Here is a 288,358-nt window from a genome sequence, read left to right as displayed (position 1 = left end):
CAAGGGCTTTTTTTTTTTTTTACTCCATTCGGACCAATTCGGAGCGTTCGCACGGGCAAGCAGAGGTAAGACGTTTGCCTGCAACCGCCACACACATATGCACGCACGCGTACGCACACGCACGTACACAGATGCGCCTTTGTTGCAGTTGTGGTGCATACGTGAAGATGCGCGAGACATCTTGTGGTAGTGGTGTGACTATTATTATTGTAAGGGTGAAGTGCGCTCGCGTGTGCACCTATCTTCAAGGTGGTTGGTTTGCTTGTTCGAATTTAGAAACTTTGATTTTTGCATTCTAATTCCGGCTTTCCTATTTATTTTATCAGAAGAATGTCTTTGGATCAAATAAAACTGTATTATTTCAATGTATGACTAATCAATGTATTTTAATGAATATTACACTATTATTTAAAATGGATGCATTCGAATTTATTGTATATTAATATAAAGTGCCAATATTTGAATTGCATTATAAATTTTCTGTAACTCCAGCCAGGGGTTGCGTTATATACTGGCTTAAGTGGGATGCATGCATGCAGGCATACATACATGCATGCGTGTTGTATGTGTAGACATGGCACGCTTGCACAGTGGTGAAGTTGGGGCGGAGGCGAGAGAGTAAATGAGGTTGGCGGTAGGGGGGCTTAGGGCGTGTACCGACCGACAAAGGGCTGCCGCCGAGAGGCGTTCAGATTTCAGAACCACAGACAGCTCACACGAGGCGTAAGTGCAAGTCAGGTGGCATCACGCGTGTGGTGTGTTTATTTTTAAATCAATATTGATTGATTGAAATGTGCATTTTCAGTTACGTTGACTTTTGTGTCATTTATGTGCATTAAGTGATTGGATGATTTTTTTTTTTTTTTTTTTTTTGCAATGTCATACGTGACAACAGGGACACCTGCACATAGCCAAGTGCGTTATTTACAAAACGTCATTTAACACTCTCGTGAAGTGTGTGGATGTTAAAGCATTTTTCAATAACATCTTACACTATTTTTTCTTACGGAAGATTTGTTTTTGTATTGCGTCTGTGCAGCCTGATGTTGTGGCCTGCGAGTGTGGAAATAGGATGTGACGTGTGTATGTGTGCGCGCGCGTGTATGAACATCCAACCACCTGTTACTTCTTAGTCACTGAACTCTGTTTGAAAATCTTGTATTTTGTTGCATAACACATATCATGAGGGGGTCTAAGTCAAATAAAACACACAGTGGAAGAACATTTAGAGTATTAAAATCGCTATTGGATGTTAACTTTGAGCCAAACAGTGTGTATCAAAAGATTTCATGTAAGATGGTATGCATCGTGTAAAAGTCGAACCACACTCATTCTCTGTTATGCAGGCCAGTTCGTGTACTGAACGCTTAAGCTTCCTGAAAAACCTGTTTTGAATAATACATGGAAAAAAAATAGTGCCTGCATTTAAAAACAATCACTCGGTTTAAATTTTAGGATTTTTTTTTTTTTTTTTTTACATGTAAATATTGATCAACTTGTGCTTCATAATTCATTGTGAGTGCCAGGCTCTTTCTGATTTACACACCTTGGCCACTTAGGGGCAGTATAACGCAAAAAAATCCTACTTAGAATTGCTTTGTAAACTGCAGTAATAGTAATTTTTCACTGGGAACAAATGTGCATGTGAGTACTATTACAGTATATAGTTTGTCTAAATGTTTTGCGTGACCGTTCCTGTAACAGCATGACACACGTGTTTTTCGGTTGCCCATCTATGAGGTTTTGCATTGCTTGCGTGCATTATGAAAAACAAACGTGGTTACTTGGTTGTTTAAAATACATAAAGTGTCATTCTTTTTTATGTTTAATTTGACAGTTAACTAATCGGACGCAGGACACCTTGAAAAAAAATGTAAAAAAGCAGTCACAAAACAAAATGGAAGCAACTCGCAACAAAACAAGTGCAAAACACACACCAAGATTAAAAGAGCTCCAAACAAAGGATAAAAACACAATTAATGAAAAACACTGCTAAAAAAAAAAAAAGACCCAATCACAAAAATGATATCGGCGTGAATTTAAAACAAAATAAATTTAATAATATGCACTGACATGAAAACAGCTGCAGAAAAAAATATTTTGAAAGCTCACATCACACAATGGAAGTTTTGCTACTAGGAAGACCGAAAGGCATTGACCATCCAGCCACACCACATGAGTGCAAATGTAGTAATAATAGTCATTTAAAAGAAAAAGAGAAAGAAAAAAGACATTGAGAACAACAATTTCTTTCAGAATCTCTTGCGATCATTCTCAACATCTTCTCATCTCAACATCAATTCTCACATGTTTTTATGCATTTGTTGTGTTTGCATTCAATGTTTCCAGCTGTTTTAATCTTGGTGCGTTTTTTTTTTTGTTGCAATTGTTTTTTTAGTATTTGTGTTTGTGACAATCTTTTTTACGGCTATGTTTTATTTTATTTTTTTTAATGTGTTTGCATGTTTTGTTGGCAGTTTTTTTCCTCATTTCTGTGTTGTTAGTGTTCTGCCAGTTGCAGCCACTATAGGCAAAAAATCTTGAAGCCTCTTTTTTTTTTTTTAAGAATAGTTAACTATTTAGTAAGTTGGATTAGTTATATGTCAAGGCACCAATGTATAGCATTTTCATATATCCCAAATTTAAAAATACAGAATGTCTGCATCATGGTTAATTAAGTGCAAGTTTTATGCATGTGCTAAGGAAAAACTTTCAATAGGTATGGAAAAATTGCAGTTTTGAATTATAGCCCTACTAGAACACGGAATGCATGTGTCGTGTGCTTATTCTGTGTAAATATGTGCTCATGTAATTTTTATGAGGACATGGGCATCAACAATTGTAACAACTTCAAATTTAATGCACGTTTGTTCTTAAATGAATGGACCTGAAATCATGGTAATCTTTTGTTTTATAGTGGATGTGAAAGATCATCACACCCCAGTTTCTTAGCCCATGTTTTTGTGATGTAAAAATCAAGAAAAGTCATGTCAACACTTTTTCCACTATTAACAAAAAGTTCCAACTTGGATTGGCCATATCATAATGCATTTTGCCAAATGCTGCAGTCTGATGAAAGGAAAGTTAAATTAATTGCCTGAAATCCTAAAAGATATGTTCCGTGCATATCACAGGGAAGAATGTTTCAGGATTCTGCTGGAAATAGAGTAAACAAAAGAAAAAGCCAGCAAGACCATCTGAAATGTATTTGGGTTTAATCAGTGGCACCTAAAATGGTGGTCACGTGTTTGTTTATTTTTTCCCCTCAAAGAAAACATTAATTTTCTCCAGGTATGATGGAAAATGTAACATGATTTATCTTGGTCTATTTTTCTAATGGTCTATTTTTTCTTATCATAAAAAACAGGCACAGAGGTGTGTAGACTTTTCATATCAACTGTAAGCACCCACTATTTCGAGCACTTCCATGTTATTTTTTTGTGGTGGTCAGTGTTTACAAATTGGGTCTGATGGTTGTATCCGCTTGTGTTTCAGATGAAGCAGCAAGTGCGAAGTGGCGCACATTAGATTCTTTTCGGGTCTTTTTGCGGTCTGGGCTTGCTGTCGAATGAAAGTCACCAGGAAGCCCTTACCCCAAAAAGCATCTGCAGAGGATACATACGTCCTGCAAGACGCTTCACACAGCTCGTATGTTATTTTGTTTACGTTAATAAGTCTACTCTTATGCTTGTTGAGTGTTCTATTTAGTGCGGCGTGAAATCACCGCCAAAGGAGACTTTAGTTGTATTTAAATCTTATACTGCATTCGCAAGCAAATTTGTATTTAATTTAGTTACCATTTTCATTTTATTTGTATGCGCATTGCATTTGAACAAAATTGGTATTGAAGTACCCTTTTTTTTCAACATTTAAGCACACTTGATGTTAAAATTGCAAAATTTAACATTGGCTTGTAATATGAAATATCATGTGATAATTAGTCTATCCACAAGAGAGCGGAGTACAACAAGTGTCTGTGTATGAACCGGAAAAAATGTTGTTACTGATCCAAATGCTCAAGATACCACACCTGTGTGTTTTATCATAAGGTAATTTTGTTATCATTATTAAATTTAATGACGCATATAGGCACACATTCCAACATATGTCTGAATTAAAACTTCAATGCACCTAATGCAAGAAGCAGTAGTTGAATCATCTGTATTTGTGAACAAAGATGTTTTTTTGGGTGTTATAAAAGGAAGGGTGTTTACAACAGCTCTAATGTCAGTTTTCTTCCAGTAACGGACTCTAATACACATAGTGTGTTTGTTTTACTTACTATGAGTAGTATTTTTTTTCTTTTTAACTTTTTAACTTTATTTTTAATTTTGCTTGCTCATCAAAATATGATGCTTGAGTCTAAAGCTTTTTAACATGTGTGTGTGTGTGGTTATACTGTATAATATATTATATATATATATTATATATATATATATATATATATATATATATTATATATATATATATACTGTATATATATATATATATATATGCTTGTTGTTCTTAAAAGTTTATCCAAATGACTGGCTATTGTATGTATTTAAATTAATATTAAAAACTAATAAGATTGTGGTGTTGGTATTTTTATGCGTAATCAACAAAAATCATATTGATAAGTGTATATGGGTATGAAAATTAAATTTAAAAATATTTATTAAAAGTTTTTGATTTTTTAATCATTCTAAAAGGTAAAGAATGAAATAATATCAACATTGATTGTTCATATTTGTGATGATTTTTTGATCAAATGTTCCATATCGAAAATGAATAGGAAGTAACAGTGTTGGTTATAATATTAAAATAATAATTACTGGTGTTTACTCTGTAAACTTATTTTTTTTACAATGATGATTTAATTATGATAATGAGGTAACCAAACTATCAGAACTAGTTCATTGGCTTGATGCATTTCAGTGATAGACAGAACAGACAGAACAGTTGCATCACAGTGTACTTAATATTGTGGCCAGAGAATCTGCACTTTTACCTTGCGTACGTGCTTGGGCGCCTGTTCATTCCGCAGCATCTCATTGCCATGCACGTCACCAAAAGCTGACTCGGGTCTTTTCCAACCACACTTCACGGCGTGAGGACGTCACTCAGGTCTCTGGGGTGAGGGAGGGAGCTGGGGTGCAAATTCAATAACATGCAGAATCAAAATTCCCGTCATTCCCGTGACTCACCCGGGCAGGTCCTGCTGAGCGGAATTCCTGCTTTCTTAGGCCAGCATCTGGAAAAGTAACGTGATGCCTGCCGACTGCAAGGAACCCCAACCCCCCCACCTCTACCCCCGTGAGCAACTCCTTGCTCGGGCCACTGAAATAACGAGCACATTATTGTTGATAGTTGAACAGCAATTAGCATTAAACAGTAAGTCGTTTTTCATTCATTATTATGGGAACATTTTTCAAAAATGTTTCACTTTCACATTTTTCCACCGATTTAAACCATTCAGACGGTACAGGAATTACTGCAGGGATTACATCTCGGGTGGAATTCCATTTTGATCAAATTTCAACCTTTTAATGGCAAAATCCCTAAATTGAGATCATACAGTATGAACAGCTTCCTTCCGCATTTGTTTGCAACTATGCCAACCTTTAAAGGTTTTTGCTCATTCATGACATCTGGGAACTGATTTTACAAATTGCATACTTTTGTTCATGGTAAACTTCACAAATTGAGAATTTTTTTTCTGTCCTATGCAAAAATACGGCCAAAGTCATAATTTGTGACAGATCAATACAGTTGGTCTGTACGCATACAAATCTGTGATTTTTGTTTTCATACACTATCATAAAATAGGTAAAAATGGTCTCAACATTTACAGTGGTTTATATTAAAAAAAAAAAAAAAAAACATGCCACATCCTGAGGGAAAAAAAAAGTAATGATTGCAGAGACGGATGCATGGATTTCGCCTCATAGCAATGGCATTTTCCACCTCCTTGCAAAAATTCAAACCATTCCACCTTCAAACTGATCCACTCTTTCAGGACATTTATGGACCCATTCTACTCCTACCATCCTTAAATTAAGAGACACTTTAGTGTGCCTCCTCCTCCTTCCATATTGATAGAATGAGACACACCGTTCCAATTTTAAAAGCATGCTATGGTTCAATAAATTCCACAGCATTTTGCTTCGGTGCAATCGCTTTAGCGTTCACGCGCAATTACCACACAAATTGCATTTGCTAATCATTCGACAGAATGCCAACAAAGTATAGAGTTAGTGAATAACTGAATACATTTCTTCTGCTGATGTGATTCAGAGGTTCCCATAAGCCACGTGACTCATGAATAATTAATGAGCAGTGGCAGCCTACCTCAGGACCTGACTTTCTTTTTCAGTGATGCTCCTCTGTAAAAATACTGCAATCAAAAAAGATTAGCAGGATAGGGTTACAATATTAGTTGCACTCGGAAATTAGTCGTCAAGTGACTTTAAAAAAGTACTCTTATTAGTATAGTTTTTGAAGCATTAGAGGAGGTCAAGTCCAAAATGTCCTTTATAATAATATATTCCATGCACCCTACCCTAGTCATCAAAACATAGCATTCAGATAATAATGTGTTAAATCCACCTGCTTTTACAGAGCACAACAGGCAGCATTTTTCCACTTACTGCTCAGGGCCCAAGTAATGAACAAGGATGAGCAAGCTATTGTTTTTGTTTTTTTTTTTTTTGGTAATTGGATATCCTACAGAAAATATGGATACATTATTCAGGAAAAACAAATCATTCCCTTTTTTACTTAGTGAAAAACAATTACAAACACAGAAGCCACATTTCCACTAAACCATGAAAAACAAACTTTCCTAAGTTAGTGATAGTCGACTTTTTTTTTTTTAATTGAATTTATTGAATTTACACTACTTAGCAACAACCACTTCCCTTATGTTTTTCCAAATCTTGGTCAGTGAGACTGATTTACAAGAGCAAATTTGAGTCAGCGTAGTTTGTTAAAATGTGATCAGTCAGAATGAAAACTGTCAGGCTGTCAAGACATTTGACATTGGCAACAGGTGCAGCATGTCCACGTCAGCCAAATTAAGTTGCTAGTGCCCTAAATTTGCGATTGAATGTAATTTCAGAACAACGCAGTGTAGTTTGTATTGGGGGTCAGGAAAAAAAAAACAAAAAAACAGTCAAGCTGTTATGCTACAACATGCTGCCAGCAACACCTTCAAAATAAAAGCCTACAAAGAAATCTGTGTCCATATAGTATTTGGTAAACTAAGGTTTCTTTTGAAGTTGGCCCATCTGAGCATTTCAAGAATGTTTTACCGTCATGCAGAGCATTAACAATTGCTGCTGCGACTGGTTTGACTTTTTTTTTTCCCGACACTACTACGTTGAGATCAGGTACACGAAAAGATGCTTCAAATATTTTTATTTATTTATTTTTTTTTAAATCATGGTACTCAAATTACTCGAGGACTCGTTTCACCCAGATTAATGACCAATCAGGACCCACCTATGATTTTTGTTTGAGCATGTGACATTAGTAAAATGACATGGATTAAAAAAATTTAAAAAATTTAAAAAAGGGAATTTTACTGCTTAACTCATGTTACACATATACAATATTCATCAGAATACTGTGTTGTTTAGAATAGTGGAGCTGGATAGAGTTTATTACTGTAAATTATATTTTTGGGTTGACTTTAACGCTGCATTTTTGGTATTACTAAAAGGTTTTTTTTTTTAAGCAAACTTTGTGAAATATCTTCATGGGTTTTTATAATTGTGGTATCATGTACTGTTTATTTTATCTGGACCATTGAGCCTGTAATAAAGTCTATTATTATTGGGAAAGCTGCACATTATGACGAATTAAAAATGTAGTTTCCACAAGTATTTATTAGTGAGACACTGAAAACAGATTGAAATAGGAATATTCATGTACCAGGGGGAAAAAGATAAAAAAAAAAAACACTTAAGGCACCATATATAGCAAGATGTTTTAGAGATATTGGACAATTGGATTTTTGCAAACTTAGCTCAAAAGGAATAAATATTTCAAATTCAGTCTGATTATTCATTTGAAAAAAACTCTTATTTACAATTGTAAGCCTCAATACATTTTTAAGCAGCAGAAGTAAAAATGACGTCACACAAATACACAGCAAGTAATCATGTAGAATTCTACATTCAAATCTACACTGACTTTGATCTAAAGGGAGCGAAAATGCTGAAATCTGGCCTAACTATGCATAGGCACGTACCTCACTTTTACCTTGAACTTGTTCCTGTTAGTGATGATGCACTCCGGCAGGCAGAAAAAAAAAATCCTTGTTAAGAAATCTTTTAGTGACCGGCAGCTGTTATTAATCCCAGATGTTAGCGTTTATAACCAAGTTTGTTGCTGGCACAGAAAAGTTTTTTTTTTTTTTTTTGGGGGGTTTCTTTTTTCTGTTCACTCTCATTCATGAGCATTCAGTTCATTCCTCCATGTTTTTGCTTTCATGAATAATAGACGATTCCCGGTGAAGATTAAAGAGGAATTAAACTCTTCCACCGCTTGACTCTCATTCCCAGAAGTGTGTCCTTCACGGTGCCTTTTCTGGTCAATATCCTTGATAACGTCACATTTCTGCTCGGGTTAAGAGCGTTATTAAAGGCGATGTGCGATTTTTACGAGACCTCTGTTTTTCTATCCCCCTCCGTGAGTGTGCGCGCTATGCCGGCTTTACAGTAAATTACTATGTGGGAAATGTAAAACAAACAACTGTAACAGGCATATTTGTTTTTATTTTATTTCTCATAAGACCTCCTCGAAGGCACGTGGTTTTCTCTTGGCCGCTTTTTTTTTTCTGTACCCCCAGATGATTTTATGTCACAACACGGACACTCCTCCAAGAAAAGCCAATTTAGATGAGGAGAAGATGATGGAAGAAGAGCCGAGGCATCAAAAACTACACGTGTGAGCTGCTGTTGCAATGCTTTTTCCTGTATGTGATGATGTGACGGCTTGAAATGGACAAAAGGCAAAACAAGCAATCATAAAGCATTCCGGGAAATATGGACTGAATCTGTTTTTTGTTTTTGTTATTTTTTCAAAGTCAGATAATTAATTGAACATAACTGCTCACCATTTAAATCTGAGACTGAGTAAAATTAAGAAGAGTCAAATGACAAGTCAAACACTGGGAAGGAAGATGATAAAAAGAAAGACTATGGACATTTTCACTTGGAGGTATACTCACTTCTGTTGCCAATAGGTTCATTTTGACATTAAAGCCATTAAAGTCATTTTTCCATAGTGTGGTCCTGTAAAAAGCAGTAATTTTTACTAAATGTGAGGGGTATGTTCATTTTGACTTTGCAATATTATAAGGTTTATACCTGTGTATATAAAAACATTTAATATTATTAAAATGTTATGCTACACCCATTTTAACTGTATTTTAATCTCTGTGTGTACGAAATAATTATAATGCATAGTTTCACTTTTATCTACATCATCATTAAAATAAAAAACAAATGCCTCGCCTGAAATAAATACCTCCTTATACGATATATTCATTTGTTTTGCAATCATTATCTACAGAAAACTGCAAAATATAGTCCCCGTGGGTTCACATTCTAAACTACCTCTAATAAACACTCAGCCTTTTCAGAACCCCTTTTCCCAAATAAGTAAGAAAATATACAAAGATGCATTCATACAAATAAAGGTTGTCACTCTAAAATAAAAAATATATACGTATATAAAAAAAAAAAACTATTTACGCATCTCAGACTCCTCTGTACCCTTGTCCAGTTTGGATGTACTTGTGTCTGGTTACTCAAGAATGGTAGATTGAATGTTGCAAAAAAAAAAAAAAAAAAAATCAATACAGCTATTGCATATGTAAACGTGGGCATGATGCGATGGGAAGAAGAAGGTAAGGGGATGGCCGAAGAGAATGGGGGATCGGGGAAAACGATGAGTAAGAGGTGACTCAACATCCCACCAGTATAAGAAAGGCCGATGGTGGCCCAACAGTGGTCACACTCGCCACACAAAGGTAAGTGCAACCTTACTCCACTATGGATTCACATTGCGCCACTGGGGGTTCCTTTGTATGCTTTATTGGAAGTTTGATGTTTGCATTAGCGACTTTGGTATGGCTAACAGGATGTTTATATTTATTATGGTATTTTTTTAAAGTGTTTAGTATTTATATGTGAGTATGTAAAAAAAAAAAAAAAAAAAGGACAGTCGGGTTGGGCTGGCTGTAGAAAATTCTTAATATTGTTTTAAAAAGGTAACCATTGTTTATCCTTTAGACAAATATACAACAGTATTTACATTTCATCAGGAACGTATGGGAGAGTTAATTTATTCGTATTTCTTTTTAGCCTCAATCAAATCAAATTTTTCATCTTTTATTTTTTTACATTATACATCTAGAAGCTACATAACTAAATTGATACAAAATGCAGTTCCCAAAAAAAAAACAAATTAGAAGATCAAAAATACTTAACATAGTAAAGTTGAATTTTTTTCAAATATTTTTTATAAAAATAATTAAAAAGTACAAAGTTTCAAATTTTCCCACAAAATACTACAAATACTGCTAATGATCTGTGGTGACTTTGTGTATTTACATTCTATTTGAAGGCGTTTCCTAGTTTTGTATTTAGTTTCATATTTTTAATCATAAATCTAGAAACTAATCAATTACACTGAAAAAAATTAATGCTATCAAAATCAGAAAAACATTTTAAAACACACTATGAATTACCAATAAAGAATAACTATCAGACACATCACTAGAGTAATGTCAAATTCTTTTCAAATAAAAATGTACATAAAAATGGCTAAACAGAACAGTTGTCAAAAATTCAAAAACTACGAATGATGATTGAAAAATATTGGAAATGGTCTCAAGGCATTTCCTTCATTTGTTCAGGACTAATGATGGGTGCCTATTGACAAGGAGTCCAGCCAAGTTAAGATTTGGGTGCTGGACCAAATTAGGGCAAGTGCGGCCGTGCGGAAGCGGTCGATCTTTGAACCAAACATTTGGAGTAATCTCAAATATTTGCACGCACAATCAAACAGGTTGCGTCAATGAGTGGAAGGAAGTGGCCAGTTATGTTGGTTGCGGGGGAAAGTACACAAAAGACCCGAAATATAATACTGTTGGCATTTCTCCCGGGATCCGCAGCCACAAAAAAATACAATGGACTGCATCACCTTAGCTGTCCTGGTCTCCATCTCCCAAGTATGGGGTGCGGTCACAGCGGCCCCCATGTCGGTGGACGCCGTCAGGATGAAAGCCACGGTGGAGGGGAGGTCCAAGCAGCTGCTGGCCAGGATCAATAAAATCCAGGTAACATCTACAAAAAGAAAAAAAAGAAAAAAACAGATGCCATTTTCCGCGAACAAGGTTACTTCGGTGTTATACAGGTTACTTCGAGGTGGCAGAGGGTGATCCGTTAATATTACTTGGTGGTTGCGTGAAAGGGTTGTCACAAGAATTTGAAGAACTCAAACATTATGCATCCGGTCGTATTGACCCATGAACGTTTTGAGTCACTGAGTGGCCTAATTCCACTGTTTTTTGAACGCCACGTCAAAACAATCATTGCCTAAATACAGTTAGTTTTGTTTAACTTTTTGGTGATACTGCATCTGAACAAAACATCCATCTTTCCCTTTAATGCCAATCATTTTCAAATCTGTTCTTCATATCCTCAGAGTTTTTAGAGTATTTTAACTGAATTTTTGAGACTCACAGAATGTTGTTTTTTGGGACAATAAGAACTCAACCTACCAAATAAAAGAGTACGTTCTACTATTTCACCCCCAAAAGGTGTTTGTTTCTACCTTTTTCCAATCTTAAGACATCAGCAGTAGAACATCTATTGGTTTCAAACAAAAAGAAACACTAGCTTCAGACAAAAAAAGAGCAAATTTGTACAAAAACTCAGACATATTTGTCTCCTTTTGTGACACCTCAAACTATAATTCAGCAACATGAATATTGAGTATAGCAAAATAATCATTTATCGACAGATTTAAACACAAGACTTCAGTTGAACGTCATTTTTTTTGTTTCTAGACATTATTTACTTCATGATATGCACCATGTTTCACACTATATATTCCATACCACAATAAATACTGATTAAATTATACACACAGTATATCTACTCTAACCGAGAGTGAGATGGCTGAACTTGACTGATTTGCAATTTGCTAATCTCTCTCCAAACCAAGGTTACCTTCTAATCTGTAAATTCAGTGTTGACCTCAAATCAAATGCAAAACGACACCATCCTCCACAGCAGGTTCAAACCGGTCCTTGTGAGCCACAACACTACTCGTTTTTGATCATTCCATCCTCCAGGACACATGATTCAAATGATTAGGATCACTAACAGGCTTCTGATGAACTTGCTGATGAGCTGATCATTTGAATCAGGTGTGAAGGGAGAAAGAAACATCAAAAACATGCAAGGTAAGAGCCCTCGAGGACCGGGTTTGAAGACCCCAGCTCTGTTGTTAATAATTACAGACAAGCTGGTGGGATGAATATGACAAATGTATAATTAGCAACAGCTAACGGTTGGCTTCCATTTGACAAATATAAACACGCACGGCAGGAAATTGGTAAACTGATTCGTCATCAAAGGGTTTTGTTTTAACAATCAATTATTCGTGCATTCATTCTTGCGCCTTTGATTATTGTGAGCGTGGAAGCAAAAAACCTGATTGGTTTATACTTGGCGTCGCAGGTTCCCCCAGGCATGACACTGTCGCCACCGACCGACCAACTGGATGGGCTCTCCTCAGTGGTGACGCTTCTGGACGGCTACGACAAGCTCATCTCAGAGTCTTTGAACGTGTCACAGGTGAAGGCCGAGATCTCGTGGCTGAAGGGCTACCTGGGTCAGTGGAAGAAGGCCCGCTGTGAAGAGGGCAAGGCCAACAGGACGGCCGCCGCGGGCGGTGCGCTGCAGCGGCTGCAGAGTCAGCGAGGTTTCGTCCTCACCGTCGGCATGGAGGCGCTGGTCAGAGTCAAGGACATCCTCACACGGATGCTACAGAACATGGGACACCTGGACAAATGCTGAGACGGAAACTCCAAAACATGCATTAGGTCCACTGAAGACTCAATATCAAAGCATTTTCTTAAAACAGCAAATGATACAAAGTCCGTTTACTCAAACTTCCACTTTTAAATAAGAAAACACGCTAATGTGTCAACAACCCAGAAAACAGTTGTTGGTCCTCAGCCTTGACCACAAGTAAAGTCATTTTTAGATGACAGCAAGCAGAAAAAAAGTCATCTAAATGGTATTCATTGCACAAGGAAAACAATTTTGATTTTAGCATTATTGACAACTATGGGCATTTTAAAGCCTTCAATGGAGCTAATGTTCATGTTTGTGGGAATTGGCAGGAAGCCAGAGAAAAGCCACACAAGCACGGGAAGGAAGAACACGCAAAGCCCGGATTCAAACCCAGAACTATGAAGCAGATGTGTTATTCACTGAGTCGTCATCCTTATTTAAATACTGGGATTTTATTTATGTCAACATCCACCACCAGCTCTTCCAATACTGCTATTTATCACTTTTAAATGTGCATTTTGTATATTTTTGTAATGTATTTGCTTTTACATAAACTATTTATGATAAAATATGTAATAAAGAGAATTTTTATTCAATTTACAGTAAGTGTTTGATCCAGCCATTTTTTTTTTCCATTTTAGCACTCATCCCATTTGACTGTTACACTAGTGCCAATGATTTATCGATGTCAAATGCATTAGTCACAGTTAATTGCTCAATTAGATTTTCTTTTTACAAAAGTACAGTCAGTGTTGACAAGTTATGTTGCATAAGCAACAATTATTTAAAAAGGCAACTAACAACTTAACTTCCCTCCTAAGAACAACATGAGCAGGATTCAATTCAGTATATTTCATAACGAGAGGAACCAGAAATTTTTGAAAAAATTTCACCTGAAGCATGTGCTTTTAGACCAGTGATTCTCAAATAGTGGGGTGGGGTGTTTGCTTTTTTATTTTCTTGATGTCAAAAAGGATACGGATTTAGGTATAGTTAAACAATTGTTATAGATAATACTCTTATTATAGTCAGTGCATTGGGGGGGGGGTTTCTTTCCTTGCGGGGCTTGGCAAAATACAATTGAGAAACGCTCTTCTAGACAGAATATTTTGCCAGGGTGTGCCAGGGGTTTTTAAAAGAATTTTTGAACATTTTATTAAATGTATTATTTACATGTCAATTTCAGCAAAGGGACCCCCATCTCACAGCATGCAGGGGGAGCATTGGCAAAATTATGAACACAGTGACAGTTAAATTAACTTCAGAATTTTAATAAAAAGAGTCTAGCATTTATGACAAAAACACTTTCTTACAAGGGAGATCATTTTAGTTTTACAGAGTTTTTTTTTTTTTTAAGTTTAAACAAACAGCATACAATTATGACACCTAAAAACCGAATCAGCGTGTTGGAATTGATTCTAAATGTCCAAACATAAGTGGGTTTACTGAGAAAACCACTTGTCTTTTCTCAAACCAAAGCTTTTCTGTGTATTTGATAGAAGTTTCTTCTTGTACTGTTCCACCAGACTGTCAAAACTATCGCTGCCCTTGTACCTCGAACGCCTCATTGCTCCTTTGGGCTACAAGAACACAAAAGCAGAAAATGCAAATTTACTTGAAGTAGAAGTAGGATTTTACCTTGTCACCAAAATAAATTCCTGTGTGTATGTTTAATCTCCATTAAAAGGTAATAAAGATTTTATTATAATTAAATTATTACAATTAGGTGTAGATCATAGGTGTCAAAATGCACTCCTCGAGGGCCAGTATTCTGTACATTTTCAATGCTTCTCCCTCAAACGACTCAGGTGATGGGGATCATTTTCATGCTATTGCAGCGCTTGCTGACAAGCTAATCTTTTAAATCAAGTGTGTTGGAGAGAGAAATATGGAAAAATTGCAGGATATCAGCCTTCAAGGACGGGAGTTTGACACTGACAGTGTAGTTGATCCTGACTTGTATGGGAGAGTTTAATTTCAACCTATAAACCCAAAAACTAATTACAAAATTTGCATTTAGACACATTCATTCTCATTTCACTCTTATTTATTTAAGATCATAACGGATCATTTAATACCAAATCATTTAAGCTACTCTCTAAACACTGTACATTGAATTCAGAGTATAGGTCAAATGCTGTGCAAACCTGATCTTTAGTCTGTGTATGCTTCTCCATTTTCCACGTTTGCCGTGCTTTTCTGTTGCTTCCATGTTGAGCTTTCTTGGGGGGCGGGGCCTTCTGCTTCCCTTTGTCACGCATTCTGGGAGAATCCAAAAGCTGAGTCAGATCTGTAAACAGCTTATCGCTATGTATGCACAGTGAGGACTTTTTCCAGATCACGTAAGACTACAAGTACTTTTGTGAGTATTTATCAGTGCTGAGCACCACCATCTGATGAAAATGTGCTCTCTCTATATATATATATATATATATATATATATATATATATATATATATATATATATATATATATATATATCAAGTTTTTGTTCAAAACCACAGTTTTCATAGATTTCCCAACACTTGTAAAACACTTCATTCAAGTGCAGCCTTGAAAACAAAACATTTTAGTTATGTGGTGTCTCTCAGTCTGAGCACTAGGGGTCACTGTTTTCTGAACCGATGTTCAGATTTTAGTTACAGTATCTGAGTAACCCTGCTTATCACATCAGCTGTACCTGATCTTGGGTCCTCGGTGGGATGGGAAGGGTAGCACTTTCCTCCGTTTCTTTCCGTTTTCCAGGTCCACGTGCTCTACTTCGGGTTTGGTCTGGAAGCCGCAGTGCTGGTTGGGCCTCGGCTTGTCGTGAGGAACGGATAATGAACCTAGGAGAACGGACTGGTCAGGGCTCACAGTAGAAAATTGAAAAACTAGGCAGATATCTGGAGACATGTTTGGCGCTTTATATATGACTTGTGTCAATCAAAATGTATTGAAGTCCAAAATATTTAACATTCTATTACTGTTCTCTTATTTACATATATGTTTAGCTTTTTTTTTTTTACACTTTTTTTTGGCAGAATGCACATTAATAAAACATTTTTCTACTTTTGTTAATATTACGTTATTTATTGACCCCTTTTTGCCATGTGATTAACTGGCAACTGGCCTAATGTGTGATAGACCTCATCACATTTGCACCTCAAATGAGGATATGCAGTACAGAGAATAGATGGATTTTATTTCTTCACATTCTTTATAAATATAAGCATAAAAGCAATGAGAAAAACTGCCCAAAACTTTGGACACGTCTGCTCATTTAAAGCGTTTTCTTTATCTTATCTTTAACAATAATAAAAAAATAAGCTAACTAAAGAAAAAAAACTGGCCATCATTACTTTAAGAAATTCAAAAGGAAGGTTTATCCAAACATTTGGCCGGTACAATATATATTCTTTATATCCACGACACAAGTTTTAGTTCTACCTTGTTTGGTTCCTTTCTGAGGCGCCATTTTGGTTCCTACATCTTGTTTGTTGACAATCTGTCCCAGCAAAAACAGCACAAATGAATACATACATAAATACACAATTTGATCATTTGAGTTGAACAGGATTTCTAAACATGTGCAGAAACAATTTCAAAACACACATGCACATGCAGTTGCACGCACATACGTGCACACACGCACATGCAGAGACGCACGCACACGCAAACGTGCGCATGCACGCACACACACAAAGCTGACCTTGCTTTTTTCCAGTCTCTTTTCTTTGATCTTGAGCTTGCGGCCATCTTCCAGGGAGAACTCAACAATGGGTCGCTGGCAGATTGCAAATGAGCCATAAAATACAGTCAACTTTAGGGCTGCACAAATAATCGAATTTTAATCGCGATCAAGTTATTGGCTGCCACGATTAATTAAGATGATCCTCTGCGATATTACCATTTAAAAAGCCGGCTACCTATACAGTACATGTAAATTCAAGTATTTTGTCATCAACCACCAGGGGGCAAATGCAAGGTTAAAACTTCATGAAGCTTGAGAAATAGCAAGCAAGCAAATCCGGCAGCAGTGGCGAGAAGAGTGGCAGTAAGGCTTGGTTTATGTTTGACGCGCCCGCAATATCTGCGCAGCTCCATGCGTCAAATGTCATTTTGGCAACCGTGTGGCGTCCATGCAACCAGATCTTCCGCAGCACATACCTGACGGAATTTCTTTACCGCACAGAAAACATGGCAGACGAACTATTGCTTATGGAAGGTCGCCGGTACAAATACCTGATTCAGCTGAAAAAGACTACCGTGACCTGAATACTGTAAACAACTCCTCGCGAGCATGCACAACGGGGGGAGATTAAGAATCTGTTTAAAAAAAAAAAAAAAACTTTGGAAGACACTGAATTTGGCTTCACGGCCCCCTCCAAGCTTGGAAGCTGAAGTGGGTTTTGTTGGCGTGCTCCCAAGATATCAGCTTTCAATTCTACCTTTCGATGGTAATGTTTCCAACGTGTTTGCATGACAAAAGCCTCTGCTTTTTAATATATTATTTACCAGTGTGAAATGCCATTGAGTTTGTCACCAGTTTCCTAATATATACCATGCTAGCTGTCAATTGAGACACATTTTGAAAAATCCTATTGGCAAAAAAAAAGAATAAATTCTGTTTGAAATGACTAAAAATGACATTTTGACTGCTAATTGATTATAATTTGCTTCAAAGTAAATAATGTGCTTGGTTCTAAGTTGATTTCATTTATGATTGTTTTGCATTCAAGTAAATTAACCGTGTTTCCCAGTGTGCCCAAGTTTTTGACATCCTGAATGAATTTGTCTTAACTGTTATTTACTTTATTTATTTTAGTTTATTATTATTATTTGAAAAGACCAAGCCTAGAAGTCTTGTTCATATACTGCTTGTTAAAAAAAAGGCAATAGACATGTTTGACCAAACATGATGAATTATCCTGATTAATAATCATGATTTCAATATTGACCGAAATAATCGTGCAGCTCTATCAAACAACCTATGACTACAACGCAGTTCTGCATTTGGCCTCCCGCCTTACTTTGATTTTCTGGAGATCTATTTTGTGTTTTTCCATAGTACAGTCTTTCTACAGATTGTTATATACTGTTTTCAAAACGAGGCACTTTGTGAATTAAAAAAAAAATAATAATTCTAGCTTTGACAATGCACAAATCATGAAGATGACAATTCAGGCATGCTAGAGGCAAACCTTATGTGGACCGAAGATGTCGGGGTTGTTGTTGAGGTAGCGCAGTACGGCCAAAGCATGCTCGTGCTCCTGAAACTGGATAAAGCCATAGCCCAGAGACCGGCCCATCACCTGACCTTTCTGGGGCTTCTTGTCATACATGATGCGACACTGGGTGGGGGTGAGGGGGTACAATAAAAATGGTGAGTAAATATAACAAGGCTAGTGGACCTTCAGCAAAGCTCACCTCTTGTATTTTGACTCCTTTAACTCCGACAAGTGCCTTCAGGCAAATACCTCGCAGTTTCCGGTCGTCGATGTACTTTGGCAGGTTGTGGACACACAGACGATTCTTGGAGACAAACACGTTGATGTCCCGCAGCTTTGTCCGTTTTATTTCCTCAAACTACACATGAAGGGCAAAAACAAAAAAAGCATAAATGAACAAATAGGATGTCAAACATTTTCTTCCACCGGTGTGTCCCCACTCACTCTGGCTCTCCTGATCATGTCTGCTTCAGGCACACCCTCAGCCGCTTTACTTCCGGCACGGATCACTGGAACAGGAATTTTAAAATTCACATTCCCATTAGATGCATATAATTTGCAGATTAAGAACTTTTTGTTTTAAGAAAGGTCCTGATTTTCATTGAATAATGTATTATTCAGTGGGACAAAATGCAGTAGTATGTAAAAGTTCATTGTATTGTCTAATAATGTGAAATAAAAAGACAAATTATACATGTATTACTGATATGATATACCACACTCAGACGTATTATTAACTGTGTAAAATTGCACTAAATGTGAGTGTAGGTCTCAATTTCTGTCAACAAAGGCCGATGGAAATGCAAGCAGAATTTATTTCAAGAGGTTATCTTTCACTACAATTATATAAGTCAAACTATGTCCTAAAATAATCAACTTTTTAAATGTGTTAAACTTATTTGTAATTGTTTTAAAATATTTACAAATAGTGTAATAAATAAAAATAAATATTAAAAAGGAAAATGACATTAAAAACCTTTGAAAATTTTGAGACGTTTACTGTTAATGGGTATATACTTTTTTTTAAAGAAAATGTGGACTTGCTGTATAAGTTTTTGTGGCTTTTTTACATTTATAGAAATTTTGAGATGTAACAGAGTTAGGACAGTTTTGTCATAAAACTATTGTTGAAAAAAGTACCTATTAAACTTACAATATACATTGTTAATGCTTAAAAATAAAACCGCATTCTAAGCAAAATAAAAAAAAAAAATCCACAATTGATTGAAAATGAAAGCTATGAAATAATTATTTACCAACCATTAGATAACGAGGAGAGGCATTTCACATTATTTCACAATTACTAAGACTTTTGTGCTGGACTTGCACGAGAGAATAACTCACGTCCTTCTCTGGCCAGATATAAGTTTCTGGTGCCCGTCTGCACTTTGACCTTCTTGACCTTGAGTTTGGCAGCATCATCTCGGCTCACAGCCGCCACGATCAGCAACTTCCTCCCATCCAGTCGGATTCCGCCGTCCTATCCGCCATGACAGCAAGATGTGACTAATACATAACTATGAGACATCAGAAGCAAAAATGTGATGCTTGCCTCTGTTTGCTCCTCCCCTGCAGCTAGGCATCTGTCCGCTGCCTCCTTGGTTTTAAACTGAGCAAAGGCACAACCTGGACAAAAAGAGTAGAGTCAGGAGGAGAACATGACAGTATCCTATGTGATCACTCTTGGCTCAACCTTTTGAATGTCCCGTGTCTGAATGTAAAACAAGCTTCACGTAGTTCATCTCTCCAAACTGTAGAAGAACTTCCTCCAGACCTTCTTCCTCAGTATCAAATGACAAATTCCTGAGAAGAAAAAAAAGACTTCGTGAAGAAGAACATCAACGCCTCCGAGAAAAAAAAATAGTAAAAGGCAAACCTGATGAAAACTGTTCTGCCTTCCTTCACATCGGACGGGCGGGACTTCTTTGACTTCTTTTGAGCTAATGCAAAAAAAAAAAAAAAAAATTTTTCCCTGAGTCTATTTAGACAACTACAATTCACTACTTCTCGTTTTCCTTTTTTCCTGTCATGACAGTATTATAATACCACCTGGTGGCCAAGTCATGCACACCAGAAAGAGCTGCAATTGATTAATCAACGTCACACATTGTCCGCTGTTTGTGTTCCGGCTATTTCCTTAGTAATAATACATTCACATTTTTTTGGAACTGTACCTGACAGGTTGTCCTTGCCACCCTCTTCATCATCTTCCTCCTCCTCATCATAGTCATCTGAATCAACGCTTGCATCATCACTTTGGGACACGTCTTCTTCCTCATCCTGCTCACTGGCTTCTTCTTCTTCTTTATCATCATCATCCTCGTCCTCCTCATCATCATCATCATCACCATCCTCATCCTCATTGTCATCATTTGACAGTGAGTCCGTTGGGGGTGCAGATGCTTTTGGACTATCCCTTTAAACAGATGCAGTGCAAAACACATAAACGACTTTTTCCTAACTGTTAGATTTCATTTCACTGTTGCTTTGTTTTTGTTCTTTTTTTTAAATTATGTTTACAATTAGTTCATTTGTTTAATTAGAGCTCTTTTCGTCGTTTGTTTTTTTTTGGGGGGGGGGTCCATTTAAATGTACATATACAATTTTTAAAAAATGGAAAAGTGTCTGAAATATTGTTGAAAAACGTAAACTACAATTCTAAAATAACCTTTTCACTTACCTTCTTCTGCATGGATGTACAGTAATATTTAATACATTTCTTTGTCTTGTGATTATTGAGGACCCCCTTGAAAGTTAGTTCATTTCAAGGGGTTTGTCCTCTCAATAAATTAAATTAACCTTTAAAATATAATAACTGACAACTATAATAATGAAGGTGTTTCACAAAATTATATTTGATTTAAAAACAAAGGTTGTAACAGTTAGCTTTTGCTTTTTTAAAGCTCTTGTTATTATTTTAATTAGAATTTTTTTCCAAAAAATTGTAATCATTTAATTAGGTTTTATTGACTATAATAAATGAAAACGGTATACTGTGAACCCATTACCGTGATTAATATCAATTTGTTTGAATAAGAATGACTTCATTCTACCTGCTTTCATCAGTCTCATAGGGTTGACAATTTTATCCAGCTGTGACACATGCTCAAAATTTGGTCCTGCTACATTCACAATTACAAGCCTGTAGGTGAAGTACAATGTGAAGAATTTGTACTTGAATTCCCTTTGTTTGGTGGCATGTTTGAGACACCTACTTCCTGTCAGCCGCATGAATATTTTTCTCATCCATGTCTTCAGCATCAGATTGAGGTTCTGATTGTTTCTTAGTGGCCTTTTCACTTGCTGTAGACTCTGTGGAATCAACAAATCATCAGCAATGGAATTTATATACTCTCATGAAAATGGTTGGACCTTTTCTTCCTGACATCACATGGCACCACAATGAAACCTACCCCTCAAAGTCAGGCAAAGCTTCCGATGGATTCATCTTTTTTTTTTTTAACCTATGTCAGAAATATGTTGTGCAGGTCTAGGCATTGATATCCCTTGACACAAACAGACTAAAGGCACTGATGAAATGCTGAGGGATTTAAGTTTGTGATGACATCCTTCTCATTATTAAGTGGGCATCTTCCTTTCTCTAATGTTTCGCTAATTGGCTCACGACATGTCCAGAGGGTTGAGCAATGAATCCCAGCATCCCAAGTTCACTCCCTTGATGCCATCAGCTTACATAAGGCTGTGTTCACAACAGGTATCCCAAGTTCCTCCTCCACCATTCTACAAGGCAGGTCCTGCTTGGCTTTGTTTTTGTGTTGAAACCTCAGATGGCCGTGTTGCATAGCTCTGGGTGTCCGCAATGGTTCATTTCTGCCCTGTGTGAGACGCTGAACGTTCCCGAAGATGATTGGCTATCGTGAAGCGAAGCGCGACAACAGTTCAAATCTTTTAATTTCTTGTTACCAGGGAAAATAAACAGAATTTAATGTTGCTTTCCATGTCGTGTTGCTCCATACACATCTGACGTGTCGCCCACACTCTTTTGCACAAACTACACTGACCCCAATTCAAATTGAATTTAGTGTAGAGCATAGCTAGATCTTTTTTCTTCATCCACAGCCATACATACCAAGGTCTACAGAATTATAAATGTAACACTTTCTACCTGCAGTGTTTATCTTCTGAATGGCAACATACTTGTCTTTCGCCACAGCCCAGTCGATAGCCACTTGGCGGCCTGAAAATGGAAAGTGATTCAACATAAACACACACTTACAATATTAAAAACACAATTCAAAAAAAAAAAAGAGAATTGCCTTTAATCTCTTTCAGATTCATAGCTTGGAGCGCCTTGGAAGCCCCAGACACATTTTTGAACTGGACGAACGCAAAGCCTCGCATCTTACCATCTGTCAAAAGACCAAAAATAATTCGTGAGACAAGAATAATAAGAACATAACCCAGAATTATATGGTATGACATGACCTTCACAAAGGTATATAGTTAGAGGTCGTTTTGACTGTCATCATATTGTGAAGACATATAGAATATGTTGAGAGATGCACATTTCAGCATATTTGCAAAACTGCTAGGCATTTACCAGGTTTAAGAGGTATTTTGGCTTCAAGCACAATTCCAAACTCGCCAAAAATCTGCATGAGCTCCTCCTCTGAGCACTACAACAAAAAACATGATGTCACCTTACATCCATATGTCTAACAATAGTTGTAAAGAAGCACACTGTACCTTAAAACTGAGATTCCTAATGATTAGTTTCGCTTTCAGGAGGTTTTTTCTGATTTTGTTCACTTTCTGCTCGGTTTCCTTTGGTGGCAAAGGCGTTGCTGGCACTACTGCTTCGGGGTTGTTTGTAGCTAAATGTCAGGGGAGAAAATTTGAAAACTGTATCAATTTCATAAAATAAGTCACCTGTGCATGAAGCATGCTCTGGGGATCATGCATACCTTTTTTCTTTCTGTGACATTTGTCATTCAATTTTGGTTTGGCCAACGAAAGCGAAAGCTTTTTTCCATCGTAATCTTTTACGTCATTCAGCGCTCGCTGTGCATCCTCTTCCATAGCATATGTCACAAAGCCAAATCCTCGACATTTTTCTTCACCTAGTTCGGAGAAATATATGATAAAACAAGGTTTGCAACAAATTATTTTTTATAATAGATCAATCTGTGGATAACTTTGTTGTTGATTAATAAATGGCATTAGACTTGTTTACTTGCCATTGTTTCGGTAAAAAAAATTAAAAATAAATAATTGACAGATCAGAGGATACAAAAACATGAAATGCTTATGATTCAGCTACTTGTTTGGCCCTTGACGTGCCAGAAAATTGGCAAATGTGTCGCCCACTGTTATCCAAAAGAAAACGGATGCTTGCAAAGACTCATAAGAAACGTTAACTGTGTACAGCACTTGCTTGAAATCTAGATGTTAAGTGCAGTTTATGTTAAAATACAGACTATGTTTGAATTGAACATTAAACACACCCTCAATGTTGTTAATTCCTGTGTTACTGTCATAATTTGCCATGAATTGCTGTTTGTAACCTAGTTTGATGTTTGACCAAAAAAGTAAAAAGAAAATCACCTTTGCCTGTGACCACGAAGCACTGCTTGATGGGTCCGAACTCAGAGAAAATTTCCTCAAGGCGTTCATTTGTAGCTGTCGCCGGCAATTTGCCGACGAACAGAGTATGAGTAGACATGCTTGCGCTCGCTTCCTAGCACGCTTATGCTAGTTTGTCTCAGGCTAAAAAAAAAAAAAAACGTCAACGGTTTATCTTCCAGTTGGTAATAAATATCAAAGGTATTTCACTAACTGTACAATGTAAGTTAGTGAAGCGTACAAAAAGTTAACAAGATTAAATCTCTGCTATTAGCACGACCAACATAAGTCGCATGTTTACATTGTGTGGGCGTCCATCTTGGAAATATAAAGCCGGAAGTTGTCACAACCTCTTCTTCTTCGGTTATACAGTATCCCAACACGCATGTGTTTATCATCGCTGCCTATGGTGGTGAGGCGCACACGTTTCTTGTTTCCACTCGGTATGTTCGGTTACGAGACATATCTGTCACATTACTGTAACATTAATAACAAGAATTCGATTTCTGATAGAGCTGTCGTATTTGACAAAGTATGGAAGACCGAAAGTGCCAAAACTCACCAACTATATAAATAAATGTAAACAAACAATTCAAATAATGAAACATGTAATTCATTAATGACACTGAAACATTTTTTCCCCATTTAATGTTGGCACTTTCGCCCCCCCATAAATTAGGAATAGACTTATCCATGGTAGCGTGACCAAGTGGTACTAGAAGCTAAATAGATTGCCCTCAGTTAGTTTCACGGAGAAAAACTCTGAAATGTACTCTTGTCCTGCTTCCACAGCAGTCAATTAACTATTTGTGGTAGTGCTTTACTCTTGTTTGCTAAAAGTATTTTTTTTAAAAAAGCTACGCAACACTATTACAAATTTGACAGTAATTGCTGTAGCGAAATAAGAGTACATTTATGAGTTATTTGGTAAATGGCATCAATAACTGTGGTTGAAACAGTATTAAAGATTCATGACATTATCCTAAAATGTTCTACATTGATCAATTTTAGGACAATTTGCTAAGGGGAATAGCCAAATATATCTAAATGGCAGGGTACCATTAGGTGTTGATTGGTGACCCTTGGCAGTTTTTTTTTTTTTTTGCCACTCAGTAGTATACCATGGTCTATTGAATTACCAATTAGCAACTTATCAAAATATGCCTAACTCGAAATATGAAAATTACAAAATGACACTCCCCTTCAAAAAGTTTACATTCCAGTTTTATTTTGAAATAATGTACATATAAAGGCGCTAATATTTTCAGAATCCATCTATCCATTTTCTGAAGCCGCTTATCCCAGAAATGTAAATTAAAGTCAAAGGGCAATGCTGTGTTCATACATTCTTTTGCATTGAATCCAAAAACAGAATCTGGTAATATAGTGCAGTTGAACCTCACTAAAATAAATACATTCCTCACTGGCAATGAGCACATAACAGTACACAGGCACAATTGGTTTCATTTTTGACACAAAAACAAGCCAGAGTAACAAGAAACTAAGAAGTTAAAACGGCCAAAAGGAGAAAACAAATGATTCACTGGAGTTGGAAAACAAAAAACAAAAACAAAGCAAAAGTAGTATGAAACGCACACAGCAGTAGGTAAATATTTATAGCTGATGTTAATTTCAAACTTGACAAACAAAACATATGCACTGTATGTACCTTCAAAATAAAAGCCTCAACCTGTAATAGATGACTACCGGAATCAGAAGACTATCACTGAGCACCTCAAATGATTAAATATGTAAACTTGTGAGAATAAAGTTGTATTTAAAGGGGTAGCTGAAAATTGTAATCTTATTAGAAGACAGTAATACATTTTTTAGAAAAATGAAACCTTATGAATAAGTGGTCAGTAGTAGTAGTCGAATTTTTAAAAAAATAAAAATTCAGTAGCAACCAAGTACCCTTCCAAAACCGGACATCATGTATTTTGAAGAATGGCATATTTTCAATAAAAAACAAAGAAAGGTCAAATATTTCTCCACTTCACTCATAAAATTGGGACATGTCTCTGACAAACTACCACTGTATTCTTATAAACTATCAAATCTTATAAGCTGAACTTATTTTTTCAAACCTAGTTATTTTAATTAACAAGAACATTCATTGCAAAAAAATAGGACTGTTCTTGTAAAATGTATTTTTTCCCCTCTAAAAAAAAAAAAAAAAAAGTCAAATTCACACATTCCTTTTAAGAATGTTCAGCTTTTAAGATCACAACAATGTCATCTACAGTCAAGTAATTTTCCAGAGCAGCCTACAACAATGAGCCTGACGTGTATCTTTTCAGAGCAGCCTTCTTGCAGTCATTGCAGCCATAGGGACCACAGCAACCAAACAGTAGATTTGTTAACGTTACGCTTTTTATATTTAAAATAAATCCGTTACCTACGACTATTAGAACCTGAGAAGATAAATTCAAGTCAGTAACAGCACTCGTAGCAAGTCTGAAGTAGGTTTGGTCATTCGTTTGTCACAGCTACATCTTTGCCTTGAGTGGAACAAGAGTGAGCGAGCGGAGGAAGGATTCCAAAGTGTCTACATACTCTTGTGGGTGGGCCTTCAGGTGGCCGGCATGTTTAGAACGCTCCCATTTCTTGGTGCTGAGGGTCACGGCCCGTCCCCTCCAGTAGGTGATGACCTCCTCCAGTGCATGCGGGTCGCTCAGTGGGTCGTTCTCGCAGTAGAAGAAAAGCGCCGGCGCAGTGATGGGAGAGTTCCAGAAGACTTGGATGCTCCGGTTATAATAATCGGTGGTTTGGCGCCTGAACGTGTTGAAGTACAGCAAGCTCACTTGTTTCACCATTGTCTCCCAGCGAGGAAACGCCACCTTAGCAACACCTAAGTACACAAGACAACACTCGCTAAGCATATTTACTGGATTTAGCAGACTGTGTAGTCACTTACTCAATTTATCATGGTATTTTAAGCTTTCCACAGTTAAATGTATACATATAAATGATAAAATCTTACCTTTGGCGCAATGGAAATTCAATTTCTTATGAAGTATGAGGTTTTTAGGCAGCTGAATTTCTAACCAGGAAGTGAAACGGCTTCTTTGCTGAAACCCCGCCGTTCACTTTGTGGCTGCCACTTCATTATGCCACACAAGTCCACATGAGTAACACGCGTTCCTCTTACTAAATCGATCCCCTCAGGAAACCACTACTCACAACACCAGTTCCACCCACAGGTGAATTTATATTCTACAACATAGATTGCTTGGCCATGTGCTCCAAAACACACATTTTTGCCAATTGGACATTGTCTACTGTAAATCTTTGTAAATAATTAATGAAAAGGGCTCTTTACTTGGCGGACTCTGCAAAATCTCTCCTCGGCAACTCCAGAATGAAACCTAAAGTAAAAAACCCTGAACGTCTACTCAATTAAGGTAGGCGTGTATTTACTCTTACATGGACAGTATGGAGGAAGTGTCGAGGTGGTATGAGGGGATTCGCATCAAACGGTTCACTTGGTTAAAAATGTTTCTACATTGAATAAGAATTGACTTTTTTTTTTATTTCAGGCACTTTGATGAACAAGATATTTTCAGATTCAGAATAAATTGTAATCTGCATAAATCTTGGCAAAGTTAACATTTGCTGAAAGCTGATTTAAATGGCTTTTTTTTCTCCTGTTAATGTTGAACAGGATACAATTTTAGGTATACTTATATCACTTTCATAGATAATGATTTCATTTAGTCACCACAGCGAGTGGGGCGAATGTGAAATGTTTTCTTTTCTTGTGGGGATTTTGCAAAAAAATAATTGAGGAGCACTGCTTTAAAGTGAGAAATCTGACGAAGAAGTAGAAATTCTTCCCTTCCCTGGCACTTATCCCCTTCTATAATTCTTCAGAGACAGTCATGACTTGTGTATTTGCACTTAAAAACACAAAAGCAACTCATCGCAAAAATGAGAGCCAATTCAGAAAAGAAATAAATTAGTCAGATTCCATTCATTTTTTTGGGCATGTCCCCTACCCACAGCCTGAGTATGCATTCAGGATAATGTGATGCCAACAGGGCACTGACCTGAAGCCATCAACTCCACAGTGCCCACCACCAGGCTGTCGTAGATCTGTCCTTTGATCCTCCCGGTGAGTGTCTGGTATTTCAGCGGGTCCTCGGACACGAGCACAAGCAGCTGTGAGAAGGTGTAACCACCAATTGAAAAGGCATGGACAAGCAGCGGCCGCAATGCAAAGCGGTCGCTGTGCAACAAATCCAGCAACTTCTTGCCGTGTTGCAAACTCCAGCGAGGCCATAGGAATTCTTGCACCTGTAAACAGAGATAATTGAGAGACCGACAGATTGCAGTAGATAAATAGACAGATAAACAGGTGGGCGGGCGGGCTACCTCACTCTCGACGACGAGAACATCAAAACCGGTACGGAGATAGATTTCGCAGTATTTGGCCACGGCCTGGGGGCGCGCTCCCAACCATGGCAACATGAGCGTCAGAGGTTTCTGGTCTTCGCAGGCGTTCTTCTCCTGCCCGGGCGTGACATGCTCATTCATGTAGAAGGTGACATTTTTACTCAGGCGGTGGCAGGAGAAGCTTCTACGCAAGATGCTCCTGGTCAGCATTGCCGGTAGTGTTGCCTGGGGATCCGGTGGAGTTGATGAAGTGTGAGGAACAGGCTCTAGAGGGCTTCAATGACATGAGAGTCAAACGTGTCACATTACTGGGACATTCAATGAAGTATATTGATAAAATGCTAATAGTTGCTATGCTAACTATAGAGAAACCAACACCAATACAAACGTGCTAAGGTAATGTAATGTCCCATTTCCCATGAGATTACAATACTCGGTAAAATGCTAACATGCTCACAATTAATGAGAACATGTATACGGCACAGTGAATATACATTAGGTTTACCCGTGAAGGACAAATACAAGTCAATGTTAACTTGTTATTTCGATGTATCCTTATGAATAAATACATACTAAATTACCAAACAACTATTAGTAACACGCAAGCAATGACAAATCTGCGCACGTGAAATAGCAGTTGGTCTGATCGCTTTTAGTTCTAGCTCAACAGACGTTCAAATACAACGTTCTAGTTAATGCCTTTATATTATCGATAATTGTATGTACATTGTGTGAAAAGTGAAAGCCATTTTCACAAAACGTCGACTTTATCAAGGTCGAGTCCTTCTACTATAGTTACAAATTTTAGATTTGAAAACGGTTGTAGACCTTGATGACGGCCGTGCTGGGTTTCCGTTAATTACGTGTAGAAAAAAAGGGCAATGAATTTAATTTACTTCAAACTTCATTTATGACAAACAAACCTTCCACTGTGTCCTCTTGTTTTGCGTTTTTTCGGACACCTTTATACCCCTCTTTTGATCTGAAAGGCTCAAGAACTTACTTTTGCTCCTTTGCTGTACACATTGGTACACACCAAGTCTCATTCCTGGGCATCACAGTGAACAGGTTTTAATTCTGGATAAAAAATAAATAAATAAATAAATGAGTTTAAAACTCAGTAAGTAACCCGTTTTCAGATGCTTTGCACACTATTAAAAGAGTGTGTCTTCCTACACAAAGAAACTGAGGGAATAATCATTTCTTGTTGCTCAGCAACTTCTTGCTTGTGTTGGATCATGCATTTCGTAACGCAATACTGCCCTCTCTAGGAGGGAGACGAAAGGGAACTCATACGTGTTGACGCGTTATTTAAAAAAACATGCACATTTGTCATGTACCGAATTCAATTTGTGGACAGAAATTAGATTGGAGAAAGAATTCCCATTTGCCATGATTGTTTGTATAGCCCATTTGAGTTGCACGGCCGTGGACGGGCCGTAAAAGTTGTCAAATAATTAAAAATGACTATTTAACAGTATTACCAAATATGTGTATTAGCAGTAATAGCCAAGTAAAATATTCTTTTTAGGTGCTTAATGCGCTATCTGCTCCTAAATCTCAACTCTCCGTCCGGACGTCATTAAGACGTTGACGTCACCTTCGTGTCACATAGCTACTAATGTAAAGTCTCGACTGTACTGTGAAGCCCTTTGTGAGAGATGTTTTTTTTATGCGTTATAGTACATGTAGTACGTAACATTAAAGCAGGAGTAGGCAAATAATGCTCTTCGAGGGCCCTGTGTCTTGCATGTTTTCCAGTTAACTCTCTCAAGCGCATCTGATTCAAATGAGTAGAATCATGGGTGGCAAAGACCACGAAAAAATATCAAGGATCCATGTAAGAATTTGAAACAATAGTTGTCCATTTTGGTTTCAAGCAATTAATTTGTGCGGAATATCAGAGCTCATATTGCTTTTTGTTTGTTTGTTTGTTTGTTGTTGTTTTTTTATATCAAATGAAAGAAACGTATTTTCACAAATCAGCCCTGAGTTAAACCAGCTATATGAATACAGACTTTTTTTCTTATTATTCAACGTGGGCTTGGTGTCAAGAGTTTATCATTTTGTGGATTTACCAAAAAATCGATAAAAAATTTTTAAAAATGTAATTCATGTAATTTATGTGTAATGTAATTTATGTGGGTGGGGTGTGTTGTAAAAGTGTCAATTTCAGGAGTTTGCATGGCAGCTTTGATTATCTTTGTGATGGCAGGGCCATATCAGTTAAATGTGTGCTGAAGGAATGATCTGAAACATGAAAATACAATGTTTTGCCATATGTATTCCACCATTTATACATAGCTTACACTTATTAACATCTAGAAACCAAAGAAAGCCCATTTTGGCATAAGCCCCTTGTTGTCCCTGACTTTGCTTGTGCAGCTTTGTTGCCGCATCTTGTTCTCATTCCCGGTGGGATCCCACCCTCCACCGGGGTTCCCGCTGATTTTCTCTTGCTGGATTATGATTTATCAAAACAGCAACCCCAATGGATTTAGACCACCAAGTGTTAGGCACTGATCATTTGGTGGTGTCTCTCGCTGACCTCATGTGTTTAGCCTGCCATTGTTCCTTTCCGGTCGCCTTACTCACGGCTGGCTTGGTGCTTTCCTGTACCCTCACCCGCCAACGGATGGATCACACAGAAGGAAGGTTACGTTTTCACTGCACTTTCCAGCTGTGTTTATCAACTGAAACATCGAACCCTTTCTATGGTGGCAAATGCTGGGAATTATTTGTATTTTCTAACACAAGTATTTTTCCATTGACTTTTTCTTTCACTCCCAACATTTAACAACCAATAAGTCTATTTTCAACTCCTTAGTTTCACATTAAAGGCTAAATTTCAGTACACAGTGTGTGTACAGTACATTTGGCACCTCTGTCATCATTGCAAACACATACATAAAAGAGTTAAGCATTTTGTTTGAACTGAATTCTTTGAAACTGAATATGCTCAAAGTGATTATATGATGACTGCAACACTAACCGTGGGGCTAGTACACAGAAGGAGAGAGAGTGAGATTGGTTCACATTCAAAGTTATATAGATCAACATCTATTTTAAAATGTCCAAGGGAATAAAATTAGGCCATGAGGCCAATGGATTTCACCCCCACCTCATCCTGGATAAATGCACTACATATGAGCCAATTTCATAATGATACACAGACCCTCGCTGCTTTTCATTGCAAATCCAGGAATTGATCAGATCAGCACACTTTAATGCCAAGCTCCATCCATGTCATACTGTGAATGCTGAAGGCAAATAAGCATAAACATAAGTGTAGAATTCTTGCTTCGGATATATGGGCATGTTTAGGGTGAAAAATCAACATTGTTACATTGATAAAACGTCCAAAAAGTTGATGTCTCATGATATGGCTCCTTTGAATTACTTTGACTTGAGTCTTGAGACTTTTTCATACTTTTTGTCGCCATTTTTGTCAATTGTTGAAACGCATGATCAAACGAACATGAAAACCAGAGCTTCCAAATATTAAATATTCTTGTGAAGAATAAACACTTGAGAACCTCTGCTTGGGTGTGTCATTCAACACTGGATTAGTAGATTAGATGGATGGGTGGATTGATTAAAAAAAAAATAAATAAAAAGATTGCCACAGCAGTAATATTGATAATATACACTTGGAGCAGCCAAGAAAGTAACACAATTTAAAAAAAACAAAACACAAACAAAGCAGACATAAAAATGTTCACCATGTGAATTTTTTTTTTGCATCACTAAAGACGCACATTGATTAAAACTTTGCCAAAATACAGGCATAAAAATGAGTTACTATAAGACAATTAAACAAGACTAAGCATGATAAATACACAAGCACACACATATGAGCAGGCAAACATTGTCATGATTTTTTTTTTTTTAATTGCATTAAAACAGCATTACTGTATTAGTCTTAAATAGACTTAAAAAAGTCTAAATCATATTTACTGGTATACTCAGAAACCCTTCTGAGGTCTCACATACCCCCAAAGGGTTCTTGAACCCCCACTTGAGAACCCATGATTTAAGGTATTGCCTGTGGTTCTGAGGTTAACTCCAAATACGGGACAAATTTGCTACAGCAGCATGTTTCAACTATGAGTACAACAGAAAAGGCATGGATTAGATAAGAATATAGTGTATAGCGTGTTGGTTCATCTGCACAAAAAAGGTTGTACTGTCCATGTGTTCAAAAGTGATTACAGTCTCCAAGAGTATTTTTCTCACTTCAGCGGGTTATTATAAGTAAAGAACTAGAGATTCTTTAGAAATTACTGCCTCCTCTTTTCCTTTTTATATGCAGCATTTATGTTGGCTTTCCATTCCATTCTATTCAAGTGTATTTATAGTCTTGCATACAAGATTACTGCAGCAACATCTCGAAATCCTCCCCCATGATTATGATCATTTTAATAGGCGAGCCGTAGGATCTTCACTTGGTTGTGCGCGTGCTCATGCCCCCACCCAACCCATCACCATGCATTATGCATATGCATTGCTTTTTAAAGAGAATTATCTTCTTTGCCAGAGCTGGGTGTTTGCCATTTTAGCACAAAGACCAAAGAAGCTGTCAATAGCATCCGATGCTGTGTATTGATCTGCTGTGGTTAAACAACAGTTGCTTCACATACTTGATCTAGACGGCTAATAAACTTTTAGGATTTCAAACAGGTTTTAAAACATTTTCAAGCCAATGTTTTATTTTGGGGTTCAATGTTGTATTAGAAGTCAGGGTTAGGCATTCAAGTTAAGGTTTTAAATAGGTGGTCTAATTCAGGGCTTGGAGCAAGGATTAGCCACTCAATTCAAGTTACGATAGGGTTTTAAAATAATGGTTTCAAGTAAGGGTCCGTCATTCAAGTTGGGGCTTCTAGTTAGGGTTTGACCCTTTCACTATCGTTCGGAACAATGTGCCCCTCAGCTTATTCGAAAAAAATCGCTGTGGGTATGGGAATCATAGCAATAAAATCAAATGGCATCCCAGCAGTTCATTACACACCTATCTACAGAGTCTAGAGACATTTAGCAACTTTTCCATAAACAATAAGACAGTGCTGGATTGACTGTCAACAAAGTAGGTTGCGTTGTAAAATTTCTCATGAATTAACAATCTAGTACTGCGGAAATATATTGATAATATGAGCTATATACGTGTGTGTTCTACTATAGATTACACTAATTACCATGTATTGTAGGCATTTGTTGATCTTTTTTTTTTACTTCTCTGGCCCATTTTTTTGATTTGTGGTCTATGAAATATGCAGTCTCAGTGGTATCTCTTGGTGGAAGTGGAAGTCGGGATTTTTTAACTCATAGGGTGAAAAAGACTTATAAATAAGTAATATATGCCAAAAGTTCTATTTCCTCAGTGAAAAAAAAAGTAGGTGGTGAAAGGGTTAAGCAAGGGTTAGTTATTCAAATCAGGGTTAAAAATGAGGGTTTCAAGTTTGTTTTAGGTTTTTAAACACAGGTTTGTGACTAAAGACAGACTCAGGGTTTCAAGTCATGGTTAGGTATTCAACCCTCGGCTGGGGTTTTAAGCAAGAATTAGGGTTTGAAATTAGCGTATTAGGATATGGTTCAGACAGCAGTTTAATGTCATGGTTAAACACTCTCATTAAGCTTCCAAATAATGTGTTTCAAATCTTTTATAATAATAAATATTTATAATTAATGTTTGAAACCAGTGTTGGGGCTTCAAAGTAAGGGTTCAAGCCACTATTGGACACTGTTAGAACTTAAAAATTGAAATTAGCCTAAGTTAGGTTTTGAACAAGACATAGGGTTAAAAAAAGAATATATATATTCATAAAAATCTGAATAGAACTGAACTGTATTTTGGCAGTGATTTTTGTCATGTACTGTACCTTCCACTATATTATACTACTTTTTGTGAGCACTGATGTAGGGCACTGCTAGTGTGTGTAGTGAGTGGGCCTTGTCTGCAAGAGGTGGAGTCTACAAGCGTGTGTGTGTGTGTGGTATGTGCGTCTGTGTGTGTACGAAAAAAGCGCTCTACGCAGTGAGAGTGCAGTCATGCAGCGATCCAGTGTTGGAACCAGATTGGGCTACAGATGAGGTAAGAATGCTTTAACAGGCACACTCTATCTTAGTTGTGCTCATGTTTTTAATGTCTACAATAATTGTGCTCCTAGGGAGACAAATCAACAAGACATCAATCCAAGATGTGATAATTGGGATTTCGTAGACCCTCACCATGCTCTTTCGGTGGACTCTTTACCCTCTGTCATGGGTTCTATCATTTCATGCCATGTTCCTAACAGGCGAACATTCCCCGGGATCCTCACATAAACCTTTTGATTTTGGTTTATGGGAAAATGTGCTTGGGCGTTCCTCAAGTCCATCTGTGAGTTGGGAGTACGGTCAGCAGGGAGTTGTTGGTGAGTACAGTGATGTCGAGGAGAATTCAGAGACAACGGCGACACATCAAAGGGACGAGGAATCAAAGAGTGAAGCTGCAGAAGTTACCCCATCACTTGCTGCTTCAACAGAATCATTTATGCGGCACATTTTCCCGACTGGGCAGCCTGCCCCAGGTCTTACATCTGACTATGGGAACAGCAATCCACCTGTAACCACTAGAAAACCAGGAAAGACGGTTGCAACGACAGCTGCGTTTCCGATCAGAGGAGCTAACACAGACACAGAACAAGGTAAACCAAGATTATAGACAATATAGACAAGGCCATGCTGCAAAGAATAATTGATGTCACCAACATTTTTTTCTTTTTTAGAATTGCCTATTTTTAACGTTGTAGTCAAGATTACACTAACTGAGATCAAGTCATAATCAAGGCTGGAGAGGAAGAGTTTTGGTTGTCGCAGTATTGCCAACTCCCCAGTAAGGACATTTTTTCCTGAACCAAAAGTCGTAAAAGTCGCAATATGGTGTCATTGCCAAATTTACATAATTGTACATTTGCATGTGATTGTAATGGACACCGGTGGAGTTCAGAAAAAGGGGGCGATAAAACCAAAAATTGTATTTAAATTGAGTAAAAAACGCCCTAAGTATGTTAAGAACCTTTTTTTATGTATAATGTTGCCTTTTAACTAAGACATGACTTCACAAAATGACTTCATGACAAACAATTAGAACACTAAAAAATTTATTTTGTTGCTAGTCACTTTTGAAAAAAAAAAAAAAAAATCATCATGATGTTTTGGAAAGTCGGCAGATATAGCAAGAAATTTACCAAGGGGGCATCCCCAAGTAATCAAGCTTGAAACAAGACCAAGATTATACATTAAAATGTTTATAAAACAACAACAACAAAATGACAAGTATCTTTTTTCATTACATTTGCAACAAATCTAATTCTGCTACTGTATGTTATTTTGAACTAGTTCAATTACATGAAGTAGTCTTGGCTTGGTTTCACCAGTCTTGATCAAAAATATCGAGTCCACTCCATCCAAGACTGATAATCAGTTAAGTGACCAAAAACATTGTTAATATCATTTTAAATTCATTTTGCAATGACTTAGATTATTTGATTCAGGAAAAAAATGCAGCTGATATGCAACTTCCAAATTCCACTAATGGACCAAGCTAAACTAAAGACAACTTTCTCTAAACTTTGGAATGCCTGTCCAACTGCTCAATAGTTCAGTACTTCTAGTGCTACTTGCCATTCTGTAACAAAGGGCTAAACACCTAAAGGTGCTTGAGCAATGAACATTTTCAAGGATATTAATTCCAATGCTTTTCTGTGATTCTTCCAGTCTCTCTGTTGCAACATGCCGATAACTCTGTGATACTCTGTGGCTCAGTGGTCACTTCCTGTTCTAATCTCTGTAATGGTGGTAAAGAGTTACTCATGTGTTGGGTGTGTGTTGGTCACATGGTGTCAAAATTTGAATAGCATGGAGAAGGGGATGGTGTATACTGATGTTACCTTCAGCAATATTTCCTTGATGTCCATTCCTACTTTCCTATTAGCCAGGACTTTGCCACCATCAAGAGGTTTTGCACAAAGCAGCATACTGATTGTTTGTCCTTTATGTATGGATTCAAACAGACAGAAGAATTTCAAACATCACTTCCTAGAGTGTTATAAAAAATGGATGGAATGGAAGGAAACCAAGTTGAGTCTCCTGTTGCATAAATTGATCCTGTGTTTTATAATGTATTGTATTTGTTAAAGCAATTAATTGACAATTATACTGGGCATACTGCCAGGGAAGCGCTTGTTGGTGTCGTTGACTGAACAATCTGTTAAAAATGATAGAGGACAAGAATGAGGACATATTCTGTTTATTCCCACTAATAAATCGGAGCATAATCATCCTGTTCTTATGAATGAGTGGCACATCACTCATTAGAATCTCTGAAATGATTCAATAACATACAAAAACCCCTCAGTGTATTTATAGGCACACAAAATGGGAGCGGAGGAGAAGTCGATAGTGGCTCACTTGCTCCCCACTCTGTGTGTGACCCACTTACAAGCCTGTTCTGTTTTATAATGGATTAACTTCACATACTCCGCTTCATTTCTGTACCACTCATCACATCAGTGACAGCATCCTCATAGCAAAGAAAATCCTGGAGGACCCGATCTAACAAACCCAAATCCTTCCCGCAGTCCCTCCTTTTAATACAGCGCCCAGGTGTGTAAAATATCTGACATGCTTCCATGATAATATCTCTAAAATATATTTTACAATTAATTATTCTATTTTCATAGTCTCACTGAAATTAGCCTGTATTCAACATTGTTTTATAGTATTATTTTATTATTATCACAGAGAATTATTTTCACATGTGGCAGTCCTGTCAAATGTAATAAGAGCTACTACCGTAATTTCCAAAACACCTGCGTATAGGACACACCCTTCATTTTGCAGTCAAATTTGGGTGTTTTCTATTTTACTGTCTATGGGACACATCAACAGTTTAACGAAGATGTAAAAAGTATAGCAAAACGGAATAAATCTCATCTTTGTAAATTATTCATATTTGCTTGTGTTCATATCCGTAAGTTACATATATATTTGTTGCGCTTTAAGTTAAGTGTGTTTCAGATTTCCCACATTGTGAGAAGTCATTGAACGCCTCACCAGTGTAACGATGAATGCATAGCAGTTTTTTCTTTCTCTCACGACGCGGCTTGAGTTCTTTTTGTCATAATACCCATCGCACACCATGAGTACAGAACCAAGTTTGTGATTGGGTGTGTATATGCCAAAAGACCACAATCAATCAATGAGTCAAATGGAATATCTTTCCATGACCGCAACCTGTGCACTCTTAATTGTATCAGCTGGAGACATCATAACTTTTACACCAATTTTCACTCATGGAGGCCGCACTTCAACACAGATCTGATGAATCGTACTTGTCAAAGAGGGTAGCAGATCCATGCATTTGTCATATGAGCGAGCCAAATATCAATAATATAAATATCAATGTCGATGATATTGATGTTGGTCAATTGCAATGTCGTGAGATCAACACATGGTTTCTATTTTGATTCCCACTCTGTGACCAATCCATGGCATCTCTTCCAAAATTCAAAAAACATGCATTTTCAAGACTGCAATCACATACGAGAATATTGAACCACAAGAATAGCACTTACTCGAACAAATCATGCAGTATAATGTTATGCAAACAAAAGAAGCACGAGAATGTGAGCAAGAGTTAAGAAGTGAAAAACAACATTAACAAAAGGCTGAAGAAAAACTAAAAATAAGTAAAACTATTGAAATAAATGATAAAGCACGGCAACAAGATATACATTAATTAAAAAGGAAGAGGTCTATACAAGAAAAAAAATCAACGTAAAAGTACAGCAAAACAATAAAAATACTCTACCCTATTAAACTCTGAAACGACAAACCAAAAGAATCAACAATAAGCAACCCACCTCCACTAAAAATGATTCTAAGTCAAGAAAAGCAAATAAGAGAACTGAATCTTAACAGGTTGAAAACAAACACACATGTACTAAACAATCAGTATGAAATGCACAACACTACACAAAGTGAGGCTACAAAAATAAGACTAGAAAAACCAGAATTACTTGCTTGGAAGAAAGAGAAATGAGTCCGACGCAGAACGGAGATGAATAACACAGAACCAACAACGGCAATGAACAAGTACTAAACAAGACTCCGGCAATTAGCTCATGACAATCCAGCGCTCATGAACTAATGCTGAAAAGGTGTGTGCTGGAGGTTCCGCCCATCCTCCAGACTAGGCGTTATTAGGAAAATCTACCTTTCAGTACAATAACAAAGGCTCGTGAAACTTTAGCCATTTATGAATTAGTGTTCCTGTCCGTTCTTTTGCCCGTGCGATCATGAGAAAAGGTGTTCCTGGCCCAAGCATTGCGAAAGCTTAGCAAGAAATGCATATATTATGTGAATCCGTCAGAGTCAGGGGCGAAATGAACAAGTACACAGCTATTCCAATTGATAAATGTATTGTCTTTCTTTGAAAGAACGTTCTTGCATACATTCAAAGAAAGACCATACTCTGCATTCTTCATATTGAAAAAAAGCCTTTGATTCTCAATAACTGTTTGTTCTTGACGTTTGACAGTTAGTTCCCAAGGCGCTGATGAGGACCACAAACTCCCAAAGCCTAGCAGTGATTCTCTCCAGACATCCGACACACCCTGTGGAACAACAATCCCAAGCTGGACTCCCACATACCTGGAAGAATTTCCATCCAGTGACTCCTTGGGCCCCTCTTTGGATCATAGTCCTTCCCTTTTTGTTCCTTTGTACTCAGACTGGAACACTGCCCTCGCCACATGGGGATTTGCTTGGGAAGCCCACATATACGGACTTGGGTCAGTCTTTACAGTGTTCAGCCTGATCTCAGTGGTCTGCCTGTTGGGCCTGCCGTTCCGCTGTCCATCAGGAAGCCCCTATTTCACTCTGCTGCACTTGTTCCTCCTCGGATTCACAGGGACTCAGGCTTTCTGCTTGCTCTATGACGCTTACAGACATCAAGATCGTCTGCCTCCTCTGAGCTCTCTGCTGCTCTCCCAGCTTCCCTTCCCATGTCTGATATCTGCTTTCTCCCTAGCCTTCTTCCTTCTTTCTCTGCGCTCCCGCAAGCGTCTTTCCCTTTCACTCGCTATCTCTCCCTCGCTGTCTGCGCTCCCCAAACCTTGCCTCCTGCTGTCTTTATCGTTGGTGCACTTTGGTGTTTCTCTAGGCTGCATTGGTATTCTCCAGCTATTTCACAGCCTCCCCACCAGCATCCTCCTGGTCCCTCAGGGTGTCTTTGTGTGCTTGACATTGTTTCTCTCAAGCTCCTATGTTATCTTTTACTGTCTGATACAAGTGGACACCAAACACATCTACAGGCTGGATGATAACGTGGAGTGCGGAGGTTCTCCTGAAATGACGTACCCCGAAAGTTGCCCCTTTGCAAGGGTGGAAGACTGGGGTCGGGCAGCAGGTGCCGGAGTCTGGGCTTCCGTGTGCTTGTTAGGATGCGGAGGTTTACAGCTCTACGGAATCTTACACGCTCTCGGTTTTGGCGGAGTCGAAAGCTACGGCTTCCTTCCCTGGCCCTGGTGGGGATATCAGATAGGATGCCGCCTGTCTGAAGCTGGAGTTTGCCTTGGTTTGTCTCTTATTGGCACTCATCCTCTCTTCTGTCACAAGAAGGACTTCAAGGCTAAAGCCAGGCCAGGGTCTTGGTCTCGACTGTCCTGCGGCTCGCCCTCATGTGGGATCACACTGTCGTCTCAGGGACATGGGAATTCACCTGTAATTTCCTGGTCAAAAGACAAATCACAAAAGACGGTAGTGTCTGGTGTCGTAACAAAGGAACAATCAGAGGTTCTTCCTCTTGGCTTGATGGTGGATCCTTCTGCTAATGCGCTTGACTGTATCTCTTTACCTAATCAATCCCAGACTGCTCTACTACAGACTCCCGAAAGCCCAGTGCACAAGCCTAAAAATGTGGACTTCCAGCTATGCTCGCTGAGCTTAGGGGATGAGTCAACAGTGGACCTTCGGCCTCCATCGCCAATAGACTTGTCTCGCAGCATCGACCAGGCTCTGTTTAGTGAATCGCTATTCACTCATAGTATATTTGGATTGCCAAGGCTCTTTACTAGTTCCTCCAGCCATTCTCTGGGCTCTCCTAAACAAGGCACATCAAACCAAGGGCCCGCCTCTGTGGGAAGTTCTCTTTATCGAACATCTTCATGCGGAGGCCTGGAACACGAAAACAATTTTAAACCTTCCCAGCCTCATGGTATACTGAAATGTCATAACAAAGCACCAATGTCATCAGAGCAGTCTGATTGGAAAGGAAGCTTCTCTGGTTCAACTCTGGGCCTGTGTAGCAAAGGCAAGGAAACAAGAAAGATACGCTCCAATTCTTGGGCAAACAGAGGGCAAAGCATTGCACAGAACAGCCTCCCGCGTGCAATCCCACACTTGTCCTACTATAGACGGTACCGAACCTTGAGTGTCGCCTCCAAGGACAGCCAGGGATCTGGACGACTGGCAGGGACCAAACACCTGAGTGAGAGCAAGCAGCTGGAATGGGATCTGGCTGTGCAGGCAGAGTTTGTCAACGTGTGCAAGCAAATTGACGCTCTGAGTATTTGCAGTGACACCATTGACCTTTAGAAAATTAGTGGTTGATGTATGCAATTTGGGGCACACGTAATGCATTGAGAGGATGTCAATTCATGCAAAAATCCGCTTGACCAATATCAAGAATAAATAATGTGGGGATTAAGGAAATACAGGTGAATCTCAATAAATACACATATAGAGAAATATTTGATTTTATTTGATTTATATTTTAATGACTTGCGCAATCCTAAAACTGACCATCCAAAGAAATTACAAGACAATCAGTTAGTTTTTGCATTTACTTAGATTTGGCACCTTGAAAAGCATTTCTCCACGCTTAATGACATTTTTAGGTGTCCCTTTTAAAATTAAAATACTAAAATAGATAAGTTCTACAATAATTTATTGAGATGCATCCGTGCAGTATTTTTGCAGTATATGGGCTTGAATCTAATTTCCACAAACTCAGAATTTTGTAACATAGTATACTATAAACTAAAGTGTGTTGTATATGTTTAATACAAGAAAAACTTGGGAGAAAATTTAATTGTTGCTAATCACTGCAGGAAAAGGGCAATGCCACATCTCTGATAGTCATCCTCTATGATGACAGTTTGCATTTTTTTTAGAATTTTATTTAAACGATTTAGTTCATAGTGGGGACATCCAATCAAAATTACTTTTTTAATGAACTACAAGCATGACAATTGTTTCCTTGTAGAGATAGCAATGCTCAGTTTTGACTGACACTATCAGAGAAATGTACTACTATGTAAATGGTATATGACTTAATTTTCTATGGGAAAACAGCAAAAATGTTATAAAACACTTTAAGTATATTGCGATGAATTACACTGTATTGTTTTTGAAATGATTGCCTCTCACATTCTAAATAAAAGGTGACTTGTCAGAGCATGAGCTTTTTTGTCAATCATTGTCATCGATTTATTCAAGAAGAAATGTGGATGTTGTAGCAAACACGCACACACACACACGCACACACAGACTCTTATACACACATTCGCCATAACAGCTCCTTTTCGCAAATACATTTCTGTATTAGATATTTGTACAAGATGTTCCTTTGTTCCTTTTACCATATCATAGGCAAATAATTTTTTAAGAGAACAGCAGAAGATCCTGAGTTAGCTTACCTACTGTACATACAGTATTTACCATAGGAAGAAATTACCATGAATTTGTACTAAACAAAGCAAGTGAGATGCTAATAAATGAATGTACAATGTTGACTTTTCTCAAATAGAAAATAAAAATAAACATTTCGTAAATAAATTTACATGTTTGAGATGCCTTCCGTTCATGACAATGTAATATGTTACATTTTCAAAGCATAAATTGTTTTTCTTCCTATGTCATTGAATTTCTATATATATGCTCAATGAAAACATATTTAAGGGTGCCTCTGTGGCGACTCTAATGCGCCGACGGATAATGGTTGGATGGAAATGTAATAGGTACACCCATACAAAAACCTCTCATTATTATGTGCATTATTACACCACTGCAAACTATAATAGTAAACAGATTGTTAAATGAACATGAACATATAGTAAGATTATTATATAAACTTTATTGATGTGATATATTATGATGATAAAGTTCTTGAGCTCAGCAGTGATGGGCACCTTTGATTTCATTTCCAAAAGGATAAATAGGCGATATTATGTCACTGGTAGATCACTGTAGTTAAAATCGAATAATATACTAAATATATTCATATAATCATTCATAGTTTGGCTAGACTCATACTGTCCTGTAACATACTTACCCTGTAACATACTTATGTTGACAGCAGCAAAAAACAACCACAAAAAAATCCAGTAAGGTTTGATTATTCCTTTCTCTCTTCATTTATATATATATATATATATATATATATATATATATATATATATATATATATATATATATATATATATATATATATATATATATATATATATATATATATATATATATATATATATATATATATATATATATATATAAAAAAATGTTCATGGGCTGCATTGAAAAAAATCAAACAGGCCCTCTGGGGCATATTCTGCCAACCTGTGGTATAGGTGTACCTTATTTTTTGACGGGTGAGGGTGTCAAAATTTCGTAAAGTGGGGCACATACCGATTTTTCTTTTTAATTGACAAGGAATAATCAGGTCACATAATTGATTAGTCAATGTTTTTTTTTCATCCATACAATTTCATAAAAGACGCAAAACAGTGCATGATAAGGAAATATGTAGGGGAGACTTTGGTAACCCTTTCAAGTGCGTGACGTTCGCCTGTTCAACAGGGCCGGGGCAGGGACATCCGGTCCTGGGCGAACGTTTCCCTTTCCTCCGGCCTCAGTAAAGCCGCTTCTCATAACTGCAAAGAATATAAGAGTCAAAATTGACATTTTCCTAATGCAGATGAACTATTAGTATGATTCTCAACCACAGTACCAGGTGTGCCACGGAAAATGATCACATACACTTAATGGACTAAATGCTCGACTACGTGTGCCAAATTTCCGGCAAATTTCATAGCTTCCGCTTTGTTTAATTACATGCTGCCAGGAGGCCATCTAAGAGAAAACTAACCTCATTCTTTAAAATTTAGTTGGTGAGGGTATTTGTAATAGGTACATTATATTCAGTAGCTCAGACACAGTGCTATTCAAAGTGGAAATGTTATCCAAAGCTGTGACTTCTTTTAAAAATTAAGGAAAAATTCCTCCAGTCAGCTCTGTGTTGTGCCGGCTCCATGTTCAGCTTCTTATTTGAATATGTTAACCAGTGAGCCAAATGTAAAGTTTATACATTCGGCAACACAATTTGATAATTGCAACACTGTTTCAACAGATGTGGTCTCCTTTTCTGTGTTACACCTTGCTTATTCTATTTGTGGATTTGTGGTTGTTTTTTGCACTCTAAAAAAATTGGAATGAGAAGTCAAAATAAGATTCAATTCTATGTTCACATTAAACTGCATGTACTGTGAAACAGCATATGGCTCATTAAGGTAATAGTCTACACATAACTGGGTTCCAAACGGGTGGTAAATGTCTCTAGTTTGCCCTGTATGCTATACTTTTTTTTTAAGGCCTTGTCTACATGTAACCAGCTAATTTAAATTTGCATTGACTTCCCCTCGTCGTCGTTTATTTTAAAAAAGTCACGTTTACAAGAAAATGCATAGTGCGGTTTCAAATTCGTGTACAAGCGTGTTAAGTCGCTAGGCGGCAGTAATTTCGCAAATTCTTTTCCATCAGAAAGAACTTCTGCCTGTGACATGTACAATCATAAAGAACTTTCACATCTGCCGTCACTGGTATCCGTGTCTTCGGCGGGAAAAAGAGTAGCGCGAGGACGCAAGTCCCCGGTGAAACTGGTCACACGCAACCACGAAACTGGAGACTTGGGCAAATTTCCACTTTGGTCGGAGGTTTTGAAACATTCGATTTTGATGAAAAAAAAACCCACATATAGCAAAACGGAGACATTTATTGCCCGTTTGCAAGAAACACGGCTACATGTAGACAAGGCCTAAAACCGAAGGTCTCAAAGACTCCGATAAAAGTGGAGACTTGCCAAATCATCCAAATCGCGTTTGTGTTAAGCAATATTAAACCGGAGATTTACTGACGCCTGTGACTTTAAGAGATTAAAATTATTTCTGATTGGAGAGAATTTGGCGACACTACTGCCACCTAGCGGTTTAGAATGCTTGTAACTAAATAAAGTCACACTGCAGATTCATTTAGCAGTGTTTTTTTTTTTTTTTTCAATAAACAAACCCATGTGGACGGATTTGTTTTTCATACACGAAGTGTGTGTGTGTGTGTGTGTGTGTGTGTGGGGGGGGGGGGGGGGGTAGACCAGGTTACGTGTAGACAAGGCCTTATTGACATATGGTTCTTTCATTTATGTTAACTTGCAGCCATTTCACCAGGATGTGAGTAACTACCTATGCCAACAACAGCTAGTGATAGACAGAACAATTCAATGATTTTCCACTAGATAACATAAATTCTAATTAACTTGTGTATACGCCTGCAGCCTTCATTAACACAATTCTTTGTGCTGTACTACAAATGATTTCAGTTGTCGCACCGTGAAAACAGATTTAAGATTACATCGTCACTTTTGCAGAATACTGTACAGTGAACCATTGCTGCCTGCACATTAGGTTATTGCCTATATATGCCAAAAGAGGGCAGCAACGGCATGAAAAAAAAAACACTCCACACTGTTCAGCAAAGGTGCTTAGCACTAAAAGGCCACTAGATAACGCCAGAGTATTAGTTTTATCGCTCGACTGTGGCATGAAAACGTATTTGAATCTTTAGGAATTTCTCATATTTCTGCATAAAATCAAATGCAATCTCATCTTTTCCTAAATCACACAGATGAAAAAAAAACATGATCTTTTAAATATACACGCAGATAAGAGCCAGAAGAGGAAGAATAAGAACTGAACCGCTGCCTACTCTCTCATTGGCAGCAATTACTTAAACCAGACGCTTCCTATTGATCAGTTTGTCAATCAATCAATCAATCTTGGACCATTCCTCCCTCCAACATTGCTGCAGTTTAGTCAGATTTTTGGGATGCCTGGCATAAATCATTGTGTTGAGGTCATGCCGTAGCATCTCAGCGGGGTTTGAGTCAGGACTTTTACTTGGCCACTATGTAACATGTATTTTGTATTCCTGAAACAATTCTGGAGGTGATTTGCTTCTGTGTTTTGGATCATTGTCCTGTTATAGCATTCATCCTCTTTTCAGGTTCAACTGTTTGACAGAGGGCTTCAGATTTTCCTGCAAAACATCCCGATAAACATTTGAAGTTCTGTTTCGATAAATAAAAGCAAGTTGCCAAGGCCCCGAGAAAGCAAAAATGTTCCAAACCACGCTGCTCCCTCTACAATGCATCATGGTGAGCTAGAAGTGTTGATATTGATGAGCTGACCCTAACCCTAACCCTAAGAAAAACGTTCCCCGGGTTTATACAAATCAACAATTCTTAAACGCTGGTTTTAGGAGGGCTCTTTTGAACGAGGCATGATGCACAGAAAGTAATGCTTTTCATCAAGAAATAATTCTGTGTTTATGGCGGGCGGCAAAGCTTTAAGCCACTCCTTAGTGATTGGGCACACTCTGACTTAAATTATATGAAGACAACGACAACATGACATTATTTGCTCGCAACGTCCCGTTGTGCAGAAGGTTCAGTTTCTATTCTCATCAAATCCATGCACTTCAAATGTGTGGGTGGTTTTAGATCAAGTAGACACAATCTGTGATTTTGGAAAAGATGAGATGACATGGTGATTTTATGCAGAAAAATGAGAAAATCTAAAAGCTCAGATATCTTTTAATGCCACAATATTTAAATGACCAGACTTTGCTTTTGCCACAGCATACTTGTAAATACATAAATATAAAGGAATGGAGATTTTTCTGCAAATACCGATTGCTCTGACCCCCCTCCCCCCCCCCCCCCACACACACACACACGCCCCCCCCCCCCCCCCACACACACACACACACTTCAATCCAGAATATGCAGGTTTTCATCGTGTACACTACACGTTTGCTGATTACTCTCAGACAAAACCCTGTCCTTGGCTCAATAAAGGTGAGGAAGCACTGTTCGTAGACAAGTGACGTAATGGATTGTGCAAGAAGATGGAGGAAAAAGCAGCATGGTTGTACTTACATGGTACAAAAGAATAGCTAATGTGACAGCATGAGTAAGAAGAGGGAGAGAGAAGACAATGTGATGTTTTATGACCATTTCATACAACTATAGGACTGAATGAAAACAGGAGAGGAGTGGTAGAGGCCTGCTACCAAGCTAAAGACAAATAGCAACTCCAACTGGAAGACAAATGACCACATTTTAGAAAATACTTACGAGTGAAGGCCGTGGACTCCACCTTCCATCTGAGCAGACATTGTTCTCTTCTCAAACTTCAGCTCTCCGGAATACATCATCGACCTGAGATGAAAATACTGTTGACGCAGTATCTAACTTTCTCCACTAGATAATGCTGTTTCTTTTTATTTGAGCTCACTGGTGTTTAATTGATGACGCCACTTGAAAACTTGACTTTGAGTGCAAATACTTGAACCTCGGGAGTGCCCACTCTGCCATTAAACAACCAAATAAATGTCGTCTTATCTGCCTTTTGGCTCATGAGAGAAATTTTAAATTTAAACCCCACTATCACATAACAGTGGGGCAAATTTATCTACCAAGAATTTCATTGTGTGGTAAGCCTATACATATTACAATTGAATCTTGAATTCACGCAGTAAGTGCCCTCACACCACATTTCAAAGCCAGTGGAGTGATTTTGACATGTACTGTATTTTACCTGGCAACAAATGAGGAGAGGAGCAGTTTCATTTCATTGGACTTTCGCTGGCAACATAATTGTTACGTACCCACTAGTCTGAGACACAAATTTCAAAATAGCATGTAATGTTTGTTTCTTAATTCAGCAGTATTATTTTCCTTACCGTAAAATTGACAAACTCTTTGCTCCGATGTCCTGACAGCCATGTTGAATTCCAGCAATGAGGTATGGCACAAACTTTTGGATGGACCCTTTATCTTGGACTGACCCTGATACACCCTGAGCCACCTTCACCTTGTCTCCCTCGCTGTTAACATTCATGGAAAAAAAGATATATGTCTGTAGATTAATGGCATTCTGTGACAATGTGTACAGGAAAGCATTGGTCACCCACTGGTCCATGAAAGCCCACCTGAAGTAACGTTTCTGACTGTTGTTTTTCTCCATAGCATCCAAGGAACCCATTCCTCTGTACTTTTTCAAACGCACCCCATCTGAAAAGAAATATTCTCCCGGAGCCTCGGTGGTTGCAGCAAGCAAAGAGCCCATCATCACTGAGTGTGAAAAAGAGCATTGATAAAAATTGTAGAGCCACCCTCAGTATGATGACATTTAAACACCACTGCAAATTACAAGCAGAAATACCAGCATACTGCCAAATTCAATCCTCTTTAAATATTTAATCAAAACATTGTCACCTCAGTAAAAACACTTTCTTGTTCTGGTAAATGAGAGTGTAATGAAATGGCTTGCAATTGTACGGAGCACCCAATCCAGCAGCAAAACCAGTTGGGATAAGTTCTAGCATGTGCTAATGAGAACAAGTAAAAATGGAGAATTGAAAGAAAAATCATCATTACCTGTCGATGCTCCCAGAGCCAACGCTTTTACCACATGTCCGACGGTCTGAATGCCTCCGTCAGCTATTACGGGCACTCCAAAGCGGCGGGCGTACTCTGCAACCTTGTACACAGATGTGCCTTGGGGCCGTCCACACGCCATCACTGTCAGGGCAAAAACAAATTGGCAAAAATGTCTGTTCGAGACACCTTTCTTTGTTGATGGTCCTTTAACACAACAAATTGTCTGTCATGTAAAATGACTAATATTAAAATCCCAGCGAAATTAATCTATTTGAATTAAAACAAGTTCTGAACAAGATGAAGTCTCTTCCCATTGTTTAAAATGTAAAAGTTTAACCAACATTTATTTTCAATGTTATGCCATGTGCTGACTCAAATGAACCCAACACTAGTGAATATGATGCTATTTGCATTATTGAATTAAAAACTTCAGATAACATATGAATGGCATTGGTGATAATTCATGTTTGAAATGTAAGTTTCACTGGTGAAAGCTTAGGTGACTTATAATTATTTACCAGTTTATTTATCTATTTATAGCCAGCGATTTGCATCAAATAAAGGCAAAGGTAAAAGGCAGAATGGTTTGCTGAAATTTGTACGTTTTCCATATTAAAAAAAAAAAAGTTTGTTTGCATCATACCTTCCTGGGTGATGCAGATGGAGCCACAGCCCATGCCCACCCTGAGGGCATCCACGCCAGCATCAATGAGGTTTTTAGCCTGAGCAGCTGTTACCACTAGAGAGACAACCATGTGAAAAAAATGGAAATGATTGGAGATCTCACAGTAAACAAGCTCACCGTTTCCTCCAACCACCTGGACTTCAGAATACTTCTGTTTGATGTAGTTGATCATGTTGATTTGGTAAACAGAGTTACCCTGCGAGGAGTCCTGGTAAGAAGAAGATGGTTAACGGAAAGGTGCTCCGGCTTTTTATGGTTGAAACAGTTTTAAACTAGTTCTCGAAGCCCCTGAGAAAATGTATAGTGTTTACGTAGAATTTTCTTCTCCACTGCACATTGTTTTATTTATCAACTCAAACGTTATCATATTGCTATTGAAACCAACCAGGACCACCACATCCACCCCCGCCTGCATGAGGAGGTCCAGTCTGTACTTGTCATCGTCCCTGGTACCGATCGCTGCCCCGCAGAGCAGCTGCTTGCGGGAGTCCTTGGAGGCCAGAGGGTAATCCCTGTTTTTCTTCAAGTCGGTCCTGGCAATGATGGCCACCAGCTCATCACTGTCGTTGACAATCGGAAGTTTACCTATAAAAGTGGGAGAAAATGTGTACGTTTGTGTCCAAATGTTGAATTATTTTTTTGTCTTCCACGGCTCATGTTTACCTTTTTTGCTACGCTGTAGAATGTCATTAGCCTCTTTTAGTGTGACACCAGCGGGTGCGACAACTAGATCCTCCCTTTTTGTCATCGCCTATGAAAAAAGGTTATTGTATCTGTGTGACAGGTATTAAGCATATGTGCGATTTTGATAAAATGAATGCACACCTCCTCTAAGGGTCTGTCATGGTCCTTTTCAGACAGGAAGTCAATGTCCCTGGAGGTCACGATGCCAACCAACTTGCTTCCCATCTTGCCAGTTTCTGTAACAGGGATCCCAGAGAACCCATGGCGGATCTTGGCCTCGAACACGTCGCCTACCGTGTGTCGTGGGCTCATTACCACGGGATCCGTGATGAAGCCCTGTTCAAATTTCTGGCAAGAACAAAATATGCCAGAGTAAAGCATCACCTGTTTTTAGTGTGGTTTCATAGTCAATTTAGAAACAGGCCAAGTTAACAGCATGGGCGACTGGAAATGGCCAAAAGAATCTTCAAGAAAAAGTGAACATCCATCCATTCATTTTTGATAGTTGCTTATCCTCACTGGGGCCCTTGGCTTGCTCATGCTTATCCCAGTTGTCTGTGGGCAGTAGGCGGGGGACACCCTGAACTGGTTACCAGCCAATTGCAGGGTACACATAACTATTTACACATCACTCAAAAAATCATATCAATGTTAAAAGAAACCTAACAAAGTGGAAACTGATCAAGAATACAAAAATACTACATTTGATACAGACTAAACTATAAGTAAACAAATTGAAAAGGGACGCGGTTTTCTTTGCATTCGTTTTGCAAGTCAATTCCAAAGAGGATCCAGGTTCTCATTTGGGGCCTCAGCAAATATCAAGCGGTAAATCTCAACCACTTTGTCTTTATAGTTCACAAGTAAACCCTACAAGGACTTCAATAAAACACGTCACTTCAACTCCATATATGTTTGCTTGCAGTTCTTTCAGTCTTATAAATGAACCTGATTTCACACCTATATTCCAATTTTTCAGGTTCAAATCAGTTCATGCGTCCATTCCTTCCTGTTTTTTTTCCCAATAACAAGTCCAAGGGCACTGATTTACATTTCAACCGACCACGTGAGATTGGAGAAAATGTGATGTTCACACCAAACCAAACAAGCCACACTAAAGCAGAAAACTCACTTTCCTTTAAGCCAATTCAAAGGATTATGGACAACCAATGTGCTCTTTGTAAATATATGAAATGGCATCATAGCTTACCTTGACTTTGCGCACCTCGTTGGCCTGAAACTCAGCTGTACAATTATGATGAATGATTCCAATCCCACCCATTAACTAAAACCAGCCAAAGAGAGAAAGCAGACTTTTTTATCGTACGAGGAAATCAGACAGTTAAACTGGATGAACAAACACAGGCCACAAAAGCACCAGGCTGCACTCACTGCCATAGCGATAGCCATGGATGACTCTGTGACTGTATCCATGGGAGATGAAATGAGAGGCGTCTTCAGTGTGATCTTCCGTGTTAATGCGGACGTGAGGTCCTAGAAAACCGCAAGCAATTGGCACAAGACAAATGGGTTAATCACATCAGAGTGATTGTATTGTCACAGTGGTATATGCGTTGATGCTGGGAGTTTACATTTACAAACACTACACCTTGCGCATGCACATCGCAGAGTTGCATCCGCAGCGCATTTGTTAATCAAATGCTAGTTTTGTTTCATTGCATGCAATGAGCCCAAAAGCCAACCTCAGACCATTACAGACCAAATTCACTCGAGAGTGGGTTATACAAGTGTGTGATTGCAGCAAGCACCTGCTATCAGACAACAACACATGGCCCATGCATGAAATAAATTTAACGTCCAAGCACAGTTTGCTAAGGTGAAAACAAGGCAACGCTACTAAGCACCCAGCACTGCTGATGCGGATTGTGTGAAACGTAGTCCTCGTTGTTGATACTCACCACCTCATCAGAAGTAAAATCTATAAAACCAGGCAGGATCAAGAAGTCGCTGGGAAGGGAAACAAAATTTATTATAGCATCGAATTTGATTGACTATTGTATGGAAATAAAATAATCTATAGGGTGTTTTTACAAAGTGACATAATAAAGGAACACTAAAAATGTAACAGTTAAATGTCGAATCTGGCTCTTAAATTATATTTAAATTGCATTTAATACTTTTAAAAATTTATAACTGTATTTGAGCTAGTGCTAGGTTCTTAGTGATACGCTGTCAGAAGGTCAAGCTCTCAAGCTGTTATGTGAAATATTCTTTCCGAGTCTAGTTTTCCAAGTCTACTTACCGAAACTACTTTCCGAGTGAATTTCCTGAGTCTAGTGGTCTAAGTCTGATTTGAGTCTGGTTTCCAATACTTGTTGTGGTTATGTTGGATTTTTGCATATCAGGAATCTTTACTATTACACTTCTGTGTCCTGACTGCTTCTGGGACCGGGTTCTGCTCCTCACATACAAAAGACATACAAAAGTACAGGCAAAAAAAAAAAAAAAAATTCATCCAATGTCTTTTCTTTATTATTTTGACTTTTTTACATTGTAGATTTTCACTGAAATGATCAAAACTATGACTGAGTATGTGTGTAGTTATGTACTTTACAAAAAAGGTGAAAAACTGAAAACATGTTTGGATTTTAATTTCTTCAAACTGGACACCCTTTGCTCTAAATACTGCTTGCACACTCTTGGCATTCTCCTCATCAGGTAGTCGCTTGAAATGGTTTTCACTTCACTGATGTGCCTTATCAGGGTTGATTAGTGAATTTTCTTGCTGGGGCCATCAGGTGTTTTATGAAGAAGTCAGGTTATTACACATCCGACAGTCCTTTTGCATAACTGTTAAAATTCACATTAGTGTCAATTGTTAGCATTTATATAATGGCAAGAATAATAGCAGCTATGGAAAAGATTGGCAATGATTACTTAAAAAGAAAAAACGGAATATATGCATTCAAACTTTTGGCCTGTACTGTATATACTGTAAATTAAGAAGCAAAACGACTCCTGGGAACTGATTACATTGTGAAAATTTGGTCTCTCTCAAAGCTAAGAAGAATAAGCTTCAGTCCGCATACACAGTCAATGTCACCATATATAAATCAATCTTTCAATCCAAATAAAAATATACTGTTTTAAATTTATCTGTGTGACACAGATCAACTCTCCAAACAGTACAGCACCAGTAAAGGAAACAAGTGACACCACTCACAAACACAAACAGACACACACACACACATACACGCACACACACACCTACACACACACACACACACACACACACACACACACACACACACACACCTACACACACACACACACACACACACACACACACACACACACAGTCACACACACAAATGCTTTTAACATGCACTCGGCTCTCCGTTATCCTTGAAAGTAGTGCTACTCGAAATAATCCTGCATATAAAACCCATGCAGAGATATTATCGCTGACAAGATTACATAGTTAATGGAAGACAGTGAATAACTCGGTGCACTCCTGTTGCACTTTCTGCTTGATCTGGGAAACTCTATTTTGTGCACACGGCTGCATCGTAGCGATATCTTACTTGTAAGTCAGCCCGTCGCCAATGGCAAAGAGTTGCTGTGCTGTAAGCCCATCCTCAGGGACGTAGCCGGTGCCTCCGCTGATCAAATAGTCAGCCATGCTGAAGTAGAAAACACACATGCTCAGAATATGTGGATGTTTTATAATGTTTGTAAAGAAAACACACTAGGTTATACAACAGACATTAATTTGTAAAACAAAAATTATAGTAAACATGACATTTTGTAGCAAATCAAAACAAAAATGAAGGCGTAAATAACCGTTTTTTGTCTTTATTCATTTGCTCCCAATTGGGCAGGATGGCAGCAGACTATCAATCAACCCAACAGGCAGCCACTGCAACTCTGTCACTTTGATGCACAGTGCTTTCCCCACCTTGTCTAATGTCTGTGTTATTTTAGTTATGATTATATTCTTCAGGAAAATAGAGTATCATCAAGTGACTTGTGCGAGACGCTCAAATTGGGAGAAATGCTTTGCTTGTCTCTCTTGAGTTCTTTGTCTTGCACACATGCTTGTGCCAGATCCTCCTTCAAATCATCACAAGAAATGCTAACAAAAGAAATATGTCAGTGTCAATGGAAACTTCTTCTACACACTTAAGACAGCAAGCTCAGTGGGGTAAGAGGATTTAGGTGTGCGCTACAGACGTTAATTTGCAGAGCAAACAAACCAAGGGGAAAGTTCATTGTAATGTCAGGGTTTGCGCCAACGAAAGGTTAGGCTCCAAAAATGGATCTCAGCACAAGTATGACAGAGTCGCTGATCGACAGAGTAACAATAGCATTAAGCCTTTCATTAATGTTATGGTATGACTATGTAGTCGTTTTCTATGTCGCTTGATCGCATTAGGATCAACTTTGGGCAAGAGGCGAGCAGACCCGCCGTTGGTCGCCTGTCGATCATAAGACAGAAAAGCAAAGCTAACATGCCTGTTCCTGGAACTTGGGAGGAAGCAGGGGTTTCTGCAGAAAACCAAAAATAGCATGATAACTTGGACTATTGGGACCTGAAACATCTCAACCATCTGAGGTGGGCGTGCTTAAAACTAGGGTATTACCATCAATTTATTTCCTATGGCTCCTGTCCTCATTAAGATTCATCAGTGAGCTAAACTCTCAGCTGCTTGTGAATGAGTGACGTAGCAATGTCGTCAAGATCACACCGGCCGAGACAAAGACATTTTGAGACTAGAGAGTATTGACACTAAGACAAAAGCAGGTCTTTTGGAGATTGAGACAGAGAAAAATAAAAGTAGGCTTCTGAGGTCAAGACAGAAACAAGACAAAGACTGCATATGTTAAATGGAAACCTCAAACAAATATAACAAAATGTCTCACGTCTCTTTTTTAATTATGTTTGCAACCTAAACAAATCCTGCTATGTTCTGAACTAATTTGCGGTTTGACTTCTACAAATGATCCAATTACTTAGTGATCACAAGAGAAGAACAATGAAGCAAAAATGTCTTTGATTGCGAAAAGAGACAGGGACCCCTAAAATGTGGTCTTGGACTGGTCTTGAGACCAAAACCAATTTTGAGAACTACAGCACTAAAGCGACAAAGGGGGAACAACCTGTATTGTTTGCCTTTCAATCCCAGTTTGCATTGTCATGTATTTAGACTATTAGGTATCCTATCATACCTGTGTTTCGGAATGTGGGAAGAAACTGGAAACATTTGTGATAAGATCCCCATCAAAAGCCTGGATTCAAAACCAAAAACATGTCCTAGCATTCATTCATTTGAATGAGTTTGTGTCTCAGGGAGGAATTCTAGGTCTAATCCTACGTAGATAAAAACTCGCATTATATTGCAGTGCAAAGTGATGTACAGGTCAGTCGGTGCAGGCTGACAGTCAGACTAACCTTTCTGGTTCATACCCGGCTTGGATACGTGTGGCACTGTATCGCTGTGCAGCCGTCTCATGCCCGTGGCTGTGTACCGTGGAGTGGCTGTAGCTGCCGTAAAGTTGAGGCTGTTCGCCATCTCTGTTGGGCATGCGAGGCCGTGCAGGTTCCATGTCCCCCACAATCCTCCTGTAGTCAATCTGGTAATTGTCCCTCTCTCCCTCCGCGAAGCGTTCATAATTGTGACCCTCCATCTCAAGGAAATCCGGGGCTAAGACGCCCCTAGAATCGTCAACTGCTGGACAGTTGCTATCTTGCAATTCAAAGAACGCGTTCACAGTCGGCGCTTCGAGCGCATATTCACGCAAACGCCTTTCAGACACACCTGACATGGCCTAAGATGTCCTGTCATCTGTTTTGCCGCCATCGCAGCAGGACCTCAATGAAAAGGTGATGATCTCTATGTTGGAGTCAAATAAAGTCCTTTAAAAGCAAACACAGCAGCCCAGTAGTACTCCAGCCTCTCAGTGTTCATCCTTCGAGATTCTAAGGAAGACTCTTAAGTTGTTTGTGACCAAAGTAGACATGTTTACTCCCTACAAGGTCCCTGCGGCAGGAGCAGCAGCTGGGGATGGGTGTCAACTCTTAGGTGGCAGGAGATCTGTCCTCCCTTGAGGTCCTCCCCACCCCACCGCAGAAATCAGTGTTGATTGGTTGTTCTCAAGGTTATTCCTACACACAAGCTTGTCGCCACTGTTCTCCAGGAGCCGGTGGAGCTTAAGTCTGTTTCTGACAGTAGCGGACGTCACTCTACCTCAAAGAGGATTGGGAGCGTTAATACAGGATGGGATGGAGTGAGGTGGGTGTGTTGGGTTAAGTGATGCGGTTGGACTGAGAGAGAGAGAGTGCAAGAGAGAGCGTTCAAGAAGATACTTGAACCCTCCTAGGGATTAGCATGGTGTGAATGTGCGTGTTTATGCCAAGCTCAAGGAGGTGGATCTGTGAATGAGACCTGGTCAAATCAGATTGAGACTGTTGGTGTGCGAGCATTGATTCTGGTTGAGGTAGAAAACATCTCATTTGAGAAACCAGCTTATTGTTGTAAGGAGACCAGTGGCGTCACTTTGTTTTATGAAACCTATGATATAACTGATAGCATTTCATCAGACACTACCTTACCTAAAATGCCTCTTTTGTTGTCGTAACAACACTGTTCAAGAGGGTCAACAATAAAACTGAATAATACAACAAGAGTATACATTTGTGTTGCCCCGGGTGCCCTCGACACCATCATCTGCAGGTGACTGACTGACTGCTTGTGACAGTTACCCAGGGATTGAACCAGAAAAGCCTCTTACTCCAGTCTCTCTCTCTCTCTCTCTCTCTCTCTCTCTCTCTCTCTCTCTCTCTCTCTCTCTCTCTCTCTCTCTCTCTCTCTCGCTCTCTCCTGAATGATAATAACATCAATTACAATCATAGGCTGGCATGTTTGTAACTTATTAGTATGCCATTACTCCTGGATGCCTATTGAAATAATATAGACTTCAACATTAAAACCCAGCAAACTGATTGATGTACAGTTCAAGAGTTTACAAAAAAAAAGATAAATTATGCAGATTTGTGCCAGAAAAAATGTTGACACATAAAAATTACCATTCTTTTTGGCATTAAGTAGTTTGAGCCAAGAAGCAGAACCTTTTATATGTATATATATGATTTTTTTTTGTTTTTGTTTTTTTTTCCACACAGGCACTTCTGGCAAGCAATGGGGTCCTTCAGGGTGGAAAACAAAAAAAAACCCATCAATATAACCTTATTGCACAGTTCCTCAGTTTTACTCAACAGGTCTGTTTTCAAATCTACTTAAATATCTCCAGGTATCCATAACAAGGTAAGAGATGATGATGATAAATTGATAATGGAAAGAGATGTACACATGTAAAACATAAACTATATTGTCAGCCTCCCGTTCAAATAATTTGTTACATCACTCTGATAAATGCTTCTCTTTTTTACAGCAGCGATAATGGATCAAAAAAAAAAAAACTCATGCCTGAAACACTAGTGGATCCAATTGTGGCGATCAAATCCCTCAGAGCCAATCGACTCCCCCAAAGAAGGACTCTTGCTCAGCAGTACCATCTGCTGCTGAATTCAGGTACAGCATATTCAACTCAGCGTGATCACGTTCTACCTAAACTACTCAACACTTAAAACGTTGACACATCGTATTGGTGGGGTCCTGACGTTACTTTTGTGTGTTTGTAGGAGGGGGAATTTACAAAACCAGAATCAAGGCGTTTGGGATTTTACGCAAACACGAGCATTGTCCATCTTTTTTTGTTGCTGGTCCGTTATTTACAGTCCGGTTGGTACGCGGACTCCCTTCCCCCGTCTGCAACTCTTGATTACTTGGTCCGTTCATCTGTCAGCCGAAATTTAGCAGGCATTTCCATCATTACTTCGTAGTGCTTGTATGTACATATAATTTAGTTTGCATTTACAATTTCAGGCTCCCAAGTGTATGACACTTTAACCATTTCCTGGAAAGAGGTGACCAATTTAGCCATGGTAACAGGTGAAACGGCTACTGACGATTACAGTGACAGATTTAAATAACGAAAGAAATATGCTATTCGGTCAGGCTTGGTCCTTTGTATTTAAAAGGTTTTGGTCATTAGGCAGTTCATTTGGAGATTAGTTGTTGAAACGTCAGCATCACTGCTTGACTGCTTACCTCTTGTTTACTGTATTTATAACCTGATGTCAAAAATCACAACGATTTAAAAAGACTAATTGGAAATAGGGTTAAATTGGTTATCAGATCTTATATCTGATTCATCATCTCCGCTTGAGAGTATAATCTACTTTTCAGTTTGTCATGCATGAAGCTATCGTTATTGCTTGTGTTTAATTCTGGATGTGTCTATTTTCAAAGCAAGCTGTCACTTCTTCCTGGTGTTGGCGTGTGTTTAGACAAACATAAAAACAGCACTCATCACCTGAATGATTACGCTCGTTCATCAAGTTGTCATCCAACCCCCTTCCAACCCACACATCTGTCTCGTGCCTTTCATGCGTGTTAAGGAGCGTTGACACAGGTGTATAAATTATTCACATTAGAGGCACTTGTCTGAAGAATCCAAATCACGCACAAGTGATTGTGGTCAACCTTGACTAAGGATCCACATCACATTTTTACTCACCCTCCGGAGGTATACAATGAACCCCACATATTTGCAATTCAGCATTTGCGAATTCCCTCTATCGTCCCTTCTTTACCCCTATTCTTTTCCCCTGATAGCATGGTCATGTGGCATCTAAAATATTTAAAATGATAGTTTGTATAGAACACATAATAAGATTAACTCAAATTACCGTAATTTCCGGACTATAGAGCGCACCTGATTATAAGCCGCAACCCACTACATTTTACATAGATTACTGTTTGAGCCTTCCATGACTTCCCACATTAGAGCATGTCGGGTCGCAGGCGAGTAGCGAGCCTGCTAGAACGGGTGTGGAGTCGTTAAGGCTAGAGTTAACCGGCACTAGGCTGGACTGTTACAACACACATAGCATACTTAGTCTAGGTCACTGCAATCCACACACTGTTTCAATACCTAATGCTGAATGCCCCAATGATAAGATTTCTGCTGAGGTGGTGTTGATTAAGGAAAACAGCCCTGCCTCTTTAATCAGTAAGACTAGTGACAAAGTGCCTAGGCGAAATATTAATATCAATATGCGCGCTGTAGTCGTCGACAATCGAATTCCTACTTTAATAACATCGCGACGAGATTTTAATTACTCAAAATATAGAGCAAGCCCCAGCCATAAAAATCTTGTTGGTATTAGTACTACCAACACGAGGACTCAGAATAGTCCGGGAAAAATGTCCCAGTTTAAATTCGGCTTCATAAATATTAGGTCACTCGCTTCAAAAGCCCTTCTTGTAAATGATCTTATTACAGATCAAAATCTTAACGTGCTTGGTCTCTGCGAAACCTGGCTAAAACCAAATGAATTCTTACCATTAAATGAGGCCTCACCCGCAAACTTTGTGGGCTCACATGTTGCCCGTCCTTGTAAAAAAGGGGGGGGTGTCGCCCTAATTTCGGAATCTGATCTTAGGCTTAGCACGAGCACGAGTCACACTTTCAAGACATTTGAGGCTCTCGTTATGCGATCGAGCTCCTCACCACCATTTTATGTGGTAGTTATTTACCGTCCTCCTGGCCCATACTCTGGATTCTTAGATGAATTCCCTGAACTTATGGCTGACTTAATAACTCACACAGATAATATATTAATTATGGGTGACTTCAATATTCATATGAACTCCCCATCAGAGCCACTTACTGTAGCTTTTCAAGCAATAATCGATGCATTTGGTTTTACACAAATAATAAAAGCAGCAACACACCGGAATGGTAATATCTTAGACTTAGTGCTAACCCGTGGCCTAACTGCCTTAAACGTCATAATTCTGCCACATACTAACGTTATGTCTGATCATTATCTTATAACATTTGAAGTCCTAGCTCAGTGTGGTCTTGTTGTCCACAACCAAGGCTTTAAGAGCCGTGATATTAATTCTTCAACGACTGCTGCACTTTCTGAATTACTGCCTTCCGCAACAGCTGCCTTTCCGTCCTTCACTGGCTCAGTCGATAAGCTCGCGAATGATTTTAATTCGGTTCTTCTAAATTCCCTAAACTCTATTGCGCCGCTGAAACTTAAAACTCGTCCGAAGCGGCGCACTCCGTGGTTTACGGAGGAAACGCGTACGTGTAAACTGTTAAGTAGACAACTTGAGCGTAAATGGCGAACAACTAAACTTGAGGTTTTCCGTCAGGCCTGGTGCGATAGCTTGCTGAAATATAAAGAGGCTCTTAGGCTAGCAAAAACTAATCACTTTTCCAAAATGATTAGTCTTAATAAAAACAACCCAAAGTATTTATTTGAGACGGTTGCGCAGCTAACACAGCAACAGCAGGTTAATCAAAATTCCCTCCATTCAGCACACGATTTCATGCAATCCTTTACTCAGCGGATTCAGCTAATAAGGGAAGAAATAAAAAAGGCAGCGCCGCTCACCACCTCAACTGTGATTGTTGATGCTAGTTCGGACAATCAGGTTCATGAAAGTCTGGCTACCCTGTCCCAGTTTGATTTAGTATCCCTGGAGTGTCTTACACAACTGGTTAATGCAGCAAAGCCGACGTCCTGCATGCTCGACCCGCTTCCAGGCCAACTCGTCAAAGAGTTGTTCCCGATCTTGGGGTCGTCTGTCTTGAATATTATCAACCTGTCACTCTCCTCTGGCATTGTACCTGAAGCTTTTAAGACGGCCGTCATTCAACCATTACTTAAGAAACCACACCTAGATCCTGAAGATCTCGCTAACTATAGGCCAGTGTCACACCTTCCGTTTATCGCCAAAATTCTTGAGAAAGTTGTAACACAACAGCTTAGTGATTTTATGATAGACAACAATAGATTTGAACTCCTTCAGTCAGGTTTTAGGGCCAACCACTCAACTCGACAGCTCGACAGCCCTAGTAAAAGTGACGAATGATCTTCTCTTAGCCTCGGATTCCAACATCTCATCAATATTATTACTGCTTGATCTTAGTGCCGCATTTGACACTATTGATCATCATATTCTTATAGAACGTCTTAGATCATGTGTTGGTATCTCGGGAACAGCACTTTCTTGGTTCAGATCTTACATCCTGGGAAGGACGCATAGTGTCTCTTATGGCGACGCGATCTCTGAGTCTTTCTCCGTCTCATGTGGTGTCCCGCAGGGGTCAGTACTTGGCCCCTTACTGTTCAACATCTACATGATTCCTCTCGGCGATATTATACGTAAACATGCTATTAGTTTTCATTGCTATGCTGATGATACCCAACTCTATATGCCCTTAGAAATAACGGATCCGTGCAAGTGCAGTAAACTGGAGGCTTGCCTCGCCGAGATTAAACAATGGATGTCTTCCAATTTTCTGCTTCTCAACCCTAATAAAACTGAGATGTTATTTATTGGCCCTGCTCATCATCAGCACCTGCTTAAGAATACCACGCTGAACCTAGAAAACTGTATTATTTCCCAAAGTAGTTCTGCAAAAAATCTCGGCGTGATATTTGACTCAACTCTCTCCTTTCGAACACATATTAATAACATGACAAGAACGGCGTTTTTTCACCTCCGCAATATAGCTAAAATTCGCCCTATTCTTTCTCTTAGCGATGCAGAAACATTAATTCATGCATTTGTTACGTCGCGCCTAGACTATTGCAACATTTTGTTTTCTGGCCTTCCCATGTCTCACATTAAAAGCCTGCAGTGTGTACAGAATGCAGCGGCGAGACTATTGACAAGGACGAGAAAGTTTGATCATATTACTCCGATTCTAGCTGACCTGCATTGGCTTCCAATACACGTGAGATGTGATTTTAAGGTGTTGTTAATTACTTATAAAATTTTACACGGTTTAGCTCCTTCCTATCTCGTCGACTTAGTATCACCTTATGTTCCGTCCCGACAACTTCGATCACAAAATGCCGGTTTGCTATCGACCCCACGGGCTAAAAAGAAGTCTGCGGGATCAAGGGCATTTTCCATTCGCGCGCCAGTACTATGGAATGCCCTACCTATGGAAGTTCGCGCAGCCACCTCGGTAGAAATCTTTAAATCCCGACTAAAAACACATCTATACTCAAAAGCATTTAGTTAAATTAGCCTGTCTGCAGCCTTCTTCTTTTTCTTCTTTTTTCCTGCCCCCCTCTTCCGGCCGGGAGAGGGGGCTAGCTAGATGGTGAGGGTTGACTTGACCGCCTCCATTGGGTCCTGCGCTGGTCGACCATCACGGGTTAGGAGTCTAGCCGTCTGCGGTCCACCTGGCTGGAATGCGGGATGGTTCCTGCCCAATGGCTTTGCCTGCTGTCAAGACATCACTGCACTATATAGCACAATATGTTTTCTGTAATTTATATTGTTTCTGTGTTCGGTACATGCAGCATCCACTTCAACCTGTGGGCCTGGAAGGGGGCTCCTCCCACCTGTGGTCCCTTCTGGAGGTTTCTGATTTTCCCCAAATTGGGGTTTTTGAGTTTTTCCTTCCCCTTCTGGGAGCTTTGACAGGGGATGCTGTTGTGTACCTTACATTGAAAAGATGTCTCTGTATGACCTCTTTTCATTCTGTGAAGCCCTTTGAGACTTCGGTGATTTAGGGCTATATAAATAAAATTTGATTGATTGATTGATTGATTTTAGAGGAAAACCGATTTTGTACATACACAAGCCGCACCTGCATACACGCCGCATGTGCCCACATTAAAACATGTAAACATATTTACAAAGAAAGACGGTACACAGAGAGAGTTTTCAAAGTTTTAATAATATAACTTAACAATAATAATATAACTTTCTTCCCAAACGGTGCCTGTGACAGGGCAGTAAAACGGTAGCAACATGGTAGCAACACGCTAGCAACATGGTAGCAACACGCTAGCAACATGGTAGCAACACGCTAGTAACACAGTATAACAAGTCTGGTAAAACACGTCTGGTAAAAGAACATACTGGTAAAAATCACGGTAAGCCGTCTTCATCTTCCTCCTTTGAACTGAAGCCATCAAAGTCATCTTCCTCAGTGTCGGAATGAAACAGTGTCATATAGACGTCGTCCCACACTCCCTCAGCCTCTCTCTCGCTGTCACTGTGCCCTCCTCTGCGTCACGCAGCAGACCGGCTTTTCAGAACCCGTTGGTGATGGTGATTTTTTTGACGCTCCTCAACGCTGTCAGGATCCACTTGTGAAAAAGTTGCCTTTCGCATGCGGCCAGTTTTAGTGAAAGATTTCTCGCCGCTGGTCATCTCCCAATTCTCCCATTCAACACGGAGCGCCACTTTAAATGCACGATTCACACTAATGTCAAGCGGCTTCAAATACTTCGTTGTGCCCCCAGGAATCACAGCTGGAATGGAGTTTGTCCTGCGTCATATGCCTTTCTTTTTGCATTTTCCATGATGAGAGTATGTTCACGCTAATTTAATTTATGCACAGGACAGGAAGTTGCAGTCTTCTTCGACGCATATATTCCACCAGTCTTAATCTTACCTTTTCTACTCGAGCGCCCCTGGCGGCCGTTAGAAAAATTACATAAATTGGCCGCATCACTGAATAAGCTGCAGGGTTGAAAGTTTTGGAAAAAAGTAGCGGCTTATAGTCCGGAATTTACGGTAAGTAAATTAACTAAAAGTACATGAATGCCTAAATAAATAAATCAATACAGTGAAACACAAATATCCTAATGAAAGATAATACCCTAATCAAAATATGTGGTAGTACAATTTCTTTTCAAGGAGTACAGTGAAACACAAAGAAAATCACTCAGAACAAAATGGTGCTGTTGTGTCTCATTTTGGACAATGGGTGGTGCCCACTTAATGACATACATGACAGAAGAAAATGAAAACTCCAGAAGTCATGATGTCACTTTAGATATGGAAGCACTGTATGTACAGTTACATTTAAAAGGAAATCAAGGCTGATTGTTTATAATATAACACGGACCAAACCTAAATGTCTGGTAATGGCCCAGATGGTGAAGCCTGGCCAATGTGAATCTCTTTGGAGCAATCAAAGGGTTTTACCTGCGCTGAGCAGTAGCACAACAGAGCCAGATGCTAATGCTAATGTGAATGCTAGTGTAGTGTTCCACTTTCTGTCACTGAAGCAATCAGCAAGCTATTTCACTAAAGCGTGGCAACTGGTCACTTCTGCTCGTAAGTTGCAGTGCTCATCTGGGCTTTGCTTGTAAAAATAAGATTTTCTATTTATTGATTATAGATAGCGGACTAATAGGTTTGGTCCGATTGAATTTTGAAATGTTTCCAGACTACTTACGGCCAGATATGGCCCTCAGGCTATACATTTCACACCTTTGATGTACATAGTCAGACCTTGTTTAATTGAACAAGTGTTTGTTGCCGTCATGTGGCATCAACTGTATTTCTACCTAAGTACAGATCGTGAAACATTTCACCAGCAAAATGTATAAGAAGGGTGAGGATAAAGTAAGTAAAGACGAGAACTGCTTTGAAATGAAGGGAAGAGAGATGCCTGTATCAGCATAGGGGTTGTTACTGATGATTGCGCATAATCATTCTTGAAAAATTGTCAAAAACAACATCTCAATACCATTTTCTCAAGCTGCCATATACCTTCTGAGCAAGTATTAGTAATACTGAGCATATGGGAGAACCTAACGGTGAATGGTAAAATCATTTCTTAGCTGAATTTAAATTATGCCCTGCAAAATGACGAAGATCACTCCCGCAAACACCTATCATAATTGCAAGACATAATGACCTGATCGATTGTCGGAGCTCTGTTTTGGTAAATGCTTTGTCTCTCTCTTTTTTAGCTTTCTCTCTCTCTCTCTCTTCTCTCATATTTCTCTCTTGCCCACTCTCTGTCTCTCTCTTGCTCTCTCGCTCTCTCTCATCCTCTGCCTTCACCATCATGTATTCTATACTGTGCACCGTGGACCAGTGTCCCCATTTTCCACATCGTGTCTGGAAAGGTCTGTCTTTCCCACCACAGAGGATCAGAAAGAACAAGAAGAGTTTCATCTCAGAAAGTGCATGCGTGGATGTGCTTTGTGTTTTGAGGTGAAGGGAAAAAAATTATTGGACATCGGACTGGGGTGAGAAAGGAAGGAAAGCTTGGGGGGATGAGGAGTCATTGATTTTGAAGGAGGTGGCATTAAAAAGTGAAAAGAAAGAGTTGGGAGGTGTCTGGGGGCAAATCCTCCCCTAGAAGGAGGAAGAGGAGGAGGGGGAATCGCTTCCCGGTGAAGAGTCGCAGAGAGCCACAGACTCTCCAGAGACCGGCAGTGCGACCGGAGGCTGTCTGCAGCACTCACTGATTGACGGAAGAATAGGAAGAGGAGGAGGTGGCGAGAGCCCGGTGTGAAGACCAGTCTCTTCATCTGGGCTGAGAGCTGCGATTGAGACGAAGACGTCCCCGTTAAGGAAATTGATCACAAGAAAAATTGGATCATGGCTGTCCAGCTCATGCCGGAATCGGCCGTGTGTCTGCTGATGGTGAGTCTCCGGCACACAGTATCGTCATCGCCTTTTGTCCTGAGCTTTCTTTCGTCAATCTCATTGAAAGCAGGGTTAAAAAGGTGTGTGCTCCTCCCCTTTTACTATCATCCGCGAAGAGATTTTCAGGTAACTTCCCAATGAGAAGGGAGCCTACTTTTACTACTTAAGCTTTTGTCTTGCTGCCCCACATGGTCGCGCCGCGCGGCGTGGCAGACTTGGGTGTCTGCTTTTGAGATTTGTTGTCACTTGCGCCAACACCCTGGGTGAGTAAAGTGAATTTTTCCCCTGACTGCAAAGCGCTTTTGCCAGGGCTCCAGTGCTTCATTGACAAGAAACAGACCAGCATGACCTGCTTCAACGCTTACCAAAGACAGCAATTATGTACAAATGCACTACATGTGTGAAAGCATTCAAGTCCACTCTCTGGAAAACCCTGGCAAACAATAACACAGGGTGGCCGTGCTGCATGTTAAGTACGCTTGTCACGCTATTGTGTCCAGAAGCTTGTAATTGCCAGGCCACTTGGTAGAAGACGGCACGCTCTGCTTGTTCTCATTCTATAGCATTGGCATTCAGCATTGGGGACTCATGCATGGCTGCACTACCTGCTATCTCCACCTGTGATGGCTGTCTGTTACTATGGCGATGGGCCAGGGGAGAGGCGGTGGGGTGGAGAGGTGAGAAATGATTGAGGTTGCGGCGGTAGGAAGGTGAAAGGCCGAATGTGAATGATAGCGCCACAGGCAGGTGGAGGAAAATGGGTTGAAAGTGGGCACATTTCTTCAAATGACTGTTCTCTTTAGCCTATCATTTTCAAGGTTTTGGACACATCATCTCATGTTGCTAACAGACACTTGTTGGGCCTCGATTCCATTGGAACCCCCGATAAAAATGAAAAGTTTACATTAGAATTTCATGTAATTCATTATTATTTTTAAACTTCAATATTTATATTATTATTACTGTGCCATGACACAAGTTTAATTGGTGACCAATCTCAGTTTATATGTCATATATGTGTCACATTGTTAGCGAGAATAGTAGTACTGTAATGTGAAATAGGTCCCTAGCTCTCACTTTTTCTCTAAAATAGGAATAAAATGTAATAAAGGAGAATTTCCCTTTCACTAAACAGCTGACAGTATATATCAGTAAGCTTGGCTGACGCGTTTTCAATCTTTAAGTTTTGGCTTGCAACACAAAGCAAAGATATTGGCTAAGCAATGGCTCAACTCCGAACTCATGAGTTAGAGAAGGTGTAAGTCAAAGCATTTTGTTATCATCTAACCATCATCATGATTACAGTACTTTGTTCACCACAAGGCTTGGGTCTCATCAGCAAGGATATGTTTTCTTTGGTTAGTCTCGATACCAGAAACATGTCCTGCTTTTAGCTATACAGTATATTTCATTAGGTGAAAAAAAAAAAAAATGGAATGAGGCTGCCACTAAAAAAGATGAAGTTTGAACTTTTAAGTGCCGAGTGGCCTATTTCCTTCTTCTCAGTAGTCCGGAACGTTGTACCAAGTTACCAAATGTGACTGAAATATGAAATATGACTGAAAACGCAGCAGTTTTTGAAAGCACCCTATGCTTGTCAAGTGACCCCAACTTGATGTCTCCCAAAAGTCATTTACCTTTGCCCCCTGAAAAGCTTGGGGGAGGAGGGACTATTTATTACAACAGGATGCCGGAAAGGATACCTCAAGGATGCATATCTGAAATTGAGTAGGAAGGAACCATTTTGTGTTGACTTTTACTAAGGAATTCATACAAATTAACCTCAATCAGACGCAGTTGTACAAGATGGATGAGCAAAGTATAAAATGTTTTTTTTTTTTTTTTTGGCCACACGTCTTTATTTTTCTTTGATTATCTCAGTGTAGCCACTTTTCAATGTCACCACTGCATTAGAATCCTTTAAAATATTCTCTAATCACCGCTTGCCAGCAAACAACCTAGCATGAGCATCAGTGGGTCTTAAATGTTGCTCTGCACTGAGGTAAATAACACACACTAATGAGAACCTGATAAGTCACTGTGAAGCTGGGTGATCTTTTCATGAGACGCAATAACATTCAGCGCTTGAACCCACCTGAATTATTAATGGGGGTTTATTCAGAGCGTGTGTGCGTCGGTGCATACATGTGTGAACCCCCGACTAATATTGATTATGCTCCCTGCATCTGTGTGTATTAATATTGCAGGTGAATAATTGAGGATCTCCAGTGGCTATATCTGGGAGCTGCTGTAAATAATTTGTAGTGACATGATAGATGGACAGATGGATTGGTAGATCTAACCTTTGTCCTGTGTATGTACAGGTAAACAAGAAATCATTATTAGTGTGAATATTTACCTTTTGTAGTCTTTTGAAGGACAATGAATACATGAGGGAAACTCACACAACGTTATTAAACCTGAATGAATTTATAGATCGTATTCAGTCATACCCCATGTTGCAATAAGCACTCTCACCCACTAGGAGGTATACACATCCGTCCGTCCATACATCCATCCTGCAACCATATGCCCAGAATAAGACCATGATTTTCATTTTTTTTCTTTCTTATTCACATAAGTAAGTGTGTCCTCTTAGTCACCTGTTAGGTCAGATAGTTTCTCCTCCTGAGAAAAAGCTAACATCAGCAACGATTTGCAACCCTGTTACTGTGATTAGAGTAAATCTATTTGTTTACAGTATTTATAAAATCATGTAATAAAAAGTGCAGCATGAGCTATATGATCTACTGATGAAGCCTATGATAGTTGATTACCTACTACTGATGAATATGTAGCTTTTGAAACCAAAATGTACTCAAATTCTGGAATGGCCCACTTACAGTGTACAGTATCTCGCTTTTCCTGGCTAAGAGCCATGCTGCCACCTCCTTTTGCATCCAAGGATGCTTTACTCAACTATGCGCTAGTGTGTAATTCATTCAAATCATATCTAATAAGCAAAATAACACAAACATCTCTGAATGCTTAATTCAAGGCCTGCACAGTAAATGTGTTGCACAAGATTGTGCATAGTGTGCATTTCAGTTCATGAAACCAACAAACAGATCGATAACATGTCTCCAGCCAACATGTCATCAGATATCGGAATAGATCACAAACGAGATAACATGCTTTGACTGAATGATGCTTGCGAGATGAGACCGGATGTGTCCCTTTGTCTACTTCTAAAACTCACAAGCTGTGATTATTTCTTCAGATCTTTGACAGCACTAACGTTACGCCCTGAAAATTTTGTGCATGTTTATGAGCTCATTACTTCAAATTGGATTAAGGCCTTTAAAAAGAGCCCATCACCCCCAGAGGGACACCCTGAAATACAACATGAAATGCAGAGCATGTCTAAATAAGACTCATTTCATTTTATTAAGCGATAAATTAAAAACTGTCCCTCTTAGTGAGTGCCGGGTGTAAATAACTGTAGTCGACAAACATCTCAAAGGCTCCATCCAGTAAATATGGTTCATTTTTTGATTCAGCTAATCCTGGATTTATCATCATTACAGTACGTGTGAACTACAATGTCTCATCGAATTGTAATTAACTCATTCACTGAGAGCTATTTTCAAAGCCGAGTTTCTCATATTACCAGCCATTTCAAAGTGTTTTGAGGAAGCTTTTAAAACCCACAAAATGTTCTGCTCTATTGCAACATAAGCGCCTACCAAAACAAAGAGTGCTGTAGCTACATACTACTATGTTTGACCTCCTTTGGTTCTTTCTTCTGTTATATCAGAATTGACATAACAAGATGAGAGTCAGGTCCAAATATTTATATTCTACTCAAAAGCAATCTTTTCCTCAAACGCAATCTTAATTATTACAGAAGTTCAAAAACCTGAATTTCACTAACCATAGACACAGTGGAGACATACTTTCATGCCTGCCCCTTAAAAACATACTTGATTGTAGAAACACAGATGGGATTTTAGATGTAGGCTATATATGTATTTGTTTATTTACTTATTTACAATTTTGGTTCCATTTTTGACTCTTTGTAGTGGTTACATTTTTTTTAATCATTTTGTTTATTGATTATCTTGGGTGAAAAATAAAGAGAATAAAAAAGGGTGTAGCATTCACTTGCTTTCATCCTTCCTTGTAAAATGTAACCAAACCTTTTAACATTCATGCCATATCTTGCTAAACATGCTAATACTGTAAATAACACAGCCATGTATGTTGTACTATGCAATGATGATGGTGAAGTCATACATCACAATTGGAAATGATATGCGTTATTATAGAAAAATAGCAAAACAATGCCAAGGAATTGAAACACTGGAGGTCTCCCTCATTTTATGTGTTTGGCTACTGTTTTCATTTCTAAATATAGCAAATCAATATGCACTTTGCTATCTCGTTTCACTGAACCATGTAAACAAACGGAGAAAGAAGAGCACCTGTGTTTTTATGCGTCGCATGTGTGACATCATGGCACACGTGTGAAAAAGATGGCCTGTGTTACCACGATGACCTCATAACGGAAACATTATGCTCAACTCAGGCCCGGCAAGGAGAGACCAGCCAGAAATGAAGACCTCACATTGCCCTTGATGTTCCCATCCGTAGCTCTTCATTACCGTCCCTCATTTAATTATCCCGCCACTGAGTACACAGACAAGATGACTCCATGTGATCAAGCCTTAGGTTTCATTTGGCACAAATCAAATCAGAGCTCTATGACATAATGTGGTGTATGCATTTGTGCCCAGATAAACGCCTACTTGGAATGTAGCATCGTGTCAGCGCCTGCAATCAAACCTCACGTTAAAATCTTCCATGCACACACTGTTATCTTCACATGTATAATGATGGTTACACTACCTAATTCCGGATGTGGTGTGCACCTGAAGTGTACAGATGAAGGAGGCTGCTTGGGGGAGGGGAAGCAGCATGACATCATGCTGGGATAATTGATTATTGCAAGTAACAATGGCAGAATGGGGATAAGGTAGATGCAGTCTTTGTGTGTGTGCTTGTACACACTACAGATTTATATCTTTGTTTTCTGTTGTACATGAGTGGGGTATACGGTACATCAAAGCTATTTGTTTTCCGTCATATTCACCTCCCATCTCTTGCTCTTTTTCTGGCATCTCCATTACAGTAATGAAAAACAGCAATCATTTTGCAGTTCATCATTGGCTAAAGGCTGCAGTGCGAAAGCAGAACGGTCATGCTTGAGTGACACTGGGAGCTGTTAGTGCTGATATCAGCTTACTAAGTTGCTGCAGGGGCACCAAAGCTTTGTGTCCCATTCACCTCGTCAGCTGTGTTCATTCTGCCAAAAGAAACAGTTGGATATTAATATATTCCATGTATATACTTATTAACTGTTTGTATGTGATGGAAAAATCTAAAAGAAACTTTACACAATCAGTCATCTGACGCTTGTCCAGCACAAATCTGTTGTTGCCACCATAAAATCATTTTGCCGACAAATGACAAGAAACCTAAAAAAAAAGATCAACTAAACATTGACAGAAAGTTGATTTTTATCAGTTATTGTATTCATCAAAGGTGGACAAGTCTGTGAGGACAGATGGATTGTCCATCAGTGTAATACTGGCGGACGCCTGTTTTTTCGACAAACAAAGAATGCAGAGAAACCTAAAGAGTAAATCACAAAGACAAAAAACTAAGCAAACAAAAACGTTTTCTGCACCCTCACCACATTACCAAAAATGAAATGCAAATAAGAAAAAAAAAATACGAGACACACACAAGAAAAAAAAGACACTCAAGAAACAAACGAGCACACAAGGAAAAAGAGGCACACAAGAAAAATGGAGGCATCAGATGGCAAGGCAAAATAATAAAAATTATTAACAATGAATAATTAATGAAATAAAAAATATAAAAATCAAAAACATTAAATGTAATGAAATAATTGCTTGCCTGTTTCCAACAAGACTCTATTTATCGTCTTTTTTTTTTTTTTTTGCTCCATCAGACAACAGCAAATAAATACATACTGGCTGCCTCCTACAGTATGGAAAATCAAGTAAATATGGATGAATACAATTTCAGGCTTTTGCTGACTTGAAAATACTGTATATTTGGTTTATATTTGGCCAAGATATTTTAAGGTGTTCTGCTGCTACATTCGACTTTCGACTTTGTCTCTGTCACTTGTTTTAATACAAACTTCATTTGCAGCAAGTCACCCAGTTTTCTTCGGCTGAGCTGTTTTTGCTTGTGGGCATGTGGCTCAGAGTGGATTTATTTGAGCTTGTATGATAAAAGCAGCTATATGCTGCTGGATGAACGGGTGGCAGTCCCTATGAAAACACATTTTAGGAATTTTTTTTCAGGATGGGTATTTACTGCTACCTAATGCTACATTAAGATAAAATACAGGTAAACAGGGCAGTTTGAGTAGTTCTCACGTCTCCTCATAAGGGCTGGTGTGCTTAGACTGCAGTGAGAACGGAGTATGTCATTAAAATGCCTGCACTGTTGAAATAGTCTGTAAAATGATTACTGATGAGCAGCAGAAGTGAAGGTTTCCCGGTTATAATTGAAAGACCGCTTGCGGTCATTTTTTGTGTACAGCTACAGGAAGCTCTCAGGTATGAATTTTGTGGTTAGCATGTCAATATACGTATGCAGCAGGCTTCTATAGGAGTGTGAATTTTAGGAACGGGATGAGACCTCATACGACAAGATTAGAATGTCACGAGATTTCTCATCTCTGCACAACAAGGGATTTTTTTGGGGCTGTCATACTTGTGCGCCACTACGTACTTATGTGTTGTTTTTTCCTTTCTTTTTGTCTTAACTTGGTACGTTTATCTTTTTTTCACAACATTATTGTGGGCAGCAAAGTCAGAATTTCATTGTATGAAGAAGCTTGTTTCTACACTGTGCACCTGACAATAAACACTTTGAATCTTTTAGCAATGGCCACGGAGTACACATGCTTGTTCCATGACAGTAAAACACGAAGCCAAATGTGGCGAGACTGTAACGAAATAGATGATACCAATTAATGTATGCACATGAATGGTTGTATTTTGACACAAACGTTTTTATTTTAAAGTTGTCCCCAGAAAGTATGTCACGACAATGGTTGACTTTATACCGCACAACCTGTTACTTACAGGAGTCATCAGGTAGATTCATCTAATAACTAACACTATTTTAATGCTAACATGATTTGGGATGAGGCAGAGCACCATGAGAAAACTCATGTAAGCAACTTTAAAAACAAAGACATTTATGGTAGCTTAGAAATTAAGTCAAAAGTCAAGTCAAATGTTGTTTTATAGCCCTTAATCACAAAAGTTTGGAGCCCACAATGGAACATCACAAGAAGATTTAAGATTGCAATACTTTGTGATAAACACATTACAACTGTGGTATTACGATGAAATATGAAACAGTAGCATTGCATTATAGTATATTGCACTGAGTTTTGCAAAAATATTGTGAAATAATGCAAATGATTTGTTGGAAAACAAGAGATTCATTCCACTTCCAGTCTATAACAATAGCCTTGTCTATTGTTTGCCTCATTCCTGTGTTCTTAGCATTCCATCAATTGCACCGCATTTTCCCCTGTCAGGCATGGTACATACAGTATCCTATACTGTACCTATGCAAAGTATGTGCTCCTCTGGGACTGGATATCTAGAACCAATAAATCTCTCCGAACGGTCATTCATGACCTCTGCTAGCTCCGCCGAACACTTAAATCTATGACCCAGAAGTGGAAGTGGCGGAAGTCTTTCGCCCTTCTCCAAAAATGATATGTATTATTTTGCAATAATTATTTTGATTATGAAATAGTACAATAAAAATTGAAAATGGATTGCTTTATAGCCCAAATGTTTTTCAATAAAACACAATGCTATAACATTATATTGCAGTAGTGTTTCAACAAAACACAAATAGTTTTGCAAGATCAATAGTATTACATTATATTGCAGTAGTTTTTTTTTTTTAATTATTTTATTACAAAGTAATGCATTTTATTTCAATCCTAAATATTCTTGTGATGGCCCAGGGCAGGTTCCATACAATAGAGTCTGGCGTACAAAAGTGGATTCTCAGTAGGCTATAAGCTCACAGACCAGATAGAGCTAAATCACTGTCTGACAAAGAAGTCGATTTCCATTATGTTTACGTATGGTATTTAAGTTGGTCTGCCTTGGATGGACATAGTCAGCTAGAAAAAGAGCAATATCAAGAGGCCTAATTAGAGTGCAGTACCTTCTCTTAAGACCAATAATCAATTAACCTTCAATTTATACACAGGAACCTCAAAAGTTAACTATTATAGAACATAGTCAAGTGCTTGTCATCCAGTTTCAGACCAAGCAGATTTCATGCAGCCGACAGAAGAAAAATTTGTCCTGTTACCCAACAACCTTCTACGATATGGCGCAAAGCAGAACCCGTGCATGACATTTATCTGACGGCTCGATTCCCCGCAGAAGGCCAAGTTGCCATGAAGATATACAATATGAATGTGAGCTCATGCTTGCTGGTGGAAAATCAAAAACAACAATAAAGTATGTGTATTCCAGTTTATTCCATTCGGGCGGGCATTTTGGCAGCAGCATTTAAATGTTAGATTTACAGTCTTCCATCTATCCTATCTACTTTTATTGTGATTTGAGTGGTATATATTTTTTTTTCTTTTTTTTTTTTTTCCATTGCCGTGCCACCCTCACAAGGTGCCACCTGTCATGTGTGCTGAGGAGGGGTGCCAGAGTAGGCAGCCCAGAGTGGCAGAGGCAGCAGGCGGTCTGATTGGTCAGCCATCTGTCTCCGGGAGCTAACAGATGTCTGAGTAGGAAGACCAATCTCTGCTTGCCTCTATCTTCGCCCCTGTTCACTCGATTTTTCTGTTAAGTGTATGTGTGTGTCTGCTTGCTGTTGTGTGTGTTTGAATCTGCAGTACGTTGGCATGCCGCACTCGGCTTGATGCAGGTCCCATCAGGGCTTTCATATGGATTGTGTTAGCAGTGTTCAGGTCCTTCTGATGAAGAAATGTATTGTTCCCATTGTATACGCTTAAGGACATATAGACATGCAACATTTTGAAAAGAAGTCGCTAAAATTCAATGTAGCAATAAGTTGCTTCATGTTCCAATTAATTTGCTCTTAATTTAAAAAAGAAACACATACTGCTCTACTACTTTGTTTGCGAGTCTGATTTCTGAGTCTGGTTTTCCCACTGTAGTTTTCAGGTGTAGTTACTGGTATTTACTAATATTCTGCTAATTTCCAATTATTGCTATTATGTTTTACTTTTATGGATAAAGAATTTCTTCTTGGGTGGCTCTGTGGATGAGTGGTTAGCACATCCGCCTCACAGTCAACCGACCCAATTTTAATTCCAGCTGGCTTTAGCCTTCCTGTATGGAGTTTGCATGTTCTCCCCGAGCCTGCGTGTGTTCACTCTGGGCATTACGGCTTTGTCCCACATTCCAAAAAAATCATGCATGGCAGGTGTATTAGACACACTAAATTGTCCTAAGATGTGATTGGGTGTGTGAATGGTTGTTTGTGCCTGTGTGCCCTGCAATTGGCTGGCAGCTGGGTTAGGTACTAGCAAGCCTGCGACCCTTGTGAGGATAAGCGGCTATAGAAAATGGATGGATGGACTTTCTACTTTTCCACTTCCATGTTCTGTTTGCTTCTGGTCCCAAATGTTGCTCCTTACAGGACAATATTATTATATTACCAATATTTGAATGGTTGGTTCTTGTCTGGAGGGAGGAAACATGCTCAAGCTTGTCGTGCTAGTACCTACGTTTTGCTATAAAAGTGTGATTTAGCTTCAAATTTGGTAAAGCATTCCGCTCTATCTGTTCCTCACACCAGCGCGACCTTGGTTGTCCCGGCAGCAGTTTGCGTTACTGCCATGCAACGTGAGAGCAACAAAAAACCCTTATTGATGATGAATGAATGAAAGGGAGCTTGAACTGCAAGAGCAAGAAACATCAATGCAGGGTGAGCGTGAGGCCTTTGGCCTAGTAAGTGATTTGTGGGCGTCAAACATAGCCAGGGGACTAATTTCACATGACTGACGTGCAAATGGCTTATGTTGCACCACATCATTTAATGATGAAGTACACAGCAAGAAGAAAAGCCACAGAGGAACGTTAGGAGGCTCTTGTAGTTTACCTTGTTTGCAGCTAGAGGGAGGAAGAGACCACAGGAACTGGTCTCCATTCATGGTTATTGTATAGTTTTGCATGCCGAATGTTATAGGGAGGGTTAAAGATGTTTATAAACAATAAGGGCAATCATTCAATGAGTCTCTCGTTTGCCCTGTCTTGGTCAAAAAGTATGGACGATTTTTTTATTTTATTTTATTTATTTTTTTTACTGTATGTAGGTGTTGCAGCTGAAGGTCGCTTGAGTTTTATAAATCCAGATGTGTGAGGTCATGGTGAAAAGGTCAATAAGTGCTTGTGGCATTTTATCACGTGGTATGAGGTGCTGTGCACTCCTGTTCAGTGTTAAACACCTGCAGTTAGAAGCATGTCTTCCCTGTGCTCCACTATAAATGCCAACGCCACAGGAAGTACAGTACTGTAACTCTAGGCCTGGTTATCACAGTAATGCAAATACGACAAACAATTGTTCCATTGACAATACAAAAAAATTCATGTGCAAGCCACCAGAAATTCTGCTAAAGTGTTTTTTTTTTTAACAACCAAAACACAGCCATATTGCATATTATTGTTATTATTAATTATTATCTCAACAAATCCCAGTTTTTCACTCAAAAATTCCCCATTCATTCCCAATTGCAGATTTAACATTACATATTGATGTCATTACCTTTTTGAGATACAAAACATTCACCTCATTCAATCCACCTTGCAGGTGAATCCATTTTCCAATAATTCTTATATACATGGGATTTTTAACATTCCAAAATTTTCAACTTACCATAAACTCAAAATTTTCACCATTTCACCATGGCAGGCTCTGCAAAAGAGGGGGCATGCGAGTTAACCAGGCGGCAGCAGGACATAAAAACAACGAGTGGGATCTCGCTCCGGCTGGGTTGCTCCTCTCAGTTAGTTTAAAAACAATTTGGGATTGTTCCATGTGTTTCGGTGAGGCGCAAAATCCAGAATTTACATTACAAACAGCAATGTGAGCCTGCTTATTTCAAGCTTTGCAATGGCACATTCAACAACATACTGTTAGTGTACATTGTTCTCATTTGAGATTGACTAAATTAATTTCATTCCATTTACCTTTGGGGATAATTTCCTCTAACCTCAATTGGCAGCCATTTTGGACATAACTTTAGTTACACACCAGATTCCAGCCCATAATGCATCCTTAAATTCTTGTTAACATCACATTACTGCTCATCTTTGGTGAAAATCACTGAGTGCTTTTGCACCCACAAACAAACAAGTCCTGTAATATGCTTCGATACAACAAGTTTTTGTCTATTACATTCGTCCCTAAAATACAGTCTTTTAACCTTTCACTTTGTAACCTGTCTCACAGGAATACAGTCCGCTCAACACCCACAGAAAATGTTTTCAGCCTCAGGTTGCATTTTACTTAATTCACATTCACATTTGTCACTACCAGTGATTTTCAGCACAATCCTTTTTCCTTATCTTGAGCAATTCTATCATAAAACATGAATAAATCCTGGCTTATCAACACCTGTATGGTTTCTTGATTCATGTTTGTTAGTGTGCATGTGGGATATTATTGTACATATCAAGAATCAAGATTGATGCATGGATTTTGTCAACATTGCGATGGATTACAGGAGCTTCCTTGCTCTTATTATGTCTGTGTTGCAACATAATATATTCTATATCTATTTATACATATATTTGTATTCTTTTTGAAAAATGAAATCCTGCAGGAAATTAATGGTACATGACTTAATCTACTGACTGCTTGCTTTTACTGTGTTATGGGAGTTGGTGGTTATCTGTTAATATTTTAGCTAAGCGGGTATACTGCATGTAACATTTCAGAAATACTGAAATAGGTCAGGATTCCGGAGGGGCAATGCAAACATAGTCCACCTGAACATGACATGATTGATGAGGATAAAAAAATGGCTCCTCAGAGATTCGTGAAATAATGTACACTATATGTATTATTTGTATGCAGTATATGTTTTATATAATTTATCTCCTCTTACTGTCCCTCTCTGCAAAGCTCAATGTGCAGTCTGCATTGAATGCCGGTTGCCCGTGGCGACAGTTGCCAGGCTACCGCTCTGGAGTGACTTCATAGCATGGGACATGTGTGTGCTATGGCTCAAGATGAATAGGAGGGCATTTTATACTGCTTTAGTTCTAAATTGTGCATTTTAATGTCCAGTTCAGAGCACCGATATTTATCTCTCATACTGAATGCGTGGGCTGAAAGCGGTTCTGTTTTTAAATGCACTTTTCTGAAAGATGAATGTTGATCAATTTAATTTGTAATGGTGTTTTTTTTTTATACAAAAAGAAGTAAAGACACAAAGGCCTTCTCCTCAGATGATGAAAGTTATGGAAATGAGCTTGATTAAATATTCTCTCTCTTTTTCTCGCCCACACTCTCAGAGTCCCGCATGCCCTTCCTCTCACTCACATTTCACTCTCCCATCCATCTCCCTCCCTCTATTTCTCTGTGTCTCTGCACTCGTGAGATAAGATGTTCCTCGCTGTGAGCGACAGCGCTGGTGGTAGTGGTGGCTGCGAGGTGCGAGGGAAGAGGAGACGGGCTTTCCCTCTCTCTTTTTAACCACCTCCAGGCTTGCCAGTGCACCCACACATAGTGAATGGGGACCACATCTCTGAATATGCATAGTCTGCCTGCGCAATGTGTTTCCTTGAACTGCTGTTTAATGAACTTTAGATTGCTTGTCACATGTGTCACATGTGTCCCTCCAGGCAAGAGTTGACTCTGGCTCAGTCATACAGGAACCCGTGGCTGCAGGAATGAGTCAAAGTACTTCTAGCATAGAGTATGTTTAAAAGCAACACATTCTGGGATGCTTTTAGAATTAAGCAAAATTACCCCAATTTCAAACTTGCCATCATAAAACCTTTATTGGCTGTATTTAGGTCAAATAAATACTCATACAATTGTAAGTTCTAACGTCTGTATAATTAAACAAGAATAAAATAAAGCTGCAGTACACGCCCTTTGATGAAATGCAAATCATGTAAAACCCGAATCAAGATGCATTGGTAGACAAGTGGTGCTTTGACAAATGTATTCATTTGTCCTTACTCCAAACACTCATATTTCAAATGTTCTTCTTTGAAATTAATACAAATACCTACGGTCCCGCCCCCAACAGAAGGTCATATTATTTTTAACATGGTTCTTATTAATTAAAATATGACTTATTGTATTTAATTAATAAAAAATGTAGTGTAGTAGTAACCAGTTCAGGGCGTCCCCCGCCCACTGTCCAAAGTCAGCTGGGATAGGCACCAGCAAGCCTGTGACCATTGTGATGACAAGCGGTTATAGAAAATAGATGGATGGATGGATAACATTACCAGTCAAATGGCAGGCCAGATGTTCTTTACCCAGGTCTGATGTTGTAATATTAGAGTTATCAGTGCTATTAGTTATCAGTCCCGTGGCATTTTGTATCATGTGCTCACATTAAGATAGCTGAAAGCAGAGCTGTGTCCGGTCCCTGAGAGCCAAAATCCAGGCTGTTTTCGATTTTTCCCCTCAACCAACGCACGTTATTCAAATGATCAGGTCATCTGCAAGGTTTGCAGAAGCTTGATAATGACCCTTATTTAAATTAGGCGTCTTGATTGAGGGGAAACATTAACAACATGCTCTATTGTGGCTGTCGAGGACCAGACTTGACCCCCACTAAGCTAGGGCCTGAAGCTGGGGATGGGCAAAAAATAAAGTATCTTTCTTCTCTTCAATCTCTTTTTAGTCGTTCTGGACAATTATGGTTTTAATCAGTTTTAAAGTAACAAACCCAAGAAACATTTGTTTAAAGGAAGTTTTTTTTTTTTTTTTTTAATAAATCTTGCACAAAATGTTCAGACACTATTCATGCACTGTATACTGATTTTAAATCTGTTTTAAAGGACCTGTTTTATAAGTTCCATGGTCAAATATATGTAAATAAGTGATGGTCCTTCCTTCCCACTGATACATATTGACGCGAGAACGGAACTCCCTTATTATCTGTTCTGGCTGAGCCACTGCTGAGAGCACGAAAAAGCCATGGAATTCTTAGTACTGCATCAATGAAGGAAAATAACATTTTGGGTATGTTTACAATAAGAAATTAACATTGTAATGTTGTTGAAAGCTCCAAAAAGTTGAATTTCAATGATAGGAGCCATTTAATGTAAACTTAACATTCATAGCTTGTATGTAATCAAATAAAATCATTTGTAAAGGTCCCACCTCATCACAAAAAAATCGCAATGAACCTTGAGGAACTGTAAAACTGCATAGATTCTCACCTCACCTCAGCTGGACTCACATATGTTTTGAAGCTATCAGTGCTGGAGTAATGCCTGAATTAACCCTTCTTCATGCTTATCTCCAGTCCCGATTAGGATTCATATACGGTATATTTAATTTAGATAATTGATTCAAATAGTCATTATCCCCCTCCGTGGCTTATTACTTTAATCTCACAGCTACATGTCCCATAGATCCACTGTTAATTAATGGAACGAGATTGCTTCTCTGCTTTTGCCAATGACCTACTGTGGAGTAGGAAGCTTCCAAAAAATGAAAATAGACAAGTGTGAATAATGTTCATGGACAACGTGTCCACAAGAAATTTGCAAATCATCATGTTCCAGACAATGCACTTTTCCATCGTGCTGGCTGTGTATTGACCCTTGGTTAACAGGCATACACGAGTCGATTGACGTTGTTCTGTGCAGAGCAGGAGTCTTACTCTTGCGAATGAGAGTCCGCAGCAGTTCCCTTTCGAGTGGCATTGATTTAGCTGTAATGCCCTGACAGGCTTGTACATTGACTTATGGGTCCCCGAGCCAGACGCCCGGACGCATGCCTCGAATAACGATGAATATGGCCTCTCTCGTTTCCTGTCCTACTCGCGTATCTCTCTTTGCCACCAAATTGCGTTTTCTTAATCCACATGGGTCCGCATTTGTTTGTTGTTCACTTTTAAGTGACTTGTTGTTGTTACTCTTCGGGTATTTACCAATTGCAGTCCCACTATTTATAGATAACGCATTTGGTGGCTAATGGATGGATGGTTAAGTTATCAATATCAAACAAAAGCAAACCGAGCTAAATGAAGACATTTGAAACAGTTCCCATGGTCTTCAATAGACCTTTTTCTAAATATGCTATGGATTACAGTGCACTTTGAAAAATGCAGTATTTATTATGCTAAAATCAGCTCAGAGTGGCACGATGGCAGAGTGGCATGTTCAATTCGCTCCAACTTTTCTTTGTAGAGTTTGCATGGTCTCCCCGAGCCTGCGTGGGGTCCTTCCTGGCTCTCCGGGTTCCTCCCACGTTCCAAAAACATCAGTGGCAGGTGTATTAAACATACTAAATTGTGAATGGCCGTTTGTCTCTGTGTGCCCTGCAATTGACTGGCAACCAGTTCAGGGTGTCCCCGCCTACTGCCCGTAGATAGCTGGGATAGGCACCAGCAGACTAGTGACAGCTGTTAGGATAGCAACTATAGAAAATCAGCTCATTCATTTAAATACGCCAGTACTAATTTTAAAAATAATATGAGTTAACAAACACAGAGAATATAACTTAAGTAATTAAAAGAGTCAACACAAGCAGGTAATAGACTGAATTTTGTAGTATGGGTTTACTCTAAAAAGACACAGTCTGGTTTTACTCTTAATAGAGTAAAAGTTACACTTGGAAGGTAGAAAATGTTCAATCCAAGAGTAAATTTTATTTTGGACCAAGCATAGTCTTTTTTGAGTAAAATGTATTCAATGAAGTTAACTGTGGACACATATCTTCATTATTCCTTTTTATGTTTGAGAACTTTGAGGAAATGTAAACATATCTATTCTTGCTCCCTTATCTTTATTTCATTATTCCCGTAGTAACATTCTTTAGGATTGTGATGTACTATTTAACTCCACCATATTGCAATTTGTGATGCACTTTCTTGTCAGACTTTGCTTTAATACTTACCAAAAGGAAATGACTGTGGCTACATCATTATTCGAAACTCTTTTACACTGATCTAAGGGCCTTGAGTGATGCAATTTCAAAAACAAAAACAAAGAAAAGACATTGATTAAACAAAGTAGTGTAATTGGCTGATAATGTTCTGCCCATAATCTTTGAATCTAAACCATTTGATTTTACTTAATTCGAATTGAATATGTTGTTGAATAAAAAGGGCAATTATGTCTGGCTTAAATTATTTTTTATTCCAATCACATTTGCATTGGGGGGCCCCGGAAAATCTGCTTTCCTAAAAAAGGACTCTGAAAGGTTTGAGAACCCCTGCTCTAAAAGACATAAGACGATCCCTAATTCTCCCTTTGTGGCTGTAGTGTAGTTTAATTGATAAATCAGTACATTTATACCCCTTATTTCCTCCTTGGAAGTGCAGCGTGTGTTTAGCAGCAGCTAATTACCACAGCCAATTGGCCGTCTGCTTTGTGCATTATAATTGCAGACCTCTGGTGAAGGAGCCAAAGAAAAATCATACATGATTTTCACTCGTTTGTTGACATATGTTTGTGTGAAAAACATTCAAATATAACATGGCTGTAGGTACACGTTAAATTAGGCACAACAAGGTAGACACTCAGATGGAAAGCAAGAGACAAGAATAGCAAGACATAAAGATGATGCATCACCACACTCTGACCGAGGTGTACTAGCTTACATGTGCATGATGGAAAAAGTCACAAGGGAATCATTCTAGGGTCCAGATGGAACAGCGCAGACCAGCAGAAAAGTGGCGGATGGAGGGGTGGGTTGGTGACGCTGGGGGTGGATTTCAGGGCAGCATATTGCAATGTGCATCAAGCTGTGCAATATTGCACTATTATTATAATGTTATCGCTATCGACACCCCTTGCACTTATTCTCTCTCTTTTTTTCTTTTTTTTATGTGAAGCTATGTGTGAGATTTAATGGGGATTGTAATACATATATATATATATATATATAGATATATATATGTGTGTGTGTGTGTGTGTGTGTGTGTTACTACTGTGATAACGAAATAAAGATAAAGGAGCAAGAATAGATATGTTTACATTTACATGTGTGTGTGTTATGGGGGAAACCTGGGATTTGCTCCCAGGTTAACGTTTACTGTCAGCAGTACTGTGCAATGGCAATATATTGGGTCGTATGTCATGGATGCTCACTAGACTCTAACATATTCAAGCCCGCTTGAATAAATATCTGTTGTGTTGGATCCATAAACATTCACCTGCCCAAAGAGACCCCAAGCTGAAGTAGTCTTATTTATTCAGCTTGTACATTAGCTGAGAACAAGAGATGTGCAAAATAGAAACAAGGCATTCGTATAAGTGCACTATTACTGCCTCTATCACTGGTCAGCTAAATAATAAGATTTCCCATGTGAGACCACTGCTTCACTTATCCAATTTTGCCCATTATCAGTGCATGTGTGAGCGAGAACAAGGAGCTGATAAAGTGTGTGTGTTTATTTTTGTCTAGCCTGTGTGCTGTGTGAAGGAGAGCATGTGTAGCGCGTGCTGTGATACAATCATATGGTCCAGTGGCGATGCTCGGCACAAAGTGATATATTCTCTGATGTGAAGTAGACCACGGAATATCCTCCTGTGGGAGATCCCCTGTTTGAATGTGCTTCATAAATGAAACCACAAGCCACGGGCAAAGCTGGCTCATTTTCATTTGATGTGAGCCGGCGCAAAGATAAGCAACAGAAAGGTAATGTTTGCTACAAGGGGAGTGGACGTACACCACGTAGGTCAAATTTTCATGATCTTGCCCTCTTTTGTTGTGATTGCCAAGAGAGCTATCTTGCATTCATTGGGAGATGATGGCTGGCATCTGCCATGGTTAGCTTGTTGCTAAAATTGCCATTGTTTAGGGTAATAACAGATATGATTCAAGATTAGAAAAACAACCACATCAAAATCCCCTTTAGTTGGGCTGAGCGGTAATTCAATATCATCATATATTAGCTATACACCAATGTTTTTTTTCCTCCTCCCTGGGCCAATATTGATTATTAGTATTCCATGGACAAATATTTGTATGTGATACTGATTTTCTGTAGAGGGGAGAGTATCGGTGTAAAAAAAACTACACCTCTTGACTTTGTTGAAATGTCAGTAAATATACATTTATTTATTACGTTTTCAGATCTGCATTATGATGATTTTTTTTTTTTACACATGTTTTTTTTTAATTAATTTCAAACAAGAAACATATTTGTTGCAAAATTCTAATAAAAACTGCAGAGAGCTCCCAGGTATTTAGTTTCTCTTAAAAAGTTAAATGCAAACTTAAACAAGTAACTTGCTCCCTAAATTTTTCCACAATCAATAAAGTTCCTCAAAAATCCTGAAATACCAGAAATAGTACACTCTCACTTATTATGTTTTATTTTGAGCAAAAATAAAATGTGCAGCGAGTTCCCAGGGCTGACTGAATGGCTTATAAAGTGAATGTTTAAAATATAAATTTTAAATAAACATTTTCCTGAAGTTAACACAGATTTAAAGTGATTTATTGTTGGACATCAGATTTTAAAATTGGCCAAATTCTGATATTCATCAAAATTTCCATCTTTAGTCTTTAGTCAGTCTATTGCTAATATGAAAAGCAATAGAAAACCTGGACCCCGGCATTCTTTGTGCTAAAGGCACAAAGTATGAACATTGGGGTTAAAACAACACCTTAGGAATAGGGCTTTATTTTAAATATAAAATAAATAAATGTGACCCACTTACATAATCACAGAAAATAGGATGCCTCATTCGGAATATATTGTGGTCGTATAGGCTTGTGTTTATTTGTAGTCTTTTTTTAGGCCAACTTGAGACCTCATACAATTTCCTCGACATACATCAACTACCTGTCAAGTTCCCCCAGGGCGAATCCTGCAACTGGAACAGTGTTGTCTTTGAAATGTCACTTGTGCTCAGTTCAGACAAAGATGTGCCGCCTTATGCACAAAAGGACAGTAATGTCCCCTGTGGTTAATTATAGGGCAGTTAATATTTCTTTTTTTAACCTTTTCTGGGTCACAGCAGAGAGGTTTGGCTCAAAATAATTGAGAGTGGAAAGAAGGGATAGTTTCCGTGTTCCTTTAAAGGCCTGTCACAAGAATTTTCTCATTGTAAAGGTCACGGAGTAGAGAGGGCAACATGTTATGATTTGGATTTGTTTCGCTTTTTAATGCTCTGAATGTGTTCATGGCCAAACAGACATTGTTGCTTTGGCAAAGAGCACATGCAGTTGGATGTTGTCCACTTAAGTGTGGTACAGAAAGCAATGTAATTAGCATCTGAAAAAATGGCATGTTGTGTGCTAACTGCTCACTGTGCTTGAAATGACCAACAAAACATACAGTGTGTGCAAGGCTGCTTTACCAGCAGTGCTAGCAAGACTAAACTAGCATTCAACTGTAAATAAGCTCATGTTTGCCACGGGTGCTATGTTGGAAGCATGACTTATTTGTAGAGTGACCAGATTATCAAAATTAAAACAGAGGCGCTACAATTTTGCTGAAGTAGTAGTGTGAGCGTACAGTAAACGTTCACTGGGAACTATTTCCTGTATAACAAATGTTATCGCTACTCAGTTTTTGTGTTTGGTGGTTGTGTTACTTTAGTGATTGCTAAATGCCATCAACCATGCTCTCTCCTGGGATGGTGGCAATGTTGTGAAATGTGTATGTCCTGCCCCTGCAACTCGAGTGTACATGCAGTTGTACTGATTTTGGTTTGTCAAATAAATTATCCAATACATTATACTGGAATATGTTTCCACGTGCCTCCTGCAATATGTTCACAGATTAGGCATTGTTGTTTGTGCATTGAATGAGTATTTCTATAGATGTTTGGCATTGAAAGAGCACGCAAATTCCATATTGGAAACACTGTAATTGAGCCAATGACCTCTGCACTAACAACTATTCCAACATTGGAAACATACCACCAGATACAGTATATTTACATTAGATCTTGTTCGTTCTGACTACATTTCCTATGATTCTTGGACACGTAAGCAGGAAGTAGTTCCAGTTTGAAAATTGAATATTTATAATTCCTCTGAACGTGAATGTAAATCGTAAATTGGTTTATTAACTACAGCGCTATATTTGTTATCACAATAGTGATACTGACACACACAAGATTGAAACTAATGGCTTCCCGACTGTACTTCCTGACTGGACAAAAAAAAAATAAAAATCAGATGTTTATGAAGTATATAACATTTTTAGTGCCCTTAAACATAAAGGGATTACTATACTGTAGGAAGAAATCATCAACATAGAAATACCTTATAATGGTCCACTGTCATGTATAATGATTGTCTACAGCTGGAGGTCGTGTGTGAACAATTTTGCGAGTGAAAATTGAAGAGCAGGGTTTGTGTGTTTGAGCGAGTGACTCATGGTCTTGTCTATTAAGAGAAAGGAAGCTGATCAGGTTGCTAAGCGATTAAGAGCCACTATTGTCCTGAGGGACAATACTAGCCCTGAGAATGTCCTCTCTTTCTCTTCTCCTGTGCTTTCCTTTGCCACCTCTTTCACACACACCATTTTTCCTCACCCCACCCCAAGCCCCCAAACACACACCCTCCAACCTGTGCTTGGGTGGGAGGGAACAGGAGGACAGAAAAGGATGCAGGGGGGCTGTAGCATTAAAAAAAAAAAAAAAAAAAAAAAAAAACTAGAATAATTTCCCACTCTGAAGGGAACAAATGTAGCTGGAGGCAGGAGAGAGAAGTAAAATTGAGAGAGAGTTTACACGGAAAGGAGAAAGAGAGAGCGAAGGAGAGAGAGCTTGCTGGACATTGCAAGCTGAATTCATTGACAGGTTGGTGGGAGGAGAAACACCAGGACTTTGGCACTACCCTCTCTCTTGCTCCCAAATGCAAGTGTGTCAGTGAACGTGTGTGTTCGACGGTACCACACGCACACACACACCACGCATGCTATCTGTACACTGTGTGTGGGTAGGGAGGAGATGTTCGCTCTCAGGATGAGACAGCGTTTCTAACAGGATCTATTTGCGGACCGGGGATAATTCCGCCGACGCAGCCGAGGGAAGCGAGCCCACCGGAACCGAGCCAATCCGTCATGGAGGGGCTGCTGTCGCCGATGAGGACGCGGGTAGGTTACCATGGGGATTGCTCAACGTCTCAAAAGATGTCACGTAGGGAGGGGAGGACGCCGAGCTGATGAAATGAGAACTTTTAGAGCCAACTTGCTGCTTCATGCATGGGCTGTATTTTATGGAAGTGTTGAAAAAGAATAACGTGAGCTGTGAGTGTGTGTGTGTTTGTGCGTGTCAGCCTAGCTTTGAAAGAATGGGTCCTTGTGTTTGAATGGTGCCAATCGCCCCTCAGTACAAAACCACTGTGGCCTTTTGATTTGGACCAGAAGAGCAGTGCAAGGGGAGCAAGGGAGGAACTTGTTCTTGTTACATACGAGCCTTTGTGCTGCGCTTTGCACTTGCACATTTAGTTTGTCTATAAAAGTGCTCCGCTTCCAGACAACACAAAAGCCAAGTGGCACATTGAAATGGTGTGTGTGTGTTTTTAGTGAAAGTGTGCTGGAACACACTCGATTATTTGTGTGTAGCCATGCGCCAGCCTGTGACACCCAATGTGATTGTGGGGACCTTAATGGACCCCGGGAGCGCCGTCCTCTTCCCAGATAAGATGTGAGATGAAGAACTGTTTATTCCAGTGGGGAATTTATGCTGGGGATATATTCTAATGTGAGCGCCAAGCCATGTGATAGCCTATATTAATATTTATAAAGGCATGCAATTGCATTTTCAAATGAGTGCTTTTGTGCTCTGCTCAGTTAAGGGGGGGCTAATAAGCACAGGATATAATGTACTGTAGCGGTGTAGCAACATTTGCAGAATGATCTAGTTGTTTGTCAATTTAAACTGCTTTTTCTCCTACTCAATCTGACATAGGCCCTCCCTCCCCCTTCAACACAAGCCATATCATCGCTGGCGCAGACCGACATAGACCAAAAATATACTCTGGATGCAACCTCCTTTTTCAATTACACATTTGACAGCTTGAATGCATTTTTACAGGAGGGCGACCTTAAAGTCCTAGTGTGCTCAGTAGAGAACTTCCTGGCCTTTCCAAGGATGTCTCATGTGTTTGTGTGGGATGCAATTAATTTTGTTGTGTTGCTGTGACAAAATGGACACAACAGTGGACAAAAATGAAGAGGCTAGGTCTCAAGAGGTTAAGGGAAACATAAAATGTTTGCACAATTTAAAATTGTCCCCGACCCATGTCTTAATATCACGTCAACAGAATGCCTTTCTCAAATATATCCAACACTCAATTTCAGTATCTAATTAACGAGCCCTGTCATTCTCAAACTTTTTTCAATAATGTGCCCCTTGAGAATATTTTTTCAAACGAGTAACCCCTAATGAGCAGTGAGCATTTTTGGATGAAAAAAGTATAAATGGAATTAAAATTAGACCTCTATGCCTTCCCTGTCTCGATATATAAAGTGAAACTGCGTTTGAAGAGATGCCTCCAAGTGTTTATTTTCAGCAACTCCAAAAGACAGACTGTGTTCCATCATATCTTTTATTTCTGGGTCATCTACCACATCCAAATAAAACAGCCTGCCTTCCATGGCATTGCAAATCATTAAATTAGTATTGCAGATACCTGCAGTAACCCTGTTAAATCGTTCACGTATCCCCAGGGGTATTCATACCCCCATTTGAGAACCACTGGTCTAGCTGATGTGTGTGTATAACAGCAACCTGGATCTCACTGATGATTTGTGTGTGTAATAGCAGGCTCTCTCGCCAGCCAGTTTGTGCGTGACAGCAAATTGGATCTTACAAGCACATGAGTGAATTGCTTACTGTTAATTGTGTACTTAATATTGAACAACAGTTTTCCAGTTACTGCATGTGTCACACTGGACTTGACCTTCTTGACAAATGTTTGAGTAACAGCAAATTAGATCATGTCAGTGAATCTATGCGTAAATGCAGGCTGGATCCCATTGACGAATGTATTCATAACAGCAGGCTAGGTCGGTCCAGTGCATGAATGCGAGTGTATCCATGTCAGCAAAATCACAAGATGTTTCCAGTGAAGGTCGTCATGGTAACCAGTTTAAACTTCGCCATAGGCCCAGAAGTATATGGGGTTGGCAATATTGGCTGGTTACCTTCATGAGACATGGCCGGCCCCTTAAAACAGGCTATTTTTAGGAAGACAAAACAAAAGTGTATATGTATTAAATTAAAAAAAAAATCATAATACATCTTGGTGCATGCATCAAGAACAATTCCAAGGGCTTTTTCCAAATCAAATGCAGTGCTTAGTTCTGCCAGCAGAGGTCACTAGCTGTTATCATGCCCTAAATGGCCCACAAAAGCTAAATTTCAGCTGTAATAATTAATAATAAATAATAAATGTGCATGCGTTTTTCTTAAGAATGAAGCCTGACGAGCCACTGTGTTTGATGTTCAGTTCGCATTCAATTCGGTCATTTCTTTTTGCTGTATGCATGCATGGCGCAAATGTGAATGACTCACTGATCGCCAGTCTTAGCCTGGTAGCTTGGCGTGACGTCATCTCTTTTTGCATATTCAACTCAAACCCAAAGGCTCAGATCCATGAACGCAAATGATCAGATCCACAAAAAAAAAAAGGAGGGACTCACAAATCCAAAGGAGAGATTCATGCAAAGATGTGAAGTCCTCTCTTAAGAGATTCATACTCATACACATGGTGAAACACACATTTGTCTTTTTGACAGCGACGTTTGTGACAAGTTAATATTTCATCTATAATTAATTTGGTTACAACAGCTTTTACACATATTTGACTAAAAATGACATTTCCTGTGCTTAAAAGTCTTGTAATTGGCCAAGCATGGTTCACCCATTGGTCATTTGAAGTTCACAATTTAAACCGTTAATGGTCATTCGCTGAGCCTTCAGGACATGTGATGTCAAGTGGTAAAAAAATGTTTTCAAAAGTATTAATTATACATGAAAAAATAATTTAGTCATCAATTAATGATATGCAAAATAATAGGTTTTTACTGGGGAATGGCTAAAAATGTTGATGCCTTTAAGTTAAAAAGAATGTTTGGGTAAGAGTAGACATACAGCGATTGTAAGATTGTGTTATCACTGGATTTTCCCGACATTTTTTTTTTTTATGTTCTTCTTTTGTTATCTCTCGCCCCATCTTGGCGCCTCAGCCCCTCGCAGAGTATTTGGCATTCAATATGAGTGGCCGAGCTGGTAATTGTGCTTGACTCCCGTGATCTTGTCCAAAAGAGGGCCGTCAAAGGGCTTTTTGGAGAGAGCCTGGGCTTCAAAGGGCTGGCAAAGTTTCAAGTCGAGCTGCTAAATCAGTGCTGTCTGCCACATTGACCAGATTTACCCAAGAGCAATGCTAATAATCGTCAGTAATGAAATGACCTTTTTGATTCTCACAGTTTATCTTCATCAGCCACATTTAGCTTGTGATGCCCCGCAGTAGATTTTGTCTATCTTCTTGCTTTGGAATCAAAGCCACTCTGAGATTTTTTGAAAGAAACACAGCGTGGCAAAATTGGGCCGGCACCACACTTATAAGTTTTATACCTCTCTGTGATAAAAGGAGGACTGAAGTCCAGGCAGATTGTGTCTCCTGCTTGTATTCATATTTCACCAGCAGCAGTAATAAACAAAAGACAAATCCACTTTTGTAAATTTACCATCACATCAAAAGACAACCATTGTTGATCTGATTGCATGCATTGTTGTATGTTCCAGCCATTTACAAATGCACGCCGCACCTCAAATAAAAGCCTCTTTTTGGCTTAAATTTCCTTTCACTGAGATAAACACACCATCCTTTATGAATGTTTCTAGCTTGGATTCGACCATTTCAGGGTGTACATTCCCTCTGAAAATTACCCTAAATTAACCTGAATTAGAAATATTAGCTTCGTCCTTCAATAGACAGCGGCTCCAAAATGTCCTTGTGCAATTACAGCATGAGCCCAATAACCACACAAGATATATTTACAATGGAATATTCAACATAGCACACCCCAGCTACAGTAACTGATTTGTATTGCTTTAAGCATTGAGAATATCTGGAAAGCAATTTCCAAAACATCTTTCCTCTGCAGCATCGGCAGGAAGAATGAGAGGCTTGTGCACGTAACATGACATCATTACGCAATTGTCCACTACAGCAGGCACAACAGCTCACACAAAAACAATACATTTACAAATAACAAAGAACACATATTTTCATAATCAGAATAATAACAAATTATTTAGTTGAAATGAATAGTGTTACCTGTGTGCGTCTGGGGTTAGCTTTCTTCCATGTAATTAGTTTATGCCTGTGTTTTTTTTTTTAATTATTTGTATTTATCTTTTTTATTTTACATTATGTGATTTACCAATCCTGCCTTCACAATTAGGTAGTCAACCATGATCGACTCATTGAGCAGCTATGGTCTATTCTAGGCAAGACGGACGTAACTGAAATTGTCCAGAAAAATGATGAGAAAGGGGGAAAAAAAGAGATGCCCCATGGCCACAGTCAGAGATAATACACTGCTAAAACTGTTATTTTCAGGTTCTTTATCCATTCAGGTTTTTACTTCAGGGAACCACAAAAGGCGACTTTAGCCCAGAGATAACTCCAAACCTGAAGAAGGACTGCACCCCCCATAATCCGCTGCCCTCTAAAATGTGAAATTTGTGCTGCGTAGGCTTTCTAAGACATGGACTCAAAAAGTTCCGTCACTCCATATCTCTCTTCTGTTGTGTTACTTTATGTGACAGTAATGTGCAGTGAAGCAGGGAGATAAAATAAAAAGAGGCATTTGTGCTATGTGCTGCATTGCTGGATGGAGTCGTGTTGAACTCAAAAGTCAGGACACTGATAAACTGTTGAAAAAGTTCCACTGCTTACATATCTTTTTTGCTTTGTTATTTCTTGATGTTCTTTAAAAATCAAATATTATAGTTTACTTCTGCTGACCATTGCACGTTATATTTGAGAGGCGGCCAGTGGTCAGTGGTAACATTGGTGTCACTAATTACTAGAATTAAAACAAAGGCGAACTCAAAGAGGCATGGGCTTCATGCATAGCCGTGTGTGTGTGCGTGTGTGTGTGTGTGTGTGTGTGTGTGTGTTGTTGCAATTGAGGAAAACAGGGATCTTGACTTCTGAATTGAATTTGTTCAGTTACCAAGCTCTTTACGTAATTTACTTGTACATTACATCAAATTTCCCCTTTGAAATTAATAGCAGTGGAAGGGCAATATCAGCTGGTTGCAGTAATGCATCATTAAGCTGTTTTTTTAAACTGCCGATTGACCTCATAAACGAAGAACAGAGACTGACAATACATTTAGTAGAGTTGTGTTTTGTAGAGAATAAATGTTGTCACTGTTTGTTGACAATATAAAACAGTTGGGTTTTTGGTTTTTTTTGGTTTGTTTATTATTATTATTATTATTATTAAAATATTTTTGGATGTTTTTTGCAGAGGAAAGGGCTGGAACGGAAAAGTTATGTTTCTTTGTTCCATCAAGGAGAAGGGATGTAAGATACACGTATTTTGATATTTGAATATGAGCATGGAATACATATTTCAAGGCACTGCTGTACTAAGCTTGTCTGTATTTATTCATTTATCATTTCTGAATACCATGAGACACATAACTAGTGGTTGATGTGTCATTAAATTTTGCTCGAGCATCATTCGTCCGTCATCATCCGTAAGGTATTATTTCCACTTGATGCAAACTATAACCGTTAGTTGGCCATTGTTACTTAAACCACGTAAATTTCACTGGTCTGCCTTACAGACTTGCATAAACTGATTCACTGACTTAGTCTATTGAACTGTTAAATCCAGCAGCAGCACACTAATAGCTGAATTAGTAGTTTTCTTGCCTGACTATACATAATACAGGCTCTATTGTCTATGTGTGAGGTCTACACTCACCTGCTATACAGGAAGCGCAAAGTGATTCCATGTTTTAGCAAGGCAAACCATTCCAACAGTCCAGTTTTATTCACCTCCATGAACATACACACGAGCTAGGCAGGGCATGTTTCTGTCAGTCGTCACGGTAACGGCATCCAACAGTGAGAAGTCCGTCCGGCCGAATGACGATTTTACCGACAAATGAAAATCCACTTCCAAACCGGTAATCTCCTAGGACCAACTTTTAGCTTTGAAGGACTTCTTCCTCCACACACATGCCTGGACAAATAGTGCAAAACACACACACACTGCATGTAATATATGCATATAGGTCAGTAGAGTAGCACAAGGAGAGCCATAATTGAATCATCCTCTTGAACAAATGTGCGACACTCTGAAGTGTATTAGTGTGTGTGCCCAAGTGCATTGTTAGCACTCCCCTCCTTACTCAATCAATATGGAGTAGTTATCAAGAGATTAACCCTGTCAATGCGTTATCAGTCCAATCATCAGCGCCCACCAGTGCACTCGATCACTCTATAAAGTGTTTTTATTTATACGCTCGCTTGCTCCTGCACATGCGCATATGTTTTTTGGTCACCTGCTGTGACAGATGGCTCCGTTACAGAAATGGTTGCATGCATGGACGAAGTACAAACCGAGGATGTATACTGTTTAGGAATGAACGGTCAAACAGGACATTTGTCTTCATCTCTCTCCTGGGAATTGCTGTTGTGCATAAACTAAATCAGAGAGAAAAAATGTACTGGTAAGCCTTTTTCCACCTTCAGATGTGGTATGATACTAGTAGTATCATATATAACTAGCGCAGGTTTAGCCCTTTATGAGGACGGGGATTTCCCATTGCCTAGATGTGTGGAGGGGTGTGAAGTTGACTTCATGACACTCTTCCCCACTTTGTTGTGTTGACAGCAGTTATCGCTGGCTGACAAGGATTTTTTTTGTCACTCTAGAGACTTGAAGTCTCATCATAGATGTTAATACAATTCTGAACGCTGGGTAAATATGGCGTTATACACATTTTGCATGTACAGCATAGCTGATGATTTTTTTGTGTGTGTACAAATTCGATCATATCAATAACGCAGTCAAGTCCAATTCTGAGCGGTCATACCTGTCTTTGCATGTCCACATGCACAGGGTTCATTAACAGGCATTCGGCTGCCAGGATGACTAAATTCAGACTGGGGACTCAAAAAGCCATGAGGCAGCCAAAAGGGAAGTGACCAGAACCCGCATCCCTGCAGCCAAAAGCCTCACTGCTCAGATGAAAATAATTAGGAGGGAAAGGCAAGGGTGAATGGGGTTTGGATCTGCCGGATAAGGTGAGACTGCTTTTGGCAGCACACATACATATTCAGCACCACAGCAGATTAGCTCACAGCATTCTCAGGCCAAAGGAAATAGCCGAGGGACGATGTCTGGTTTTTAGAACTGCCATTTTACATCTAAAAAAAAATTACTAGTTCACTGTCACTGTCAACATTAAAAGAGCCTTTCTTATATTTAAAGACAAAACAACAATAATGACAATAATCTTTTTTTGTTTTTTTTTTTACACCAGGCCGCGTGTCTGAGTGATGTCAATGGGGAAGCAGTCTTAGTTGTTCACTTATCCCCATTTCAAGCATTACTTCTCCGACCTCGCCAGGATGTGAAGGGCGCATCCGCCATTTTTGCAAGTGGCGTGCATCCACGGTGCCTACAAGTCTCGCTGTGTCAAGCATGTCAAATGAAGAGGCCCGCGCGGAAGGATCAATCAAAGCGCAATCGAGTGGCCGAGAAAGCCTGCCGACAATTCACTTAATGTTAGGAGTTGTCATGGAAACGGCGAGTGCCGATTTTCCACTTCATTACTCGGCTGTCATGTTGCAGGCTTTGCAAGAACGAAGTGAATGATGCGAGAGGAAATTTAATTTCTGTAAATACTCAAATATTACATAAATCAGTCTTTGAGCTACAGTGCTATCTTGATATATGAATGATTTGACTTTTCTGACGTTTATTTAAAATAACTAGATGGTGTACCTTATGGTAATTCCATCCATTTTCTATAGCCGCGTTTATTCACAAGGGACACTGCCTTGCTGGTGCCTTTCCCTGCTAACTTAGGGCAGTAGGCAGGGACACCCTGAACAGGTGGCCAGCCCATTGCAAGGCATACAGAGACAAACAACCATTCACGCACCCAATCACACCTAAGGACAATTTAGTCTGTCCAATACACCTGCCATGCATGTCTTTGGTGTGTGGGAGAAAGCCGGAGACCCCGAAGAGAACCCACGTGGGCTTGGGGAGAACATGCAAACTCCACACAGGAAGGCTGGAGCCCGCTGGTGTGAACTGGGGTCCCTGAACTGTGAGGCAGACTTGCTAACCACTGCGCTACGGAGCTGCTGCTTAGGTAATTCCATTTACCTTAATGCTTAATTCCATTTAGCCTAATGCTAATGACAATGAAAAGCATCAAATATTTAAGCATTGGATATTATAACAACCAATAATTGAGCAAAATATGAAGACAATGTGACCTGAATACAGCACCTGGTGCCCATGTTTACCGGTGGCAACAGGTACTCCGTTATAGATATTGCTAGCATAAATTAGTCGATAGCTATGAGCGCTCAAGTTCTCCAAATAGGCTGATGTGATAAACATTAAGGACCCTGCAAACGTTGATGCTGAAAGTCTCCCACAGGTGCCGTTCCTACTGATCACATTTTAGCAATGCTGTCTCAAATGTTTTGTTTCAGCCAGCAAATTTGTCTCATAGACCAAACTTTATGGGGAGAGATTTAATGTTTCAAGAGGAAAGTAGTCTTCTGCTAAGGAGTTTAAATTTGAGTTTAAATAAAAATGTGGAGCATCAAAAATGTAAAATGTTGGTATTTGGTGATTAAGTGGAAATGTGTCATTTTGTTTTTTGTGTTATAAGTGTTTTTCACTAAGCAAAAATGAAAGTTTTATTCTTATATGAATCCTCTGTATTCGATTAAAAATTTTGATATCCAAATACCAAAAATACTCAAAATCTGCAGCATACTGTAGGTATCAGTATGCATACTGTATTTTGCATGACAATATTACATAACCATTTTTACAACCATGCATACTGTAGTATGTTTTACAATAATACATAACCATATTTATAAGTAAGGATATAATTTGAGTTGTGTGAAGGGCTCAGTGGCATTTCCATTCATTTAATTGAGAATAGTTAATTTGGAAAAAAATGTGTTTTTAGTTATGAATCACTTGTATTTGCATCTCAAACCATGTCTTTAGTATGATCCTTAATTGACCAGGTGTCCCACAACCATGAACTTTACATTAGTTCATGTAAAACATACGGGTGTATGCCAGCACAAATCCCCATTAGACCTTTTTCACCTCTGAATTATATCAGATCCGAGTGCCAATTACACTTTCCATTACTGGGAGTTGGTTGGAAATACACACTCTCACACTCACACACACACGCACACACACACACACACACACACACACACACACACACACACCTACACACACACACATGCAGACTTTGATGAACGAGCAGAGTATTAGTTTTGTCACCCTTTCCATGAAGGGTGACCTCCGTGTTGAAAGGATATCATATATCACACAATCAGAAGATCTCCTTATTTACATAAAACCTTATAGAAACCAGGAGATTTCTTTAACCTCGTCATACGTTTTTTCTCATTTTGTGTTTTTATTACGATATTTTAATACAAGCCTTTTAATATATTGAATTGAATATATAATATAACACCCCCCACTTCTGGCCATTTGTCTTTCCTCCCGGTTTCGGAAGCTGGAAGCAGCTATTGGCTGGCCTGCTTAAGATTGATTGGCTAACTGTGAAGTGGAGTGGTGTCAACGCTTTCCTGAGGGTTGCCAAGACCCAAGGCAAGGACCGAGAAGAGTAGGAACAAAAGAACTACATGTTTTGTGAAATCCAATTTGGAGATACATTCATAACAATGGCAACAGTTACATGTTATACTCCCAGTTGGTCTCTACGACTGAATGCGTTCCAGTCCTCTGGCTCCCTCACAATTTCAGTCACAGCCTGAAGGTGTGTTGCAAAAGCAAATCACGTACGTTCACTCCCCGCGCTGCCGTGTTCCTGCTCTCTGGCCTTGGTGCTCCTTCGAGGGTAATTGGCATTGTTGCAATGACAACAAGGTTCCCGGGCCCGGGTCTGTTTTGGGGGAAGATCCCTTGGGGAGTGTGCACTTCTTACAAGACAACCGAGGGGGGAAAACAGCTGCAAAGGGTATGCTAGCCAAACAATAGAACAGGAAAAGAAGGAACAATAACAAAATGCGTAAGTATTTCCTTTTTTGAAGTTCAAGACTCCATTTTTTAATAATCTGCAACATATTCATCTGTGACTCAGTATTAACACATTCATTTCACAGATTTTTTTTTTTTGGAATCTCTCTGAATGGCCTCCAGATGTCGTATGATGGGGCCAGGACCCTGTGTAAATAAGACTTAGTGTCAAGGAAGTAGGTGGTGCCTTGACTTGAGAGTTGAATCAATTCTGTGATGATGTTTGTAACTCAAAATACTTGCAGCTCACATCCTCTTTCTCCATTGAGATAAACTGAATTCTAGTCTCCCAAAAAACTATAGAATTTTATTTAGGGAAATAAAATTCTATAATATCGTATTTCATACAAACACATTTATCAATCAGTCAATTCTTATTATTTGATAATTGCATGATAAAAATATAAAAAAAACAAAGGATTGGGTCATCTGCCATCAAGAAGCTGCATACTGACATACTGTACCTACATATGGTACATTGATGATATACTATGTTTACAACTACACAGCAACCAACAATGATATTAGCTGGTTTTCACATATGAATATTGTTAGAATTTCTCTCTACATGGGTTGTGTAGTTGTGCTCAAATATCCATTGTTAGAAGGATTATATTACCACAACTACGGTACATGCTATTTGTATGAAAAAGCAATAGCATTTTGCATCGTGTGTTAGCAAAAATCTGGTGGACATTTTAAAGGTAACGTTATGTGGGTAACAGTCAGTGTTTTATGTATGTATTTATTTAAGTTTTTGTTTTACAATAAACTAAATTGCCAAATAAATAATGTGATTACGCAGGGGACTGCTGCACCAAACCAACAGCATTTGACGTCTTTATCGACTCATTATATGTGTTGATGCTTTGTCTTTCTCAAGCACTGCTTTGCTCCAAAACGTTCTGTTTTATGCAATCATAATGTGTTATAGATAATGGATCCACGTCATTTCTATGCACCAGTGCACTAATGTCGATTTGATGATTACCATGCTCGAGGAGACAAAGACGTCAAACGCTTACTGTGCTTGCAGGTATGTTGTTCAATTTGCATTCGTAATATAACAACATGCCACTAGCACATACGGCTGTTGCCAAATGCAGACACCAGATGACTTTTTGGTATATCATCTCAGAAAGGCTGATGCTTGCAGGTTAGGAGCATCTGGGAAAAAAAAAAAAAAACATGGACTAATAGACAGGTGGAAGAATAGGGAACCGAGAATAATAGAATGAGAGAGGATAAAAGTGGAATAAATTAGCCCCAACCGTACTCTGGAGGGGAGAATATTTTTATGGCAAGGTGGATTTTTTTGGAAGTGGGAGTGCATGACACTCAAAGCAGCAGTGAACAGGGCACACATTACACAAACCCAGATTTTTAACAAAATAATCAGTGCTGTCAGGATATTTAAAAAAAAATAGATGAATTAAGATATAAATGTAATTGATTTAATAATCTCATTTTAATCCCACCTAAAATTTCAGAGAAAATCCCTGCGCAAGAGGTGTTGTTGTGGCAGCGGGGTTGGTTTGGCAAAGAGCTTTGTTATGGCTTGCATTTTTGTTGGTATCGTTATCTGTGGGTGCAGTTGCATTGCAGCTGGGTGCTTTGCACTGATGTTATAGGCTAAATTTGAGCTGCTTCTGCGCCAAGCAAGCTTTTTCAAAGAATGCATATCACTAACTATATCTGATGTGCCATTGGGGTGCTTTTTTTAAAAATACTTTTACCATTATTCGGACCAACAGCTCTCACATGACATTTTCACGTGTTTATTCTGCTCCTGACCTTGCCTTCTTTCCACTGCCTTTCAAGTTTTGCTAAACACAATGACAGACAGTCAGTTCAGGGTGTTATTCACTCATGCCAAAACCCAAACAACTCAAAAACAAGTTGCCTGATGCGCAAAAACAGATCTAATTCACATAGAGAAAGCATAAAGTTAGAGATTAAAGATGAAAAACTGCTTTAACTTTTGAAGGAATTGATAGCAATTATTCTGGTAATGTGACAGCCCTAATTTACAAACGTTTAATGTTCTGTGTATTCCAATTATCTGGCTTCAACTCCAAAGTGTATCGACTACTGTTTGTTTTATTTGACCTCTCCTGTGTAGGCGTTTAGCTACGGATGGTGTGCAGTTTGTTGCCAAGTGTCTAATTATCACACTCCTCCCGTGTGTACATGGTACACACCACACCAAATTAAACCCAAATATGAAATCGCACTTGATAGATTGATGCTCTCCGTCCTCCGGGGAATCCTCACATCAACATAAGTGTCTCGCTGACCCCCGATGCTCAGCTTGTTACAGCAATTAAATATGACATGCGTCAGCTTTATATCTCACATTGTGTGTGAATGCATGCTTGCGCATACCCTGGGGGTATTTCGTTCTGAACAGATGTGCACATCTGCGATCGCACTAAGGCCATTAATATGTGTCTGGAGGTGTTTGTGCGGATGCATGTGTTTTCCGGCAACAGCTGCTGTTGTTCTGCCTGTAATTTAGGTTTTGTATGAGACTAATTTGTTCATAGAGAGCGCTGACTTGAGTTTACTCTTCCTCTCATTTTGTCATTTTAGAATGACAAAAAATGACAGGGATACAGTAGTTCACCAACCATTATTAGCTAGAATGGCATTCCCCACTACAACAAATTATACTGCAGATCCTGAATGTGATCCCCACAAAAATTCTAGCTTCCAAATGGAAAAATGATTCCTTTAGCTGTTCCATGTTAGTCCCTTCCTGATCCCTACACAGAATGTAATGTTGTATTTGCATAATCTTCATTACTGAGGTCATTATTGCTGCTCTATGTCAATCAAACCTGGCGATTGCTCTCGCTATTATGAATCAGATTTTCCTAAAATGGCTTCACACACAAACCTACAAGCTCAGCTGTCCAGATTTTTGCATCCCTAGCTCTGAAAAGCAACTCAACCACAAAGTGCAGCACAAGGACCAACAGTGGCAAAACAACCAAGGATTTAAACACATGTCATGTGACCAAGAGAGACTGGTTGATAATATAGAATGAACTGCTTAAATGATGACTTTATAAGTAAAATTTCCAATCCGTGTCAGTCAAAAAGAGAGCGTTAATTTCTTCATTTGAAAGAATTGTGTATTTTGGGTGCATGAACACATACAAGCCACTAGAGGGCAATCCATGATGGGCTTCCCTATGACTTTCCAAGACTTGCCAAAGCCTACCCCAACACTTGCTTCTGCTTGTGCGTCTAGTGGTGTTTACATTCCTACATGAGCACTTTTTATGAAAGAATGGAGAAGAAAGAACTACGGACTGCAAAGGATACCCAGCTGTCAGGCGCACGTGCCCTCCTCGCCTTGTCCTGTCTGATGTATGGAGTTAATGAGAGGGGACCTTGAACTCTAACGAGTAGCGTTCTGCTGAGTGACAGTGGCTGCCACTGGACGTTTGGCCCTAGTAAACACAGACCTTTAGCGGGCCCCTCTGCCCATCCGTCATCAGAGCTTCTTTATAGGGGACCAGGTGGGAAAGCAGGACAGAGTATGTGTATAATTAATGACCTCATGTCGATCCTCCTGCTGTCCCAGGCAGAGACACCAATGTTGTTGCAAGACAAAGACTGGGGGCAGCAGATAAAGGCAGAATGGGGAAAAGAGATGTGCAGTAAGATAACATCGTATAGCATCACCGGTTAATGTTTGTCTATAGCAGGGTATGAAATTAATTTTCTCAGTGGGCCACATCGAAGTTATGTCTCAATTCTACTAGCCCAAACAATATCTCAAATTATGTATCCCTATTTATATAAATGGAAATGCCACAAATAGGCCCCAGCCTCCAACAACAATAAAAATAGAAATTGAACAGTTTTAAAGATATTCTACTTAAATTCAGCGGACACTGCGTCACTCCTGGTGTGCGTACCTGATGGCAGTATAACCCAGGCATGAATAGGCTATGCGGGAGGCGAAGACACTCATATTCCTAGTACCAACAAAAAGTCACTCATTTGTCATTAAAATGTCACTCCACAGTGTGTGCTCATATATCCATTCTTAAACTGTGACTTGAGAACAAAGAATAAGATTTGTAGTCACTTAACTCAGATAGTATGAACCCAGCCTGGCAACTGTGCTTAGCTACTAATTACAGCCATTGCATTAAGCCCTCTTTTCTACTTACCAGAGGCGCAATTACACTGGCCTAAGCTTTTCCGACCACTAAACCTGCCCCCTCTGTTCTTTCCCACTCGTCTGTCCCTTTGTAACAACAGAGGCTTTTCAGTTTCCATGGCAATGATGTGAACTGAGGCTAAAATCGGGGCAACCGCCAAGGGAAAGCACCTTGGCCTAAAGTGGGACCTGGGAGCGATCAAGCTCTGCCTGTCGGAGGCACATATGTTTTCAGATGGCCTCGGAGGTGAGGAGGACAAAAGCAAGCAAAGGTTGGCTTGACTCGTCTGTAATCTCAGGGGAGGCCTGTAAAGGCCATGGTCCCCATGAGGTTGGTATTTGTCTTCACTACACATGGCGGGATTAAAACTCCATTATTGTATGCTCTTTAAAAAGTAGTTACAGCTTAAATTTACCCACATATAACCACAAATTCAATTTAAATGCTGAATGGCTTTGGAATTGTATAGCATTTTGCTGCCATTAAGTTTAAATCCGTGCATGCGTGATAAATACCACAAAATTTACTGTTATATAATGTACAAAGGAAATCCAACCAAATATGTAACACACAGAACAGAATCAAATTGTGCCACTTTCTAGACAAGGCTTGGGCAAAACATTAGTGGGAGGGGACAAGCTTCTCAAATTACAATTTCAATCTCACAACACCAATCTGCCCGTGTCCTTGCGTGGCTACCGGGGAGTTGCCACACCTGTCTGAGGTGTGTACCAACAAGCAGCTTAGTGTCATGCCTGCGGCAAGAGGTGGAGCTCTTGCCTGGCTTTGTTGTTCTCCCGGGAGAGATTGGATGCTTGTGCACTGAGGCACCGATATTCGGTAGTTCACGTCTGCTCTTGAGGAGAGCCAGTAAAAGGCAAGCCTGTGTGAATGTGTGTGTGACCCGGTGCGCAGATGCATCCTCTTTCTACGTGTACTTTATGTCCACATGCACATTTAAGTTGTTGGGCCTTGTGCCTGAGGGATTCATTGTCTATAAAAGAGCCAAGTCATTTAGTCATGAGCGATCGAGAGTTTACGAGCTTTGTAAATGCAGCTGCATCCTCTCGACAAAAATCTGAGCTTTCAAAACAACAACAAAAAAAAGTTTAGAAATTTGGAGAATTAGTTTAAGCCTTTACATACGTAATTTTATTTTGGTGGCCTTGGGTAACGCGATTTGAACGTAGGCCAGGTTAATATTTGAACTATTTCAACAGATGAAAGAGGGCAGAACAATTTGGCTTCAATCACAAAATTTACTTTGAAGATCCCATAAAGGTTATATTTCATCACCCAACGCATCATCTGACAAAATTTGCTTGTCTTATTTTTGTATACTTGTGTGTGTATGTGTGTGTTTGTCCCCTTAGTTCTTGCCACATGGTGGGGGACAAAATTCCAGATTTAACAGTACTTTGTGTGGACTTCTTACACTTGTGGGGACCTCTTTTTGAGGGTCAAGACGTCCTTTCACAGTATAAGTTTAAATTGGTTTTTAGTTTTGGTTAGGGTAAGGGTTAGGGTTAGGCAATCCGTTGTGATGGTTAGGGTTAGGGCCTAAGAAATGTATTATGTCCATGGGATGTCCCCATTACAATACTACAAGACTACATGTGCAGTCTCTAGCACTCTGCCGAGGATAAGAACAAGGTGATGGCTGGGTATTTCGTTGCCGGCCTGCATTGTACAACGTCATGAAGGGGGGTGAGGCAGCCACATGGTCAGAGATGCAGCCTCAGTAGACCAGATGTTTCACTTCCTGGTTAGAACTAACGGAATCATAAAACTCCAAATTAATAATAAGCCGCCAATTCAAATGCAACTTATAAGCTTATATGCTACTGTGAAAAGTGTAAAATAATATAGTAGTAATGTGGGGATGTTTAAGTGCTTTGTGTAACAAGATTATTTGCCATTTGATGTTCCCTGTGACAAAAGAGTTTATTGATATTTTATCATGGATATTACATCCAAGATGCATTTGGCCCCAACGAAAAAATGAAAATGCTTTGATAACACTTTTCTTTTGCATTCGACGTACTAGAAAAAGAACTCCTTAAGTCATTCCAGCTATACGCTTCATGCATTATGAGATGAGGATAAGACCAATCGCAATGATCTTTTCATCTTCAAAGTTAGCAGTGTTCATATTGGGGTTTATTTTCACCCCACTTAATACAGCATAAAATGGACTTGTCACTCTACCACTGACAGTTCATTTGTCTGATGTACATGGTCATGCCATCATTGGAAAATGTTGTTGAAAATGACTGTATCTAGAAGTGATTAAAACATTCTCTTTGTTAATATTTTTAATGCACCACTTTATCAATAAGCTATCTAAAGTAGACTCCTTTCACAGATAAATAATCCAAATGTAGGGCAGTGATCCATTACTGAGTATCTGTTCATGTTTTGTTTTTTTTTTAAACACAGACCTACGCTCATACATGCTTGCATTCAAATGTATTAACCCGTGTTTCTCTTCTTGCCGGTGTTTTCCTCAGAGAGAGGAATCATGTCTAACCCATTTCCCCTCATGATCGAATTAAATATGTAGCTAAGACATCAAACATTTAATGGCCACTGCTACAAATCGTGCATGGATTTTACGGGCGTGAACTCACGTGAGTGTCCTGATGCTAAGTCAATGCGAGTTTGGCGTTTGCACGGTAGAGTAAGTCATAACGGTCATTCCAGACAGCGAGCTAACGGGGATGTCGGCTAATTGGTAGAGTCGGTAGGTACGTGTGTGTGTCGAACTATGTTTGGATGCTAAGCTTTCTTGTTGCTGGGTAAACCACGTGAAAATTACTAGGGCGGAAAATGTTGTAGGTCTTCATACAGCCAGCATTTAAAATCTGCCTCCTGTCGCATTCTATTTACTCACTGCCCCTAGCAACAAAATCTTTGACAGGACAAGCATTCTAAGCTGCAAAAGTTATCTATTGATGCCATGAGTGCCACAATTTCTGATCAACTTTTATGTTAAGTGCACCTGCCTGTGTCCTCACATGCCTAACCAGAAATTGCAAAGAGCATCTTCCAAAGACAAAAACACACAGCAGGGACATTCATTCTAATGTGGAGTGACATATTTAGGGTGCAGAGTGATGCTGCAGAATCCGAGTGAATAAGAGAATGACTGAGCACAATGTCACTTAGTCCCCTGCAGCAAAACAACAGGAATGCAGCTCTCTAAAAAAGAGACCATCACTTGTCCTCAGTAGACTTAGACTTCCTCAGAAGACTTAGAGGGAGAGGCTGATCGTCAAATAAAAGCAAGGCATGTATCGGCCTACCACTATTCACATCTATAGATAACTAAAGGCCTTTTTTCGCTGAACCTAACATTAATTAAAATCCATATTGCCAAGGTGGAGTCTACTGCATGTTCTAATGCCAAGGGAAGACTCCAGGCTATTTCCTGGTTGGGCTGCTAGGCAACCACTTGTACGGATACAAGTAGCCTAATAAAATAAATAAAAGCATAATATGTATATTTTATGAATGTGGAAGAACATGATTACCAAGAAAAGTTAACCAAGCACTGCAAGAACATACAAATTGCTGGTCCTGTCACTATCGAAAATGGAATATTTCTAGAATCAATTATTCTATTGAATATTCCATGAATAAGATGATGAATATTTTTGTGTAAAATGATTTACAAAACATTTTGATAAGTTTTCTTATCAATAACTGTTTTTGTTTGGAATAGAATAGAGTAGAATAGAATAAAATAGAATAGAATAGAATACGTTATTGATTTATTGTTATTGTACAGTCAGTACATATGGAAATAGGGAGCACTGATCAGATTGGTCCATATTAAATGAATATGAACATTAAATGGAACAAATAGAATTGTTATTCTTTTTGAATATTCAACAATTCCTAACAACTACTAGGTTAGGAGGAAATGGTATTTTTTTTAATAACAAAGAAAGAACTTGAACAACAACTTGAACCTTAAAATCAGCATTTTTTTAATTAATTAAAATATATTTTTTACATTTTTTAATAATTTTTTTAAAATTGTATTTTGCAAGTTGGGCTGTCATCATGAAATATTTTTAGAATGCATAATTTGATAGAATATTGGTTAATCAAATATAAAATAATCAGTGTATTATGAAACAATCTTTTTTCCAATTGGAGTTGTTTATTTGGTATTTTTTAATCATTAAAAGCTAAACAATTACCCAATATCACACAGAAAGGATTGATGTTGTGCTTACCAATCTTTTTCAAAACTCACTCAATTAGTGGTTTGGTCATCATTTTCCCAAACTAAAAGCAAACTGTTTGCAAATATCTTATTTCAAATGAAAACAAAAAATAAACAGCCTATTTCAAACACCACAGAAAACACTAGGACAAATTTAAATAGTAGGTGCAAACGATTACTCAGTTTTGTCTCATATTTTGATAATCGATCAATTTTCTATTAACTGACTAATTTTGACAGCTCTACAAATTACATAGGCAGGCTAGAACAGAGCAGATCCTTTAGAGGAGAAACCCTTGCAAAAATCAACAGAAGGGCAGTTTTCAGACACACACTGAAAGACACACTAACAGATGTAGTGCATAGTGTCTACTCTCTTGACTATCACTTGTGTCAAAGTGTATACGCAATAAATCCTTGAAACAGTTGGCTGAAAACCTTCCTTAAGAAGCTTTATCAACGTGTCTGGAGTAGATGCTATTTTTGAATGACAGAGTGTGTGCGTGTGTGTCGGTGTTTGTGTGCGTGTAGGTGCATGTGTGTGTGCATGCATTGGCCGTATTTGGAATCCTGCCCAGGCTATGATTAGCAGCCTATTTTCCATGCCAGGTGATAACATCACCACTAATCATGAAGACGAGGAGGCGTTCTCAAGCACAGAATGTGATAATGCCCTGAAAGGTAAAGGTTGACAGCCAGCCAGTGGAAGCATTTGGGTTATTTGCCATGCAAAGTTTGACCTGCTGCCACTGTCAAAGCTCAACTGGGCTTGACGCTTTCTGGATTGCCGCTGCAGTAACATTCCTAGATTGGTCTGATGTCGAAGGACAATGGGTGAAGCCCGTGGACTGCTGCAGCATGCTGAAGTCAAAGGTACTGTCGGGTTTGATTGGATTTCTGTTAACAATTATTTAAGGGACATTTTCTTGGAGCTATCCTCCTTGGAGAAGTTAGATTGTGAAAGTCAAAAATTCACATACCCACTTCTTTTTCAATATGTGCCCTGCAATTGGCTGGCATCCAGTCCAAGTTGTTGCCTCAATTCGATGAGATAGGACATGAGTGAAGGAAAATAGCTCAATGGATAGATCTGGTTGTTTCAGTCATGAGTATGTGAAAATATTGTGCCTCGCAATGTTTGATTTCTCTTGTAGATTCTGTTTATGAATTCCTGCTGTGTCCAATGCATTAAGTCCCTTTGAAAGTTTGCATCCTTACATAATAAAATAGTGTAAAAATGGTTCTTGCCAAACTACGCCTTCTGTCCGCCTGCCTGCCTTCATTTATGCAACCTGCACGTGCAAATCCGGTATTTAGCTGTGAATGATGCGCAAAAGACATAATCACACTGGGAAATGCCGACCCAAGTGGCCCCCGTTGGAGGCTAAGCTCACTAATGACAAACGCAGGCCCAAACGTTGACAACCTGCCGCGCTCTGCACTCCACCTGCCAACCGCTTACATGTGACGCACTGTCTGTCTCCACCTTCAAGGCGGAGGAGAATTTATAATGCATGAGAGGCACGCCGATGAGAATTAAGAGGAATATGGTGAGTTATTAATGGTGGCTGGATGCATTTTCATTGCAGACAGCAATGGGAGCTACTTGGGGAAAAGAAAAAGCCCCCTGAGGTGAACAAAGACCCCGGGATTAACTCCTCTTTGTCTTCAACAGTCAGTCGCATGAATTTCATGAGACATATATGATCCATGAGAGTGCAGATTTGGGCTTTGTGTAATATTGTTTCTGTCACGCTCCGGCGCTCATCGCCACATAGCTGAAGCGAGAACTGATGAGCTGCTGATTCTTTTGACCTCCTATCCAGGAGGGACCATGGGGTCATGTGTCGATGGCTCTCTGTGACAGGAGAAAGGCCATGTAGAGCAGAGGGATGTCTTTGTGGAATTGTAAAGCTGGAACGGTTGTCTAAACTAGAGAGCAGTATCCATTTACAGTGCATTGGAATGCATCCGTTTGTATTTCCTTCTATCGTGACTCCATTAGTCTTGGCTTCAAAAAATTGTTGCAAAAATTGAAAATCTGCAAATACCAGAGTACAGTGGGCAGTGCATGCTGGAGCTTACTCAATCTGTTGGGAGTCCTTTCAAGAGTTATTGAGATGCTTTTGCTTTGCTCATCAGATATTCACCTACATATTTCCTTTCGCCATTGCCACTTGGATGGAAATTAAAAATCCTTCCGTCGATTCATTTTCCTCCGCTTTTCTGAGATCATGTCGCAGGGGGCAGCAGCGGAAGTAAGGGAGCCCAGACTTCCTTTGTAGCACACCAGGGAATCTTCCTAAACAGATCTCAGAGGCATCTGATCTGACTCTTCTCGATTCCAAGGAGAAGTGGCTCCACTCTACGTTCCTTCCGAATGACCAAGCATCCCATCCTATTTTGAAGGGAGAGCCTGGACATCCTGCAAAAGGAACTTATTTCAGATGCTTGTATCTTGTTCTTCTGATTACGACCCACAGCTCTTGACCATAGGTGAGGGTGTGAAAGTACGTAGATTGGCGGTTTCTGAAAAGCTTAAATTTGATGCAAAATCCAACGGAAGACTAAGAAACAAAGCAAGCAGGAATCTTTACCATTTTGTTTAAAACTGAGTGTCTCCTTATTTATTCGAGTCATATCCTGTGTTGTGGGAACATTCCAGATAAACTCAACTCCCCCACACTTCTTCCTACTTATTCTTACTGAGTCGATATGTATCACTCATTCTCAGACGGAATCTTCTTACAGGGGAAACAGAGGGTGCATTCCACCAGCGCCAAACAGAAAACAAAAACAACTCTTCTTGAAGTGTTCCATTAAGATCCTTTGCTTCCCGTTATTTTCTTGCTTCCTTTCTCACTGATGCCCCTGTGTTTCCCTCAAACCCAAATGACTCGTTCTCTTCCCCCTTTCCATCAGTGTTGCGCAAGCTTCCTGTCAATTCAAAGACATATCGCTGTTGTTGTCCCCCCATGTGTCTGTGAGACATGAGAGATCACTGGCCGGTCTTTAATGAGACCTTCACAAAGGCGCATTGACTAGAAGCCCAGTGTGAAAGAAGATGACCCCAGCCAAAAGCACCCAGAACTGGGCATCAGCTGCCCCAGGCTCTCTGTCCATACAAAGACATCCACTGTGGACAGGGTTGAAAGGGCATGAAGGGGAAAACGGGGAGCACAAGAGAAAAATAAGGGGAAGAGGGAGGAGACATCCTGTTCCCGCAAATATCTCAAAAATTAAACTGATGTGTGACTTTTCTGAAAATGAGAGTCAGAACAAGTCCTTTCTAGCAGCAAGGTAGATCTACCCTGTTCAGAAGACTCCAACTGGGGATTGTCCATCTTCAAGATTAGCCAAAAAAGACCAAAACGAATCATTTTGAAAGTGCTCATTTGTTACTATTCTTGGTGGAGAAATACAGACAGAACTCAAGCTGTTATCATTTGGAGAATGGCTTTGAACCAATTGTCAGGATTCCCTGGTTTAGGATAACATCAGTACAGTTTGAATTCTTTTTGGACACGTTTTTCGTATTGGCTGAAGGATGACTCTCTCATCCCGATTGGAGGACATCGAGATGACGTTGGAGCACATGCTGATGGATGTCTTTGTAAGTTTTTTTCCTCACTTTTGTCTTCCTGCTCTGTAATTTAGCAATTTTACTCTTAAACATATTATTTAACTCTCCCTCTCTTTTTGCACATGACGTGGCTGACCTTCCAATGCATAATTACGGTCCAAGGCCAGAGGCCGGCATATGCTCATGTCTCATCCAGATGCAGCCATTAATTAGTGCAGAAACAATGCGCCGATTATATGGCAGAGGTAAACACTGCAGGATAAATTGAGAGTCCAGGGAGCTAACCTTGGTTGTGTGGCCTACATGCCCCAGCACAAGGTGGGGCCACTGAGTAGAGACTTTGGACTCTATGCTCGGCATATGTGAAATTTTCATCCGTCTAACTTAAAACTGAAGTATAGGTTTATCTTTTGCCTTATGTCGTCGACATCTTCCGCATGTTTTCTACAGCGAGCCATCGATCACCCCGCTGGGAATAAATACAGGAAGGAAGGATTTAGAATGAAATGAGGGACGAGAACAAGAGGGGGGATTCTGATGGATGCTGCTGTCATATTCCCGTTTCCCTTGACGCTCGTCTTGAGGCAGATGACTCAAGTTCCTGTGGTTTACGAGGTGTTAAAGTATTCCCAATGAAAACTCACACACATTCCGTCTTTAAGATAGTTTTTAAGGCAGCCCAGTACGGTGGCCGACTCCCCGCCTTGCGTTAAGCTGCTCGATGATGTAATGAGTTTGGTCATTTAGCTCCTGCTTTCTCAACATTGTTTACGAGCGCAAGCATCTGATTGGGGAGAAGAGTAAAGCTTTCCTGGGATGAACTCAGTTGCTGGCATAACACCTGCACCTTCAAAACTTAATTCAGGGGTTGCTGAGTGCCAGCATTACCATATTTTGGAGATTGTTTTCATAAATGAATTAACAGACGAAAAGTGTTGATTCTGAATAATAGTTTTAGGCTGGGATACTAGCTTATTCGTGCAGTGTGTGGTTTCCAGGAAAATCCTCGACCTCCTCTGTGTTCCCGCTTAGCCACCTAATGCTACTCATTAATTCATTGTGCTAATTGCTGTTGGTTGCTAGAAAAGAGAGATGGCTACTTTGCATTGCTGAATATTCAAATTGCCACTTGTTTGTTTACTGCATACACACACGCACAGTGGTATTTTCATTCTCCCATTTTAGGTAAAATCTGAAAGCAGAAATACTCAACCCTTATATGCTGTTTTGGGCCAAATTTGATTTGACAATACCCTAAATTTCCAATACCCTAAACAATTTTAAATAAAGTTATACATTGGGAATATTCCGCCCCTCTGAAATTTCTTGCTAATACTTCACAGTCTTTCATATCATTGCTGTCCCTGTTTTATTGTCTCGTAAGATCTTAATCAAAATGTCAAGTTCAGTTGACTTATACTTTCTCTATTCACATCTTTTTTAAGTAGTGTTGTCGTCTGGAGGTTGGAAAAAATGACAAAGTAAGAATGAGAACATGTAGTAGCCAATTTGTACTCATGTTATTTTGCAGCACTTACTCATTAGCTATCATTTTGTGTCATGTCACTATTACGAAGTCTGTAGTTCTACCCTCTGTGTTTCAACATATACAATTGTCAGCACAACATTGTTTTTTTTTTTTTTCCTTTTAGCAGATGGAAACAGGAACGCCACTCTTAACAAATCCCACATTACAGGTGAAACACTGAAAATAATTATCAAGAGAATGATGTTAACTGGAATTTTTCTGACTTTGACGGGAAAGGGGTAAAATGCTCATATTAGGTCCAATTATTTTCCTTGTGTCTGTACCCTTCTTTTTAAAGAATTCCTCCCTTTTTATGGATGCCTTATTTCTCTTGTCCTCATTATTTTATGTGTTAACCAATGTAGCCTTGCATATAGTGGTCATTACAGTATTGCAGGTCTTCTTCGCCCTTTTGTTATAAAAAGACACCTAGTTGTGCATGGATATACTGGAGCTATTTTAATTAGCACCGGGTTAGCATGGGGAGGACACATGAATGATTCAGCTACGTTAAGAGAATTCAAGGGAAGCAACCTTCCTTTTACAACCGTCACACTGTGAAAGTGGGTCAGGAAATACAGTAGAATCACTGGTAGGCTTTGGATTTTTCAGGTCACTACTCTTATTTTTGTACATGTACAATGATAAGTTGCTAAAGTGTCACGCCTAGAAGCTTAACATTCCAACATTCTCACGGCATTATGACAAAAGCCACAAAATGTAACAAAACTAAATACCCTGCTCAAGGGGGAAGCTATTGAGCGTCCGAAGAAAGAGCTTTCAAGTCTATTCATGTTTCCAGGCAAAATAGTTCCCCCAATGCATGGTACTGGCTTAATTTCCATGGAGTCTTGGCCACAGTGGTTTCATTCACACACAAAAATGCCCACAGTGACAAGTCTCCTCTCATATTAGCCAAACGGTGGCATGATGTGTATGTGTTAATTGGATCTGCTTTTGGCTTCTGCAAAATGTCTCTTAGTGGCACCCACGACCACGTGGTCTCCAGCCAAAGCTGCTGTGTGGTGTGTTGTGTTTGATGAGCTTCTGGACACACTCATACTCACACCCATGCACGCACACAGATGGTGGCTTCTCATCCTCAGAGTCTTACACAAAGGCTGTGTCTGTCACATCAGGAAACTGCGCAGTGATTAAAAATGCATTCATTCCTTGTGTAGCTTAATTGAATCTCTAAATCCCACCATCCCCTCGGTCGCCTACCCCATCATCCGTTCTTCAACTCAGGGCTGGATCCCGGAGCCAAACACCCACCTTGCCTTGCTGATTTTTCTCAGTCTGCTGTTTTGTTTTAATGTTTTTCTTTACTAAAGAGGACCAGAGTGAAATGGGAAGGCTTCCATCACATCTGCTCATTTCTGCCTCTACTTTTCTTCCAGTGAAAGCAGAATTTTAGATTTTGGGTAGGAGGCTGCTATGTCGCAAAGGTCTCAGAATGCTTTCAGGAGGAGTACAACTGTACCAGAATCTGGAGACAGATGCTGGCTTTACGCTCTGTGGTTCAAGTGTCACAGCCAAGATTTTTTGGCACAATTTGCATCATGACAGGAAACAAATTGCATTGAGTATTATATTATTCGTAATGGATTAAAGCCTAAAAAAAATAAAACTGCCAAAAAAAAAAAAAACATCCAAAATGGCTCAGTGATACAAACATTGGCTTGTATCGCGAAACACTTTTGGGTGGTTTACTCATATCTCAAGGCATAACTGTATTGTTTTAATGTACTTTATTATTCTATTCTGGATTTGATACTTGCAGAGTTATTGAAGGATTACATAGCTTTTAGCTTTTTGTATTCCTGCAGCCATACTGGATATAAATGTACAGCACATGGAAATAGTATAAAAAACATAGAAATAATAATAATCAAGGATATCCAGTAGCTAAGAAACGAACATCAAGAGCTCGCAAAGAATATGTAAAATACAGAGCTAGGGAGGCTGGTGTTACTGCGTCCTCCTAATCTCTTATGTAACCAGTTTGTCAAAATCACTCAAATTTAGCAAGCTGACCCTGTCCCATTGACTCTCCCTCTGCCCGGTCCCTTCTCTTCTCTCTCTGCGAGTTCAGATTAAATTTTTCCACTGTTCAGGATGGTGTCATCTCAAATCTCTCACAGAGCACACGATGCCATTATTAGTTTTTCCAATTTGTCATACTGGGAGCATGGTGTTACCTCGGATATCGTAGATACAACACTTCCCCAAATGTTCTCATGAACATGCATTTATTTATTTATTTATTTATTTATTTATTTATTGACACGGTGTAGCTATCAGTACATTTTTGCAAAGTACTGTATCAGGACATTTATGTATGTTGGAAACTATAATGATCGGATGGTGGTGTAATGGTCAGCATGTCTTTATTCCTTGCATTCCAAATCATTTAATGAGAGGCATTTGGTTTTTGACGTGTCAACACACAGTATGTGTCTTATCAAAGAAGCCCGTAGAGTGAATTGAACTCCAGGACACATATGGAAGGATTAGAATTGTAGCATAATCCAAATTTAATCGGTTATTCCTCATGACATTTTTGCCCAGGCTGCAAAATTAGCCAAATCAATGGCGAGGTGACTATTATCATAAATTTGACCCGATTTGTATTTGTACATAATCAATCCGAAACTTGTATTCCCATTCTCTTCGTTGAGCCCCGCTTTTCATGGGAGTTTGACACCTGCCTATCGCGCATGTACACGCATGTGCTCACACAAACACTCAGAAGACACGGGTGCGTAATTCAAAAACCTCATCTGCTATTTCCAACTGCATATTGCATATCTCGCATCTATTCAAGTCAGCAGCTGCTCTAATTGAAGAAACCATACATGGCCATTTGATTGATATATTCTGAATACTGTCATTCTAATAGAAGCGAGGCATGACGGTTGCTTATAAAGGCAATAGGTATGGACATTTTTTTATTTTTTCGACAGCCCAATTGTCAAAAGACCGTCTTGGAGGTCATTACAAGCACATTGAAAAGATGGAAGTGAGGATTAAAGCTACATACATGAACATTATTTCTCGACTATTGATACTATGATGATGTCTATGTTTGGCATCTCTTAATTTAAGTAATTTCAGCATCAGGATATTTATCTATCATCTGAGCAATGACTTAATCCGCCGTATAAATGGGATACATAGATTCGTCAAAGATCATTTATTGTCCCTTTCAACTTTCAGAACAGTTAAGTGAAAATGCATAAAAACCTGGTTTTCGTTTACGGAATCTCTTGCAAAGCCGAAACCTCAAGATTACTTACAGTTCTGTAATTGTCGGTGTGACACTTATTCAACTGTTGCCAGGTAAATTAGGAAGTGGAAAACAGTAAATCATTGTGAATTGATTAAAATTTGAGTCTATAATAGTTAATAAATAAACACATGAATAAACAAATTAACATATCAATTAATCATTCATTTTTGCCCGAATTTGTAATGCCCAAATGTATTTGAATGCACCTTACGTCTCGTGTGCATCACGAGACATTAAAACTCCCCACTAGCCGCCAATGCCCAGAGACCTGAGCCCATATTCTACAATGACGGCGTAGATAACAAGAGGGAAAGGGTACTAAAGAGGGCTTATTAGCTAAATTAACTGTGCAGACAATGTTTTAATAAACATTTTAACATAAGCCTAAACGGCAACATCAATTTGTAACAATGCGATTTGCTGACCAAGTCATGATGACCGAGGATCCACCGTACCTCAAATGATTTGTTCACTGACTTAAGAGCTGTTATTTTCATTGCATATGTTTTATTCATAGGATAGCAACAGCAAAGCAGGTTGAGCATGTTTATCAGGAGGCGGCCTGGCTTGACTCCCGCGAGTCATTGATTTTTCTTGACTACCCGTCCTGACAAGCAAAGCTATATTATTATAATAACAACATCTGGCCAGACTTGCATGGGCTCAGCAAATTCAAAAAGTCCCATATATAAATGGCTTGTCATTGACTTTGCCCTTTGTGTGCTGAGGTGCTCAATAAACTATTTGTGAACTCCAGAGACGTTCTGGGGAATCTCTCCTGCTGTTATCGCGTGGAGTGGAAAAGCCAATACCAATCCTCCCGCTCTAACCGCATGATCATATTTAGATTTGGTGCCTGTGGGGAGGAGGTGGAGGAAGGACGTTTGTGTTGTGTCAACAATTATACTTGCAGCTATACAAACGAATATGACCTAACATTAAATTATCAATATGAGAAAGGCTGTTTTGACTAGATAAATCAACGTAGGAGATAGGGCTGAAATGTGAACAGTGTTGGGCAAGTTACTTTGAAAATGTAATATATTTCATATTACTAGTTACTTAGTAGTATGTTTTTTTACAATATTACTGTTTGTGTATAGTAATGAGTAACTCAAGTTTAAATTACCTTCAATTAACTTTTTTTTTTTTTTTACAGTGGTTATAGTGGCTTTTATAGTGGTCCAATCTGGTCTACTGATATATACAGGTATATGCTAGCAGTTAGCCTAGATTCTTCTATTTTCTTTCTGCTGCTTCTTGGAACAAAGGCATATTTCCGGTGATGTCAAAATTGTGTGTGGAGATACGGTTATGTGTGTAATGTGCTGTGTTGGTTATTAGAAATACGCCACATACTTTGATACCAGGAAGAACATGTTTTCCTTATCATGAGTGATGTGAAAATTAGCGTGTGTACCTGACTTTTCTGTATGTCGGTCCCCTCACAGTATGTTGAGCAGATGTTGCATTCAACATGCAGTTTGTCCAAAACAGCTTTGTCCCCAGAGCAAAGCTTTCCAAAATACAAATATGTCCCAGTTTTCGATGCGAGCCATACAATTGTTCCCATTTGCAGGAAATCTCCCAGGCAATCTGTTACCTTGAACGTGTTTTCTGAGTCTCGCCTAAACTAACAACTGTGGTGAGGAAATGAAATCAAAATGAAAATAGGCCTGGCAGGAAGCCCATCAGCATGCCATTAGCATAATAAGAATCCATAAAAGCAACATGACCTTGTGGGAATTTTGTATAGAATTATACCAAAAGTTAAGTATTGCCCATTAGTTTAACTTAATTCATTCCGTTGTGGACATCCATTTTGTTTGAAATCATTTTGCTGCATAACAATAATTGAAAAAACTCTGAACAGTCTTTGGGACTATACGCCTGCATTTGCTCAGTTTTTATCGCATATATGTTGCTGCTGTTTGTGTTAAAGGAACATACAGTGTTATAATTACTCTACAATCTATGCTAATTTACATTGACCTGTATTGCATGATATGATATCTTTACATTTGCATACTTTAGCTAAATGAAATGACATGGTTTAACACTTCGTTTTTTAAATCATTGAGCTAGATGTATCAAAGTTATGTTGTTAGGTTCATGTGATGATTTTTCTGAGCTGCAGCTTTTTAAATTAATATGTGCTTTATGTGAACATGCACAGAGGCAGCTCCAGGGTATCATCACCCAAAACAGACACACAAAGAGAAGAAACCCAGCGAGTAGCAGGACTTTAGGGATGAATCAGACCGCCATTGGGCAGTCATACAGTCTGGCATGGTTATCAGGCTAAATTAACGTGGAGTGCTCCTTTTATTGCATCTCGAAACAAAGAGTAGGCAGCCAACTATGTATAATCACACATAAAATTATCCCTGCTTTGATTGCAGCTCCCTTATTAGCTTCACTTTTAATATTGGTTCTATTTCTATTCCGGTTGCTTGGTGTGTATCTGTCAAATCTTACGTCTTACTATCACGAGGATGTATTAATAGCTGATTTATTTTGAGGACTGCCGGAGCGAAGTGACCCAGTTCATTGAGGCATGTCAGAATTACCCAGCTTATCTCATGATAGTCACATTTTTATGCCTCGTTTTTAGCTCCTAATCATGCGCGGATGATTTTGTGGAGATGGGCTGCCCTTCGGGTGTAACTGTACACATGCATCCATACCTCCCCTCCTTCCGCATCTGTCAAGATGACATGAGAGGAAATTGAATTTAAGAGAACTGTGGAAACACAGCACATTCTCGTCAGGCCAAAACCCGAACAACCTGAACAACCTTTTGTCTCCAATCAGCAGCACCTGTTCATCTCAGATCTCAGACATGAATTTTCTTCGCCAGCAGTTCTCAAAGGAGGGCACGAATCATCCCTAGGGGTACGTGACAAAGCGGTACTTTAACAAGTTATCTGCAAGTATCAGCAAATCAAATTTGACACTTTTTTATGCCGTGACAAGAACAGTACATTTTTATTTTGAAATTTGGAGCATATTATATAGAACATACAGCGACGGATTACAGATGAGTCAGTCATGAATCAGATGCTGTTCCAACGATCAATAAACCCAACATGGATGACACAGCACTATTTTTTTTTTGTTAAATCTCTTTAAGCTTTAATTTTAATCCAAAAACACTTTGTACTTTTTAGGGGGTATTGCCTTAAAAAATGTCACTTGATAAAAAAAGATGTTACTTATTATATTGTGCTGTACTATACTATACTATACTATACTATACTATACTATACTATACTATACTATACTATACTATACTATACTGATAATGGAGAAGTACTAATTCAACATCTTTAGAAAACATTAAAACATACTATATGGTTCTTTCTTGACAATTACACCATGTTTTGTGGATCAAATTTGAATAAAAAAAAATGCAGTGAGCTCTGTGCTTCAAAACCCGATAGGCGTATGTTGCTGTATGCGTCGACATGCAACCACCCATAGTAACTTACATGTCGCATAAAGACTGAAAAAAGTTATCAGCCCGTTTTGACAAATTAAAGAGTAAAAAGTACATGCATGTTTTCAAATGAAGGGGTTAAAAGAAACAAGTCATCAGTAAAATAAATATTTGTGGACTACACCAATGCCTAAAACATCTCCATAATTACAATCAAATATTTGTACTTGGCTACTTTGCAAGATTGGATCCTATGAGCCAAGCGGATGCAAAGTTTTTAAATAAAACTCTGATATTTCTCATGTAGGCCACAATCAGCAGCAAGCTGATATGGGCCAGACCTGTTGAATAAATAATGATGACTAGGGATTTACCGCAGCAGATGATTTTCTCCTGTTTGACTGTCAGGCTGCAATGCATGTTGGTGTGTCTGTCCTGTAGTGTCATTGTCACGAAAGCTGGCGGGTGGTCCTCACTTATGCGGGTGGAGGAGGATGCTCTTTTGGGTGGCTCCTTTTTAATCTGATATTAAGACCCAGCAATAAGTCATATTACTTTGCCAGTCAGGTTGTTTTGATGTCACTGCGTTGGATTCATTTAGACGAACACAAAAACCTAACATTTGAACTGATGTGTGCGGACTTTTTATACCCACCGCATATCTAGCTGAAGGCAGGACCACTGACTCAGATGAGTGGCCGCAGACCCACATGAGGGTCTTAGGTTGCTCAGGGGAAATCTGGCTAATTTCCTCTGTTTTGCATACAGATGATGTATCTTGCATTAGAATAATGTCGGCTTGACTTCACTGATGTATGTTTGTGTGTGATCCGCCCGCACCACCCCTCCTTATAAATCCAGACTGTGCAGGGAGAGAAATCTGGATGTGGGATTTCATTGATAATCTCCCAACCAGATGGCAAAAAAATCCCATATTCCATTTGAGGTCCCCTCACACACACGTGCGTGATCCCAGTGGGTGGGTGCGTCTACCAATGTTGTAAGACTGGGTTGGGCTCATTATCAAGAATCCTGTAAAAATTGTTGAATTCATTTAACCATTTATTCTCTGAAAATTTGTGTTTTGCTCTGTAATTCATGTAATAATTGCTTTTTTAAAATTGTAAATGAAACAAAAAGTCAAACTAAAAGTGAAGACAAGGAAAGTAAAACAAAAATAGATCCACCATACATTTTCTTTCTTTCTTTTTTATTATTTATTTGATGGATGTGAATGTGGGCGCTATTATTATATTATTATTATTATTATTATTACTATTATTGTTGATGTTGTTATAATAATAATAATAATAATAATAATAATAACAACAATACCAATAATAACAACAAAAACAATAATAATAATAATAATAATAATTACATTTTAAAACATTTTATAACAGTCAACATCACCGTACCAATTATTAAAAAAAATGAAAAAGGCCACACACGTTTATAAATAAAATGAATCCCTATAAAAATTATGACAATTATTACTTTTTAAAGTTATTTTTTATTTATACGGTAGTTTTTTATTTTTATATTATGAATAAAGTATAATATAATTAATAGTTATATATTCATTATACAATTAGAATTGTTATCATGGCACACATGTTTTGATGTAAGAGTGTAAAATGAATATTTCTTCTCATTATTTTAGATCATCTACTATTAGGACATATACAAGTTATAGTTATAAGGGTGAAATGTTCATCCATGATGTTCAAAAGAAATATTGTTTATTATTTTGGTCATTGCATTGTAATATTATGTAATATTTTTATACTTATTAATTAATTAGCATTAACCTAATTACAAGGGAAATAGTCAAACTTGAGAATGATTTAAAAATGCAAATACCCTCCCTCCCTTTTTTTTTAACTCCATCTAGGAATGATGTGCCCCATCCCTGTTTAAATAAATAAATAAATAAATAAATAAATAAATAATTTTCCCCATCCCTGGCATTCCATTCAAGTAAAACAATGATTGGCTCACGCGAACCAAGCACATACGCTAACAACATCCACAACGTCACATTAAACCCGTGACCTGGATAAGCGCCCCCCCCAACTGGAGGAAGTGAGGAAGGGGAAAGGGGAGGGTGAGCGTAGGGGGGTGGGTTGCCGCTGTCAGACGGAGTGAGAGGAGGAGAGACAAAAGCGTCTCCCTGGCCCTCCCACTCTCACTCACTCATTCAGCGCCGAGTGTGGAGCACGTCGAAATAGACAGCATGCTCACAACAAAGAAAGGAACTTGGAATTGTTTCTTTTTTTAAGCGCACTGCATACCTCTCCCCATCCTCTTTTTTAAACTGGTGCACGCGGGAACGCTCGCGTGGGTCCCAGCTTCCATGCTGGACGGGACGGTGAGGACGCCCACGCCTACGCCAACCTCGCACGGCGGCACACATGCTCACACGCCCACGGACACTCTGGAGCGTACCATGCTGGTCCAGGGAGCGGTGACGCCAGGGAGGACCCGACGGCTGATGCTCAAGCTGCCGGTCGGGACTCTCAGAAGAAACAGCGGCGAGCGGGTGAGCCCGGGGGTTTCCCCTTTCACACTCTCTTTGGAGCAGGCTCTTGTGTCTTGTGTGTGAGTAAATGGGATTGCAAGCCGTTCTAGGCTAATCCAGGAGACGGCATTAGTTTGGAGTTGGAGACGATTCGAGAGCAAAGCTTTTAATCTCCGCAGTGGACAATTACTGGTGTGTCTGTCAATCCCGGGCCGTCTCTAATGTATTCTGGCATCGCGCTGATAGTTCAAGGTTGTCGAGGGAACCGTGGGAGCGCACGTCTCAACGCATTCGAAGTGACAGTGAGGGACCGTGAGCTCTTTTCTGCAGTTCTGTATCAAGTACGACAAGAGCTCAGTTTGCAATTCACATTGTGTGTCAGTGGGTGCGGATGCAAGGTAATGCTTTTCAAGCAAAGACTTGGACATGGAATGTGCGTGCTGCACAGTTAATCTTAATGGGTTTGTAAAGACAGGCTGCAACCTGCCATCTCTGAGAATTATTTGTCTGGTGTCTTCTTTGTGAAAGTTGTCCGCCACAAGAGGATGCTCCTTCGCTGATGGCGTAGTGCAAAGTAGTTGTTAATTTTTTTCTGAGAAGGCCAATATGACCGTGAGAAATTGATACAGATCTTTATTTAGTATAACACATTCGCGTCCCAGGTGGTGGGAAAACTCAATGGTCTCTTTGACAACAAACCATTGACTAAACAGAGAGATTTTTTGTACTCGATGTGGGTGACGATAATTGAATACTTGATGGCGTCCTTGATCATTTTTTTTTTCAATTGTTGCACTGATTTGAAATGTTGCACTACATTTCTGTCTTTGTCCAAGCCCAGTTGTAACGTCGACTAGTCAAACACAACCGGTTTTTGATACAATCTTGAGTTCATAGAGCTAAGTGGTGGCCATTACCACCCCTTGTCACCCCCACATCTAGAGGAAAATGCTACTCCAGGTCTCTCCTTGCCAAGGTGTTGTCACACCCAGCCCACTTCACAGAAACATTTCTGGCTACCTCCCTAATGGTACTCAATCACATTCAGCCACCTGCAAGTGTCTCAGTGTCAAGTGTTTACAAATATGCTGAAAAGGTGTATTTATCTTAGACAATATTGGATTACAGAATGACATGTATTTGAATCGTATCTTCTTTTGTAGCGTGCAACTCATGTAAACGCTATGAGCTCCACGGAGGATTCTCTTTGTATTTCTTCTCTTTGAACGCATTCGGGAGAGAGTCGAGCCTACACTTTGCTGTCTAAAATACATGATTTCAATGCACCGGAGGCAGCACAGTGGAAAAGTGGTTTCCATATCTGCCTCGCAATGAAACCTTTGAAGCACTCTCTTACTTGGTTGTTGGTGAGTAATCACGGAGAGAAAGTTAAACAATTGGAGGGAAAGCAGATGAATAATCACCGCCAGACGTAATTGCGTCTGCCCTATTAGTAAAATCACCTTTCTTGTGAGAGAGGCAGATTTTCTGGCAGCATAGCAGAGGGAGGTCTGAAGTGATTGCAATCTCACATTTTCATCCTCTTTATTCAACTTGCAGACCCGCTGGGTTCAGGAACGCTCAGTGGGGGTTACTTGTGGTGTGTATATTCTCTCACTTCAGAAAAATGTCTGAATATAAACAAAAGTAGCGTATTGACCTTTGGGCAAAAATGCTCTCGAGTTTTTCGTGGGATACTTGAGGACAAAAAATGCCTTAGGGTTTAAATCAAAAACTAATGAAGGATTGAATCAAAACCTTGACAGACTATTTTAGAATAACCTTAGAATAAACACTTTCATATTGTAAGCATGTAACTTAATTTTAATCGCGGGCAAGAATAGAAACATACGTTTCTGTATTAAATTATGTATTACAGGTGTTTTGTAAAAGTGTTAATTTCCTCTTGGACAACGTCTCTGCAGAAAGTGTCTGCTGAAGTTTCGGAAAAGTTCTATTTCCTGCATGCGTATTACTTTCTTCACAATTTCATTAGTTACCAGGGTTAATGTGTTATTTTAATGGCTGCACTGCTTTTTTTTCATTAAAAATGTCTTTATCACTAATTTAATGCAGATAGAGCATTGCTGCAAGTGATTGATGGATGTAATATGATTGTTATCTATAGGGAATACACAATACAAATGCTCGACTAAGCAAAAAAAAAAAAAAAAGGTTGGGGGCTTACAATTTATCTCAATGTACCATTGGGCAGCTGTCACGCTCAACTGCCTAATGTTGACTTCCTGGCATGGAAAGAAAGCAAAGGTTAAAGGAGAACTATTATGTCTGTGACATGATTTCATCATAAATACCCCAAGGCTCAAGAACTATAGCACACGTTTCACTCGTTTCTCATCACGATGACATCAGCTAATGCATTCATCTATCTATGCCACTGGAATGCTTTCCCTTGAAGTGGCAAAAGGCTAAATTAACCAACATTGGTACCTGCATGTAGTAAGTAAACCATTTTTTTCACCTTGCAAATCAGTTGTTGCATGAACTGATTAGAGAGCATCATTTTTTTCTGAACAGTCTTTTCTACTGTAAACTGGATGCCTTAGCTCAATGGCTAATGTGAACAACAGTGTAATCTGAGGACAGAACTGCAACTTTTGCTTGAAAGTGGCTCTGGATATTCTCCCAGCCTTGCTCCTCAAGTAATTTTGTGTGATGGTGTTTGTAATGTACACTTAGTGCAACTAATGAACACATTCTCAGGTTTATGCCGTTGAGAAAATATTTAGTTATTGTTTAATTTCACACTTGGTGGGCTGGCACCCCAGAGACCCAAATATTTATTTGAAAGCATTCAAAAAGTTTTTTTTTTACCGTGTAATGTCTCCTCTATATTAAATAGCAGTGGGTATAAACAGCTTGTTGTTCTGGGGATGTTTACCTCTGAGCAGTCTGAATTAGGATTATCACCCGCCTTTGTTAACCCGGTATCACTTTAAGCTGCTCAAGCTTTTACTGTGAAATGAGGGATAGAAAAATAACAAACAATAGGATGAGACAGTGAGAAGGAGTCAAGCGTAAACAAAATAGTCAGGGCCTACCGTATAGATCTGCATTTGCAAATTTGGACAAGTAGGAGGTTTAGGCAAAGTGTGAGGCCATAGGGTGAATAGATCTTTAGATTTATTCAGAATTTCGAACACTGCTCTGAGAGTGGTATGGTCAGACAGGAGCTCACTATCCTCCCATTAATTTCCCAAAGTGTACCCTATGTAATAGACCAATCAGGAGCTGTCCTAGAACTGTTTACATCTGTACTGACTGATATTCTGAGTGCTCTGTGTCCCCACCGTGATTCGAGTGTGCGCCGCCACTCCTTGTTTGTGGAAATGACGAACCGAATGGCACATTTGAACAATGTTCTGCTGAGAGATTATATCTGTAGGCACATTTTCCTGAATGTATGAACATCAATGAAATGCCAGGAAGAAAAAAAAAATCACAACATACTGTCCGTTTAACATGGCTATTTTTGAGCTTCTGAATCATTTTATTAGAGGAGCCAATTCCAAGGTGTCTTCTGGTGTCTGCTGGATTTCACCACACGTTTTCAAGTGAAATCAAACCAAATATATCTATTACAAGATTGTGAACTCAAGTTTAATCTACTGTCACACAATAATGTATGTTTGGCTCCTCCACTGACATTCCTATTCACTACAAATTTAAGTTTTTGCTTGTGAAGCCCTTCTAAAGTGGCAAACAATAACAGACTGTCTAAAGCTGTTGCCACCTTTTCTTTTTTTTTTACACCTGTTTCAATTCATGCCACAATCTGGAAGCACAATTTTGAGCCCTCTAATTGGGTTATTGGTAAACCAAAGTCATTGGAATTTTTGGAGGTTAAAAGGCTCTTTGCGAAAATAACAACAGGGGAGCAACGAGGTAGATGGCTCGCTTGCCTGAAGAAAAGAAGTTCACTCACATATTTGTCAGACAACTCAGCAGCAAAACAATAGCAGACAATAGCCTGACTGTAATTTACCGCCACAGATAATGGCCTTTTAAAAACAGGGGGAAGCTAGACAGGAATACTAATCGATGCTTGTTACCTTTAAACATTCTGTCACCGCCAATCACTGAGAAGGTCATCCGTGTGTATCAGGTGAACGCAAAGTCCAATCCTCATCAAGATGATCCAATTGTGCACAAATTACAGTCAGGGTTAATTTGGAGAAATTACATCCACATGCAGAATCACTTAATTCCAGTGACCATCACTATTTAAAGTTTGTACCAGTCCAACTATCCGCCCATCCATCCATGTTCTGTAGCACTTGTTTTCATTAGTTGTTTTTGCTATTGTTTTTTTTTCTTCTTGGTTTTGCCATCCTTGTGTTCCACACTAGTATCTGTGACTTGGAATGTGTTTAGCTTCCAAAGGCAGGGCCTGGTTTGTTGTGAGAAGTCGGATTCAGCGAATGAGAGTGTAGAGTGTAGACCATCTAGTCGCTTATGTTTACACTATTGAATCAAATAACTAGGCTGATGTGTCCCCTTCTAGTGGTTGGTACTCTATGTCAGTGAATCAAACTCAAGGATGAACCTGCTTTTGTTACATCTGATTATTATGATATTACTAAGAAAAAATGGTGCACATTTAAATTAGTCCCCTTTAAATACGTGTTAAAGAAGAATAAGAGCCACACATGAAGTTTTATTTTATCATCATCATCATCCATTTACAGATCTGTACAGGACGCTGCGTGGATGTTACAGTCCGATCCCGAAGTTGATTGGCTTTCAGTTTTTGGCCAAGTGTTTCTCATTTTCAGTGTTAGGCCAAATGATTTCATTGCAGTGCATCCTTACACTATAGTGTTGCCAACAGCCATTCTGCTATTACAAAATAGCACTTTTAAGTGGTAGCCAACATATTGATTCCCCGTGATCTCACCGAGGCTTCCAGGACTTTAGGTAGGAACGCTGAAGCCAGTCTGTCCAATTATAGAGACAAAGGACAGTGTGTGCGTGTGTGTGTGTGTGCATGTGTGTTGGGGGGGGGGGGGGGGGGGGGGGCAGGATGTTAGGCGTCCCCTGCAGGCCCCTCTTGCATCCCTCTCCCCTGTCTGCCTTGAAAGTGAAACCCCTCCCCTTCTCCTCCCCAAGGCTGAATGTTTTTGAGACAAGAGAGGATGCCAAGGGAGGGAATGAAGAGACTCCCACCCTTTCATCACACTCCTCTGTGATTCCCCCCTCCCTTATTTTTTATTCCCATACAAAAATCAGATCTATAGCCACACGGCACAGCTGCGTTCTGTCGACATGAAAGATCAAACGACAAGGAGATGATCGCCCTTTGGCTGCTAGCGGAAGGTGATCCCAGTCAACCGTTAATTTTTTTTTCTCTTACTCTCTGTGGAGAGAGGACGCTAGCCTGGTAGCTATGGTGAGAGTGGACGCTATCGTTGGCAAAACATCCTCACTGGGAGACACAGTCGGAAAGGGTGGTGGGGGGTGTGGTTTCCCTCTCTGGCACCTTCACAGCTTGGGGAGATGACTTCATTATGTCTGCTTCTTTATTGGCAAAAATGTGTGCTGGCAAGCAGAGGGGGTGTAAGCGTGGGGGGGGGTGGAGGTCTTGAAAAATAAAGAGGGGGTGACATGGAGTTCCGCGGAACGTTGTCATGTTGGTGGATATCTACGTTCTTTGTTAGTTAGGAGAAATAGGAAGACATCATGACGTAATCGTATTCTTTGTGTGTTTGTTCTTGTGTTCCTATCTTTGTGTGGCAATATCCTTTGCAGTATCATGCTTTTGATTTTGAGGATATTTTGGTTGGCGTACACATTATTTTGTGTGTGTTTGTTCTTGTCTGTCTTTCTTTGTTTGTCTCAATCTTTTGACACCTTTTTATTTTGTGTGTGAGACAGGGGGAGTGACAGTGAAAGACTGGGTTTGACTTCTTGTCCTGCTGCTGTTTTGTGGCACTATTCTTGACACTGTATGTATGAAAGGCACTGATTTATGACTCATAAAGGGTTGTCCATTGTGTGTGTGTGTGTGTGTGTGTGTGTGTGTGTGTGTGTGCGTGTGCTCTTTTCTTGCCATCGTTGTGTGGCATCCTCCAAGCCACCTCTTATCCTGTATGCATATTATTCTTTTGTATGTACAATCTGGAGAGTGTGTGTGCGTGTGTTTGGATAAATAGAGCGAGAGTGAAAAGTAGACAGTATTTCTTCTCCCCTCCCTTGTTTTTCTGTGGGTGTACTGCAATAACATGGTAATCCTCATTAATATTTATCTGTAAGGCAAAATGGATGGAGTGATTAGATGAAGTACATGCACACATTTACTCCTGTTGCGTTTTGAATGTGCTCACCGTACTCTTTATTACGACTTGTCAACTAAGTCAAATTGTGTACCTGACAGTCCTGATTATTCAAAGGTTTTGCTTTACATCCTGTATGTCTTCAAGTGTGCACATACTGTAACACACGTAACCAGGGAAACCAAAGTGCAGTACAAACACACACACAAACACAAATACAGAGAGGCTCTCCGTCTTCCTCCCTCTCAAGCCACGTGAAGTTATGTTATTGATTTTCACGCTTACACTTCTTATACAATCAAATAAAATAAGAGTGATCAGAATTGAATTTCCATCACGGTCAGTCCGCACATGTCACCTCTCATCCTTGCAGGAGTGTTAGCGGTGCACACTGATTCCCAACAAGTAGTGCCAAGGGAGATTATTGGGAAATCCAATTTCAACGTTTTTTTTCTAACAATATATGTTTCTCTTCTGTCTATTTATGCTCGCAATAGAACAATTAAATCCTCGTTCACGAGATGGCAGAAGCAGCTAACCTGTGTATCCACCTGTTGGAATTCATTTACATAATAATAGCTTTGTATTCCCCTAAACAGCCTTGATTTTCTTTTTGATTATGATGAAGATTATGAGTTCAATTCATTCTACTGGAAACTCAAAACACTCATCTAAAAAAAAAAATCCCAAAAAGTTTGGCTCAGTGGAAGAGCGGTCATCTTCCAGCTGAGAGGCTGTGGGTTCGATCCCTCGACCATCAAGACCATGTCTAAGTGTCCTTGAGCAAGACGCTAAAACCCTATTTGCTCCTGATGCTGCGTCATCAGTAGGTAAATGACGAGTTAGTGCAAAGCGCTTCGAGTACCCAAGGTAAAAGGACGCTATATAAGTGAAAGTCCATTTCTATTTAGCAAATACACACAAGTGGTGGGGCCTAATAGTGAATGTGCAAGCGCTGTAATCTTTTCCAGCTTCCCAAGAAATACCCTTACATATTTGTTACATACACTCACTGTATTTTTTAATCATAAATATAACTACATACAATGTTGTGCAGCACTCATATCTTGCACTTGTGTTTGGTGGTGTGCTCCAAGATTTTTTTTTTGTGATGTAAAATATGTGCCTTGGCTCAAAGTAGGTTGGTAACCCCTGGAAAGGATATATCTGCAGTACTTGTTAAGGTGGGAGAGCTTCACATGACGCCACTGTTTGTGCATTCATAGAGCTTGTGACCCATTTCCCTCCAACGCGCACCCTCTGCCACTTCATGCTTCATGCATACGCCTGAATGAAGAGGAGAGCAGGAAAAGCGCAAACCAGAGTGGAGATGCATAGAGACCAGGAGAGGAGGCAAACAATTTGGAAGCGAATGCACAGATGAAGAGAGCCTCATTAGACACCTAGCTACAGTGGGATCTCTAGGGGATAAGGAGATCATACACGTTGAAGGATTGAGTGTATAATCATTGAGTCAGAGACTGCTGAATTGGTTGTTAGTTGTGTCTTGATCGGGCAGCATTGTGGTTACTCAGTGAAGTGTTTCACAAATTTTACTGAGCCCTGGCACATAATTTACTTTCGAAAAATCTTGTCACACCACCAAACAAAAAGTGAACACCACTAAGGTGCTTCCATATTTGAGTTTCTCGCTACATTTTTGTAATGTGTATTTTATCATGAAAACAGTACTCTAAGGGAGTGGTTCTCAACTTTTTTTTTTCCAATTATGTACCCCCTGTGAAATATCTTTTCAGCCAAGTACCCCTAAACCAGTGCAAAGTCTTAAAACATCAGTGTGTTTTATTTAACTTTAGACTCCTTCAAACTTTGTTTGTATTGGTCCACAAAAAATAATCAAGCCAAAGTGTCCTCTTTTGGATCATAGAAGAAATCTGTTGTCAAAAAGAAATATCTAAATAAGTGGTTCTTAACCTTGTTGGAGGCACCGAACCCCACCAGTTTCATATGCTCATTCACCGAACCCTTATTTAGTAAAAAATAAAATATCATTATTTTTTTTTTTACTGGTGCACGAAATGAATTGTGCATTAATATCACCTTGTTCAAATAACAAAACCGACACAGTGCATGGTAGGAAATCTCAGAGCAGGACGCTTTCAATGACTGTGCCCACTAACTGCAGACTGGACTGAGGGGTGGACCTCTGCGGCGGAGGCTCCATCGAACGCCTGAGACCGACTCACCCAACCCCTAGGGTTTGATCGAACCCAGGTGAAGAACCCACTCATCTAAATTATTAACAAACATTTTTCCACAAAAAAATATATATCATCAATATATCATGTCATACCTGTTCTCATAAAGAAATAATTATGAATTAAATATTCGTCCACTGAAAAATATTCAACATAAAGCGTCCTTTTTTGGGGTTGCAGTAGAGGTCTGTTCACAAAAATAAATAGTTAACTTAATTATGAATAAATATTTGTCCTTCCAAAAATATTCAACATAAAGTGTCAGACCTGTTCTCAAAAAAATAATAATATAAAGAAATATTTGTCCACAGAAAAGTATTGCACTTAAAGTGTCCTCTTTTGGGATCAAAGTAGAGATGTCTTCACAGATATAAATTATAAACTTGACAGGTAACGAGAGGTGGCACCTGACAAGTTGGGTTGAACCATTCTAGTATGGGGAGAATTTGGCTTTTTACAGAAATGAAATTGGATAACCGACTAGACATTTACTTTATGAACTTACATTGAACCATTATTTAATTCAGTAACTATTTTTAAAGGATTTTTGCAAGTGTTTGTTTTTGTTTGTTTTATTGAAAATCTCGAGTACCCCCTGAACTTGCTTCAAGTACCTCCAGGGGTACTAGTAACCCCATTAGAGAACCACTGCTATAAATTACTGTATTTTCTAAAACAAACAATATAAAGGAAATGTAACAGAATTACATTATTAATGAGTTTGTGCATAAAAATTCAGTTTGGCTTCTTCTGATCTGCACAACTTGGCAACCAAGGAGCAGGATGGTGCAGTCCTACAGACCCAAACAAAAACTACTTAAAGACTACAGTATTCTACAGTAATATTAGTTTTTTTTGTTTAGTTTTTTTTGCTGAGGATAAAGAATGTATGCCTGTGAGTGTTATCTTTTTTGTCTACATATTTTGCTCCACACTTTGATTAAATATTAGCTTAAAGGGACACTGTAAGATTTAGACCATTTTTCATTAAGGACAGCAGGAGGAGCTGCATTTACCATTGTCCGTAACTATAACAAACATGGCCACCTCTGGAGAAGTAATATCGTTTAATGATAACTAGACCTATAATTATATTTAAAACATACTGTTGGTCATTAAACACACATTCATTTGCAAGTTTTTGAAATTTAGAATCATTTTATTTATTTCTTTTTAAAGAAAAACAATCAAAATCTTACACACTGTCCCTTTAAAGCGTTAAAACATCAACACATAGATGCTATTAGTTTGTATAGCTATGGTGTTTTCAATTAAACTAGCAGACTTTAATATGCAGTCAAGTGCTTGATTCAAAGAATATGTGTACCTGTCTTTATTTATGTTTATTTTGATAGTAAACTTCATCACGCCATCATTGGTTCAGAGAGAGAGAAAGAGAGAGAGGGGAAAAAAAAGTCTGTTTACCTGTCATTCATAACTGGAATTTCTATAACGGACCAGCTGTCACTGATTGTTTACACCAGCGGGCCCCCATGTGACCTTTCCCAGGATTCAGTGTGACATGCGTTAACACAGGGAATCATGGGAACAGTTCAGTGTGGTCCCTAACCCCACAGCTCTCACCTTGGCAAATATTTACTTCTGTCATAAAATACCGCCTCCTCGGAGATGCGCGGATCCAACCTTCCGAAGTTGCTGCAGCCAGGCTCGCTGATTCATGTTGGAAAAATCAGTGTAGGAATGCTGCGCATTTCTCAAGGGTTTCTCAGGACACTGCTGAGAGGGCAGCACGGGACCCTGAGACTGGCTGCTGAGAAACTGAGCTTGTTCGTGTTGAATGGGCTAAACCTCCGGACCGAGGAGACATTCTGGTCCCATGATGTCATCTAGAGAAGCTTCCAACTTGTGCAAGGGTGACGCTCTTCAAACAGCCATCTGTTTTCAGGCCTTTCTCAAGTCTCTTTCACACATATGTTTTCTGAAACATCCGGAAGATACAGATTAAGAGACAATTGCTTTCAACACAGCAGCATGGTAGACTAGCGGTCTGCCAAACTGCCTCCTAATTCAAGGATACGAATCGCAGTTTAGGCATACTGGGTTATTTGAGGACTCCAAACTGTCCATACGTGTCATTGTGAGTGTGAATGGTTGTTTATTTGTACCGTGTGATTGACCTCTCGCCCAGCAGTTTTTTGTTTTGACTTGTGAGCAAAAATATAAAATGCGGGAAATCATACATTAGGTATTCAAATACATTGGATATTTAAAACAACCCCATTATATAGAGTAGCTTTGCCTGCCTGGAGATCACAGCATGAATCAAACTCATATCTCAAGGCACTGTTCAATACTGTATTTCAATTTCCAAAATATTTTACCAAACATTGAAGCGATACAAATAATGGTTTGATGAATGGATGTAATTTAGTCAAATATATTAGCTTAATGCTAATATATTATGAATACCGCCATAGACAGATTGAAGAAATTAGCATTGGTTTTACAGTAGTTACAAATTAGCTATTTTTTCACACATGGATTTTCACACGTATCGCAAAGCTGCCTAAAGTCAAGATAGCAAGGTCAATTCTCATTTCAAGTCCTTTAGTGCAGAAACGCAACAGTTGTGTGTATCGCTTTAAAAAGCACCCAGCAGAGAGAGAGCGATAGCAACGAGAAGCGTCTGCATTTCCTTATTGGGAATGTTTGTTTTTGTGGCCGCGATTGGGAGAAGTGGCAATTGAGTGGGAGAGCAAGTGGGGTGGGGGTGAAGAAGAGAAGCTCACTGGGGACCATTAGCTGCGTGGGACTTGCAGGGCTTTGACCTTGACGAGAGAGAAAAAACATGCAGAGCAGCTCTTTCTGGCTGGCATCCAGAGATGACCCAATTATATTATCTTAGTGCTCTCAGGAGGAAATTAAAGGCTGATCATTGCCTTGGCATAGGGCAACGTTACCTGTAATGGCTCATGTCGATGTTTAAGAAGACAAGCGGCATGTGGATGTCTCACCGCCTCTACAGTCAACATCTACAAGCAATGTGTAATGGACTTCTTGGTCCGTCGTGCATGCACAGAGTTTTCACACTCCTATGAAGCTTTTTCACACTAATGTGCGCATCATCTCCACTCTACCAGGTAGTGTTGAACTTGCAAAATTACAAAAAAAAAAAGAGCATGTGGCACGTTGTGGTTACGTGGTGTGGAAAAGTCTAACCATTTTCACCCAGCTGCATGTTTTTGAGGGGCCAAAGTTTTGCTTTCCCACCAATAACTCAGCAGAATGGCGTATTACATTTTAATGTGATGAATTGTTCATCATGTATTGAACTACAGGTGAAGTGGCCACTACTTTTCCGTTCAGTGGCCCTTAGTGGGAAAAAAATGCCCCCCGTGTGTTAACCATAACCAGGGTAAAGGGTTGACCATGACTCATTTGCTCCATTAATCTCAATTTTAAAAAACAAACAAACAAACAAAAAAAATGTTAGATAGTGCCAAGGTGATTGGGATAAGGATACTGAGACAGTTTCATACGCCTGATGTATGCAAGATCAGCTTTTGGTCTTTGTTTTTTTTTTTTTTTTTTTTTTTGTCATTGTTGTGCTCAGGATACAGAGCCACTTCCAGGAAAAAGCATAGCCAGGAAGGAGCTGGCTGCCAAATAAGCCGGTTAAGTGTTGCAGTGGATACAGTATCTGAAAGGAGGACAAACACACTCAAAGCTTTTATCGGCTTTCACTGTGCCTCCTGACTACCTCAGGTTAAAACAGGCTCCTTGGTCACTTTTGATAGCCTGAATGTGTTCATTTCATTAGTTGGATTGATTTTTAATGCTTAGCAAATAAAATAACTGTGCTCAGTGAATCAGCAAAATGCTTCATCAGTATTCGGCGGGTGATATCTGAACTTGGATTCAAGGCTTTCATGGAGCCATTAGTATTCCCTGGATGCTTCTCCTGCCCTATTTGCAGCCGGTACCACCAGAACTAACCCAACAGACCTCTTGCAAAATGCACACAGGGTACTCAAAAGCAAGAGCTCTTAGACCTTTGGGGTCTAGGGGAAAAATTGTGAGCCTTATAGCATAAGTGCATGCCATTTTTAACATACTCTCTCAATAGCAAAAGAGTAAAATTACACACATTGTGTTTTTGCCTGTGTAGATTCTCATTTACTAGGTCATGTTAAAAAACAAAGATTGTATTGTGGCATCTGGAATTTTGTTTTGCTTACATAAAAATACTGAAAGTTGTGCTGTTAGGCATGTTTCCAAGGATCCCCTGGTAAAACGATTGCCAATTATACCAACTGATGAATATTTTAATGTAAATTTGCTTGACAAATTTCAAGAAAATAAATTGTAGGATTATAACATTGTAGAGCAAATATTGTGATGATAATTATTTTTGAGAGGAATTGTACTCTTGCAAGACAAAGTTGTGTTTTCCATACAACAAATTGCCATATTGTGATATTGATGTCAGTTTGAAAAAAAAGTTTAAAAAGGAAGAATTCAACTGGTGAGCTTTAGAAATACCACGTTGTCCTCATAATACTTAACCTTTTATTCTGGAGAATACAACTTTCTTCACCTTCTAATAATAAGGACTATTTTCTCAAACATATAGTTCATTTTCCTGAAAACGTTTTTAAGTTTATTCTGAACATAAACTCTTTAGGATCTACAGCTAATGTGAGGCGGGTATTGTTCAATACACAAGTCCTGCGTGTTCATTCATTGTTTGCATGTGACACTTAAGGGAGAGCAACACAATCGGAGGAAATCTAACCGACACAACAAGCCGCCCCAAAACAAACCCCTCTTTAACCCCCCCTGCTGGTTTAGAGACGCACTAGTATGTGAAAAATCAACACCTGCCAGACTTCTTCCTCCAAAAACAGTGCTTTGAAGAGGCATGAACAATAAGAGCAACTCCCTCACTCTCTTGGCTTGATGAAGTTAGGAATCCAAGGTAAGGGGGGGGGGGGGGGGGGGTCAGATTGCAGGAAGGGGATATCCAAGACTACTGACTACTTTGCCTCAGAGCCTTTCTTTCTTTGACGCTGTCAACATGACACCTAGACTCACACGGTTGGTATGTACGATGAATGCTTTGAGTATGTGTCAGCATGAATCATACTTAGCAGACAATCATGCCCACGTGTGCATTGCTTTTTGTCTAATTGTATTCTACATATGACTAAACACCTGCATTGACTCCAGCCTTTACAAAACATTACTCATCTTTTTACTGAACATTCGTGCACACGTTACAAAAGTATGGTAGATCAAAATAACCCAAACATGGAAAAAAAAGCGAAACAAAGCAAAGCTCTGGTGTTAGCAGATAACTGGCATGAAATTGAGAAATACATTGTTGTCTTTGTTGTCATTGTTGACTTGGACAATTATGCTGTTAGACAAACGTTATGTGTTTTACTGTACCCCCGATGTGACGTCCCACTTCATAGCGTATTGATGAGATTAAGGTCACAATATTGTATTGTTTGATACATATTTGGTGCTCCTTTTTTGTGTCTAGTTGTGTGTTTGCCAACACAATCTCCCTGGTTCATTGTAATGCACTGTCATATTTTATTACTGGATGTGATGTCAAGTTGTTGATTGGACTATCCGTTTGCACCTAATAGTTGCTAATTTGAGCTCTTTTTTCTCACTAGTTGACCCAAATAAGCAGAAAAGGTCTTTAAATAAAACTTTTAACTAATTTCAATCAATTCAATCAATTTCAATCAAAATATACCGTATGTATATTTAACCTCACAAGTAAACATCAGGCCAAAGAAAAGGGATCCACTAAGGTTAAAATACTTCAGAAGACTGTTAAACCACAAGTCTTTTAGTCTTTTACAGACATTTAAAAGATGGAAGCATTTTCAGAACTTCCATAGGTCCCATAAATCTGAGCTGTCTGTTTCATCTTTGTTTATCTTTTTATTTTCATATTACATTTGGATAACAATAAATTTGCCAAAGGGCAGGCAGAGGAATGTCAAGGCCTTGAAGTAAAACCTGTGTGATGTCTTTCTGAGGAATTTTCATCACTGTCCTAAACTGGAATCTGTCTTTGTTCTGTTTGCCAAAATCTGGGTCTGTATGTGAGAAACTTTTTTTTTTTTTTTTTTTTTTAACGCTCCCCCCCACAAGATGTTCCTTTCCCAAGGTCTTGAGAGCGCGGCCTGCCCTTTGTTTCTCAACTTTCCCAGCACCCTACTCGGGTTTTTCCTTTTTTGGATCTTGGTAATTTTCTAATTTGTTTGGGACTCGCTGGAGGCATGTTTGTTTTTTGATATGGCAGCGTCTGCGCACAAACAACCGCTGTAGCCGTTTGCTGTGTCCCTGAGCAGATAACGTCTTATTTGCATAGTTTGCCTGGAAAACACTTTCACTGTTCCATCACCAACTTGTGGAGTGATTACTTGTGGAGTGGCTTGGGAGTACAGTAGTTGTGATTTTTGAATTTCCACATTCCTCTTCCCATACGCTGTCACGTTCAAAACCTTTGTGCATAGGGTGACCAATTAATTCATGAAAATCAAGTAATACAAAAAACTTAATGTCAGTAGTGTCCGCCCATTCATCAAGTGTGAATTCAATAAGTAAACCGAGTAAATCCAATAGTCTGTCTATTTATGAAAATAAACACCACTTGCAGTATCCTTTTGGGACCCATACCCTCGCCTTGATTATTGAAACTTCCATGATGAGTGGAACAAAAATAAGACATTTCAAATGTTGTAAAAATATGAGCAAAGCTACCAATAAAGAGATCTTAAGCACTGTGAACAATTATAATGCATTTTTTTAGTGTAAAACAGTGTTAAAACAGTCTTAAGTTATTGAAAAACAAACAAGAGCTCCTCAGCCATCACCACAATCTGTTCGAGGTTGAACATGTGCATGGCCGCCATTCAGCCGATTAATTACAGCACACTTGGATCCAGGCCCACTCACGCACGACTCACGTGCTCACCACGCAGCCGCCCTGACACTCTAATCTGATTTAAGGTTGGGCATTAGTTTTAACGAGAGCAGGATATTAGAATTTTACACTCAAAGGAAGGCAAAGCCCAAAATATATACTGTAGTATAGATGTTTCGTCCCTCACACTGTTGAGGATTATTGTGATGTTAAATTTGATCAATTCTGTCAAATGTGTCTGATGACAAATCTGACTGGCCCCAGCAGACCTCACATCTTGTTTTTTTTGTTTTTTTTTTCCTTTAGGTGGTCCTGCTAGGTTTTAACTGCAGCTTTAGTGACGGGGATAAAAGGGCTTATAATGTTTTGGGTTCAAAGGTGAAGGCCTCCAGTGTAGGATGGTAATCCAGGCGGATTATAAAGAGAATCTGGTGAATATCTGAGGAAATCCCACTCAGGGACTTTCAGAGCCTCTGTTTGCATGGATCTAATAATCATGCTGTGTTTACTGAACTAAGATTTACAATGCTGTACATATACATGCGCTATACATATGTATTATAGGGCTGCCATAGAAAGTTCAATTTGGAGGTTTATTTAAATTTCATAAAGCAATGTACTCCGCTAACTTTGTAAACATAGAAGAGTCACCGGCATAAAGATAAAAATGGACATTTACACGGTTTTACTTTAAAAAGTTGTTTGACAGTTCATTGGGAAAAACTTTGCAATGCCAACTGTATTAGTTGTATATCTTGGATGTACTACATTGGAGCAAAAACACCCGGCTCTAGATCCCATCACAAGACCTCGCAAATGCTGTGGATCTTGGTGCGGATGGGAAAAACGAAACTTTGAACATTTTTCGATGAGAAAATTGTAAGACAAAATGATGTTAATGATGTGTCAGAGTTGGGAGTTTTTTTTTGTAACGGTTGTAATTCACAGACAATGAATTGTATTAGAGGATCAGAGAAAGCTGAAAGTATGATTTTATATCAGCACCCATATTTTACTTACTTTAATAACTTCGTTAAATGTGAAGTATATACACATATACATACATGTTTGTGTATATATGTAGAGAGCAAGAGAGAGAGGTGTAAAGTTCGAGTAAAAGTGATTACAATTTTTAAGGCTTCATAAATTCATGCTTAAAAAACACATTTTATTTGTAATTAAATATCCTTTGTGAGGCATGAAATAAATGCTCTATGGTCTTAATACACCTTATCAGTTATCATTATGGAATAAAATGCTGGGAATAAGAGAACTCATGATTCAATTTTTTTCTTCCCCCATCCCTCTCGAGTGCTTCCATCTGTAAACTGAATTATTCATATACATAAATTAAATTGCACATAATGTTCAGAAATGTGCAATCAGCGCCTGTTCCCATGTACTGTAAGCTCGGCTCTTTTTTGAGTCTCCGCAGATCCGTTGCATACAGACATTCTCTCAAGAAGTAATTTATAAGGGTAGTGGGGGAAAAAAAAATGACCGGGGCTCTCATGTGTTACGTGATTGATCAGATGTTTTTATTTACAGTATTTAGAAAACTCCACTTTTTTCCACCTCAGATCTTGGACCCTGCCTTAGGCGTAAAGGCCAAATGGCGGACATTCAATACATTTACAATGACAGGGGTTCTCTTTGGAGAAGAACACAGGGCCCGGCCACACATCCTTGCCAAGGGGCTCTCCCTACAGATGAGCTGGGTCATTTTTCATTACACTGCCTCGGTGGAATCACGTGTGACAATATGCTAAGCCAAAGTTGTGTGAGGGGGAGGGAAGGAGGCTGGGGTGTGTGTGTGCGTGTGTTGGGGAGGCAGGTCATTCAATTTTTGGATTAGAAATAATTCTCAATTTATTATTCAAGTGTACTCAATCATCGAACTGTTCTGTTTGCCATTGAAATGAGCAGGATGCTGTCTGACATTTTGGATGAGATTTCACCATTGTGAACAATGGCTTTTTTTTTTTTTTTGTGTGTGGTTAAAATTGTTTATATACAGTTCATCAACTCGTCCATCCATTTCCTATACTCTTTATCCTCATTATTTTAGGGCTATTCTGAAACCTATCACAGTTGAATTCAGTTGAATTTGTTGCCGGTCAGTCTCATGGCACATATAGACATACATCCACAAGAATTATGATGAACAGTTGTTAATGGGACTTTCCCTCTAGTTTCCCTCTAGTTTCTGCAAAACTTTAGTTAAAATCTAAACTTGAGGGTTTTTGAGTTGAGGTTCTTCTGGATGAAAGTATTCTAAATTAAAAATATTTGCCAAGATGTTATCTAGTTAACAGACAGTCAACGCTGCACTCTTAATGGGTGACCCCCTTGTCACTCACCAGGCCAGTCCCCACTTTTTCAGCATGTGATCTGCTTATAAAATGACCAAGTCAAAATTATGTACCCACTACAAAAATGCAAAACATATATTTATTATATAAATATATATATAAATATATTGAGGATTCTTTATATCTACAATGTATGTTGATGTACATGCATAACTGCATGAGCCAATATTGCACAACACAACACAATTAAATATGTCGATTTTTTTGTCACTACTTGATTCTAAAAATAAAAATGTGAGAGCCACAGCCCTAGTTTCATTGTTGTGAATGATGTGTAAATTTGAGAATATGTCGTCTACAGCACATGCGGCCCTGTTCACTTATGGCCTCGGTGTGAACTGTAGTTATTGCAATGTTTACTGTAATCATGACTTTAAAACTGCATTAGTATAGATTAGTGACAGACATAGTCAGAGGTGAACCTAAATGGAGGACCTTCTGTACTTTTGACTTGTCTCTGTCCACAAATGTGAAAGTTTTCAAACAAACTTGAAGATAACTTTACATTCTCTTCTGTTTTGCTTTTAAAAGTCAGTTCTGTCTTACCTGAGTGCTTTGCCCTTTTCAGCCTTGTAAACTCCCGCACCCCTCAGCCACTTACTGTTTTTATTGTAAACTGTCATTCTCCATATCTATCTCTAAATCCTCTTACATCACCCAAGTCAGTGTGTTCTGAAGGTCAACAAAGATCTCCAGAGGAGCGACAATCTGCATCTGCAGCTCCCACTTTTCCAAACAGTTTATTCTGACTTCTGAGGCCAGAATTTTTTTGCATTTGTCCTACTCCCAAACCATTGCCCTGTGATTGCTTTGGGACAAACATCGAACCAGTAAATTTTGACCAACCTCACAAATCTACTGCTAGACTAAAAACATCATAACCTAGCCAACTTTTAACCCATACTATCGTTGTTCGCAATAGTTTCTCGAGGAAATATCACCCTGAAAAACATTGCTATCGCGACAGGCCTCATTGTGTCATGAGACCGAAATCCAATTCAAATTTATAGTTCAGTCTGTCCCCGTGACCGAGTCCCAAATAACCTTACGGACCGCTGCCGCCCTCCTGTTTCGTCTCCAATCCCAAGCTGTTTCATCTCAGAGTACATGTTGAAAAGGCCAGCAGAGCACCCTGCGAGTCACTCACTTGACTAAGACTGCGGACGGGTCTGCTTAATATTCAGCATACAGAACCATTAGAGTGTTTGGTATTCAAGCCAGCAACATGTCAGTGCACCGAGGCCATTGGAGTTCAATGTCTCCTCAGTGAGCAGTGCCCTTAAGTTTGCAAAACACTCAGAGAAAAAAACAAAAACTGTAGATCAGATCAAGAATTCTCCATGGGTAGGATTGCTCGAGACTCAGTTTCAACTCTAAATCCCCATTACTATAAAGGACGCAGAACAAAATACTTTACCCCATGTGGCGTCAAGCAATCTTCCAGCATGTATTTCCAGACGTGTTGGTGAGCAGCGGGTCACTGGAGTCTACGCGGATTTCTCACTGTGTAAATTATAAATGAAGAAAAAAGGTGTAAGTGATAAGGGATCCTTCCCTTGTGAATGGGGCTTGCACTCATTTCCATCTCATATCCCTGCGTATCCCACCAGGCCCCCACTGACTTCCATTGATAAAAGTCTTGACATCGCATCCGTTTGTCTCTCAAATACCTCTCAAAGTCCTTTATGCTCCCATGACGCATACCCCAATGGTGCCACCAAAAAGGTGTTCTCTTGAACCATATAGTGTAAATCCAGGCTCAGTCTGTGCAATCCATCAGTGGGCAGGAGACAAGTTCTAATATTACAAACCACCAAGCAGGCATTGATTCCAACCAAATGTTTGTTTCACAATGCAATTTGCTTTTTATGTGACACAGGCAGTGACCAACTGATTCATATTTTCGGCACTCCTCAGTTTGGATACCAAAACCACAGTACACCAGTGGTAGGGTGGAGTTAGTGAAACGCTCGATAAGGAATGCAGCATTTCTCTGTTGGCTTGCATGCACATCTGCAGTGTGCGACCCAATTTGCCCTGCTTATTCTTGGTACCCTTGAGGGTAGGATTTAGAGGAACTTGGCCCTATAGGACATGTTTTGAGTTGTACGTCCATTTCAGTATTCTTTTTCTGTTCAAACAATTGTGTGAGAATGGATTAGTTTTAGAAGTCGACCATGAGAGTCCTAATTACACCACTGCCGCATTGTACCCCTTGTATAAGGTTAATCAGTCAAGTAATTTCACTTTAATGGGACACATAAGCAACAGGGGTGTACCGAAATTAAAATGTTAAGCCAAAACCGATAGTGAGAAACGCTTGGCTGAGAACTGAAACAAGGGAAAAAAAACAACTTTATTTTGCACCTAATGCACTTCATCACCTTTTGCAACCAATATGCTTTGAGAACAAACTATAACATCACAAGTGGTGTTCTGCACGTCTGTAAATGATTGATGAAAGTGAAATAAAATTGCATGTTATGGCTTTGAATAATAGTCTTGTTCAGTGTTTTAACACTTGTTTTTAACGTGTTGCAATTTTTTTGTGGTAAATGTTATATTTATAAATAACAAAGCCAGGGTTATTGTTTAATTTGATTAATTGACATAGAACAGAAGAAAGATTCTAGTTATTTGTTTAGTTTTTGTAAACAGTGACTAACTAGGTGAATTATTAATTGTTATTAAGTAAAGTATCAAAGTAATCTCACTTTATCATTCTTATTGAGATGTCAGTTTTTATGGATTGATAGACCTTGAAGAAGGCAATATTCATTTAGAAATGTTCAGTTACTAACATTTAATGCAACAGACTTTTTTCTGAGTTCGTTATGTCAGAATAACTCACTTTACAGGCTTTTCATTTGTTGCATCACTAATTGGATACCGCCCATGAAGACTAAATGCACGCCCATATTCTCCAAGCAGTCAGCAGTGCACTGGGACGAAGTCATGAAAGTGGCGCTGCGGCCACATGGTGAGAGGCAGGATTCAAAGTTCTTAAATCCTGTTTTGAAATATAGCCACCCAACTTATATTTCATAAGAAATTGAATCACCATCGTGCCAAAGGTGATCAATAATCAAATACATATTTATAGTTATTTGTGGTGAAAAGTTTAAAAGTACAGGGCCTTTAAATGCTTCTGTTGGTTTTCATTTGAATTTTGCAGTTTTTTTCCACATTAAAAGTGGAAAATTCCAAAAGGATTTATTATGACTGGTTGGTTTTATCAACCCTAAGTCTCTGGTATTTTAAAAGATATGTAACTGCATTGACGGGATCCCTTCCAAGACTATGAACTGAGAGGATAAGTGACAATGGCTGTAATTTAGAGATTTGCAGCATTTGTGTGCATGTGGCAGATGTAAGATGATGTAAGAATTTTAGTATTGAAACTTCTTAAGAAAAACAAGTCAACCACAATAGAAACTACTGTCAGAATACCAGAAAAAATGTTTGTAGGGTCAGCTCATGTCACGCTAGAAGTCACATTTCTTTGTGTGCAAAAGTGGTGGTCATCTTTCATCAAATCTGTCAGTTATAGGCAAACTCGGGATTCTGAGAAATAAATGGGAGGATTTGTTTTGTTTTATTTTAGTGCAGCACAGGTTATAACGTCTGAAAATGTATCACTGAAGTAAAACAAGAAGTAAAAGAGTAGTCTGCTTTAGAAATATCTTCTCCTTGTTTGAAGTGCCACAGCATGTTTCTGATTTGGGAGGGAAAAAAAGAAGCAAAAAAAAAGCCGTAACTGAAACCACATTTTGGCCTCAAAGTCAGTCACGGGCGCAAGGGTGGAGCTCGCAGACACACACAAAAATACACTCCTACGCACACATGCACACACACTTGAGCAAACAAAACAGCGCTCCTGGTCAGTGGATTCTTGAGACATTCCTGGCTGCTTTTTCGTGACCCTCCCTGCGCAGTCTCAACTGTGGTGCTTTACGTCCAGGCGATGCTAATAGTTTCCTAATACCGTAAACTGGTGGGAAACATACAACTCCAAAGACGCCAGTTTTGCACCAAAGTAGATGTTGCTGTTGAGTGTCCCACAAACAACAAGAGGGTGACATACTGTTTCGAAGTACTAAGCTAACTTAAGTATTGTGATTCTTTGCCTGCCTTGGGAAAAAAAGGAACAGCTCTTACCCTTGAAAAGTTTCGTGTCATGACTTTTTACAACTGCAGTGTACCTTGAAATCAGCAACTAGTCTTTGCATAATTCCAAAGCTTTAAGTAGTGTCCCATTTTACACTATGTAAAAAAAAAAAAAAAAAAATATATATATATATATATATATATATATATATATATATATATATATATATATATATATATATATATATATATATATATATATATATATTCAGTCAGTTGATGCACAATAATCCAACATCAGTCTGAGAATTTGTGGGCCACGCATTTAAACCTTTAGTGCTGTCATATTTGTTCCTACATAACATGTCGAACATAAGTATGCCATCAGGGCTTGAGAATCCAGACATATACATTACATCATATTGGCTATTCAATCAACATTGAATTCTCTGAACATTTAAAATGAGTGTTAGTATTTTCGACATTTTTTTTTACAATTGACTCAACTAATATACATAAAACAAAGTTATGAAACTTTAAAAATATTTATGAATAAATTTCTTTTTCTGTGTATGTTTAGGCCTGCAGAGAAGGCCGTGCTGGCCCTTAGGGTCCACCGCTGCATCTGAGTAAGACCATGCTTGTTTATTTAGTCTCGTGAAATGACCGAGGTTGTGTGTGGGGGTTGAAAGGGACCCCATCTTGATTCGGTTAGCATTCAAGCCGGTTTATATCAAATTGCAGGCGATGTAGGTTAACTTTTGGAGTGCATGTTATCCCCTTCTGTTCTTAATACCCGCCATCCAGATTGCTTTCCCATCAGCACATCATCAAGACCACACCTCACCATCATAACAAGTCTCGAGCCAGATTGGTCACACCTAGTCAAGTGTTTCCCCACATTGTATTTTTTGGGAAACACCCTTTGAGGGTAACGGAATATGTGACATGAAAATGGCAGACGTTTGACCTTTACAGCGGGGTATTCACTCTGTGAGGAATTCGAGGCTAAGACCAGCTCCCCTATTAACCGATATACTGTGTGTGTGTGTGTGTGTGTGTGTGTATATATATATATATATATATATATATATATATATATATATATATATATATATATATATATATATATATATATATATATATATACATATAATATATATATATATATATATACATATACATATATATATATATATATATATATATATATATATATATATATACACACACACACACACACACACAGTATATCGGTTAATAGGGGAGCTATATATATATATATATATATATATATATATATATATATATGTGTATGTATATGTATATGTATATATATATATATATATATATATGTATGTATATGTGTATATATATATATATATATATATATGTATATATATAATATATATATATATATATATATATATGTATATATATATATATATATATATATATGTATATATATATATATATATATGTATATATATATGTATATATATATATATATATATGTATACAAAGTGAAAGCAGAGGTACTCGCGACTACGGATACCTAAACACACCCCCAAGTTTAACCAACCAATCATTGTCAGTTAGCACATCATGCCCCCCTCAAGCTGCCTGGGTGGGTAGCCTAGACCCAGGTCGCAATTTGGCGCTTAGAAGGTTCCTGATAGACACTTAGGGGAAACACTTCAAACCCGAAACGTTTTTTTGGTGTGAACAGAAAGGCGAAATCAAGCTAGCCGGATACAGTGGAAGAGTTCCTGCAGCGTGGAAGAGTCAATTTTGTCCTATACCTCCCTCTGGTGTCTTCTGAATGTGACATCGAAGCATCCTCGGTTGCAAGTCACAGTTCCCCTGTTGTCTAGGTGTTTTCCACATTTTACAAAATTAGGCCTGTGAAAAGTTATATGTGTACCCACCATTACTTCAATAACTCTCCTTATGTTAAGAACATGTATTCATTAACTCCTGAAGGAAAGAGGTTAAAGGACTTCCTCTCCTTGTTTGTATCTGCCCTGACCCAATCTGTCTGTTGATTTCAGCCTATTCTGTCCCCATTTGTGCTTCCCTCCCTCACTTGAGTCAAACAATCAACGTCTTCCGATGGCAAACAGAGGAAATAACCAATGAAGGCAGATATGTATTGGACTGAGAGGAAAAGAAAAACGACTCACGGGTGTTTGTGTTAAAGCCGGGGAAAGGACTCATCTGGAGATGTTTAAGTTGGACAAGGCAGTTTCCGGTGTCTGGACGAGGACAAAAATATCCAGAAACACTCAAATCTGGTTAGAGTGTATTCGGAAGGGGGGTGGAGAGGATTTACCTTTCGTTCCTTCTCATGTGACCTTCAACCTTATAATTCAGTAAAAATGAATGTTGGGCTTGCAGAAATCGCTTTGGATCAAATAGAACAGAGTTTTGTCACGGTGAGGTGGTATACTCTGTTGGTTATTGTGAATTGTCTGTCTCTATAAACAGTGTGTGGCCTGTGTTTGGCCAATCAAAGGTGTAGATGGATAAATGGATCGGGCAAAAATCCCCAATAAATAAATATTTTCTACTCTGGACCCAGACATTTTGTTTTAATTGTAGTTTTGCAAGTGGAGCTTTTTTAAGCAAGGGTGTGAGGGTTTGGGGTAGTTGTGGGGTACTACAATAGTGTCATCGTAACCTTTCTGGTCATTATGACCAATAAATTTATACAGGAAAGACACAGAACAATCACTAGTGTTGCAAGTGATCTCTTGTCATTCGAGCCAATCATTTTTATTCAGAGTTGCTTTGCATGTTGATGGTAAACTGATCATTTTGTTCTTGGTATAGTCCAGTGGTTCTCAACATTTTTTTTAATGATGTACCCTGTGATTTTTTTTTTTCAACCAAGTACCCCCTAACGAATGTAAAGTATTTTAGGATGGGGAAAAAAGACTTAAACTTCAACTATATATTGTTTACTAAACTGAGAATACTGTACATTTTTCATGGTATCTCTAGATGCATTTTATTCGTCAACTTCAGATGACAGTTTATTAACCATCATATATAATAGACTAAAGGAACATAACGTTTTGCAAATGAATCATTATAGCACAGATTAATGTTACTACATGGTCCAGTTGATTTGATCTTAGTTTGAAAAGAAATTGTACAGTTGCGGCCACAAAATTATATTTGATTTGCTGATTTCCTATTAGCATCTTGTGTACCCCCTTGAAGGTGACATACTTAACCTCATATGAGGTCCGCTTCTTTAGTGGTTGTTAGTTTGTATTTGTTTATTCATAAGCAATTTGTGCAAACACATTTGATGCAGCAACTCAAAATGTCCTCATTCAAGCTTGTTTAATATTTAATGTAAGGTATTTATTTTTCCATTCTCAGGCACTTTAGCAAGATGCTGTTTTCAAGACCCTGAATTTTAAACACAAACTTATTTGCATTACACACATTACATAGACAATTGAGAATCCTTAATTAAGCAAGCATGCATATTTCTACAATACAGAGGAAAAATCAACACAAGCATGGGGAGAACATTAAATGTGAGCCCCCAACTGTGTGAACTGTGAGGCAAACATACAGTACTTACCACTACCCCACCATGCTGCTCAACAGTTCATATTGTTGTAACATTGTAGGATTGCATAATTTTGAAATTAATTTGCAAGAACTGTACCCATTTGATTGAGGACACCTGATTTCAATGGATGGATACTATACTGTTATTCTGACAGGTTTAAAGCAAAGAGTGCATAATATCATAAAAATCGTATAAACTGAATGTTTATACGCAAAACTGTAGGGAATTTCTATTACTTCATGAATAGTAAACAAAGAAAGAGCTGCCTACGCGTAGTCTCAGAGGCCACATCTATTTTTGGTACCAAAAACTGGAGCTGATTGTGTTATGTTAACAACTTTGCGGTTTCGACAGCTGCTGCTCAGACAGCGTCAGGTGAACACCAGCTTCCAATCTGGCTTCCCGGAAAGTAAATGCAATAGTTGCGTGAGCACCGAATGCCAGAAAAATCATTGAGGCGAGGTGAGGTGAACCTAAGGAAGGAGATTTTCTTTGGTGCCGGCAAGCAGGAAGTGGTGGGATTGAGAGATGCCAAATGCAGGCAATGCAAAGCAACCCGATTAGAAGTGCCATCATATTTTCATTTTTTCTTATATGTCTTGTATATGGAAATTTTAAAAAACGGTACTGTCCATAATTGTACTGGCTGATATAAAAACTCAGCTACTTCTCAAAATTTTCTGCAGACCATACCTTTAACTAGACATGGATGGTACAAAGTCATTACTGTACTCCAGCTTATAAAAACTTGGTGGTCTCCGTCTGCATTATTAAAATGTAAACATTTGTTGGATAAACCAGCGGGTCTACCGCAGCATGGTAATGCATAGTGCAATTAATAGCACCAATTTAAGTTCTGTGTTCCTGTCACGGGGGTGCACGGCGGGTGTGATCGCCGGCGTGGTTGCGGAGGACCCAAAAGCAGGGGAGCGTCGGGACAGGGGGTTGATTAAATCCATTTATTTATAAACGAACGGGAACAAAAGCGAGAAAAACAGGACGGCAAAAAACTCGAACTAAGGGCGCAGGCAGGCTGGCAAAACAGAAAGCAAAACACTATGGACAGGCTGGCAGGAAAACACGGAGCTGAGGGACTCGGGGCAAGACGGGACTACGAGACAACAATACGATAGAGACAATATGACATGACGTGACAGAGACAATGATCCGACGCGGGCTGTAACGAAAACCAGGTTTAAATACATACAGCTCTAATCAAACAAACACACGGCAGCTGGGCAGGGACAACAGGCAAAGGGAGCGGATTGGAGGACACGAGGGGCGGGTAACACGGACAGGTGGACTACATCAAAACTAAACGCAGAAAGACGCAACCGGAGCGGGAACAGGAACTATATACGGAAACAAAGGAACAGAACCCCTCAAAATAAACCCACAACCCAAAATCCATGACAGAACCCCCCTCTCAAGGGACGGATCCCAGACGTCCCAAAAACAAACCGACAAGCAAACAAAACCGAGGCAGGGTGGGCGGAAGGGGGACCGGAGGAGGGCACAGGAGAAAAACAAAAACAGTCCAAAGGCACCCCTGGTGCCAAACGGGATGCACCCGAGGGGGAAAGTCCAGAGGACGACCCGGTCGCCAGAGCGAGTCAGGCGGGCGACCCGGTCGCCAGACGAAAGGTGCCCTGCGGGGCGAGTCAGGTGGGCGGCCCGGACGCCAGACAAGAGGCGCCCGGCGAGGCGAATCAGGCGGGCGGCCAGGACGCCAGAGCAGATGTGCCCGGCGGGCCGAGTCAGGTGGGCGGCCCGGACGCCAGACAAGAGGCGCCCGGCGAGGCGAATCAGGCGGGCGGCCAGGACGCCAGAGCAGATGTGCCCGGCGGGCCGAGTCAGGCGGGCGACCTGGGCGCCCGATGGCGAACAGCAAGCCACCCCAGGTAGGCTTGTATCCCGGTTGCCCCTGAAGATCGGCAGGCGGGGCGTCAGGCGAGAGCGGAGACGTCAGCAGGGCGGCGTCAGGCGAGAGCGGAGACGTCGGCTGGACGCCGTCAGGCGAGAGCGGAGGCGTCGGCTGGACGCAGTCAGGCCAGAGCGGAGACGTCGGCTGGACGCAGTCAGGCCAGAGCGGAGGCGTCGGCTGGACGCAGTCAGGCCAGAGCGGAGGCGTCGGCTGGACGCAGTCAGGCCAGAGCGGAGGCGTCGGCTGGACGCAGTCAGGCCAGAGCGGAGGCGTCGGCTGGACGCAGTCAGGCCCGAGCGGAGGCGTCGGCTGGACGCCGTCAGGCCGGTGCGGAGGCGTCGGCTGGACGCCGTCAGGCCGGTGCGGAGGCGTCGGCTGGACGCCGTCAGGCCGGTGCGGAGGCGTCGGCTGGACGCCGTCAGGCCGGTGCGGAGGCGTCGGCTGGACGCCGTCAGGGAACAGCCACTGGGTGCAGACCACAGACACGAGTGAGAGCACAAGACTGACCTGGGACAGGGGCGACCACAGGGAACCGTCTGGCATCTCTGTCGTCTGCGGCAATGGTGGCATGGCTGACAGCTCAGGCGACTGCGGCTGCCGCGCCGAGGCTGGCGGCTCAGGAGGCTGTGGCAGCGGCGCAGAGGCTGGCGGCTCAGGAGGCTGAGGCGCCGTGGCTGGTGGCTCAACAGGCTGAGGCTGCGGCGCCGTGGCTGGTGGCTCAGGAGGCTGAGGCAGCGGCGCAGAGGCTGGCGGCTCAGGAGGCTGAGGCGCCGTGGCTGGTGGCTCAACAGGCTGAGGCTGCGGCACCGTGGCTGGCAGCACTGGGAACGGCAGGCTGGACAGAGACAGCCACTGGGGGCCAATCAGAAACGGCGGGGATGCCAGGAGACTGACTTGGGATGACTGAGGCAGACGGGCGACTGGCTTTGGAGTCAGACGGGCGACTGGCTTGGGAGTCAGACGGGCGACTGGCTTGGGAGTCAGACGGGCGACTGGCTTGGGAGGCAGACGGGCGACTGGCTTGGGAGGCAGACGGGCGACTGGCTTGGGAGGCAGACGGGCGACTGGCTTGGGAGGCAGACGGGCGACTGGCTTGGGAGGCAGACGGGCGACTGGCTTGGGAGGCAGACGGGCAGGGTTCACAGAGCCTGGGGTCCGGCTCGCAGGGTGCACAGAGCCTGGGGTCCGGCTCGCAGGGTGCACAGAGGCCGGGGTCCGGCTCGCAGGGTGCACAGAGGCCGGGGTCCGGCTCGCAGGGTGCACAGAGGCCGGGGTCCGGCTCGCAGGGTGCACAGAGGCCGGGGTCCGGCTCGCAGGGTGCACAGAGGCCGGGGTCCGGCTCGCAGGGTGCACAGAGACCGGGCGCTGGCTCGCAGGGTGCACAGAGACCGGGGTCCGGCTCGCAGGGGTCACAGAGGCCGGGGTCCGGCTCGCAGGGGTCACAGAGGCCGGGGTCCGGCTCGCAGGGGTCACAGAGGCCGGGGTCCGGCTCGCAGGGGTCACAGAGGCCGGGGTCCGGCTCGCAGGGGTCACAGAGGCCGGGGTCCGGCTCGCAGGGGTCACAGAGGCCGGGGACCGGCTCGCAGGGGTCACAGAGGCCGGGCGCCGGCTCGCAGGGGTCACAGAGGCCGGGCGCCGGCTCGCAGGGTTCACAGAGGCCGGGGACCGGCTCGCAGGGTTCGCAGAGACCGGGGACCGGCTCGCAGGGTTCGCAGAGGCCGGGCGCCGGCTCGCTGGGACAGGGACGGTCTGCCGCCTTGGCGCTGGGACAGGGGCGGTCTGCCGCCTTGGCGCTGGGACAGGGGCGGTCTGCCGCCTTGGCGCAGGGACAGGGGCGGGTAACCGCCTTGGCGCTGGGACAGGGGCGGGTAGCCGCCTTGGCGCTGGAACAGGGGCGGGTGCCGCTTCAGCCCGCCGGCAGGAAGTTTGGGGAACAGAGACCGGTGGTACAGACGCGACAGGAGCTTGGGACAGGGTGCAAGAAGAGGGTGGTACAGGACAGGAGGAAGTAGGCAGGGCGCGGCAAGAGGGGGACACCGAGACAGGAGGGAACGGATCGGAAGGCTGAACAGATGGGTCCTGGTGGTCACTGGGGCGGTGGCCTTTTCGCGGGCCCCTCCACCGGCGGCCACGAAATGCCAACCGGGAGCCCACGAAAAGGTCACGGTCAAATAGGGGCTCTGAATCGGAGTCTTCGGACGAACTGTAAAAGGACTGGCCGGACTGATAGTCAAAATCTGAATCAAAATCATAATCAGAGGTGCACGGGCTCGAATACGGAATATGATAAAAAGTGTCGAAGGAAGAGGGACGCGGGTAAACAAAATCCGGACCGGTACTGGAACGAAACGTGACGAAAGGAGGGCAATCCTCGATATCGGAAAAATCTGAGTCCAACGTACAGTAAGGTGCGCGAACAGGAGAGGAAGGGTGATCGGGTGTGCGGACAGAAGGTGAACTACGCAAATCAGAAAAATCGGAACTACAAAAAACGTGCGGGGACAGAATCGTGTCGTATGGGAGGTCGGAGGAACACGAGGGAAACGCGGAAGTAACAGACGCGGGGGGCGGATCAGAAGCGGGGACAGACGCGGACTCGGAGGGGAGAAACACGGAAGAAAAAACAAGAGGTCTCACACTGGGGGAACGGGGCTGACCGGCGGGCTGAGAACGGATGCGGGCGGGGCGGCGGCGTCGAGTCCGCCGACGCGGACTTCCCGCTGGGTCCTGTGCTGGTCGGATCATTCTGTCACGGGGGTGCACGGCGGGTGTGATCGCCGGCGTGGTTGCGGAGGACCCAAAAGCAGGGGAGCGTCGGGACAGGGGGTTGATTAAATCCATTTATTTATAAACGAACGGGAACAAAAGCGAGAAAAACAGGACGGCAAAAAACTCGAACTAAGGGCGCAGGCAGGCTGGCAAAACAGAAAGCAAAACACTATGGACAGGCTGGCAGGAAAACACGGAGCTGAGGGACTCGGGGCAAGACGGGACTACGAGACAACAATACGATAGAGACAATATGACATGACGTGACAGAGACAATGATCCGACGCGGGCTGTAACGAAAACCAGGTTTAAATACATACAGCTCTAATCAAACAAACACACGGCAGCTGGGCAGGGACAACAGGCAAAGGGAGCGGATTGGAGGACACGAGGGGCGGGTAACACGGACAGGTGGACTACATCAAAACTAAACGCAGAAAGACGCAACCGGAGCGGGAACAGGAACTATATACGGAAACAAAGGAACAGAACCCCTCAAAATAAACCCACAACCCAAAATCCATGACATGTTCCTCTCTGTAGAGGATTGTGCAAATGTAAAAGAAGCATAGAGGAAAAGCTATCTTCAAATTATTGTGTGCGCTGCACTGAAGATAAATAATAATAATACGATGGCAAAAATAATATTTTTGCGAAGCAATGGAAACTGATTGTTGTGTTGTTGATACAGTATGTGTAAGTGAATCCAGTTGTTGCAGTTCAGGATTAACACATATATTATTTTATTTTTAATCTCTAATTATTCAATGTTTCATTCGTGCAAATAAGAAAACGAATTAAGACCATTCATTGTGGTTTAAAAATAGACAAGCATCCAAGCTTGCTGTTATGAATGAATGAAATGCATCACATGTTTTGACTGGAGACGTGAAAGTGCCGTGAACGCGCAAAGCCAATGAGAAGTTTCAAAAAAGAGGGTGGCTATTTCTCGTAGACATTAGGATCAAACATTTTCGTCTTCCTTACTGACGTATTTTCCTCCGTTTTCTTTGTGTGTCATTACACCAGAAAATAAGTAATTAAATTGAAGACAATTTCAATCCAAGTTTGCGAGTTAATTTTGTCCGGGCTTTCTTTTTTGCCCCCTCTCGTTTATAGCCACATGGTACGGTCCACAGCTCCGCGCTCGTTCTTGCTTTTTACGCCTGTGGCGGCTGGATGAGGAGGAGGAGGAAGAAGGGTGAAATCTCTTATCAATCTCTGCCTGTCGGAGGTGGAGAGGGGGGGATGAGAGCAGGGGAAGCAAGGCTGCTAGTTAGCTGGGTTATTCCTTCCAACGATCGGCGTCCTTGACGACGACGCAAGGGAGAGAGCCCAGTGAGTGAGCCTCTCATTTGAACTCGCTGGTCAATGGTCAGCGGCGGCCGACATGGATGCGGACGTGTCTCCTCCTCCCCCTGCTCTTCCATCGGGCAGGGTGCCGTTGGACGCTTGTCCGCCTGCCGCACGACTGGTTGCTTTCTGGGATTAATAGTAAGAATTGGACTGTGTCCCCCCCCTTGTGAGTCTTTTCAGTGGACTTATTTTTATTTATTTTTTTGGCGTGGGAACCTCATACGGCGCATTGAAGGTAACGTTAGCATCCCTGACAAAAACAGTCAAACTGGTAAAAATGCTGATTAATCATCACACCCAGGTTGAGATGCATTGTACCGCTGCTGCTCTTACATATAACTTGTGTTAACATACTGTAGCTGCTCACCCTCCTCAAGATGTGCTGGACTCTCATCCATCCATCCTAGCATGGCTCAACTATCCCACGCTGCTTTTTCATCATTCACTTGGCTATAATTATACTTTATTGTTTTTGGCTCCAGGAAAAAAAGCTCAGCAGTGTTTGTCCCATGCCACAGAGCAAAAGCCAAAAGTGTTTGTCTCAGGCCTCAAAATAAAAAGCCTTCAAGCCAGTGATTTGTTGCATTTGTACTATTCTTAGTCACTGCGTTTTGTGTGCATGAAGGAAAGCCATTTCTTTCCTTGAAGGAGCATTATTTCCACTTGCTTGAGATCCAGCTTGTTCCATATACTAGTACAAACAACTTCAGTACTAGTATTGAGTCAAAACTACTAGTCAAGTCAAGGAGGATACTAGTGCTTAGCACATATCTAGTTGCCTACTAGTAAGACCTATTTGTGTCTCTAGCTCCATAACAGTAGCTAAGTAGTGTACTTGGGTTTAATTGCATACCAGTTGACCAAAAGCAATAACAACACATCATTCATCCATCCATTTTCGATAGCTGCTAATTCTCACTAGGGTCGCTGACTTGCTGGCGTCCAACACAGCTATCTTCGGGCAGTAGGTGATGGACAGCGTGAATTCACGCACCCAAGGACCTAAGGACAATTTAGAGTGTCCAATACAACTGCTATGCTTGTTTTTGGAGTGTGGGATGAAGTGCCCGTAGAGAACCCACACAGGCTCAGGGAGAACGTGAAACTCCACACAGGAAGGCGGGAGAAAGCTGGAATTGAACTCTGGACTCTGAACTGTGTGGCGAACTTGCTAACCACTCTTCGGCCGAGTCGCCCTACAACACATGATTGCCACTACTATATTAATACCTAAGCGTCAATCCTTTGACGAGAGTGCTAACTGGCTTACTAGTGTGGACATAGCACAAACTTTCACATGGATCTCGTTGGTTATCAGGGATATACAAATGGCAAATCATCAACTGTTCATTGTGTGAAATGTTTAGTAACAGTGGCTAAAGACAATACAATACTGGTGTCACAATCACATCCCTCAAAGAAGCGCTAAATTGACTTGTATACAATATAAGCATGGAAAGAAAAATCCAAGATGAAAGCAAAAGGTTTGGAAAAAAAAATGTTTGTGTGCACAGGTGCACCCCATCCAAAGCCTCAAACCGCAGGGGATCAGTCAGTGGCGAGTGGGCGGGGTCAGTTGAGGCCTTCAAGTGCAAAGAGGCCGCACTTGCCTGGACTGTTTGCGTGGTGCATGTGTCTATTTTCCTCTCACGGCTCAGCCCAACGCAAGCTGCTGTGAGAAAGTGTGGTTGTCAATACCCCCCAGGACCGCACTATGCTGTGGACACACCCTGTCCACGCTGCTTTGTGCTCCCAATGCAAATCCCTGTGGTTGAAAGTTATAAACCTGTCTTGCATGGATGGCAACCAGGTTTTGAAACTTTTTCATAATGTTCTTTCCAGTGTTTTTTATGCAGGCTGCCGGGTTACACCCATAGACAATCGGGCTGAATTTGTCCAGTTTTACTCGCTTGGTGATCAAGGTCAGCAAAGCCATTATTGTCAAATGTCTCTGAATGATTACCTAGAGTGGTTGTCCTGAAGTAAGTGGTGTATTAAATGTGATTTATAGTCCTCCATCTACTAAAAAAAAATATTCATTTATGATTGCAAATCCTTTGATGTGGTCATTATACGTACTTTGGTGGGCGATTTCCCCATATTACGTCGGTTGGAAATCCAGAGACCCAACATTTAAATATGCAAGTATTTAACTTTAAAAACACTGTACATACTGGTTGTGTTATCTCAGATGCTAAGCTAACCAGTGCTATTACGTGATACGTGATAATTTGCCAATACAAGTTAGCTTGTATTTTGACCATTACTATTACCATTACTATGACCATTACTGTCACTTATAACCCACTTTAAAATCCATCAGTCTAGCTGACTTTCCATCAAATAATCAAGTAAGCCACTGCACTTGATGAAACATTTATCAATTATTAAAATAATTGTTAGTTACGGCTCTAGATTCAGCAAAATCTGGATTCTCCAGTGTCTGAAAGTCTTGAGTAATTACCTGATGCGGGCTGAGTTTTCTTTTTTGATATGCTCAGAAAGCAGTCAGGACAGATGACTAAAAATGTTAAACTTGTTCAAATCTTGCACATTAGTGCATCTGTGATGGTGAAAAGTATAAAACGTTTGCCGGACAGTGACAATTGTGTTGAACGTAGTAGAGAAGTGAAATGTTCGGAAGTTAAAACTTCACACCCAGGTTATCAGGCTGTATTCCCAGTAATTGGCCCCTCTCAAAGCTGAGATTTTTCCACAATGCGTTTACATAGCATAATTAGATGTTTTGCAGCCACAGTTGCCTTTCACACTTCAGGAATGTGGATGGTGAGTCGCTGGTATTAAACTTCAAACTCTTATGCTTCTCATCCTACATGAAGCTAGCGAGTTTCCGCACTCATTGCAGCTTGCCTGTAAAATTAAATAGTCAGTGTGAAAGAAGCAAAAGACATCACCCGTCTCAGTGTTGGCTCTGATATTACCTGTGAAGATGGGAAATTGCCCGACTGACGTTATCCATCCCCCAATTCCGTGTCGGTGCTCTTGGTACAGAACAGTGACAAATGAAAAATGTTTAAAAATACCAGATTTTTCAGGTGGTGTAAAGGCGCATTAGTTTGATCTCAGGGGCTTTCGAAAAGAGCCGAATATTGGGATAAGCTGCATCACAAGTTTGTTTGCTCAGTCACACATGCAGCTGCTTCATATGTCTGTGGAATAGAGCGCAGGTGCGAAAAGCAGCACAACGCTGCAGGAATTATATAACTGCGTGACAACTACCTGACATTATCACTGAGTTGTCAATTTAAGAGCCCAGGAGAAAACTACAAAATACAACAGAAGAGTAAATTCTCAACTATCAGACACAGAGATATTCCAGGGAATTCCACCCAACTTAACTTGTGTAATTTTTTTAAAAATGTGCAGACATGTTTGGACAGCCTTGTCTCAGCTTTGTCTACCACGCGGATTGTTTCACTCATACTGCGCTTGTGTGTGCGCCACATGTTTCCCACACTATTTGGCCGTTGCACCTGCTTGTGTGTTTATGGACTTGGCAGCTCTATTCAGCAAGCATTGCATCAACAATTCAAATGTTGTCACAATCGGCCGCCCTCATTGTCGTCGCTGGAGTTCGTGCTTTGATGGATGCTGCTTTTCCTGCTTAAAAGAAGGATTGCTGGAAAGGTCCATCATCACATGGCTGTTTTGAACTATTGTATCTGTAGAAAAGCAATCTAACCTTGTTATGACTGGCCAGAGCCCACACACTATTACTGGATAATAAGCCGTTTTCTTTGTGATTAAATACCAACAACTATTGACCAATTTATACTCTGTCCCACAGATGACGGAAGGGAGGCGATGTCAGGTCCATCTCCTGGACGACAGGAAGCTGGAACTCCTGGTGCAGGTGAGTTGCTTATTCTCCAGCTCTTTTCTTCCTCTCTTCTTATCTCAGGGCAAGAGAGGAGTAATGTCAGCGTCCCAGAGGGGTCCACCGTTGCTGCTGACTGGGCAAAATGTGTCAGCAGTTGGTGACTTTGCACTTTTCTCACGCTCACCTGACCGCACAGACATTAAACAGACAGATGCTCGGGGGCAATGCATCAGCAACACCTAAATCTGTTCTCGAGTGATCATCTCGACCCAAGAGAATACCGTTGATTTGGTTTTGTGTTGACGTAACGATCAGGCCACAGCTTTGACCATGACCCAAACTCCAACCGTAACAAGACAGGAGTGGGCATTGTTCATTAGTTTTGACTGTTCATGTCAAATCATTTTCCCATAGCCTCATTTTCAACTTCTGACATTGACTCTTGATTAGCTTCCACCATTGGTATTCACCTCAGTTATGCCTTTGCCTCAGTCAAGGTTGAATCTCAGGTACCAACCACCAGTGCAATTTCATTTGAACCACCCTCAATTTTTGCGAGGCTTTCTTTTAACTGCCTCTAGGTTGACTCATTACCTGACAGCAGAAGTAGAAAAAAAAAGACAAAAAGTAGATAATTGTTCTCGTACAGTTAAGGATCAAAAGAGACTCAGGAGTTTGACGGAAAAAGTCAGAAGGTTTTAGCCAGAGAGAGCAAATTGAGATAAGGGCTCAGGAACAGAAAAATGTGAGAAAGGGAAAGGAAAAAAAATGGTGTTCAAGCCGAGGATAGGTCTGCTGACTCTCTGATTCGATTATGGTACCAGAACTGATCCCCTCATCTTCTATCCCCCTCGACATCTCTCTCTCTCTCTCTCTCTCTCTCTCTCTCTCTCTCTCTCTCGCTCTCTCTCTCTCTCTCTCTCTCTCTCTCTCTCTCTCTCTCTCTCTCTCTCTCAGCCCCCCCACCCTCCTTTTCGGCTTTCCGCTTCATGCTCCCACAGCTGAGCTTCTTTTCCGAGTCACAGACTCCTTTTGCCCTCCTCCAAATCCCACTGCCTCTCCAAACACAACTGAAGCGCTAACCTTATCACCTCCATCCATGCGGCCATGCATAGCATATCCATTCTTTGTGCCATCCTTTAATCTATCCAACCACAGGTTCAACCATCCCCTTTATTCATACATCCCCAGTTTATCTAATGTAGCGTTCTCTGTCTGTCTCACTGTCCACTTATTCATCCAGTCAGAAAAACATCTAACCGACTCTATCCATCCGTGCATCCAGTGATCCACATGGAATTGTATCAGATTCAGAGTTTTGCATATCATTCCTCTACTGAGCTGGAGTACCTGATAAATTTCCCAAAGAGCCAACTTTCTGCAAGGGGGAAGTTGTAGGGCTTATTGACTGACTGCACCAATACCCGCAAGGGGAGAGGTTGAGTCACTGTGGCGGAATGAATAAATTATAACATTTAAAAAAGCATACCGCTTGACTCGGTACTTTTGAAACCGTGGACTGGCAACTGGTTCTTGCCTGGTTACAACCCTAATGTAATCTCCCAACTACCCTTCCCAACTGCACTACTCCATCCATCCATCCATCCATCCATCCATCCATCCATCCATCCATCCATCCATCCATCCATCCATCCATCCATCCATCCATCCATCCATCCATCCACCCTTCCTTCCTTCCTTCCTTCCTTCCTTCCTTCCTTCCTTCCTTCCTTCCTTCCTTCCTTCCTTCCTTCCACCATCAAATCCAAACAAGTCTTACAAAGGCATTCTTATGGTCTTTATCTTTGCAAGATTGTTTTCCTGACCAACGATTTTGATTGTTACTACATTGGGATCAGTCGAGGTTGCACAATGTTTTTTTTTTTACCCAAACTCTGCTGAGATAGGGCTGTGCTCATCTGTGACGCTAATAATGATATACACATAGAAAAATAATGTAATAAAACAAGTGCATTGATTCCCCGCCCCCTCGCCATCTCCTTTTTATCAATGAGTCAAAAGGATACTGCCTGTTTTGTAAACTGTGGGAATTGAGCCATTAGTAAGAGCAGAGAAAGAGTATCATGTTGACTTTCTGAAAAAAGTGATCTTAAGGGAATGGCCATAACCCGCCAGAAGTGTTTTTTTTTTCTCCAAGAGTTGAGAAGTAGTCCATTGCTGTGCTGGACTATTTCATGTCTTCCTAATTCTTTAACAGCACTTTAATGCAAAGGCTCTGACCTCTGAAATGTTGATCTCATTCAGGTCAGCAACTTGTAACATTGCCCAGGTGTTTAATCCCATAGGGGTCATTTGCTTTTTATGCCCCCTTTCCTTTACTGCCTTTCTCTTACCCTCTGAAAGGGAGTCCTCTTGCGGTTTGTTTATGGAGCAACACCTTGTTGGCCAGCAGCTATGTGCCAGGAGGCCAGCTCACCTATTGGCCAAGTTATAAACCCAGCAGCCCACTACCTGATATACCACCCTTGTAAAATGTATGCCGTTTATAAGGCTATCACTCCCTGAGGCTAAAATGGTGTAGGCTAATGGGCAAAAAAATGGAGTGTTGAATCCAAGTTGTGTAACAGTGTCATTTGTTTTATCTGCGATTGCTTATTTCCTAAGTTTCCCTTAAAGGGGAAGTACATTTCACAGTTCAATGCACTCCCATCAGTCTAAACCAGTGCGTCTCAATGATATTTTGCAAAGCCGCCCTAGGAAAGAGAAAACATTTCACCATCCACCCCCCAACTTGCTACGCTAACCATAAATAAAATTATTATCAATAAAAATTGTATAAGTATACCTAAAACTGTATCCTTTTTAACAGTAGCAAAAGGAAAAAGCAATATAAACCAAATTTCAACAACTTCCAACCACTTTTTTGCAGCTTTTATACAGGTTAAAGGTTTGTCCAAGCAAAAAAAAAAAAAAAAAACCAAGCGCATCAAAGTGCCTGACAAAAAAGATGCCAATCCTTATTTTATCACAATTACACGTCACATGACAAAAACAAATCAGGTCATCAGGTATCCCCCCCGGCATAGCCTCGCCTCCCCACTTTTTTAAAAGGACTGGTCTCATCACATTATAAAAACCAATCACAGCTCACCTTGCTAATGCCACATGACCAAACTCAGAAAGCAGATGAGCCATTGTTGGTCGTTACCAGGGCCCTGAGCAACTGTGATTGCATTTTCAGCCAACATTAAATGGCAAAATAGCAGACCCCTGAGATTGAGGGGGACGAAGTACTTCTGTAGTATAACAAAGTGTTGATGTTTCCTTTGAATTATTTGACATTCATGTTCTACTAAGCCATGACATCCTGGGATTAAGCCAATTTAAGACGAGCAAAGTTAATATCCTCAAGGTAGACCCTAATTAGCAGTGTGTGCAGCTTTTTGTGCATTTTTCATATCCCCTTTTCATTAGCACGCCCCTGTACTTCACTTTATTCATTTTATTTGCTTATTTTTGGACAAGGGTAATTATATCTCTCTTACTTACAAGCTAATTTCGAACTGTACTCCATGTTCAAAGTGTCAAATGCAGCAAAATTCCGTCGGTCAATCTGTCCATCCATCCATCCATCCATCCATCCATCCATCCATCCATCCATCCATCCATCCATCCATCCATTTTCTTTGCCACATATCATCACAAAGGCTCTTGGCATGCTGGAGCCTATCTCAGCTGGCTTCAATGGCCGGGGTACACCCTGAACTGGTGGCCAGCCAATCAAAGGGCACACAAAGACAAACAACTGTTCAGTCAGTAAGGACAATTTAGAGTACTATACATACAGTGTGACAGGTAGAACGATTCACAGCCAATTCCACATGCATAGCCTGTACTACTACTATGTACAACATATTCATAACAATATAGAGACAAGTGTTTCAAGGCAAACCTTTTTGCATTTTTCTGTTCCTCTCATCTCCCTCACAACAGGCCTTTATCAATGCACCCGTGTTCATTGGTCGCTGCTGGTTCAGCTGCGGTTTGCACGGATGCACAGTAATTGCTATTATCGCCCTGAATTGTTGATGGCTACGTGGTAATAAGAGAGCGTGACATTCCTTCCAGAAGAGCAGAAAACACTCATTACCGCTAATTCTAGAGAGAACGCATCGTTCTAGACCCAACATTTCCTTGCATTGGTTATGCCTGTTACTTATCCTCGCCTGGTATTTACAGTGGAGCGGAGGGAAGCTACTGGCTTTGGCTGGCTCTTCAGTTCAGGCCAGATTAAAAGGTTGATGCAATTTACAGTATATTCTCATCAAACCCATTTGGTATGTTGCAGCAACATTCCACTGAATTGAATTCTGACAAAAAAATAAATAAATAAAAAATTAAAAGGAAGGTGGTTAAATACAGCATATGGTATAATTGATGGTTCAGTTTTGTGCACGAGTAAATTATTAGGTGTGTTTGTGCCCAAAATGTGTCTTCATACACTGTATATACCTGCATTATATCTTACCAGTCTTTATCACATTACAAACACTCATATTTTAGGACTAGGTAAGGCTAGTAAGATAAAACCAACCAAAGGTTACTGCTTCTTCTTCTGTGTCTTGGTGGGCTTGTCAGCCCAGCAATGTTTTTAGTTTAAAATCCATATTTGATCCACTGATAAAATAGAGTTACATTGCTAGTATTTACTAGCTCTCTTTCTGCTTTTACATCTCAAAAGTAATAGATGAAAACCTCAGAAATGACCTGATGCTTCTCTACGTTGTGCTTGTCTGTTCTTCTGAACCTTTTTGTGTTGTAAAATGAAAATAGAAAAATCACTGAAGGCGGTCATTCTTATATTTGATCTAGGTCAGTGGAGATGTGTGCATGTGTATGTCTGTGTATTTGCTGGAATGACATCATCACTGACATCTCTTAAAATAGCTCCCACAAGCGTCTGTCACTGTGGTTGTAAGTGTGCTGTGAGTAGATAGCAGCATACCTCGGGGGAAGATTGTTGGGAAGATGTGCCCCTTTAGTGCTGTAGCTAATAGCGTGAGTGTGTTGAGAATGGGCTGTTTGCATGTGGAGCACATGCCCGTGTGTGCGTGTATATTGCAAGCGTGAGGCACACCCATGGTTAACCTCACTCAGGGCGGGATGTCCTCTTATTCAAGATGTCACGCCCCAGCACCATGAGGGAGCGGTCCTCTTACTCAACTCTGATTTAAAACATCCCGGATGCCGTTAGCAAGGCAGTGAGTGAAGGGGGGTGGCTGTCATCACTTTGCCTCAAAGATACATCACTCAAAACTGGGTGTTACGCCACCAGGGCTGGCAAATGGTCCTGGCCGCAGCCCTTTACCTGCTTTGCTGTACGATTTTCTGGCCCAGAGGCATGACTCTGCAGCAGAGGTCTGGGTCAGAGGCTGAGAGGAGAGGAGAGCAGGATGAGAAGGAAAGACACAGTCCACGCACTGTCAGCAGCATCCGTGAATGAGCTCCATCCATTTCCGCTGTCTTCCTGTCATCAATCTCCTCTCCGCTCACTTATTTTTGCACTTTACCCCCGTTCTGTCAAAGAACACTTCGTCACTGCAGTGAATCAATATCTGAGACGCTCTGAAACACAGCTGTTTTTTTTTTTGCAGAACTTCATTACTCGCAACACTAATGATAGTAAATGCATTTTATTTGCTATTACTCTATTTACCAGTATGTTAGTGTTATGCCATATCTAGTGGTGTCTAGGACATAACTCGTTTCCCGCAAGTCCTAATCAGCCATGAGACACTTGACTCACTGACTGTTGCGGATTTCTCTATTTATCATAAGGGTGTAACAAATACCAATACATTTTTTGATAGATAGCTATTGATATTTAGCTTTTTTTTTTTTTTTTTTTTACAATAATACATGTCACATATCTTTTTTGTAAATAAACTTCTCTTCAACACTGCATTTAATTATATATATATATATATTTTTGCAGAGCAAATTTGTGAATCACTGTGATGAGGAGTAAGTCTATAATTTTGTGGAGCATTTTTTTTGGCAGGGTGGCTGGTTAATCCCAGGGATAATTCTTATCAAAGAAAATAGGACAGTAACTATTATTATTATTATTAAATGTAACGTGTAAGGCAGGTACATTTATATATCCCATTAGACAAATGTGTGTACCTTTAAAACCCTGGTCAACAATAATACAACAGTTTACTACCACTGACAAATATGTTCATCAAGTACAGCTTTCAATGTTTTTTTTTTTTTTTTTAACGTTTAAAAAATTGTCCATCCATCCATCCATTTTCTAGAGCCACTTATCCTCACAAGGGTCGCAGGCTTGCTGGTTACTATCCCAGCTGACTTGGGGCAATCGGCGGGGGACAGCCTGAACTGGTTGCCAGCCAATTGCAGTGCACACAGAGCCGAACAACCATTCACGCACCCAATCACACCCAGGATTTAGTATGTCCAATACACCTGCCAGGAAGCCGGAGTGCCCGGAGGGAACACATGCAGGCTTGGGGAGAACATGCAAATTCCACACAGGAAGGCCAGAGCCAGGTGGATTTGAACTCGGGTCCCTGAAATGTGAGGCTGTGCTAACCACTGTACCACTAAGCGGCCGTATAAAATTGTTTTCAAATCATTTCCAGCAGTTCTGCAGTAATAATATTGTGTTAAAATAACAGATCAAGTTGGGGCAGACGCACATACTATGGAGAAATGGGCTCTGCCTTTGACATCGCTATTTTCGCCCTAGATGTCGGCCTAAAATGCCCTCCGTGTTTTGTGCAGACATCATTTTCAAGTCCACAACTTTAACGTGTGCCAATGTTCGGCCAATTAAAGTGGCACTGAAACACAATGCGTTCTGTATGTTGCAGTGCTCTAAAGCCATTTACTGATACTGAATGTTTCTTTCTCCAGCCCAAGCTGATGGCTAAGGACCTCCTAGACCTGGTGGCCTCACACTTCAACCTCAAGGAGAAGGAGTACTTTGGAATTGCATACACAGACGAAACGTGAGTCCTGAGCCTAAGTGTTCCACTCAGAAGTTAAATGCAATGTTGTAGTTTACTCTTCTGAATAAATTACTTTTCTCAGTGGAGATGAGCAGTCATTCGGTAATGCCATTTTCCCCCATTAAAGCGGACGATGACGGACCTGGAAAAGTTTAGGTTCCCCTTTGCTACAGTTTGATGACATGTTTATTCCAGTATACGTATAACCAGAGAACACATTTCCTCGCCAGATGCAATATTTTCACCCAAAACTGCTTCAGATGGGAAAAAAAAGACCTATAGTCAGTCCTTTGCTCAGTTTAAAACACTTCTCGATATCGAGTACTATCAAGCCAGCGAAAATGGGAGTAAAAGCAGTCGAAAAATATCGCTCTTTTCGTATTGACTATTTCAATGTACATTTCAAATTAGATCAATCCAACTTAGTTTTCTTCACGATGATGGAATACTGTATATTCACATCAGCAGTTCATATTTTGTATGTATTTAGTATTTTGTATTTTGTATTTGTATTTTGTATTTAGTATGTATGCAGATACCCAAACTTCATGTTAATTCCTGAATTATCAGCACCAGAATTAAACAATAATGCATAGCAAAATAGCAAGACTCAGTCATTGAGAATATAGGCACTGTTGGAAAACATGCAAATTTGCACCTTGTACCACTACATGCAAAGTTCTGTGAAGGGTCAAATTATTTACATACAGGAAAATAATGTGATGGCTATTCCGCATGTGTGTTTGTCTCCTTTGTTTGTCACTCAGGGGGAGGAGGAAGGCAGAGAAAACACAATCAAGTGCACCAGCATTAGTCATTTTTTTTCTAGTAGATCTCAATAGGAGGGTTCATGATATTTTTTTTCTTTCCTCAGGGGCCATTTTAGTTGGCTGCAGCTGGACCGCAGGGTATTAGAACATGAATTCCCCAAGAAATCAGGGCCCATTGTCCTCTACTTCTGTGTCAGGTGAGTCATCATCCACTTTGTCAGCGCTCTGCGATGTCCCCCACTTAAGGATTGTGCGTGTGTGAAAACGATGGGCGGTTACGTTTCTGTGATTTGCCTATGCTCGCTACATTCTGAGGAGCACATTAACGAGGTCGGTTATTACGAGTCCTAGTAAAATTGCTCTGTCCCCAGCGTGATGACCTCTCAGCCAGTCACGAGGCTCGTTGACTTCAAGTTTGTGCACTGTGCGTTTCTAAATAAGGAAGCTCTTCTTTTTTCCAACCTTCAACAAATACTCTGCCGGGCATTTTTTTTTTTCCATTGTGGTGTACACATTTGTTCAAGATTTTCAGCACTGCATGTTTTCAGCAGTAAAGTACGGTCATTCACCAACTCAAAATGCTACTCATATAAAAATATGAACTGCTGATGTGAAACAAGCACACACACACACGCATATAAACATGCAACCTCGGATATTCCTGAGTGAAAAGCACAGGCTTTGTTTTTTGGCCCAATGGAGTTCTTTGTTCCCCACACACGCACACACACACGCACCCACACACCCACGCACACACACACCCACACACACACACACACACACACCCACGTGAATAATGTCAATGGCCCACCCTGCCCCAGCTCCCATCCGGAGAGTTCTCATTGGCTAGCAACACGCGTAGCAACGCAGTACACGGGGCTAAACAATGCTGCTGAGAACTCGTTCCCAGGTTGACATTTACAACAGGACCAAAAATAATGTCACAATGCAGTGATTGTTTGGCAAATGCCTTCTTTCATCTCATGGAGGAATTGGGGGAAAACAATTGTGTCTGTGCTGCAGGGACATTTTTAACATGAATGCGTTTTATTTGCTATTATCTGCCAATAAATTATAATTAATACAGGAAATACAATACTGTACATGGTTTTGCGATAGTATTGATTGCTTATTTCATTGTTGTCTTTATGCTTTATCCTCAAGTTTTCCATGTTCATTCCATTGTATAATTTTTTGGGGCCGTGTCATTTTATGACGGTGTTCTATACTTGCTGTGATGATCTAACTCAAATGTATACATACAAGTTTTAGCTGTAACACAGTGTTAAGGACCAAATAAGAGTAAATGTTTGTATGCAGCACTGTGGAAGGATGCTGCCAATGTGGATTAAACATTTTTGACAGGGCAATGTTGTTGTTAACTTTACTTCAGCGTTGTTTGAACATATCATATATCGCATTTCATCTATTACACCACGTGATACTGACATGGACATTGTTGGACATGTTTTTAGCATTGAGCTTTAACCATTTTACAAATACGTTTAAATGATATCAAACACGTTAGAAAGAGTTTACCAATATTTCCGAAAATCTTCCAATACATTTGAAAAACTGCAATGTATTAGAATGTCTTGTGATAGTGACATGCACATACAGTACTATGTTTTTAGCATTTAGCCTATTTTTTACAAACATTTTCAAATGACGCTATCAAACATGTTAGAGTTAATTTACCAATGCTCGAAGAACTTTATCAATACATTCAAATGACATTGCAATGCATTCAAATGACTTTATCAACTCATTCGAATGGCTTTGCAGTGTATTTATATGTCATGGCTCAGTCAGATTTTTTACCCCACTTTGGCAGTTCTGTAACGCACTCTTCGAGATCGTGAAAATAAAACAAACCACTGAAAAACAGCACTCTTGTGATATATAGCAACATTTTCCTACTAGAGCTGTCCTGCTTCAATCATACGATTAGAAATCTGGGCCCGTCATATAAGTGAGCGCTGACCGCTATCAGGTAAAAATATCTGACTTCTTATTTTTCAAGGTCATAGAGCAACAACATTTTCCCTGTGGTGATATTGCTGAACTGAACAGACGACGTGTAGTTTAATTGATATAGTAACACGTTTTGAACGTGTGCGGTGGTGTAAAATAGTCAAGACAAAAAAAATAACATCGCATTGGCCAGGCTAGACATCAGATCGGGTTTCAGTATCAGCAGATACTCAAAATGACTCAGGTGCAGCCCTGACTCTACTGTTCAAGCTATCTCAATGAGCGCCTTCATACCCTTACAACCTCACGTCATGACCGTAGTAAAACGGAAGACCCCCTTAAGAAGCGATCTCCAATTACTCACAAATTACAAAGCCAACACCCGTGACTCGTGACGTTTATCATTTTATAGCCCTGATATATGAAGGTGATGGGTAGTGGAATGGGGGATGTAACTGCTGAACTAAGACCCCAGTTAAAGGTTTCAGTCGTTCATTCTCGGCCATTGTTCAGTTCAATCACCAGCCTCAATACCTTCCATGCACACATAGAGGCACGCATGGACAGGCAAATACAAGACTGATAGAGCAACAATCAACCCAAATGTCAACATTGAATTCATTTCCAGCACAAGCATATTGTTTTAATTGGCATAACATACCGAATACAGATGGTTTTGTTTGAATGGTGTTTTGAGTTATGCACAATAAATGTCAGGCTCTCCCGTGCGCTTCTTTCATCAAGGGTATTGCTTTAATTAAACGTTCAAACACAGTTATTGATTGCACTGGTCGTGCATTCACTTTGTAAAGCAATAGGGGCTTTTCATCACTGATCTTCTTACGATCTCCCACGTTCACTATATATAGCGTATATTACTGTTTTTCCAGCCTTTATAGAGTCAAGACAGATATTTTGCATGAGATACATCTCACTGTACAACACCAAACAAAAATGTCACGCAACAATTTTGAATTATTGTACTCACAACGTAATGAGGATTTGTGCAAATACCCTGAGATGGCAGTAAAATAAAGAATATGGAGTTCTGTAGTCTGGTATGTTGCAAGGGAGCGGGAAATAATTGAGTTACACATACGTTTCAGACTGTAAGGCTCAATGGTATATAAGGTGCATTATGGCACATTAAAGGAAACAAACCAGTACAACTTATCAGTCAATCTTAGTTCAACTTCAATTTGACATCCATGCGTAAGGTGTTGTTTAAAAGAAAAAAAAGTATTGTGTGCCATATAGTCCAAAAATATGGTAATGGGAGGTTCTCAATACAAGCGCAAGGGGGAATAAAAAAGTTATTGTGGTGTACTGTGCCAATAGGCTCCATACCAGAAGCCCTTCAACGATGCATGCCACTTTTTTTCTCCAAACTTTATGGATTTACATTTGCTCTCTTTGATTAACCAGTCAGATTTTCCAATTCAGCCGCATCGGACCAGACTCCTGGTCCTCAATGATGCTAGCAGTTTTCCATCCGTCAATTGGTTCGTCAAAGCAAAACATATTACTGACACAAATATAGCTGTTGCAATTTGGATACATCAATTACAAAAATGTACCAGTTGTTACATTGTGTTTTTTCTATAAGTTTCTACAGTTCTCAGTGACTGTGATGTGATAGTGGTGGTATTGAGAAGTAAATTGATTAGTTCACCAGGTGCCAAACCAGGACGCAGACCGCTGATGGTAGCAATACTGTATAATTAATGTTAAGAATCTTTTAACGTAGGCACTGACAATGATTAGCTTCGTAGGACGCCATCGTAGCTTCCCTAAAGCTCCACATGCATGCATTCATGAGCTACAATTAGAAGGCGTTATTATGTTACTTCCCTACCTCACAAGTATTCTGCCAGAAGTAGGTTACCGTGCTTTACCCGCACTGTGTGTGCGTGTGTTGTGTATTTTATTACTCTTGTGCGTGTCCTGTGGAATTACTACAAGATGTAGGCAATGTGTGACAAAGTGCATCATGTGCACTTTCAGTGCAGTGTGCGTGTTTACAAGGCAATATGGTGAGACAGCGGACGTGGTTTATGGATGTGACTGTAACGATGAAGCAGGCTTTAGTGCCTCCTCGTGGTCAATTTTGTTGTTACACCTCGCATCTGCACCGTTATGTACAGTACTGTACACTTGCTGTTTAATGAAATCTTCAGTAGTTCAAGGGCTGTAAGTAATGAATCTTTACAGTCTGAGTACTGCTTGGATATGCTTGGATGTCAGTGACCCCAATTAGATATTAGAGAAGGGACGGAACAATGGAAACTCTACAAGATTCAACATAATGTAAACTGTCCATCAGTGCATTGTGCATTCTTCTTTTTGTGGTACAAATCTCTCCTGACAAATGATGTGCATAACAAAGATGACAAAAAATGTTAATACACATCTGCGAAAAATTTTCTTTAAAGGAATACTTAAAAAGCATGCGTCTTCTTTGTGGGAAATAACATTGTCTTTGATTTCTTCATGTTCAGGTTCTACATAGAGAGTATATCATACTTGAAAGACAATGCCACCATTGAGCTGTTTTTCCTCAATGCCAAGTCTATCATCTACAAGGTAAACCCACTTTCATTTAATACCTTTCAATAATATATTATATGCATCTTTTGTTCATTGCACAATCATTATCCCAAAGAGAAATTCAACAGCGGATCGTGTGATGTTAACCAAAACATGATCTGGTCGCAGCTGAGCTGATGAATGATTTGAACCATTTACGGCCATCTGCTTATAGTTGTTAGTTGAGCAGATAAACTGATTCAACATGTATTTGATAATACAAGCAGGAACATTAGAGGAAATTGCATGGTCAATTTTGATTAAAAAAAAAGTGCTAACGATCTGATATTCCAGTATGGCTGCCATCTTCCATATTTGATGTATTGCGTTTGCTGTAAAAAAATGTCAACGCCTTTTTGTACAGTAGGCAAACAGCAATTACTGTATTATTGAGATAAATGTGGGGCTTTCTTTGTCGTATTGCCATTACTGACATATGTTTGGATGGGCTGATGGACATCTTAAGAAACAGAAGGCACCAACATTGTATTTTTTTTTTCATAACTAGCCCTTTTTTTCTATTGGAGTTACACAATATAATCGTGCCAAATATTATGCTTCTCAACTGAATGACTTTGGGCAAAAAAAAAATTATCATTTAGCTGCTTCCACTATTATGTTGTTCTCAAACCTTTCACATTAAATACTACCTAAAAAGATACTTAGCTGTGCAAGTTCTATCCTCAGGACAGACATAAAAATACAGCAATGGCGTCTGCCTTTGCATTCATCAAAAATGAGACAGTTGATATTGTTGTAAATCATCTTAATATTAACCATTTTAACATTAACACTGTGCTTAATATTGAAAAGAAAAAAATATAATTAAATCATGCTGTTAAATCCTTTAAATAAAATGTATTGCACTCCAAAGATACAAGTCGTACCTTTGGTAAATCAAAAGTCAAATATAATTGAACTGAATTGCGAAGTAATTAATGCAGGCCTATAGTATTAAAAAAAAAAAAAAAACTGCACTGGTATTCATGTCTAGATTTTACCTGAAGTTTCCAGAAGGGGGCAACAATTACTCAAAATTATGGCAGCCTACCATAAATCAAGAAAAATGGATTGCAGATCCGAATGGATCAGACGCAAGCAGCTGTTTTTATTCTCACGGTCATTGATATCTGCTTTTCAGGCTAATAAAAAGCAGGTACATGTCTATCTGTGAAGCACAGAAAGAAAACAGTGTGTTTGGTGTGCATTACAAAATGACACATCTGTGTTTGAAGGGGGGGAACGCAGTGGGTGGTACGCGCACAGTCTGTCTCGTGTTTCAACGCGGCTGTCTGATCTCACCGTGCCAATTAAGAGGTGGATTGGAAAGAGTGCATTCCTTGCATACTTGACCCAGTATTCACATCCACCACCACCCTTCACCCTTTATATACATTGGATAATATAAACAGACAAGCTATCCTTTATTTCCCAATTTTGTTTTTCGTGTATATTGTTTCTAAAGATGTAAGTAACGTTTTAAAATCCAAATATGCAATCAAAAATATGTTATGAATAGTCATTAAGCTTGGTAGCCTCCCAAATCCCCTCCTCCTAATCTCCCAGCCCCATCCACATGAAGAGGTCATGAAATGAGAGATGGCAGCAGTTTGAAGGCAGATGAAAAGAATTACCAGGCAGTCTTTGGGCATGGCATGAACATTAGAGACATTTCAGTGGGTCCACGCCCCACTTTGGCAACGTGTCTTGTTTCTATCATGTCCTTCATGTGTGTCTCTTCTCTCGTAGGAGCTCATTGAAGTGGACAGCGATGTAGTCTTTGAACTGGCTTCCTATATTCTCCAAGTAAGATAAAGTGTCTACCCCACCTCCCCGCTCCATTTTCCTCAAATGACGCACTTAATCTGATCGTAGGAAACGGTCCCCTTTCCACAGTGTGGCCACAGGCGTTTGATGCTAATTGACGGGGATCAAAGTGGCATTATGTAATGAGCTTGTCGGTCTGTCAGAGATGTTGTAATGATGCTTCCAAGTTGAAATCCTAAAAAGCCTCCACTGTCTTTGTTGGCGGCCATCGACATTCCTGGCTGCCCACAGCCACTTCTAATGGAACCCAGCAGCTGGGTGACGCTTTTGGTTCACATAGTCGTGCCATTTCAAGTTTGCTTGTGTGTGTGTGTGTGTGCGCGCATGTGTTTATGTTTGTGTTCATAGTAAAGTGTCGCATTCTCTTTAGGGGCGCAAAAATTGATTTGAACAACTTCAATTGATAAAAAAAACAATTTGAAGCACAATCGTTTGTTGAAGCTTCCCAGGACACCCCCCCCCCCCCCCCCCCCCCCACACACACACACACACACACGCGCGCACACATAGTTATTGCATTTGCACTGCCAGTGTATAGAAAAAGATTGGTGCGAGATTGTATAGGAGCAAGACCAGACAAAAGTTTGTAAGAGAACAAGAATATTCAACTTTAAGTCACTTAAAAAGAAAATGACATACAATGCATATGACGACAGCATGTCTACAGGACAAGTAACATCTATGTTACACATTTCAATCACAATTTAAAACAAATTGTGATGTTCCTACAAGCGGTCAGAAATATCTGCTGGAAAGTGGCAAAAATAACAAAGCACTTTGAGTCACAAGCTCTCAAATGCCACAACTCACAACGATTAACTCAACATGCAGTTTGCCAGGTAAGCTAGTTAACTGCTGGCCAACAGTACCTAACTGTCATTTACTGACATCAGCGTTATTCACCAGACCATTCCCGGCCTTTTAAAGCCGTACCCACCTAATATCACAGATTGTACATTAGAAGGTGAGGATAGGGACTTAAGTGGCCAAAAATAATACTTTGCAAGTTGCATCTCTCACATCACATTTGTAACACAAAGTTAATGTCACAGCATAATGCAAAAGCCATAAGCCAGGACACTCCAGTTACCAAAGCTTCTAAAAGCCTTGAAAGGCCGCGATGTCACATTTCACTGTGATTGCAGCCAATAACAATTCAAGTTTTATGACGCATGCTTAATTGTTTCACACTCACGATCCCTCTCATCATTTTACAGGAGGCTAAAAGTGATTTCACCAGGTAAGAACTCTTACTGCTCTTGTTTCTGTTTTCTCACTGCACTTCAATTTTATTTCATTAAGCTTGTTTGACACTACGTAAACCACAATAAGCACTTGCTATATCAACATGACCATTAGCATGTTAATGAGGCTTACTTGCATCTATGGTTAAGTGTGTCTGCATTTATACTGTACTAACAAAACAAATCACATGCAGATACTTAAGTTGTGCATAAATAAATTCACACGGGCCAACATCAGGCAGCAACAATTAGTAAACACCAATATATAAAACATCTCATTAAGTTGCCTTAGGCTGATTTCACCATTGATTTGGATGAGGGGTACTTTTTTTAACATTGCTCAACTGGCCAACAACCAACTAAAGTATGCGGCCAGTTAACCACTTGCCGTCGAGTGAAAATGACATCAAAGTTGCTCAAGCAGAGGTAACAACCAATCACAGCTCAGCTTGCAAACGTCACATTACCAAAGTCAGAAAACAGGTGAGCTGAGATTGGCCATTACCTGAGCCTTGAGAAACTTTGATATCATTTTCAGTCCACAGCATGTGGCAAAATGGCCAACAATAGAAAGAAAAACGTGTGGGTTTTGATGCTTAATTCACACAAATGTTTAGACTAGTGGGGATGCAGAGAACATATATTTGGAAAGAAAATGTGCCATAACAAAAATCTTTAATGTAGTATATTTAGATTGTAGTTAATGCTTTTGTTGCATTTAGAGAATGTCTTCTGGAGCAGAAAAAGACACACATTTATTCATGCCGTGTGGATCTACTTTGTTTGTACTAAAGACATAAAATATAGTAATACGTATCCTAATGGTGTGTGTGATATGTGCAATGAAAGAGGGTGGAAACAGTGAGCCTATACAACCTTACTAATGATCCACGGACACACTCCCAACATGTTGTCAAAAAGTTTCCTCTTGATTAGAATTTGATCTGAAAAAAGAAATGTCCACTAAAGGAAAATAACATTTACTTTTGCTGTAAAGCATACAGTTTGCGAACAATGTTAGTCATACCCATGAGGCATTGACTTCCTCCCTCCACATGTGATTCTTCGCAAGTTCTTGTGTGTGACATTGCCCTGTGTGTGTCATCCTTCATCACTTTACCTCAGCTACATTGACACACTGCAGCAGCCTCCACGTCTGACCTCATTTCCTCCAGTCAAGCATCCTGCATGCTCGAGTTGGAATGTAACAAACTCCGGTGACATTCCTGCCTACTTCTCTCTTTCCCTCCCCCATTCTTGTACTCACATACTGTTCACCCTATAAGCTTTGCACGCCCCTGCCCCCTGAAAAATCCATATGCAACATTTCCCAGTAACTCTACCCAGCTGTCTCTCAGCCTTCAATACAGTTCACCCACTTCAAGTGCAATCCTTGAAACACTGTTAAAGCTCAAAAAGATAGGAGAATGGTTCTTGGATACAGAAGCAAATCTCGCCATCTAAACCTAAAAAAATTACACTTTGTGGCTATTTTTGTCACGTGCTGTATCTGAATAAAAGCTTCCGTTTCAGTCACTTTATTTAAAAAAAATGCTTTTGCATCTCCATTGGCAATTAAAGATTTGGAAAGCCAATGTAACCAGTTTGTTTATTTTTGTAGCATGGTAAATGAATGATTGATTTTAGGGTGATGTTGTGATGTTTGTTCACTACACTATACAGTGTGCTGTGTATAGTACAAGTAAGTTAGTTCGAATCAGATTGCTTATTTCTTTATTTTTTAATATTTAGTGAGTTCAGAGATTCAGAGAGACAACAAGTACAGTAGCAATCTGGCCGAAGAGTTTAGTGGTTAAATGGAGAAATATCATAAAATCTAAGCGGTTTCTTTTCCTTGATCATAAATATGTAATTTAACGCAGTTGTAAAAGCAGGAAAATTGATCTTTAGAAATGACTTGAAGCTGTATGATCCCAGAGTGTAAAAGATAACCTTTGCGGTCCAAAATAAATGCGCTCACATGTCAAAGAATCAGGCAGACTATGGCTGGGAGCTCTCCCTGGCCCTCGGCTCCGAGACAGTCATGTTCCCAGGGGTTTCCCCAATCCTCTCCGGGCTTGGCAGACAGACTTTGGGATTATAGCGAGATTTTTGCGACCTTCTGCCAACGGCGGTCTGAAAACTCCGTCCATAGCCAAGTCTGTTAGGCTGAGTGTCGTTTTCTGTCTTTCCCTCCTCCATCTTTTTGCTTTTTAATATCTCTTTAATATCATTCTTTATTGCTCTCTGTCTTCCTGTTACTTGACTCTTTCCTCTGGGTCTGCTGCACAGAGCATCCGCTGTCACTCTTTAATGTCTTCTCACTTGATTTAATGTCCTTCTAGAGTAACATAATACAGTCCTCTCGCTACAGTTCATCTGTGTCACTTCAAAGCTTTATGAAGCAAAAAAGATGTCTTGACCATGCCTTGCGGTCTGTCTCCCCTTCTAGTAACGACGCAACCAGGTCTGACTTAAAGAAACTCCCTGCTCTGCCCACCCAGGCTTTAAAGGAGCACCCTTCCCTGGCCTACTGGTGAGAATCAAATCGCTTCGCCTGTATTTTCTCTCGATTCTTTTTTTCAACGCTTTTCTTCTCCTTTCTCAGTGAGGAGCGGGTCATCGAGCACTACAAGAAGCTCAGTGGCCAGTCGAGGGGACAAGCTATCGTAAAGTAAGTGTTAGCACCACTTTAGCGCGATTAGCCTGTTTGGCTACAAATCTCACATGAGTTGTCGTTTCCTCGTCCTCACAGCTACATGAGCATTGTGGAGTCCCTGCCCACATATGGAGTACATTACTATGCCGTAAAGGTACAGTTTTACTACCCTGGCTTCTTTTCTTTTTCCCACTACCCTCTTTTCACCACATGTGTTGTTTTTCACTCTGAACCTTTAAGCAGTTTGGAGTCATAATGGCGCTTGAGGCGATCTGGGCTTTTGATTCTTATTTCTCTTGTTGGCAAACTGTACACACACACACTCTCAAGTGATGTTTTGATTGTGGTTTTGTCACAGGATAAGCAGGGAATCCCATGGTGGCTTGGACTCAGCTATAAAGGCATATTTCAGTATGACCATCAGGACAAAGTCAAGCCCAGAAAGGTGAGATGATCCAATGGCACCTTGACTAATGAGTGCTCCAATTCAAGCAAGTTGCAAACACACAGCCAAACAATAGAAGTGAAAAAAATTACTTACGTCTCTTTCACTGCCAGCCCAAATACAATGGATTTTTAACTTCCTATAGCTGTCAGTGTAGCGCTGTGAAAAAGTATCTTTGACATCTATAGGCATGATTGGCAATGAATGAGTTAAGATACTGTAATGCCCTAGCATGTGGGCAAGGACAGTCAAAATGGTAAATGGAGAGCAGTGATAGCACTTTCTGCATACTATTTCGCTCAGTGCTTTACATTCAACCGTTCACACACCAATGGAGGCTGCTGCCATGCAAGACGCTTCCAGGTCCACTGGGATCAAATTCGTTTTCCGTGGTCGAGAGACGAGTTTATTGAACAGGTCTGAAATACCCAATCTACCCGACTGAATCCAGCTACAGGCATGTTTCACACTGCCCCACCCCTTAAAGGCACGCATGCATCATGCAACTGTGACACTATAGGCTATACAGCAGTTACACTATAAAATCAGTGTCAACATTATTTTTAATTAATTATTTGTTATCTGCATTCAGAATAAATCCCATTATATTCATTGACCATTCAACCCACGCTTGAACTGCTATGCCACTAGTGTTTAACTTGCATCTGTGTATGTTTTAAATTGTAATACATAATGTATTTACTGTATTGCCTCGTGCAGGGGTGAGAAAAAAAAATCTTTGTCAACCAAAAAATTGTTTGACAAAAATGTCTGTCTCAAAGCTTTAGCAAGATGACACTGTAGGTCCTGCATTGGCATTTTCATTCAATAGCAAGTTGGCGAAATGGCTGCTCATTGAGATTGATAAAAACGGCAAGAGTTCTCAACTTGACTACCTCTTTAATGTCTCACAGTTTTCCGGTGTGACTAAATGGCCACGACTCATTTTCCCCTTTCAGTGAGTCAGCTCATTGTGTTAGAGAAGAGGAGTAACAGTCCTTCGCAGATTATACTGTCTGGAGATGTTTAGCTGCCTGGGCTCTCTTGCTCTTGCTTTCTCTCCACCCAGTTCTGTCATGCAGTTTTGTATGTAAAAGCCTTATTGCTCACCTCTTCCCCCCATGTTTAAGGCCTTGCTCGCTGGGGTTTTTGCTCTCATCACAGTGTTAATGGGTTTAACACTGAACGCTGAATGGCCACTGACACACTCTGACGAACATAACCAACCGAACACGCTGACAAATTTGCACACACTCACAGGAAATGAACTGAGCTATGTACTTGCCATCCTGAAAAACACATCCCGTCAGCCTAAGCTTTCCTGTTTTCACAAATAATTTGTATGTGTGTTTGAGTAACAAGAATCATCAAGCTAAGTGATGATTACTGATTAAGTTCCGTGTTCGTGCTAAACTAGCTTTGGGAGTCATATTAGTTGTAAAAGAATATATATAGTAATGAACACATTAAATTGTTTTTTGCTTTCTCCATATTGTTTACTACTGGACAGAAAGTGTGATTGCAGGTTGTAGTGTTTTTCTTTGTAAACTGTCAAAAGGAAGCAGCAAAAATAGTTTTGCATCAACCATATAAAACTGTCTTATACCTACTGACTTATAAATCGAGATTCAAGAGTTTTATTGTCATATGCCTAGTAATACTACACAATGAAATTCGTATTCTGTTCACTTGCCCGAGGAGACTACATTCCACAATCAAGCAAAGAATAAAGTGGGCAATAAAACAAAAACATAGAGCTTGGGCAGTAATAATGAACCACTAATGAATGAATAGACTTACATTCTGAGCATATTATGGAGTACATGGAGTGAAAGAAACCCTATACATTTGAGGATGATAGTGCAAAATCATTATAGCAACAGCCACTTAATCACCACAACTGTTACCTTCCATTAGAGATATATAAAAATTAAATAGATTGTTCAATGATCAGTCTGTGATCATATAACACAATTTTTAACTTTACAAGCAACATTTTTAAGAACATCTAAACATTATAACCTGTTGTTTAAGTGTAAAAATTGTGTTATAAAAAGATGGCTCTTTTTTATTTAGTATATCAAGCCACCACTGTTTCTGCTGTTAAAACTTACTATTGGAAAAAAAAACTACTGAAAATTGTAGTCACTACTTGACCAATGAGGGAAAGTCTTTTTATTTTATTTCACGTTTTATACAAACAGAAACAATGTATTGTTGCGACATGCTTTTAGTTAACAATACAATGTAATGATTGCACTTATGGAATATCTCAGACCTAATTCCGTTTAATTAAACACAGTTTTCATTGGCGAAAACAGTGTATCATTAGCTGGAATACATACACCTCACTAAAACAGGAAGAACACATTTTCAGTCAAGCATAGCAGCTCCAGTAATCACTGTCATGCTATCACTGCTTACTTTCCACTAAAAGGGTGTTTCTGTTCAGTTAACGCACAACACTTAATTGTGAGCTATTTTGGGAGTGACTTTATTATCTTTTTTTCCTCACAGTTAAAACATATACTGTGAAATGATAATCTGTGAGTGTGCTGTGTAATTGGCTGCTCGCGCTTTTATGCTAGTTATTATGGTTACTTTATAAGACCCTGTTGTTATTTGGGGATGTGAAAGTACCTCAGCTCACCGCAAACCACATATGCACCTAAAGCTCACAGCCTGGGAGGTTGTACTACATCATTAGACAGACAGGTCTGTGGCCGACTTTGAGCATATCATATGATTTCATTTTTGAGCGTACCCACCCACTCGCCGGAGCACAGAAACGCATCCAGACATCCAGCCGTTTCCCATTAGTTTTTCCAGATATGTCATCCCTCCAAACTGGCACGGTCCCATGCAAACAACAGGAAAGAGTGTATGGGCTTTGCCTTGACGACGGCTGGATACACCAGAACCCCACCCACATGGACGTAGCATTGCGGTCCAGCTGTAGAAAAGGATAATACCCCAGCCAAGGCTATTTAAAAACCATTCTTCTGCAGCACACCAAAGAAAGGCCTTTTTTCTCTATCAGATCTGACCTTTATTATGACATTCGCAGGATATGAGCGCCCGATTGTTAAAGAATATCCACCAGCTCGGCATCTGCGTGTAAATGTTTGTGCAGTGATGTGTGTATTTTCATGTCTCGGATTTAGGATTTATAGCATACATGTGCATGACTCCCAGGCTTTGCGCTACCCTGGCTTTGGCAGACTTTTTACCCTTTTTTTCTTTTCTCTAAAAAGAAGGCATATGTCAGCATGAATGTGCAAACATGTCGTGTCTGAACACCATTATAAATGTCTCTTATCACCATTATTCTGGCCAACACATACAGTCCCTCACTATCTGCACCCACCTCCTATATTTAGCACTATGCTACATTAGCACTTCATGCTCCATTGAGCAAGAAGTCTGATAAGAATGCATGCTTTCCTTCTCCAAGATTTGAGATGAAATGCTGTGAACAATTAACAGTTTTTCATGTCCTGTGTATCATGACCAAATTGATCACAGTGTTTTTGCTAAAAAGTACAAAGTACAAGTCAACCTCGTGCAAGTCGACCCCCCCACCCCCTTTTTTAACTTTAATTTGGGTGAGTTTTATCAAATTGTATGTATAAGGCTACCCTGACTTTAGTGGTTACACATATCACGACCGTGGCAAGAGCAGAACGTGGATCGGTTGCTTCTCGCTGTGTTTCTCCCTCCACCTGCTGAAATCTACGCGTGCCACTGCTCCCACATTTTTGTCTTGAACGAACAAATCAGGCCGTCTTTTCATAAAGTTCGCCGAAAACGCAGCCTCGTTGTTGACAACAAAAAGGCATTGAGGCGGTGCCTGACGAAAGTGCATTTGAAAGTGCAAACGCGCTAAAACAAATGCATACTATTTTGAATTAGAGGTGCATTTAATCGTTTTAAGCCTCGTAAATGACATATTACTTACTTCGCATTCGAATCAATGTTATTCAAACACGTGTGGAGAAAATTGGTCTGATTTTGAGTTAAGCGGGTATCAGTTAACCCCCTAAAATGGGGGTTGAATGTGAGGGGAAATAGAACTCGACTTGTTCATGTAGAAATACGGTATACATCATTTCTCACAAAATGATGCACAATACAGCATCACAAATAGTTACACAAAGGAAATAAAGGAAGTGTAAAATAAATGTCATGCTGGATTAGTGGCTAGTATATTCTCCTCATAATAGTGTGTGCATATGCGCCATCTTTTTGCTGAGTTTGTTTGTTTACTCCAGCTTCCTCCAACATTGGAAAAACATGTTCATTTAAGACTAAATTGTCCTCTGGCTAGAGAAGCTAGTTCTTGGGACATGGAATGTCACCTCTCGGACAGGGAAGGAGCCTGAGCTGGTGTGTGAGGCCGAGAGGTTCCAACTAGATATAGTGAGACTCACCTCGACACAACGCTTAGGGTAGAGAGGTTGGATACTTTTCCACTCCGCAGTGGTTAGCAGCAATATAATGGCAATATAGTACTGTTAATGTTATAAGGGTGTATGGAATACCATTTTCAATTGCTATTCAAGACATCCACTTGATATATACAGCATACATACATGAAGTTATGTTTATGTATTTCATCTCTCAGTGGTCTCTCCATTTCCTCACGTTCCATCCGTTTGTCCATTGTTTTCCCAGACTGTTAAAATTCCTGGACCGACTTGGTCTCCACTCTTTTCCTGCCCCATCCTCGCTGCACTAGGTCTTATAGTTTGTTTACCTTTTTAAAATTTCTGATATATTTTGTTGGGTGTGCATTTGCTCGAGTCGGGTAACTCACCCCCCCCCAAATCCCGCCTAACGAGAAACAGACTCACTGTGTGTGTGTTTATGTGTGCACTGAGTTCTGTTCAAACAAAGCAAGGGCACTTCAATTGTAGAGAGGAAGGAGAAAGAGAGGTGGTCACAGAACGCTTCATCACTCCTCCCCTGGACCCTTTTACTCACACACGCACACGCACACACACACACTCTCCTCTCCGACCACAGGGCAGGAAGCATAGTCCCTGTGGGATGGAGGAGGAGTCAGAAGCCTGAAATCCACCTCCCCACCTCCCTCCCTCCAAGTCAAGTTACAGGAGAAGAGGAAACTTTACACACTTTCACTCACACACGCCTACACATGGGAAAGCAAGTCGAGGAAGATGTAGCAGCACACATGTTGAGGACTATATCTTTGGGCAATATAATATAACACGTGACAACCAAGCGCACTGAGGTTTTTTTGCTCTTTATTACGGTGCTTCCGGAGAAAAGGATTACTTCAAAGCTTTGTGGATTCATTGTCGGACCATTTTTTGCCTTCTCAAACCTCAGGTGTTCCAATGGCGTCAGCTGGAGAACCTCTACTTCCGAGAGAAGAAGTTCTCCGTGGAAGTTCATGACCCCAGGAGGTAAATCTATACAACAGACCAATCGTTGGAATGTGAAGGCAATTTGATTCTTAGTTGATTAGTTTATTATTATTAAATGACACAATCAATTAATTGAATGTGTTCAATTCAAACAGCATTTATTATTTTTACAGGAATAGGAATCAACACTGAAACATAGTTGGGTTACACCAAAAACATGCTTCCTTGAACAAAAGATGGCAAAAATAAACCAAAATAGTGATATTTATATTATACAGGGAGGTTTATGTTGGAAATATGAACCTGTAAAAGAGCTTTTGATTGAAAACCGGGCATTTATCAATCCGTCTCTCTATTTTCTATAACCACGTATTCTCACTAGAGTGGCTGGCTTGCTGGTGCCTATCCCAGCTGTCTTTGGGCAGTAGGCGGGGGACACCATGAACTGGTTGCTAGCCAATTGCAGGCATTTATCTACAGATCTGCAATTATGAAATGTGCCATGAATGACGCTGAGGCAAGATTCCCATCAGTGGCTTTTTCACATCATTCTTTCTCACAATAATGACACAAACTTGCTATGATGTGCTACAACTTACACTCCCCTTTTCAACCTAAGTACAACACTATATAGCGTTTTTCTTCTTCGTGACCAATGGGACAATCCAAAATGTTTCTCCCGATCTTCTTCTACTCACACCCTGAGCAATGAAACACAGCCATCTACGTGGATCTGTTCGTCTTTACAATGGTTTAAACGTTTTATTCAGAGACAAGGTAAGCGAGACCATCCCATGACTTTTCATTGAAAAACATAAGTACGAAGTAATGATTGATGGCAGTAAACAGTTGGATTGCAGACTGACTGCCTTTAATATACACTAGATTACTTTTGGTTTAGTGTTACACACACCTGTAAACACGACAGAAAAAGTTTAATGTGATACTCAACCATGACCCAATACAGAAATTGATATGGAATTGTTGGATGAACTGACTACAATTATATACTTCACTAAACACTCGTTTTAAGCACTTATTAAAGCATGCTGCGATTCTTTTTCTGAGATATCTTAAATCCCCCCCCCTTCCAAAAAAAAATGATATCTTACGACATGCAAACACACACATCCAAATGTCTTGACAAGGGATCCCCACGAAGGACTGTGTGAGCAGCCCGCTTTGTTGCCGAAGTGACCCTGCCTGTATTTATTTAACATGGCTCCATATGTGCGGTGTTGCACGGGGGAGGAAAAACAGTCCTGGCCAGGGTGAAATGTTGAGCAGCCGTGTTTTCTTGAGAGGAGCTGTCATTAGGGTGAGCTGGCCGTGAGTGTGTGTTTAAATAAGGATGAGCAAACACGCCAGCGTCGTGTGTGGCTAATATGTGCCTCCTCTTCTCACAAGCTGCGGAGAAGTCTTTTTATCCGCCTGTAAAATGGTGTCTTAATAGTCAAACAGCATTTGCCTGTTTTACCACAGTTCGCTTCACAAGAACGTACAATATCTAGTTTTTGAAATGTTCTCAACCTTTTCACATCAAGGACCACCATCATGACCTCCATGCAAATACAGCATGGTGAAGCCCTAAATGGGCATCAGAAATTTAGACAGTGGGGTATATTTTTGTGCAAAGTGCAGTCTAACTGTGAGCATGGTTGGCGTTTCCTTTCTCTTTTTTTCTCCTAGATTTGTACTGGTAGATGGAGGTGTTTGCACCATCATGAGAGGGAACGTAAATGGGGGCATTTGCACCATTGTGGGAGGGAACGTGGCTTATTTAATGGCCATCCAAAAGAAGAAGTTCATTTCGCTTCCACACTTTCAGGCAAAATGACAAAGATTACATGCCGAGTCTCCATGCCCTGAACTAGGGACTACTCAGGAGGGTTCCTGTTGACCTCCTTACACGTCAATGACACTTAAAGTGTTCAAGAGGAAGTCACCCAAACATTTTTCTTAGAATAACATTTTATTCAGCATCACTAGTCTAAACACGACATTCTGATTAATATTGTGTTTTTGGAATATAAATTAAGCAGCAAATTCTGCCTGTCACAGTTGCCCCGGTTTCAGGTTACAACCAATCACAGCTCAGTTTGCGAACGTCACATTATCTAACTCAGAAAACAGGTGAGTCTTAATTAGTTATTCCCTGAACAACTATGATGTCATTTTCAGCCGACAGCGGGTGATGAAATGCCTCCAGCTAAGATCAAAAAAAAAAAAAAAAGATTTTGCTGCTTAATTGGGTTGACGCCCACTTTAATGTAAATTCGCATAACTAACACATCTGGCAAAACATTCTTTGTTTTTCATGCATTTTGTGTTTACGTTTTTGCAGGGTTTTTTTTTCGTATTCAGTGTGTATAAAGAGGCCTTGTGTCCGCTTCTACTGCAGGGCGTCGGTGACACGCAGGACGTTTGGTCACAGTGGCATCGCCGTGCACACCTGGTATGCCTGTCCGGCCCTCATCAAGTCCATCTGGGCCATGGCCATAAGCCAACACCAGTTCTATTTGGACCGCAAGCAGAGCAAGGTGAGCAATCTTCTCCTCACCCACTCACTATTACATCGTAGACACATCACAACGCATCACACATGATGGTTAAGATGCTGCCAGCTCTTGATGACATCCTTTTGCTTCTCAAACGTGTTTGTGTGTCCAGTCTAAAATTCACGCTGCACGTAGCCTGAGCGAGATTGCCATCGACCTCACTGAAACGGGAACGCTGAAAACATCCAAACTGGCCAACATGGGCAGCAAAGGCAAGATTATCAGCGGAAGCAGTGGCAGTCTGCTCTCGTCAGGTCAGTACATACATATGTGGGTGTGCGTGCATATTTTGGGGCCAGGGTGAGTGGGTGTAAAAATTAAAGATAGGCAAGTGCATTCTTGTCTCGTGGCACAGAGTCGGGCATTGGTTGATAACTGGATGGACAGAAACAGCTGCCTCCCAAGAGACTCCATTGATTGCGCAACTCATGTTCTCAGCCACACAATGCAAAGTTTTGTTCTCATGAGGCTGCATTTTATGTTTAAAATGGACAGGTGGGCCAGGTCGCCTGTGGACATAGTTTTAAAGAAAAAAAAAAAAAAAATATATATATATATATATATATATATATATATATATATATATATATATATATATATATATATATATATATATATATATATCATTTAAACTCCAAAGCAGAGTTCCCTATTTCATACGGACCTGCTCAAAACCTTTGAGCTTTTTTTTGTAACAGGGTATATTGGTCCTCCTTCCACCATCCTGGTATGATAATAAGCAGCTGTGAGCGTATTTATTCAATCAAGGGTGGCAGAAATGTGCGTGACAGTACCCAATCACTCAAACCTTTCCTGCTCTACTTTCACTTTCGAGTTGAAGAATAAGAACAAAAGTAATACTCAGAAGTAAACAATATTTTGGCCAGTTTTTAAGCGTCATTTGTGTGGCAGTAACTCCAAAGCAATTTGGACTAAATGAAGTTGTTAGGAAAGGTACAGTGTGTCCTCAAAAACCCAAAACACAACAATGCTGTTGAATCAATGAACAAGTACCACTCAAGTTATGATGTAGAAAATCATGAAAATGGGAGCAAAGTTTGCACAGCCTGCACATGTAGCTATTGCTGTTTTCTATCTACTTAGCGATGGAGCTGCCAAACCAAAGTAGCAATCAGTCATGCCAACTTTTGATCACATTTCCCTAATAGCCATGATGTTAGCACCGTTACTAGAATCATAACTTTAAAAATGTTGTATTTCAAGATGTATTGATTCTTCATCATATATATATATATATATATATATATATATATATATATATATATATATATATATATATATATATATATATATATATATATATATATATATATATATATATTTTTTTTTTTTTTTTTTTTTTTTTTTTTTGAATGCAGTCTGTAATCAGCAGCTTGGTATTTATTCTTAATTTCCTTCGTAAAGGTGGTAACATGTCAAAGGCCTAGCTGATATTTAACTTAGTTTTCGAGTCTACAATATTATGTGCATAGAGAAGTAGATTTTTCTCTACGCTAACCCAGCCAAAAAGTCTCCGCCCCGAAGCATCCCGATCAAATCAAAATCCCGACAAAATCAAAACCTAAAATGCAGATGGGTGAGGACCAAATCACCACCACAAATTAAGAGAAACCCAAAGGTGTTGATTGAAACAGATTTCTTTTGTATACATCCTTTAATTATTTCCAAGGAAAAAGTGTCATGTTTAAACAGCAATTGTTTACTAGAGTGGGAACCAAGTAGAGGAAGTTCATAATAACTTCATAGAAGTAAGTATAAGTTACATAAGTCTCAATGCTATGGTCCAGTATTTTCCAGTACAAAATAGGTGATCCATGGTCACCATGCCAACAACAGGCAATGTGCTTAGAGACTAGTCTACCATCCTAAGGACCATTCCTTCACATTGTGCCTTTTGAAGCCAGTGTCAGAGTAGCCAACAATCCAATGTTGAGTGACTTAAAGTCATGTTTTTCTTTTTGCCACAGCTTTCTCAGCAGGTGAGTTTTGCGTTATTTCTGACTTTTCCCAAGGGAAGGGCGACAGTGTGTATGTGAGCAGTTTGTCTTAAATTTGCAAGGCGTGTTACAAACAAGACTGGCACCACATCAGGTCCCCCAGAGACTGTGCGTCACTGACTTTGTCCTCTGCACTGCCCCCCCTCCCTTTTCCTTGAAACAAACAACTTCCTTATCGAAATGTTCCACTCACTTCCCTGTAAACATCCTGGCAGCCTTGTGCAGGTGCATGGACAATCTATCCTTTTTTTCTCCTGGGCAGCCAAAGACCCCACAATTGAAAAGATCAGCATAGCATCTTACTCCTGACAATTAACCGCTGGGATTATTTTGCAGGCTCTCAGGAATCAGACAGCTCCCAAACAGCCAAGAAGGACATGCTGGCTGCGCTGAGGGCCCGCCAGGAAGCTCTGGAGGAAACGCTGAAACAGCGACTTGAGGAACTCAAGAACATCTGCATCAGAGAGGCTGTAGGCCAAACATTAAAAAAAAAAAAAAAAATCAGTGTGCTAAGTCTTACATTTGTAGCCTCATTTTACTTTTTTACTAATTTACAGGAGCTGACAGGGAAACTTCCCAAAGAATACCCTCTCGATCCAGGCGAGGAAGCCCCTACAGTGAGGAGAAAGATCGGCACTGCCTTCAAACTGGATGAGCAGAAGATTCTTCCGAAGGGGGAGGTAAATATTTTTCATATCATGAAGGCACCCTTTGTCACTGTCTGGCCCCCTATGTTGCTGGATTAACGCTCTATATACAAGTTATAAGTATTGTTTTTTTAGCCCTGAGTTTTAAATTGCATTTTAATTTTAAAGTCACATTATGTGAAATCCACCAAAACCCATAACATGATAGATCTGATGATGATTAGTTCCCTTCACAGTACGAGCTTATGGTCACATGTCTGCTGGTGAACAAAATGTGCATGGGTTTGTTTTTTTTTTTGTTTGTTTTTTTTAAATGAACAAAGTCAGCGTTGGTACCTCATTCACACACAAACCTAATGTAAATTCAATTGCTATATGTACAGTTCAATGCCATGCAATGAATGCATGGTTTCCTACCCCTTGTTGTAGACCGTACAATACCTTTGATACTAAATATAACTTGAAGTAGGATTGAAATGTTTGACTTGGTGATCCCTACTTGACAAATCCCAGCAGAAGTGTGGAGAAAGACAGCCTTGTTACAGACACCGGCTTGTTATTTTTGGAGTACCGAGTGTTTCTATAGAGAGGAATCAGCGGTGAGAAAATCTGCTGTGACTGAGATAAATTATTTCTACACTGTGCTTTTTCTGGCAACCTGTGTGTGCTTAGAGAATTACAGCATACTAAGACTGTTGTTGTTTCTGGATCACGAATATGTAACTTAACTTAGCTCAGTGGTGTTGCCCACGCTATTGGCTTCATCTCCTTGCATGTGCTCGTCCCAGGAAGAGGAATTAGAGCGACTGGAGCGGGAGTTCGCCATTCAGTCGCAGATTACTGAGGCCGCCCGTCGCCTTGCCAGTGACCCACACGTGAACAGCAAAAAGCTGAAGAAACAGAGGAAGACCTCATATCTCAATGCACTCAAGAAGCTACAGGAGATTGAAAACTCCATCAATGAATATCGGGTTCGCTCGGGAAAGAAGCCAACCCAGAGGGCATCTCTTATAATTGAAGGTACCGTCAAACTCTCAATTTGTCATCACGAGACAGTATCTTATGTATTGGATTTCACTTTAATACAGGCCTTCTCAAATTGGGGAGTGGCCCACCTTGGAGGCGTGCGATGGGATGCTATCATTTTTTTTTTTACAAATTGCATTCATGATTAATGTAATTTAGAAAGTATTCAGCAGTTTTGTATTTTTTTCTTCAAGTTAAAATCTTTAAGATATTGGTGCCCCTGAATTAATGTTTCAGATCAGTATACATTTAGTTTTATTTATTGATTTAAATGTTTTTTTAGTGTCAAGCGATTAGTTGGGAAGAAATCACTTTTCCAATTACTGACAAATTTGATCATAATCTGACATTCTTGGGGATTTCCCATTCTGTAGAGGCCAACATCGGCTCGGAAGACAGTTCGCTATCTGACGCTCTGGTCCTGGATGACGACGACTCCCAAGTGACTGGGACCCCCAACTTCTCGCCGATGGCGTCGCCCCACAAGGGCCTCCCCCCGCGCCCGCCTTCTCACAGTCGTCCCCCGCCGCCGCAGTCCCTGGACGGGCTGCGGCACCTGCACTATGGCCGCGCCGACTACGACAAATCGCCCATCAAGCCCAAAATGTGGAGCGAGTCGTCACTTGACGAGCCGTATGAAAAAGTCAAAAAGCGCTCGTCTCACTCCAGGTGGGAGGCCTGGTGTCTCCTAACATTTATTGTGCTTTAGAAAATGTCACGGCACAGCACATTTGATGACATCACAATAATCAGTGTATTCACCCATGTTTTTTGTTTTTTTCATCTAAATGTTCTTTTTTTTCTCTTCAGTCACCGAAGATTCCCGAGCTCTGGGAGCACAGAAGCAGGAGGTACCAACTCTCTTCAGAGCAGCCCCATCAGAAACCTCCCTCTGTGGAACGCCCAGTCCAGCATGCCGTCCACACCAGACCTAAGGACCCGCACGCCACACTACGTACATTCCACCAGGTCTGTCATTCTTCTTGAACTCAGTTTCATTCTTCTATTTTTTTATTCCTGTGGCAACTGGAAAGCACTTTACTTTTCCCAGATTTTGTCATTTTACAGCCTCATTCCAAATTTTATAAAATCAATCTCTTACCTCAAAATTCTATACACAATACCCCATTATGGCAATGTGTTTTTTCCTTACATTATGAATTTATTCAGAATAGAAAATTAAGAAATATATTTACATAACTTCACAACCCAGACCCACAAATCTGGGGAAGGATACAGAAAAAAGTCTGCTGCTTTGAAGGTCCCAATGATCGCAGTAGACTCCATTATTCCTAAATGGAAGATGTTTGCAGCCACCAGGCCTTGTTCTCAAGCTGGCCAACCGTCTAAACTGAGAAATCGAGGGAAAAGAGCCTTCGTCACCTGATGGTCAGAGCTCCAGCGTTCCTCTGTGGAGAGAGGAGAGCTTTCCAGAAGGGCAAACATCTCTGCAGCAAGCCACCAGTCAATCCTGTATTTTAGAGTAGCCACTCCTTAGTAAAAGAAGCATGGCAGCCCATCTGGAATTTGCCAAATGGCACATAAATTACTCTCAGACCATGAGAAAGATCATTCTGTGTTCTGAGGAGAGACAAGAATTGAACTCCTTGATGTGAAAGCCCGGCGTCATGTTTGGAGGAAACCAAGTACCGCTCATCACCAGGCATTAAAGCACAGGTGTCGAACTCCAGTCCTCGAGGGCCGATATCCTGCATGTTTTCAAACCTTTTCCCTCCAAAACACCTGATTCAAATGATTGGGATCATTTTGAAGCTCCTGCAGAGCTTGCTAATGAGCTAATCATTTGAATCAGGTGTGTTGGGGAAAGAAAACCAGAAAACATGCAGGATGCTGGCCCTCGAGGACTGGAGTTCGACACCTATGCATTAAAGCATGGTGGTGGCAACATCACCCTATTGAGATGCTTTTCAGCAGCAGGAACCGGCAGACTATTCAGCATAGGAAGAAAAATGAATGCTGCAAGATACAGAGATATTGTGGATGAAAATATACTCCAAGGTTTGTTTTTCAGCAGGACAGAGACTTGAAGTGCATAGCCAAGATCTCAAAAGATTGGCTTCAAAACCATTTTGTGAATGCAGTGGAGAGGCCCAGCCTCAACCCAGACTTGAATTTGATTTAACCATTCTGGAGAGACCTGAAAACGACCGTGCAGAGAAGTCTCCTTCCAACCTGATGGAACTTGAGAATTACTGCAAAGAAGAATTGGTAGAATTGCCTAAAGATAGGTGTGCTAATCTTGGGACTTCATATTCATAACGATTTTAAGTGGGCTCAAATCCCGAAGGTGGGTTAACAAATTGTTAAACAAAGGCTGTGAATACTTAAGTAAATGTAATTGCTTAGTTGTCTATTTTTAATTAAATAAATATTTCCAAATAACCTTTATTTCACATTGCCAAAATGGGGTATTGTGCGTAGAGTTTGAGATAAGAGATTATTTTGATACAGTTTGGAATGAAACTGTAACGTGAATACCTTCCAGATAGGGCTGCACGATTATGGCCAAAATAATAATCACAATCATTCTGGTAAATATTAAAATCACGATTATTCATCTTGTTTGGTCAAGCATGTCAATTTATTGCCCTTTTTTTTATACAATCAGTATGTAAACAAGGCTTCCAGGCTTGATATTTACAAATATGTAATAAAAATAAATTAAAACAAATAAAGGAAATAACTAAAACAAATTCACCCCCCAAGACATGGTAAAAATTTGGCACACAGGGCAACACAGCTAACTTAATTGCTGAGTGTAAACCAATGAAAAAAAAAGCCTACTTAGAACCAAGCACAATATTTACTTTTAAGCCATTTTTCATAAATTAGCAGTCAAAATGTCATTTTCAGTCATTTCAAACCAAGTTTATTTAAATTGTTTTCAAAATAGGTCTCAATTGACAGCTAGCATGGTATATATTAGGAATCAGATGAGAAACTTAATGACATTTCCCGCTGGTAAATAATATATTAACGTGAGAAAAGCAGACGCTTTTGTCATGCAAACACATGGGAAACATTGCCCCCTGGTGGTAGGATGACAAAGTGCTTGACTTGACTTGTAATAAAAAAAAGCACTTGACTTTTTAAATGTTAATATTGCAGACGATGAGCTTAAGTAATTGTGACAGCCAATATTGTGATCGTGATTACAATTCGATTAAGTGTGCAAGCCTATTTACAGATGCACTTTAGGTGCTCACCTGATATATTTTTTAATCGGCATTAAGATCAAGAAAGGATCTCTTTGAAATGACACATCTGTAATGTCCAAGAGCCCCAATTATTAATCCCGGTGTTGGTTGAACATCCAACAGGTCAGTGGACATCAGTCCCACACGTCTGCACAGTCTCGCTCAGCACTTTAGGAACCGCAGCTCCAGCCTTGAGTCCCAGGGCAAGCTCCTGACATCGGACCCAGATGCGCACCCACACGCCTTGGGCACGCTGGGCAGCCCGGACTTCTTCCTGGGCCCGACGCGGAGCTCCAATGGGTCCGACCCGCTAGACGACTGCTCCTCCTGCACCAGCCAGAGTAGCTCGGAGCACTTCTACCCGGCTGGCGGGCCTTTGGCGCCCGGTAGCAACCCCAACTACTCAACTCTCGGGGAGGACTCGCCTTCTAAAGCCAGGCAGCGACAACGGCAGAGGCACAGGTAAGACTGACGAAAGGGCAAGCCGCTTCGACATTTATTCCGTGTCCTGATATCCAGTATAAGTTCCATGTACTTGTGCATTCTTTGTCCACACTCCTAGGACAATTCAGCAGACCAATACAATACCAAATTTAAACATTGTTTTCCCCTGCTTGACTCCAGTATTTGGATTGACTCCAGGTTAGCCATTAACTTGAAGTAACAGATGCCAGCTTGACAGCTTTGAGTGGTGACAGAATCTGCAGTTCCATTTCCAATTACATCTCACATGAACTTAATACAAAGAAGGAATCAATTCAGGAAGTGATCTGTTCAGTTGCATTCGCACAAAATAGTTGTTCTTTTGAACGACCAATGAAAACACTATTCCAGATTACTGGAGTCTGAATAGAGAATTCTCGAGAACCTGCTGACATACTTGAGTCTCCATCCTTTTAGTCACCAAAAGACCAGTATGTGGCAAGTGGAGATCTTGGGATGGAACCTATGGTATAGCAAAGTCAGCAAAATATCAAGGTGCTCAGGAATGTACAGTAGTCTTTATATTTTCAAGTACCAAAACCTTAAAGGGATTCTATACTTAATTTAGCCTTTTTCAGCAGTAAAAAGTTCATATTTAGTGCACAATTCATTTGATAGTTTACTTATGTTTGAGAACATATTTTGATACTTGCTGTTGACTGAAAAGCTAAGCATTTCTTTTCTCTGTGACGTGTTCCCCCCCAGGTCCGCCGGTCATCTGGGGTCGTCCAACTCCGGCTCAATGCCTAACCTGGCAGCTAAGAACGGCTCAGTCGGAGGTTCGGGCGGAAGCGGCCTCGGCGGAGGACACCACGGCGTTTACCTCCACAGCCAGAGCCAGCCGTCCTCGCAGTACCGCATCAAAGAGTACCCTCTGTACGTAGAGGGCAGCCCCAACCCGGTGGTGGTGCGCAGCCTGGAGAGTGACCAGGAGGGCCACTACAGCGTCAAGGCCCAGTTCAAGACCTCCAGCTCCTACACAGCCGGGGGACTGTACAAGGAGGCCTGGGGAGGGGAAGAGGGCGGCGAGGGCGGCGGCCGGCTAACGCCGTCCCGCTCGCAGATTGTACGGACTCCATCGCTGGGGCGCGAGGGGAGCGCAGGAGGGGGGAGGGCAGCCGTGTCGGAAGAGCTACGCTGCTGGTACCAGAGGTCGTCCGGTAGCCTGAAGGAGAGGAGTCACTCCCACTCGGGATCCGCCTCATCTGAAACAGGGTCACAGCAAGGCACGCTGGGTCACGGGCGGGGCAGCCGAGTTGGAACGCTTGCCAAGGGTTCACCAGGTAATCATTCTTTACTTGTGCTGGCACATCCCACTGAGGTAGTCCTTTCATAATAATGATAATAATAATATATCAGTTTATCAATTCTCCCTGTCATATACCGTAGCTTGTTCCTTGGGTTAAAGACTATACATTGTCCTTAGGTGTGAATGTGAATAAATAGTTGTCTTTTACATCCTAAGACTCAGCCTATTCGTTTCTCTACACTGTTGTGTCTATATTGGCTCAAAACAGCAAAGTTAATTGCATCCCACAAAATACATGAGACATTGTTGGAAAGGCCAGGCCAGGGTTTCCTCTATGGAGCGCTTTAGTGTAGTAGCTTCAGTGAGTCAAGCTCAAGACCAAAAACAAATATACATAGCGGTGGACACAAATGCATAGGCTGGGTGTCAGTAGGATATCTGACCTGCAAATGGCGGGTGATTGATTCTGGATGTACTCCACCTTGGCTGATTTCAGCTGGAGTAGACTCTAAATCACTTCTAACCCCAGGAGGGATAAGTGGTATAGCGCAAGCTTAAAAACTAGGGCTGCAATGAATGTTTTTGGTTTCGAGTATCTTATTTAAAATTGGACAGTATTTGCAATTGTTGGTGCAGAAAATGCTAAAATATACATCATGGTTATGTTTGGTTTAGTCAGTAACATCAGATAAGGGGCAAAATGTTGCTTAAGTTAAAAAAAAAAAATAGGATTTGCACAATTGCAAGGTTCATAATTAATTGCCATTTAATTTTTGCACCTCTGATGAAAACCTCAACCTGTGGGCCTGGAAGGGGCTCCTCCCACCTGTGGTCCCTTCTGGAGGTTTCTGATTTTCCCCAAATTGGGGTTTTTGAGTTTTTCCTTCCCCTTCTGGGAGCTTTGACAGGGGATGCTGTTGTGTACCTTATACTGAAAAGATGTCTCTGTACGACCTCTTTTCATCTGTGAAGCCCTTTGAGACTTCAGTGATTTAGGGCTGTATAAATAAAATTTGATTTGATTTTATTTGATTTGAATATATATATATCAAGCGCCAATGCTGGCCGCTAAATAGCAACTGCATTACGCTGGAATTTTATTATATGGCACCTGGTTGCAGCGTTTGGTGCTACATCTGGCATAAATTAGCCGCTAGCTACGAGTACTCGAATGCCCCGGATAACAGTTAGATTACTTTTTTAAAAGCAGTTTAGTATAGGTAAATGACTGCACACTTGCTGCTATTCCTACTGATGCCTTTTTATCAAACCAGGATGATTAAAATTCGCTGTTTCAGCCAGAAACATTGATCCTCTCGTTCTGACGTCCGCTTAAAATCATTGTCCAAAATAAGTACTGCAATATTTAGGTTAAAAAATGTATTGATTACTATAAAAAATATAATAATTTGTCTTTAAGGACAAATGTTTTATTTTTTATTTATTTTAATTTATAATAGTTTCTCACCTAGCAAATTTTGAATCAAAATTTCAAAATATTATAATAGCTGTAGTCCCCGGGGAGAAATGATCACTTTCAGATGTGTGATTTTTATGACAAACCATAGTTAACATGAGCTGTGTTCATTTTGTTGAACTATTCAGTAAGAGAAAAGAACTCTGCTGCAGCTAGAAAAAAAGAGCCTGACTGTTATGTTCACATTTGCACACTAGATACTTAAATCACAGTCTGCTCAATATAAAGAAAACATTTTGAAAACTGGTATGTATGTATATTGTTTTACAATACACATTTTGCAAAAATCTCTTTTTTGTTCTCGGGAATCTCCTGGGAATTGTGCTTCATCCCATCCTATTGAGCTAAACATATTTGATTTCATGTGACAGTGCTATCAGCATTTTTAATCAAGTGTCGTTTTCAACATGTAGTTGCGTCGCCACACAGCCAGAGGAGTATGACGCCCTCCAGCGAGCAGGCGGCCACGCCCCCCTGCAGTCCACAGCACATCCTCAACTGGCAGAGCGGGTAAGCCCCCCGCCCCAGGGGCTTGATCGGCATGTTTCGTGCTACCACGCCTTCATCTTGCCTCTTTGCTCATTGCCTTCACCGCTTGCCCGCGCTGCAACCTAACTTTCCTCTTCGACATGGCTATCTGTTTTCACACTAACACACCTTGCCTTGTGTGTGTCTGTGTGTGTTTGCGTGTCTGTGTGTGTGTGCGCTCTCCTGCTTTAGAGGCACAGCAGACAGCTCTCCCACTGAGGACGTCTGTCAGTCTCCTCTTCGGCCCGGCTCTGGTGTCTAGAGGTACTGTCCCTAGTCGTGGAGAGACCACAACCAGCAACTTTGCATTCTTTGTGGTGGTGGCACTACTCGCTTTCTGGCCACAACCTGTTACTTACTTTTCTAATCTGCTCTTAACTCCCCTGCGCTTTATTATGCCTCACTAACAACGATAACTTTATGCCCTCTGTAAAAGGGAATGTGGACATTTTCATGTCATCTACTTCCACCTTTGGTTCGATGGCTTTTTTTCCCCCTTCATTCATATTCTCATTCCAAAGTAAGACCTACCAAACATGAATACTTAGGAGAAAATGGACAAAAAGTCACGCCACAAGATGTTTTGGGAAGAGGGGGCTGCTGTGGCTACCACCAAAAACATAACCTCTCCTAGGGTATACTTGTTTGGACCTACATTGTAGAATGTACGGCAGCCGGCCCCTTAACTGTTACATGCTGGGATACTTAGTGATCGAAGGCAACAAAATGGCGTGTAAACACACTAGTTTGGGGAGAGAAACAGGAAAGAACAAACAGGAAATGAACCGTGAGATTCCTGGGATTACGTGTTTCGTTAGCTTCTTGCCATAATTGCGTTATTTTCCTTTGATAATAATTCAGTGTTACAACACCAGTGTGTAACACTTTCCAAGTGCTTACAGTAATTTCTAATGATTGGACTAGTGCTAAGTTCGTCTACTAGAGAAGTGATTAAATAAAAACCAAATAAATGATCACGGACCAGGGAAAATAAGTTTAACAGCCGGCTTATTTTAGTTGAAAAGAAAACACACAATTAACATACAGCAACATACACACAGATAAACATAGAATTCAACATGAGAGTGAGAAAATACAAGACTATTTCCCTCTTCTGTTGATTTTGGTTATCTACCTTGTCTATTTTAACTTATTTAGTTTAAATTGACTTCTTTCTCAACCCGGGTTGTTATATTATTAATTCGAATTTTATGTCTTTAATCTGTTTTGAGTACACTCTAATTTCAACCATTTAGTATTATTGTTGTTTTACAAAAGAATAATACTTCACAGCATTACAATGGGAATACAAGTGACAACGTTCAAGTCCAACAATTCGCGAATGCGTAACGTCAAATGTTCGTTGTCTGAGGTTCCAAGATTAAATCCCGATTTATAGTTCTTCTGGACGTCCTGAATGTTCGATCCTTATAACTGTAATCCACAGTGGTGAAGGGAAAAATGGATCAATCCTACCAGGTTCGTGGCAATGTTCAGTTGTGTCCAAGTTCTGTTGCTCCCGCACGAGGCACGATCCGCGGAGCTCAAGGGTAGCTCGCCATCTTGAATCGCACAACTTGGAAGTCCACCGTCAAGACTATATCGTTCAGTGGGTTTGAACCGATTTAAAGACGTGGAAGACAAGTTGTGAACCGGACAAAAATCCTTTGTCGTGGCAAAAAGAATTAACAAAAGAGTTCCATTGACTTTTTTCTCAAAAACTTCTCGCTGTGATATAAATACAACCGCGACTTCTCCAACAGCCAGAACGGGAAAAAAAAAAAAGTCAAGTGCGCAATCATGGTCACGTGCCCATCCTGCTACGCGACGTTCAAAATAAAAATTAAGGGTCATTTAATCATTTAAATTGACCATAAAAATAATAATACCAAATTATATTTGGAATGTTTTAATCTTTTAACACGCTTTTCAGTCATGCTAATCTATTTTGTGTTTACCAGGAAGTAATTTATGACAATTTTATTAATAGACTTTTACTTTGGAAGGTCCATCTTAACCAGGGTTACAAGTGTACTTGTCAAAAATTGTGGTTTTGCTTGTATTTTGTCAATGTTCAAATTAAACTTAGCGACATTGATTAGGTTCACTCGGGCCCGACCGATACGACTTTTTTGAGGACGTTTATCTTGTTTTGTCCGTTGTGGCCTGAAACGTGATTGCTATGGCCCCCGAGATCTTCTCTCTCTTTTTTTTTTAATATTCAAATACTAAGTGCAGATTTGGATGAACTGAGCTCTTATGGGTTCACAAAGCTATGTTGGAGTGGATGCAAGTTGTAATTGTTTCTTCTCTGAACCCTGTTTCCCTTTTTTTCCAGTTCATTCAGTGACAGCTGCTTCCTGGGCGGCCCTTCCTGCTCCGAGCTGGCGGACGTGCAGTGGTACAGACGCGACAAGACCAAACCTGGCACCCTGGTCTGAGACCTTACCGAAAAGGTCTCCCCCCTCACTTTTCACCACATCCCTGTGTACAACAGCCGTACGTAGCCCTCCCACCACCCCACCCCACCCCACCCCCCATTCAGGACGTGAGCTACGGTGGTATGTGAAAGAAAGAGAGAGAAAGAGCGACCACAGCCGTGTGTGTTTCTGAATTGTTTCCCCCCATCCAGAGGATTCCTGCTGGTTTTGAGCCACCAATCCTAAAAACCGATACCCGTGTGTTGGGTTTCACTATTCCCCATCATCTTTCATTTTTCCCCATTCATATTTATTATCATGGAGAAGACGACTTTTCTTAAGAGGAAGAAAAAAAAAATCCGGCCAAAATTTATAACAAAAAAAAAATCCTCCACCCGGGTTTAGCCCACACACTGGATCAACTGGTCGCAGGTCACCGAACACGATCCGGACTACAGCAATAACAAACATTGTTGGATTTGTTTTTGGAAGCCGGACTACCGACTGTGTCGTGTACCCAGGATTTGGAAATTTGGGGCTTTTGGCTTCCATTCAGAGCTCAACTCGTGCAACCTCACTTTTGTTTCCTGTCCGTCATTCCATGTAGGGTTGCAGTATCGCAGGAATTCTCAAAGTAGCAAATTTTCCATGGAATTTAACAAATGTACAAAATTGAACTTTGGCTCTTAATGGGTATTTAAAATATTTGTAGCACAATTTTGTCTAAAACATGTTTTTTTTTGCATTGTGGTACAGTCTAAAATATCTTGAGTTACGAATCTGCCGTCACTCGAATGAAGTGAGCTAAAGCAATACTGTAAACTGTAATTCCCTTGCATATGTGCAAGGAGAGCCTCTTACAGTATTTTGCATGGCTATCTGCTTCCTTCAAAAGAAAAACTCCATTTACCCGTGAATATGACTAACTTTTGCATTAGGATTGCCTCCAAGTCCAAGTTAATTCCCATGGAAAATATTTTGAAAACGTTCCAGAAATTGACCATGAATGATCACCCCTCTGTAACTCTATTCATTCATTTTTAGTCCTGCCTGGGTTTTCTTCAATTTTGGTTCTATTTAGAGCAAGGCAGCGCCCCTCATTAAGTGTGAGCAAAAGTATTGGGACACACGACTGTTTTAAATTTAGGAAGCAGTACTTGTAGTAGTTGTTGATCCTCCAGCACAAACACTGGATAAATAAAATTTCCTTCAGCTAATAAAAAGCACAATTTAATTCTCAAGAGATTGTCACTATATCTCTTGAAATACAAATATCATCACATTTGTTTTAGTATTTCCAAACACATACTGTATATATTTTCTTATATGATAAAAAAAACAGAACATTTACCATAACAAAGTTACTGCTATGTCATGTTGCCAATTTTAATCTTGCAATACAGTACTATATTTATAAATTTTGATTCTTCTGAGATTATTTTTATTCAGCAAAATATTGTTCTACAAGTGGGTTACCTTTGTGGCAATCCAGTGGGAAATGACGGCAAAATCATCTACGTGAACCGCCATGTACTAACGCACTACTACAATTACAAAAAAAAAAAACGGGCCTTAACCCAATCAGAGGTGTGTCTCAGCACTTGTGTCCATATAGTACCTGTACACACACACACACTCAGTGAGGGCCAGAGCGCTTATATTCATGTGTGCTACTATTTGACAGTTCTTCCTGGTTGCCAGCCTAAAGTGGGCATTGGAGACCTTGAAGAATTGCCGCCAGGCAGATTAGCCAAATTTCACGAAGCACAAAATGTCATCTCCACTCAAAGACATGTCATCAGGACTAAAGTGAAGCCATAAAGCGGGGTACACACATATTTAACTTCTGAACACATTTTGAGCATGCGAGAAGGTGCCCACATGACAAGAACAAAAATCCTATTAACTGTGATTTACTTTAGTTGATCAACACGTGTGCTTACTCACGTAACCATATTTATCACAGAACCAATGCGGACCTGTCAGAAATGGGCTAAGAAGAACTAAATGCAAGTTTATTTGGTAACTGCAGCGCTTTAAATTTAAATTAGGACTTTCGCTATCAAATCTTTGTAACCCATTTGTGGTACTTTGGTTCTTTTTAGCTCCTCCGATGATGCAGAAGAGCACCATACAAAGACCATAGTCCACATAATGTTTAAAATCGATTATCCAATCGATTATTCCATCAAATATTTGAGTGATGCCCCTACCCTCAGCCTAAAACATGTAAATTATTAGACACCAACAAATCTGCCTCTGGCAATTGTGACGAGCATTAGCTCGCCAGTAATTAAGTGAAAGCCAACTACAATTTAGTTCGAATGTTATGTACATCAAGCATGCAATACTACTTAGTCATTTATAGACAATGCTTTAACAATATTCCGTGAGTAAACCTAAAGGTGGAGCTACCTGTTAGCTACAAAGAGGTCATTAACTTCCTCTTAGTCTTTTTCCTCTACTGCTGCTGCTTCTTGAAAAACTGACTGGGCACAGTCACCTAAAACCAAGCCACTTGCTGTTGTTTGTCATTCTTGGATAATACAGCCCTAGTGCTTTTTGGTAACTTAAAAACTGTCTTTTCTGGCTTTTGGGGAGCTCCATGTGCTAATATTGTCTTTAATGCAAGCCCGCTAACTACTAAATACATGTGTTTTTAAACACACATATAGAATCAGCCGTTCGGCCACTAAGTGGTGGAGCAAGACAACAAATGGAACTGGTCTATGCAGACGGGTGTTACCCGTTCATGGGCGGCAACAGTCTTAAGTACAGTACTGCTGTTGGTAATCCCGGTCCACTTTGTAATAATTAAAAAGTATATATATATTTTTTAATTGTAAATTATCCCAAAGTCGTGATATTCTGCTTGTTTGTTTTCTTTGTTTATTTTTTTGAGGGGGGCTGTATTTATGACCGCCATTGCGACGCTCCATGCATTTGCAAGACAAGTCCATGTAAGGTAAATGGTGGCGCAAACATGGCTTTGGAGCAGCTTCAAGGTGGATATTTTTAATCGACCTATTTTTTAGTCAACATACCTGACTTTGTTGACTCTTCCCCTCAACCCTAATGAGAAATTGTGTACTTGACAGAGTTGCTCATGTATATATTGAACAGGTTTAACATTTTGGATCATTAGGCCCAATCATTTGTTGAGCTGACGGAGGGAGGAAAAATGTTCATGCAACTCACACCACAGGATTATCACACAGGATCATATTTTAGAGATCAGATTTCCAAGATCCATGTACCAACCTAAGAATTTGGTTACATTTGTTTTTTTTGTTGGCAAGACTTTTTTTTCTCATCGGATCAGGGAGAAATGCTCAGATTTGGCCCGATTGGCAGTACGTGTGAATAAGTCAAGGGGATATACAAATCGCACCCAATTATTGCAGTTCTGCGTCACACGCACACCTCACCCAACAGTTTAACTGGTCAGGATAATCATTGTCATCCAGGTCTTGTGCCTTTGCAGCTTCTGGTTACAAAGAGGAAAAATATTTAAATGACAGACAGTAATCGCTATGTTTTTACCATGCATATCACACTGCACACCCCCAAATAATCGTTCAGAATAATTATTGAAAGACAGCAGAAAATCAGCCTTTTTGACTGATTGGAAAAGCTTCTAAATAGTTGTCGAAGTCTGTTTTTACACACCACAGGATAAATATACGTCTTACACTTCTGACTTTGATTGCAAAGGAGACAAAATCTAGTCATCTTATAAATATGTGTATACCCCACCTTTAGTGAAGAATTTTTTTGGTTTGCCCCAACAAAGCAACCGGAGGGTTAGAAAAGCACAGCATGCAAGAACGCCAGCATGGTGTGACATGACTGCACAAAAGCTGATCAACCACTTGACGTCTCCATCCTTGCTCATTTTCGAAATAGCCACGCATTATCGTTAGCGTCCCAAATTTACAATCTGTGGAAACGTCCCAATCCCTAGCATCCCTCGCGCATGCCACTGAAGACAACCCCAAGCAAAACGACGCCCCCTATGACCCCTGTGGAAACGTCGGAGCCCGGTGCGGTCCAGTGCAGCCTTTTCCTCTCGCTAATCTTGTGTCAATCCATGCAATGAGAATTTCAATGTACTTGTTTTTTAATGCTCTTGAAGAGGTTTGATGTTGTTTTATTAGGATTTTTTAAACTCACACTTTTCAACAATGCTCTCCTCACTCTTTGTTGTTTTCTGTCCCGGTGCTACACGAGTCATCATGATCCCATTGCCCCATAGACAGTCCAGTTTAAGTTGATTTTAACACCGCAAACAAATAGAGCATGTAACTGTTAACATGAATACGTTTAATGTGCTGTAGAAAAACAAGTGTGGAATTGATTATGTAGAAAAGAAAAATAAGGATGATAACTGAATTCCACGTTTAATTTATTCTTTTCTAATAAAAATTTGTATAGTAACTTTACATTTTTCAAAAAGCGTGGAGTTGGAAAAGTTGGTGAGGACTTTTTTCAAAGACGCATTCGCTGGTTCAGGAGATGAACACAAATAAATTATTGATGAATGTTTGCGGGCCTCCTGTCTTTTTTTTTTTTTTTTTTAATCAGCTTGAGATTTGAATTTAATCGGTTTCTGCGCCCACGCTCGTCTTTCAAATCATCTCTCTCCGTGGCCATTTAAACATTTTGGGCCTCATCCAAATAATAAGAAAGGTCGCTTTTCAAATGAAAAAATAAAGATTCATCAAATGAAATAGAATGTAAAGAATTGAACAGTTTGTGTATCATGATTTACTGCAATATAACTCAGTAAATCTAAACTATAATTCATTGTGATCAAATCCAGGCAACAGGTGAGCAGTGATATTTGCGATGCGAGGACAAGATGGCAGCTCCATGAGTTTGATGAAAACTGATGGGAGTAATCTTCCTTCTTTGTTTTCAACAGAAAACATGATAGCATGTTTTCAGTAGTTGACAAGGGCTTCCGATGGTAGGTAGCGATTATTTTACATAAGTATGCACATTATGTGATGCCCCATGACGTTTTTGGGATGATGTACTCGCGCTCTCTCTCCTTTGCACGCCCTTGGGAGTGGCTCTCAATTTAGCAAGTGTGCATTCCTCATTCCACGGCTGCCATGTTTGTCTTCCTGTTCTCCTTTTTCTCCACCAACAGCCGGAAAGTACTATACACAAACAGCGTGAGAATGTGGTCTTTTTTTTAAAAACACCTATATATGTGTGTGTGTTTAATGGGGGTACAAGCCAATGCTTTTTTTGTGCCGGTCCCAAGGCCCGAGCGATAAACACAGAGGTTGGCGTCAGATGCATCCACGTAAATCTTTGGCCAAATCAAATATGCGAAACAGGATACATACATGTCCTTGCAGCATTGGAAATGGAGACACTTGCGGCACTTTTCTTTTCCCACGAAAACAATACACTCGAAATAAATGTGGTGATTAAAACCAAAATAAATGCAAACGCGCAATAACCAGACTTGCTAATTTACAAAATTATTAAATACTTATATGAATTGTCATTATTCAATTAATTAGTTAATTATGAGGTGATTAGTGATAGCATACGTTTGAAATTTCACTCATCTGATATACTCGGAAAATATTTAGAAGAAATTTGAAAGTTGATGAACAAAAAAAAAATTGATACCGTACAGTAGTGAATTGTAAAAACCATATTAGTAGTGCCTTTGAAAAAAACATTTTCTAAAAAATATATTTCAGATAAATATCTAATATAGTACCAAATATTAAAATGAAGACTGAAGTGCATTGAACTTTTATTTAATTTATTGCAAGGCCGCCTTCTATTGGTCATATTGCATATTACAACATATGCAAAAGAGAGGTAGAGGCCATTGATAGGCAAGATTTTATTCAAATCATGAATCGAGTGGATACACAGTCAAGGACGACAGTGTTTTGTTTCTAATTAGTCATGTTCAATGGAAGGTTTTTCATGTAGGAAGTGGAGGTGATCTGGAAAGTAACTTTCCGATGGAGGGGAGATTAATGAGCTATATTAGGAAATTAATTTTGAAGTCACTATAAAATCTCCTTTGTTGATCATTTCATACAGAAAAAAAACGTGTCGGTTCACTTTATAGTCTTTCCGTTTCAAGGCTAGTTTTAAACTCTACCTCTTGGAAAACAACATAGCTCACAAGATTAAATGAACTATTTCAGGGTTTACGAACTTGTTTTCCTCTTCCACATGTCCCATGAGCAAGTTTGCTAGAAGTATGTGCCACCAAACACTAATTACATCTCAGAATATAGGCGTTTCTCGTCCCTTTACTGGGACCGTAAAGGCCCTTGTCTGAACATGCAACTCTCGTCACCATTGTGCATTCACGTCACATGCCCCTATAGAAGATGTCTCTTGTGAATGTTATGCATTTGAAGTTTTGAACCTGTTGTACCACCACAGGTTTCCTCCGGGCTGCTGTATGGATTTAGGCAGCCCGATGCCCCCCCCCTCCCTGTGATTTCCAGCGGTAGGACCTGTTTGGCCAAGAGGCGTGGTGCTAACAATTGACTTCCATTGAGTCATTTTTTCCACTTTGCTGTGCATTGATTGGCTCTGTTTCAAGTGTCAGTTTCAGTCCGCACAAGGCTAGTTAATACAGAACTTGCCTGGTCCATCCATCCATCTAGTCATCCTCCAAGTCTAAAACCGCAAAACCTATCATTCGTTTGGGATGCAAGATGAGTCGCTGAGTTTAGTCTTCGATCCCGAACTTCTACAAAAACTGAGAAATGGCTTTTGAGGGAAAATATCCACAGCTATGCCAAATGTTTAGAAACATTTTGAATTTAGAGGTCAAAAAATTCAAGCAATTAACTCAGGAAAATTATAGCTGTGAGCCACTCTAGATCATGTAAGCACCATCCACACCAAATATCTGACTAAGGAAATAACAAGATGTGTTATGTTGACAAAATGTTCTGATTTGAGGGATGTAAATTACAACAAAATATCTGTTTCGATGAACAATGTTTTATTCAGCAAATACATTTGCCACTGTTTCCTCATAATATTGATGACGTGTGTATTAGTGTAAGATTGTTTTTGTTTGTTATGTAAAAGCACTGAAGTAGCGAGTGTTTCCAAACTTTTGCCTGGTACAGTACTTGTTATAATATTGATTGCACGTGGTCTGTTTGCGCGAGATGCCTAAACTTGTCTGAGTTCCAAGATTTTGCCAAATTTCTCCGTCATAGACAACTTGGCTAACCAAAGCTCACCCCTGTTCTTTTGCAAATTCCTTGTTTGTGTTTGGACATATTATTTATAATTATTGATCATCTGTGCTTATGACCGTTCATTATTGTTACATCTTCAGTGCAACGAGACTTCTGTATTAAAAGGGAAGCAATGCACTTACCAGGTTTGGGATGGAGCATGTTCAAAGAACGACACACACATTTGATGCAAATAGATTCCTTCATTTAAAGGCACTATTTAAGATTCCAAACGTGTTGTCAATAACGTTTTGCAACGCGGGCAAAGAAAAGAAGAGTTGATAGCAAATCCCGAAATACAAAGACACCACCGAAGTTTGGATATTGTCTCATGGAGTCGTCATGATTTTGGAACTCCATTGTGACAGAAGACAGGATGGGATGATGAGGGGAATTAACGTCTCATCTGGACCACTTCTCTGATGCAAACGTATGCCTCCGTGTCTGTGCAGGCCGCAGTGTCCCACATACCATCTTTAACCAATTAAAATAGAGGTATTGCAGCATCGTTATCATAGCAAACTTCAATCACAGATTTGCCTTACCATCCTCCACAATCACTACACAGTTACCAGTTGCGCTGTTAGGCTGTGAATCTGTTGTGTCAAAGGCATTGAAATCATTTGTTGTGCCATCAGTCCATATGTAGGTATCAGCCTGTAAGACATGGCATATTTCAAAGAGTCAAACATGAAGACAACGGCTTAGATTTGCATGTGCTGTTTGTTGGTCACAATGTAATCAGATCTCTTGTTAGTAGATCTCATTTTAGTCTAATCTCTTTCTGAGAAAAACCTTCAACCGTTCTTTTTTCTCCATACATTATGTGACTATGGCTGATCAAAAAACTGAGAGCAAAAAAAGGACCAGGAGTCATATATTTTCTTTAATAGAGGCAGTTGTAATTATTTGTCTTCTGCTAGATTTAAGACTAGGCCCAAGTGTTGGCTGCAATCTTTCATTTCCACCACTAGGATGAATGGTGCTGTTTTCTTTTTTCAATTGTCAAATCATTTGAAAATAGCATTAAAGTAAACCATCATCCATCTTCTCCATCGCAGACTTGCACAAATGCGGGTGTTGTCAAGTTTAGTTTGGCAATGAACTTTACTATAGCTAGCTACATTAGCACTTTTCTTGCTATCATTTTGTATGGGTGCAGTCACAGCTGGGTGCTTTCCATTTATGCTGCAAGCTAAACATGAGCTGCTTCTGTGATAAGTTTCTTCTTACAAAGAAGGCATATCACTCTAGTCTACCTTCATCATAGGTGCTGACTGGGTATTTTTTAAGGTTAAATTAACTATTTCTCAACAACTCTCTCTCCAGAAAAGAATACACAGAAAGAAACAAAGTTGAAATCAAATTGAGATTAAAGCAATTGAAAAAAAAATATCACTTTCACCATGCCTAATTCATTCATTGCAATTGATCTATTAATATATATATATATATATATATATATATATATATATATATATATATATATATATATATATATATATATATATATATATATATATATATATATATATATATATATATATATATATATATATATATATACATATATATATATATATATATAGTTAAAGTGAATGAAAGTTATTTTTTAGCACTTCATGAAATTAAAATTAAACTTCAAAATTAAAGCTTCAATATGAAAGTGCCATAACTCACCCCCCCCCCCCCAAACAACAACAACAACAAAAACAATATCAAGTAGCTGTTAAACCACTGCAGTACTAATCAAGGATTCAATCTGAATATTTGAACGGGTGAACAATTTACCGTAACCGCATCACTGAGTCCAAGCCAGGCAACGTCGTCATTGCCACCCGCTTGAATAAGTTCGTGAACAAATACATTTTCCACGTCGCTGTGGATAGAGGCCAGATTCCCACCGAGAATGTTGCAGACAGACTAAAGGAGAAACAGAGTAAGTTGATTTGACAGATCAGACTTGCCAAGATATTTAGCGTCTTGATCAAAGCCCAAGTCGCCCAATTAAATCGGGCTAGCGGTCAAGTGTTTGGGAACTACATCAGAACTATTGTCTTCCATACCTCTGCATCTGAAGAGGTTCGCTCCTCATCTTGGTAGATGAAACAGTTATCGTTCAACTGAGTCCAACCTTTAGGACAATTATTGACTGCAATATAATTATTTAAGGGGAAAAAAAGGAGAAATAATAATAGCAACAAAATTGACATTTTTTTACTTGAAAAAGTATGGAGTCATATGGTAGTTACCCACTTTTCCGATGAGGCATACACAAAGATGACTGTAAAGAAGAGGAGCACACTGTTCAAACCTGATTCCAGAGCAATGAAGACGCCAATGCATCAAAGGTTCATATAAAGTGCTGTGTATCTTAGTCAGTGTGTGAGATTTTGACTTACGGCTCCAGTAAACAGTCCACTGAGCCCACAAAGGAGGAACAACAAGCGAAGACCAAATGCCATCTGTGCAATGTTAAAAAAGAAAAAAAATATATAAATATATATCCATCCAACAATAAATATCAGCGTTATATTTACATCTCGTCGTGTTAAACCCAAATTAATTTTGAAAAAAGTCACATAGAAATGAGTTTCAAAAGTAGGATCAAAAACCTGTGTGAAATTACCTTTGCAGTTAAGATGCTTGAGGGTGACAAAGATGACAAGCAGCTTTATATATGTTCAACTTGACAGACTTGGAATGTAGAATGTGTAGATTGTCAGAGACACATGACGAGAACCGGCAAAAAGAAAACCTCCTACGTCAATAACGTCATCAAAACATATTGCAGAAAAACACGTACGTGTGTACGGCTATACTTGTGAGGACACACAACGGCGTAATGCATTTCCTAACGCCTCACCCTAACCATAACCATCAAAAATGATTGTCTTACCCTAACCCTTATCCTAACCATAACCAAATTCATACCCATACTACAAAATCAAGTTCTGACCCTCAAAAAGAGGTCTGAACGGACCAAAAAGTCCTCACTTCTCAAAATGTCTCCATGAGATCGGTAGAAAACTCAAATCGGTTCTCACAAGTATAGCCGTAAAGGAACGCACTTTGGGATACAGGTTTTGGAGTAAAGGCATTTTTTTTTCTTTTAGTACTGAGTTAAAGTTAAAGAGTTAATGTTGAGGATGAATTTGAATTTCATAAACCTTTAAAAAATGGAGTCAGTTATCGCAGTTCTTTCGACTTTTTGTGGCAGATGAAGTCTGCAAACTTTGCAACCAAACTTAGGGGAGAGTCACAGGCACAAAGAGGGCCATGGACAAAGTGTTTTACTTTCAAAAGTTGCAAGATCTCTTTTTATTTTACTTCTGAGTAATAAATAAGTGAATAAGTAATGAGTAAATGGCTCATCAAATTGTTGAATGGCTAGGGTATTTGCTTTTCAGCGTTGCAATCTTCAATGCCTCCTTGGAGTCAATATATCAAAAAAGCTATCACAATCTTCAAAACTAAATATTATGATTTACTCAACTAAAATTCTCTTACAGTTTTCGTAAAAAATAGTGGTTGCAAGATGGGATCAATCCTGATTAATTAAATTATGCGATTAGTTACATGTATTTGAAATATTGTATTCATTTGACTGCACATTTTTTCAAGTAATGCAAAAGCAGTCATTGGACTATATGCCGATCGCATTGGCTTGGTCATGATCGGCCGATATTTGCCATTTTATGCAGAATCTGTAATCGGCTGTAATGTTAAGTCGCTGAGCAATCTATGATGTGCTTAATAGTTTTAGCAAATTATATCTTATATGAAAGATTTGAGGGGTCCCATACACCTTTTATTTGCAATGGTGTGATTGTTCATTTTTATTGGGTTATATAAGTATCAGTTCCTTATTTGCAGTATTTAATTGGTACGGTGAAGTCATTAATTAACAATATAGTTATTTAATCACAGTGAATTGTTGCATCCATTATACCTGTTGGTTTTGTTTTACCAGACTGAAGTTTCACTTTATACTTGGCCAGAACTCTTTTTTTATCCTTGCATCTCTGTCAATTTCTGGAATAGCAAAGAGATTAAAGCCTAGCAAACAACGCTTTATTTATATTTACTACAGTATATTGCAGACATATATTTGTTGATACTCTGTAAAAATCTGATTGCATAATGGCTGTCATCATTACAATAATAAATGGAAAAAAAATTCTAAGCCATGTAAAGACTATGTAATGCACACAATAGGTTCAGCAGTAAATGAGTGCACTTTATTGTTTTGTGTGATGGGACTTTTTTCTGCGCTACAATCAAAAGAAACCATACAAACAAGAAACAACTCACAACAAGAAAAAAAACTCACCTTTTTTTGAGTATAGGGCGTTTGCAAGGTGATCTGTGATTGGTTATTGCATGAGCCCTGAGCAACTGCAATGTCATTTTCAGTCCACATTCAGTGTCAAAATAGCTGCCTCCTGAGATGGGTGGCTTCTGCTGCTTCATTCATATCCACAGATGTAATATTAATCAAAATGACAAGGCTTCTGCCAGAGAGGGTATGGTTGTAAATGACATTTTTGGGTTGATTTGCACTTGATGTGACATATGTAGCTTTGGCCCCTTTAACTGGACAATAGCAACATTTGTGTCATACGGGTTACTATACTACTCAAAGGTTTTGAGAATGCATTGAAACTTTGTTCTCACCATATTTGATTGAAACACAATGGAATACCATTCAAAACATAATTACTTCCTTACTGTCGCGTAATTACAAAAGTATGTATTCGTACTGGTTTGTCGAGATGTTCTTAAAATTAGCATTGTGGTCTCATAGTCACCGTGCAAATCTTGTTGTCATTATTGTAAAAGCGCAACAAATAACACAAGCAACAAAAGGCAGGAAATAGAGCACGGTTCAAATTATTCAGCGACCAGTCGTCTAATTCAAGATGATTATGCTTCAAATAAAGAGTCATATTAACATAAAATAATTGTAATATTAACATTAAAAGTAAAAATAATACTTTTAAACTTTATAATTGAATTTGTTTTGGACAAAAATTACTTTGAGATCATTTTGGGGATCATTTTAACCTTCATGTGTGCATGATTAAATGTACATGTGTATCTCTTTCTCTCTCTCTCTCTCTCCTCTCTCTCTCTCTCTCTCTCTCTCTCTCTCTCTCTCTCTCTCTCTCTATGTATATATATATATATATATATATATATATATATATATATATATATATATATATATATATATATATATATATATATATATATATATATATAAACAATCATACCTACGTTTACAATTACATTTCAAGTAAAAAAAAAAAAAAAAAGTTGCTTGCAGTAGTATATTTAGAAGTACCATTTTTCAATCTTTGTGTTTGACTGTATTTATACTGTCGCCCTGTGGCCTGGACAGGCAAACCTAAAGGAGCAGCACAATAAACTCAATTGAAACATCAAAATGTAATGCACAAATGGTAGAACTCTTTACATTTTAATACATGATACATTATTGTTTGTACAAGTACAATATTTAAACACAGAATGGAAGCACACAATAGGACAGATAAACAGCATCACACAGAGTCTACATGCTCCAGTAAGGGCCCGTTGTCATCCGGCTCCTGTTATATAAATAAGAGTAGATCAAAGTGTAGATCATGTTTTCCTTGGACCAGAAGTGACATAAGCAAGAAGCTCACCTGCACGACACGGTCGTACCCACGAACATGGACTGTAGAACTACCGTAGCGCCGGAGGCCTCTCCAAGACAATAAGACGATATAGAGGGACAGTAGCAGACACAGCAAAGTGAACGCTATAGCACTGCCCTTAGCCACAAATGTGCCAACAAGCTGTGAAGAGGAATCAGCGTTGACTCATAAGTACAATGCCAACTAAAATACAGCAAATTTGTAGGGTACAATGTCAAACCAAAATATCACAAAAGATACAACTACTTGCCTGTTTCCTTGTATTGAGTGCAAGTGACCGCTGAGATGAGAGGCAGTAGGCTAACAGCAGGGAGAAACCAATCAGCAGGCTGAGGAGGTGACCACTCAGCAGGATTATGATCTGTATAGAGCAAGATTTATTTGATGTAAATTAACTTACGAGCTCGGTCCCAGAACAAATGAAACTCTTGAATTAATGTCGCACTGTGGGTGTAATTATCTTAATTAAATACATGCCTTAAGTTTACTGGCCTTCCTCTGGACTTCTATTGCCATACATCCAGCAGCCATAAACTGCAACAACAGCAACAGAAGTTCTTCGACTACCTATGTTACTCGGTTTGCAAGATGTGAGGCTGACTCACAAAGAGGCTGGACCACACCGGTATCGTCATGGCAACGGAGCAGTCATAGCTCACGCAAGCGTGGCACACGCTGGTCAGCACGCAGACAGCGCCACTCATGAACTGCACCACCTGAATGCAACAGGGCAAGCGTTGCAGATTTGCAACAATCAAATGATGATCCCCTAACAATTCCACATTCCTATTTTATGAGACATTTTTCATCAAAAGTTAAACAAACAAGTAAAATAAAACAAAAGATTAATTTGAACCTCACAAGGAATCAAATGATAAGGTCATTATAAAAGAAAAAAAAGGGGCACACTTAATTTCAGCAATTCCTTTCAGTTCCCTTCAGCTCACAAATATGCAGAGGTTTGGCAAACAGTGAATCATTCTATAAAAAAAAAAAAAAAAAAAATCTGCTGCTTAATGAGACTCCCAGTTGGAGTTCAATGTCAAACTACACATAAAATGTAAAAAATATATTTAAAGCAATGAACAATTTACCTTCAGGATGGCGTGCTAGCTTAATATAGTTTATGGAAAACACCATTGACATGCTAACAATTAGCAGAGGGCAGTATTTCTCATTTGTTTTTGGTTTTTGCAAACCCCACCTCCAAGACCAAGCCATTTGCGCCCCCCCCCCCCCCCCCTCCACTTGCAGTATATTGACTATAAATAAGGTCATTATGTATGAAATTAGATACATATGACAATAATTGTACCCATTTTAAATTAAAAGAAGAAAAAATAAATATATATCAATATTAACAAATGTCAGCTTTACTTTTTTCAGCATTTTACAGGTTACCAGTTAATCTGAAAACAACAGTTTACATTAAAGTTCCTGAATGAATGCAATTCCTTATTTAACGAGAAAACATTTCTACCCACCAAAGCGTTTGATGCTGAAAAATATTAAATCAAATTTAAATACAAGAAAAAATACATGTAAACTCATCTGGAAAAATAGCGCAGGAACACCAATATCTTAAAAATATTATTCCGAAGAAAAAGGTTTAAAACGTGCTGATTTTATGTTCTAAATCACATTAATGAAATCATCATTAATGGCTACATTGACCTTGATCTGCCTTTCTTCTCGTTACTATTAAATATTTGTTCGCGGTGTCTCTTGAGAGGCTTGTTGATGGCAATTTTAGCAAAAAGTTTATAACTATTGCACAGATGTTGACAATGAGAGAGCCGCTGCACTACCTTTTGCAGTACATGTGCAATTACACTTCACACGACCTGTTCCCCGGGGTCACACGCCCTGACATCGACCAGGGGGGCACAGCCTCACAATTTGAGAAGAACTCATATCAGGTGAGCAGATTTTCAAAATTAAAACTCTGAGATAAAAAAGAAATATGCAATAAATAGTCACCAGGAACTAGTTCTATTTCTTTACGTTACAACGCTATGTTTCTGTAGAATACAATATGGAAGAATGCTATTTTTCCTTATTGCTATTGAAGATTAAAATATGATGGACTCACCCCGCTGACCAGCAGTCTGGTGTTGACCACCGAAGAAAACCAGCGATATATCCTGGCCTGGTGCAGGTCCTCCTGCTCGGCGGGCCTCATTTGTGGGCGCTCTTTGAAGTACACCTGGTACAGACCCTCCTGGAACATGTTCTCACTCATCTGTTAAAACATCAAGACCATGAGGATTAACCCTTTCTATCAAACTTCCCAGGGGGCAACAGCTCAGGCCATCAAAACACTGCTACCTGGACTTATTCTGTATTCGAGAAGTTTTCCTATTGTGAAAAAAATACCTTCAAAGACGAGTGTGAAGATCAAATCACTTGGTTCTTCCTTGCTTATTCATGACAACACACAGTCTTGAAACTGGAGACTGCAAAGCAGTTCGAAGTTCAAAGTTCACTTGTCACCAGATTGATAGTAAGGAAGGCTGAAGTCCATCAAAGGAAACGATTCCTTTGGTGTTTACTTTCACTTTATATTTTTTTCTTTTGAAAGGCACAACGTCAGTGGCCTGGAAAAATATGCCTCGAAATTTTCAGTAATCCTACGCTATTTCACTGTTACATTTATCACGCAGCGGTTAACTTGCCTACTATGCATGCTTGCAGCATGAAAACAAAGTGTCATTCCACACCCGCTCGGGAAGTGTTTCTGTGTTCCGCATTTGCTATAGGGAGGCATTGTTATTCTGCCATCACCTACCTACTTATTCCTCGGCAATGCTTTCTTAAACGTCTATGTGGTTTTGCTTTATGTTGGTGTCGACAATGATTAACCTCTTTTTATATGTGAGTGACACCAATGGTAGTACGTTCACACTTTATTTCTCTAAATGATTTTTCATCCTGTGTAATAAGCCTTCGATTACTATTAGACTTCCATTTGGATACAACTTTTTATTTCTGTAGAGAAGTCAATAATAAATGCAAGAAAAATACAGTATAAAGTTAACAAAGAATAAGCGACCAAGAACGGGTACAAAATGTTGTCTTGAAAGATGAAAAAAAAGGGAAAGGAGAACTCTGCCTTTAAGGATGGCCCTGATTATTTGCTCTTTCAAAAAAATACTTCCCGGATAGTAAAAGATAGTAAGAGTTGAGAGTCAGATAGTAAGTAGTAATAAGAGTTAACTCAATGTTGAATTAGGGTTAAAAAGGTTGAATTTTTTGTTTGGTTGAAAACTTCATAGTCAGTCAATGTTAATTCAACATTACAGTATTTCGTCAACATTGACGTTGATGATGTGGTTCAATTGAAAATTTGACATGTCAAATTTTACTTCATGTTGACTATTTGTTAGCCCTGTTTTTTTTCTCCTTCAGCAAAGGGTTGGGGTTTGGGGGGGATTTCTTTTGAGTGGGAGAGGCCAGTCATCATTATTATCATCATTATTAAACAACCTTGTGCTTTTTGTATAATTTCTACATTCGGTCTCAATGTCGATACAATATTTAGTTGGATGTTTGAACATTGATTTACAAATATCTGGGTTTCCATGCCATTAAAAAAAAAAAAAACCATAATAAACAATAAAAAAGAACAATTATTTTCATTACATACAATATAAATCCCACAACAATTTGCTTGTTTGGACTCCAAATAAATTATTACTATTAATGTGACTTTTACAGCACAATTAATTATGACAGACACATGCATTATGTTAACAATTGAAGAGCATTTCTCCAGATGAGTTCCCACTTACAACATATCTGCTTTTTTCCTCCCTGTCCAGTGGCTGGGCCACATCCGAAAACCAGAGTGCCGGTCCATGGTAAACGTGCCCTTGGGACACTGGTTGGCCCGGGGGTCCACCACCTTGTAGGTAATGGTCACCTTTTCCTCACAACTAGATTCAAGCTAGAGCAGGAGAAGTTAGTCTTCCAAGCTCTTCCTTACAAGATAATGTTCTCTGGTTCTACCTTGGTTACGAACTTGGCGAATGGACCTCTGTCATTCTGTCAGGGATCACCCACTCTCGTTTTATTCGTCTGAAAATCTGCCAGATCAAAAATCACTTCAACTGGAAATTATTACAAATTATTGGCTACATCTCCCCGAATACAGTTGTATATTCGATTCCAGTTCTAACATATTAATCAAAAAACTTTTTTTTATACTTTAATCTGTAAGAAAATGTATTTTAGAGTCACTGAAAATCTCCTTTAGCAAAAAAGAAAAAAAAAGGGTTACCTTGACATGCTTATTGCCAGTTGGTTCCAAAGTCATGCTCTCAGAGCTAAAATGTAGAAGACCCGTTGCGACCCAAAACTAAAAACAACAGTATTTTACAGACAAGAGCATTACTCTCAAGGTCACTAACTATTTAAAATGCAAAGAACCTACCTTGCAAAGGGAAAACAGAATCACCATATTGTCCTCTTTCTATTTTCCGTTAACACACCTTTATATTGTGTTTCGATCTCCAGGATTCATGTTGAGAGAGCATAATAATGCTTTTGGTGGTAGCGAAGTGCCTTTTTAGTGGCACTATGTGCTATCGCCTGATTGGAATCTGTCCACATTTAGGGCAAAACAAAGACTTTAAACTGGAGGTGACCCCAGGCACTGAAGCATGCAGGTGAGGGTTAGCAGTGCATGTACTGTAATGGAGACATTAAGGAAATTATCCCTTTAATGATTATTTTATCTTATTCTATTTTCGTCAACACTTATATTCATCTGAATACATTTTGAATGAATGCAATATGAAATTGAAAACATATTTTGATTCAAAGACCTTTGTAATGTATTTGATCATTAAATACAATTCTTCTCCAGTACAATAAAACACTTAAACACAACACTAGGGGGAAAGACAAAAAAACAAACAAAAAAAAAATGATCAAACGTGATTGATCGCAACTTCAAAGCTGCTAAATTGTGGCACTTGTAAATCAAGGTACAATTGCATTCAAATTTGACAGTGGTGGCGGAAACTCTCCGACTCTGAAGGGAGTCTTAAAAATTCTCCAGAGTTCACAAATTGTCTGGATGTTTTGGTAGCTATTTTGTTTAAATAATAATAACACCCGAGGTGTCGCAAAAGTGGCTGGAGAGCATGGCGACTACTGTAAATAGGAGCTTCAAAATGCTGACAAAACAGGTCGAAAGTGGTTTGACTCAGCAACGCATTTTGCAAACTTGTGCAATTTTACACTAGTACAATGAAGTAACAGTCACCAAATAAGCACATAATGCATCTTTACATTATACAGTACATCTTTTATTTTTCCCTTCATTTGCCGAAAAGTTAAATCATACTGTGACAGAGAAAATTCAAATTCAACAGTGCAATGCATGGATTTGTCCGTAGGGTTGTATTGGTACTTTTTTTTCAAGACTTCATTTAAAAAATAGCAATTCGTAATAAAATATATATTCATCATTACATTTATGGGCAATTATGTATTATGATGTGACCATAATTAGTATTCCCACAAAGAATATAGTGGTAAACAAAAAACAATGCAGCTCAGCTTCTGGCTATCGGAGGTCATGGAGCCAAAATTTGATTTTTTTTTAAACTAACATGGTATACAGCACAAATTGCAGTTTTAACTCAACAGCCTCTCCAGGGAGAAAAGTACGTAATAATAAATGCCATTATTGCATAATTATTCACAGTTTAAACTACTGTATTATCTGCAACCTTCATTTCCTCGGGAAAAACATGACACTTGTTGAAGTTTCATTTGAAATGGCATTAAATCTGTTCACACAAAACACAGTTTGTTCCCTACCTATATTCAATGGTGCAGAACTAAACCACGAGATCACAACACCGATTTCAGGTCCATTTTCCACAATTACACTAAATTACTTTGATTTCAATATTAGAACTGAGACGCTAAGGACAACTTTGACTATAATTCAACCTGAGTAAAAGAAAAAAACAAAAGTCAAAAGCAATCAAAAGTAACAATGTGTGCGTTATTTTCAGAATGTGACATACTGTGCGTAAATATGCCCTTAATAGACAAAAAAAAAAAAAAAAAACATTAAATGTGCGTTTCTAAAATGTAATCTGACAACTCTTCACATTGACTTGACATGATACAATCTGAAACAGGGTTGTGCAAAGTTATAGATAAGTCTATAAACTATCAAAACCATCGGCAGGTCGCGTGTTTGGTACCAAGACCTTCAGTGGGGCCCGACACAACCTCATCCACTGTACATCACACTTATAGAATAGAAATGTATCAATTCAGTATAAAAACACAAGTGCCTCAATCATCATTTGGAGCAGTTCAGAATTCTTATTTATCCAATAACATGGCAAAAACAGAATCTAAGCAATCAGCATTTTTGGTATGATTTCAGAGATATGTCTTCCTTGTTATTGTTAACTTTTATCATACACATTTAAACATTAAACTCAATGAGTGTCAAAAACAAGCAACACTGATACATTGTTGCAATCAAGGTGAAGAAAAAAAGGGGAGAGCTACCTGCCTCATCAGAATTAGACACGCAGACCAAAGGTAAGTCCTCCCTTCTAATTTTACTTTTATTTGAATACTTTCAGCCATAATGGTGTCAATATGAGATTCATACGAACAGAAAATTGCCAGTTTTTATTTTTTTTGTCTTCATGATCTAGCTATTTTTTCTTGATCTATTGGCATACAAGCACGCATCTGGTTTTGAGCAAGACCTCGAACATCATCATTAATTCGAAACCCTGCTACTTGTGAATTTGTAATTAAAGACTAATATTAAAATTATATTGATATTGGTCTCAATACAACTTTAACAGAACATGATTTAATCAGCAATATTTTTGTATTTATTTTGGAGAAACGTAACAAAGTGCTGATTGTAGAATGACCCAAGGGCTGAATTCTGAGCACTCTAGCACATACTGAAAGAAGAACTACAGAATGAAGAAAACAGACAGTTGGAAATAAATGAATGCAATATCATGGAACAATTGTTAGAATTCAAATGACGTCTGTGTTGAAAACTCAAGCCAGTCAACCAATAGCTTGCGTGTTCAGATATACCACGATGGCCGTGATGTCGTCGCGGTACATGCGAGCCAGGTCTTGCGGCAGGGCCAGCATGGACGCCAGCCTTTCCTGGCACAGCTCACCGTACTCGCCCGTACCCAGCGCGTGCCGGATGAGGTGCGTGGCGGCGTTGGTGTCTGAGGGGGGCGAGGCGCGGGCTTGGCGCTTGAGCAGGAGCTGATGGAGCTGGCCCAAATTTAGCTGGCGCTCCGACTGGGAGACGGGAGACTGGGGAATGAAACCGTGAGAGAGACCTTTAGGGAGATGCGTGTTACTGTATGTTATCTGTGCCTTGAAATACTACTGAGGAGAGTTTTTCAAGATGAGGTATTGTAAATTGGCATATATCAACGTACTGATATTTGCTGTGACAAAAAGCTGTACTTTAGCAGATTGTAAACAACTCTTTCAAAAAGTCAACGTTTAATGTCCCTTCTACTGTAGTTGAAGTTTATTGTCAAACCAAAATAAAAGAACTGAACATTAGAACATTAAATGTGGTGCAAGATTTACCGCTCACGTCCTCAGCCAGCAGACAAAACACGTGCGTTTTATACGGGGTGGAACGTTTTCAGTCATCCTTCTATTTGACAAGTATGAAAAGAGCATGTGAATGTAGCGCAACTTATGGCTAGCAAAGAAACAATAGCTAATGGTCCGCGTCACGTCAACGCAAGGACACAGTACACCCCTGCCTACTGTTTGACACGGCCACCCGGGAAGGTCAAACTGCGGTTGCGTGGGCACAACCGACTCAAGCGATTAAAAAAAAAAAAAGTTTTCTAAACTTCCGTAAACAAACCAAGCTCCATTTGTGGAAAGTTTGCACAGGTAAAACTTCATTGCATGCTTCATTTACAATGGGTGAGTACATACAATATTCATTTTAACTTTTAAGTGAATTGATAGAATCGTAAGTCAAACAGTGATATACAATATACAGTACATTTGTATATGCCTTACAGTGCCAAATAACAGGAGGTAAGTGTTTGCTCTTTTTGTCTTTATGACAATGGCACAGAGAAAGCGAAGCATTTGATTTTGGGTTCATCCAATCAGTCAGCAAAGGAGAATTAAATTGTGTCAACGTGAAGTGTTTTTATCTTTGTAAATTTGGATTTAGATCACTTTTTTCCAGTTTGGTGCTTTCTGAACTTTGGAATTGATCATGGCGCACGGCGGCAGAGCAGATATTTCAAGTCCTGCTTAGGCGCAGCCTGTGTTTTCCAATTCTGAGGTTGTTTGATGAATAAATCTGGCTTGGACTGGCTGTTGGCTGCTTATCACTCTCGTGAGGGCGTGAATGAGAGCATTCATGCTGTTACTCTACCGTGACTGAGAATTTACCTTTGACTTTGATTAATTAAACCAGGTCCCGAACAAACCATGCAAACCGTAACTGATGGACTTATGAAACATTTTGAGAAAGCAGGTTTGAATAATGCGATGTCGCTATGTGCATACAGACAAGTGCGCTCAATGTGGGAGCGACATTAAGAATGACATTGATGAAAACTTTTTCATGCGAGAAAGGGGGAGCACCAAGCACCACGTCCTGGTAACCCATGAAAAAAATGATGTGCACTCCTGACAATGATAGTTGAATTCAAGCAAAGAACGTGTGTGTGCGTGAGTGAGTGTGTCTGTCTATTGTTATGTTGCACAAGTCTACCTTTGTGTATGACATGCATCTTGTGAATACACATACTTGCAAGTGAACACCGCTCAGGTGCTCGCCGACCAGCCGCACGGCCTCCTGGCTGCTCAGCTCGTCCCACAGGCCATCTGTGGCCAGGATCAGAAAGCGATCCCGGGGACTGACTTTGTGGTACGTCACTTCCGGTGCCGCATCCAGGTAAGGTGGCGTCAGGTAGTTGGGCAGGGTGTAGTGGTACAGGTTGAGAGAGTCGGGGTCCATGTCTGACTCCAGGCCAGCTAGGATGCTCCTCTGCAACTCGTGGCTCCACTTGAACCTCACGTCACCGAATGCTCGTGATGGCATCAAAACCTGTAGATCCCAATTCAACCATTAAAAAAAACATTTGGACTTTCCTCAATGGTGGAAGATGTTACCAAGGTGCAAGGTGATGCTGGGGCGGGGCGTGGATGACCCCATGGAAAGGGATTTGTTTTTGCCATGTGAAGCGTAATAGTGATAAAGTAGGTTTTTTTCTGCTTAGACAACCCTTTAACCTATATAAATGCTGAAAAAGGTGCTTAGTTTTTTTTTTATATTGCTTTTTCCTTGTGTCAATGTTTTAGGTATACTTACATATACAATTTTTACAGATAATAATCTCATGTGGGGGTGCTCAAAATTATTTCTCTTTCATGGGGGGCAACGCAAAATATAATTGAGAAGCACTGCCTTGAATGGAGTGATTTTTTTTTTTTTTTTGAAAATCACATTGCCAGTGTTATTTTATTGTTCTCCTTTCACTTCAAACACATTTCCTTTTGTTTGGTCTTTGCTTTAAGCCGCTCTAGAAAATGAAAGAATGAACGGATAAAGAATGAACTGTTCAAAGCAATGGAGCAATGATTGTCAATGATTGCATAATTTTTGGCATGTTGGATTATTACATAGCGTGGCTCCTTTATGTTAAAAGCCATGCGGTTGCTTTGAATTATGGTAGTGGGCAAACCGTTGACAAAACATGCAAATCATCCTGATAAATATAGCTAAAAGTTGAATTCATTGTTATAATTAATCACTTGATCTCAATTTGTAATTGGTGAATGAAGGATCACTTACTCCTAAAAGTCTGTCATCCGTGACCACAGTTTGCTTTTCTGTGGTTGGATGCTGGGCCCTGATGCGCTTCAGCTCAGCCTGGTTCTGGCAGTTGTGGTCCTGAGAAAGGTGCACGGCGCTCCATGTGCCGTCGGCTTCCTGAACACCCAACACGGCTCTACAGTCTCCGGCGTTGGCTACGTGGATGCCTTCTGGGCCAATGTGAGCCACGCAGGCTGTTGACCCGGAAAAGGCAACCTGGAAATAGAGCCATATGCAAATATATGTCAGATATATATTAGCCCAGCACTCATTTTCACAGTGGGCAACATCAAGTTTCCCTCATAGGGCCTCGTTGACTGTTAAAAACATAATAACTGTAGAACATACAATGAAAATATGCATTCAAAATAATATATTTTAATTATTAAATTACAATAGCACAGGTGAATTATGTAAGCCTTGCCTTGCAAATGAAATGTTTTCAATGTTACCTGGATGGCGGTACTCTTCATCAAGTCATTGGACAGAGGAACTTGAGCCTCTAAGGATATGTCGGCATCCAAACGTTTGAAGGCATAATGCATGGCATCCGAAGGACTGGGGGGAAAAGACAACCTTTGGAAATACAGTATGGCATGTCTATTGAAGATAGGATGACATCTTGTACAACAAAATCACAAGAGATTAGAACACCAAAAAATGTCTTGTTCATGCATAGCACGAGATCTGTTTTAAGGCAGTTGTTTTCGCGTCTATTAATTCGACTTTCAACATCTAGTATTTGTCTTTGTACAGCAGTGAGATGTTTGTCACTAACCACATGCCTTCCTCATGTTCATGGCTGTCAAGAAGCTCCTGCCAGAAGACTCTGAGGTGGTGGATGTAGAGGGAGGCTGAATCGCGGTAAGTAAAGTCGGTGTGGTGCTTATACCACTGCAAGACGGGCGGAACGGGCCTGCCGTGCTCCATGCATGCCTCCAGCTCCTCCAGGCTGCGCTTAGGCATCATGGCTACAGTGATGTAGTACAGCAGGCGCTCGCTGACTGCCTGTGCGCACGCCCAGCCGCCGTGGCCATCAAACACGCCAAAGAGCGTGCCTTTTGCCTGGGCAGAGGCATTTACATCTCAATGTAAGCAGAGCGCACACTTAAAAATAAATTGGATGGATCTCAACAATTTCCCTCGCATCTGATCAATGCCAGAAATAGACCAGTTCTATATCTCTATAGGATTATCTTGGGTGAAAATGCCGAGGTTTGTTAAGAGTGATTATTCCGCTTTGTAAGAAAAATGCTTGGGGCTGACACTCATAACTATAAAAACTGCTCAAAATTTATGAGAACAAACCCTTCTTTGTGTAATCAACACACACTTATTAACAAATTAGCTTTCACACACAGTTCATTTTCAATTATTCCAGATCTGAAAAAGCAACCTTAAGATCTATTGAGAAGAGGAATTCAAAGAGGGAACAGGAATTGAAAGTCTGAATACCTGCAAACATGTTGCTGCACTCCGTCGGTCTTCATTGGGCGTGTTGGCAGCCAAGTGGTTGCTCTCAAACCTTCGCACAAGGCTGAGCCCTCGTCCATCAAGCGCTTGCACGCGCACACTCTGTAACAGACGATAAACACTTTAAAAATCCAGGAAGTTATGGTATTTCAAACCACATACATGCATTGAGGCACATTGTGCCACAGTGATTACTTGCTCATTTGCCCTCAGAATGCTGTCGATCTGCACTCGGCTGATCTGAAAGTCATAATCCTGATGTGTTGAGTATTGACGTCCACTTTCAGTTGTCAACGTGACACTTGAGCAAAACCTGTGCTTGCTTCTTCTGAACGACAGGTCCCAGCAGAGTGAAGAGTGACGATGCTGGTGCGCTTGCTTGGGGAACACTGCGATGGTGCAGAACTAAAAAAAAAAAAAAAAACGAATTTGTTAAAACAAATGTATTTAAATGTTTAAATGAGTTAAAGAGACGAAATAAGAACCTGGATTGCATTTGGGACGTTGCAGTCTCTTCTTTTCAGTCGTTCAATGATGCTGGCGTACGAACGCCTCAACATTTCTTAAAACTTTTAAGCTTTGGTAAACTTAACCCGTAGTTTGCCTGTGCAACGAGAACAAAAAGGTAAGGTCAGGGGCGTGCAACTTTCGAAATTAGTCGAAAGGTGAAAGCATGTTTATTTTTGTTATCTATCTAGGTGACTCGAGCTAACGTTAGCTTAGCATGCTAGTTCTGCATAATCTAGACGTTCGGTTAATCAAAACACAAATGAGAAGGTCAATAATTGAAACATAATCTAGGTCGTAAATAAATTAGTCGTTGTCACTGATTAAAACACACACCAGGCGGTTTAGCAAAGTAGATAATGAACACCGCGATTCCGAAGACAGGTAGGCATGGAATAACGAAGTAAGACGTCATCAGTGACGCAGTTCCGGATTCGATAGTTCTCGAAGTTATTTTTTTATTAACTATAAATACTCAATATATGAGTTAAAAAAGAGAAGAATTTACCTTAAGAACTTACCCAAGATGTGAATTTAAAATTAAGAGGAATTACTGAAAAGTTGGTCAACTATATTGGTTGTCTTTGGCGACGCCATGTTTTGTGTGTACAAGTGACACGTGCAGGAGTCTTAGTTTGTTAGCTTAATTACGTAAAGAACTTTAACAAAAAGCATAATTTACACAGTTGAGGTAAACCTTTTGATTCAATTTGTGGTCCAAGTTTAGAAATAAGCATCAATGATTAAATTTTGATTTCTTAAACACGAAGAGTGTTTAGCTATGGCTAACTATAATTAAAGGCCAAATGTGGACATTGGTACTAAAGTAACTGTATTACTTCAGTTAATTTTTTTTTTCTGGCGGGTCATGACGTTTTTTTTTTTACACTGTAAATATTAATTTCAATTTCGTTAACTCTAAATGTTTAGCTATAAATACTAAGCTATGACTTTGCTTAGTTGGCTGTACTGAAGGCATTTCAACAATTGCAGTAATGGATCACCTGGGAGTTGAAGGTACAGAAACAGCTGAAGAGAACACTGATGATCCTGCAATTTCCAACAGCAGCCACAGCTGTAAGTCATATATATAGTGTTTAAATTGAAAAATTTGACGAACTAAACTATGAGTCAAATAACATATTTTACATCAAGCAAATCTCAGGTTACACCATCGGACTAAAAAAAAATGTCTCAAAACCATATAAAGTACATTGAAATGTTGTATACCTGGGCTCCATACTCTCCCAGATGTATTGTAGTTGCGCACAACACTTCTATCCTGTTGTAAATGGTTTATCTATTATACCTTCTGTTATCAAGTTGTTAATTGTTTTTCCTGTCAATGGGCTGCCGACATAGATTAACATAGATACATCATTTGGTTTAGTAGTTTTCTGACTTAATAGGCGAAATTAAATAAATCTCTCTGGCACACTGGGGTTATGAATCAGTGATCTCTGTATATGAACAGAGGCTGTGTAAATTTTGTATGTACTGATGTACAGCTACAGTATTGCTTCATGATTGTGAAGTCGTTTCATGATTGTGATGACAGCCACCAAGACAGATCTCCGTTTTTTGCTGGAATGTGTGAGGTTCCAGATGAACCATCCACATCTGCAAAAGCAAGCCCTCATCACCATCAACTCCATTTGTGAGAAAAAAGGTAAGAGCCTTTTTTTTTTAATTACAAATGCTCCACCTTCTCTTTGAGGTCTGGCAAGAAATCTTTCTCAGGACACCTTTCGAATCTGATAGACCATAAAACATCATATACACAAAATACCCTGTTCTATTGGTTTTGTATTGTTGTATTCATCTTTTATAATGTTGCTCAGTGTGTGCTTTGAAGGACTAGTCCAGGACTTCAACCAGTCCTATGTTTTTATGCTGATAACGAGGTTGGAAAATGGTTGCCACATCTCTATATCATAGTGCTAACATGATAAGTGGTTGCAATATTTGCAGAATTAAAAAAATACAAAATCAAAAACATAGAATGAGCATTTTAAATGATTTTAAGATTATATTTAAACAAATAATGGATGTATAAAGTACACGACTTATTCAACTGACAACTTTGTTCATCTCACCGATAATGTTTATTTTGAAAGCTCGTTGGCTGATATAAATTCCTTGGTGGATATTTTTAACTGAAACCCTAACCCATTTGGAGAAGGGATTTTAGACCAAACAAAGATTTCAAAGATTTTTAGAGAGATAAGGAATTCTGTTTTACTTATTCTGAAGATTTGTTTCTTTTGGGCCAGATTTTCTATGGGGGAGTGGTTAGCACGCCCCCCTCACAGTTCAGAGATCGCAGGTTCAATTTCCGCTCCGGGCGTCCTGTGTGGAATTTCCATGTTCTTCCTGTGACAGTGTCAGTTTTTTCCGAGTACTCCGGTTTCCCCTTTTAGACGCGTTTGTGAGTGTGAGTAGTCGTTAGTCTCTGTGTCAGGGTGTCCTCCGCCTACTGCCCATAGATAGTTGGAATAGGCACCAGCATGACAATGACCCTAGTGAGGATAAGCATAAAAACAATTTCAACAAACTACAAAATTGAATTTGAACCTGTCATTACATTTTCAAAATTCTTGGTGTCTTATATTCATGTTCAAGTGGCTGTTTGAGATTCTCATATACCTGACAAAACAAATGGCCCCTTCTTTATTAATTGAGTATGTTTTATTTCAGAGAATAATGTAGACCTCCTGAGAGAAATGGGAGGTGTGATGTTCATTTACAACCTTTTCAAATCCAATGTTGTTCATCCAAATGTGAAGCTGACCGCGTTGTTTACTCTCTGCACATTAGCAGAGGCCAGTGGTACGTACTTTGTGCTGAATACCATACAATTCATAGTGGCATCATTTGATCATTTTAGATTAAAGACCCAAAATATTACTGTACTGTTTGCATTGTTAAATCCATGCAGTAATTGCCCTCTTTGTGTTTTACCTCTTGAAGTTTACTGCAAGAATACCCTGTGCCGAAAGGAGCTATTTCTGGACATTTGTGACTATATGAAGGAAGAAAATGCCTTGCTTGAACAGAAGCGTGTCTCTGTCTATTTACTGTCTGTGTTGGTAGCCAACAACAGTAAGACTCGGGCTTATTTAAAATATAAATAAAGGAATGTTGAGCATAAATCTCATTTTTTTATTTTAATTTTTCCAGAAGCAGGACAGACTTTAGCCCAAACCACTGGCTGCATGGACATTTTGCTAAATCTTTTCAAGTAGGTACAAATAGACAATTGCTTTATTTTCACAGAAAACACGTCCCCTCTAAGTTCCTGTGTATATACCATTGTAGGAACATATTTCCCGAATCTACCGCTGACTCTGCTCATGTTTTTTTCTGGGCGTCAGTCTCAAATGCACTCTGTATATGTGTCAACAACCCTCAGAATGGTAATGGAATTGATATATTGGATCAATAAATATGACCATTATGCTTGACTGAAGAACTCTGCTAACTGTTGTCTTTACACATACTCCAGAGGAAGCTCAGCGTGTCTGTGTGTCATCCTTTCCCCAAATCAAAATGTGGCTTCAGCAGATATCTTCGCCATGCGCTGAGGTGTTTCAATACCTTTGCTCCTTCATAGCGATGACCGTTGACAACAATGGTAAGTCAAGTCAACATTACAAACTGTCAAACTAAAGCTCTGTATGATATCCATCTTTAATGTGTTTTCAGAGCGCGTTCAGGAGAGCTTTGCGGGAATGGGCTTGTTAGAGACCCTTGTTCACATGCTGATCCGTCTGGCATCTGAATCTGACACAAGCCCGTCATCCTGCCGTCTTATAATAATAACAATCAAGACTGTGATAGCTTGTATTGCTAACAATGGTAAGGATTAACCACATAACATTTCAGTGGAACATTTTCTCATTTGTCTCTGATTTCCACACAGCAAAACTCAGTTCAGCTTTGGCCCGCTATACTCTAATGGATCATCTCATTCCCCTGCTGCTTAGCCCACACCTCAACTTCATGGACAAACAGACAGTGCTTGTCTTGCTGGGCCATTGCACTGAAGCTTCCGGTAAGGAATTAAGTGGCTGTGGAAACTACAGAGTTTTTGATTGTGCGTCCAATGTGGCATGCGGCCTGCCAAATATGGCGTTATATTTGTGCCACAATTACGCACGCGCGGAAAAAAAAATTGAGCGGAGAAAATCAAACTGAGCGAGCGAAAACAGATTTTGAGAGCAAGAAAAAAACTATTGAGCGCGTAATGATAAGAGTTTGAGCGCGCGCCGATGGAGTTTGAACACAGAAAAAGAAATTGCTCGCTCAAAATTCCTCTTTGCTCGCTCGGGATAGCCCTCTCTCGCTCAACATCTCGCTCTCGCTCGCGATACTCCTCTCTCCCTCGCTCAACATCGCGTTTGCTCAACATCGAGCTCTCGCTCGCTCGAGTCGTCCTCTGCGCTCGCTCAGTTCTGTTCACGCGTTACGTTTGTGCCACAAAACCAGCCAATCAGAGCTTGTAAAAGCACTTTGATTGACACAGCTTAGTATCCAATGAGATTGCTTGTACGCTATCCGTTGACGCACTCTCGTTTGCCCTGTGTTCACCCGAAAAGGGCAAACGAGTGTGCGTCAACACGGACTTGGGCTGGAGAATTACTTTTAATATTATTATTATTACTGTATTGTATCATTTGACAGAAATACCTTGTTAGTTTTTGTACTTTAATAATATAAGCCCACCCCTCCCGCCTACGTCGATGTGACGCACTCTCGTTTGCTCGTTCCGGGTGAACACAACAAGCAATCTCATTGGATACAAAGCTGTCAATCAATGTGCTTTTACAAGCTCTGATTGGCTGGTTTTGTGGCACAAACGTAACGCGTGAACAGAACTGAGCGAGCGCAGAGGACGACTCGAGCGAGCGAGAGCTCGATGTTGAGCAAACGCGATGTTGAGCGAGGGAGGGAGGAGTATCGCGAGCGAGAGCGAGATGTTGAGCGAGAGAGGGCTATTGCGAGCGAGCAAAAAGGAATTTTGAGCGAGCAATTTCTTTTTCTGTGTTCAAACTCCATCGGCGCGCGCTCAAACTCTTATCATTACGCGCTCAATAGTTTTTTTCTTGCTCTCAAAATCTGTTTTCGCTCGCTCAGTTTGATTTTCTCCGCTCAATTTTTTTTTCCGCGCGTGCGTAATTGTGGCACAAATATAACGCCATAGCCAAATAGTCCCCGCCAAAGTACAATTCAGTAATATTTAAATGCATGTATTTACGATATGTGCTACAATAAGGAAGAAGGAAGCTTAAACAGTCGTTTGGAATTGTACTGGGTTTTCCCCGGGGCCTCCTCCTGGTGGGACATGGACGGAACTCCTCACCAGGGAGGCGTCCGGGAGGCATCCTAACCAGATGCCCGAACCATCTCAATTGGCTTCTCTCAACGCGGACGAGCTGCGGCTCATTACAGAGTCCCTCTCGGATGACCGGGTTTCTCACCTTATCTCTAAGGGAGAGCCCGGACACTCATTTCAGCCGCTTGGCCAGGATCTTGTACTTTCGGTCGCAACCCACAGCTCGTGACCATAGGTGAGAGTGGGCATGTAGATCGACTGGTAAACAGAGCTTTGCCTTTCGGCTCAGCTCTTTCTTTAGCATGACATAGTCTGCATCACACGTGATCTTTCGATCTCTCACTCCATCCTACCCTCACTTGAAAACAAGACCCTAAGATACAAGCATATAAGCAGCAAAATTCCCCCATTCTTACCCATACCCAGGGTCGGCATTTTTGCCACTTGTTGTTGACTGAAAATGACATGACAGTTGCTAAGGGCTCAAGTGACGACCAATCACGGCACGGCTTGCAAACGGCTTAATGCAAGTTTAAAAACAGGTGAGCCGTGATTGGCCGTCTGTCACCCAAAATGATGACAGCATAATTTTTTTCATCATAACGTTGTTGTACAGCATCACGAAAGAGTGTGTCTTTCTCATACAGTGCACTTTTTCGTTGCATGATCCACAGAGGAACACCAGCGCCAGCTGGTGCAGTGTGGCGGCCTGCCGCTTATCATCAGTCTGCTCGCTGAAGATGCAAATGAGGGAGTCCAAAAGTTAACAAGGTTCATACTGCAGACCTGCAAAAAGACCAGTAAGTCAGTGGCATGAACGCAACTTCATTTAAATTAGATGTTAACGGTTAATGTCGAAATGAATTGGTCATTGATTGGTGAAATCTGTTTGTCAAGTTACATCTTTGGGAATCCTTGATCCAAAACAAGATGAAGATGAGAAGCTTGACATAAAAGCCACTGAAAAATCCAGCCCAGCTTTTGCTACACCCTCTCAGCTGCTTCAAGGTGAGTGCCTGTCACCCAAACCCAAGACTCATAATATCTTTAAGAAGTTGGATTCTTCAAATTTCAACACAGATGACAATAAAGAAAAAGAAGCGGAAGGCAGACACGTCAACAATGCAAATTCATGTGCCAAGGGAAAGACAGTTGAAAGCAGCAGACAAATGATACCATGTTCCTTGTGTAATGGTACTGGATTCCTAACGCAGTCCCAAGTACAGCAACTAGAGGGAGGCAGAGGTGCACCCTATTGTTCCCTTCAAGTTGACAGGTTTGAAGATGTCCTTCAAATTGTTTTTGTAAACCTGTGCTACACTATTATTATGATTGACACAGAAAAAAACATTATCATTACAGTAATTATTTACGTGAAAAACACTTCCAAGCATTTATAATCGAATCATTCATTGTATTCGTTTACTAACTCATTCACTGATATTAACGGCTATAGATGTCAAAGATCCACTTTTCCTTGGCTGGCAGTGAATGACTTAAACTTCACGTCTCCCTGTAGTATGCATTTTTTTAAGGCAGACCTGCACAATCTAATTATATATATAATATATATATATATATATATATATATATATATATATATATATATATATATATATATAATATATATATAATATATATATAATATATATATAATATATATATATATAATATATAATGTTTTTTTTTTAAATTATGAACCGCCATCTTTCTTTTGTCCTTTTTTGTTTCTTTTCAAGTCTCAGAATGAACACGCCAGAGCATGCCCACCAAGTACCTACAGCTATTAAATGCAGTGATGGAGAAAGTAAGCCATGAAGAGTTAAATAGTTACAGGTATGTGTGCTGGGTTTCATACTTATAAATTTCGTGTTGTGACGTTCAGAGTTCCAGCACTGTGACAATTTTAAGAAAGGAAAAGAGGAAAAATCCCGATGCAATGAAAGATGCGCAGGTGAGAGAAGAATATTTGGTTAATAATTTTTTCTTTTGGCACTACATCTGACTATGTTTCACTTCCTCAGGTTGCATGATGCCTTTTGAGAGAGCGACCAGTCAAACTTTTGCATCTCTCTTGTTCTCCTGCCATCAAAAGTGCGAAATGCACAAGGTCCTCTTGGAGGCGACAGAACGCTACAAGGCCCCCTACCGCCAGTCACTGTTGGAGGGAGAGCTGGAAACGGTCGAACCGACCCCAACGAAACCTGAGAGGGAGTCTGTGGGACCGACACAAAGAATCGACAGGCTTCCATGTTTGAATTTTAAAAGTAAATTTTTCCTTTACTGTACTGTCTTGTTCTGTCTGAACTACACACATTTTCAAAGAAGTGTGAGATAAAAAACTGAATCTCAAAACTGTGAGGCAGGCATGCTAGCCAATAAACCACCATGCTTCCATATTTCATTTTTGTCTCGTATTTTTCCAACATCTTGTCAAAATAAAAACCTGAATTGTCCCTCTATCCAGATGTCACCCTGACTCCCTTCTATAAAGGAAAGAAGCAAAAGCAGTCTCAAAGGATTTGGACGCTGCACAATGGTAAGAATGACATGGCACGTGAGTGTTTGTGTTTATTTTCCAACTGTCTGGATCTTGAATTTTACCTGCTGTTATTGTTACGAACCATTCGTCACATTATATATACTGTACAGTAGTATGTATTCCACCGTCACTAATCATCTGTGACGGGGTGCAAATATTGAATTTGTGGGTCTTTGTTTGCCACTGACAAGAATCAGTTTGATCCAAATGTAAAGGGAAGCTGAAACAGCAAAGTTCCTTTCTCACAGCAAGCGTACATAATATACAAGTCAGCTTCCAGTGTGGTACATTTCTACACCACTGTAATTCATAACCACAATAATTCATATATTGCTAGTGTTCAAAGAGGTACTGCACAGTTCTTGTTGTAGCTTTTAGTAGATTGTGCTTTTTGTTTTTTATTGCACTGATATAAACATATTCAATATTTCTTATTTTAAAGTACAAAACTGAGATGTTGACAAAGTGACACTTCAACCACCCGCGTCACCAGACTTATTTTACTGGGGCACGTCCCCCAGTATAAATCTGTTAGGTGTGTCTAAGTTTCAGACACACCAAGTGTATTACTTCTTCTAGTACGCTTCAGTAAAAATAATAATTACTATGAAAAGATATGTTTGATGGATGTGAATGACAATAAATTGATTCATCGAAATAATCAAAATCCCAATTGAAATAGGGGAAACTACCACTTAATAGTGAATTCTGGGGTCTAACTGGGCATTATAAAACATTTACTGGTAATATTTGTTCAGGCAAATTGCAATAAAACAAGTTAGACATTTGTTGAGTAATCCCATGAAAGTTGAATAGTTTTTCTGTGCAATGTTTAGGTGCATATTTCTTTCCAGCTTGATTTGACTTACTCACTTACTAACTGTATAAAAATGACAAAATGGGATAAATATAAATCATTTAGCAACTGATATAACAGCTGTGTCCTCATGAGCTTCTAATTACACACTGTATATCCTCACCAATCCATGATGGGCTTCCCTGAGAATGCATCTGGGTGATCAGTGAATGTGTATCCCCTGTGGATTGACGAGCGGAGCTTTGTGTGTGTATGTTTGCTGGGAGAGAACAAACTAAAAACCAAATAGCAAGAAGGAATGTTTGAATTGCAGCCAGTGTTGTCAGAGTGCAGGCCAGCGCTGGTCCGGAGCTGCACAGCCATGAAATTCTATACAGCTCTTGACTCGTCTTATGTTTATAGTTTCATGTGTAAAGCACGCATACAGTGTGTTAATATTTGACCTTAATTTGCCCTCAAATTTGAGGCAAGAGGAAATGACTCCCCATCTTGTTTGATGAATGCACTCTTTCTGATGTGACATTAAATGTGATTTGTATTTTCTAATTTGTGGGAAATTTGCTTCATAGTGCATGTAAGCCAGCCACTAAACTTCCAACCCAGAAAAAGGAGGAGGGCAAAATGAATGTGAAGGCCATGTTGCCGTTCATCCGGCTGCCAGAAAGGTTAAAGGGATGAAGCGCAAAAAAGCAAATATCAGTTCCCATCCAAACAAGTTTGAATTTGCCCTTTTCCGGAGGATGGAAGATTGTTTAGCTCTGAAAAAGCTTCCCCTTTTCCCACCAACACAAGAGTTGCGAAACTCAAGCCTGTATGGACAATGTCCCTGCCATCCACTCCTCCACACTTTATTTAGTTTTAGTTGGCATTACCATTGGTGTGCCATGAGAAAATTCAAGTCCTTTGAAAGCCTAAACCTTATCAAAATCACCGACCTGCGTGTACAATTTTTTTTTTACTTCATTTATTAGTGTGTAACTCGGCGGCGCAGCCTCCAAATGTTTGTGGGTAATTGTTGTTATTATTATAATCCAAATAATAAGATTTCTGTTTCTCTGTCTTGCTAAGCCAGAATAAAATACCCGAGGTTTTTAAGCTCAGGTTTGCCAGCCACACACTATTGAAACAATACAAATTCATTTTGAAACGATCTGATTTCAGTTTCCTATTTCTGGAGCCAGGTGACAAGCCTGGGAAGTTCGCACCTTTCGGGTCCTCTAATTGGTTCAGAGTGACCCGCGGGACATTTATCGCTTGAAGTGGGAAGATGTCTGCCAGACGAGACAACTGGAAATTCATTTAAAGGGCAGATTTTTAAAGGGCCAATACTACTGCATGCCGCATCCTCGTTGCGACGTTCTCTTAAAGCTGACCTGCCACGAATTATCCTTCAATACATCATCTTGACTTCTTGTCTTCATGATAGCCACCCAGCATAGTGAAAGAAGGAGCTAAAAACTGGGGTCTTCCTGACATCAGAATGAACTTGAGAGCCAATACTCTACAATGCAGTCACATCCGTCCTATCAAAGCGGTCCTGCCCGTGCATGAATATTTTCTACAGTAAAACTTTGTAACTAATAAATGAACCATTGCTGTTGATTTGGCCTGCTCACTGCAAAATCTCTCTTCCCCAATCTCGGAATTGAAACTAAAGTAAAGAACGTGAACGGATGAGGTGGGCATACAATTACGCCTGCACAACCGATACAGGGGCGGTCTAGGGGCAATACAAGGGGTTTCCTCCTCATTGTGACGTTAGCCCAGATCTGCAAGTCGCAGCCCGTCGCTGGGCATTATATACTGTATGATGTGACATACTCCCTGCGCACTGCAGCATCAGTATTTCCTGTATTTTCAACTTGTAACTGCTACAAAAGGCTCAATTCAAGGTGCCCCTGAAAAATGATATCATCTGTTTTTGTCCTTGCAAATGTAACAGTTTTAACACAGTGATAATTATGTATCTCTTTCTCTGTCTTCAGACAAATAAAGCCACAGGATGCTGACAGGGTTTTTTTCAGCTCCTGGATGATAAATCTCAACCTTTTCATCGGTCTCAAGGTAAACGGTTGAGCTAGCTTCAGTTCTACTCTGCAGTTTATCTTTAAATGTGCTCCTGCGTGCTGCGAAATGACTTGTTCGACAACACGTATAAATAGTTCTTCTGCATTTTATTGGATGACTTGTCATTGTTAATGGTGTATTTGTTTCAAACATTAATTAAAATCGGTGTTTAAGCCTTGTCTTTGATTATGTGTCAACATCCGGTTCCATTTGAAGTAGCGTTTTACTTGACAGGTTCCGTAGGTATTCATTTAATTTTATTTTTACGGTTAGCTTCAGGTCCATCAGTTTCCTCCCACATTATTAAAAAAGCAAAAACAAAAAAACAAGAGCATGTTATGCTTATTTGAAGACTTTAAATTGGCAATACTTATGTAGTATACCTATGCAGACTACCCATTAGTCCCTATGTGCTGTGAGATCAGTCCAGGTTGTACCCTGCCAAAGTCAGCTGGGATAGACTCCAGTCCAGCTGTGACCCTGAGCAGATCAGGTAAAAAAGGAGCGGTGGTACGTGACTGCCGGCAGCAATCGTTCATTTCATTCCAACAGACTTTGGACTTTTTACAAAAAGCAACTGTGGCACCTTTTAGTCAAATTTGATAACCTTTGTCAATTGTGTAAAAAACTCGGCGGGACGAAAAAAAAACCCGCATTACCTCTTGCTGTTGTGGTTGTTGTTGTTTTTTTTTTATTTTCTTTTTACTAGCTATTTTTGGGTGTGGTTTCTAAAAGAGCCCCCCACCACCACCAAGTGTTTCAATGTTTAACCAGGAGTGGTTCAAATTTCAGTTAAAAAAAATAAGACCATACCCATAGCCTCATGTCCAAATTCAGGAGCACAAACCCAGTGAGCCACAAAGACAGATCAAAACCTAACAAGTAAATGTTTCAAAGAAGGGTTTATCCTCCAAGCAGATGATTTTTGACCGCTGTGCCACAGTGGAGTTGTAAAATTCACCTCTCCGAATGCGTGGCCTCAGATTTTTGCGTATTTACTTTCAAGATTTTCAAATGTAGGGTTTTAAACTAGGGTTAAGGTTTCAAAGTAAGGTTCCATCCTCGAATTAAGGTTTTAAAGTAAGGTGTTAAAATAGTGTTAGGGTTTCAAAGTAGGGTGTGAAAGATAATGTTAGGATTTAAAAGTAGGGATTCAATTAATGGTTAGGGTTTTGAATTTGGATTTTAATCCACATTTGTGAGTTACTAAATTTGGCCAATCAACACAGTAAACCAATTTTTGGGGAAGGATTTTTAATTCGCATTTGTGAGTTACTAAATTTGGCCAATCAAGACAGGAAACCAACTTTTGTGGCATGTGTTCAACGGTTGTGTTTATGGAGCTTTGCTATGGCAGGAGGCGCAACACACGTATTAATCATGCAGCTCACGTATTTTTGGCCAGCATCTTCATGCAGAATTGATTCACCAGTGATACTTGATGGAATTAACTCATTCACTACTACTGACAGCTTTAGATGTCAAAGATCTGTTTTTATTCAGCTGGCAATGAATGATGGCCGCCTATGACAACTAAGGTAAAAAAAAAAAAAATCGGTTTTATCTGAGCTGGCAGTCAAAGCGTTATTGTGTATCATCATTGCTTGGTGGAAAAGCGAAAAAAAAAATGATACAAGCCATAAACTCACAAAGATGAGGAGCTTCGGTGTAATACAGCGGCGGCCTCACATACCACGCCAGTGACTTCATTTGTCAAGATGGCCTGGATGGTGGGAGAGCCAGTAGATTTTCTCATGGATTGAGACAATCACACTTGAGAACTTTTGACCCAGGATCCTCCCCCGACCCAAAAAAAACCCCTTCTTCCTCTGGAAAGAATGTGGGCCCGTCGCGCCCCCCTTCTTGTCGTGCCCCCCGAGACTGTGAGAAGGCATTGCCTCTAACATGATCTGTGCAAGAATTTCATTTCCACATGTGCGCTCGTCACGCTTGGCTATGCACACGCAACACTCAACCAATGCGCACACATGCACTTGTGTCTCATAACTGGATGTCTACTTTTGTTTTTTCTCATCAACAGTACAACCAGAGGCGGAGCTATATGGTGGCCATGGCCACACACACTTGTGGGGAAAATTTTGATATATGTGATTTTTCTGCCACAGATTCTTTATATTAACTGCATGTTTACATTTAAACACATAACATAAAATACATTAGATTAGCGAAGACACATTCTGTTACTCCTATACTTGTATTTATTATTCACATTTTAACTGTTTTATATTTAAAAATAATGCCCTAAATGCGGGACGGCTCGGTGGAGCACTGATTAGCACATCCGCTTCACAGTTAAGGGAGCCGAGTTCAATTCCAGTTGAATTCCTGTGTGGAGTTTGCATGTTCTCCCCAAGCCCGCATGGGTTCTCTCCAGACACTCCGGATTCCTCCCGTATGCCAAAAAACATGCACGGCAGTTGTAGTGGACACACTAAATTGTCCTTAGGTGTGATTGGATGCGTGATGGTTGTTCGTCCTAATGTTCCCTGCAATCGGCTGGCTATAGAAAGTGGATGAATAGATGGACATAGTGTTTTTCTTACAAATATTTACTTTAATCATGACTTCTGTGTTAGTGGTAGTTGTAAATACCACTAATACAAACTCCAAAGATCATGACATGTTAGGACAATTTTGGATTACATCACCATTGCTGGAACAGAACACAGTCATTACATATACTTTTGGTTTACTTTCATTTAACAGCCCATGGCAGAGAAAATGAATGTGTTTATTGTGATAAGAAATGAACGGCAAAATGAAATTACACATGGAGTCCAGAGTATAGTAATATAAAGGGCCTTGGTTTTTGGTTTATTTTGCAGAAATTAAATATGTATTTTGTCTCAGTCCTGCATTTTATGTATCATTCCCTCAAATAGTGGCCAAACATCTAAGGCTCATTAACTTTTCAGATAATGAACGACTCACTGTAAAAGTCACACTTCCATTTTCCATAGTAGAAAAAGAAAATGATCAGCAATGCAATTACGGTAGTTCAATTTATACATGCTAGCATTTATATTAATAATAAACATTCTTTTCAGTCAGTTATACATTTTGCCCTCACCCTTTTTTTTGTATAATTTAGCTGTGCTCTGATCAATCACCCACCGATTGTGACGGACAATTTCGGTGGAAAAACTATTTGTTACACGGGGCGAAAACTAGGTCCACAGCGCCATGGCTAAATGGCCAGTATAATTGCAAAGAATAAAAGGAGAGGACGATTGTTTATGAAATACGTATTGTGGTTCGTAACATCACAATGATCAAATACAATGCCACTTCACTTCATATGCCACTAATTTACTTCTCTGTACCTACATTTGCACCCCCTGCTTATTGCTTCATATGCCTCCAGATAAATGTTTAAAAAATAATCTTGCACTTAGTGAATAGATAAGAGCCCAAAGCCACTATTTATGGAAATACGGTATGCAGTTCACTCAGAGCCCCCATTATAAGTCCATTAGTTTCCACACTTGCTTTCTGCGTAAATGTCAATGAAGACACAAAGATGAAGGTGTTCAGCATTCATTTGGACAAAATCCAAGGATGTGTGTCCTTAAGGATTCTCACCAAGCGACTAAGGCTCTTCTGATCCATGGATCAGCTCAATGGAGCCACCCATATCTAGGAGGCTGTCGTCAATGAGGTCTGTGTCGCTTCCCGGAAGAGTCAACTCTTTTAGGCACGCACTCAAGCTTTCCTCCTGCTCCGAATTGCCATCAAACCCTGCCTCCAATTTCCCAGCATGCCCTGCCTTCAATGCGATATGCGGATCCAACGCCGCGCTCACAGAAGCATCGATGTCATCTGCAGGTTCCTCAGCCGCCTGAATGTTTGTAACCTCGTCTTCCAGGATGGCTGTTTCATATGGAGGGGTGATGGTGGCTTGTGGGGGGGAGATAGGGGTGCTCTGGTCAAGTGAAGGAGATGAAACTGAAGACGCATCCTTCTCTTTACCCGTCTCAAAATCCACCTCAACACACGCCTCTGGCATCGGTTCAGGAGCACACACACACTCCTCATTGGGCAGACATGGAGACACTTCTTGCCCTAGCTTCACGTCCAGTTGCTCAGCAGGCTGTGCCGGCGTCACGTCGGAAACTCCCGTCTCCGTCGTCTTGTGATCCTCGGCTGGTTCCTGCTGTGAACCAACGCCGCTGACTGAAGACTCTCGTTTTCGGATGATTTTATTTCCCATTTTGAACCTGTGCGGACATATAAGATAAGTCTTCTGTTAAATGCACCAGGGTGACCTAATGCGATCAATGGGGACTCTTTTTGGGAATTATGAAAAAAAAAAAAACAAAACTAGAAATACATTGAACCCCCATTTATTCACTATTTACTAATTCATCCACAGTGAATTTAAAGCCTAGTCAACACACCTGCTTTAATGTCATTATTTTTGATATACCAAAAACAATCCAAATCAAAGTATTTTTCTTCCAAGTGTACTTGTAAATAACTGATTGACTCAACTAACTCATTGTCCGCCCAGTTAAAAACGATTTTTGATTTACAGTTTATAGCCATTGATGGCAGTGAAACAGGCAATATATTCACGGGCTATCCAATAAAAATGGATCTTTTAAGTCCATTACCGTCAATGTTAGTGAATGAGTTCAAAAGTACAGGTCGTAAGAGCCAAAACAAGAGTATTCCAAGTATTTCGGTGATTGGTGCTCTGTGCTTAGACAAAGCAGTTTCACTGACTTCTAGAGAAAAATATTTTCGATCTCGGCTTTTAATCGAAGCCAAACACAGAGAATGTCAGTAAATAGGGAGCAAGAATACTGTCAGACAGTAAAAGTATTTTTGACTTGACTTTCCCTTTAAGACATCCATCCGTCCTTTGTTGCCTTTGATCAGAAAAGAGAACAAATGCTTAAATGAGCCCAATTTAGATTACATGCATTTAACCTAAAGATCATCAATAGAAAAGGTTGATCAATTAACATTGTGTGTATAAAGTGTCAGTCCAGGCAGTTTTACAACCACACTTTTGGCAAGGTATGCCACATTTTCAAATAAAACATTTCCGTAGGTAAGACAATTAATAATGTCAGTAGCTCTCAGATACAAGTCTGCGCGCTGCCCCTCCCCCTTTCCAAACTTTGCAACAAGTGACTCTACATATTAAGAACTTTCATTAATCCACTACAACGTAGTGTAGTTGTGATGAAATTCGAAGTTTAGGGACGCGTAACCTACCTTGCTGCAAGATGGCTTGCCAACGATGAATGAACGCGCGGACTCCAGTCCTCTCTCTTGGTCGTGCACGCGCAACCCGGTCCTTAAGTCTTCTCGGGAGCGCGCTGCGCTCACGCTCCAGAGGACCTGTTGAAGCCCCGTCGAGAGCGTCGTATTGACAGACGTTTCAGATCTTTCGCGTAAATATTTGTTTTAATATTGATAAAAGCAGCCAGTCATGTGGCTGTCATTGCTGTGTACTGAGCAATAAGTAAACAGCGATTAGCCGGCGCAGGTGCCGATTGGCTAATGTTCTGCGATGAGCTTCACTTTTATTGTGGATTTGGGACACGAATACGTATATCTTAACTCGATGAAACAATTTTTAAAAGAAATGCGCGTGAAGTCTGAATGATGAATGAAAAACGATGGAAGTGTGTGGGGTGATGTGGAACGCGTTGGAATCATGTAACAAAATGATAAAGAGTCTTGACTTATTATTTTTTAGAAATTGCGGATTAAACGTTACAGTAGGGATGATCTACACAATTTGTCGGAAAATTTGAATTGATTAAAGTCAGTGAAAGTGTGATACCAGGCGTTTAGGCATACAATTAAAGTATTTTAATGTTACTCAGAGCTGGTTCTTTTCAAAGCTACCGGTTTGAAACAATTACAGTAAGAGTAGGTCTTGATCGTATCCCTGCTTTTTGGATGCAACAGGTCAAGACAGTGAGTGTGAATTGCTGAGAAAACTTTGATATATTGTCAGGTGAAAAAAATTTCTCGAACAAGGCGCATTGCGTCGTCACTGCCTTGGTTTTCAGTCCAATGCTGCTCGTCTGTCTTCTCGATTTGCTGTTTTGTGTTCTCCTCCTCCTCCTTTTGAGCGCTCCCGGCATAAGGCAAAGTCTCTAGCTCGGTGACATCCAAGTCCGTTTCTGAAACGTGGCTCTCTTCACGCACCGCCTCCTCCTCCATTGAAGCCACCAGTTTCCTTGTCTTCTCTACTGAGGGGACAACTTTTCCAGCAGTATCACCTATCTCGGAATGAACCTGTCATGGAGGCAGGAAGTATGACACCAAAATTCAAACAGAGAAGCCCAATAGGGAGGCAAATGCAGTTACTGTACATACATACATTCAGCTGTTCACTGACTATAATATACTACTGAACATTTAGCTGTCATCAATGATTGTGAATACAATAACATTATGAAAGAAATCTGAGGATTAACTATCCATCCATCCATCTTCCAGAGCCGCTTATCCCCACAGGGGCCGCAGGCTTACTGCCGCCTATCTCAGATGGCTTCGGGCAGTAGGCAGGGGACACCATGAACTGGTTGCCAGCCAATCGCAGGGCACACAGAGACGAACAACCATTCACGCACCAAACACTCTTAAGGACAATTTAGTATGTCCAGTTCACCTGCCGTGCATGTTTTTGGAGTGTGGGAGGAAGCCGGAGTGCCCGGAGAGAACCCACGCGGGCTCGGGGAGAACATGCAAACTACACACAAACTACACACAGGAAGGCCATTCATTGAAACGTTTTTCTTTTAAACCTGTCATTAAAATGTACCGGTATTTGTTAATTTGTAAATTCATGAATTCAACAATCCATTAACAAAAGCAAATTTATTATAATGCAAAAAATGACTAAAACGTCAGATTTGTTGGCTCAATATTCGAATTTATCAATAAATTAATCGTGATTAACTTGTTTGTCCCTGTGTGTCCTGGGATTGGCTGGCAACCAGTTCAGGGTGTCCCCTGCCTACTGTCCCAACATGGCTGAGATAAGCACCAGCGAGCCAGCTACTCTAGTGAGGATAAGCAGCTATAAAAAATGGAAGGATGGATAATCATAAATAAAATCACAACATATTGATCATATTCTTTTTTTCTGATTTATTTACAATAATAACAATTACGATTATTTTTATAAATACATTTAAAATATGAATTTAAAATTATTGTTGACCATCACTCCATCCTATTTCCTTAACATCGTATCTTGTGCTAGGTAGAGCATATTTCGTTGATAATGAATTCTTAACTATACAGGTTTAAATGAGACCGGATTATTATTTCACTCATAAAATATCTTTTTATGCATAGCCATTTCATTTCTTCATTGTATCTCGTCCCCGAATGAAGTGGTTTCTATATTTATTTTAAATAAATCAACCGTGGCTCTATACATACGTGCTAAAAAGTAGGAAACAGCGCTACCTGCTGGCCGGGCAGGGAAACTGAATACTGGTACCCAAGATATGCCGCAGCTGCTTCTAGCAGCTCTTTCTCGTTCATGCAGTAGTAGACAACCCTAAAAAGTCGATTATTGAAAATGAAACAAACAAAAAATTAGTTATAAAATTGATGCATGATCAATTTTGATTCGCTGAATTAATCTACCGTGCGGGTTTCTTCTTCCTGGTTGTCTTCAAAGGTTGCTTTTCCTTCCCAACGCCATCGTTTTTGGTCATCCACAACGGCAAAGCGCGACTTCGCTTCGACATGACGTTGCTGTAGTCGCTCTGTTATTTGTGCGGCTGCATTTGCTCCTTTTGGGCAAGGCTTTCGTTTTTAAGTTTAAATGTTTCGAAGGTAAAATAAGGAGGTAAACAAACACGCCAACACACAAAGGAAGTGACACATACGGAAGCAGCAGAGTCCCAAATATAATATCCGGTGTCCTAAAGAAAGAAACTCAGCCAGAAAATGTACAAAATTCGTCATATGTGCAAATTGGATGTTGTATGTAAGTTGCCCCATTTTCACTTTTGGGTCAAAAGATTTTTTTTTCCAAATACTGTATTTATTCCTTATCAAGATTAGCCTATTCCATCTTTGTCAATTTAAGCTTCTAAAAGTCGTTTCTAGCCTTCCCAGGGTCCTCAAATTAACACAACAACGTTAAAATTACCCGTGTACTGTATATATAAAAGTGAAAGCAACAATCATCAACATCTAAAATAAGTATAGACAAACAAACAATCATATAAGACATTTGAAAATCTACATTCATTTACTGTACATATGTATAAGTGTATGACCGACGGCAGCCAAATTTCAAAGACATTGGGGAAGGACCCATACATCTAGCCTCTTTTATTAACTGCCAGTTTTGAGTTTTAGTGTTCTCTTTTTTGCCATGTGACGGAATCTTATGAGGACAGGTATATTTACTTTTTGCCACAACTGCTTCTACACCCCTTAGGGAGCCCTTTATCGATGGATGATGCTCAAAATGTGTGATTTCCATATGATGTATCTTGCAAACAATATACAATAGGATAAAAACGATCTGTGGGTGGATTTAATCCAGGGTTGTAATCATTGCACTGTGTAATTAAGACAAAGTGCATCACAAGCTTTCACACGCATACAGCCGTGATCACACACATGCCCGGCTCATCTGTTGTTCCTTCCACATGGACAGTTCTCAGATTTCTTTTTTTCCTTTTCACATAACCACAAAAAGAAATCTTAACAAAAATTAAGTACTTGGAAAGTAATTTCCATTTTTTGGTCATGTTTTTAATGTTCTTTTATTTAAAAAAGGTAAGGACAAGTGTGTGGGTATGCAACTAAGTTGCTTGAAGCAACTTTTTTTTGAACCATTCAATGGTGCTCAGTGAGATCATATATAAATCCGTTTTTGTTTCCGTCTTTTTTATTTCCCTGCATTGTCTTCTCCGTGTGTGTGTGCGTTCATGCGTGTGTGTGTGTGTGTTTATATACTTTTGGATCTCTGTTAACACTTAGATTTCAATTTTTTTTTTAATCTTGCATTTGGTTCTCATGTTCCATCCTTGTCATTCATCATCATGCAACAATATCCATTTCTAATGTACAGACAAACCTTGAATTAAATGGAAAATCCAATTTGAGGTGAACTATAAAAGTTTCAAAAGCACTTCATGCTGATATTGACTCATGTACAATTTTCATCTGTATGATACAAACTTTCATCCAACTGTGCCATTTTGCTCCAAAGCTCTCCGTCAGTCAGTCAGGCCTTTTAATTACGCCGCTAAAGCCCCTTGGGACAAGTGCTTAGGCCTTGATTGCAAAGAGCAGCTTTGCATATTGGACTGAATTAAAGGGTGAAGGAAAAGGGGAAAGACACACTGGTTCCTTCTTACTGAAAATTCATAATGCCATAACTGAAACGTTGATTTTTTTTTTTTTTTTTGGACAATCGTCAAGACCAACCCACCCCTAATTTAAAAAATCCTATCATGAATGCTTTTTCGCACACTCACTACCAAACAGCAATATTCTACATAACTGTATTCCTAATTAACATCAACTCAACTCTCATACTAAAACACTAGTTTGAATGAGATACAAATGTTGTTTGAAAAAAGACCAAAGCAAAGTGCTGCTCATCTTTGCCCAGGCTTGCTGCCACATACACAGATCAGGCTAGACTAAGAAGATTTATGTTCCACAAGGAAAAAGCATGTTGCTTGTCCCCTGCTCCCACTCCAAATGTGCGGGTCAAACATGATTGGGGAATAAAAATGTAATCTAAATCTAGTGATGTGACATCATGATTCCTTGCTGTCAAATTGTTAGTTTTCCTGCAGCAAAAGAAAATGTTGATGCTGTAGCAAATATAAAGGTCATATTAAAGGGGAAAATTGTGTTAAATAATAAGACTTGACTATATTCATAATTGTCATGTCATTTGTATCTGTGTTTATAAAACAAAGTGGGAAGAGTGTGGGTAAAATTTGCAGGAACATCGAGACTTTCTCCTTTATAATTGCTTGTCTTTTGACAACTGCACCATATTTTTGTGGTTCAAAACGTTCCACTTAAGTCATGATCAGCTGCATTGCTCAGAGCATGGTGTGTTTAAGCGCTAATGCTGAAATCGGAGTGATTTCCCGCCTGGTAATTTGACACAATGGCGAGAAGGTCGAGAACGGAACAAATGACTTGAGTCTCCCGAGGACCTGCTTACCTATCGAGTGTGAAATTACATGACCAAAACCTTAGGAAAACTGGAACATTTACAATTAGGCATTGATTTATATTAGCCTACACATTTTGCAGAACTCTTGCCTCATTTCATTCTTATGGAATCACCTCATTTTGTGAGATTTGTGTTCCATTCCTCGCTGTGATGTAACAGTGGGACTAATTGACAAAATTCCACTAGCGCACCAGAATGACTTCTAAGGTGGGCCATTATAAAAGAGGTGCAAATAACAAGGAGCAGCAAAACTACATGCAAAAAAAAAAAAAGCTGTAGTGTTAGCACAGATGAACATTAGCTGACCAAAGCAAAAACATGCAGTAATTGTACTTTTTATCTCATTCCATTCTGTTTACTCAGGTTTAATACAGTGTTGGTTTTCTCCATTAAAAGCATCAGAATAGGTGTTTTCGGAGAGGACGGAATGGATTCGTGACGTTTGAGGTCTTTTTATGGAGAAACTGATTTAACATACAAGTTCATTGAGTTACAAGCTGGGTCACGGAGCTGCATATTGAAAGGCATTGTTTGGTGACCTGAGTTGAACTGGACAAGATGCAAGTCAAACGGTCAAACAAAGGAGTCACTTTCCCGCAGCTTCCTCTCGAGCTTCCTGGTGGCGAGCAGACTAATCTTTCCGCTCGTTTTCTGGGGCTTAACTCCTCTTTTGATTACGGGTCTCTGCCATTGGCCATCTGGCCTACAAACGCTGGTGATTGGCCATATGGCGCTTGGCGCACTGATTTCGGAACTTTGGCATGCTTTAAATTAAACGGGGTGTCTCCGGACGAGAGATTTAATGAATGCCTGAACATAACAGAGAAAACAGGAAGTCTAGCAAAAGAAATGAGAAAGTGCACTTCTTTTGAGTGATCAACTTGGCATCGTGTCAAATTGAAATTTGACTCATCCATAATAAATACAAATGATTACAAAGTAAACATTTTCTGTTGGATTGAGTTTTTAAAATACCCTCTATATATGGGGATTAAAGTAGTTTACATAGAGTGACTGTACGCTAAAATGTTTTTTTCAATAATCAGTGATTATTGCAGACAGGTTAGGAATGGAGTTTATCGGCGTTTCATGTCGAAATCCAACGGCCATCATGCTCCTGCTCTGATGTCGTCAGCAATTCTTTTTATTTCTTTCCTTCTTCCTTCACCTTGTTCTTCTTCCCCCACTCTTGTTACTTCGTCTTCACATTTTCTTCCTCTGCCTCTTAATTCTCACTCTGCTCACTTTTCCTGCTTTCTCCCTTGAACGCTACTTTGGCAGTTTACCTGTGGCTTATTGATAGTGCTCAAAGTGCCCACAAAGTGAAATAATGATCTAAGACAGATTTGTGATAGTAGCCATTTTAGAAATTGTGCTGCATGAATCACATTTTAGGGTTCAACCCCTGTGCGGTATTTTCATCATTTGTGGGCCATTTTCTTCCACATCATTCTCACAGTATTTTAGCAAGGTGATGGCTCACTCCTGATAGTGCGATTACTAAATGGTCATGTCATGATGGACTTTGACATTTTGTCACTATTTGGTTAGAATTTCAACTCCTTAATGTCTTCTTTCAATGGTTTCCCTTTGATGTGAAATGCATTTGATGTAAATACCAAAGGATTGGACAAAATAATGCCAAAGGGTTTTAAGCATTCAGAAAACCATAGTTACACAATGTTTAGCAAGTATTTATTTTTGGTTTAATGTCTTTACGAGATCATTGCATTTTGAATAAGGACATGTACTCTCTTTATATCATTTGTCAACGAAGTTGGTTTAAAGGGAAGCATTTACAATTTCTTAATGAACATTAGTAATGTTTTAAGTTGTAATGAATAAGCATTACATATATTCTAATGGTAATTTGTTCACCTGCTTTCTGTGGTTGTAAGTAATGCGAATGTTCAGTTGAATGGGTGTAATTTTTCATCCTTAAATTAAATACATTCTAAAACAGTTAGGAAAGAAATAAACCCGATTATTGGTCGAAAAAGCGCGCAATTTTGGTGTTAGATTTACACATCTTTCTGGGTAGTTTTACACAAAACAACCCTGACCTCTTTGGACGAGACCACCTAAAGTTTTTGGTCAAAATGACAGAAATATTAGGTCGATCCTTTTTAAAACCCACAAATTAGTTGGTTATGATCTACCTAATTTTATAGTGGATTTTTTTTCAAGGTAATTGGTTCACAAGTATTTTCCATGTAAACTCAATTGACCCGGGTTCACAGTGTACACTGCTGTGCTCAGACCTGAAGAAACAGTTTCTTACTGTTGCGTCTGCTCACACAAACAAACAACACACCACATTTCCTGTAGCCACACAGGAAGAAAGACCGAAGCAGGCGGAAGAAGGATTTTGTCTCATTTTTGATCCTTCATCACAATTTGCTTTCTAGGCACCTGATTACATCACACCCAGCAGGCAAGACACCGTCGAGGGTTGCTGCGGCGACGGGACTTGGCCTTAATGCGTCTTGGCTTACTCGTGTTTTGAACTTTGTCTGCTGTCACGATTGTCAACCGTGGGTCGCCCGCAGTGGCAGCTGCAGTGTCACAGCTGGCGTTCGTAGACACAGCCACGCATTTTGGCTGGAGTGTTTCGGTCACAAACACTCAGTTTTACATGAAAAAAGAATGCACCTCAATGAGGTCCAATGGACCTTTTTACAATGAGATCACAAGTACCTTTGGATGGTTAAAAAAAAAAAAAAGTTAGTCACCTACCACCTGCAAGTACTCTGATCAAACTTGTTTACAAACATTATCAAAAGGTCAGATAAATGGCAGTCTACCATGCAGGATTATAAATATAGTTTTGGTCTTGCACATGCGTGATGATCACTCTCTCACTCAAGCTTCAATTCAGCCTAGTCTTAAAGCCCTCTTGTGGCATCCTCCTCCTCCTTTTTCTCCTCTTGCTCTTCATCTCCTCGCTGCTGTTATCTTAACTTGTTGCCTTTTGTGATGTGCGAGCTTCAGTTTCCACCCAGCAGGAAGCACGTCTGCTGACGGAGGTTATTTGGAAATAAACGCGTCTTCACTTCACGCATCAACGACGTTGACATAAACATGTCAATTGTCACTCGAGTTTTCACATAAAAGCCATCTAAACTCCCAGCAGAGAGGATGAACGTAGGTAAGTTGTTATTCATGATTTTTGCGCTTATTTTATTTTGTTCAATTTAAAATTTCTTGTCAAGTGAATAGCTTCTCTGATCTTTACATTTGCATAAAAGAACTTAAAACAAATGTGTTAAATTACAAAAGCATTTGCATATGGACAAAAAAGTCTAATTCAATGAAAATGTTCTTTTTGAGTGTTTGGGTGTTTTTTAACTACTGTAAAAACATGACCATGGTAATGTTAATGTAGTTAGTTGTGCAATACAGAAGTGAAAATAAACTTTTCAAATCAACATGGATGGCATTTAATAATAATAATAATAATAATAATAATAATAATAATAATAATAAAAATAATAAAAATAATAAAAATAATAATAATAATAATAATAATAATAATAATAATAATAATAATAATAAAAAGGCCAGCTGTTTGGGAAACTCCAGAAATTTTCAACATTTTAATGTGCTGTCGTTTGCCGTGTTGAAATCCACAAGACGTTTCAGCACACTCGGGTTCCATGCTCTATTTGGGTCAGATTTTCATGTAAACAACACAAATGTGGCATAAGGTGAGATTGCTTGGCTCTTTCGATATCTTCGCTGCCATTGCACATGAGGCGTGTCCACGGAGGCATTCAACATTGCAATTTGAGAGCTTTTTTTTCTTTCTGACAGCTGAGCACAGCAGCCAAGTTTGGCGACTTGCTATAAAATGAGTACAATGCAATGGCTACCTATGATAATTCACCATAAAATTAGTACACCTACAGACTTCACTTTAATGGCTTGCCATTAAATGAGATAATTACGAAAGCAGCAAAATAATTCAGTGTGTTAGACAAGTGTTCGACAAGTGCTTCACAGTTCTAAGATTCTTGGTTTGAACTTAGCCTGTGATGAGTTTTCACTTCACAAAACATGCATGACCGGTTGAATGAAGACTCCAAATTGTCTTTAAGGTGTGAATATGTATATGTCACTGTCATTGCCTGGCAACCAGTTCAGAGTGTAACCCACCTCTTGCCTGACATCAGCTGGGAAAGACTCCAGCTTACCCGTGAGCCTCATGAGAACATGACATCGAAAAAAAATGTATGCATGGGTACACAAGTCCAAAAAAAAAAGAAAATCAAGTGAGACTCGAGCAAGCAGATGGCGCAAATCTTTTGTGTTTACTCCACTCTCAGGATCCCGGCCTGTCATATACATTCAGAGCCAAAGAAAACAAGAGGAGAGACACAAATCCATCTAAGTGCTGTCTTGCTTCCTTTTATTCCCTTCTTGTCCTCATGCGCCGTCTGTGGTCTTTCTTTACAGTCTGGATGCTTCTACTTTTCATTGAGGAGGGATTTGCTCGAGCTCAAAAGACCGCAGGTGAGATTGAAATCGGGTTTCAATGTTGATGGGAGATGCAATTCATCATACACCTCCTATGTTTTTTTTGTTTTTTTTATATATATATTGTTGATTCCAGAGAGATTCTGTAGCCCTCTTGATGACATGTAAAATAGAAAAATGTAGCTTAGTGTAGCTCTGGTCTTATGAAATATTTCCTCTAGAGCAGGGGCGTCAAAGTCAAATGAAAAAATGAATTAAAAGCTGAGGGCAGGAGTGATCAAAGAAGTGAAAAAGACCTGTCGTGTCCTGTAGTTGTGCCAAGGGATGGAACGCTAAAAACTAGTTGGAGTCCACTCTGAAAATTGATAGCTGGGCATTGTCAGAAGTGAGGTTAGATTGATGGACATGTTTGCGGTTCGGCTCCAGCCCACGGGCTGGAACTTTGACACATGTGTTCTAGAGGAGTGGTTCTCCAATGGGGGTACAGTTACCTCTGGGGACACTTAAAGGAATTCCACGAGATTTTAAATAAAACATTTAAAAAATGATTTAAAATAATTGTTGAATTCATTCAATGTTTCAAGAAAATATACGCTCATAAAACAAATGTTATCCTCAGTAGGTTATTCAACATCATTATTTTAAAAAGCCAGATTCTCCCCTATACTGGAATAGTTCAACATAACTTCTCATGTGCCATGTCTCGTTTCCTGTCAGGTTAATGATTTATTATTGGGAACAGATTTCTACTCTGATCCCAAAAGAGGCCACTTTAGTTTAATATTTTTCTGTGGACAAGTATTCATTGATAATTATTTCTTTTTGAGAAAAGTTCAGACACGTAATGTTGATTATTATTTTTATGGACAAATATTGATCATACTTCTATTTTATCTAGTGTTTTTTTTTAAAACACAAGTATCAAACTTAAGAATGTGAGTACTTGAAACATTATCCTGGACACTCACTTTTGTCTTGTATTGTTTTGCAGATGGTGGTACCGCATCAAAAGGTCTCAAACCATCTCAGAGGCCACCACGTTCCCGTCACTGTGGAAACTGGATACGAGATGCTGACGGAGGCAGCTTTAGCTCCCCAAACTACCCCAACACCTACCCTCCCAACAAAGAGTGTCTGTATGTGCTTGAAGGTGAATATACAGTAAAGGATTCAAAATAAATGAATAAATAAATAAATAAATAAATGAATAAATAAATAAAATAAATGAAACAAAAGAGATCAAGCAACAGTAGTGAACATGCACATATCTGAAAATTTAGGCTAAACTGACAGTAACTATTCCAAAAAATGATTTAGAGCAAATTCAACCTTCTACCTTCAATCAATTTTTCTACAGTGAGGAGTCGTTAGCTATTAGCGGTGGTGGTGGTAGACATCTTGCCCTTGTGCTGGGAGTGTTAATCGGTCCAGAATAGGAAAAAAAGTCATTTTCATCCATCCCTCCATTATCTTCCACTTTATCTGGGGTCAGGTCGTGGGGGCAGTACCCTCAGCAGGAGAAAGCAGACATCTCTCTCCTCGCCCAGTTTGTCCAGCTCCTCCAGGAAAACACCCAGGCTGAAAATTTCAATCGCCACAAGGCCATTGCTCTTACATCATTAGTAAATATATTTTTCTCTCCTTCTCCTTTGACCTTCTTGTCCTCCCTTTCACCGCCACATTTTCTTCCTCAGCCTCCTCTAATTCTCACTCTACTCACTCTTCCTGCTCCTTCCATTAAACCTCACAATGACAGCTCCACAGTGGCTTATTTCTTCATTGCTTATGTCTTCATTGCTGATTGCAAAATGAAGTAATCATGTACAATATCAAATATAATATCAAAACAGCTGCACTATATGAATCCCTATTTATAAGCATTCAGAAGAAAAAAACTGTAATGGTAGAAAAGGTTTTTGTAATTATTCATCCTGGTTTAATTTTTTCATGTCACAAAAATGCATTTGAACAGGGGTGTGTAGACTTATTTCTTCTGTCAGTTAAGTTTAAAGTAAAGTGAAGCCTGAAGTTTCCAGCCCACAATGGTTCACTTCACTCTCCCTCCAGCTCTCCCCCGACAGAGGATCGAGCTGCAGTTTGACGAGTCTTTCTACATCGAGGCGTCCTTTGAGTGTCGCTTCGACCATATCGAGGTGCGCGATGGTCCCTTCAGTTTCTCGCCACTCATCAACCGTTTCTGCGGCGCCACCTGCCCTGGTGTGGTCCTCTCCAGTGGGCGTTTCATGTGGATCCGCTTCTATAGTGACGAAGAATTGGAGGGGATCGGTTTCCAGGTCCGCTATAGCTTCACGGCAGGTGATACCTTTAATTGTCCATGTTGTCAAAACTCAGTCAATTTATGTACATACCAACCACCAGATATATTCTTTCATTTCCACCCAAAGACCCGGAGTTCCATCTGCATGTGGGGGGACTCCTAAACCCCATCCCAGGTAAGCTTCTTATTGCCCTACCATTAAATGGAAACGGAATACTGAGATTGAGTGGTTGTCCTTCTTTTTCAGATTGCCAGTTTGAGTTGTCTGGTGCTGACGGCCTGATCCGATCCAGCCAAGTGGAGGAGGAGTACAAGGTCAAGCCTGACCAGGCCGTCGACTGCATCTGGACCATTCGTGCTCCCACTAACAACAAGGTGCAAACCCTGCCTGATTTTGGTTGGAAATTCCCCAAATTAAGTTGGTGTTTGCAGTTAAGAAAGAAACAACACTTTATGCTAATTCACTTATACGCTAAAATTCTCAATATGATTTGAATGTAACATTCAATTGTGAATACGGTGCTTTTCTGGGCTAACAGAGCATCATCGTAAGTAGACAATAATGAATTACAACCCGTCCTTATTGTCATTGTCTGTTGTAGATTTACCTGAGATTTCTGGAATACCAGATGGAGAATTCCAACGAATGCAAAAAGAACTTTGTGGCTGTTTATGATGGAAGCAACGCCATCGAGGACCTCAAGGTCATTCACGGTCTTTTTTTAAGCTCGTGTTCTGAATTTTTGACCACAGTGTATACCTGCAGGGCAAATATCCAGATTGCACCATCATTAATTGAGACATTAATTGAAACAGTTAAATTGACACAATTAGACATTGAAAATTCACTGAACGTCTGTCTAGCCTTGTATGTGGATGTCCCACTTCGATTTTGACGTGCATTTGTGAAGGAGCTAACAAAGTAAAAGAAGTCGGAAATGTTTCAGTTGACTATTTTTAATTTTAATGAAGAGTTTCACCATCAAGTCTCTTTCATACTAAAACATAAATTAAAAAAAATGTATGTAGCACTCCTGCTGATATAGTATCGGCTCAATGTAGGTATTGGACTGTTGTCTAAGCTGCAATGTCGGCATTGTATCGGAAGTGAGAAAGTTGTATCAGGACAGCCCAAGCTATGTGTGTCTATAGAGGTGACGTCAGCTTACAGGCCAAAGATTAATGTATGTTTTGCAAAATTTCACTGTCAATGTGGAGTAAACATTTTTGACTGAGCTACTTCCTTCAAATGTACCTTGTAATTTATAACATATCAGTAAAGCCATTTACACATATTTGTGAAAATTGTTACTGTAATGTAAATGATAAAACTATATAATTTTATTCAGATACCACTGTGTGTGCAGAATAGCACATGCACACATTGATACACATTACAAAATAAAATTTCCAGCTCAAAATAATTGATTGTGTTCTGCTATAGGGAGTTAACTAGGTGACTGTTAATTGCTTCTTCACATGAACAGGTCATGAGGTACATTTAGAGAGAAGATTTTATATCTGATGGTTGCAGGCCAAGTTTTGCAGCACCGTGGCCAATGACATCATGCTGGATACGGGCGTGGGCGTGGTGAGGATGTGGGCGGACGAGAGCAGCCGGCTCAGTCGCTTTCGGATGTTATTCACCTCTTTTGCTGACCGTGAGCTGACAAGACAAAAAACTTTTTACTTATGAGTCTGGGTTCAAACAAGCAAACCTGTACTTAAGCTACTTCTCAGCATACGTGGATGGATGGATGGATGGATGGATGGATGGATGGATGGATGGATGGATGGATGGATGGATGGATGGATGGATGGATGGATGGATGGATGGATAGATAGATAGATAGATAGATAGATAGATAGATAGATAGATAGATAGATAGATAGATAGATAGATAGATAGATAGATAGATAGATAGATAGATAGATAGATAGATAGATAGATAGATCATGTTTGGTTTCCATTTAACATGTATTGTCACTCTATGTGTATGTGTTGCAGCTCCGTGTGTCGGCAGCACATTCTTCTGTCACAGTAACATGTGTATCAACACTTCTCTGGTGTGCAACGGTATACAAAACTGTGTCTTTCCCTGGGATGAAAGCAACTGCAAAGGTGGTACATTTGATGACAAATTATCCTTTTAGTAATTTGAGCATCAAACATGCTCTTCTTTTTCATGCATACAATCAGTCAAATTGGTAGGTATGAAGTTATACTTTGGGCAAAATGTTTGACTTTGTTGATTGTAGATTATGTGAATTTTCATAATAATGTAAAAAGAAAAAAAGGTTTAAGTCAAACAGATCTTTTTTATTATGATGATGATGATGATGATGATGATTATTATTATTATTATTATTATTATTAACTCATTGTTTTTTTAAATATACTTTTTGGCACTGATCTGTTGTCTGACCCTTGAACCTATGCAATAATATAACAATAGGCAATGTCATCACTGCACTTTCAAAGATCCATTGTACAGTATATGTTTCCACTGTGCTCAAGTACGTAATGAAGTGTCATTTAAGCATAACACAGCATGTTTTTGTGGCACAGAGAAGAAGCAGAAAGGGATATTCCAGCACATTACGAGGACTCATGGCACAGTGATCTGCGTATCCACGGGCGTGGTCATGCTGCTCCTCGTAATCTCCATCTTGGTGCAAATCAAACAGCCGCGCAAGAAGGTGATCACTTATCCTCATCTTCAAATGCTGAGGTGTCCAAATATTGACTGTATTGCATTTTAGGTGTTGGTACGTAAGAATAACTTGTTTCAGCGTGGGGACTGCCACTCGCCGTTTGAGCCGCCGCACTATGAACTCTTGACCCTCAGAGAAAAGGTTAGTGTCCTGACCTAAAGCCTGGGATTATTATTTACATTTTTAGGGAAGGGTTATGAGAAGGATTCAGTGATAAAACAGAGAGAATAACGATAATGTTGGCATTTCATGCAATAGATCTTTAAACTTACATGCTGCATTGAAACATGTAAACATTATAAAAACGGTCACAAGCATTTATTCTTTATTCTGCGTGACAAACGACAAATGCTAATATGACCAGTACTAAATGAATTAAGTGCTGAGTTATTTATGTAACAAAGTACTCAAATTAAGCAGTAAGGTCACCAAATAGCTCATGTACGTAAGTAGATTATTATTATTATTATTATTTTAGGTACTAAACTAATTCATTCCTGTGGTAAAAAAAAGCAAGAAAGAAATCAGTTACTTCCGTACTTAATTACTTGAAGTAAGTGATTACTTTAGTACTTATTTCATCTAGTAATAGTCATTTAGACACCCTTCTTCAGTCTAACAAACAAAAAAAAACAACAACCTCGGATTAGGTTTAAATGTTTGCACGCATTGACAATGAGCACTGAAGCATGAAATCATAATTGATTTAGCACATTCTTTGTAACTGTTAAAACTGTATATTTTTTGTATGATGGAAAGTATGTACTTTTCTCCTTTATTTGTGAACGTAAAAAAGACTTACAGTAATCATGGGTGAATGTAAAGAATTAAAAGAAGATTTTCTCATTAAAAATGCTGCAAAATTTTTTGGTTGGTGAATTGAACATGCCAGTTAAATGCATAACGCTCATGTTTTGGCGTTAAAAAATCTAAACCGAAAAAAAATTGAGGTGTTTGTTTTGTAGAAGCTATCAGGAGACTTTGGAGATCTTTCAGAGGAGCTTCAGTCCCTGCAGGCCCTGAGGAGATCATCTTCTTCGGGCTCACGCTGCGTTCATGAGCACCACTGTGGCTCTCAGGCCTCACTCAACTCCATCAAAGGCCCTCACGGGGCGGCCCGCGGTTCTCCAGAGTTCACCTCGCTCCGAGGCGACATCCGAAAGGCTCCGCCTTCTCTGCGGGATTCCGCTGGGAGCCTGCGCAAGAAGAGCTGGCCTGGCGTCAAAGCCGCCGTTGGCCTTCATGCGCAGTACAGCCTGGCGGAGCGACACCATCGAGTCGTAGAGGACCACGAAAATGACCACGGGATGGGGGACGGCGCCGGCTATGATGTGTACACGCACAGGACCTCCAATAGGAGGGGTCGCTATGAGATGGTCCAGCAAAGATCTTTATCCATGGACTTTTAAGACGACTAAACCCACAGGAACTGTAACATTACAGCATGTTAGCCTTGATTGTTATTCTTTTAAACCTGGTATCAAGTGTATATATGTTCATTTCATTATCCAGATTTACTCACAGATTTTTTTAAAAATCATTCTGATTAAAATCTGATTGAGGATCTCTGGTCATCTATTCATATGACATGATTTATTCAGAAAATCAGTCCGATTAAATATGAACAGCTTTAACAACCATGTGACACGCAGATTGGTGTAAACGTCATGAGCTATATCAAGATGGACGTCAGTCATCCACATATCAGTAGAATTTTTTTTACATTTTTATGTAAAAGGAAGTGTTTGAAAAAAATGAGTTACAAGGAGTTACAACACACTTTTATATGACAGACCAGCTCTGTTGAAAAGATTTCTAAAGTAAGTTAATGAGCTCTCAATGCAGGGAGCATCGGTAGTGGTTCTAGAAACAATTTTACCACAGTCTAAATAAATTTAGATCATAAAAAAATAGAGCGACGGTGGAAAACTGACTAGCAAGTCTGCCTCACAGTCCAGAGGTTGTAGCTTCGATTCCGATTCTGGCCCTCTAATGTGGAGTTTGCATGTTCTCTCTGTGCCTATGTTATCTTTTTCTGGACACCTGGATTTCCTCCCACACTACCAATATCATTCACAGTCGGTATATTGGACATTTGTCATTATGAATAAATTGCCAGTTTGAATGGTTGTTCATCTTTATGTGCCCTGTGATTGGCTAGCAAGCAGTTCACAGCGACTACTGCCTAAAGACAGCTGGGATAGACTCACAAACAATGTGAGGATGAGCGGTAAAGATAATGGATTGATGGATGGTCTATGAAAGTTTCAATTGGAGAGTATAGGAAAAAACATGAACAGATTTTCTTCATTCACGAGAAAGTTCTTACAAATTTATTGTCAATAGCACAAAGACATGTTGAAAATCAAGACATGCAGAGTTGATTGTACACCCAGACAAAAGCCATAAATGTTTAATATTGTCTCTCAGTGATCAAGACCAGCAAACTATTGTGACAGAAGGCAGGACGAAAATATAACTTTTCAGTGGCTAAAAGGGAACACGTCTCTGATGCAAACATATGCTTCCAGCTCCGTACAAGGCTCATCTTGCCAAAATCCATCTGCAGAAAGCAAGAGGTGGATCTTTAAGCAATTATGTTCTCAGCAAACTATAACCATACTCAATTTTACTTACTATTCTCAATAATTGCAACACATTCACCGCTTTCATCGGGTTCAGATGGATGTCCGCCGCTATTAAAGTTAAGGAAATCCTCCGCTGAGCCATCAGTCCAAATGAAGTCATCATTCTGGAAGACAAAGTCCCGTGTAAAGACAATCTCAGCAGATCTGAATCTGTTTGTCAAGACTTATTCCATATGAATGTATTTTGGCATTTTATTGTTATTATTATTTTTTTTACAACATGCAACTATTGTGAAACTGACTGATATCACAAGATATTTCCAGGTAGGGGAGTGGCAAAGTCAATTAGACATGAAAGAAAAGCATCGAAAACACATTTCATCCACAGTCATAACAAAAGTTATGACGATGCAAATTCTGCTTTCGAAATTTTGATTTATAGCTATGAACCAAGTAGTATGAACCATTTCTGTTTAAAAAATGTGGAACGTGAGCTTAAAGCAATGTATGGATTTGTTAAGCTAAAATAACAATGTTATCATTAGCTGTTGCCTTTTGAGTATGAATCGTTTTTCATTTCATAAACCTGAACCATGGTCTTAAAGGGGCCCTGTCATGGAAATCTGGAGCTTTTAACCACGTTACAATGTTAACCACTGGCCCTAATCACACCTAAAGTCTAATTTTGTTCCTTGAACCATCCCCAAGATTATCTGGTGGTTGCTGCATTCTCAGCACCGGCCCCACCCGACAATGTCAGAGCGGTGAGAAATCCTCTTGTACTGTCCTTTCACCAACCACCCATTCGGTTCAACACACACCCGTATTATAGGAGCGGCCATGCTTCTTTTACTTTCTCTTTATGACAGAGTTTGAAAGAAGAGATTTTGCACGTAGTGGGCCAAATGAATAAGAACTCCTCGTTTATTAGTTATAAAGTTTTACTGTAGAAAATGTTTAAGTGGCAAAAATGCGGTTTTGGCTGCATGAATTGGATAAGTTTGTTTGGTTTTCCAAAAGCTGAAACTCTTCACCAAAAATGGTTAAAATTGACGTTGGGAGCAGCGGCCCAACAACCAGCAAGCGTTTGTGATTAAACGTCATTAAACGAAGGACCGCATGGTGAACCTTCGTCAATACAAGTGGGGGTTTTGCCGTCAAATTATAAATGAAAGCTGGCACACTTCCTACAATTGCACCCGATGGAGAGCATTTTTCTTCTGCTTCAAACTTCTTACCTTTCTCAATTGGAGGTCGTGTTTGCATCTACTTTAGAATTTCTTGACATCGTAAAATCACAGTTGCACAAATGTCCATAACCCCAAGATTATTAGCTTTTATTTTTGCTATTTTTGCTTGGCCTGTTGGCTTTAGAACGACATTATGAAGGAGGTGCGGCAGTAACACGCTAAGAAATATAGTTTCGTCATCAAGACTTTTGTTTTGCCGGCTAGAAATATTGCTACTCATATTTCATAAGACATGAAATCGCCAATGTGCCAAAGGTATTATTTCATCATTATTGTACAGATATTTAACCGACAGCTCAAAATACCATCCGACTCCTTTAAAGCTATCGATACTCTTCATTGAATTTCTTTCATGAGTCGAGGACACAGGTCTAAAGCTATCTATACAGTGTTCCTGTTAAGATAACAAATCATAATGTTGTCTTCAGCCGTTGCTTCTCGTTGCCCATTCAGTGGTCTTTTCAGGGCTTTAGGCAATCTTATTAAATAATATTCATTTAGTTGCATGGAGGTCGGGGCAATAGCGTGACCGCGTTACATTTATTTATTCATTTATTTCATTTAAGGAGACGTTGTTCGTGCATGATATGAGACGCAAATGCTATAAATGCTCACGCTACGCAGGATGGAAGACTCTCTACTCTACAAGACACGTTGGATTTTTAAACGGGAAGAGGATTGAATCAGAACAATATTACTGACAAATCTTTCACCTCAATTGCATCATTGAGTCCAATCCAGGCTATGCCGTTATTACCACCCGCTCGAATCAGTTCAAGAACAAATGCATTTTCCAGGTTGCTGTGGATGGAAACAAGATTCGCCCCAAGAATGTTGCAGACGCTCTGATGAAAAAAAGAGTAAAATGTTAATTTCACTTTTTTCCATTTGATACACATTTAGCAAAATGTTTTTAGTCGACAGACATGGATCAAAGCTTATAATCGCAGGAAGCTGTTTGGAAACGGCGCCGGAAGTTTTTTCTTTCTTACCTCTGCATCTGCAAAGCTCCTCTCATCATCTTGGTAGATATAACAGTGACAGTCCAACCTAGTCCAGCCTTTTGGGCAGCCATTGTCTGTCGTTTTAGGAAGATAATAGATAAAAACTGAGAAATTGTTCAGTTGGAAAAGTGTTGCATCAGCGCTACCAACCTTTGCTCTTAATTTTTTGGAAAGACCACTGTGAGGAAGAAAAGCACATAGGTAAAGCACATATGTCAAATCCCAACTTTAGAGCAACGAGATAAGAAACACACGCCGATTCATTGACGTACAATAGCAAATAAATGAACACATATTTTGAGAATCAATTAATCATCTAGTTACTTTGTTTAATTTAAAAAGGTCAAAATCTGTGGAATTGTCTTTATCCTTCTCGGAAACATTGTCAGGGGTCAACAAAATAATTGATGATTTAAATGATTGTCCCTTTTTGCCGTACGATACACCAGATAGCATAGCAAGCAGTGTCCATGAATTTATACGAGTGGGTCAAATTTGGACTTACAACTCTTGTCAACAATCCGCTGATCCCACAGAGGAGGAACAATGATCGAAGAGCCAATGCCATCTGACACAAAAGAAAAAGACTTCAGATTTCAAATGATAAATTTCAGCCTTACATTAACAGTACCCCTGTACTCCCCGAAAATACAGAACAAGCTGAAAAAGTTCGACGGAATTAACTTTGCGAAGCAAGATGTAGAGTTACCTTTGCAGTCGTGATGCTTGAGACAAAGGGTGTTGATCAGGATTCCTTTTATACCTTGGGTTGGCTCTCTTGTTTGATGTTTAATGTGCCAAACTATTTCAAAGTCACGAAACACGTTTGATTAGGTCCCACCCAAAACAAAGCAGCATGTACCCTAGAGCCTAAACCTGAACACTCTGAATCACTACTGCTGGTCCAACAGTTTGATCTTATTTGTTCAGTCTATCCATCTCCATTGCAAAGAAGAATGGGCTTAGTCTTGATCCCTGATGCTGTCTCACTTCCATTAAACTTCTCTGTCAAAATGACAGCACACCTTTGTTACCCGCATACACATCTAGGTATTTTCCTGCCACCATAGACTTTGCAGTACCAGGGTTCCTCCCAGGGTACCGTCAGAGGCTTTCCCTAGATTGACAGACACAATACAGCTCGTTTTGCCTTTTTTGTACTTCTCTATCAACAGCTTTAAGACAAAGACTCGATACACGTAGAACTCTTTCTCTTTTCTTACTCACCTTTGTCCTGAGTCGTGCTCGCGCTACTCTTTCCTGTAACTTTTTTGTGTGCCTTATCATATTGGTTCCTCTTTCTTTTCTGTCACGCTGCACATCACCCCTCTTCTGGAATTGGAAAAACATATTTTCAGTCGATTTCTCAGTTATATTCTCACCTTCAACAATTGCTTCATGGAGCTTTTTTCCACAACTTAATCTTTGCTAATACTGGGACCAGTCAAAAAAATTCCTTCTACTTTTATATACCAAGTTACCCTTACCTCACTGTAACCTGCTGTATATTCTTTCTATTTTATTTTAGCCCATGTTGTACAGGTTGATTAGTTTTTTTTACAATAAATAGTACAAATACTATATTGTAGAAAAATACAATAGCGTACTATTTTTCTTCAGCTTTGAATTGAAGAAAAAGTAAAACGGTAAAACATAATTAGATATTGTAGAGAATGAAAAAGACAACACTGTCGAGTGTTGTTTTAATAATTTAAACAATTTTTTGGGGGGGTGGATTAACCTTGTTTACAAACAGCTTTATGTGTAGATTTTTTTTCATCATTCCAATTAAAACCGTTCTGATTGAAGAACTCTGGTCAACTGTGTATTTGTGACATGATCTAGTCAGATCAGACATTGATTTACGTGCCACTACATTTAATCACTGACACAAACAGATCGAGATTGTCTTTTATACTTGTCCGTGTCCGTCTGCAAATATTTAGCATCTTGAAAAAAAATCATTTACCAAAATTAAGTGTTCCCCCCCCCCCCAAAAAAAAAAAAAAACGTTTCTTGAACATATCATGAAACTTTTTACCCACCCATATTCAAAACAAAATAATTTTGCAGCATCATTCCGCTGCACCTGAATGCCCTACTGATTATCTTGGAAAACAGGTCTGCCACAGGAGGCACATAAAGATTAAGTGTAATTACTGTTATGCATTATAATTTTCTTGTTTTGAATCAATGCCTTTAATGGGCATGGCATCAGGCGCTTGAGTTGCGTTGCTGACAGCAGTTCCTTGCAAGTGTTCTGATCTGCATGAATGCGTCACATGCATAAATTGCCAATGTTCCATCCATTTGGTTCCATCCATCCATATTGCTATTTAAACCCTCATGCTCCTTATAGGTGAATGTAGCAGCTCTTGTGATCTCGTCAGGTTTTGCCCAAGTTTACAAACGTTCATCAGATGTTCACCAGATCTTTGCCCGCACTGCTTTTGTTGCAAGGAAATTTCGAAAAAATGCAATAATTTTAACAAGTTCATAGTTTCCTTTGTGACCTTGAATGAACCCAGATGAGCTCAAAAGAGCCGCTACTATTTCTGACACTTGACAATGTTCGCTTGAAAGAGTCATCAAAGGCCATGTGTGTCTCCCCCAGCCAAATAGTTGTGGTGTTGCCACACACCTAACAACCTTTTGAGGATGCCTTTTAAAACATGCTTTTGTCCAACCATAAAATGAATAATCAGCAATTAACGTGCTATTCATTTTGATGACAACACGTCGTAAAACACGCCCATACCACACAGATGACATACAGACTCTGCTGTTTGAATCAGCACCATTCCACCATGTTGCCCATTCAACTAAAGTTAGCTACATTGAATGTCTCCTGGCTCTTCAGTCAAATGGGTATAAAAGAAGCAGGTTCAAATGTTCAATATTTTATTACTTTTTGGTTTCTTAACCTTGAGCTGATGTGCAAAATTGACAAAATGGTCTCATTCTTACACTTACTTACTTTACACCCTGATTCGCTCCTTTCTCCGCCACATGGGCCATTCCAGGATTTTTTCTCTCCTGGGGCCAACGTGGTGATTTTCTGATACTTAAGGTTATATATTTGAAATGACCAAATAAAATAATGGAGGGCAGAACTAGGGCTACACAGATTTCAGACAGAGCTATAACCATAGCTCTGTACTACAAAAGTTACACAAGTGGTATAACAGTACATCTCCAAACCTCCATCTACAATACAACAACCAAATCCACCGGTTAGCCATGATGGAGAAGCATGGTTATAATGACAAGAAAGACTAAGTTGGCTAAAGATAATGACGGACCCATAAAAAATGGATGGGTGGCCCAGCCACTGGCAAGGGATGGAGCGGTGAAATTTACTGGTCGACCCACACAGCTTGTTACAGTATGTTAACCCAGTACAAGCAGTTCTTTACTGATGGTCCTAAAATAGTGGTGACATGACTGGAATTTTACGATGACACAAGCACAATTAAAATGACTGATGGATCGGTTTGACTTGAAGCAATGACAGATGAATAATGATGGATGGGTGGCAAGCTTGTGAATATTGAATGCCAGAGTGAAAGAATTTCTGACAGAACTGTATATAATCTGCTGTGCGTTTGGCAAGATATATTCTTCCTGGATCGTGTTTCTGCACCGCATTATCCCGAAAATAATGGAAATTGCCTGACATCGGCATTGAGGTACGCGGAGTTGATTGGAAAAATGAAAAGTACCTGTACAATTAATCCTGAAAGAAAAGTAATAAACATACTTTTTTTTCTTTCAAAATCTAAGATAAATTCTATCTGACACGTATATCTTACCTGTCTGAGAAATGTTAAACTCTAGGTAGTGATCCGTATCCTTTCGCCCCATGAGGTATGCTGAAAAATTTCAATCTGGATACATACTTTACTATTGTACATGGCAAAAATATGGCTACTGAACACAAGTGGCATGATTGAATCAGAGCATTTGTAATGTTTCACTTCAGTTTCAGCAGTGCATCTAATGTTTTGGATGGACAATGTTTTGGATTGGCATCAAGAATGTTACGGATGCTTTGATGGGAAAAGAGTAAAAAGAACAAACAGAGCACACAGATACTGTAACTATCTTATTGTAATACTGTAATATCTTATTGTAATACTTAGAATTAAAAAAATGTATCTTTCTGTTGCGAACTACATCTCAAGCATTGTCTTCCTTTTCTCTGCATCTGCTTAGTTCATCTATTCAGGTTGTTAACTATAACATTGACAGTCCAAGCGAGTCAATGTTTTATTTTTTTTTTTTAAAAAACATTGTTAAATTTTGGAAGAACATTGTGTCATTAAAAACTGAAAAAATATTCAGTTGAAAAAGTATCATAGTAAAGCATTATAACAACCAACCTTTGCTCTGCATCTGTGATTTTGCTTGTCCTCCATGAGAGTAGCTCTCATAGAACATAGGTTATGTTATATTCACTTGTATTTTCCTCAAACAATTAATTAAATAATTATTTTGGGGGGATTTATGCAAGTTTGTTTGTTTGCTGTATTTAAAATCTCATTTACCCCTGAAGTTCCTTCAAGTACCCCAGGGGTACTAGTACCCTCACTGCTCAATGATAACTGACCCACTCCTGCATCGACTTTTACTTTGGGAAACAGCAATGGAAATGTTTGCCAATTTAATTTATGTCATCAGCGTTATTAATAATAATCATCGATATACTGCTGATTTCAGGCAGAATTCTTGTATCTCCAAAGGCATCTCTTTTTATGGGACAATATGGGCAAGTTTTTTTCAACCATTACCATTGCATTGTGAATGCTATATACTGTAATTTATTTGATTAAAAATTTGTAGAAGAAATACATTAATAATAATAGCCACACGTGGCGTGACAAATGATATAGATTTTGGAAAATAATCTAAAATTCACCATGTGAATTAGGAACTTCTAGCACCATGCCAGATTTAGTATCAATAAAACTTTGACTTCATGTCCTTCAATTGAATTTATTATTAGGAATTTAAAATAATATTTAAGGTAACCTTATCTTTTTATTAACAGAGCAATACATTTGAAAACTAAGTTAGCTGCAGCCCCACAATACAACAAACACCATATTAATGCAGTATGATTTTAATTTTGTCCTCTAATCCCACAGAGAAACAATTAAGAGCATTGAAGAGCAAATACCATCTGCAAAGAAAGAAAAAAAAAACAACAACTCATAAACCGGACATTAAGTATTACCATTACATCTATGGTACATTTCATATGTATAAAAAAAAAAAAAAAAATACATAGAAGTTGCAAAAGTCCCACATAAATGAATATGCAAAGTGATATGGAAAGCTACCTTTGCTGTCAAGACCGTTGACAGCCAGCATGCCAACAAGGATTCCTTATATACAATATGTTGGTTGATCAGTCTTGTACTTTATTGTTTAAGATGTCAAATACGGTAACTCAAAATCACATATTGCATAGGATGAGGTCCTAGAAGGTGGCACCGTGTGTAACATATAGGCTCCAGCAGTTGAGTCTTTGATTATTTATTGAACTAAACTGAGTTGCTGGGGGCATAAATTTGCAGCTCAACTATTTTAGGAACAGACACACAAAACAACAATTCCTGGGTGTTGAATTCCTGGAAACAGGTTTTTGAAGTCCACTCATGTATTTGATTTTGCTTCACAAAAGAAAAAAAAGAAAAACAAGTGCCATATAACTGAGAAAACTGGTAGATCAGTCTGCTTGTAAGTCAGGTAGGCACCACAGAGACTGATCCAATGGAACCGTCAGTGAAGCAACAGGGCGACAGTCTTTCTTCATCCTCCTCTACATATTCTTCTCTTGCATCTAACTTCAGTTCCATTCCTTCAGAAAAGGGTCTTCTTTTCATTCCTGATGTTGCTTTTTAGTGACTCGTCGAAAAAGGCCATGTGTTTGTAAGCCACTAAGGGTGTGCCCTCCCCCAGGACAGCCTGGGTAAAGTTGGGGCGTCCCCACGCGTACACCAAACTGTTGAGAAAGCCTTGTAAGGACACACTGGCGGCCTGGAATAAAACAAAGACTGCCATGAACAAGCGCTTACATTGAACTTATTCAATACCATTTTTTTTAAGTGTCCAACTTTCAATCACAATAAAGGAGGGTCTAAAAAAAGCACGGATATAAACTGAACTGATTAAGCACTACTTAGTGCTATTTTAGGAACATAAGTACTAAATTAATCAATAATCTTTGGTAACTAAGTACTAAGGCTGCACAATTAATCGAGTTTTAATCGCGATCATGATATTGGCTGCCATATTAATAAAGCTGATCCTCGGCAATATCAACATTTAAAAAAGCAAGCAATTTTTAAATTGCAAGTTAAAACAAGCACTACCACTAGGGGGTATTGTTTCCCACATGTTTGCCTGACAAAAGCATCTTATTTTCTCACCCTTAAATATTATTTACCAGTGTGAAATGACATTGAGTTTCTCACCCGATCCTTAATATTCTTAGTGCTAGCTGTCAATTGAAACCCATTTTGAAAATCCGAAAAATTTGAATAAATTCAATTTTAAATGACCGAAAATGACATTTTGACTGATAATTGATGACAATTTGGTGAAAAGTAAATATTGTGCTTGGTTCTAAGTTGGCTTTTTTTCCCTTTGGTTTGCACTCATGTTAGCATAAGTTAACTGTGTTGCCCTGTGTGCCAAGTTTTTTCTGTGAATTATTATTTACTTTATATATTTATTTTAATTTATTATTATCATTTGTAAGTATAAAGCCTTGAATAATTGTTTGTATATTGCTTGTTTAAAAAAGGGGCCAATTATGATGAATCCATTATGATGAATAATCGTGATTATTCATCATAATTTCAATATTGACCAAAATAATCGGGGCTATTATTTTGGTAAAGTTACATAATATTACGTTGATGGAACAATGAATCAAGCGTCAAAAGTCCACCAAATTTTATTTATCAAGGCGGCAGGTAATTTGCCACTTGATCTCCACAAAAAATGACATCACAGTTGTGCAGGGTTTAAGAAAGGATAAATCACAGCTCAAAATGCAAACTTGAGATTACCAAACTCAGAAAACAGGTCAGCAGAGATTGGTTGTTCCCTGAGGGCCAAACAACTATGTTATTATTTTTAATCGACTCAATCGGATAAAAGTCGGAGGATTTTGCAGCCTAAGTCTTATTACAAAAAATGCAATATTGTTCTCCGTGCTATGGTTAGATACCCACGAGATGTTAATTGAACATATTATTGCAAAGATCATTTTAGACTTGACTTTCCCTTTAAAAAGTACATGTCATTGACTTTTAAAACACACCTGCATTATGTAGGCGGCAAACAAGCTCCGCTGTTCAACACCAGGCCATAGCATCAAAGTTGACAGCAAAATGACAAGCAGGGCTAAAAATATTTAGTGAAATAATTTAATTAGTCAAGATTTTCATTCCTGCTCAATGCATCACTTTGTTGGATCAGATCAGAACCGATTTAAGGATTATTTGACAGTAAACCAATTTAGTACATTCAACCACATCATAATCTAATTGGACCAATATAAAAATATGACAATAGTAAATACGACAATAGTTTATTTTTATTTCATCACATTTTTTTCTAAAGTATTTGTATACTTCACTTTCACAACGTTAGTTAAATAAAACTAATTGCATTGGCGCCTCCTAGAACGTGAAAAATAAACTGCGTGGCGATTTTGTGCATTTGGCATCAGCAATCTTAGGTACACCCAGTTAGCTGATCAGCTTCCACAGCTGTTTGTGTGCCCAATCATGTCACTGATTGTTTTTGCACATGTAAATCTTGATTAAGTCAAGACCTTGGTGCTCTCGAGAGGTGGACCACTTTAAAGTAATTGTCTGTCAGCCAAATGTGAATGTAATGTAGCTTTCATAGTTGAAAAAAGCCCCCCCCCCCAAAAAAAAAAAAAAAAAAAAAAAACCTTCGAAATCAAAGAATCACACCTCCGGCTGTCCTAAAATAAGAGTCAAAGCTAAACCTTAAAGTCTTTCGTTCATTCCTTTAATTATCCAAATAAAGCAGGAAACCTATGACAAAACACACTAAACCCTCCCCACAATGTCTAGCATGCAAAAACATGTAAGCTGTATATTCATTCATCCGTTATCTGTAGCCGCTTATCCTCATTCGGATTGCTGGCTATCCCAGCTGTCTTCGGGCATTAGGCGGGGGACACTCTCAACAGGTTGCGAGCCAATCGCAGGGCACACAGTGATGAAGAATCATTCACGCACCCAATCCCGCGTAAGATCAATTCGGAGTGTCGAACACACCTGCCTTGCATGTTTTTGCAATGTGTGTGCCCAGAAAGAACCCACTCTGGCTCGGGGAGACCATCTAAACTGCATACAGTAGCCAGTGTTTGAAAAACCATTTATAGAGATGGAATTCACATTCGATGCTTGTTGCCTACTTAGACTATGTTCACACATTCATGCTCCCAAGTACGTGGCAATTAAACGATTTCTCTCAAATTTGGAAGATTTAACTGGGTTAAGTGACACATTATCACCAATCATGACAGGTCACACATGTGGTTACAATAAGATGCAATGACAGATGAATACAAATTGGTCGTTTCTAAAATTCTTCTGTCATTCGGCAGTCCTTCGGCAAAATGTCAGTCAGTCACCAACAGACAGCCCCTCAGTAGCATTAGCGTTAGTGCTTTTTTCAATTAGGATGTTTTTTTTGTTGTTGTTTTTTTTTAAATATAATCAAATGCCTGGTCTGTCAAAGCTGTGTCAGGCTGACAGTGGTGCATGTACATTTGAGAGAGTGGTTAATGTGCGCTGTTGTAGTCATGTATAAAGAACCAATAAATGATCATTTTTGTACAGAAGGCGCCCAGCTTGGACTAATTGCAAGCTCAAACATGTATAACGTGTGTGCATATACCTGGCGCCCAACAGAATATGATGACGAGTACCATTTTCCTAGCTGTGGTGAAGACACTTTTCAATCTCTTGCCAGACCGTCCATCTCCTTCTACTGGGAAAAGTGCCTCTTGTTGGTGCTCTTCATACCACCTGCCCACCTTATGATAAATAACCTTTCATTTGTGAAAACAGGAACAGTGCGTCAAAACAAACAAAAAAAATCTCTGAAAAAATGTTAATGCTAATGTTGACTTACTGAACATGACAACATAACGGGAATCACCACCAGAAATACAAAAACTCGCATAAAAGTGTCATGAATTATTTCCTGGGAAGAAAAAAACAAACAAGTTGCTTTCATTTGAAAAAATGGTGATTCATTATGAAAGTCAACCACAAAACAATGTCAGGCACATTGTCATCGCATGAATTAACTGCCTGCTGGGCGTTTTTTTCTTTTTCTAAATTTACTCGCTCCAAAGTTCAGAAACAACAAAACACACAATCATTTCAATTTCGTGCGTTAAAAAAGGATTTTATTTTAGAATGTGGAGGCAGCCTATCGAAAAGAATCCGAGTCTGTTCTGCCTTGTAATTTCCAGTAACACCTGCCAGAGGGCAGTAGGTGAAAGCGTTAATGCAGGGGTGGCTTCCATGAGCAAGCTTCTGGGCTCAAGTACAGTAATTGAGGCAGCAGGAGCTGCTTCAAATACGTTAACAGGGAAAAAACAATCTTTGATTAAACGTGAACGTAAACGTTTTGAAGCAAACTTGGAAATTTCCAAAATAACTCTTAAAGGACCTCAAATTACAAAATTGGTAGACTAGATTACGTGTTAAGACTTTTTGAGACGATTTCAACCAAGTTTCATGATAAGTATAACTAAATTTAGGGATTGTATACAGCCCCAAAATATTATTTGATGAAAAAATAAATGCAAAATGGCTGCTTCAAGTAGAAAGGGCAGATTTCTGTGTGTTTTCAAGATTGTTTTTTTTACTTTTTTTTTTTTTTGTCAGTGTACCTACAATAGCCATGCCAGCCAAAATTTATGTTGCTTATTGAAACTGTGTTTTCAAAGACATAAATACATTATTTTTTAACTGCACTATTGCACTGAGATGCAAACATTTGCGAGTATTGACGAAGGAAGCAAAATTGTGATCAAGTCAGGGGTTTGTCAAGGTTTGTTCAAGGTTGCAGCAGTTCTTAAGGTGTTCTGAACCAATCTTAGATGTTTTATGTGTCTGTAAGAGTTGAGATTTAAGTCTTACTTGCATCTCAGCGTGCTCCTGTCAGCGCGAACATTTATTGTGAGATGGATGTTTTTTGATCAGTCTTTTACTAGTCTTGGCCTTGAGATGATATCAAAGTCCTTCAGTGTTCACAGTGAGGTGGCATGGTCAACAATCACTAGATGAGCTCCAAACCGTTTATAGGAAACTTTGCAAACAATCATGAAAGTGGCATAAATGATGGGGAAATACCAATGAAAATATGAGTGCTTTGTAAACCTGAAAACTGCAGTCTCAAAGTCATCTTAATTTGTACATTAGACTGTTTCAGAACAAATATGTTTCAGAATGTCTAAAGAATGTCTAAAGAACAACTACGACCTTGAACAAAACCTAAGGAGATCAAAGGAGCCCCTACTTTCACCGACACTCGCTAATGTTCGCCCCTCAGCGGGAAAGTGGCTAAAGGGCAAAGGGGATTTCAAACAGAAATGGCTGACTTCCCGTATCATCAATTGAAATATTCAGTCAGATTCACATCTTGCGAAGCTGAACTTTATCGTCAAAATGTGAATTTTACCAAATAACAAAGAAAAGAAGTAATGTTTTGACACTCACGGCATCGGAGCAAGAATCCATCCAGATGTGCATGAACAAAATACAACTGAGGATGGAGAAAAGAAAAGAAAACAGGTCAGAAAACATTGTCACATCTTTTTCCGTTTCTTATTTAAAGTGTGGTGCTGACCTGGTGCAGTATTTAGTGTGGTCCGAAGTGGTGGTTCCACTTCGCGGGGCAGGAATCAATGAGGTGGATCTGATGAAGGGAGTGAGCACATACGCCAAGTAAACAGCAGTTGGGCCCAACCTGGTGAAGAGTTTTATGACATTATTTATGCTCGAGATGAAAAGGATTCCAAAGAGACACTTACCACACGTACATGTACACCGGTAAAGATAATAGTCTGCTTCTAAAAAGACTCTGTGAGACAAATGCGTATTATTACTACGTATCTTATTTAAAATGTTCTCAACAAAGCGCGTGCTGATTTCTCACCCGCTTGCCCACATCATCAACGGATGTCGCTCGCCATCCTTTGATGAAGTTTTTGGACTGCCATGCGTACATTGCCACCAGTAGGAATGAGATCAGATAAAATGTCTGGGACAAAAGGAGAAAAAACAGGTCATAAGAAGGTAAAAAACCGTGTTGGACAGCTGGATGCAAGTAGAACAGAATGTAGTACTTCTGTGAAGGCTGGGCTACTTTTGACATCTGCTCTCAGCTCACTCATATATTTTTTTTTCATAAATTCCAGATTCCTCTCACTGGGCTGCTCCACTGAGACTTGGGGAAGTTAACGCATCAAAACAAAAAATTCGGAGTGCCCTTACTAGTGGAAACACAGCATTCTGATTAATAGTGTGCCTGTGGAATATGATTTAAGAGACAAAATTCACCCATATTTATGTATCCTTGTCACGCTCAAGCCATCAGGCTGTTTAATGCTGCCACTTCAAGGAGTAGCAGATGTGGGATATTTTATCTGTCCTTATTTAGGGCCTTACAGCTAAGCACATTTTTATTTTATATATATATATATATATATATATATATATATATATATATATATATATATATATATATATATATATATATATATATATATATATATATATTATATTTATTATTATTTATATGTTATTATTATTATTATTATTTATATATTATATATATTTTTTTAATTTTATGGTTATAATACAATTGTGAATTATACTTTAGTATTTATCTATCCGACACAATACAGTTGTCCAATTCCAATGTGATATTCTTACCGTCACTTTGGGTAATGATTGTTCACTGTCTGTTTGTGTACTTATGTAACACATGAAGTCCAAGTACATGTTCTTAACTTCTTACGACAATGATGTCATTTTTTTTTTTTTACGAGTTTCATGTCAGCACACTCACATTCCTCAGATTTACAAAGCACGTGTTTTACATTTTGATGATGATTTCTATTTTCACAGCACATGGAATTATAGATTCTTTTAGAAAGACTACAAATAACACTACTACAGCTACTACTCATACTAATACACAATTCAGACGTTAGAAAATAATTAGGAATGTTCAGAACAGCGAAGAATTGTTCAATAAAAATTGTATCACTAAATATTTTTATTTACTATTTATGATAGAGGGTTATTGGTTTGTGTTTTACAAAAATTACTTTTAAGAACAAATAAGATGAAATAAATTACATACCAAAAAATGCAAATACTGTAATGTAATTCTATTGTACAATTAACTACAGAAAAATACAAAAAAAGTTTAATTTAAAGAATGCTGATTTATTTGGAAAGCAAAGTTAAATCTGTATTGCAGTATGTACAATGAATACATATTTCCAATATGCTTCTTTCTGGGTGCGTACAAAAAAAAACAAAAAAACAAAAAACAAACTATGATACCCACAGAGATTATGTACCTTTAAATAACATCTGTGAAAAAGCCAGGACACCTCTTAAGTTTAAAGTGAGTTTTGTTAAGACATGATGAAACACCAATACAGTAGCATTTATTCTAAAATAGGGGCCTAAATATACTTTGCAGATGTTGGGAAAATCTAAGAGCAAAAGAAAACTTCCACTTCTGCTTTAAAGAGAAAAAAAGTCACGCCTGTAAACGCACACACACTCGCATACATACTCTCTTATATACAGTACATATGCTTAGCTGTGTATTGTATTACATAAACCTTCACCTACAGTATGTGATTCTTTGTCTGCTGAACTATCTTGTGTTTCTATTGGCCAAATAGTGAAACTGATAGTCTAAATATTTTCCATATTTGCATTTTGAAAGAGCCTGATTATATTCACTCATTCCATCATCATTTTGCATAGCAATCTCACTGAAAGTATCCACGAACCTTGTGACATTCCATTTATGTGGTTCTTGACTTTAAAAAAGGCTGTCGTTTCTCACCAGTGACAGAGGCAGGCTATATTGGCAGATGGTCACACTGTTGTCAGCGTGAACTTTGTTCAGAGCACTAGTGAACATCAGGATCAAAGCAGCCGCAAGGTCCGCCAGGGACAGCTGGATTAAGAGGTGCACCTGTTCACATAAAAATAATGTCATCATTTTTCAATTCTATCTATCTATCTATCTATCTATCTATCTATCTATCTATCTATCTATCTATCTATCTATCTATCTATCTATCTATCTATCTATCTATCTATCTATCTATCTATCTATCTATCTATCTATCTATCTATCTATCTATCTATCCATCCAGCCATCATCAGACAAACCTGTTTTTTCAAATGCCTCCATCTGACTATGGAAATCACCAGAACAGAACAGCTGCCAATCACACTGAAGATGACATTATGAAACACAAACACACACACACACAAAACAGCATTTGCATGTTAAGATGATGGTACTTTGGAAGTTTCTTGGTGTTAAAAAGCTGAGTCTAGAGATAAAATGAAAAAAAAAAAAAAAAACACAGGCTCCAATAGTGCTTTTGTCCTATTGCATAAGTAAAAACCGTGTAGTAAAAGTAAAATAATTCATTAACTTTTTCTGTCTGGCAAGGAGTACAAACCTTATTCTTCAGCTATGTTAAAAGTTCCTTTTTATAACATACATACTGTGTTAAAGCTGCAGTTAAACTGTATAAGTTGGAAGAGATCATTGCATAGATTTGATTGACATTTTTGATAGGCACTCCCACTGTATAATTATAACCTGTTGAACATAATCCATTCTGTGGTGCAGGTTGAGCTCCAGTAGTTTTTATTTTGCCCCACAGAAAAGTGTTCATAGGAAGGAATGTAAAGTGAATTAACTGTCATTAAATGTCTATGTAATGCTTTAAGACAAAGCAAGTTAATTGATTTGTATAACAGTATTCATACACAACACAAACATATAACACGGTTCATACAAAAGGCAAATCAATAGCGCTTAACAAGAACAACAAAATAATTGACATCTATGCTATATGAAGGAAACGATATAAAAGGAAAACTGGGTTCAAAATATATTTTTTCTTTCAAAATCAATGACTTTGTTTGAGAAGTAGCAATCTAATTTTATAAAACATAAAAAAAAAGGTTTATCCCGGTTTAAGTTTGCTTTGTGACATATGCTTATACCATCAACATTTTTAATATCTTAACTCCACATAGAGAATAGTAGCCAACTGTATTTTCTCCTCTCGAAGCAATTTCAGTGGGATGATTTCAAACAAATATAGATTTCCGTTCAAACCTAATATTTATGATTCAGATGTATGGCCCTTTAGTGACATTTAAATGGAGTAGCAATGTAGTGCAATGTACTGAGAGTTCAAGAATATTTATTGCTTACATCTCAAAAGTGAACAGTTTAATGCAGGACTGTTTTGTGAATCCAAAATTGGCATTTTTACTTAATATAATTAAACAATATAATATATATAACATAATTTTCATTTTCTAGGCAACTCTTGCTGGCAGATGTGCACCACAATATAATATGATTCAGTTCTGCTTTTAGGTCTTGTATAGCTGTGTTTATGTAACATTCATTAGTAACATTTACAGACACGTTTTAAACTGCCTGCTATCGTTCTTTACCGACTTGAATTTGCTCCACTTTAACGTGGCTCCAGCCAGACTTGAGGAAAGTCTGCTCAGCCACCTAAGCACTTCATTCCATGCAGTGTTTCAGGACAGTCTTCGGTCAGCTTAAGACGCTAGCTTGCTGGTGTGTTGCAGATGGTACGTCACATATGGTGATGTGAGCACATCGAAGGCTGTTAACCTGCCTCAGCCCAGCCCAGCAAACGCTTGGAAAATCTAAACAATCTGTGAATCTCAATTTTACTATGCGTTTTATGGAGGCATAAAACGCAAAATTTGAATGACATCCTGCCGTGTGTGCCTCAAAATGCAAGGTAGAGAAAAAATGTAATGCTAAACAAAGGACAGCAAGAACATAAAAGATTTAATTTGAATAAAATCACTATCATGATTATTTTTTAAATGTTGAATCCGTCGCACTCACATTGCACTCATAAATGCATCAAAATGTTTTCCACATTTAAAGGAGTCTCTATCTCAATCCGTGTAAGTCCAACCTATATGTGCTGTACATTACATTCATGTATTAGTCATGTTGTCGCTCGATGGTTAGACTAATCTGCTATCATTGGTTCCTTTCATCGAGGGCATACGTTTTTGGTCATTTGTTTTATATTACACAAGGTGGTTGAGATTTTCATGTGATAAGAATCCGATGGGAGAATGCCGAAATGTATCACCTGGGAGCTAGTGAGAGCAAATACACTGTTGAGAGAACGTCAATCTGCAAAGACAAAAATAGACATTTTATACTGGTTTCCCCCCATGCGACTTCATTCAAAAATGGTAGAGTGGGTCCTACCTGATAAGCAGTAAGTGTACCGTTGAGGCCCATGCTTGATAATTCAGTTGGAGCCAAAGTCACGTTTGGTTGGAAACACACGCTATAAGCATTCCTCCATGGCAGTCTCTAAGACAAATGTGTGCTTTCGTCAGTGAACACCTGCACACAAACACAAAGTGAAACAAGTCACATGATGCCACTTTCACTCCCCGCACAACTGCAGGTCTCACAGGAGTGGGAGGTGTGAGTCAAAGTGGACTGAGGTTTTGGGTGGAAAGTTAGACTTTGGTGGCTCCTGTAAAAAGCTTACTGTTGGAAAAAAAGATGATTGGTGACATGTAAAGGAACATTATGCTCTATGGGCAATTAATGTGTTAAGTTCATCTCAACCTTGGGCCTTAAGCGACATCATATATATTCCTACTTAATAAGCCTAATAATAACAGGTGTGATACCAGTCCGTGAGAATGCCCACATATACATGACATCACCCCTAATATAGGCTATTCAAGCCAATTGCCTGTCATCTCACTGGAGACTTTTCTCTGTTTGGGAACATTTTGATTTGATTTTCTAACACAGGCACATTCATGTATTCTTTTTTTTTTTTTTTTTTTTTAGGCTTGACCACTTGATGGTGCCATTGAGCAAATACGTACCATGAAGCTATTAACCACGAGGAAATCATTTGGTTACTGCAAAGCCTAATTTGGGCATCTCTTGCTCTCTCTCTCTCTCTCTCTCTCTCTCTCTCTCTCTCTCTTCTCTCTCTCTCTCTCTCTCTCTCTCTCTCTCTCTCTCTCTCTCTCTTTCTCTCGCTCTCACACTTAGAAACTTGGTATCCTTGAAAGAAGAACCCCTCTAAATGATCATGTTTATATATTCACGACACAAGGGCCCAAGCATCGCTGCCTGTAGCTTATATATATATATATATATATATATATATATATATATATATATATATATATATATATATATATATATATATATATATATATATATATAAGGAATCGTAATTCTGATTCTCGGGATCAAACATCACAACTGCAAAGGTAACATAATACCCTACTTTTCAAACTCAGTCTGATGTGACACTTTCAGCAAATGAAGTTTAAAAAAAGAAATGTTTTTTTTTTTTTTTTTTTTTGCAGGTCACTCCCTGAAAAGTACTTTGTTTGTTCTACCTTGTCAAGCTTCAAAATATTTTAGGAAATGCTCCCTCCTTTTTGTTTTAATCATTGTTACGATTATTTATTTAATTAATTATTCTTAATCTTAATTAATTTCATTAATCTGACTGTCAGTACTTCTTTCAAATGTTTGAGTAAAATAGGCACACAGTATAAACACATTTTCATCTTGTTTTGGTCATAATTTCATTACAGTGTCTCGTTAATGTCACTATAACAATTTTTTTTGGTTGTTGCACTGCTTTACCAAATATATTCGTACACATTCAAGACAACCATCTTTACTTACTTCCTTTTTAGTTAAAAAATGGAATGGCCTTGAATTATGTTATGCATTGTGGTCATCAATGGCAATGCATTTCTGCTAATATCTTCCTTGTTTCATTGATTTTGCATTTTGAAATTGTGTGTAAAATATGTCCAAAATTGTGAGATGTAGAAAAAAAAGACATACATTTCATATGTTCTTTGTATATTTATCAGACAGACGTTCTTTGATGTTACAAATTGATTGTCAATAACAATTCAGTGTTGTTGAAAAGGAAGAAAAGCAGAATTGACAGTAGCCCTAAATATGCAAAGGCACCAGAAGAGTTTGATTTTGTGTTATCGGGGCATCATGATTAGGAAATGCAATTGTGATAGATGACAACATGGCAAGATGATTGATTAGTGTTGAGGGTCCACAGGTCTGATGCAAATATATGGTTCCGTATCATCACAGTCTGTATCAGACCAAAGACCATCTGTATAAAAAAAAAGAAAAAAGCATTTACGTTTAATGGCTTTATATTCTCAGCAAAATCCATTTTCTGTTGTTACTTACCATCCTCATTAATTGTGACACAGTCACCATCAGCATCAGGCTGTAAATTAGCTCCATCAAAATTTGTGAAAACATTAGTTGTCTGATCAGTCCAGACAAAGGTATTTTCCTGGGAGACAAAGACACATTTAATTAAATGAGTCACACTTTCAACATGAGGGTTAGACATTCAATCCGACAGTTCCTTCCTCCCAGCTGGTGACAATTGGCAGACTTTAGGATAAAGGGCAAAACTGCACTCACACACAATATATTTGCATGGATACGATTTATTCTGTTTTTGGGTTGTGTCCGTGAGTATAGTTACCCAGGAAGTCAATGAGATAACATCTCTAAAACAAATAATGTACACCAAGGTGAGGAGAAACTTGTCTTTGTAGTTCGTTTGTTGTAGGCTCTAGTATACAAGTGATATAATTTAATCAGAACATCAAAGTTTTACCACATTTATATCATTGAGTCCAGTCCAGGCGTTGGCATTATTGTCTTCAATTAGTGATTGAACAAATATATTTTCCAGGTCACTGTCGATGGAGACCAGATTTCCACCAAGAATGATACAAACGTTCTAGTGAAGAAAGAGTAAAAAGTTGATTTGAACATATTTGACTTTCTCAACAGAAATCACTGAATGTAATAGCAAAAGACAAGTATGGTCTTCCATACCTCTGCATCCTCAAACGTCCGCTCTTCAGATTGGTAAATGTAACAGTTGCAGTTAAACTGAGTCCAGCCTGAAGGACAGTTATTGACGACTACTTTTGCTTCATTATGGAAAAAAAAAAAATAGATGAGGTCAGTCATATCTGGTGTTAATGCCAACAAATATAATTGTTAATTAAAAACTATATATATATATATATATATATATATATATATATATATATATATATATATATATATATATATCCATGAGAAATGGCTACCAACTTTTCCAAAAATTGAAAAAGAAAGGATGCTGCAAAGAACAAAAACACATTGTTAAAATTAGACAAATGAAATGCGAAAATAGTAAACATAGTAAACACATGTTTGATATTTATTTATTTTTAAATTGGCAAGTTAAATTTTCACTTACGACTTCAGTTAACAATCCATTGATCACATAAAGAAGGAGCAACATTCGAAGAGCAAACGCCATCTGCGCAGTCATAAAAAAAAAAGTTCATGTGTCTAACAATGAAAGTCAGCGTAACACATTTTATCATGTAAAACACAATGCGACAAATGCCAAAGATATTGGGTTTTAAAAGTGAGATGTAAGGTTGTGTGAAGTTACCTTTGCAGTTGTGTGCCTTACTGCTGAGGACAAAGACACTGACAATTCCTTTTATATGTTGGCTTGGCTCTTGGAATGTTCAATGTGTCAAATCATGTCAATGTCACATGACACATCAGACCAGGTCCGAGAACAAGGAAATAACTTTCAGTCAAGTATGTAGCCAGATTGAAAAACAACAACAATGAACCTCCATCCTTGATGTTAAGTTTTTTGGAACCCAAATAACAACAAATAACAAATCAATTAATTGATTAATTATGAAGAATTCAGAATTGCTTGTAGTGATGTCCTGTAGTAGTCCTGTAGTCTGTCACTAATCTTCATTTATTTGCTAGTAAAGTCACAATTACAGCAAATAACTGTCTAGTAACAAAAGTTTCAATGCCAAAATTAAAATCAGAAAGAAGTGGCGATAGTGGAGAGTGCATGAACTACTTACTTACTCTCTATTTCTCGAATTATAGAAAAAAAGCTGAGGGAGTCCTGCTCATTCAGTGCAAATTCAACGGGATGTGTTGGCGAGTTTGTTGGATTAAAAATGCTCATAGCATCGCTGCACAGTCAACTAATCTCTATTTTTTATCCACTTTGACTATTGTACAAACTCTTTGACTGCTGCGACCTTGATTAGGTATTTTGACATGACATTATGACTTGAAAAATATGTGTCCTGTAGAACTGAATTGTTCCTGTTTAAAATGAACCCCAATTGTAAAGATATGTTTGGTCTGTATCAGGGGTGTCGAACGGATGGCTCATGGGCTGGGTTTGGCCAGCAAATGGGATTCATCCTCAGATTATTTTGTTCGGTAAAGAATGAAAATAAGCAGTTATTTGTTTAAATGAAAAACTTGAAAAGTTATATATATATATATATATATATATATATATATATATATATATATATATATATATATATATATATATATAATAAAGCTACGGGGAGCGATGCTCAAGCCCTTGTGTATGTATTTGAGCAAACAATTAAGTAGGCAATAAAAACAAAACAAAACAAACAGTAATAGAGCAATAAGTGCAGTAATAGTGAACCACTAATAAATGAATAGACTTACATTCTGAGCATATTATGGAGTGGAAGAAACAGTATACATACAGTATAAGGATGATGCAAAACATCATGTACTGCTAAATATTATGTTTTTAGCAGCTTTCCTGCACTGTGCAGGGTTTGTAACGTGCATACTGTATGTGCATGCGGTAAAGTGATTGGAGATGACGGGTGCGTGAGGGATTTGTTCAGAATCTCGATGGCCTGTGGGTAGAAGCTGTTTGCGAGCCTGGCAGTCCTGGTTCTCAGGCACCTGTAGCGTTTGCCTGATGGTAGCAGTTCAAACAGGTTGTTTTGTGGGTTAGGGTTGTCCCTGATGAGGTTGTGTGTCCTCTGCAGAGCCCTGGTGTGGTAATTGCGGAATCAATTTTCCCCTATGTGGCCCACAATCTGAAATGACTTTGACACCCCTGGTCTATTTGATTTATTTTCTCGTTAGTAGTATATGATGACATTTTCAAAAAAGAAATCCAGTTCATAACATTTTGTAAAAATAGTGTTTCGGTGTAAATTGGATAATATTACAGTGCAGGTACTTTGTGCACTTTTGTTCTCAGCAGTTACAGTTATCTGTTAGCCTTTTTCAATTTGTGCCAGGGTGTAGTCAAACATATGAGGAAAAAAAAACTGTGAAGAAAATGGAGATCTGGCCCCCGGGGCTTGGGTTTGACACCTTTCAGTCAACTAAACACACTGTAGAAGAACATAAGCAAAGCAAATTTAAAAAAAAATACTGGTACAACTGGCACTAACAATGGCATGACAAAGAAATTAAATTAGACAAAGGACGATGGTACCAAGAGTGTAACCGGTTTAAATGCTACTAAGCGTCATCAAATTATTTTAATTATTGCTCAGGTTGTTGAGAATCAAACTCTTGGTATGATATGAAGTGGCAAAACCTGATGAAGAAGACACACTCCAAGGGCAATTACGCAACCATGAGAGACAAAGAGCTGCCTAACAACGCACTAATTTCAAACAAGCAAAAGTGTGATCGCAAAGTTATAAAGGTGTGCAACTTACTGTACAATGTACTGTTTCTTCAACTATTTTGACACGAATAGGCCAACCAGCTAGTATACAATTGGGATTCTCAATTGGCGGGTCAGGACATAAAAGTGGCTTTCTGGCAGCCAATACCACTGCTATTAAAGTTCCCACACGGATTAATATCAGGATATGACACATGGTTGTGTTTGTATTCTTTAGCTACTCTCCTTTTAAACTGCATTTAAAAAAATACTATTTATGTATTGCCAGAGACTATTTCTAAACAAAAAAAATGCTTCAAGTTCTTCACATTCTGCTCCGTATTGGGAAGATATTAGTCCTATGGTGACAGTAGTTTAAAATAACTGCAGCTACTGTTGAGGACTACCTTATCAACATTACAATACGAACATAAGAGGGACTGGAATTTTCTGTACAGTCTAAAGTGAGTGTGACGTATCAAAATAAACTTAAAATGCTAGTACAATTGCTGCTGAGTATATAAGCAGAGTAATTGAATGGCTGCAGTTGGTAAGGTGGAGAATTTTATTTCCACTCAAACATTCAACAGAAAATTCTCAGAATATGCATTCCACTTTCACTTTTATGTCGCTAATGTTTTATCTGCCCAGTTAAAATAACCGTTTAGGTCTTTTAATTTGCAGGGTAATAAATACTGTAAAATGTTTTGCTTGTATGATTGAGATGGATCTGCATCACACAATAAATATGTAACGATATAAACCAATCAGTCTAGCTCAGGGATGGCCAATACACGACGCTTGACCCCCATGCCAGACTCTCTTTAGCGCCGCCCTAGTGGCTCCCTGGATTTTTCGAAAATGTATGAAGGTAAAAAGATAATGGGGTATATTTTTCGTTTTATTATGGTTCACGAATATGATATAAACATTATTAATGCTTTCCATTGCTGAAAAAAATCTGTATAATAAGTATTAAATGTCAACATTTCGGCCAACGAAGTTTTGCGTCATAGCCAGCGACACATTTCGAAAAAAAAAATAAAGAAAGAAAAGCAAGTGTTTGATGGGTCATGGATCCAAGAGGAAAAGAGAAAGATAGCTGAGCAGAACAGAGGATTCAACAGTCCGTGGACCGAATCGTATGCTTTCATTGCCTATGCGGAGTGAATGCCTCCATGTTTGGTTTTTAATCAGAGGTTTTCAAATAACAGAAAGACGAATGTGGAACGACTGATCATACATGCCGTATGTTGAGAAGCTGTACAGTACAGTGATGTCCGAAAAACAGTTGTCACATTTAAGGGTTTGTTGTTGTTTAGTCGAAGCCTATAAATAACATAAAAAAAAAATTATATTCCTCTTTTGAGTTTCTAGATTTTCCTGAATGCAACAAAACCTAATACATTACTATGGTAACGGCCGTTAAATGTAAAACACCATCATACAGCAGAGTGGTCACATGATTTGTCATTCTCTGCTAGATGCTTTTAAAGGAAAGTAAACATTTAATCACGATTGTATATTCTAGCCTACTAAGTCATTTTGATAGCAGGCTAATTAAGCTAAAATAGATACACGTCGCATGTGTCGCCTTCATTATAAGGCTGATATTGTACTTTCAATTTTGTTGCGTCTCCAGACAAATTGATTTTGTATCCACAATTGCTGACCCCGGTCTAGCGGAAATTCGGTTTATGAGCAACATCTGAGAATGAACAGTATTTTAAACGTAAAACATGCAAATTTGCACTTCACGAACATTTTTGGCATGGCAATGGAAAGCTCAAAACTTTATCATGTTGCATAATTGATTTGCTTCAGGTATGAGTCTTGACAGAGCTCAAGGCAGTGCTTTTCAAGGTGAGCAACACTCATGGTTCAACAATGTTTGGTGACGCACAGCAAATATTCCGATCAGTGGCCACGTTTAGGGAGTATCCAGGCACAATCAGGGACATTTTCTTGAGTTTAACTTTAACAGCAGTTTCATCTTTTTTTCCAGACATGCTCATCCCCAGCACAGTGCAAATTTATTACCCTTTTCTAGAAACGAAATTAAATTGAATGCTTGTATAAATTGAGTATTTATAACTTCAAATACATTTTTTTCCCCATAAATACAGCGAATGTTGGGCACATGTCTCATAATCACATTAATCTGATGTTTATAACCTAACTATGTTTTCTGTATGCTGATCAGATCTGCTTTTATGCATCAGACGTCTTGTGCTTCAGTTGCTGGGGTGTCGAAAACAAAGGTCATTCACACCCTGAGGCGGACACTAATTGGCTGTCAATGTTTTGCTTAACCTGATAGGCTCTTGTTGTGAGTAGGAGGGCAAGTTCAGGAGCCAAGAGAAGATCTAGAAACGGAAGATGTGTGAGTTGCTGTTCCAATGAACAGAAATTTCAACTTTAAAAGACACTCGTAGCCATTTTCGATTTTTGCTTAACACGGAAGCAATTAGTTCAATTCAGTTTTAAACATTTTTTTTAAACTAACTGCCTCAGAACAACTTATTTTTGAAGTTCCAATTTACCACAATATTCCTTCATTAGTCCCGGACTTGGGTTTCAACTGACTCACTTTGATTCCAAACCTGTTTGGCAAAAACGGAACAGCAGAAATAATGAATCAGTGTCTTCTTTTTGGTCTAGTTAAAAAGTTAACTTCCTTGTCAGACCTGGTCATGTGACTTTGACATGATTTGACACATTGAACATTCCAAGGCTGCCAGGCCCAACATATAAAAGCAATCATCAACATCATTGTCCTCAGCATTAAGGCACACAACTGCAAAGGTAACGTTCCAAGACTTTATGTGCGACTTTTCAAATTCATGGGACCTTTTCAACAGTGAAAAGGTTGATTGATTGATTGTGTTCAGATTTAACAATGGATATATTTTGTCAAATGTATCAAATATTTTTTCTGTCATCGCACAGATGGCATTTGCTCTTTGCTCGTTGTTCTTCCTTTGTGGACTATTGACTGGTGTTGTAAGTGAAAAATCTTACCTACTGACTTAAATATAAACACGTTTACTGTAATGTTTTATATGGCTGTTTTTATTTTTGTCAGTGTTCTGCTGTCTAAATTCATACCAATATGCCCTTCTTCTTTGCAGTGGTCTTTCCCTTTGCATCACTGGAAAAGTGGGTAGCTATGGCTTACTTTTACTTTTCAATCGAATAATTTCAGGATTTTGTTGAACCATGACATCGTATTTTACTGACATCTCTCATTTTCTCTCTAAAAAAACTATTGTGTTGTAGACATTAAATGTCCTTCAGGCTGGACTCAGTTAGACTGTCACTGTTACATTTATGAAAATACCGCCGCAAGCTTTGCAGCTGCAGAGGTATGGCTGACTTTTACGCAGGGGTTTGGATATCCTTTTTTTGTAATCAGTGATCTATTCATCTGTTGATTGGTGTCTGATGGATCCGAAAGAGTGACATCAACTTTGGATTGTCTTTTTCCATAAGGCGGACTGCCTCACCAGGGATGGAAATCTGGTCTCTATCCACAATGAGCTGCAAAATAATGTTGTTCTTCAACTGATTCGTGATGGTGGTGCGGCATCAATAGGCTGGATTGGGCTTCATGATGCAATTTTGGTAAAACTTTTGTTTTCCTTTAGATCCTCCCCAGACTCAGTCTTGTCACCAGATTTCAGAAATACATAGACTCATACGATAGAATACCAAAACATATCTACCTCCACCTTGAGGTTGTTGTTATCAAAAGAATTTAGTATAAATCCTCTCTTCATTTGAGGATCCTTTAAAAAAAAAAAAAAAAAAAAATATATATATATATATATATATATATATATATATATATATATATATATATATATTTATATATATATATATATATATATATATTATATATATATATATATATATATATATATATATATATATATATATATATAAATACATTACACCACATTGCCGGATCTGGTTCTTTAGACTTTAGACTTTTTCCTCATGTAGTTTGGTGTCAAACAGCAGTTTCTTGAAGATACTGAATAATTCTAATGATGTGTAAATACAACCAAGATGTATTGTGGCAAATAAACGATAATTGCAAATCCAGGGAATTGCCATCTTTATCTGTCATTCATTCAATTTGATTTGATTTTCCAGGATGATGACTACATATGGACTGATGGCTCAGTTAATGATTTTGAAAATTTCGATTCAACGTCTATGGAGCCTGATGGTGATGGCAATTGTATAGCAATTTCGACAACTGGTAAGAAAAAACAGAGTTTAAGGTTTGGTTATCAAAAATTGCTGCATTACATGAGCATTTATTTCTTTCAGATGGGTTTTGGCAGGATGAGGACTGCACAGACAGCAATGTCTATGTTTGCATTTTGGATGTGTGCAAAGGCGGAGATCCGAGCTCTCCAGACTGTCCAGCTCCAGCTGCATCAGGACCATGATCCAATGAAATGTTATCAAATCCAATCTAATGATCAATTCTTTGTGATTTTATGTTTAAGGGTTTCCCACCACTTCTTTTCTTCTTCCTCCACAGTGCTCACTTATTAAAAACACATTTGTTATGTCCCTTGTTTTTGCCCACAAAGCCCTTTTCCATTTTGAAAGACAATTTCACCATTGATGCAAGTCACAAACATATATGTTGTGAAGGTTCCTCGTTTACAACAGACATATTTTCCCCAACATAAGATGCAGTTACCCTACACTATCACTAATCCTCTGCGTTGGTGAAGGGCTTCAGGTGCCACCTATCGGCCCAGTGATCAAGGGAAGTAGAGCCGGTTTGGCCAAGATTTGTGGTGTTCAACAATTGACTTGCCTTCAACCAGCGGAGACCTTCAGCGTCAGAAACATACTACACCCGTTGCACTGTGCACCTTGAATATTGCGGAAATGCCTAAAATCTCTCGAATGTTACTGCTCTGCCTGCTTCTGGCTTCTTACCCAACAAAGACTACAGAGATCAAGATATGACAAGCGGGATTGTTGCCACATTACAAACAAAACAACGCAAAAATAACTTTCACTCAACATTTTCATTGGTGGCCCTGAAACTGCTGTGACTTCATACATTCATAAATTAAGTTCCTGAAATTTCTGTCAAGATTCCTAAGTACTGAGTGAATGCATGAAACAAATGATTAAAAAGAGAAAAACTGTGGTTGTCGTTCATGGGACCAATGCGGAGTCTCTCATGTTGAGCATACCCCCCCCTCTCTCAAGAGGTCCAATGGAATGGATCATGAAACTCTGTTTACAGACTCCCTTTTTTTCAATAAGAAGGTTTGTGTCCCCGGTCAGAAACAATCACAGAGAATCGTTAAGTTCCTTAGCTCCATATACAGTATTTTGAACACACTTCCATTAAACATCAGCTGTGATTTTGAGCTTTGTGAAAAAAAGGTGAAAGACATTTGTTCACTGACAAAGTATAGTTGTCTCTACCCCATTTTAAGGTATGTTGATTCCAAACCAGCACTGTAAACCTTTACTTTGTGTTCATCGTTCCTGGGTTTTTTGTTTTTTTCCTTGCATTTCAAATTCTTATTTATACTATAACATTAAGACAATAAGTCAGAAACAAGAATTTGGCTGGTGTTGCTTCGCAGAATTTGGGAGGTGTGGCTTTTAGGACTATGCCCACAATATATATATATATATATATATATATATATATATATATATATATATATATATATATATATATATATATATATACTACTTTTGTCTGTGAATGTTTACTATCCACAGTAAAAATAAGAAGGAAAACATTTGTCTGGACTATGCTGTTTGCGAGCAATTTACAACAACAGAATAACTAATTACAGGTATTGGAAGACGCTCAGGAAATTTTGCATCATAATTGATGACAAGCATCACCTGAATCCTCCACAAACTGAAAAATAAAAGGGTGGAATGTTACCCGTCACAGTGAAGACAATTAAGCTTGTTTGGTCGGTATGTAACCTACCCAGTTGCGTTGTCTTCTTTCTTATAATTGCGTCCGTGAGCTCGTCAGCCCTTTCTCATAGTTCATTTTGACAGCAAAAAATAAGACACAATTGTCTAAAGTTTTGTTTGAATATTCTGGCACAGTGTAATCTTTCTTTATAGCATCATTGTCACTTAAGAGAGACACAATGACACAACACATGACACAACAATAAGAACATTCCAAGCAAAGAGAGCTGCCCAACATTAATAGACTGCCTGGCAATTCATTTCACATTAACAATATTTTTCTTCTGATACAAAACTCAGAAATATTCTCTTTGTACAACGTCCAAAAATTTAAAACAGATAATTTACTAATTGTGCAAACGGTTTGTAGTAAATTGGTCTCAGTGATGACATCAGTAAACACATGTTTGCTTTGATTCTGTGGGGAAATTGTTCCTGCTGTGTTACCGTTTTGTGATGGTCTCTAGTGAGGTTACTATTGTGTCTTCACTTGACGTATTTTGTATCATTGTGATCTGTGTGGGAAATTTGGTTGCCTCACATGTGACCTGTTCTATCCAATCACTCTCACCTCCACCTGACTGGGCTCCAAGCATGCTATTTGTAATGCGGCATAGAATGTTTTCCAGTCATATACAATCACAGTGTGGTTGGACCAGCATATATGGAACATCTCTGTACCATTCATTACAATATGACTTTTCACATTCGTCATTTTTGCTGCATTTTTACTGTTCAGGTTTTTAGGTAGGAGAGATCTGACATTTATTTCTAGCCTCAGGAACATTCCAGAGAGGGTTTCTTTGTTCTCTCTTTGAACTGGAATGATAGAAGTAGTGTCATCCACTTTTGTTCGAAGTAAATCAGCTCAGGCTGTATGCCCATTAACATTCAAACTCCAATGAGAACAGGGAGAAAGAGGAGTAGGGATTTTAAATTGGTATTCAAAGTATTTGAAAAAGACCATCTGTTGATGTGTCTCCTAATGCATTCCTTATAATGCATTGTCTTTCTGAAATTTGCAGGGTTGCAACTTGCATTTGTTTCTTTTTTAAGTTAACCTTTTCCTCTTTTGCTATGTCTTAACCATATGTAGATCTGACTTGTTTTTCATCATGGCCTTCTTTTAAGATCTGGTATGCCTCTCTTTTGTAATTGTCTCTTTAGTGTTGTCTTTTAAGGATTTTTTTTCTTCCATCGGGACATGGGCAAAGACTCATTTTCTCTCCTCTTTTACCCTCACGTTTTCCTTCTCTCTCTCTCTCTCTGTCTCTTTTGGGATCTTAGAGAGCTACTCTTGTGGCACATCCTGACTGGTCTTGTTGTCCTGAGTACCTTGTTGATCAATGTCTTTATATGTTACTTGGACAGCTTGAGACACTTGGTCAATTTTGTAGCCCTGTACCTGTCCTCTTGAATCTTGAATATCTGTGAGTGAAATTGCGCTAAAATGTAAAATGTGCATTGAATCCTTACTATCCCGCAAGTTTAGACTGAAATGGGAAAACAAATTTATCGAACGACGACAGACCCATTTGGCGCTGCTAGTCGAAACTAAAGGTTGCAGCCTGCACTTGGGACAAGTCTCAAATACAGAGGCAGGTAAATGTCGCCAAATGCAACTGTTAAAATCTGTTAAAGAAAATAAAGGACTGAAGCCACTTTTTGGTTGTTGCTTTTTGATCTGCCACAATCATACTTTTTATCCAAACAAACAACAAAAATCAAGATATTAATATTAATCAATCAATCTCTCAATTGTTTAATCACCATGGCACTACTACTTCTATGTTGACGATGACGGCGACTGTGACTACTGCTACTACTACCATTGCTACTACTAATAATAATAAAAATAACACAATAAACATATCCTATGAGGTTTGTATTGGGCTCCAAAAAATTGGCATAATGACATAAAAAATGGAACTATTTCTTTCTTCAGCCTACCCATATTAGGTCCTCAGTTTCAAACTTGCGAAGGCAGAAAAGCAGTGTAGGAGATTGTTGTGTTTGGTGACATTGTTAAGTTATTTCCCTATTGTGGGACCTCTTCTCATGTGACACAGACATAATGTACACATTCAACATTCCAGGACTGTCAAGTGAACATAAATAAAGCTGCTTGTCTTCTTTCAGACCATAAAGCAACTCAACGGCAAAGGTAATGTCGCCCACCTTTCTATCCTACTCGTAAAACTTGATTTTATTTAAGCTTTTCAACATGAACTGCATTTGATTTCACATGGTAAGAAACAAACACATGTTTGTTTTTAGAAATATGAACTATTTTTCTATCGTGGCAGATGGCATTTGCTGTTCGTACGTTGATTCTTCTTTGTGGGATTAATGGACTGCTGAGTGGAGTTGTAAGTCAAAATCTCACCCGCTCACTGAAATAAACATATTTACTTCGATCTTTGATGTATTTTACCATTGTCCCTTTTTTTTGCAGTGGACTTTACCTTTGAGCCATTGGAAAAGTTGGTAGCTGAGATTCAATTATAGTTTTTATTTTGTCAATATTGATTGAGTTTGAATTCATTGGGATGCCTTAATTTCTTCTTGAAACAAAAACATTGTGTTGCAGACATTGAATGTCCTGATAACACGTGGACTCAGCTGGACTGTTACTGTTTTCTCTACCAAGATACCCCAGCGACCTTCACAAACGCTGAGGTATGGACAACTTTTATACGGACCTTTGTGAGGAGGTCCCGTCACTATCAGAGATTCCTTTGTTTGTTTGAACACTTTGTCCTAATAGCTCTGAACAATTTTATGCTTTCTATCAGGCCGCCTGCATTGCTCTAGATGCAAATCTGGCTTCAATTCGCAATGACCTGGAAAATGCACTTGTTGTTCAACTTATTGACGATGGTGGTTCTGAGACGGAAGCCTGGATTGGACTCCATGATGCAATTGAGGTGAAACAGTGACTGATACAAACGTTATGATTGAATGCTGTCACGATATTTCAGTGTAGGCTCAAGCATTTCGCCACATACATATTCAGTCCTATAGAATTTTGTCAGTAGCTTATAGGAAGGAGGTGTAGAGTTGAATAATTAAGGGTATATTCTCACGCTCTTACTGAAGTAGTTCTCTGGTTAAGTATTCTGACATACCGACCATGCACAATCTTGATATTTGTGTGTGTGTGTATATATATATATATATATATATATATATATATATATATATATATATATATATATATATATATATATGTGTGTGTGTGTGTGTGTGTGTGTGTGTGTGTGTGTGTGTGTTTGTGTGTGTGGGTGGTTGTGTGTTTGTGTATGCCAGAGCTCAGGCTTGCATCCAAAATATGCGTTTGCTATTTTCCGACATTAAACCGGTTCCTTACTCTTACTCGGGAAGTAAGAGACGCAGACGCAACGGAGGTTCAGAGAATAATCCGATGCCGACGCCCAGCGCTAAATAGATGATGGAATTGAGAACAGGTGCGCCGCCGGTGGTTCCACCCTTTTCTCAGACAGGCCTGTCCTGCACGAAGACAAACCTCCACGAGGGGGAGACGTGGCAGTTCATGACATATTTGAAGACGCATCTATAGAATAACCATTTATGCACTCTGATGTGTCGAGCAGCAGCTTACTTAATCTTCCAGGATCCCTTTTTGTACCCCGTTGAATGATGGTCCAGTATCCTACCATATGTCAGTGCTAAATTAACTGTTGTCTCCAAGACTGTGTTCATATGCCAAAATTACTTTGGATGCTGCAAACACAAGACAAAGGTGTTGATACACTTTATAGCTGGGCTTTACTGAAATACTGCTTAACAGTTTATTACTTGCCTGCTAATACCTCCAATACTTATAGACAATTCCAGGTACCATGCATTTCACAAAATGCATGTGCCCCTCCCACATTACATACTTCACACATACTTTATTGGATTGTGAATATGGAACAGACTTCTGTGATCATTCACAGTGATGATTCTCTGTGACCTGTCAATACAGTAATGTTCTTACTCAAATCAGAACATTTTCATGTAGTGTTCATTTTGAACATCCAATTCACATCTCTATTCCAGTCAACACGGATCCATGCACAACCAGAGGCATAAATATCATCAATATATCCCATCCAGCGCACCAGGGCCAAGAGACTGCATACAGGGAAAAAAAATGATAGATAGATAGATAGATGCCAACATGTGACATTATGGTGAAGTGATATTTTGGTGTATTCTTTTGTTATTCTCCATGCTTTGTTGGCTTGATATGGTGCTGGAGAAATAAGTAAAGTTTAAATTCATAAAATGTGACAGAAATAACACTTACAGGTATTGCAGACATTTCTTCATGATTATTCTTGATGAAATGGTTCACAACTTCTTACCACTAGCTTCTTGGGATATTAGCAAGCCATGTTGACTAGATATACAAGCAATAGAGCAGGAATTTGATTATTGATGGCAAACCTAGAAATTCTTCAGCGATTTTGACACTTTTTTATTTATTTATTATTTTCCCAAACATCAGATGGGAAGCATGTAAACAAGCCACATGTATCATTTAATAATCGGAGCTTTAAGACAGTCACAGTATTTCTCAACTGCTCGGAGGGAAGGATTCCTGCATTGATATCCACGTGGTTGATTGCTTGTTTGAAAATGTACGTGAAAGTCTTCCTTTTTCTTAACAATTGTGTAGCATTTCCAAATGTCGTTTCTTCCTCTTCACTGTGAACGAATAACGGTGCATGCACCGGTATGTTTCCACGGTGTGGATACTCAATACCTTGCCGTTTAGAATTTCAGAGTGCCCCAATGAAGAAGCTGGGTTCAGCACCCAGTTACTGTGACGCTTTGCGACACCGGAAGTAACGGGCGTGTATGGACCCAACATAGACTGAACACAAAGTAACAAATGAGGAAATTTAATAACACGCGACCGGGAATAGAGAATAAATAAAAATCAAAACCCGACAGGGGCGGAACCAACAGGACGGCGACGTCGAAAGTTGTGCCAAAAACGAGTAAAAACGTAAGGGGCTCGAGGGGAGAACGACAAAAGGAAGCGCGGAAAATACTCACCAGTCAAAGTAACAACCGAGGGAAACGACAAGGAGACAGACAAATAAATACGATAAGTACAAACTCGGGAAACTCGGAAAAAACTGGGGAAGTAGGAGACGCAGACGTAACGGGGGTTCAGAGAATAATTCGACGCCGCCGCCCCGCTCCGGCTGCGCTAAATAGATGATGGAATTGAGAACAGGTGGAGAAAGCGTACTCCGTTTGAGAATGAAAAGAAGCAACATTTGATATGCCTTAATATATTTCTGAGCATGGAAGGAACTTCGTCAACATAATTATGTCAGACGTTGACTGTGACAAGCATATGCGCGTGTTGGTCATGCAATGGAATTACCTGAACATTTTCCCAGTGACAACGGTGACTCGTTGACCAGTTCCAAACCCTGGCAAACACTGCTAAAATGCAAACTTTGCTATGTTTATGTATATACTGAATTGGATGAGCTCTTCCAATGGGCCAAAATAATTGTTTTGTAAACTAACGACCACAAAATTTGGAAAGTTTCTAAAGTTTGTTAAATCAGACACTGATTACGTGTTTTTTTTTTTTTTTCCAAAAATACTTTGCACTGGTTAAGGGGTACTTGGCTGATAAGATATTTCACAGGGGGTACTTCACTGAAAAAAAAACTTGTGAGCCACTTGTATATTCCTTGGTAGAAATGGCACACAGTGCATATTGAGTGGAGAATATACATCGAGACAGTGGTACCACATATTGGTTAAATTAAAGTACTAGTGACATATTTTATGAAAATTGAAGTAAAGAGATTATTAAATAAAGAGCTGAAGGTAGAAAAACACATCATCATTCTCTCTTTGTTGATTAACTACTATCATTAGTTCGTTTTTTGTCACTGACTGGCCAACATCGTTTTGTATCGCATTTTTTTCTTTTAATGTGTTTAAATTCTTTGTTTGCAGCTGTTTTATTCCTTTAGTTTCATTGTACTTTTTTTAAATTTGTTTTGTTATTGCCTTTGAATGTATTTACCTTTTTTGTTTGCGGTTTCTTTTTGTTTGTTTATTCGCATCATTCCTGCGTTTGTGTTTTATTTGCATCATTCCTGTGTCTTAAACATGAAAATGATGTAATGCAGGCCTGATTGCTGAAGCTTTAAATAATTGTAAAATGCCAAATATTTGTTAAGTAGGTATAAGTAATCATTTTTTGATGTTTGAAATGTAATAGAATTTGAAAATATCATTCTGATGTTTTGTCACCGCCTGACAACGCAATGGCATTGCTTCTTCACAAACTCATTCTCTTATTTGCATGCAATCATGTTCAATGCTTCAATTGAGTGACTGTCGCAGGGCTTCTTCTCATAACTTTAGCTTATAGGTAATCAATTTCCCCCCCCAAAAAGTGTGTGGGGGTCTTGTGAAAAGTAAAACTTGTAAATTGTCTTTGCCCTTCAACTGGATTGTCATACTTCCTTTAAAATTTTGGAACAAAATCCCTTTCTTCAAAGTTTTGTGTGGCTGCCATTATAAATTCCAATAGGTTTAGTTTTCAAAGAAAACTAAAAATATTGTCTTTCAGGACAATGACTTCATATGGTCTGATGGCACATGTGATGATTTCCGAAACTTTGATTCAACAAATATGGAGCCTAACAATGATGGCAATTGTGTAGAGATAATAACAAGTGGTAAGTAAAAATCAGTGAATACATTTTGGTTAAACTATGAAGGCGTTTTACCTCAACAATAATTTCTTACAGATGGACTTTGGCAGGATGGACCCTGTACAAACACAAATGCATACGTTTGCATCATAGATATGTGCAACGGCTGAAATCCTGACAATCTAGACGATTGGTCATAGATGACAAGAAAAATGCAAAATGGCATTCTAACCTTTTGTCTTCAAAATGTCAAACATGAATGTCAATAAAATGTTGGACACCAAATTATGCTGTCACACATATGAGGCTGAGAGACTGTATGGGTTAAAATAGTTTTAATGAGAGTATGACTCGAAGCTGAAAAGGTATGCAACGTTTTTTGAAAGCAACTGTAATTACCAACCACAATGAATTGAGTCGCGTTGACAGCAAAGGTGAGGCATCGCAGGTAAATTACGTAAGTGTTCAAAATGTATTTAATGATTCGAGTG

At 39.4% G+C, this 288,358-nt stretch overlaps 17 protein-coding genes and 1 pseudogene across 39 annotated transcripts; 7 read left to right on the top strand and 11 right to left on the bottom strand.

The window, feature by feature from the left end:
* The first annotated feature begins 10,489 nt into the window (after positions 1–10,489).
* Positions 10,490–13,570, top strand: LOC148422297 (leptin-like). The gene is made up of 2 exons (XM_088417961.1): positions 10,490–11,329; positions 12,738–13,570. The coding sequence occupies exons 1-2, from the start codon at positions 11,180–11,182 to the stop codon at positions 13,074–13,076; spliced, it is 489 nt and encodes a 162-aa protein (XP_088274087.1). The 5' UTR covers positions 10,490–11,179; the 3' UTR covers positions 13,077–13,570.
* Positions 13,571–14,181: 611 nt separating this feature from the next.
* Positions 14,182–24,199, bottom strand: rbm28 (RNA binding motif protein 28). Its single transcript, XM_088418337.1, has 20 exons — positions 23,852–24,199; positions 23,212–23,367; positions 22,994–23,121; positions 22,848–22,923; positions 22,564–22,656; positions 22,413–22,484; positions 21,502–21,598; positions 20,461–20,702; positions 20,163–20,226; positions 19,980–20,089; positions 19,839–19,912; positions 19,631–19,766; positions 18,731–18,795; positions 18,486–18,644; positions 18,260–18,409; positions 16,768–16,842; positions 16,506–16,563; positions 15,757–15,904; positions 15,224–15,338; positions 14,182–14,656 (listed from the first exon to the last, which is right to left on the bottom strand). The coding sequence occupies exons 1-20, from the start codon at positions 23,967–23,969 to the stop codon at positions 14,519–14,521; spliced, it is 2,274 nt and encodes a 757-aa protein (XP_088274463.1). The 5' UTR covers positions 23,970–24,199; the 3' UTR covers positions 14,182–14,518.
* Positions 24,200–25,075: 876 nt separating this feature from the next.
* On the bottom strand, positions 25,076–30,877 carry LOC148422295 (transmembrane protein 53-A). 4 transcript variants are annotated; one of them, XM_088418378.1, is made up of 5 exons: positions 30,860–30,877; positions 29,268–29,341; positions 28,244–28,538; positions 27,919–28,165; positions 25,076–26,720 (listed from the first exon to the last, which is right to left on the bottom strand). In XM_088418378.1, the coding sequence occupies exons 2-5, from the start codon at positions 29,318–29,320 to the stop codon at positions 26,359–26,361; spliced, it is 957 nt and encodes a 318-aa protein (XP_088274504.1). In that variant the 5' UTR covers positions 29,321–29,341; positions 30,860–30,877; the 3' UTR covers positions 25,076–26,358. The 4 variants fall into 4 exon arrangements, with proteins under 4 accessions (XP_088274504.1, XP_088274505.1, XP_088274507.1 ...); XM_088418379.1 differs by lacking the exon at positions 30,860–30,877 and adding an exon at positions 29,749–29,763; XM_088418381.1 differs by lacking the exons at positions 29,268–29,341; positions 30,860–30,877 and adding an exon at positions 29,188–29,218.
* A 3,372-nt stretch (positions 30,878–34,249) lies between these two features.
* prrt4a (proline rich transmembrane protein 4a) lies at positions 34,250–41,764 on the top strand. Its single transcript, XM_088417646.1, has 3 exons — positions 34,250–34,352; positions 34,429–34,947; positions 38,844–41,764. The coding sequence occupies exons 2-3, from the start codon at positions 34,491–34,493 to the stop codon at positions 40,898–40,900; spliced, it is 2,514 nt and encodes an 837-aa protein (XP_088273772.1). The 5' UTR covers positions 34,250–34,352; positions 34,429–34,490; the 3' UTR covers positions 40,901–41,764.
* Positions 41,765–43,033: 1,269 nt separating this feature from the next.
* LOC148422293 (inosine-5'-monophosphate dehydrogenase 1b-like) lies at positions 43,034–55,636 on the bottom strand. Of its 2 annotated transcripts, XM_088417532.1 has the most exons (16): positions 54,860–55,636; positions 52,992–53,090; positions 51,366–51,414; positions 50,839–50,940; positions 50,657–50,731; positions 49,588–49,794; positions 49,426–49,513; positions 49,148–49,347; positions 48,880–48,970; positions 48,721–48,816; positions 48,075–48,218; positions 47,627–47,768; positions 47,378–47,521; positions 46,770–46,853; positions 46,572–46,588; positions 43,034–43,236 (listed from the first exon to the last, which is right to left on the bottom strand). In XM_088417532.1, the coding sequence occupies exons 1-16, from the start codon at positions 55,231–55,233 to the stop codon at positions 43,133–43,135; spliced, it is 2,016 nt and encodes a 671-aa protein (XP_088273658.1). In that variant the 5' UTR covers positions 55,234–55,636; the 3' UTR covers positions 43,034–43,132. The 2 variants fall into 2 exon arrangements, with proteins under 2 accessions (XP_088273658.1, XP_088273659.1); XM_088417533.1 differs by lacking the exon at positions 46,572–46,588.
* A 9,301-nt stretch (positions 55,637–64,937) lies between these two features.
* Positions 64,938–198,697, top strand: frmd4a (FERM domain containing 4A). 8 transcript variants are annotated; one of them, XM_088416705.1, is made up of 24 exons: positions 118,923–119,279; positions 154,606–154,671; positions 161,539–161,633; positions 162,508–162,600; positions 166,876–166,960; positions 168,713–168,769; positions 170,008–170,030; positions 172,487–172,570; positions 172,643–172,708; positions 172,790–172,847; positions 173,052–173,138; positions 178,491–178,567; positions 180,930–181,068; positions 181,199–181,340; positions 183,441–183,574; positions 183,662–183,784; positions 184,540–184,771; positions 185,152–185,446; positions 185,588–185,746; positions 188,119–188,457; positions 189,184–189,761; positions 191,618–191,714; positions 191,925–191,996; positions 194,071–198,697. In XM_088416705.1, the coding sequence occupies exons 1-23, from the start codon at positions 119,094–119,096 to the stop codon at positions 191,992–191,994; spliced, it is 3,285 nt and encodes a 1,094-aa protein (XP_088272831.1). In that variant the 5' UTR covers positions 118,923–119,093; the 3' UTR covers positions 191,995–191,996; positions 194,071–198,697. The 8 variants fall into 8 exon arrangements, with proteins under 8 accessions (XP_088272827.1, XP_088272828.1, XP_088272831.1 ...); XM_088416700.1 differs by having other exon boundaries at positions 180,927–181,068; XM_088416701.1 differs by lacking the exons at positions 118,923–119,279; positions 191,925–191,996 and adding an exon at positions 64,938–64,961 and having other exon boundaries at positions 180,927–181,068.
* A 3,093-nt stretch (positions 198,698–201,790) lies between these two features.
* On the bottom strand, positions 201,791–203,861 carry LOC148422291 (snaclec 6-like). Its single transcript, XM_088416607.1, has 6 exons — positions 203,799–203,861; positions 203,653–203,680; positions 203,463–203,548; positions 203,188–203,319; positions 201,942–202,053; positions 201,791–201,870 (listed from the first exon to the last, which is right to left on the bottom strand). Exons 1-6 carry the CDS (start codon positions 203,859–203,861, stop codon positions 201,791–201,793), a joined length of 501 nt encoding a protein of 166 aa, XP_088272733.1.
* Positions 203,862–206,859: 2,998 nt separating this feature from the next.
* Positions 206,860–211,683, bottom strand: tmem253 (transmembrane protein 253). 5 transcript variants are annotated; one of them, XM_088418321.1, is made up of 9 exons: positions 211,378–211,448; positions 211,107–211,183; positions 210,890–211,044; positions 209,191–209,340; positions 207,704–207,814; positions 207,576–207,632; positions 207,349–207,459; positions 207,087–207,239; positions 206,860–207,008 (listed from the first exon to the last, which is right to left on the bottom strand). In XM_088418321.1, the coding sequence occupies exons 4-9, from the start codon at positions 209,338–209,340 to the stop codon at positions 206,961–206,963; spliced, it is 630 nt and encodes a 209-aa protein (XP_088274447.1). In that variant the 5' UTR covers positions 210,890–211,044; positions 211,107–211,183; positions 211,378–211,448; the 3' UTR covers positions 206,860–206,960. The 5 variants fall into 5 exon arrangements, with proteins under 5 accessions (XP_088274447.1, XP_088274446.1, XP_088274449.1 ...); XM_088418320.1 differs by lacking the exons at positions 210,890–211,044; positions 211,107–211,183 and adding an exon at positions 211,531–211,683 and having other exon boundaries at positions 211,378–211,455; XM_088418323.1 differs by lacking the exon at positions 211,378–211,448 and having other exon boundaries at positions 210,890–211,144.
* Positions 211,684–212,388: 705 nt separating this feature from the next.
* pdp2 (putative pyruvate dehydrogenase phosphatase isoenzyme 2) lies at positions 212,389–219,366 on the bottom strand. Of its 3 annotated transcripts, none has more exons than XM_088418317.1 (9): positions 219,292–219,366; positions 218,934–219,052; positions 218,644–218,853; positions 218,431–218,550; positions 217,754–218,040; positions 217,428–217,551; positions 216,955–217,191; positions 215,908–216,207; positions 212,389–214,427 (listed from the first exon to the last, which is right to left on the bottom strand). In XM_088418317.1, exons 2-9 carry the CDS (start codon positions 219,006–219,008, stop codon positions 214,164–214,166), a joined length of 1,617 nt encoding a protein of 538 aa, XP_088274443.1. In that variant the 5' UTR covers positions 219,009–219,052; positions 219,292–219,366; the 3' UTR covers positions 212,389–214,163. The 3 variants fall into 3 exon arrangements, with proteins under 3 accessions (XP_088274443.1, XP_088274444.1, XP_088274445.1); XM_088418318.1 differs by having other exon boundaries at positions 217,428–217,533; XM_088418319.1 differs by lacking the exons at positions 218,934–219,052; positions 219,292–219,366 and having other exon boundaries at positions 218,431–218,569; positions 218,644–218,785.
* On the top strand, positions 218,965–229,883 carry terb1 (telomere repeat binding bouquet formation protein 1). Of its 3 annotated transcripts, XM_088418314.1 has the most exons (18): positions 219,406–219,646; positions 219,949–220,032; positions 220,514–220,624; positions 221,653–221,784; positions 221,926–222,057; positions 222,136–222,196; positions 222,274–222,371; positions 222,461–222,589; positions 222,661–222,813; positions 222,878–223,009; positions 224,965–225,090; positions 225,188–225,298; positions 225,371–225,566; positions 226,030–226,097; positions 226,176–226,244; positions 226,315–226,557; positions 226,758–226,829; positions 229,635–229,883. In XM_088418314.1, the coding sequence occupies exons 2-18, from the start codon at positions 219,951–219,953 to the stop codon at positions 229,640–229,642; spliced, it is 1,923 nt and encodes a 640-aa protein (XP_088274440.1). In that variant the 5' UTR covers positions 219,406–219,646; positions 219,949–219,950; the 3' UTR covers positions 229,643–229,883. The 3 variants fall into 3 exon arrangements, with proteins under 3 accessions (XP_088274439.1, XP_088274440.1, XP_088274438.1); XM_088418313.1 differs by lacking the exon at positions 219,406–219,646 and adding an exon at positions 218,965–219,073 and having other exon boundaries at positions 225,188–225,566; XM_088418312.1 differs by having other exon boundaries at positions 225,188–225,566.
* A 2,382-nt stretch (positions 229,884–232,265) lies between these two features.
* Positions 232,266–235,383, bottom strand: LOC148422287 (uncharacterized). Its single transcript, XM_088418325.1, has 2 exons — positions 234,961–235,383; positions 232,266–233,954 (listed from the first exon to the last, which is right to left on the bottom strand). The coding sequence occupies exon 2, from the start codon at positions 233,945–233,947 to the stop codon at positions 233,327–233,329; it is 621 nt and encodes a 206-aa protein (XP_088274451.1). The 5' UTR covers positions 233,948–233,954; positions 234,961–235,383; the 3' UTR covers positions 232,266–233,326.
* Positions 235,384–235,540: 157 nt separating this feature from the next.
* Positions 235,541–237,617, bottom strand: LOC148422286 (uncharacterized). Its single transcript, XM_088418327.1, has 3 exons — positions 237,361–237,617; positions 237,178–237,271; positions 235,541–235,995 (listed from the first exon to the last, which is right to left on the bottom strand). The coding sequence occupies exons 1-3, from the start codon at positions 237,462–237,464 to the stop codon at positions 235,708–235,710; spliced, it is 486 nt and encodes a 161-aa protein (XP_088274453.1). The 5' UTR covers positions 237,465–237,617; the 3' UTR covers positions 235,541–235,707.
* On the top strand, positions 237,615–251,540 carry neto2b (neuropilin (NRP) and tolloid (TLL)-like 2b). 2 transcript variants are annotated; one of them, XM_088418315.1, is made up of 12 exons: positions 237,615–237,706; positions 244,388–244,444; positions 245,400–245,558; positions 246,476–246,724; positions 246,814–246,861; positions 246,934–247,061; positions 247,289–247,390; positions 248,221–248,347; positions 248,695–248,808; positions 249,256–249,386; positions 249,450–249,542; positions 250,367–251,540. In XM_088418315.1, the coding sequence occupies exons 1-12, from the start codon at positions 237,667–237,669 to the stop codon at positions 250,808–250,810; spliced, it is 1,692 nt and encodes a 563-aa protein (XP_088274441.1). In that variant the 5' UTR covers positions 237,615–237,666; the 3' UTR covers positions 250,811–251,540. The 2 variants fall into 2 exon arrangements, with proteins under 2 accessions (XP_088274441.1, XP_088274442.1); XM_088418316.1 differs by lacking the exon at positions 237,615–237,706 and adding an exon at positions 242,186–243,080.
* A 213-nt stretch (positions 251,541–251,753) lies between these two features.
* Positions 251,754–254,811, bottom strand: LOC148422284 (galactose-specific lectin nattectin-like). Its single transcript, XM_088418326.1, has 6 exons — positions 254,749–254,811; positions 254,394–254,421; positions 254,232–254,317; positions 253,953–254,084; positions 252,039–252,153; positions 251,754–251,964 (listed from the first exon to the last, which is right to left on the bottom strand). The coding sequence occupies exons 1-6, from the start codon at positions 254,809–254,811 to the stop codon at positions 251,885–251,887; spliced, it is 504 nt and encodes a 167-aa protein (XP_088274452.1). The 3' UTR covers positions 251,754–251,884.
* A 4,656-nt stretch (positions 254,812–259,467) lies between these two features.
* On the bottom strand, positions 259,468–269,996 carry LOC148422283 (uncharacterized). Of its 3 annotated transcripts, XM_088417495.1 has the most exons (12): positions 269,856–269,996; positions 269,734–269,777; positions 267,734–267,797; positions 267,402–267,533; positions 265,467–265,571; positions 265,342–265,391; positions 265,158–265,277; positions 265,028–265,073; positions 263,430–263,501; positions 263,193–263,346; positions 261,577–261,659; positions 259,468–260,285 (listed from the first exon to the last, which is right to left on the bottom strand). In XM_088417495.1, exons 1-12 carry the CDS (start codon positions 269,886–269,888, stop codon positions 260,109–260,111), a joined length of 1,080 nt encoding a protein of 359 aa, XP_088273621.1. In that variant the 5' UTR covers positions 269,889–269,996; the 3' UTR covers positions 259,468–260,108. The 3 variants fall into 3 exon arrangements, with proteins under 3 accessions (XP_088273621.1, XP_088273622.1, XP_088273623.1); XM_088417496.1 differs by lacking the exon at positions 261,577–261,659; XM_088417497.1 differs by lacking the exon at positions 267,734–267,797 and having other exon boundaries at positions 269,856–269,948.
* Positions 269,997–271,537: 1,541 nt separating this feature from the next.
* Positions 271,538–273,200, bottom strand: LOC148422282 (lectin BRA-3-like). Its single transcript, XM_088417440.1, has 7 exons — positions 273,136–273,200; positions 272,935–272,997; positions 272,787–272,814; positions 272,523–272,620; positions 272,299–272,424; positions 271,857–271,965; positions 271,538–271,776 (listed from the first exon to the last, which is right to left on the bottom strand). The coding sequence occupies exons 2-7, from the start codon at positions 272,995–272,997 to the stop codon at positions 271,700–271,702; spliced, it is 501 nt and encodes a 166-aa protein (XP_088273566.1). The 5' UTR covers positions 273,136–273,200; the 3' UTR covers positions 271,538–271,699.
* Positions 273,201–277,977: 4,777 nt separating this feature from the next.
* LOC148422281 (snaclec alboaggregin-A subunit beta'-like) lies at positions 277,978–280,363 on the top strand. Its single transcript, XM_088416815.1, has 7 exons — positions 277,978–277,986; positions 278,131–278,184; positions 278,313–278,340; positions 278,461–278,546; positions 278,674–278,805; positions 279,340–279,448; positions 279,520–280,363. The coding sequence occupies exons 2-7, from the start codon at positions 278,131–278,133 to the stop codon at positions 279,639–279,641; spliced, it is 531 nt and encodes a 176-aa protein (XP_088272941.1). The 5' UTR covers positions 277,978–277,986; the 3' UTR covers positions 279,642–280,363.
* Positions 280,364–283,469: 3,106 nt separating this feature from the next.
* On the top strand, positions 283,470–288,067 carry LOC148422280 (lithostathine-1-beta-like; annotated as a pseudogene).
* The last annotated feature ends 291 nt before the right edge of the window (positions 288,068–288,358 follow it).

Source organism: Hippichthys cyanospilos, chromosome 6, assembly GCF_059441005.1.
Source record: "Hippichthys cyanospilos isolate Australia breed blue-spotted pipefish chromosome 6, RoL_Hcya_1.0, whole genome shotgun sequence".
NCBI classification, from domain to species: Eukaryota; Metazoa; Chordata; class Actinopteri; order Syngnathiformes; family Syngnathidae; genus Hippichthys; species Hippichthys cyanospilos.
The sequence above is the reverse complement of the archived record's forward strand: the minus strand, read 5'-3'. Positions and strand labels throughout refer to the sequence as shown.

Coding starts and splice junctions, on each gene's coding strand:
- LOC148422297 (XM_088417961.1), top strand. CDS start 11,180: ATGGACTGCATCACCTTAGCTGTCCTGGTCTCCATCTCCCAAGTATGG. Junction 11,330..12,737: donor CCAGGATCAATAAAATCCAG/GTAACATCTACA, acceptor TTGGCGTCGCAG/GTTCCCCCAGGCATGACACT.
- rbm28 (XM_088418337.1), bottom strand. CDS start 23,969: ATGTCTACTCATACTCTGTTCGTCGGCAAATTGCCGGCGACAGCTACA. Junction 22,924..22,993: donor TTAGGAATCTCAGTTTTAAG/GTACAGTGTGCT, acceptor TTTTTGTTGTAG/TGCTCAGAGGAGGAGCTCAT. Junction 20,227..20,460: donor TGGCAAGGACAACCTGTCAG/GTACAGTTCCAA, acceptor TTTTTGCATTAG/CTCAAAAGAAGTCAAAGAAG.
- LOC148422295 (XM_088418378.1), bottom strand. CDS start 29,320: ATGCCCAGGAATGAGACTTGGTGTGTACCAATGTGTACAGCAAAGGAG. Junction 28,166..28,243: donor TTCTCGTCGTCGAGAGTGAG/GTAGCCCGCCCG, acceptor CTCTGTTTACAG/GTGCAAGAATTCCTATGGCC. Junction 26,721..27,918: donor TGTGGAGTTGATGGCTTCAG/GTCAGTGCCCTG, acceptor TTGTGTACTTAG/GTGTTGCTAAGGTGGCGTTT.
- prrt4a (XM_088417646.1), top strand. CDS start 34,491: ATGCTCTTTCGGTGGACTCTTTACCCTCTGTCATGGGTTCTATCATTT. Junction 34,948..38,843: donor TAACACAGACACAGAACAAG/GTAAACCAAGAT, acceptor GACGTTTGACAG/TTAGTTCCCAAGGCGCTGAT.
- LOC148422293 (XM_088417532.1), bottom strand. CDS start 55,233: ATGTCAGGTGTGTCTGAAAGGCGTTTGCGTGAATATGCGCTCGAAGCG. Junction 51,415..52,991: donor GGCGACGGGCTGACTTACAA/GTAAGATATCGC, acceptor TTCCCTTCCCAG/CGACTTCTTGATCCTGCCTG. Junction 49,348..49,425: donor TCTACAGCGTAGCAAAAAAG/GTAAACATGAGC, acceptor CCACTTTTATAG/GTAAACTTCCGATTGTCAAC.
- frmd4a (XM_088416697.1), top strand. CDS start 119,094: ATGCTGGACGGGACGGTGAGGACGCCCACGCCTACGCCAACCTCGCAC. Junction 172,709..172,789: donor AGGGGACAAGCTATCGTAAA/GTAAGTGTTAGC, acceptor TCGTCCTCACAG/CTACATGAGCATTGTGGAGT. Junction 189,762..191,617: donor GCTTGCCAAGGGTTCACCAG/GTAATCATTCTT, acceptor TTCAACATGTAG/TTGCGTCGCCACACAGCCAG.
- LOC148422291 (XM_088416607.1), bottom strand. CDS start 203,861: ATGGCATTTGGTCTTCGCTTGTTGTTCCTCCTTTGTGGGCTCAGTGGA. Junction 203,681..203,798: donor GTGGACTGTTTACTGGAGCC/GTAAGTCAAAAT, acceptor TCTTCTTTACAG/TCATCTTTGTGTATGCCTCA. Junction 201,871..201,941: donor TGTAGTGATTGTGGAGGATG/GTAAGGCAAATC, acceptor AATTGGTTAAAG/ATGGTATGTGGGACACTGCG.
- tmem253 (XM_088418320.1), bottom strand. CDS start 211,557: ATGGTGATTCTGTTTTCCCTTTGCAAG. Junction 207,815..209,190: donor CCAGACTGCTGGTCAGCGGG/GTGAGTCCATCA, acceptor TGTTGCATTCAG/GTGGTGCAGTTCATGAGTGG. Junction 207,009..207,086: donor GGTACGACCGTGTCGTGCAG/GTGAGCTTCTTG, acceptor TTTATATAACAG/GAGCCGGATGACAACGGGCC.
- pdp2 (XM_088418317.1), bottom strand. CDS start 219,008: ATGTTGAGGCGTTCGTACGCCAGCATCATTGAACGACTGAAAAGAAGA. Junction 217,552..217,753: donor GAACATGAGGAAGGCATGTG/GTTAGTGACAAA, acceptor GTATTTCCAAAG/GTTGTCTTTTCCCCCCAGTC. Junction 217,192..217,427: donor TGAAGAGTACCGCCATCCAG/GTAACATTGAAA, acceptor CTCTATTTCCAG/GTTGCCTTTTCCGGGTCAAC.
- terb1 (XM_088418313.1), top strand. CDS start 219,951: ATGGATCACCTGGGAGTTGAAGGTACAGAAACAGCTGAAGAGAACACT. Junction 222,590..222,660: donor GATGACCGTTGACAACAATG/GTAAGTCAAGTC, acceptor ATGTGTTTTCAG/AGCGCGTTCAGGAGAGCTTT. Junction 225,091..225,187: donor GCAGACCTGCAAAAAGACCA/GTAAGTCAGTGG, acceptor CTGTTTGTCAAG/TTACATCTTTGGGAATCCTT.
- LOC148422287 (XM_088418325.1), bottom strand. CDS start 233,947: ATGGGAAATAAAATCATCCGAAAACGAGAGTCTTCAGTCAGCGGCGTT.
- LOC148422286 (XM_088418327.1), bottom strand. CDS start 237,464: ATGTCGAAGCGAAGTCGCGCTTTGCCGTTGTGGATGACCAAAAACGAT. Junction 237,272..237,360: donor AGGAAGAAGAAACCCGCACG/GTAGATTAATTC, acceptor TCGACTTTTTAG/GGTTGTCTACTACTGCATGA. Junction 235,996..237,177: donor TTTCCCTGCCCGGCCAGCAG/GTAGCGCTGTTT, acceptor CCTCCATGACAG/GTTCATTCCGAGATAGGTGA.
- neto2b (XM_088418315.1), top strand. CDS start 237,667: ATGTACAAAATTCGTCATATGTGCAAATTGGATGTTGTAT. Junction 245,559..246,475: donor GTGTCTGTATGTGCTTGAAG/GTGAATATACAG, acceptor CTCTCCCTCCAG/CTCTCCCCCGACAGAGGATC. Junction 247,391..248,220: donor ACGCCATCGAGGACCTCAAG/GTCATTCACGGT, acceptor TGATGGTTGCAG/GCCAAGTTTTGCAGCACCGT.
- LOC148422284 (XM_088418326.1), bottom strand. CDS start 254,811: ATGGCATTGGCTCTTCGATCATTGTTCCTCCTCTGTGGGATCAGCGGA. Junction 252,154..253,952: donor GACTCAATGATGCAATTGAG/GTGAAAGATTTG, acceptor TTTGTCTTCCAG/AATGATGACTTCATTTGGAC. Junction 251,965..252,038: donor TGTTGCAATTATTGAGAATA/GTAAGTAAAATT, acceptor TGCTTTCTGCAG/ATGGATTTTGGCAAGATGAG.
- LOC148422283 (XM_088417495.1), bottom strand. CDS start 269,888: ATGGGCCTCAACGGTACACTTACTGCTTATCAG. Junction 265,392..265,466: donor TTGATGATGTGGGCAAGCGG/GTGAGAAATCAG, acceptor TTTGTCTCACAG/AGTCTTTTTAGAAGCAGACT. Junction 265,278..265,341: donor CCGGTGTACATGTACGTGTG/GTAAGTGTCTCT, acceptor ACTCTTCACCAG/GTTGGGCCCAACTGCTGTTT.
- LOC148422282 (XM_088417440.1), bottom strand. CDS start 272,997: ATGGCGTTTGCTCTTCGAATGTTGCTCCTTCTTTATGTGATCAATGGA. Junction 272,815..272,934: donor ATGGATTGTTAACTGAAGTC/GTAAGTGAAAAT, acceptor TGTTCTTTGCAG/CATCCTTTCTTTTTCAATTT. Junction 272,621..272,786: donor CTTTTTCAATTTTTGGAAAA/GTTGGTAGCCAT, acceptor TCCATAATGAAG/CAAAAGTAGTCGTCAATAAC.
- LOC148422281 (XM_088416815.1), top strand. CDS start 278,131: ATGGCATTTGCTCTTTGCTCGTTGTTCTTCCTTTGTGGACTATTGACT. Junction 278,547..278,673: donor CAAGCTTTGCAGCTGCAGAG/GTATGGCTGACT, acceptor TTTTTCCATAAG/GCGGACTGCCTCACCAGGGA. Junction 278,806..279,339: donor GGCTTCATGATGCAATTTTG/GTAAAACTTTTG, acceptor TTGATTTTCCAG/GATGATGACTACATATGGAC.